Genomic DNA, 259,801 nt, shown 5'->3' with positions numbered 1-259,801 from the left:
CACCCCCTCCATGTCACCCCCTCCACCTCACCCCCTCCACATCACCCCCTCCACATCCCCACTCGTGTCACCCCCTCCCTGTCACCACCTCCACATCCCCTCTCATGTCACCCCCTCCACGTCCCCACTCCTGTCACCCTCTCCACATCCCCACTGGTGTCACCCCCTCCATGTCCCCACACTGTCACCCCCTCCATGTCACCCCCTCCACATTCCCACTCTTGACATCCCTTCCATGTCCCCACTCGTGTCACCCCCTCCATGTCACACCATGTCACCAGCATCCCCTTCGCACCCCAAAACACCTCCCCCAGCAGGTGGGGGCCACCCGGCGCCCCCTCCCCAGCCAGGCTGCTGGCCCTGTGGGGACACGGTGGCTCTGGGGAGGGTGCGGGGGGGGGGGGGGGGGGGGGGGGGGCTGGACTGAGGTGGCAGACCAAGGTGCTCCTGCCCTGCTAGGGAGTTTGAGCCCCCCAGGAGCGGCAGGTGGGCTTCCATGGGTGGCAGATGGTGGAAACATTGGAGCCAGGGGGGGCTTTGCCATGGGGGGGCTTTGTCACTGGGGGGCTTTGCCATGGGGGCCCCCCTGAGCCCCCTCGGGGTGGGGAGAGGGGAAGGGAGGCTGAGAGAAGGGGGGGAGGGGGGCTGGCAGCACACGGGGGAGCCTGGGGACACTGGGGACCCCTGTCACGGCCACCGGCTGGCCCAGGCGGGGCTGCCGGCTGATTGCCATCCACCTCCAGGGTGGCATTGTCACCTTGCGCGGCCAAGGAGCCGTGGGGTTGGGCCGGCGATTGGGTGGCTAAAAATGGCTCCCTAATCCCCGTGCTGATCTTTACCCCCCTCCTCCCCATCTGCCGTGACCTTCCTTCCAGCCGATGAGCAAAGCCAGCCCCGGCGAGAGGCAGCCAGGCCCCGGCGTCCCCCACATCCCAAAGGTACCGCCATGCCGCTGCCGGCACGTTCGGGGCCATGCCGGCTCCTGGCGAGGCGGGAGGTTGGCGTCGGTGGGTTGGCCGGGGTTTGCCGCGGCGAGGGTTGCCGGTGGCGTATGGCGGGTGACGGTGGCGGTGTCCCCAGGTGGCGGATGGGATGCTGGGACTCGGTGCACCCTGGCAGCACCGTCACCCCGAGCCCCCCTCCGGTGGTCCCCAGCTGGTGGTGGGCTAGAAATGGGTCCCTGCCCTGTGCCGGTGGCTTCTTGCTGGGAAATGAAACCTGCTCCGGCAGAGCGGCTCCGTGACCCATTTTAAGTGATTTCCAACATCTGCCAGATTGTGCCGAGTGGGGGCCACCATCCACCCCAGGTCCCCCCCCTCAAATTTCGGGTTGACCTGTTTTTCCTGGCCTCATGGCATCTCTGGCAGGGCAGGAAAGCAGCGTGGGTCCCACACATCCCTGCCTGGCTGCCTGCACCTCCTGGGGGGGGCTGGGGTCCGGTGTGAAACGGCAATGAGGGTCTGGCAGGGGTCTGGGCAGGGGTCTGGGCAGGGGTCTGGCAGGGGTCTGGCAGGGGGCAAAGCTTCTGGGGTCTCACGAGAGGTGGCACCGTGGGGCTGGTGGGACGCAGCACATGCCAGCCCTCGCATGGACCCGTTCTGTACAGTGCCCGTCACTCCCAGAGCCCACCCAGGGCTCCCAGGAGGCTTCTGGGGTGGGGGGACTTCTGGGGTGGAGGGCCTGCTGGCCCCACACACTGACTGTGGGGCCAGGGGTACCCCCAGGCTGCTGGGTCAGCTGCTCTCGGCTCAGGGCAGGGGGTCCCTCCAGCCCCCTATGGATGCATAAGGGAGGGCTGGGACCCCAGCCAGGACAGCCTGCGGGTGGGGGGGGCTGGCAGCAGCCGTGCTCGTCTTGCCCCCCGCCACCTCCCTGGGACACGTTTGGCATCATCTTACCCGGCAAGAAACGCAGGCTCCTGCTCCAAGCCCTCAGTCGAAGGGGTCCAGCCTGCGCCGGTAGCCCCCTGCCCAGCTCCCAGGTGCTCCAGGGCTGAGCTCACGGCAGAGCCCCCCTGAAGCTCCCTAATCCCACCAGCCGCAGGGGCGCGGCCGGGCACCCTGACACCCGAGCAGCTGGCAGGGAGCTGAAGCTCTGAAAGGTGGCTTAAGCTGAGCCTGGGTGCTGCCGGGGGGCTCTGCCTCCCCAGCTGCAGGCAGGCTCGGAGCTCAGCCCACCCCCCCACCCCCCAGCCCCTATTTGCCCCCAGGGTGTGAGCTCTGGAGGCACACGGGGCAACAAAGCTGTGGTTTTGGGGGTGCATTAGGGTGAGCAGGGTGGTCAGAGGGATTGATGCCTGTCCCAGGAAGCCGGAGGGAGCAGCGGGGTCCCTGTGGGGTGCATGGGGCTGGGGGTCCCGGACCCACCTGGGGGTTGTGCCTGCAAATTTCCAGCTGCTCAGGCAGAGCTGGAGGCTGTTGCAGCCCTGGGGCAGGAGGGGCTGAGGGATGCAACACATCCCGAGGTGCCTGGAGCTGCCTGGTGCCATCCTGGGGCTTTGCTACCGTTTTATCACCTCATTTCTTCCTCTCCCGGAGAACAGGGATGGAGCTGGGGGGACGACCCCGCACGCATGGCAGCCCCTGGGATGCTGCCACTATTGCAGCAACCCCTGGGAGAAATGCATCTCCTGGCTCATCCCACGGAGCAGGGGAGCTGCCCTTCTGCCTTTGCCCACCTTGTCCTGCCACGCTGCCCGCCTCTGCCCACATCTCCTCTTTGCTGCTCTTGCATCTGCCTTGGAAATGGCAAAGCAAGCGCTTCGCTAAACGGATTAGAGCTGCCCTGGCAGCCCCTCGAACTGCTCCCGCTTCCCTCGGCTCCCGTGCCGCCTTCCCCAGGCAAACCCCATCCCTAAGCCAAATATCTGGGGCAAGGCCATTGCTGCAGCACAGCTGGCACAGCTGGGCGACTGCACTGCTGGCCCCAGCCACAGCTCAGTGCCTCGCTGTGGCTCCTGACCCTGAAACCCTGGCTGAAGCCCTGAGGGTCCTTCCCCCCTCCTGGGATTTTGTGTTCCCTTTGCAGGAGCCCAGAGAAAACTGGAGATTTCATCAGTTACCGGTTCAGCTGATGGTGCTAACCCTGCCCTGGGGTCTGCACTGATCCATGATCCCCTCAGCCGGCGCTGAGCCCCTCCTCTCCAGCCTCTCCCCAGGGTGCGCAGCCGCTGAAGGGGCTGCAGCAGGATGGGAGCTGGATTTAACCGCGAAGGGATTGAGGAAGGCAAGCCCAAGGCTGCTGGCAGGCATCAGTGACGTGCACAGTGGCAGGCGAGGAAGGGAACATCAACGCCAGGGAAGTGCCTCTGCACCAGGGCCACATCCTGCAGCGAGCCAAAGCCTGGGTTTGGCTCTGTGTGGGACCCCCCTTGCTGGAAATCCTGTGTCCCCCACCCTGCTGGTCTCCCTGGCCATGCCAGGAGGCGATGCTGCTAGGCTGGGATGGAGCTGGGATGGAGCTGGGCTCCTCTGGCACAGCTCAGCAGAAGGAGGAGACCTTGGCGAGCGGCTCTGCCCAGGGACAGACTTTGTCCCCACAGGGTGGCCAGCCCGGCTGGTGTTTGTGCAACACCTCGAAGGCAAACACAGGACCCTGCCGCGCTTCCGCAGATGGGTCTTGGGGAAGGCGAGCCCGCATCCAGCTGGCAGCTTCCCCGAGGGGCCGAGCCAGCACCCAGCAGCCCTCGGCATGGCACAGCACAGGGAGAAGGAGGCGGTGAAGCTCCAGCACCACCATCGCTGCGGCCATGGGCAATACGTACGGGCTCCTCCCAGGCAGCTGCCTGCACCGTTTCCCAGGAAAAATGGAGCCTTTATGTCCCAACCCCATCCCCTTCCCCGGAAGGGCTTGGAGGATGCCCCAAGCCTGGTCACGAGCAGACAAGAAGGGGATTGTTTTGGTAGGAGTTGGGTTTCTGGCAGCACCTGCCCCATGCTGGGGCCCTCCACAATGGCTGCCTTTCTGCGTAATTGATGCAGAGCGGCCAATTATCCTCTGCTGCTAATTAAGGATGCAAAATAGCCCTGTGCTTGCTTCTCCCAGCAAGCCCAAGAGGACTCCTGGGATCTGCAGCACAACGTGGTGAGGGTGCAGCCTGGGCATGGGGCAAGCACGGGGGCACTGGCCCCATCCAGCCCCGCAAGCCCCAGCTCAGGCTCCTCTGCCCCTGACATCAGTGGGAAGGGGCAGCAGGAGGCCAGGGACAGGCTCAGGATGAGCAGGATGCTAGGATCCCACCCTACCCCCAAGCAGTATCCCCCAGAGTGCCCACAGGCAGGGGTCTCCCCCATTGCTCCCCACACCAGCCAGCTCAGCAGAAAGCACCATAACCAGGGGCTCTGCCATGATTTAGGAAACTCATTTTCCTTTCCTTGCTAGGGAGGCAGACGGGAGCAGGCCACGCGTGAAAATCCCCCCAGCATTCGTGCAAAGGCTGGCACTCGTGGTGGGGTGATGGGCAGAGCGGCTGATAGCTGGCGGCATTTCTCTCCTCTGCTGCCCGCACCGGCTCGCCGCGCAGGCAGGCTGCTGGCAGCTGCGCCAGCACGGTGTGGGCTCGTTTGCTCTGCTCCTCAGTTTGCTGCGGTGCTTGAAGAGCCATAATTTCAGAGCGGCAAGTGGCCCGATAAATCAGGGCTTATTTCGTGCCAATACTGGCTGCTGCTTCCCACAAGGAAACTCATTTTACAGAAGGTGAAATGACTTACCGCGGGAAATAGTAAGCGGTGGGATGGTGAGAGCCAGGGAAAAGTTCATCGTGGCCGAGTTTTTGGTGAAGGAACTGGCTGACGTTGTGGGAGCCTCGTGTTGTGGAGGCAGGGCTCCTGCTTCTACCAGCACCGAGCAGCTCGAGCTGCCAGGGAAGGAGATGTGAATTGATCTTACCTGTGTGGACCACACCTGCCACAAAGCTGGGTGGCAATGGGCTGTTAGCACTGGGACACCCCCCCCCGCCCCAAGTCATTGAGGTCCCTCTGTCACCCTACTCAGAGTGTTTGTCACCCAATGCTTGATGCAGAGCACATTTGCTTCTCTGCAGCGGGGATGTTGTCAGGGCAGAAGGCAGCTGGGACAGCCCAGCGGTACCTGCAGCCACCCTGCACTGAGAACTGCCAACTCATTGCATGGAAGGATCCTACCCAGTTAATCAGCACCCTTTGGTTTCTCGCCCTGAAATGCCAACGGGCAAAGATCTGCCTGCACCTGCAGGGACCGAAGTCCTTCCCCACTCCCGTGTCAGGGTTGGGGAGCATTCGATCGCCTGGGTCTTGAGCGCTGCTGCCAGCTACAGCTGGGCATGAAATATTTCGGGTGCCTTCCTGTCTGTCGGTGAGGGGGGAAGACAAGCTCGGATGGCACAAAGCTGGAAGGAGCCGGAAGGCAGGCAGGATGGTGAGCCCCACCGAGCTTCATTAAGCAGTCGAAGGTGCTCGTTAGGGGAAAGCTGAGCCGGCGCTGGAGGCCTGCGGAGCCCCCCGGGACTGGGTCACATTCTCTGGGCAACCCGATCCCGGCGGCAGCGGCCTGGCAGCCTCATTACGGCAGCTTCTGTGGGCAGCTTCGGTTACTTGGCTGGGAGCGCTCGTCTCCTGCCGGCTTTTAATTTCCCTGACATCACCCGTGAGCTGGGGAAATGCAGGCGCGGTGCGTTGGGACAGCTGGAGGGGGACAGCCTGTCTCCACCCTCACCCGCATCCTCCCAGCTCCCCACAAGCACCGGCTGGGGGGTGGGAGGGCTCCAGCCTCCTGCTCCCCCCTGGGACCCCCATCCAGTGCTAAGCCCTGGTGACCCTGGGCCGAACCCCCAGGGCTCGGGTGGGGGCAGATGGCAGTGGGGAGGGGGCTGCCGGGCTCCCTGGCCTCCAAGAAGCCTTAGGGGGGGTGCAGTCCCTGTCACCCCTCCTGCCCAGCCTCCCCGGGTGGGAAGGATTCTTCCTGCTTCTCCCGCCAGCCTGTTCCCAGCTGGCACATTTGGCAAGGAGGCGGCACCGGCTGCCTGTCTGAAGGCGTTTTGGGGTGTTTGTTTCTGCAAAAGCTGCAGCTCAGCCCTAACCCCCCCCCCACAGCACCTTCCTGGGACCGTGGAGGTGGCCGAGAGCCCGGGGAGGAGAGGAGGGAGTGCATTGCTCTGTCCTGTCCTGTGCAGGAGGGACAAGGACCCAAGGAGCAGCAGGATGAGGACCCCGGGGTATCCTCACTCAGCTCCCCAAAGAGCCCCCCAGCATGAAGGAGCCTGTTTGTGGCCCTGACAGAGTCCTGCAGTGACAGGCAGCGCTGCTGGGGCCAGACACCCACAGGCACCTGACCGCAGGGTCCTGGCACCCCACTGCCAGCCCCTTCCAGCCCCCCGCTGCTGGCCCCCCCGCGGTCATGCGGAGACCCTCACCCACAGCACAGTCCCCAGGCACCTGCCCCCGGTGCCAGGTGGGTGCTCAGCACCCACCAGACAGGGCTACCCCTCTGCATGGGGTGCTGCGCCCTGGGCAGGCTGGGTGCAGGTCAACTGGGGGGCTGTGTGCCCAATCCCCCGCCTCTATCCACCCCCCCACCCCCCCACCCCCGATGATTTTTGCAACCTTTGCAGGCAGCGGCTCCATCCCCGGTTGCCATGGCAACGGGAGGCTGCAGGCAGGGCGCGCTCCCGCGGCCGTGCGCGCCGCCGCTGCTGCCCGGCTGGTGCGGAGCGCAGCGCAGCGCAGCGCAGCCCGGCCCGCCGTGCCCCCCCCGGGCCCCCGCGGCCCCCGCCGCCCGGCCCAGGTAAGCGCCAGCCCCCGCGGGGCTTTGCCGGGGGCAGCCTGGGAAGGGGCGCCGGGGGGGTACGCTGTGGGGAGGGGGCTGCGTGGGGCCTCTGCGCAGGTGGGGATGGGGGTGCGGGGAGGGGGGCAGTGGGGGTGTGGGATGCTGGGTCGCTTGTGGGGGTGGAGAGAGAGAAGGGGGGGATGCTGGGCAAGGACTGGGCAGTATGGTGTAGGTTTGCACCCCCCTGGCAGGACACAGTGTCCCCTGGTCCCTTCTGCAAGCTGGGCAGGCTGGGGGGGGGACATGACCTTCACCCCCCCTGTGTGTCCGACAGGGTGCTGGGGCAAGGGACACCCGCTCTGCGACGCTGCTGCACTCGCGGCTTTGTGCCTCAGTTTCCCCAGCTGCAAATGATGGGGGGGAACTTGTGCCGTCCATGTCATCGCTAGCCCCCTGCCCCAATGAGTGCCTTCCCCCATCCCTGAAGCCCTTCCTTTTGCCATTGGCACCCCAGATTACCGCTTGCCCCCCCCAATCCCCCTGCTTTCCTACCCCCTCTTGGAGCCCCCTCTGGCTCCAAGTCTCCTTTGCCCGTCACAGACAGCCAAAATCCCGCTGTCCCCTCCGCACTGCCCTGCTCCTGGCAACCCCCGTTTGCTCCTGTCCCCAACCAGCCCCAGGTCTGTCCCGCCAAGGTACTGAGGATGGGACCCTCCCCCACCCCCTGGCAGCACGTGATGCTCTGGTCTCCCCCCTCCCCAATGCAGAAGTGAGGGGATGGCACCGCCGTATCCTCCGCCACTGTTGTTTGCTACTTCTTGGTTTAATTGCGAACCTCGAATTTGGGTTCTTGCCTAAACCCTGCTCCTGGGACCGCAAAAATCCCTGCTCGAGAGTCCGAGCATCCTTGTTTACAGTGGCAAGCTAAGGCGGCAGGCTGCGAAAAGCTGCAGAGCTGGAAGACACGTCAAAATCCCACAAGCTGTGGCTGAGCCCCGTCTCCCCCAGGCCTGAGCACACATGCATGGGGTCAACAACCCTGCTCCTGCACCTCACCGTGGTGCCCATCCACATTCCTGGCACATCCACTGTACCTGAGCTGGGCTGCGAGCTCCCCTGGAGAGAAACGCTTGCGTTATCTGCAAACGCCACGCATATTTCCAGAAATCTTTACACAAGGCTCAAAAAATCTTGAGAAGACTTTGATGGGTGCCCTGTGCTCGGAGTGGGGTAACTTTGGGGAGCACAGGAGGACGGGGAAGGTTTCTGCAGAGTGTGCACAAAATGCAAAACCGTTTGCTGCCAGGGCTTGGAGCAAATGCTCCTGCAACCTGGTGGCACCTATGGCACGTGGCCCCCACCCTGGCCAGCGAGGTGGGTGTCATCCCCCCCCGTCTGCAGGTGCGACATGTGGCTCCCGGTAATATTCCTGGATCATTGAACCTCCTTTGCAAATGCTCCAGCTTTGGGGAGCCTGCAAGCCCTGACCTGGCAGGGTCCTCCAGCAAGTCCCTGTTGCAGCCCCTGTTGCAGCTGAATGCCCCCCCGGCCAATCCTCAGATCCCCCCCCCGGTCAATGCAGATGACCCCGATTGAAATGAGGTGGCTGCCACAGGCGCATCCCAAACAGGATTCATTGGAAAAGTGGCTCCCAGAAGTTTCCCACTGTCACCTACTGTGCCACCTCCGGGGACCTGCCGCCCTCGGAGCCACCTCGTGCTGTGCACCGGGTCCAAGCCAGCAGCACGGAGCTGCCCTGGCCAGAATCCCATGGAGAAGCACGAGCCATACGGGGGACACACGCGTCCCCTCCCATCTGGCCACGGTTCTGGCCACGGTTTGGCTGGTTGCCCCAGGGCTCTGCCCCTGCTTGTGCTGCAGCCAGAGGGGTTTTGCAGTGGGATGCAGGATGGGGCCCTGGCGTGAACTGTTTGCAGGCTGCTGGCATGGAGCCGGCGGCTTGGGAAGGGTCCAGGCTCACCTCCTGCCTGGCCTTGAGCTGGGTTTGATATTGAGGGGGGAGGATGGGTGTTCAGGTCGCTCACACCTTCCAGGCTGCTCAGCCCTCAGCACTGGCTTCGGCTCTTCTCCTGCCTCCGGGAACCACAGCTGCCAGCGTGAATCAGCAGCACCCACTTAACCGTTTCCTCACAGGGTCCACATCGGCTCAGGCGCGGGAGAAGGTTCAGCCATCCCACAGCCAAACCCCTGTGCCCTCCTTGCTCCCTGGCTGTGCCCCTCGACAGCCCCACCTTTCCCTGCCCCAGCTCCGTGGGCTGCACAGATCAGCCCCGCTCCAGTGGGAAACCCGCAGCCACGCGGCTGGGTCAAAGCTGAGCAGCAAACCCGAACCAGACGGCAGCTCCTGCAGCTGCAAAGCCTCTTGCAAAGCACACCGGTGTCACCAGCTTCGCCCGAGGACCTGCCATCGTGCCGGGGGCATCTCGTCCCCCCTACTTGCCCATAACAGGAGCAGCACGTGGGCATTGGTACCCGCGGTGGATGCGGCGTTGAGGTTGGCGGCTGATGCAGCAGCACAGCAGCCCTGGGGGTGCCGCGGTGCAGTGGGAGATGCTGCTACCAGGCTCCCCTGGGTTTTCTTGGCCGTTTCTGGTCCATTTGTTTTTGCCACGAGTGGTTTTCATGTGGTGGTAGCAGTGGTGTGTCGTGGTGGCATCTATTTGATGCTGCACCCCTCCAACAGACCCTCGGCCAGCCCTGTGCCAAGATAAGGGAGAGCAAATGACCTTCCCTGTGGCCAAAAACCTGAACCCCGTGCTGACTTCCTCCCCCTAAACCCCTGCACTCATCCTCAGCCTCACGTGCTTACAAAAGAAGCCAAACCATAGCAAATATTTCATATTGCAACCCCATGGATGGTTTGGTTTGACAAGCCAGATCTGTCCCAGTGTTTAATTGCAATAAAACTGGCTCAGACCATTGGGTCCTTTCCAACTGCTGAGCCTCGGCTTTACTGCCGGGAGCCCCCGGGTAACTACAAGGCAACAGTGTGCAGCAAATTACCATCCCATCCCCAGCAAACACGCTCCGGCAAGCGAGGGTCCCCAGCACCCTCGGCTCGGGCAGCACTGGCCGGGCCAGGCTGCGGTTCCGTGTCAGGATGCTGCAGCTGTGGAAGGGTTTGCGCCAGGGAAATGTCGTGCGTTGCATCGGTTTGTGCTCGGGGTTGGTGTCGGGGAGCTCCCTGCTTGCTCTGATTCTTGCAGATGGAGCGCAGCTGCCAGCATGGCTTCTCCCTTCCCTGGATGCCTTCACCAATAATCAATCACCGACTCCCCCCGGTAGCACTTGCCCTCCCACAGCAGGGCTCATGCATGGTTACCATGAGTGTGACACTCCTGCCTCAGGGGATGGGGACGGGGATGGGACACAGGCTCGCTCTGTGCTCTGCTCCCCTCCTTGCAGCTTATCCGCCACCATCCTGCCTTGGAAAAGGGCTCTTGGCAGCAGGAGAACCCACAGCAGGAGGTCTGCAGCCCCTCCAAGCCCTGGTCCCCACCAGGCTCAGGCGATGTGCAAGCAGGCAGGAAGGGGACACATGCAGGCAGCTGCCTGTTCCCAGTATCACGTCCCCATCCCTGCTTTTTGGCTGTAGCAGGGGTGCTGGGGCCAGGGCAACCAAGAAACCTGGAGGGAGAGCAACGTGCCACCCCGCCGCAGCCTCCCCGGGGCCGGGGCTGGTGCCTGGCACCTCACCAGGGACCCCAAGGCCCAGGATGGGGCACCCCCATCCAACAGCGCACCCCAAGGCTGCCGCACTGGGGGTTTGCACATTTAATGGTGATGTTACAGCAAAGGCAAAGGGACCCAGGAGAGGCAGGGGCTCAGCTGACCCCCCTGGGGGACCTGGCTTGTCCCTCTCACCCTTGCCGGGTGCTGGGGAGCTGTGGGAGGATGGCACCGCAGATGCTGGAGCAGTGCTGGCCCAAAGCGATGGGCAGGGGACAACAAACCCGGGTTGTCCCTGCCTGCCTGGGGTCAGAACACCGCTGGCGAGGGCTGCCGGCTGTGGGATTACGGGCAGCTGCCCGTGCCAGCAGCGTCGGCAGCGCCAGCCCTCTGCATTGCAGCAGCCTCCTGCCTGCGCAGGGTCAGGGGTGAGCTGAGCTGTGGCAGTGCTCAGCGCCCAGCAGGCTGATGGGGAGCGAGATGCAGGGGGGCGGCTGCTGTGGGAGCAACCCAGGGGCACGCAGGGGCAGGAGCCGGGACCAAACTTCACCATCACTCGATGCCAAATGCTCTGCGGCTTCTCTTTGGCAACGTTGTGGAAATGTGGGGCTGGGGGGAGGGAAGCGAAGCCCCCCCCTCGGCTGTGAGTGCCAAAGCGGCAGCACATGGCTGGGGCTGGCAGCTCTCCATGCCGCGGCTTAGCCGCTGGCACTGCGGGCACCCGGCGTCACCGCCAGCCGCCTCGATGCGAAGCGATGGGCTGCGCTGGCGGGGCTGGGGCAGTGGGCATGGGGCTGGCACGTGCTGTGCCCGCAGCCGGCGTGGCCCAGCGGGGCGGGGGGCACACGCGCGTGTGGGGGGGTGCGAGGACAGCTGTGCATGGGGGTGCCCGGTAGGAGAGAGGCAACAAGGCGGCAGGGTTAGCTGGGAAGTGATGCAGAGCCAAAAATAACCCCTGGGCTGCAGCTCAGACCAGGTAATGGTGAGGAGCAGGAGCTGCGGCAGCCACGTCCCGCAGTGCCCCACTGCCTCGGCTGCTGGGGGCTGGGTGGGGGCTGGCCCACGCACCCATGGGTCCCAGGGTAGACCCGGCTGTGGGCGCGTTCCACCCTCCAGAGTCCCTTTCCCGGCTCCAGGCTGGGGCTGTCACCCCAAGGATGCCTTTGCTGTGCCAGCGCAGCCTCTGCAGTGAAGCAAAGAGCCCTGCGGGGTCCCCTGGGGGTTGTGCCACCGGGTGCTCAGCCCGTGGGTGTTTGGGTTGGGCACCTTCACGGGTGGGGAGGACAGTGGTTGTGCCGTGGGTGCCAGGCAGGCGTGGGTGCCATGTGCTGCCGGCTGCGGGGGGACGGTGCTGGCACTGCGCACCACCGCGGTCCCCCATCCATCTGCGTCTCGGCGGCTGAGCGAGGGACAGTCACGCGTTTATTTTTAACTGGCTGGGGAGGGCGGCGGGGATTGGTGCCTCCCTGGTTATATCACTAAATCCCTGCCAGGCCCTGTTAGTTCCAGCACAGCGAGCCCTGTGCCGCGCTCCAGTAACCGTTTCGGCCCCCTATCCTCCTGGGACCATGCCCTGCCCTGGCCCCTGGGCTCCTTGCAGCCAGCTGTGTGCACAGCTGGAGAGCGTGGGCACCCGACTATCCCCCACGGGTGGGCACCAGGGCACCAGGACCCCGTGCCCCCAGCCCTGCCCTCCCACCCCACTGCCCTCTCCCAGGTGCAGGGGGGGATGCAGGCGGCCGGGTCTCCCACTGCCTGCTCCACCTGCCCAGGTGAAGGACTGGTACGTAGGGATCATGGCCACATCCCGCTCCCGCAGCCCTTTTGGGGACAAAGCAGGAGAAAACTGGGGCAGTTCATGGCCACTTTGTCCCCATCCCGGTGGCAGATGCTATGCAGTACAGGCCCAGTGCTTTTCTGTGGGAGCACTGTCCAAATCCGGGGCAGGATGGGGATGACGAAGATGCTCATTGGCCACCATGGTCCCCTCTCCGTCTGCATGCGATGTCACCCACCATCCCCATTCCCAGTCCTGGCTCTCGGCAAAGCGGCAAAGGGTTAAGCCATGCAGCGGGGCCACGTGACGCTCCGGGGATGCCGTTTTTCTGAAGATCAGGATGGATTAGGGTGGAATATCAGGACGAGAATTTCTTCAGGCGTTGCATCCCTCCCACAGCCCTGCCATGGCCCCTCGTGCAGCAGCTCCCCAGGGAACGTGGTGCTGAGCCAGGCCCCCGGCCGGTGAGCTCCCCACGATCCTCCCTCCCAGCACCCAGCACAGCTGCCTTTGTGGGGGCTGGATGGCACCAAGGGGGTGGCGCGTGGCGGGCACTGGATGAGTCCAGAGCTGGAATGGGCACCATCCCCATCGCCATCCCCTGTAGCCAGATGCTTGTCCTGCAGCGCTGTGGGCAGGAGGGATGGGGGTCCCCTGCTCACCCCCCCCCCCCCCCCCATGACTCCCCCCTCTTCTCCCCTCAGTGCATGAGGCTGGTGTTTGCGCAAGAGCCACCCAGCACCCGCACTGACGCCCAAGGCAGCGCCGGGAGCCATGTCGGGTTCCTACGACGAGTCAGCAGCGACGGCGGAGGAAACAACTGACAGCTTCTGGGAGGTGAGTCCTGGCTGTCCTCTCCTCCCGCGGGGCCCCTGCCACTGTCACTGCATCCCAGGGTGTACCCCAGGCTGGGGGGGACAATGCTGCCCTCCCCTCCCGCAGTGAGCTGTGCCTGCAGGCATCCCTGCCATGGTGGTTTGGGTGTCTGAGCTGGCTGTGCTGGAGGTCTCAACCTCAGCTGTCCCCGAGGGGCACAGAGCAGTGGAGGGGACCAAAAGGAGTTGGGTTTGAGCACCCCCAAGACAAAAGCACCATCCCTGCACCCCCAAAGTGGCCAGTGCCCCCCTTGTCCCCACCCCAGGACAGCTGGGGCTGAGCTGGGCAATCCGGCCACAGCTCCCACACCTGCCTGTCCCCATCCCCATCGCCATCCCCATCCCAGGTGGGGAACTACAAACGCACGGTGAAGCGGATTGATGACGGGCACCGGCTCTGCAATGACCTCATGAACTGTGTGCACGAGCGGGCCAAGATCGAGAAGTCCTACGCCCAGCAGCTCACTGACTGGTCCAAGCGGTGGAGGCAGCTCATTGAGAAAGGTACCATGGCTTCCACAAGGTCCCCATGGGTCCCCGTGCACTGTCACAACTTCATCTGATAGAGGCGGAGAGGGTAAGGGCTGTGGAGTGACACTTGGCTGTCCCCTCTGCCCCCCAGGTCCCCAGTATGGCAGCCTGGAGAAGGCATGGGGTGCCATCATGACAGAGGCGGACAAGGTGAGTGAGCTGCACCAGGAGGTGAAGAACAGCCTGCTGAACGATGACTTCGAGAAGGTCAAGAACTGGCAGAAGGACGCCTACCACAAGCAGATCATGGGAGGCTTCAAGGAGGCCAAGGAGGCTGAGGATGGCTTCCGGAAAGCCCAGAAACCCTGGGCCAAGAAGCTCAAGGAGGTGAGAGGAGAAGCGCAGCATGTCCTGGAGCATCTCCCAGCTCCAGCTCTGGGTGCCCTGTCCAGGCTGGGAGAGCCAGGTGGCAGCTCCCTGCAGCAGAGGGATGGGCAGGGGGCTGTGACTGCTGCTGTGACTGCTACTCTGACATCCGTCTTCTCCTCTCCTCTCTCCTCTCCTCTCCACAGCTAGAGACAGCTAAGAAAGCCTACCACCTGGCGTGCAAGGAGGAGAAGCTGGCCATGACCCGGGAAGCCAACAGCAAGGCGGAGCAGTCCAACACCCCCGAGCAGCAGAAGAAGCTCCAGGACAAAGTGGAAAAGTGCAAGCAAGACGTGCAAAAGGTGCGAGCGGCTGCTCTGATTTCACCCACAGAGGCTCAATCTGGGCTCCCCAGTGTGGTGGTCCACAAACCGGACCCTCTCAGCACCCTCTGGGGTGCTTGAGGTGTAACCCTGATACCCTCCTGTGCCTTTGCAGACTCAGGAGAAGTACGAGAAGGTGCTGGACGAGCTGAACAAGTGCACCCCGCAGTACATCGAGAGCATGGAGCAGGTCTTTGAGCAGTGCCAGCAGTTTGAGGAGAAGAGGCTCAACTTCCTCAAGGAAGTGCTGCTGGACATCAAGAGGCACCTGAACCTGGCCGAGAGCAGCAGGTAGGTGCCTCCTGGTCTGGCTGGGCAGAAAGTGCCTGTGTGAGGTCTCCTTGCACTGCCTGGAAAGCAAACCAAGCTCTGGAGGGACCAAGTGCCTCCAGCACAGCCCAGCCCCCGCAATACAAGGAAGAGGGGTTTCTAGCCAACATGATGGTCACTAAGAGGTACCAAAGTGGCAGGAGGGCTGCACAGGAGCCAGGTGCTCCCCAGTGCCTCGTAGGAGGTGACACAACCTGGGCACGTCCCCACCCCATCCCCAGGTCACCCCTCTTCCACCTGCAGCACCCTGACCCACGTCTCTCCCTGCAGCTACGCCAACGTCTACCGGGAGCTGGAGCAGACCATCCGCCTCTCGGATGCGCAGGAGGATCTCCGGTGGTTCCGCAGCACCAGTGGCCCTGGGATGCCCATGAACTGGCCCCAGTTTGAGGTGAGGCTGGGCACCCTGGCCAGGGTGCTGGCAGCCCCACGGGGCAGCTGGGCGCTCAGGGGCTGGTTGCTCTGTGCTTGCAGGAGTGGAACCCGGACCTGACGCACACGATAACACGGAAGGAGAAGCAGAAGAAGGGCGAGGGGGTGACCCTGACCAACACCAGCAGCACGGGCGAGACGGGGGCACTGGCGGGCGAGCGTGGGAGGTGAGGGGCGGCGAGGAGGGGAGCGGCATGGCGTTTGTCTGTGCAAACATTGCCAGCGCTGTGGGGACAGGCAAGGGGATGTGGGCTTTCCTGGGTGACAGCCACCGTTACGCTCTGTCCCCTCTCTGTGCCTTGCTGGGCTGTCGTGAGTGGGGTGGTCGCTGCAGCTCCCACTCCCCTGTAACCTCGGGAAAGCTGCGGGGTCCTCCTGGCAGCACAGCACCCCGCCATCCCCCTGCCTGCACTGACAGCCCCTCTCCCTCCTTCGCCCCCACCCCAGCGTGAGCAGCCACGACCGTGGGCAGACCTACAGCGCCGAGTGGTCCGACGACGAAGGCAGCAACTCCTTCAACACCAGCGAGGCCAATGGCGGCACCAACCCCTTCGATGAGGAGTCAGTGGGGAAGGGCGTGCGGGTGCGGGCTCTGTACGACTACGACGGGCAGGAGCAGGATGAGCTCAGCTTCAAAGCAGGTACAGTCCATCAGCGGTGCTGGGTCAGCCAGCGCTCGCCTGCTGGAGCTGCGGGTCGCCCACATTTTGGTGTGAAATCCCTCAATTTCTGACTTATCCCAGCCCTTCAAAAAGCTGAACTGGCAGAGAGGGGAAGGCACAAGCTGAACCCAAACCCAGGTGGGACCGGAGAGGTGGTGGGACAGGGTACATGAGGTCTCATGGGTCACCCCTTCTCTTTCTACCCTGCAAACCGGGGTGCTCAGCATCAGTCCTAGAAACACTCAGCAGCTCCATCCAAGGGAGAAACGGGGTGGTAGAAGAAGCTCCACCACCTGCAATGAGCTCTCCCCTTTCCACCTTCCTCTCCAGGTGATGAACTAACCAAACTCGGTGAAGAAGACGAGCAAGGGTGGTGCAAAGGGCGCTTGGACAACGGGCAACTAGGTCTCTACCCTGCCAACTACGTGGAGGCAATCTAAGTCTTGTGGTGTGCTCCTCGTTGCCGTCAGCAGATAAAACCACCCTCCGTTGTCTCCATCTCTCCACCAGCCAACCAGCCATCTTGCCGTCTGGTCCTTCACTCCTCACACTTAGAGATTCAGACATATTTTCCGACCAAGCTTTTATTTTTTTAAGAGTTGTCTCCGAAGAGTATTTTGCATAGTCGCTTTCTTCTTCTTCTAAGATAACGTGAAGCGAAAGATGACGTTGTCCGTTCGTCTACGTTAGTTGATTTATTTTTTTTTTTTTTCCGAGCGAAAAAAGCCGATACCTCAAGATCTTGAAGCCCAACCAGTGAGAGCTCCTGATTGGTTGGTTTTTAAAGATACTGAAATCATGAGCCGCCTTCTGATTGGCTGGAACTGTTCCAAAATGCACGGCGCTGATGCTCCTGGGACCAATCAAATTCACCCCAAAAAAACCTGAGAGGGATTGGAGTCCGACACCAATTTTTTTGGTGTTTCCATGTTCTTCTCCCTGGTTCATCCTCCCCCCCCACTGGAAGGGGACAAATGTCCCCTCCTGCCCCACGGCCACCCGGCCCCATCCGCAGGCAGGTCCCTGGGCAAGGATGGTGGCAGATGGAGATGTCCGGGTGTGGTGGGACCAGCCCTGCCATGGAGCTTGGTGGCATCTCCTCAGCTTCCTCCTCCTCCTCCTCCTCATGGCTGGGCTGTCAACGTGTCTGGAGCAGGCGCAGGCTCCCGAGCTGATGCCCGGTGTGTGCTGCAGGGAGCAGCATTGCCCTTCGTGAGGGCAGTTATCCAGGCACACCAGATCCAGGGTGAGATGGCCCTAAAATCCAGCGCTCCCAGGAGCCATCGCAGCCCAACGCTGCTGGAAGCACCTTCACACCCAGCCTGGGGCAGCGGGGACCAGCCTGGATGCTGCTGGGGATGGTCCCCATCTTCCCCCATCCTGAAGAGAGGCAGGAGCAGAGCAGGGATGGAGGCAAGCACCGTCCAGCCTTGCACAGTGCCAGCAGGACCCACAGCCAGGTGGAGGATGAGGAGGGCTTGGTGCAGGCAGCAGACCCCACCTGGGCAGCAAAGCGGCTGCCTGGTGAGGACGGTGGAGAACAAGACACGCCAAAGCAGGGGAACGGCTGCAGCCTTTGCCCTTTGCTTTTCCCCAAGGGGCTCTACCCCTCCTGCGCTTGGGCTCTGCAACGGGCCACAGCATGGACGGGATCCCCTCAGCACCCATGGGTGCTGCCGCCCAGCACGGTCACCCCAACCCCGCTGCCCCAGGCATATTTTCCATCCTGAGCTCTTCCCTATGGCTCATCTCTCATTTTTTTCCACACCATCACCCTTACTTAGCAGCATTGATGCCATCACCTTCCTGCACGCTCCTCTCCTACCCCCTCCGTTGGTTCGTGAATTTTTTGGCCTCGGGGATCAAGTGTTCTCGCAGAGGCAGGAGATGCACCATGTGCTGGGCACGGTGGGTGACAGCCACCCAGCCCAACGTCCCCTGCTAGGTACGCAAATAGGAAAAAAAATAAACAACCAGAAAAAAAAAAGTCAGAAAAAAACCCAACCAACCACCTGTCTCAGCAATGCACCCCGGTTTTTTGTACATTGATTGTGTAATTTAAGAAGTATATATATAATATATATATATATATATCTCGTGATTGTATTACCGTGGATACAACAAAAAGCAGCAAGCGAAAATAACTGAGCTCTGTAAGCGTCCTTCGGGTCTGGGTCCTCGTTTGCCTCCATGCGTCACTCTTGCCCCCCGTGGAGGTGGCTGTTGGGGTTCAGGGACCCCCCCAGGGTGGGCACTCAAGCCCCCTGCACCCCGGGGAGCTGCAGCTGCTGTAACCCCAGGGAGGGACACCCTGACCCTGAGGCTTTGGGGTGCAGCAGGATGGGGGCTCGGATGCATTGCTGGGGTCCTGGGGGACAAGGGGGCTCTGGGGTGGGGGGAGCAGCCGCTGCCTTTGGGGATTCCCGTGCCAACACGCTGAGCAAAGCCCCGGGAAGCTCATGGGGGGATTGAAGAAAAAGAAGGTTTGGGGGTCATCCCCAGCACCAGCAAAAGCAGCAGCCCCTGACCCAGCACTGCCCCCCACCCTGGGAAGGGGGAGCCGGGGATGCCCAGCAGGGAGCTGACGCTGGCAGAGGGGCCGGAGCCTCCTGGGCTCCCTACGAGCCTTCAAACCATTTGGAAAAATGATTTGCATGTCACCCATCCCTCTCCCCCGCCCAGAGAGCTGGGGCAGCCCCACAGAGAGCAGTGGGACCCTCCGGGAGGTGTGTGTGGAGGCACTCCCTGGGCTCTTAATGGGGAGGGGGCAGAGAAAAGGGATTTATTTCCCCTTATTTAAGGGCTGGAGCTGGAAGGGGCTTGGGGAGAAGCGCTGGCTGCCAGCCCCACAGAAGTGGGCAACTTCTGCTGGATCAGATCCCCTTGTCTGTGGGGGCACCGTGTTCTTGGGTGCCCCCTCCCCAGCTTTCCTCACCATTTAACCCTTCCAGCTCACCTTCCCCACAGGGACGTGCAACCCCCTGCCTTCACATGAGCTCTGGGGCACCAGCACCCGTCCTCCTGCTGCTCCTCGCACCGGCACAGGAAATCACAAGACACATTTAAGCTTGTTTTTCTTCCCCATTTCTTTTTTTGGGGGGGGGTTCCCCCCCTTTTCCAGAGCCCAAGGCAGTTTTCCTCCTTCCCTTGCTCTTCTCCTTCCAGCTGCCCTCCATCCCTCCAGCTGGGATGCTTGCAGGGCTGGCCACAGCGCGTCCGTGCCTCTGCCGTGTAAACAGTATGAAACAGGCAGAAGGGAAAGAAAAAGGCAGGAGCTGTCACAGGCAGCTATTTTAAGTTAAAAACAAAAGAACAAGAACCAAGTGGGTTTTTTTTCTTTTAAACTCCCATAAAGCACCTCATGGGTACCCGGGCTGCCCATCTATTCTTGTCATTTGAACCTAAACCACGATTTGCTGCCAGCCAAAACCAAAAAGCAAATAAACAAATAAAAAAATTATAATATAAAAGATCAGCATCGCCAGGTAACTCAGACTCTTGTGAAATATGCAGTTTAAGCAATGCCCAGTTTGCTGTCCCCATCCGGGCTCTGTGGGTTGCGTTTCAGATTTACTGTCCAGAGGGAAATGGCATGCCATCTCCCTTTTCCCAAACTCTGGAATCAGGCAGTCCAAATAAAATCCAAATCAAGGGAAGAGGCCTGTGTCAAGGACGTGGAGGCTTCGGGGGCCTCTGAGTGGCCCTGTGCCCCCCGCTTGGGGGACCCCCCAGTCCTGCAGGGATGCTCCAGCATGCACAGCCCCTGTTCTACAGCTGCTCCCTTTGCAAAATGCCCATTTTCAACCCCAAATCCCTGCGGAAGAGGGAAGCTGAGCATGTCCCGGAGCAGGAAGCCAAGGGGGGATGCACCCATGCCAAGGGGGTGCTGGTGGCCCCCAGGGGCAGGGTTACCCTGCACCCAGCTCCCACGGCAGGCAGCAGCCCTGGGTGCTGCGGTGCTGCTGGTGCCAGGCTGCTCCAGCACCGTCAGGTCAGCGTGGCCCCAGCCAAGGGCAGCTGTGGGTGCCCTTGTCCCTGTGGGTGCTATTGTCCCAGCTCACGCCTGGGCTTTGTCCTCCCCGAACAATGGCTGGGGTGAAGCCACCCACAGCCAGCACCCAGGAGGGAGGGGGGGAGGGAGGGACGAGCCCGGCTGCCTACGCCCAGAGCTCAGGCAGCCCCTTTCTTTGCAGCTGAGGGTTGAGAGCCCCCCACCACGCTGCCCCCCACCCTGAACAGGGCTGAGGGCCAGGAGCTGCTTGTTGGGGTAAATCCAGAGCTGCCCCACTGCATCCAGGGGGTCACTGCTGATGGGCACCAGGGCAGCCGGTCCCACAGCCAGGCTCTGGCTGGAGGGGAGCGTGGCCCCCATGGTGTCATGTCCCCCCCAGAGCAGCCCTAGGGCATGATTCCAAGGGGATATCAAAGTCTCCTGCTGGGATGTGCCCTTGGCTCCTGTGCCCTGATGATGCCCTGGGGCTGCAGGTGAGAGGACAACATGCCAGGGGGCAAGAGACCTGGGGGCAGCACTCCTGCATCGCCCAGCCCCTCCCCTGGGTGACCCCAACGAATCTCCCACCTTCAATCCCTGCCAAAGGGCACCAGGGTTGTGGGGAGCCGCATGACAACCACAGATTCATCTGCCTTTATCTGCCCCTGATCAACCCCATATCTCCTCCACCAGCCCCAAATTCCGTGCCCATCCTCCCTGGGAGTGCTGACGGGAGTCGAGGGCTCTGCACGGTCCTTGCCCCACACCAGGGCACATTGGTGGGGGTGCCTTAGCTGGGGGCTCATCCCTCCCCTCCAGGGGGTGAGAGGGGTCCCACGGTCTGTTGCCAGCAGGTCCAGGGGGGGTTGAGCCTCTCAGCATCCCAGCTGTGGTCCTTAGCGCTGTAAGATGGTTTCTGTGGCTGGGAGGCAGAGGGCAGCGGCAAAGGTCCCCTGTCCCTCCTGGGGCTCAGCCTGTCCCGCCGCCGCTGCTCACACCGGGTGGACAAACTGGTAGACGAGGCGCTGGGAGATGTCGGGTTTCCGGATGATCCCTTTCTTGTAATACTGCCGGATGGAGCGGCTCAGCTTGTCGTAGTTCATGGCCGGGCGGTTCTTCCTGATGCCCCACAGACGGGCCACTTGTGCCGAGTCCTCGATCTTGAAGATTCCTGGGAGGAGAGTGGGGTACGGGGGGGGTTACAGCCTCACTTGCCACCACCCCACACACACCCCCCCCAGCACCCATCCCGGGGCTGCCAAAGCACCCGCCCAACCCACCTTTCTCCTTGTTGAGCCAGCGGATGAAGCGGCCGTAGTTGTGGGGTTTCAGCAGCAGCTCCTTGAGGAACTGCCAGAGGTGGATGGGTTGGCCGGCGCAGGACGAGTCCACCTCACTGTCCGCCCAGCCGGCATCACCTCCTGCCGCGGGAAGGGACGGGTGAGATGCGGGAGGAGAGAGACCTCGCTGCTTTGCACCATCCTGGGGACCCACAGGGGTCCTTATCGGACATCCCGGCTCGATGCCTGTGGGTCTCCGGGGACTCAGCCCAGGCACTGGCTCTGGAAGCATCGCTTTGCTTGGAGCTGGGAAAACAGCTCGGTTCTGCCCTTGCGCAGCCCCAAAGGTCTGCGCAGGGTGTGAGACGGGGCCAGTGGGGGTCTCTACACCTTGCAGACAGCCTGGGGGCTGCATGGGGGCAGAGGGGATGCAGCCACTCAGGGGCTGCTGCAACGTTCCAGGTCATGGCGATGGAGCAGGCAGCGACCTCTCAAATACCCCGGACCTGCGCCAGGCAGAAGCAAGGTCAGTGGAGCTGAGCCCACACAACACTCACCACAGTATCTCTCACCTCCTGGGGTGGCTTTTTCCTTCATCCAGGCGGCTGGAAGGGAGGAGTGGGTAGTCAGAGGGGCATCTCCAGCTGCACAGCATCGCCCATCTTCCCCCGCTCCCTCCCAGTCCCTGGCACCTACCAGACTTCCAGATGTCGAGGTGGGCGTGCAGGATGTCCCCGCAGGCAGGGGAGCGCTGGCAGAACTGCTCCTCAGACATGGCACACAGGTCTTTTCCCGACAGTTCCTGGAAGGACTTCCCGATCTGCGGCAGTCGGTACTGGTGCTCCGTCCACAGGATCCACTTCTGCACGTTGCCGGGGCTCCAGTCCACGGGGTCTGGGGGCAGAGGGTGAGCGTGGCCAGCGACAGGGAAAATTCAGCTCACCCCAGGCAACCAGTCCCAGCATCACCACCTGGATGGGAGCATCCCACCCTCACCCTGCCCTGGTACCCCAGGGACAGGCCCATCCCCTTGCCACCTCCTTCACTTTGGGGTGCTTCATCCAGCCCCACTTGCTCCCTGCACCATCCCAGGGGACAAAGGTGCTTCAGGGGAGTGGGTGGCAGAGCCTGCACAAACATTCCGAGACTGCCTGTGTCACAGCAGCGATGCCCAGGGACAATCCCCCAGGGATGCCCAGTGGCAGTGATGCCCAAAGATGCCTCAGCAATGCTCTACGGCAGCAATACCCCAGGGAACTCGGTCCTGGGTTGTCCTGCTCCCCTCACACCCAACCCCATGCCCAGCTCGGCTAGGGCCAGCTGGCTCCAGGCTGTCCAAAACACCACATGCTCTCCCGCCCGTTCCTAATGTCCCAGAGGAAACAGGATAGAGAGAAGGAAAATCAAAGTCTGACTGTCTGCTCCTTGCTGCTGCACACCCTCCCCAAGATGTGTGCAAGGTTAGAAGCACCTCGGTAAGGATGCCCTGGGAGGAGAAGGGACCCAGCACACGGGAGGGGACGGGCTCAGCGTTGGGTTGATGTGTCCCTGCACCTCCCTGGCTCTGCACAGCACCCTGCACCCAGCACAGTAAAGCTCTGCTAACCCCCTCCTCAGCTTACCCCGAGCCCCTGTGGCTGCAGGGGCATTTTGCTGGCATCCCTGGGCGTTAGCAAACACTCCAGCCCTGGAGTGATGCTGTGGGGAGCCAGGTAGCAGCCACGCTCCCCCACACCCCAGCACCTGGTTGCAACCCCCCAAGATGCAGTATGGCTTTAGCATCCCTCCCTGACCGCATCCCACGGCGGGACCGATCCTGCCTGCAGCCCCCGCGGGGAGGGCTGTGGGGGCACCCACCTGCGGCGATGTTGAGGAGCTTGCAGGCCGTCTCGATGTCCTTCAGCACTTCGCCCACCACCATGCTCTGCACCTGCTCCAGCGAGTGCTCCTCCAGGTGCAGGCTGGCCTGCAGGTCCCCCTCGGGCCCCAGCCCCAAGCCCTGGCTGTCAATGATGGGACATTGTTCCGGCTCCTTCTGCGCCTCCCCTCGCCCCCCCTGGGTGCCGCTTGGGGATGGTTCCCCCATGCCCTTGGTGGCCCAGGCGATGTCCTCCGAGTAAAGCATGTCGAAGTAGTGCAGGCAGAAAGCAGGCAGGGGCTGCTCGGGGGTGGCAGGGGGGCTGGGGCTGTCCGGGCAGCCCCAGCTCCGGGTGTCGGGGTCCCACGGGGTGGGCAGCAGGGCAGTGTCCGGCCGGGCGAAGCGGTGGAGGGGCAGAGTGGTCAGCCCAGGGCTGGCGCTGCTCATCCCTCTGCTCAGCGCCAGCTCCAAATCTGCCGGAGAGGAGGAGAGAAGGAGAGGAGAGGCTCACCCCAGCACCGATTCCTGCCTTCCCGCCCAGCGGTCAGGCACAAAGGGAGGAACTAAGCCTGTTAGAGAGGAAAAAAAACCTCCAAAGAGACCCCCAGCACCCTGCGAGCCCCTGGATGAGCGCAGGCTGGGGGTCACCCATGGGGCTGGGGGGCTGTCCTGGCTTTGGGAGGACAAGGAGCCTGGGGGACAAGCATGTCCCGACCACCGCAAGCTTTTAGGGTCTTCCCAGGAATTGCACACCAGGTTGGCAGCAGATCCGTCCCAGCCAGTGCTGAGCACCCTTGCAGGAGGCAGCGGGGTGTGCTGGAGGGGCTCCAAGGCACCTGCATGGGGTGGCCTGTGGGCATCCAAGGATGCCCAAACCACCCAGGCACATTTCTGCGCATGGAAAACGTCACCTGCTGCTTTCACCCCAGGATGCCCCAGCACAACAGCACCCAAACCCGGCTCTCTCGGGCTGGGAGCTGAGCCCAGCACTGTAGCACCCAGCTCCTGGCCACTCCTGCCAAGCCCTAGATGAGAACTTTCCTTTTACTCTCTTGCAAGAAAAACTACCCAAAAGCAGCCCATCCCCATCTGTCTCTGGTTCGCAGGGAGTCCTGGAGGCCATGGAGAAGAGGATGAGCCTGCTGAATTTCCATGGCAACACCAGGGAACGGCTCCATCCGTGGAGAAACCTCCCCAGGAACCATCCTGAGGCTTTGGGAAGAGCAAGCCCCTGCCAGAGGAGAGGTTGGCGATGGGCATAGCCAGGGCACTGCTGAGCTCCTTGCCTGCCTCCAGCATCGCTTTTTACAAGAACGAAATAAAAAAACCAACCCAACCCCTCCATCCCAAAGTGGTAATTTAAAAGCAGAAAAAGCAGCAGCTTTTGCACCGGAGCCTGCAATAAAAAAGGAGCGTGCAAAGCCTGAACCAGCCCTGCTAAGGACACCAGGCAGCCCTCAAAGGGGAATGGGGGACTGGCCAGGGAAAGGGGGTACCCCGTGTGCTCTAAATCCCAGCTGGGGAAAAAAAAAGGCTTAAAAGACTGAAGAGCACATCACTAGAGTGTGGGGAGGCGAGTAGCTCGGTGTAGGACCAGGATGGTGTGTTAACATCCCCGTGCCAAGCGGTGCTGGGCCCAGCTTTGCTCCTAGTGCGTGGTAGATCCGTCAAATGTCATTAAAAGCCACGTGGTCCCGCTCCTGGGGCTGAGTGAAGACAGTTGCTGAGGATTTTAATGCCCCCAGAAGTGTGGGTTTTGAAGCTGTGCCTCACCAGCACCACGAGGAAGCTCTGCCCAGCTTTTTACCCTTGGAAAAGCCCCAAAAGCTTGGAAAAACGCATGGAGGAACGGTGGCCACCTAAACAGCACCCACACCAGCCTGACCCCGTGGGGACCAGTGAGGGGTTGCGGGTTCAGGAGCTGGAGCCCATGTCCCCAAGGGGTTTCAGTGGCACCGCAGCAAGGAGGAGGAGGAGGAGGGAGAGGGGGGTACCCGCATCACCAAGCTGCCCCTACGGCCCAAACAGTTTCCCTGAGAGATGACGCTGGCTTCCAAACGTCTCCTTGATTTGCTCTGGATTAAAAGAAGAGCTTTAGGAGATCAGCCCTAAATCCAGCCTCACGCTGCTCCCGACACAAAAGGGAAGCGGTAACAGCTTGTGCAGCTCCAGCCCACTGCATAGTGCCGGCCACGGGGGTTTTCTGGCAGGGGGGGACAGGGGTCTCATCCCAAATGCCTCCAGGATGCTCCAGGGTCGTGGTGCATCCTCTGCCCACCCCACCTGTGCCAGGCTCTGCTCCCACAGCCATAAGCCGGACACACGGAGGAGCTGGGCACACAGCGGGATGGACAGCCCCATCCTCATCCCCAACCCGTCCCCCTCCTCCCAGGTGGGACCAGCAGGACCCGATCCCTTGGGCAAGTGGCCCCAAAAGCCTGAGCAATCACCTGCCCCAAGGGTGCTGTACTCTCAGGGCGGGGGCCTTTGTTTGCCTTTCTCCCGCTCTGGCACGCAGGCGGCCGGGCTGGGTGGGGACCTGTTTGCTCTAAGCTGCTGCTTTGGGTGGCTGGGTCTCCCTCCTCACCCTTTTTGCATTTCCCTGGAAAAGGAGAACTGGAGGGGCAGCCCCAGGTGACCCAAGGTGCTCAAGGGGAGCGCTGACCCACGCGGCACCCCAAAAACCATCACGTTCCCTGCCCAAGCCAAACAAGGCTGTGCTGGTAATTGCATCAGCCTTGGCAAAGGCTGCCTGGCTTGTGGACGCTGCCAGTGGTGAGCGCGGCCCCGGGGCCAGGGCTCTGCATCCCCTGCAGCAAAGCCACACCAGTGCAGCCGGTGCCCATCCCACCACTCCAGGCAAGAGGGGAAGCAATAAGAATTGGCTCTTGCAACATTTTGAACAGCTGCCACCAACCTCAAAAAGCCCCCCAAGCCCCCCAGGTTTTGCCTCTGTGGGCGCACAGGGGCCAAGATGTGGTACCGGGGATTGAGCAGCCTGTGGGGAGGGTCCGTGTGCCATCCCTGGGGTGCCGGGCAGAGTAGGGTGCTGCCTGTAGGACGCCCACCCCAGCACCGGCATCCTCACCCAGCCCTCCCCAGCACCAGTGCTGCCTGCAGCCCAGTCATGGGTGGGCAAGGCTCTGGCACCGAGCGGCAGAGGAGCAGACCCCGGACCAGGATGGAGCCATCGAGTCCCCCGAGGGTTATTCCATGCCCACAACAAAGCCCCACTGCTGGGGCATAGCCAGGAGGTACCTGCCATCCCCCAGCCCCAAAACGATGAGTGACCCTGCATCACTCCCCAGTGCTACCCCTGGGTACCGAGGGGACACCCCAACCAGCGGGGATGGGTGCGAGGTGCCCCTGCTCCCCACTTTCGCTGGCACCACGGGGATGCTGCGGCAAAGGGCAAAGCTGCCGGCACCAGGGCTTGTTCCCCACGGCAGCACGGAGCAGGGCGAGGAGGAAGAGGCAGTGGCTGCCACCGAAGGGCACCATGACAGCCCGGCCCCAAACGGCTCCCACAGCGGCTGAGAAAACGAACCCACACGTTCCCTTCGAGCCAAAAGCCCAGGGCAGCAGGGCTGGGACAGGGCTCCCTGCACACCCTGAGGCACGGGGCCAGCAGCAAGCCCAGGGTTTTGGGTGGTGCTGGGGCACGGCTCAGCTCCACAGAGTTGCAGGGACTCAGCCCCATCCAGAGCCTGGGGAAGCAGTGGATGCTGCAGCCAAGGGGGGTGAGGATGGGGACAAGGACCTCCTGTACCACCCCGAGCTCTCCCAACGCAACCCACCAGCGCTCAGGGTGGCAACATGTGCACCAGTGACAGCGTAGAGCTTGGATCAGCCCTTCGGAGCAAGAAGAATAAATAAATAAGAAATCCATCCAACCACCACCCTCTAACAATGGGTCTGTTAATTAAAATTAAATCTGCAGTTAAACAGGTTGTGCCGGAGCACAGCTCGGGAAGCCCCGTGGGGCCGGCAGAGGTTGGCCCGCCACAGGAGGAGGTGCTGCCTGCACCCAGGATGTCTCCCAAGTCCCTGGGTGCTTCCAAAAGCCCTTCCTGGGCAGCCGGGCTCGGGGGTGGCTGGGGTGGTGGGCCAGGGCCAGGTGCCGGGGTCACCTCCAGCCCAGGTTGAGGATGGGGACAGGGATGGGGACATGCTGTGGTGCCCAGGCAGGAACCGGAGACGTGCGGGACCCAGAGCTGTCCCGGGCTGTGCGGAGCGGGATTTGTCTCACCGATCCCTTCGGCTTCGCCCCGCGTGCCTCAGCGCAGCGAACTGGGACCCCAGGGGTGGGAGAGGATGGGGACGCCACAGACCCAGCAATGCTCTCCTTGTCCAAAGCCCATCTGGGGCTGCCACCTGGGTGGATTTTCCCTGTTTTCTGGTCTGGCTCAGCACCTTTTGCCACAGCCACTCGCCTGGGCTCAGCTCTCCCCCTCGGTCCCTAAGGAGGAGCCACCCCACGCCGCGGTGCCCACCCCGAAGCCAACTGCACCAGGGCACAGAGAGACGCCGGAGCCTGGTGGCTCTGCCAGATGGCTAGTGGCATGGAGGAGGCGTGAGCCATTTTCTGGGGCCCAGATTAAGCAGGCAAAGGGACCTGGTGTCCCTGCACGAGCCGGGGCTGCAGCAGGCACCTGCGTGCTCAGAGCCTGCTGACAACTTGGGGTCCTGCCAGCGCATCCCACCTGCCCTGCCAGCCTCACTGTGCCAGCCATGCCACGTCCCTCCCAGCTGCCAAACCCTGCCCACTGGTGCCATGCACCCCTTTTATCTCTGGGTGGAGAGGGAAGGGATCACCCAAAATCTCCCCAAAGCCTCACAGGGGCTTGGGACAGCACTCGGGGGGCTGCGTGGTGACAGGGCTAGGACCAGGGCAAGCCCAACGGCTCCCATACGCCCAGGAGCAATGCAGCCCATCCTGGGGGTCCTGGACCCCCAGTTTCCCCCCCAGCCTTCTCCAACACCACTGATTTCCCCTGGCTCCTCCTGCCGTTACCTGCATGGGTGCTGGTGCCAGGGACCAAGTGTCCCCAACGCCCCAGGTCAGGCTGCCCTCTCCATCAGCACGGGGAGGCAAACAGCAGCTGGGAATGGGGGGGGGACAGCCACAACCCCGTGGTGGCCCGGTGCTCGGTGTCCCCTGGGTGAGCAGCAGAGCTTGGTGTTCCCCATGCACGGCCAGGGAGCCCCTATTTATAGCAGCACCTTCCTCCCTGGCGAGCTCCCTGCCCATGAGAAAACCCGTATTGTGGGGGATTTGGCAGCCGAGCCGCGTTTGTGTTTCACTAACCGAGCAGAACCAGAGAAATCAACCCCAGAGCCAAGACGCCTTCAGCACTGACCGAAAAAAAATACCCGGCAGAGAAGCAGAGCAGCGCTGAGACGGTGCAGGTCTGCTGAAGGGATTCAAAGTGCTTTATAGTGACACCCCTGAGCTGGCAGCTGAACGGCTGCCCTGGACATGAGATGCTCCATAAAGGGCCCTGGCGGCTCATCGGTCACTCAGTGCCCCAAAGCGCATCGTCCCCTGCCTCCCGCTGGGCACAGGGCCTCGTGGGACCCCCAGGGACCCGCTGGCAGCCAGAAGCCACCTCCAGGAGCCCCAGCTCCCATCCCACCCTCCTTGCTTGAGCAAGAGCAGGTGGTGAAGGCACAAAATTGGCAAATCCCATTTTATTTTGGGTGACACCATCCCGAGAAGTGCCAGGGACCTCGTGCCAGGAGACAACCTGTCCCTCTTCAGCCCTAACGGCACCTAGAGGTGCGAGGAGCTGCGGGGTGGGATGCTCATGTGGGACGCCACTCCAACTTGGTGCCAAAAGGACTGTGGGAGCCCCGGGAGGGAGGGAAGGTGGGTGCTGGTAGGTGCTGGTAGAGCGTTGGGCAGCCGGGGAGGGTCGCGGCAGCGGCGTGGGGCTTACCTCGAGGGTGCGTGGGCGGCTCAGAGGCCGCATGGGTCCCAGCGTAGGGTGGGAAGAGCCGTCCCTGTGGTGCTCGGCACGGCAGCCGGCGTGGGCATGGCCCCAAGCGGGGTGCCCTGGCACCGGCAGGGAGGGCGGCCAGCAGCACCCTGCCCGGCTCAGCGCCAGCCCCACCACGGCGGCAGGGCGGCCGGGCTGAGACGCATCGGCTCTTTGCAGGCACCAGTGGGATGGGGACAGGGATGGGACAAGGATGAGGATGGGGCAGCACTAGTGGCTCGGAGGGCGGCAGAAGGATGAAGCCAGCCGGGGTGCAGAGCTATGCGAGGGGAAGCCGGCAGCTGAGTGCAAGGTGCTCAGCAAATGCCTCCTTTGCCCATTATATCTAATTCCTTCCTTATTTACCTGAACAAACAAGCTGGGTGCTTACCTCAGCTGGAGGTGTTTGAATAGTCCAAGCCGGGGTTAACCCTTGATGGGTGCGTTGAGGCTCCGGGCTCAGACCCAAATGGGTCCTGGGAGCAGAGTGCGGCAAATCCAGGCACCATCAACCCCTTCCCAGCCTCATCTGGGAAACCCACCCAAGAGGTGGGGATGTCACAGGGGGTGAGACCAAAGGCTCCTCCTGGAGCCAGAGCCTGCAGCAACAGAGACCCGTCAGATGCATGAGAGTCCCTGGCTGAACCCTGCAGCACAATGTTGCTCCCCCAGTGCGGGCTGGGCCCTTTTGGGTCCAGGAGCATCCCCGCCCGACACCCCAGGACCATCCCCGCCCGACACCCCAGGACCATCCCCGCCCGACACCCCAGGACCATCCCCGCCCGACACCCCAGGACCATCCCCGCCCGATACCCCAGGAGCATCCCCGCCCGATACCCCAGGAGCATCCCCGCCCGACACCCCAGGAGCATCCCCGCCCGACACCCCAGGAGCATCCCCGCCCGACACCCCAGGAGCATCCCCTGCACAAGTGCCACAGCCACAAGGGGCTTGTGACAGAGATTGCAAGTGAGGATGCTCAGAGCCAGCCGTTGGGGGCAAAAGGAGCCCCTCACACCAACGAAACCACCCCTCGCACCAGGGATACGGCTGTCAACTCCCCGAGGGCCCTCGCTGATGCCTGCAGGCAGCCCAGGGCACCGGGGGCACGGCAGGAACGTGCAGTGCTCCAGGCCTGGGTTGTCTCCACCAGCATGAGCAGGAAAAAGCTGTTTTGACTGAAACAGACACCGAGTTGGTATTTATTGTCTTTTTTTAACACATAAAAAGAACGCAGGACAGTTCAGGCGGTTCTCCCACACACGTAAACCAAATTCCCCCACGCTCTAAAAACCCACGTCAGACAAAACCCCGGCCACAACCACCCACGGTGCAAGCCAGGTCGGACCCACGTCACCGTGCCCTGGCAGCCGCGTGGCCGTCACGCCTGGGCTTTGCATCCCCAGCCCATGGAAAGGGCCGCGGTGCAGCCAGCATCCCTCGGCTGCCCCAGGGCCAGCGCGCGGCGGTGGCACGGCACAGCCGATAAGTCGTTCATTGGAATTATTTGCCAGGAGGAAAATAAAACCCTACAGGAAGGCAACCCCTGCGTTATGGCTTCCCCGGCCCGCCCGGCACGTTGGCAAAGGGCTTTGCCGTGCTATCGCCAGCGCCAGGAGTTTCTGCCTCCCTTTTGAAACACCTCAATGTTATCTTATCAGTGGGGAAAACGTACCCTCCTCCCCGATTAGAGCTCCTGCCGTCTGAGGGGAGCTTTTCTCCCCTGTTTTGGTAAACACAGCCGGGCTCAGAACACGCGGCGGTGGGTGGGGGGAGATGAGGGCTGGGGAGAACACAGAGGGTGAGTGGCTGCGGCGGGGAAGCCACCAGCCCTTGGCTGGGCTTTGCCATAGGGTGGGCGCATGGGATGGGAATGTGGCACAGCCAGGAGGGGGGTCCCGGCCACCCAGTACCCCCGGCAGCCACAGCACAGCCCCCGGCACAGCTCAGAGCATCACAACCCAGCTGCCCCACGGCAGACGGCCTCATCCTGCACCTCGCAGAGCCCATTGCAACGCTCCAGAGAGCTGCAGCAGGTTGGGCTGCCAGGACGCAGCCCCCCCACCTCACCATTGCCTGGTTTTGCCCCACGATGCCAGATCCTGGCCAGAGCCACCGTGGGAAGCCGGGAGTGGTGAGCACCACACCAGGGCTCTGTTCGGCTCAGGTGCTGGTGCACAGCACCCAGCCCTGCTCCTGTGTCCCACCCCAGCATCCCCACAGGGGCAGGAGCACCTGAACGCAGCTCCGGCGCCGAGGCCGTAGCCCTCCAAGCACGGCTACCTTCATCGCAGCACAGAAACGCAGACATCTCTGCTGGGGACACTTAAGATCCAGAGTAAAACCACGTGTAAGCTCTGCACCCCTGTACACACAAATCACTACGGGCATCCCGCACCATCCTGCGGAGCTCCGCGCCGCTGCCCTGCGGCTGGGCTGCTGGTTTGGGGGAGTTGGTCGAGCAGGTTATGGTTTGCACGGATTGCGCGAGCTGGATTTGCACCTCTTAGCTGTGCCATCACTTGCAGGTCTCCCTTGTTTATTAGGTTTAATTACTACCCACTCATTACCAGAGCAAATATCAAAACAGTGCACCTGAAAGAGCTAGGAACAACGCGGAGCAAAGCGTGAGTGGGGACATGGGGTGACAGCAGGGTGGCACCAGGCAGAGGGGATGCACTGGCAGTGCCCAGTGCTAGGACCCTGCTCCGGAGCATCCCAGTCCTGGATCGTCCCAGTCTGTCTGGGAACCTGTTGCCTGTCTCACAATCTGCACCTGAAAAACCTTTCCCTGCTCTTCTTATCGGTAGTGCTGGCGATTTTGATAAGCAAAAGAGATTAAAGAGAAAAACATTTGCTTTGCTGTGCTGGGGGAGAGCTGGCCAGCACAATACAGAGCCGTGAAAAGAGGTAAAAAGCCCCAAAATGAGATCTCGGCTTTCCTCCCCAAAGCAGCGGCCGTGCCATGGTCTCGGCACTGCCTTGCGCAACCGGCAGCTCAGCACGGCTCTGCTTGCCTATGCAAACCAGGAAAAGAAGAGGTTGCAACACCTGAGGAACAACAAAAGAGGGGAAATAAAGTCTGGCTTCTCTGCCCCGTGTGCGCAGTTTGCAATGCTTTTTCCTTGTCCTCCCTGTCAACCCCTGGGCTCTGATTCCAGTGCCTTTTGCCACAGCTAAAACTTCAACGCTTGGGAACACGGCCGCAGGGGAGGGATGGAGAAACGACTCATGAATCAGCCTGGAAGAATCTCTTTGCCCACCTGCCTGCAGCTAATCTCTGGCTGCATCACAAGAATAATAGATAAGCAGCCGTGTAATATATAATAAAACTATTGAAGGCACTTGATGTCACTGCAAAAACCACAGAGGCCATCAGGCCTGATTTGTTCCTGAGCCCAGTGGTGTTTCCTGGTCCCCTGCAGCACCAGGGTTCCCTGTGCCTCAGCTCCCGCACAGCGTCTGGGGACGGCGGTGGTCCCTGTGCCAAGCAAACCCACAAGCCTGGGTCCCTCCAAGAGGCTCATCCTGCATCCCGTGGCTGTGCCTCTGGGCAACGCTCAGAGAGGAGCCGTACCCCCGCTCCCGGGCTGAGGAGGGGCTCTCTCAAGCTTTTTTTGCAGCCCAAGGAGACTGGAAATGGTGGAAAAGCCGTTACCCGCATCCCCCCGCTGAGTCCTGCTCTTCAGGTGTGAACACACATCTGCAGCGCTCAGTGCCTCAGCCCACGCCAGCCCCACATCTGACAGGTATTTTTGTCCCAAGACAGAGGCCACAGCTCCAGGCCAGCAGCGGGATGAGGGGGGACGCTCCCAGGCTCCCACCAGACTGAGCATCCTTTAGGCTTCAACCTCCCCAGAACCGTTGCCTCCACCCTGGTACCTGCAGGGGCTCCAGGTGCAGGGGGATGCTCCAACGCTGGACTGAGACCAAGGCAGAAACCAGCCTTCAAATTAACCAGTAACCATCGGGAAAGCACCAGGACGCAGGGAATCCCTGCTGAGGGAGAGCCTGGGATGCTGGGGCTGGAGCCATGGTGCAGGAGAAAGGTCCCAGCGGGTAGCAGTGGTTGCTCACTCCCCTCCTGCTACCCGTAATCTTAATTGCTCTTCACTGCCTGTTTGCTAACAGCAATTCATTTCCTCCCTGCCTGCTCTAGGAGGGTTTATCACCCTCACTCCTGTGTTATTTCAAGCTAACACATGTGTGGAAGGTCAGAGCCTGGAGTGCTCCCTGCAATCCTAGAAAGAGTCTCCATGGCAGGAGCAGGGCAGGAGGAGCAGGGCAGGAGGAGCAGGGGGCTAGCGGGTCACACACACATCTCACCCACTGCCTGCAAACTCCTCTTTCCCTGAAAAATGTGCTTGGCAGAAAGTGGGAATACTGGCCACGTTTTCCATCCCAGCTCCTGTCTGCTTTGCAGTCCTGACACAACACCCACCCCGGCGAGGTCCCCTTGCTCCTGCACAGCTCCCTGGTCCCCCTGCATGGCTCCCCGGTCCCCCTGCACCTCCTGCTCCCCAGCCAGGTGCTCGGGGCGGGCTGGTTTGTGCCGATGAGTTTTGGAGATGCTCTGGTGAGATGTCAGTGCAGAGCAGCATCCTTGATGTCCTGCACGATGTCCCTGTGCCACCAAACTGGAGCAAACAGCAGGAAGCATAGTGCTGGCATCCAGCTGAGCTGCTGCTCGTGCTCCCCTGGGATCCCCCCCAGACCCCCCTACAAGGGATAGGAACAGTCCCCACGGTGGGGAAAGGGAGTGAGGCGCTGGCTGGGGCACCCCCCAGGACTGGGTGCTCCTAATGCCCCGCAAAGGGGCTGAGCACCCCCTCCCGAGGTGGGAGAAGGGCTTTCCAGGGCCAGGGAGTGCAAGAGGAACAACTCACGGGCGCACACGGAGAAGCCGGCACGCTTTTTATTTGTGCAGTGACCCCGTGCAGGTCTACCAGGGAGCACGTGCAGCGCTCCCGAACCACCACGATCCCTCCAGAGCAGAGACCAACCAAATTCCCTTGAACTCCTCCTTGCTCCAGACAAACATCCCCATTTCCCGAGCAGCCCCGTGGCCAAGCAGGGCCGCTCCTTTTTATTACCGCCCCCCCCCCCCCCCCCCCCCGCCTTTGCTGGGCTTCCCCATCTCCCAGATGCTGCCATAAACCCAATTTACGGGAGATGCATGTGTGCTCGAGGCAAACAGCCGCAGTTATTGCTGCTGGCACCCACCTGCAGGGCCCACCCTGATAAAAAAGCCGCTGCTCCAGTGCTCGGTCCCTGCATGAGGCGGCTCCGGCGTTCCCGGGCTGTGGTGGGGAGACCTGAGCAAAAAAGAAGGAGAAAAAAAAAATAAATAAAAAGAAGAGCAGCAAGAGAGTTAATGGCACCATGACCCAAATGGTGTCACCTGCGTGTCAGGGCAGCCCTTGAGGGTGCAAATGGGGGTGTTGGAGAGCCCAGCTCCATCCAGGGGTGCAGGGGTGGGGGTCTGCTCCGCACTGGTGATGTGGGAGGTCCTGGAGCCATCTCTTGGCTGGGCACGGAGGTGTCGGTGCTCACCTGGTGCTGTGTAAAGGCTCCTTCGCACCCCACAGTGGCAGGAGGTGCTGGGGTTTGGCTCTGGGGTGCCACAGCCCCACTTCTTCAGTCCGGTTGTGCCTGGGAGGGCGGCTGGGGAAGGATGAGCTGGTGGGGGACGAAGCGAGCAGGGTGATGCCAGCACAACCCTCGCCTCCCACCCTGAGCCCAGCCCCTGGCCCACCAACTCCCCACCCAAACGCACCATCCCACCTCCTCCCAGCAGGTTTCCCACATCTCCCCAGTTCCCTGCTCCCCCCCCGGCAGGCTGAGCACCACCAGCGCAAACTGGGGTGACGCAGGCAGGGAGGTCGCGAGGTGCCCGGCCAGGCTGGAAGCAGCGGGATCCACCGGTGTGTTTGCTGTTCCCTGCTCAAAGCCCTGCTCTTTTCTTCCTCAGGTTGCATTAAACTCCTGCTTTTGTCTTTCGGGATTAAAAGCCTAGAAACGGCTGCAGGTCACCCAGCAGTGCCAGGAAGAAATGGCTTAGGGTGGCATGGGTGCGCCGGGCTGGGTGGCAGCGTGAGCCCTGGCAGAGGAAGGATGAGGGAAGGGATGACGGAAGGTCGCTGGCAGTTTGGGGGTGCAAAGGGAGGGAAATCCACATGTGGGGACGGCTCCTGGTCCGGACTGTCCCTGCACCAGTGGCACTGACAAGCAACCCCCAAGTCACATCCAGGATGCGAGGATCCCCCAAAACAACCCAGACGAGCATCACCCCCCTGTTCTGTCACCGTCACCCACGCATCCCACCAGCAGGGCTGGCACCCCCTGGCTGTGCCAGTGGCTCGGGGACCTTAGGTGCTGGCGGTTCCCAGGCACACACGTGCAGCCAGGTGAGACGGGCAGGGCTCCGTGCCAGCAGACGGGATGTTGTCTTTTCACACAGCACCGGTGCGGGGCCTGAGCAGCAGCAAAACCCTCAGCGGCTTTGTTTCCCACACTGGTTGCCATTAAGAAATGCAAATTCATTCTGCTGCCGCTGTTTCTCCCCGCATGCAAAACGATCCTTGGGTATAATGGGCCCACTGAGCGGCAGCGTGGGAGCCGCTGGGGCAGGGAAACACCTCCTGGGTGGGAGCGGGCAGCACGAGCAGCTCCAATGGTCTCAAAGCCAAGGCGGGCCAGGGCAGCACGCAATGCCCCAGAGAGCAGGAGAGGCTCTTGGCTGTGGTTTCCCCTTTGGTTCAGCGCTATCCATCCCAGGAGAACCTGCAGAAGGTTTTGCCCCAGGAGCAAAATCTTTAAAAATACCCCTAAAACCCACGCTCAGCCTTGTCTCTGCTCAAAGTAAGAGCTGGCGGGGCTGGATGGAGAGGGGAAGGTCAGGGGGGCAGCAGGGACTAGAGCCACCCCTCTCCTCTCTTGGGATCAGGCAGGGCCAGCCCTGCTGAGCCAGGTTTGCAGCATCCAGGGGACCCCTCTGTGCCCCCCCAGGCAGAGGGGGGGACCCCACGAGGAACAAGGCTGCTCTGCATCCCACAGAGCCGTGGGCCTGGGGCGAAGGTGCTGTGCTCCAGGTCCTCTCGTGGGGACAGGGACAATCCTGCAGGGCTGGAGGAAGGCTGGGGACAGGGACAATCCTGCAGGGCTGGAGGAAGGCTGGGGACAGGGACTGCGCCGAGCTGCGGCAGAATAAGCCGTGACTCAGCCATGAGTCACCCGACTCCGAAGGAAACGTGTTGTTCCCAGTGCACAGCGCCCAGGTCAGGCACCCGTGGGCCAGGGGGCTCAGCAAGGCACCAGGACCTGGGGCTTGGGCGGGCACAAAGCAGGGCAGGACCCCAAACCAGGTCCCGTGCTTGGGGACAGGGAGCGGCAGCAGCGTGTCTTGTCTTCACTCCCTCCCCAGGCACCGAGCTGGCCTCGAAGCTTGGAGGAATCTGCTTTTCCCTGACAAACACAAGCTCCTGGGAGCAATTCACGGGCACCCTCAGCCTCCCTGACACCACGAGGAGCCGCGGTTCTTGGAGCCTGGATAGGGAGAAGGGAACAAGCCCCACAGAGCTCTCGGCACACCGGGGCCACCAGCACACGCCAAAGCCCTGGCGCAGGCGGGCAGCATTCCTCGGTGGCATCCCTGGTTTCACAGAAGGGCTATTAAAGCAGAAAGTGATTAATGCTCTGCAAGGGAGCAGAGAGCCAGAGCCAGGCTCCAGCCCTAGTGCAGGATGTGACCCAAAACGGCTCCGTTTTCCCCTTGGAGAGCTGCCCCGGCCCCCAGCCCGGCTCTCCCCATCCCGGTGCTGGCTCAGGGCACCAGCAGAGCGAGGCCGTCGCTCCTCTCCTCAGTGGTGGATTTTAAGGGCAGCAAAATGTTTGTTCTGTCAACACATGCCTAATCCCCAACCAAAAGCCGATGAAAAAAGCCACGGGGTGGGAAGGATGGGAAGGAGCTGCCCTTTGAAACAAAGCCCCGGTGGCGACAGCCGCAGCCCCGAAGCGGGACGGCATCTCCGGGGCGCGCGGTGCTGGTGCAGCTGGGGAGACGAGGGGACAGGGACAACGTGGCAGCCAGGCAGTGGGAACAGCTCTTCCCATGGGAGCAGGGATGGCCTCCAGCAGCAAGTCAAGGCTTCTTTCTGCCTTTAACCAAACTGGAGCCAGTGGGTGCAACACACCGCAGCATCTGTGTGGCAAACATCCCCCTTGGGCGGCCTGGGATGCCCCTGTCCCATGCCCCTGCTGACTCAGCACTGGGCTGGGACACCACGAGCCTGGCCAGAATGGGCTCACCTGGGCACTGGAGTTTTCAGACGACCCAGAAAACCTTTTTCCTGGTGGGAAGAAACAAAAGTTTGTCATGGCCAGGCTCATTTCCAGGTTGGCTGGGGCTGTGGGCTGAGCCAGAAGTGCTTCCCCCTTCCTGCCCACCCCGGGGCAGCCCCTCCAGCCCATCCCAGTTACCGACCTCAGCCAGCACTGGCCAGGAGATCCAGCCCCTGCAGGAACCCGCTCCCAGCACTTGACAGCATCAGCCCTGTACCCTTCACCCGCAGGGAAAAAAAAAAAAAGAAAAAAAAAAAGAAGGTACATTTAGCAGTTTCCATTTGTTTGCTCTTTAAATAATTGTTTCCTTATCGCTATTTATTTAGATCCCTTTAAAATTCTGACAAACCTGCTTCTCAGGCACCGTCACCCGCTTCCTCCCAGCCTGCGGGCAAGGCGGAGCAGCCAGGCTCGGCCGGGGGGGTCCCCTGCTCGGGGAGGTACGTGCAGAGCACCGAGCCCCCGCTTACCCTGCCCTTTCCATGACAGACAAACTGGGATGCTCCAAAGCCGTGGTTTGAAGAGCTAACCCTCCTCCCCACATCCCACCACGAACCATGGCAGCAGAGATGCTCTGGGGCTGCCATGAAGTCCTACCAGGCTGGGGGAGCGGCAGGGGGATGCTGGGGAGGGGGTGGGGGAGGAAGATGGCATTGCACACTCACCGCCCACCACGGAGAGGTCTCCGAGTGGCCTTTGCTGGGATCCAGAGGGAGCAAGGATGACCCTGGTGCTGCCCAAGCCCCCTTTCCCCCCCACCTCACTGCCTGCGGAGCCCTGGGGGGGGGGAGGTGCAGCAGTGGGTGCTCACCCAGGTAACCCCAAAGGAAGCGGCAGCAGCTGGCCACGGTTGCCCAACACTCTGCTGTACAAAGTCCAGCCAAGCACTGCTCTTGGTCATGAACAGCCCCAATTAGCGCAGCACCCAGAGCTGCCGGGAGCAAAGGCAGGACAGGCTCAAGTGTCCCACCAGCACGGACAGGGGACATCGCTGGGGACAGACCCTCTCTGCTGTGGGAGTGGGGAGGTCGGTCCCCGAGCATCTCTCGCTGTCACCTGCTGGAGAGGCTCAACATCCCACCGGGCTCGGCTGTGGTGGAAGGGGCTCATCCCTGTGTCCCGGCTGTCCCGTGATGGGCACAAGCCTGATGTGTGGCCAGAGCGGGGAAAAGCCCTCCCGTTGAGCCAGGAGGTTTGGGAAGGGTCCCCTTGCCTTCTGAAGTGCTTCCCGGAGAGGAGCCCAGGCGTGGCTGGATCAATCCTGGTCTCAGACTTGGTCAACAGCAGCTTTGGTCTAAGGGATACAGCCGCACATCGGAGCCAGCGTTTGCCTGCCACAGCCTGGTCTGATGGCTTCCACAGACACTCAGCATCTGCCTGCCACGGCCCGCTGGAGGACCTTCACTGAAACAGTTTTGCCATTTGAATAAAAAAAATAATTAAAGCAACAGATAAAACAAATTCAGAATTGCCACTGATAGACGCGCTTAGTGTGACAAGCCAGCTTGAGCTGAGAGTTCAGCGCTTTTGTTAACGTGTCCCCGGGTGCCATCGGATGCAGCCGGAGGTGCGAGTCCAAGGGATGCAGCATTGCGGCTTGGGGAGGAGAGGGGGGGGTCCAGGCCCACTGACCCAGCCGGTGGCTGGAGCTCTCATCCTCAAACTTGGGGTCTCAACGCCCGATTTACACTCACGGCGAGGTGGGACTAAGGCCGGACCATGCGCCAGCCAGCCCTGAGCAAGGGTTGTTAATTCTGGGAGTGTGGGGGGTACATCGGTACGGATGGGGGGAGGGGGGGTGTCTTCCTGGCTGGTACCGCAGCAGCAGCGGGCTGAGACGCCCCCACCGCACCCCGGGCATCACTGGGGTCGATCAGTAGACCTCCTCGTTATCCGTTTTGTGAGCTAAGCACACTGCTCTGGTCAACCCCCCCGCAGCCGCTTTGAGCCGGGTACAGCCATTACAACCAGACACATCCATTATCGTGACAGAACCAAATGTCAGGACAGGGGGAGCTGAGCACCACGCCGCCCGACACCAGCCGGGGTTCGGGCTTCGTTACCCCAGGTTGACGTCATGGCCCAGCCTGCAGCTGTCAGAATTAATTGAGGAAACCCAGCCACGGTAAACACGGAGGAAGGAAAACGGGGCAGATTAGATAACGAGGAATGTGAGGTTCTTACCGTGTTCTGCCCGGGATGGCAAGCCTTGCCCGCCCGCGGGGGCACAGACCCAGGCCAACAGCACAGGGAGCTCGGCCCCGGAGAGGCTGAAATCCCCCTGCTGCAGGACACCTTTCCTAAAAAAGCTCTGGCTTATCCCAGACCCGAGGGTTGGGGTCCCTGCCCTCCCTCCCGCAGAGCTGTGCATGCCCTGGGGTGGGCAGCGAGGGCAGAGCAGGGTCTGCACACCCCACCGCTGCCGGGGGGAACGTGGGGTGGGCGGAAGCAGTGACTACGAGGGGACATGGGGCAACAAGACCCGCTGCTTCATCCTAGTGAAGAGAGAGGCAGGGCCAGCTCCTGGCCAGCAGAATTGGTGTCCCCACCGTGGTGTAACAGGCGCAGGGTCCCAGCTAAGGGGGCACTCACCCCCGCCCAGCTGGCTGCATCCCAGCCTCCCCAGCAGAGCAATGTTTGGCTCCAGGTGGTGTTACCCAGACCCCCTTTGCCCCCCAGCAGCCCATCACACTCCAGACTTGGACACAACGTGGAGCTACTGGTGCTCAGCCACCCTCCTGCTCCCCACCGATGGGACACCTCTGCCTTCAGAGCATCTCGGAGGTCCTGCTCGTGCCACCCCTGGCCAGCACACGCTCCTGCCTGGCTCGGTGGCACCACCCCAGCCCCACAGTGGTGGTGAGGGGCCAGGTGACACGGTGCCACCCCGCTGCCAGTGGGCACCATATGCCCCCATGCCCCCAGAAAGGTGCAAACCTCTCCCCAGCCCAGCCCCACGCTCGGTGCCAAGCGGCAGCTCTGGGAGCACATGGGGACACAGCTCACACCCGGCTGGCCACTGTCACCAGCATGTCCCAAAGCCTGGAAAAGCCACATCCAGCAGCTCTGGAGGGTTTTGCAAACCAGGAACAACCTCAGCTCCCTCTGCTGGCACCTGCTTCAGGCCAGGCCCTTCCCCAGCGATCCCTGGTTATAAATAACATCTCCAGCCACCTTCCCGCAGCGTTCCCTGCCCAGAGAACACGGTGCCACCTGCCCAGCCCAAAGCCGGGAAGATGCTCCCCAGCTCCTGCCACACGCTACGGTCGAGCACAAGCAGCTTGTTCAGCAGAAGGACACACAGCCCATCCATCCATCCTGCTCCGGGTAGTTATTCCCGTCTTACGAGTGAGAAAAACACCTGGTGAGGGTCAGCAGGGATGAGCCACAGCCCTGGGGAGCAAAGACACAACACCCACAAACAATTTCTGCTGTTAAAAAGGAGTCCTGTGGGGCTCCCTCCCACAGCCAGAGGGCTGGCTGGGGACTCAGGACCTCCTGCCTCAGCATCTCTCACCTATAAACCACCCAGCACTGCCCTCGCTGGGAACAGACCTGGGAACGCTGCATCCCAACCTCCCGGCCAGGCACCTTCCACCGGCCGTGGGGTGAAGCATCCCCGGCCATCGCCACCCCACGTCACCCCCCACGCTGCAGCAGGACTGGAGGAAAAGTGTGTGGGCACGATACTGAGCCCCAGCCCACCCCATCACCCACGGCGGCAGCTGGGAAGCAGGAGCCTTGTTTTTATGTCAATAAAGGGAGATTGCCATGGAGACACCGCAGCCGGCAGCGCAAGTGGCTCTGTAAGACATCCTATATGGCCTTCCCCACCCACGCACCTGGCTCTCCTCTCCGGTGGCCGAATTCAGGGTTTACTTGGAGTTTATGGGCACTTTGAGGGTGTTTACAACAGCTGCCTGCAAGTGGAGAGCCTGGCAGCACCCTCGGAGGTGCCTCAGCATCGCTCGACTCACTCCTGCAGGCACGCGGCTCTCCCAGGACGGTACACACACCTTAAGCTTGAGTCAGCCAAGCAAGCTGGCAAAGGGCTGAGCCCTGCCAGCAAGTGGGAAAGCTCTTGAGAAGGATTTTTTATCCTCGTTTGCAGAGATCCTCAATGAATTCCCACAAACAGCCAACCTAGCAGAGCCCCAGAGGTGAAGAGTTGGCACTTGACTGCTGGAAAAAACACACAGCACTTGGTGAAGGGGAATAATGACATCCCATCTGCAGCCTCAGGCTTGTTCAAACACCCTTAGCTTGAAGGGTGATACACCTCAGAGCTGGGAGAAGAGCCCTAGCAGCCCATGGGAAGCTGGTTATACGGAGAAGGGGTTCAAACATACAGCCCCAACCAGCAGGAGCTGGGATCGCTGCCTCCGGGAAACTCGTAAAGCCGAGCAGCGAGCTTCTCCTCTGGCTGGAGGATACCCCAGCCAGGTCAATGCCTCCACCCCAGTCCCAGCATCACCCTTTTTCCCCAACACCGTGGATTGTATCCGTGGTTTTGACAGCATCACCAACTCACAGCGCAGCTGAGCCGCCTTGCAGGATGCTCCACCGGTTACTCCGTTTGTAAATAGGTGAAAAATATATTTTTTCCTTTTCCCCCCTGCTTTAGCCCCCAAAGTTCCTGCGCAGGCATCCCTTCTGCAGGGAAGACATAATCAAAATAAGGAAATGGTGCACGTGAGACTGCTCTTAAGCCAGCCCTGCTCCACGGAGCTGAGCCCGCAGCACTTGGTGGGGCAAACAAGGCTGGTCCTCACCTGCGTGTGCCATCTGCTTCCTCGCTCGCTCTGTGCTGTGTGCTTTTACTACTCGGCTGTTTTATGAATGGGGTAGGAAACATTTGAGATTCGATTTCCTCAAAGAATTTCTGTTTCACTGGGTATTTTCCAACGAACACACAGGCGGAGCACGTGAACAGCAGATAACAGGTTAGAGAGCGCTTCCCGTCAAAGCCTACGCTGCAAGTTACTCCTGACCCCGTGTACGTACGCACAGATCCCGTAGTGCTTCCCCACGGACTCCCTCACAGCATCCCCCTCGCCAGCACGGCCTGCGTCCCCACTTGGCCTGTTAATATTTCACTGCGCATCCCCACAGGATTTGCGGAGAAGCAGGAGCAGAGGGAAGAAGAGGTGAAGCGAGCCCAAATCCCTCCCTTAACGCCTTGCTGCGCACTGCAGGCTGCGCACCATGTGATTTAGCAGCCACAGCAGGTAGGAGGGAATTAAAAAAAAAAAAATAATATCACAAAACCTGCCTTTTTCTTCTCTGCTGTGGTTACAACTGCTGCTGCTGGAGGGCAGGGTGCTTGCTGGAGCCCCCCAGCCCACGCCTGTGGGTATGAGGAGATGCAGGGATGCTGCGGAGGCTCTGGAGCACATCCTGTGCTTGGTGGTTGGCTGGGCACCCTCCAGCCAGCGGCGCTGGCAGAGGAGCCCGGGCACGCAGCGAGGCTTGGGGGATGGTGCTGTTCGGTCCTGAGCACTACCCAGTGTGCTGAGCACCCCTTCCTCACCGTAACCCATCACCCATACAGCTCCTGCCTACCACAGCATCACTTCAGGGACCGAAAGAAGCTGCTTAAAAAACAGAATTCTTTTTATAATTTTTTATAAATTGGAATGGGCAACAATCTGGTTCCTTTGGGGGCAAAAAAATAAAAAAAAGGCAGAAAAAGCAAACCCAAGTAGTTCATAGGTAACTGCGCGTACCGTTTGCCTTGGCCGCCAGCCTTGCCACCCAGCACCACACCCAGCCTCAGCGCAGGATCAGGGATCCCTCGAGTTATTTGCTGTCTCAGGAGATAGTATTAGAAGGTGTGATGGCATTGTCCTGTACCGGCACACTTTGACAGGTTGCAACCCTAAAGACAAACAAGATTCTTTCAAGCAAATAACAGAGTCAATGAAAAGTTGGGCAGAGGGAAGGGGAGGCAATCCCCACCTACCCAAACAGATCGGTCTTAAAGACACCCGTGAGCACCAAGAGCTCAAGGGGTGCATTCTTTTCAAGGCACAAAATAAATACCTGTAGGCGCAGGTAGCAGGATGTCTGTTCCCAGTAAGGCTTTTCAGTCAAGCTTGAACAGCGCATGAAAGCTCCAGGCATTTATTCAAATGTTAAAAAGCAAACCCAGCGCATGCACATCGAGGCTTCTTGCAGGGATTAGCGACAGCGTCACATGTAAGCGAGAGAACCAAGAGCAGGGCTGCAGCTGAGCTGCTCCACAGTATAGTTTATATAAGCAAACGTTTGGGCTGGTGCCCTGAGCAGTAAAGCCTGGGGGAACAGGATCGGCCCGAGACGACCCCTGCAAGTGCCCACCAAAGCGGAGACCGTATGTCCCCCTCCTGATGCACAGGAACACGAGAGAATCCCTTAGTGACAGAAAGAAAAGGAAAAAAACCAAACTTCCTTCGTTCAAACTGCCTCTCCTGCCACGCCAGGAGACTCGGGACCCATCCTGTCTGAAGTATGGCCTCATACTGCACCGAGGCTCTGAGCGAGGTGCTGGCACGTAAATAAACCACACAAGGAGCCTTTCAAGCACCGCTTTGTGTTGGAAGGTAAGGAACACCGGATTTCCAGCCCTCCCACCGGCACCCAGCCCTCCCAGTGCCACCTCCCCTGCAGTCCCAGTTGCAGCTGGAAGGTACCTCCATCTCCCAGCTGCAGCACCAGCATGGTGCTGAGCCCCAGCCATCCCCTTGGACGCACAGGCTGGACCGGTGCAGGCAGGAGAGACAGAGCTACAGCGAAGTTACCTGCCCTTGTAGCGAGGGAGATCCACCGCCGACGGGAGCGGAGAGGTGTAACACGCGTGGCAGCGGTCTGTACCGTACGTGCAGCTGGTGGGAATCCTCCTCCGGACAGGGGTGCCGCGCTGAGCATCCCTCCTTCACCGAAACATCCACACGGGGCTCTCGACCACCCTTCATGCCCATCCGCCTGGGCTGGAGGGGTTGTCTGATAAACTCAACACGCACAGAATTTGTTTTGGAAGTGAACTGGGTAAAGACAGGGCTAGAACGGGGTGAAGGATACTGTGTCTTAGTGTCTGGAAACACCCCGGAGACAGAAGCCAGCTGGGTACATTTAACTAAGATGACAGACTCAGAAGGTTTTGCAGCTTCAATAAAACTCTCAACAGCTACAGGACATTTTTTTTCTGTGTTAATTTAATCATACAAATATTCATTTATACATTAAGGAAAAAGCTTCCTTTATTTTCACCCCCAATGTGCTATCATAGGGCTTCTCCCAGACTCAATGAGGCAACACACCATCCTGTTCTACACATGCGCTCCCCCCAGAGAGAACAGACAGGCTGCAGAACCACCCACGCACTCACACACGAAAAAAAATATTAAAACACACAACAGAAACCCAGACACGGGACAGCGTGCATTTCCTAACCCTGCAGACTCCAGCTGCTCTCCTGCCCGCACGGCTTCGCCCCTCACTGGGGGAGCCGCATCTCCCGAACCTCGGAGGGGTCGTACCCCCCGTACCAGCAGGTACCAGCCCCATCCCTCCACCCGTCAGGAACACCAGCCTCACTGGGGTAACACAGCCTCTTTACTGGTTCCCCAGTCTCAACCCCATCAGGATTCCCTCCCATTTCCAGCAGGCCTGGGTTCTACGTGTGTAACTCGCACGGATGGGGTTCTCCGAGCCACCACATATGCTGCAGGCTCACCAAAATATTTGGCATTCAGCACTTCCGAAAAACCAGGCTGTTTGTTTCGTGTAGCTGAGACCGATACAATCACAGTGCCCTGAAGTCACCTGGAAAGAGCTTTGCTGAATACATCTCAAATCTCCCTATTTAAAAGCTGGAAACCTGACAGCAAGAGCAATTTGAGGGCTCGCTGCACCACTAAGCTCCAAGGAACCATAGGAGATAAAACCACCTTTGGCCTTAGTGAAACAGTTTTCACTCGAGGAAAAACCCAGAGGTAGAGTAACCACTAATTTAAACGTTCCTCCCCGTCACAGCCAGGGTTACAACCCCAGCCCTCAAAGCATCCAGAGCTCCGTGCCATCACTTGCAGAGCTGGCTCCTGCAGACACGAGTGCTCACAGGCACTGCCTGGGGAAGAGCGGGGATGTAAGCAGCAAGAGGTTGCAGATTTCAGCAGCAACTCAGACCTGGCCCTGCCTTTCTTTACACCCTGGAGTAAGTGACCCTTGTCACAAGGACACCACGGACTGGAAACACTCAAGAGAATTCAAGTCTATACAGAACAAGTATGCCTTCTGAGTGGGAAAGCACACGACTACTTGGGGTGCATGCAAGGTGGTTGGTTTTGTTTTATTTTGTTTTTTTTTTCTTTCAAAGAAAAGGAAAATCCAGCCTTAGGAAAAGCACAGGAACACGAATGTGGCAGCCGTTATATACGAGAGGAGCATACGTGGCTGGCAGCAGAAGGAAGCCAGTGTGGGGGTATCTGAGTTCAAGGGTCTCCCAGATGCCTCAGCTGACACAAGGCAAGAGGTCGCAGCACCAGCTGTGACACACAGACTCAGATCTTAATTTTTTCCTCCCTTTCGCTACACAGCTGATAGAAGGAGCTAATGAAGATAAGGAGTCACCTTGTCACTAAGAGCAGCCTCCAGTGTTTTAGATGCCTTCAGAAGGGAAGCAACGGTATTACAAGAGCGTGATGGTCAGGTACGTGTTCGTGCCTTCAGAGCTTGTCGCACAAGCCACCTGCTCGGAAAGGAGGGAGCAAAGAAAGGATCCACTCACCCGTGCTACGCTACAGTAATGCAAATCATTCCCTAGACTGAATGCTAGGAGGAGATAATTAATCCAAGACAAAATGATGTGACAGGACAAGAACCAAACGCTACAGCTGCACTGAGCGGTGCAGCACCACCTTCCACAGGTCCGCCCTGGATCTCAACGCTCACCCAGCTCCAGCAAGCTGCCAAGACAGACCCAGGCACTCACCAAACCACAAGTGCAAATGGCTAGCAGTCCAAATCCTGCAGTGCCTCTTTTATACAGACAATTTCTTACATTATACTTGTTTCTCCAAGTAAACATTTTTTTGAAGGAAGATTTCAGGTAACAGTGACCTTTAACAACTGAACCTCTGAAATACAACCAAAATCCATCACCTAGTTCTCCTTCTGTTGGATACGCAGAACTCCCACCATCCTCCACAAGATCCGTCTGTACGCACTAAGGCAAGAGCATCCTCAGTAGCTGCAATGAAAGTGAATCCCCTGTTCTAAACCAACCAAGGCAGTACAACTAGTCAAGGGCAATCAGAATAAAGCCATGCAAGCCTGCGCTCTGCTCCAACAAGAACAAGAGTCTTCACTGACAAGATTTGGAAGAAGGTTGTGGGAGCTTTATGTATGACTTCTCTTTGGCAGACGGCTGTTCCAGCCTTGTTCAGCGCTTCTGAGTGAGGCGGTATCCCCTGACCTTGCTCCCCTTCAGCAGGAGCTGTGGTGTCACAGCACTTTAGAAACCCACCGCAGCACTCGAGGCCATTCTCCCTCCCCTCACACTGGGCTTCCCAATCCGTAACTGGAGGAAAATGCATTGGAGGAACAGCAGAGCAACCCAAATCTTTAGAGGAGTGATTCCCCCTCTGATACCAAGACCTGGAGATCCCATTTAGAAGAGAAGAGCTTCAACAAAGCTACAAGCCAGGACGATAAAGGCGAATGAATACAAGGCAACAGAGTGGAATCCAGCTGATGATGCTAACTCTTGCTCTGCATTCAAAAACACAAACAATTAGCTTCAAAGCTAATACTTCATCACAGGAGAAACGAATGCAAACTTAAAACAGTATAAGAGAGAGATGGGAGATTCAAAATTAAAAAGGATGTGACCTGTAAAGCTTTGCAACTACTACCAAGTGAATTACAGCTACAGAAAAAGTTTCCTCTTGGCACAAGACTGATACGCTTGCTTGGTTGCTCTAGGCACAGCTACTGTACATCAAGAGTTAACAAAAAGGTATTTTAAAATGCTAACCACGTAGGACAGCTCTGGAACTTTTAATAAATCTGTTTCTTATTAATATGGGCATGTATTTGTGTGTACTTCATGTACAAGGGGAAGGGAAACGAGCGCTCCATGCTATCCTAGAAATCCCAGAGCCTTCTTTCCAACTTCAATACCGAGACCTGGTCTTTAGCATGGTTTGCAATGACATGCAGGACAACTAACAGCAACACCCAAACCAAAAGAAAAAAAAAAAAAAGAACAAGAAATAAAAGATTAAAAAGTTGGTAACTAAAACCAGCAGATGATATTAAAAATGCAGAGCTGGGTGCAGACCCAACCTGTCACTAAAAAAATGTCCAACAAAAAGAAGTCACTGCACAAGCCCCAGAAGATGCTAAGCAAATTCCCATTCGGTAGCAAGCAAAACATGACAGTTCCATAAAAATGCACGCTGTCCCTTATTTAAAAAAAAAATAAATGAACAAGAAACAAACAAATTAAACATTTGCACAAACTACAACCGCTCTGTAGGCAAAATATTTTTTTTTTAAAGATGGCTTTTTCATTTTCATTTTTTAAACTACCTAATTATGTGTGAGAATGATTTCTAAAAAAAACCCCAAACCCATGGTGTTGGTATATTTTCTTTCTCATAGCATTTAACAACACTCCTGAAATCCAGCATTCACACATGCATACTTAGATTTTGTATTTTCCTCTGAAAACAGCTAGTCTTAAGTTACTGGGCTTTTGTTTTTTCTTCTTTATCCAGAACACGGAGGCAGAGAAGGGGGGATCCACGTTGTGTCTGTCTGCCACATGAATCCCCCTCCCTTCCCCCAAAAGTCAGTTCTTTCTTAAATTCTCCTCTTGTCGATACCCGTTTTGTGTTTTTGTGTTTTAAGACTGTCCGAAGGGATAAGGACCGTGGAAACCCTGAAAGAAAGTTGGAGACATAATCAATTTCAACAGGCAAAAAATAAAACTGGTCAGTGTAACACCTACATATACCGACCATCCCATCCCAGTACTTCGGAACCAAATGCAACCCCTTACCCAGCAGCGTGACCTGTGCTGTCCAGCCTTATGAAATACTCCTAAAAACAGGTTTTCAGCGCTTCTAGCCGGTTTGCCCAGAGGTGGCCGCTGCTATCCACTTACCTCTTTCAGGTGTTATTTAGGCCAGGTAATACCCAGGTGTTATTGGGCCACAAAGTAACTTGTATTTTCTACACCAGAGCAAAAAGCCCCTAATAGATGCTACAAAGGCCAAGCAACTGCAGTTTCACACGTCTGTTCTAAAGACTACAGCAAACAGTTAAGTAAGAGGCTGTGAACTGGTGGGAGAGTCCATTTAAGAAGAAAATAAATCAATCAAGACTTGGAAATCCACCTTCCCACAACCGCCACTTTTTCCTCTCTCAAGACAACAATATACATTTTCCTCGATTGAAAAACCAAACACAATATTTAACGAAAAAAATCCATTTTTCCTCCTTTACATCCTGAAGTGAGTCACCTAAATGACAGATCTAGTAACAGGTCTCAAGTGAACAGGAACTTCTTTCTGTAACTTCTATTGTTCACATCGGCTATCCAGGGTTTCATCAGGAAGCAAAAGCAAGCAAGCAACAGGCAGGCAAGAGATCTCTCGAGTCACAGGGATATAAAGTTTGTCACAATGATGAAGGTAAAAAGCACACACAAAATCCTCCTGTAAGATCCAGACACATACCCAGGTCAGAAGTGAGAAAAGCTCATTGTATTTCATTGTCAAAGTTGGAAGATCATTATGCAAATGCTTTTTGTAACACAGTCCAGCTTCTTTCCAGCACACTGATGAGTAAGACAGCCGAGACCCCAATTAGCACAAAGCCATTCTCGGTCTTTGAGTGAAGCTCTGACTTCAGTTTTCACCATTTTGCCTTCAACAGGGCAAACTTCAAAGCAAACACCGTTTCCTGCATGTTCTCCTACAGCTCTGTTACAACCTCACTGCACCAGCCACAAAGCCACGAAGTAATGAGTCTTTAACATGACTTGTAGAAACGGATAAAGAAAGTCTCAACTTCACCAGCTGAAGCCCAGTTGCAAAAACCCAAGCTCAAGAGCTCTGCTGTACATCTATGCGATAAAGGTAATGCGATAAGGAGCCTGTAATCTCGCTACAACTGGTGGAAAAGTTAATTCTTTAGGATATATCAGGTGGCAAGATCCAAGACAACGGCAAAATCAAACATCTATCAGCAGCTCTCAAAATTCAACCAAGAGTAGAGGACTAGCAAGTTATTAAACAGGACGTCTCATGAACTGTGTGGGAAGCATGGAAGACTGGAAACTTGGAAGACAGAAATACATGCAAGTGATGGAAAACCAAACATGCTTTTTACCCTAGGAATACGCTGCACTCCTCCTGGTTTGCAAAGGAATCTTTTAAAAAGATAACACCCTGCAGATTCCAGCACAACAGTTCACCTCAGAAAGGAGAAGCTCCCACCAAAATCAAGAGACTGAGATAGTCAATATTTCCAAAAAAACGGGGGAAGGGGAGCAGAAGAGGAACATTAAAATAATGTGACAAGGTGCACAAAAAAACCCCCAAGGACACAGGAGGAAAACCATGTTACAAGCAAAATCCTAAGCTATCGTACTTACTGCTCTACAGAAGAAAAACAGGATTTGTGGCCGATGACCTGTACAGACACATGTGCCAGAGTTTGCTTCATCTTTTAGTTACCTGCACATAAGGCTTTGTTTGCAGACACTGACTGGCAAGCACTCACAAGCCTCCCGAGAGGGTTTAAACACCAACTGCTCTCAGCTGCCTGCTCCCTCTGCCGGGACCGCGCTGCGGAGCCCGCGCTGTACCCGTCATGGATTTCACAGTTTATGTCACAGGCAAAACATTGCCGATTTCATTTGTGTGTGCTGTAAGCCAAGACATCTGCAGCACCCCATGACACAAAAGAATTAACACAGTTAATCAGGACACAGCCCAGAGTCTTCATCTGAACTCAGACACGAGAACAGTTCATTAGTCTTTCTGTATGCAGAGAGAGACCCTGTGAAGACGCTATTAACCTTGTTTTCAGGGAAACCCCTCTGGATCTTCAGATACCATGTTCCATAGCTTCTAATTTAAAGCTACACAATTACGCTAATCATGTGTTAATTAAAACCAGAATTTAGCTCACCTTCAGCGTTTCAGATTACTAAATATATACAGCTTTGTACCACTTGCTACACTGCGCTGAACAGGCTGGCATCCCTAGATGGGCTTCTCTCACGAGCAAGTCCAACAACGGTCCCAGAATCTGTGACCAACGGTACCTTCTCCTGGGGCAGGGACTGTCACCAAAAAGAGCGAGCCCAAAATCTTTGCTTTCGGGATTGCCACTCTTCACTGCATTTCACTTACCCGTGAGATTTATTAGTGTACATGAGAACGTACGAAATTAAAAAACACTTGTTTCTTTTCTTTAAGATCAAGTGTAGACTTGGTTTAACATCAGACCCTGAGCAAGAAACTCTCACTCCCCTTTGTGAAATGAGAATATTTCTTCTTCCTCAGTAAGAGGCAAGCTCTCTGCAGAGCAGTCGTTTCTCATTACATTTATTCAACACACAGTGTAATAGTGTCTTGATACCTGAAAACTTCAGTTACTGCTGCAGTGCAAATATACCAGACTCCATTATATGACATTTTCAAGAATAATTATCCCTTGTATGCAATATTTTACATCGTAAACACGCAAAAATAATTCTGCATACAATTGCAGTTTTTCTGAATTCTTTCAAATGAAGAATTATTTACACTATTTTTGGTGAATTTCCTTCTATTCTCAAAATGACATGACTGTCTTCATGAAAAGCTCAGCTGCAGCTTTGCAAATTTACTTTCAATTCTTCCAGTATCTTCCACAGAAGTAATTGCTAACTTGCTAGTGAAAGCATACTGGCTATTCATACAGATAAAAGTCTGTGAGAACAGAGGACCGTGTTTTTCCAAGGAAAGATTCTACATGCGCATTATTGGTATAAATTATCATTTGACTTCTGTATCTAGAAAGGAAATGAGACATTCTGGAAAGTCAAAGGCCTTGGTAAATACTGAGCTCTTTAAATGAAGGCACCTGCGCTAGAAATAAAACAAAGATTGAGTTAATCTTTCATAAACCATCACAACACAGGCTTTCAAATAGCTATCTTTATTTCACCTTTGTGACTGAGTCAAGATCAATAAAAGGTACACTTCAAGAGAGACAGGAGTTTCTGATGCACAGCTGCAAAGCAATACAGGAGTCTCCCAGTGTACACTGACAGTAGCATCAGACAACGCTACAAGTCCCCGTTTCCTCGTCACCTCCTGGGCCGCTCCTAGTCAGTGCTTCTCCAAACTACGCAGAGTTTTCTTGACTAACTTACGTAAACTGAACACAAACAGAAGAACAAAGTATTGAGCACTTTTTATTATTATTATTATTTTATTCCATGCATGCTGTGCAAACATGGCGTGGCAGTTAAGACCACCAGGCAGTTAAGAATCTTCTCACAGTGCAGCCACTCCTAGGGCTGGTTTAGATGCACACAGCTGATGAAGTACATGAGGGCTCAGGTACACGGTTAAGTTACCATGCAACAACTTAGCTCTTGTAACTTAATCAATGGCGTGCTTTTAGTCTGCAGAGATAAAAGAACAGGGTAACTCTGTTGGCCTGCAATGGAGCAAAGTTAAGCTAAAATCAGATTATCTCACATTTCCCACAGTCTGAAAGCACACGGACTGTCGGTTTTCATGGATGAGCTAACATGCAGCATCCAAACACATTAGTCTTTCACCAGATAAGCAAACCAGCTCATGCAACATCAGTTTAGCCTGCAGATGCTACGCAGCTGTGTGGCTGTCAAAGAGTAGCTATGGTAGTTGAGTCCAATGTTCTCCCATTTTGTTCTAAATTAATTTAACCACATAGTCAACTAGCCCAGTTTGAAGCCCAAACACCAGGATGGGAGGAACCTCTCTTCTACATGGATGCAAATGTTTCTGGGGCACCTTACCCACAAATAAGAGTTGGGACCCAAATACTTTCCAGTGGAAAAAAAAAAATTGTCTGAAGTGTACAGAGGTACTCCAAAAATATGCAAATTGGAGCACCCTGGTTTGGAAGAAGCACGCACCTAGAAACAGCAGCAACTTTGAAACTCAGAGAGGGGAAGCCAGTTAAAGGCTCTAAGAATACAGCACGCTTTGGTTTCCCCTTACATATAGAAAGCTGTCAAGTAGCACGGATCAGAGTTCAGCTCCACACAGAACGAAGAAAGACAGGGAGCATAGATACAGCAGGAAAAAAGGTGGTTTAATTTTGTGATTTTCATTTTGTGAACTGCAAATATGCTTATATTTCATTGGGCTTTTGAGAGTAGCATGAGTAATGAACAGAACAGATTAAAACCAGACAAGCTATAGAACACCCTCTGCTATGGCAGTGACTATGCAAATCGTTCTGTACGGGCAAATATTTGCCGAATCAGAACTTCCACATGTAGTTTTCTGCATTACACAGGAAGCAGCAATTCCTCAATTCATATGGGCAACGGATTTCGAGAGAGATATATATGTATTTTTTTACATAGAGGTGACAAGTACAATCTGAGTGTCAGTATATGGCTATCCACTTCAGATCTTTTTAGGCATTTAAACCTGTATGTTTCTTTCCTCAGTTAAGAAATTTAATTCCCCAGGCACTGTAAGACTGCATCTTGCGCTTTTAATGTAAAAGACTGTCACAAGAGAGCAGCAGTGACCTCGACAGTGTTGCTATGAGACAGGAGCGAGTAAATAGAAGGAAGCTATATTAGCCTCATCTCTCTCGAGGATACAGAGAGAAAGCGATTGCCAAAGAGGAGAATAAAATACCCATGCATGGGTATATCTGGCCTCTAATACAGCTCATCCCTGTCCTGAGATAAGCATCCTATCCTTAAGCACATCTTTAATTCTAAGAACATGCAAAAACTCCACTGGGAATAGATATAACAACATGCTTAAAGCAATGCCCTGAACACAGACCCTGAACTACGGCCTTCCAGCAGTTTATTTGATAAGGTGCGCAGGGTGGACCCAGGGAAGGCGTACACTACAGCAGGAATAAAGCTCACACTCCATTTGTTCCAACCGTATCACAGGTTTCATCTCGCCTGCTTATAGGGAACTCAGTCTCTTGTTTTGGTTTTTCCTAGGTAACTTTGTTTCACTGTGCGGAGCATCCAAACCACCTACTCTGTGCTACTGTATAAAAAAAGCATTCTGGAGTTTCCACTTGTGAAACATTGATATACTTGTATAATCCAGCAGCAGATGGCACATCAGTGTCATTACCATCCTGACTCCAATGGGGAAATTCAGAGGCCAAGTCACACCTGCTCAGTTGCACCAAAGGGAGAATTAATACAGACAAGGTCTGGCAACTTCCAGTATGTCTTCCAGCTGGAGATGCCGGAAACTGCCAGTTTTATCTCAAAGGTTTCATGGTCTCATGCAACTGCATGATGGGTCCTCCACGATCTCTTGGCAGAGAGGAAGCCTCCACAGTGATCTGAGAGATATTTCAGGGCTCACTTTACTTCTCAATACAGGACATAGGTCCTTCTGAACGCCTTCACTAGACCTTACCCATCCTTTTTGCTATATCTCACCAAATGGTGCATCAAACGTGACTAGGGATTCACTTCGTTCTCCTGATACATGGAAGCAGACAAAAAATACTAGAGGTCCCAAGATACAATCCAGGAATCTTAATGTACAACTATGTAACCAACCCGCAGTACTCCTTTGTCTGCTCCTACAACTTGAAATAAAGCCTTTCACATCAACAGTGGATCACAAGACAACAGCTCCAAATGTAGTCGTTTTCTTTCCCCCTCTCAAGCAGCAGAGTACAGGTCAAGTCCCCGGGGAAGTGGGGAAGAAGGGCCAGGTATGACTTTTCCTAACAGGTACTGGAATACCATCTGCTGAGCAGGTGGTTTAATAGTGCCAGTATGACCTCTCAAGAAGTCCTCTTCCGTTTTAAGTGGTATTCCCAGTTTACCCCTTTTTAGAAAAAAACCCACAACTATCATCTTTTCCAGATTGTAGGAAGAAGGCATGCAATAGTGCTGCTAGACCTAAACCTGGGAAGGTCAGCATGTTCACCTGGTGATTTTAAAAGAGACCAAGTATCCAGGATGTCAAACCTACTCAAACTTGTTCACTACAGAAACAGTATTGTACCAATACAAATAGCAAGTTTGTGGCAGAACACCTCCTGGCCTGGACAGGAAGAGCAAGGCTGGAACAGGACTCTGATCTTTAGACCTACCTTAATAATGGCCTCCAAAGGAAAAGCTGTTTTATTATGTCACAAATAGAAACACTGTAGTAGAGACAACCCTCAAAAAATCAATGACCTTTCACGTACCCCACCCATCTCCAAAAACGACCGTAAAGTTATCCCTTCTGAAGCAAGAAACTTGCTTTTATCTCAGATAATCCACTTCAAGTCTACCCAAGAATATTCTGTAAATACAGAAAGAAACAAAACCCCCAAAATAAAACAACAACAAAGGGAAGAAAGGCCACTCACCCTACATCTGAGGTTAGATTATAATGGCTCACATCTCATTAAGAGTACTCATCTTAAACTTTGGGTTACTAGCTAAACCAACTTACTTAAATTTAGTGAAATCCTCTCTGGTAGTGCTTCACTCTCCTTTTTGGCTTTTCTTTCCCATGGTACAGCTGACCTTTGCTATGCCCTCTGCACCGCCAACAGGTATCTCTTATACCTGTGTTCCTAGAAAAGAAAGCATCTACTCCTCAGCCAAGAGAGTCTGCCAGTACACGTTACCTCCTCGTGCCCACACCACTCTCCTCTCACTAGGAAGGGTAAGGATCTATACCACGGGGAGAGAGACCTAGCGAAAACTGAAGGCCACGTTACTGCCAAAACCTCACATCCAGAAATTCTACACAGGAACCTTCTCAGAAGTGCATGTATTAGCAGTTCCACATCTATCCACCTGCAAGTGCAAATCAACTACGAAGCAATGGCCAAGCTCTGCACTCAGACAATAGGCAAGGGGGGGAAAAAAAAGCCACCTCCAGCCTAAAGCTGACCACCAAAAGTGGAATTTAATTAAATCTAGTATTTTAGCTATGAAAGGCTTAGGTAAGTCCATTAACTCACCAAAGCTGTACTTGGTAAGTGATTTTTATTTTTCATCAACTTGATACATGGAGCTGTTACCAATCTTTGCTGGTGACAACAGACAGCCATAGAGCAGTACTCCCTGCCTGAAGCACCTGAGATAGTTTATGCAGAGCAGCTGTACCGGTATCTAGACAGCCTCTGCAGTCAGACAATGGCCTGTCCCTTCAGGGAACACTGCTATCCACCAAGCAACCACTAAAAGGCAGTGACTTTCAGTCACTGCTAATTTCAGGCTGTATTTGAACTGATCGGTGAAAGGCTTTATTTTTCAATCATTTCCTAAGCCATCCATTTCACTTTTAGTGTGCAAGAACCTCGAAGCAGGAGCCAATACAGCTTATAGCAATTTATGTTTGAGGTGCAAAACACAAGAAGGGTGATTGGTAGCCTGTCAAACAGTTAATCCCGCGCATGCCATCGGTAAAAAAATGCATAGCCCTGGTGCAAAGTAGGTCACTAAAATATGATCCACTGGTAGAGGACAGGCAGTTCATCCAGTTAGGAACTAAAGTGCTGTAGGTGAACTAACATTAGGGCTTTATTAAGTCATTCAGCAACCAAGTGTTATTGTCCTACACAGCCTGCTTAAAGTACAGTAAAGCATTTTTAAAGGATTTTAAAAATCAAACTAGTTTGACATACGACAGTACACACCTACACATACTGGCTGCATTAACAGGTGGATTCTGAATTGTAAATAATCCTGCAATTCATTTTTCACACACAAGCAAATAAAAACAGTCAAAATATCACTCAGACTCATATAGCATCCACCAAGCAAGCTTTTATGAGAGATTTAAAGTAAAGATAATTTCAGTTACCTACAATTATAAACAAGACAAGGACACAGACAGGAATAGTCCTTTGATTGACTGTTCCTGACAGGTAGCTTCTGGGATCAAAACGTTGAGCTCTGTAGTCTCCCCACACCAGCTAAAAAGAAGTTATCTGGTTAATCTTAGAATTTGGGGGTGTGGTTGTTTTTCCTCTTTTCAAAATTATTTAAAACTCAGGAGCACATCTAGAGAGATATTTTGACTTATTTGCACACGCAACTGGAGCGGGCTCCAGCCACTAATAGTTACAGCACCCAGACAAGATTATATAAATTTTAAGAAGGACTTGAAGCAAAAACAAAAAGGTAGATCTGGTAGAGTCTATCAGAGGCAAAAATATTTTAATATAACATGAGGAGTTGGCAGAGTCAGACAGTCAAATTCAAAACCTTCCTTAGCAGGTCTGGCAGAAGCAGAAGGGAAGGGCTTTGCAGTTTGTAACGAAGAACTATTACATACATCACAGTCTCATCACCTACCCATTCTCCTGTTCTCCCAGGGCACCTACCTTACTGTATGTCACTACCGACAAGTTGTTCGAGTGACTGCTGGGGGAGAGATTTACAGAGTTTTGTGACAGTCCATTCTGATCTTGTTCGATTTGGTCGGGAGCAGGCCCCCATGTGTTTTTGCTGATTGTGCCTAGCTCGGAACCCCCAGGGTCTTTTAGGTTGTTTTCATCTGGTTGCCTGTTCTTCTGTGGAGAGGCGAATGGGTTAAAGTTTCCTTCTACCTTGCGATGCGGTTGCGTGTTGAACTCTGTTTCAAAGGATGACAGCTGCTGTGTTACACCTAGAAGTCCTCCAACTTCCACGCTGAGGATCACCCAGATGACATCTGTGGGAAAACACAGACACTCAGGTTGTCACTAGATGGAGTTTATGAAGTGGGAAGGAGAAAAACAGAACGTGAATTCCATCCTTCACAATAGAATGAAAAAAAGACTGATCGTTTAAAGTACATTTTTATGAAGCATCAGAAGTACCGATTAAACACTAATTTAGTGTCCAATCTTTCAAGAAAACCAGGCAACGTTTACTCCCACTGAACTTACATGAAGCAGCTAAGAACATAAAAAACGCAAACTGAGATGGCAACTTGAAGTTCCATACCTTCAGGTTACCAATAGGATGCACTGAAAAAAGAAAACCTTAAGTGACTTTATCCAAGGCTATGCAGCAAGACTGAAATGAGAGCCAGGAAATATCACTGCCAATCTCCTGCTCTGACGGTACAGAAAAGGCAATGTTTTTTGTTTAGCTTTGAAAGGCTTGACTATTAAAATAAAACAACAAAAGGGTGACTTAGAAGGTAACTATGTTTATAACAACTCACTGCAAGATATCTCTATTCCAGTTCCAAAACACTCACAGTGGGTGGATAAGACACCCAGTCTTGGTAGACTATTACCCAAATTCACAAACTACTGGTTAGTATAAGGAACGTATTTACAGTTCTTACCTAATGCATGTCTGCCTCTTGTACATAGATAAGATTGTTATTTTACTTACCATTTCATTTACACTTCATGCAAACATTATGGCCTATTTACATAAATACATTTCTTGGTATGTATCCAAATTCAGCCTTCCTGCCTTTTTTTTCTTTTCTCTCCACTTCTCCATTAAACGTGCTCCACTTTTGTTTTGCTGCACGGAGAGGGAGAATTAAAGAAGAACAGCAGCAATACCTTATCTCATCTCAGCAGATCTAATAACAGCACCTCATGTCACATGTAATCGTTTCCAGGTTTTCTGCAGTCAAGCGTTAACCTACGAGAGGCTCTTTCGTGCTGCCACTGCTGGCCTGCGGGAGCAGACAGCAGGTACTTTTGCTGTGTGCCATTAACTCACCCAGCTCTCCCCCCAGCCCCTCCCCAGGTTTATCAGGGCCGGGCTCATTACTTTGCATTTTACAACCCAATTAAAGGCAGCGGGATTTTTTTCCCTTCCACAAATGCAACTCGCTGAAGGTCCCCAGCACCCTGCCGGGGCCGTAACGGCCCCGTAAATACCCACTAAGCGCCACAACAGCCCGTGCCCCCCGCGCCCGCCCGCCCCCATCCCCGGCCCCGCCGCGGAGCGGCACTGCGGCGCCCCCTGCTGCCCGCCCGCGGCACAACGCCCGGCCCGCTCGCCCCGGTGGCCCCCCAAGACCACCGGGCAACAGCCCCGGCCACTCGCCAGGCTCTCACGCTGCTGCGGGGCCTGACCTCTGGGGGCCGGCTAGCATTAACGCCCTTAATTATACAGCGGGGGAAGGGTAGCTTTGAGCCAGAACTCGATAGCCAAAGGGATTTTCATTTGTTGGTTGTTTCCTTTCAAAATGTGCAACTTCAGGAAGTTTAGGAAGATTTTTAACTGTCAGCAGCTGGGAAACACTCGGCTTTACACACACACGGGGCTGTGGCAGGGAATGTAAGCTGAGGAGGCCTTCCAACCTGCGCAGAGGAACTAATGCCCTTTCTCCAGGGACAAGTTACATCCCCTTTTGACACCGAGGAGTCGCACGTTTCCCAACAATCCCGCCCAGACCCCCCTACTTCTGAGCAAAGAGTTATTTTTGACTTCAAGTGCTAACATCTCTCACTCAAGCCCATGTAACTTGGGATAATCCCAACTGCCAAAACAGATACAAAGATGTTCTCAGTATAAACTAAAGCTGGCTAAAAATGACTGAAAGACTCAAAATGAATGAAGATGTTGGTGGCTCAGGCTGAGGCACCAGGCAAAATATCAAAAAGTGTTTTTTTTTAAATACAGAAATATGGTTCACAGCAGATGCATTAAATTACTGTATTAAAACCCAGGCCTGAACTTCTCAGATGAGGTTTTCAGAACTTCCATAGATTTTTACGTATGTAGATTTTATGGAGTTCACCGCGAAAGAATCCCAGCAAGGACCAACTGGAAAGAATCTCCTAAAGAAATGCAAGTCCCTTTGTTTCTCAGAGCTTTGTGTAATCCATAATTTGTTCCAGTGTTTAGAAAACATATCTGCGCTGACCAAGACAACATAGTAGTTCATTTAATGTTTTCTCTATTCTGTTTTCTATATTTAGTCTCGGAGCTGGCAGACCTGTACTGTCACCATTTGGTTATCAGGAGAACATCTGCAAGGGGCCAGGAGCGTCCTTTTCGTCTGCAGCAGGTGTATGAGGAAGAAAAGCCTGAAGAACCGCAAAAAGGGATCACTCACCTCCGTAATAGAGTCCTGTGGCAGTGCACATTCGCCACTGTCCCTGATACATTCCTGCTGTGCTGGGGCTGCACATCTGAACACTGACGTCTGCAATCTCCTGGGGCTCCAGGGACCTGACCATCACCATGTTTACGTGGCCAAACTGGTCTCCCCCGACATACTTCAGACAAACCCCTGGGGGCCACGCCTCTGTCCCTGGGATTAAACAGAAGAAAGAATTACTGACAGTGCACCAGGAAAAGCTCTGTGTCTGTTTGTGTAAGACTGGATGAAACATGCTTATTAAAACAGTTGTGCAATTGTTGAACAGTCAAAGGAATACCAAGATATACATAACACAGCCAGCGATGGATGCTGAAGAAGAATAGTTTTCACACAAAGCTTAACTGGTCCATTTAGAGACCAGCAGGACAATTCATATTTCTGTTTGAATAATCCCTAGGTCTTCTTTACACAGGAAAATTCTCAAAATCACAGTGTAACAGCCACAAAAAAAAAGAAAATCAACATAACCAACACACATATATATTTTATCAATGCTAGACACAAAGATGAGGTCAGCCCTCGGTGGGTTCCCCCCCTCCTCATTTCTTCCTGCCTCCCTACATGCAGCTCCTGAGTCTTGTGACATCAAAATACACATTATTAATACAAAGCGCCGAGAACATTTTCTTTCAGGGATTCATTCTTTTTTAAGCCTGTTAGCAGTCTCAGGAGGAACTCACAGTTTGAACTATAATTGAAGAGCTAGTACTATTTTGTAGATGGATTTATTTCCCTTCTTTCACCAACCCTTCCCTCAGCCTTGTGCACAGGTGGAAAGGTTTGAGAACATATGATTTATTTGAGGAGATCAATGTTTAGACTGCAGATACTGGGACTGACAGCATGACCTGGCAATCTGTAGAGGTAGAGAAAACAGTGCATGCAAGCACAGCCATCTCCACCAAAGATAACAAATACGGGGGCAGACAAAAAGAAAAGTGCTTCTGAGACTAGTGAAAAATCAGTTTAGCAGCATTTTTTTTTGCTTCTTCCCCAGTAATGTGACATGACTAAGCCAATGACTTTGAGAATACCTAATGCTTCGTTGAGGTTGATGGAAACAGCAAAGGAAAGCCTGAACGAAGAGGCTTGGAACCACTCCATGTCTAGTTTAAGACGAGAAAGTGGATGCTGATCTGACCTTAGGTTACCCCAAAAAGCATCCTTTGCAAAAGCTCGCCTCCTAATTTAATTCCTGTGGATACTTCAGTGAAGACATGGCAAAGACTGGTTTTCTAGTCAAGTCCTTATTTGTGAAATTCACAATCTGGCAGGGATAGCATGACGTGAACAAGTAAAGTGAGATATTCAGAGTGGGGGATATATCACTACAGTTGGAAACAGTGCTGAGATAAGGAGGTCTCTGAAAGAGGAGCTGAGTGACTAGGTGACCTCAGACCATGGCGTGTGGGAGTTGAGTATGAAGTCTCATCTGAAAAGGTTGGCAGCCCAGCAACACGGTTTAGTTTAAATAATTTATGTGATTTTTATCGGTTTTAATGGCTTTAGGCTTGCAAGGTGCCTAGAACGCTGCAACTGATAAGCCCCATAAAATGAAATTATGATTATGTCATTCTATTTTGGTACACTCATCTCTCAGGAGATGATAAATTGTAGTAACTGTCCTACAGAGCCAGCAGCAGCTGGGGGTAGAGTGGGAAGAGGAAGCAAGTCTGTTAAATCCTGCTGCTCTTTCAGCAATGGTTCTACTATACAAACTGGTCTTTTGGCAGACAAGCCAAGCACTGTCCTGGAAGGTATCAGAACAGGGTATTAGTTTTTAATAACGTATATGAAAACCTAACTGAACCTAGCTTACTGCCTGCTTGCTTAAAACTGACAATCTCTCAGAGCTCTGCTTGTCATACTCGTCAGACACTAAACGCTTCGGTGACACATGCCTCAGGTATTTCGTGTTCTAGAACTGAAGTCATTTAATCAAGGGTTCCTGTAGAGCTGTTAAAAACCTTGGCTTTGCTTCAGTTATCTACCTAACAAGCAGATATTATCTGGAAACACTACAGTCCTTTGATATTGTACCTTAATTAAACCATAAAATGGTTTTAAAATGCCATGGTCTTCCCTAAACTGCACAGTCATAACACAGTATGTGAAGCTGCATTTAACTAAAACATGCCTCAACAGCATGGTTTTAACAAGATCTAGCCTCCAGCACCACTGTTAAGAGTACAGATGTACGTTTTGAGAAATCAGGCTTTAACCCACACAGAAGCCAAAACAAATGTTGGCCTTGCCAGGAACTCGTAAGTCGAGACTAACTTCCTTTCCTCGTTTTAGAAGGCCCATGGATTTCAGAAGGTCAAACATTCCAAGAATAATGAATTAGTGCTTGAACTAGGATGTTGAATTAAGGCTGTATTTGCATGCAGGAAAGGGTACATCAGAGGAATAAGAGAGGAAGGAGTCTGAAAGGAGAAAGGAGGAGGTGTGGTCATAACACACGCAAATTAAGATACCAACAGTAGAGAAACAAGACCTGTCAGACTTACTACATTTGTAAGACCTGTATGTGAGACTGTTATAAAAAAACTGCCAATTTTTCATGTTATTGGAGTTTAAGCAAGCTATACATGTCACCTTGCCACTGTGCTAAATCAAAAAAATTGAGGCAGAAAAAGCAAATAATTAAGATCTTTCTCTAGAACACAGTCTTTATAAATTAGTGTTCTTACACCCCGCCCCTTCTCACCTCTCATGTCCTGGTGAAACACTCCTAGATTTTTTTAGTACAATTTTACTCTCTATTATAATTTGATATTCAGTACAAATCCGTACAGCACTCGAGTACTGCAGTTATTTACAAGCAGAAATACTAACACAACTGAACTTTACTCGTGATGATTCATGATATTATACCTTGTTGTTCTATCATTCTTCTTCACAAAAGTGCAAGCAGGTCAATTACATTCAGACACACAGCTTAAACATTCATGCAACATCCTGTCATTGCAACACCTGAAGACAAGGTATTCCACTCTGCATCCACAGATCTCATTTTTCTCTCTGACTACATCCCAACAAGATCAAGCACCGAGAATGTATTTTGCCTAGTCTCACTTCCTGGATCCCAGTCACTGTTTTGACTTATTTCATGCTGGAATGTGGTCTCTCCAGCCTTGCATCCTCTCGGAGCATGAAAAAGCAATTCTGTCAAAAGCATATTAAATAGGGTACCTGCCACATTACCCTTAAATCTCTACCTCTTCTCAGAGTTAGATCATCGCATCACCGCCTTCACAGAGACCACAATTCCATGGAAAGCCAAACGACCAAACAACAAGGATGGTCAGAGAAATGGCGTGATGAAGGGTAGTGGTAATATGCAGGCTGGTCACCAGCTAAAAAGCTTGGAGATTAAAAGCAATCTCTTCATTGACTTAAAAACATACTCCATTTGTTTGCATCAAGTGATCAGAACCATGACTAGCTAAGGAGTCTTCATCAATTTTCACATCTAGATACTTAAAAAAGCAAAAATAACCCCCCAAGTTGTACTTCAGTTTCTTTTATCTTTCCTAGAGTTTTTGTTGGTGTGGTGGCACGAGGAATAAGACCGGTGAATTGAGCCGCACATCTCGCCACAAAATGTTTGTGCCAACGTAAGAATGGGAATACGCACAGGTTGGCAGGCTAGCTCCTTCAGTTGACAGGGTGGCTCTATTCCAAGTTAAGTGCACTTGAACCTCCTGCCAGCATCTCTTCTACTAGATCTGCCATCCTCTCACGTAATACACGCTACATGGGTTTTGCTACAGTCTAAAAGCCTTACCTGTGTTTTGTATCCTCCATGTTTTTGTAAACTGGGTATCAGGAGGGATGGACTCTCCTTCACCTATGGTGACATCTTCAACAAAGGACATGGAGGGTACATTGATATTTGGACTCTCAAAATCATAGTAGGCTCCAATAGCGGCTTGTAGATTCCTAGAAAGCAAAAAAGCAGGTTATAGCCTAAAGTACAGGTGGGTCAGGTCTTTTTCACAGGTTTACATATGTCATCCTAAACAGTTAAGCGAAAATATTAGCCAGACTATATTAGCTCTGCTGCACATGTTTGTTTTTTTTAAAGCTTTTATCTCTACCACACACGGACTCGCCAAGATAACAGAGCTCAAAATATAGCATTTTACTTGCCAGGGACAATATTTTAGACTACTTTTCTACTCTGCATCATTTTCACTGGAAATCTTGGAGCTTACAAGTCTTTGAGAGCTCTACCCTATTAGCTCTTTATGAAATTTGCCAAAAAGTTCAAGAGACACCGAGGGAAGCGCCACACAGCAGCATGCAAACAACAGGGCAGTTTCTTTCTATCAGCCTAATTTCCTGAGCTAATTTCAGAAAGGGAACCTCTCCATTTTTTTTATTCTAGCACAAAAGGTCCAAAAGGAACATAAGATGAACAAAACACAAAGAACGTTCTTATGATAACTCTGAGGGCCAAAGGGCATCAGTAGCTATGGATAATAACTCAAGTCTGGCTGCTTTTGGAACATATGGTCATGTATGAGCCACGCATACTCTAAGACTATTTATTAATCACTAAAGTGCCTGCTCAGCTCCGGATAGTCACAGCTCAAAGGAACTTACAAACCATCTGAGTCAGAAGTTCTTACTGAATACAGACAAATGACAGTGGAAGTCTGTGATATATTAAGGACTTTCAGAAAGCCACAAATGCTATTGATTCCCGAGTTGTGGTGTAGTTGAAACTCATGTGATAATTAATTTGAAAAGAGGAACAGTCAAACAGGAAGAGGATTCATAAGTCTTAGCTGCCGTTCCACGATATACTATTAAGTTATTACGTAAGTGTTTGGCAAGTCATGTAATTCCTCTGTTTACACATCTGTGAGGTTGTGGCCCTAATTTACACATTGTGAGCAGGTGCCGTGAGAATGGAGATGAGTAAAATCTCACCAAATGCAATGGGCATAACAACTGCTTTTTATTCACGATTACAAAAATCTGTGTTGCTTTTTTGAGCAGGCTAGAAAAAAAACACCAACAAAAACCTTCAAGAACTGGGAATCACCACCTAAAACAAATGCAGAAGGCTAGTCAGAAGCAGCACTACCAAGTACAGCGATACACTGAGGGTTTGTATTGTGTGATGGAGTGTCATGTGTCTAAAGCAAAGCCAGAAAGCCAAGGTGAAAGCAAGAGAAACGTTTGCAGTATGACCCTGAGAAAAAGCAAACACAGGGCTTTTTTGGACTGCTTGCCAGCTGGAAAGAGGCTCAAAACAGTGAGCAGAGAAACTGCCTCCTGTTCAATTCCTACAGTGTTCATGGGGGGAAAAAAATTAAAAAAAAAATCAGACATTCTGGATAAAATCAGGACTGCATGGGAGAAGCATCACCGCTTTCTCCTCACAGAAAACACAGGGGACCCAAAGCATAGTAGCTAATAGCACTGAAGCTTGGGTCAAAGGGGGTAATAGCAGCATTAGGCAGATCTGCGAGCCACCCGTGATGGGGGTGGGTGGGAGAGGACCTAAACAACAGATGTATCAGTTTGGTAATCCATTGCGAATGACAGAAGATAATCACACTGTGTTAACGGCAGGAGCTACTGACATCCCGCTAAGTCTCCCAGAGCACAGCCAAAGCATTAGGAGGCACTGGAGGAATGTTCTGCACAACATGGCCATGACAATCGATCGGCAAATTCAGCACGCTGAGCCTCACAGTGAGCCCTTTCGCCATCAACATGGAACGGACTTTGATACGGAGACAAAAGAGCCACCGTCTAAGATTTAGAACAATTCATTTCAGACCAGAAACCATTTTTCAGCTTGAGGTATTTTCTACTTAGGAGTGTCAGGGCTATATTTAATACAGCCAGCTCAGTCAAATGCTACAGCAAGGGTGCATGTCACATCAGCCAATAAATAGAGACAAATGCTCAGTTTTACGTCACCAACCGCCTGTTGCTTATACACTGCACAAGATTTACATAACTCACAACAGGGCTGTGCCAAGAGACTCCTGTTCGCTCAACCAGCTAACACTATGATCTAGAGTTTAGTTTTCACTAGGATTCCTCCCTGTATTAACAGCAATCCAAGGCAAAAGGTATTCTAAGAGTATAAAAGACTGCAACACAGCTCTTTCTTGTCCTAATCCACTACCATGTAAATACGTTTTCAGACATACCACAACATCTTGCAAGTTAGGATTCTGGAATCAGCAATAATGAGTTTATATTGACATTGAGAGGGAAAAGGAAAAGTTCCAAGAAGAAGATTTCCACTGTAATTCTTTGTAAGGCAGTCTGCACTGTTTTTTTGTTTGCTTGGCTGCAAATCTGCTTCAAAAGGTAGTGGGCTATTTGTGCACATAGGCCCTCTGCCAACCCTCTTCCCCTCCCTGTGTCATATTTCATTGCTTGCTTTGCCATTGGGAAACAACTCCAGCCCTCTGCAGCATTTAGTTAAAAGCTAACTAAAGAACACATGCTGAAAAACAGATCTGCCACCCGTTTGTGATCAGATATTCACAAACCTACCTTCCCGCTCCCACTGTTTTGATTAACACGCAGCAAGTTTTGTTGGGAATGAGCCCTTCAGTCTGTTTGGATACATCTCTTGCTTCCCCACTAGAGAATTAAGAAGAAACTTCCAGAAACTAAAGAGAAATTGAAAGTGGCAAGAGCCAAAGTCAGGATGACAAAGCAAATCTGACTTAAGTTCACGTTCTTTGACACAGACAACCCTAAGAGATAGCCACTGAGAGGCCGTATGGCACTGCTCTGCTGCAAGAGATACCCACAGTGCTCACATTTTAGTCATGCTCCCTGCTTACACAACCAGAAAAGCCAGCAACGTATCACTGCTAGCTTTGTTCCCAGTCTTTCCACGACACAGTGCTCCCCCTCCTTCCCTACTACCAACACCCCACCGCCACTCCGAATGCAGTGCACTGCTTGGGAAAAACGCATGCCACTTGCAAACTGTCTGCAACCTGATTATCTGCAGGTTCTTGTTCTTGAGACTGAAGTAGTATACCTCGCTGCTCTGCCTTTCTGCTATAGGCACAACACTAGTGGAGTTTACAAGCACATGCAAGCATTAACAAGAAAGATGGCTTCAAGGTCAAACACACTCAAGGCCCTGAAATTTGTCTTTTTCTTTTCTTTTCTTTTTTTTTCGTTAAATAGATATACTTGGTTTTTGAGGTCTTCCCCTTTGTGCCCCAGCTGTAATTGCATAGCACCGACTGCAGATACTTCAGGGACAGGAACAAAAAGTTAGAGCTCTGAGAGGAAGGGGTTATCATCTAAAGGCTTCTGCTTACACATCCGAGCCTGCTTTCTTTTACTCCTGAGGTGTCACTTGCACCACACTACCCCTTTGCTCTCTGCCATATGAGATAAATTACTATTATAAACCAAACAACTTCGAAACAAAGATGAGCATGCCAGATCCAGCCAGTGTAATTTACATGACTGATCTCTCCTAATTACAGGAATGGCCATACATCTCTTTCTTAACATAGCCCTTCAGGTGTCAGGCCCTCCCTACCTTTCCTAAATTAAGCAATTTTTCCATTTTTAGAACAGTCCTGCTCTGCCATACTTACAGAGCAGGTCTGACAGGATTTAGGCTCTAACTCCTGAAAAAAAGCCTGCAATCAGAAGTCACCCCAGCGACCAGGTGAGCCTACTTAAAATCAACACAGTGCTCAATTTCAGTCCTAAGAGCAAGGCTCCGGAAAGAGGAGAGGGGGAAAGGCAGCAAATAAAGGTTATAGCTCCATATTATCAACCAAATCCATGCTAAATACTGGCATCCTACCCCTTCCTTTCCAAGGGCATCGCATGACTCCTACGTGTCAAGTGCTTTCCCAACAAAATGCTACCCACAGAACCAGAGAAAGCGTTCCTTTTCAGATCAATTCCTTTGCTCTGCTGCTTTGTTTCAAGCCTCAGGAGCTAAATTACAATAGCGAAGTTAAAGCCTTCTCTGCTAATAGCTCTGGAGATGTCCCTTAATAACTCTTAAGTGTTTGCAAAGAGGTGGTTTATCTTGAGCCATTCTTTCCCTTCCCAGTTTTTTTTCCAGACAGCCTTTTGTTATGTTAAACCAATATATTTAGACAGTAATTACTCTCAATTAACTAGGTCACCACACAGTATTCCAAAATAAAAGAAAATCTTCCAAATCAATTCACAAACTGGAGGCCTCCTTGTAAAACCTAACTGTTGTGCAAACAAAGAGCAATATACAGGTAATTGGAAATTTGTGTTTGATTAATTGAATCAGATTTTTTTTTTTTTTAGGAGAATGAAGAAACCGAAGTGCAGGGTCACTTCACTGTGGCCTTACGCAAAGCAGAGCATATGCACAATACCTAATCCTTCTGTTACCAATAAAGTGTATGATTCTTTCCATGTATAGAAGGTAAGCATCTTGGAAAGAAATCTGTATAAACAGGTCGCCCTAACATATGAGACGACGAACACTAGAGTCCTGGCAAACAGATATTCTCAAAACAGGCAGAAAGCGAATTAGAGGAATCTTCTACCATTCAGGAGCTGTAACCTTCCCACACACCTCTCCCACCAACTATCATGCATGGCTGACACAGGGAATCATATTCTGGCTTTTTTTCACAATCCAGCAGCTTAAAGATTTCTACTAAAAAAAAAAATCCCTTATGATGTGCACGCTGTCTAATGTATGTGGTGAAACATACACTGCAAGTAACATTTACAGCAGAAAACAACTATTTTAAAATTAAATTTTTAACTCTAGGAATAGTTACAGGAATCTAGGTTTTCATTTATTGTCAAATTATTTGATGAAAGATAAAGAAAAAAAATTTCATTTTTAAAAAAGATTTTTTGGGGTAAAAATTCAAATCAAATCACAGCTTAGGCTCAAATTGCAGCATCCAAGTGTTGCTCTTACCAGCTCCTGCCCATTCCTACGGCCACCCCACCTATCACCAGTTAACGGGAGAAAGTTCCCAGTGCTGATTCTCCTGATTTGCTGGAAAAAGCAAAGGCTAGACTTCTCAGTGCAATACCATTAGCCTTCGATTTAGGATTTCACACAGGATGTAGCCCTTGGATCATACACAGACAGTAGCAGAGGACATTTATTAGGTCAAGTAGAAAGCACTTTGACAAATGGACTCTGTCACTTCGTTGTGCAGAGCAGCTGTAATAAAGCAAATGCCCAGTTACATTTCTCTCCTGTGGAGGGATGGAAAAGCCAGGCAAGTGCCCAAGCTGTAACATATACACATTGTATATCCTCAGCACTCGCATATGGCGCAATGTTTTGTCGTGAGAAAAGCAACTTGGGTGTTATTCTCCTGGAAACATGCAATGCAAAAACTAAGCAGCAATATGAAAGTACAATAAAATCTCAAGAACATGATGTTACATCGAACACCATGTACTCTTTCTGTAACTGAACCCTCCACCTTTACAGAGCTTTCTCTCGTTCTCCGAATGCAGTATGTAACCAGGCACCATGATAGCCCATGAGGTATCTATTGTTAAAACCAGAAAGAAATGTGCAAAAGAAATAGTGTGGCAGATGGATAATTTCTCACTCCTAAATAATGGAACATCTCTACGTGATACAGGTGGGAGAGACTAAAAATGTATATGGAGGACATCCAAATGAGGCAATGCTAAATCCACTCTCTTTAGTCTCTTGGTCTCTAGCATCTTATTTGGATTTTATTTGCCCCAGCTTTTGGGGAACCGGACGATAGCACTACAGGCTGGGACAACATGAACAGTCATCCTGGTCGCTCCCGAACTAGGAGGCACCTCACTCAAAGCCTTGGAGAGAGCTGAAGGGGTGTGGGGGGGAGAGATGTACTCATTACACCACAGGGAAGCACTTTTACCTGGAGTTTTCAATTCAAACATTTTCAATAGAGGTGACACGTGGCAATTAAGTGGAAAGTCTCAAGATGTTTTGAAGGACTGGAATTTTAATCACTGAATAGCTTTCAATAGACAGTTTCAGAAAGCAAAATTTGTGTATGGGTTGTCTTCATTCCTGACCTCTCCTACACTAAACCATGAGGTTGGGAAACTACCTTAGAAGACGTTAGATGAGGGAAGTTGAAAGCTTTAAGATGAACCTACACAGCTGAAAAGGGAGGGGAAGAAGAGCTGGTTAATTTGAAGCTTATGTATTTTCTCACATGAAGCCACAGAAAAGCATTTCATTGTTTTAGCTGAAAATAGCCAGTTCCAAACACAGGTGGGATGTTCCAGGAAGACAGAAACCTGCGGTGACTAGAAGCCCCTGCAGAGAGCACAGTATTGCAGCACAAGAAAAGAAACCAAAAGGCTGCAGGAGAGGCACACCGCTTCCAGTGCACCCCAAACCACCAAAGGAAATCACTCTCCTTTAGCAGGCTGTTATATACACACACCCCCCAGTGTACACATTTTATATATAACATTAACCATTGCGGTGGTGCCTGCCCCTTGGCTGAGCACTGCACCTTGCCAAACAGCAGCAATCGGTCTCAATGACAGAATCAATACTACGATGCTGCTATAAGCGTGAGCCCACACAGCCATCCCCAGCAGCTGAGCCCTCCTAAAGCAGGTGGTCAGAAGCTTTAAGTGTGGGGTAAAATATTTTGAGAATGTCACAGCAGGAGCTGCTCTCTACTTGCTACCATTGAAAACAGGCAGCAGCTCTTCACAGTGGAAAGTAATCAAGAGCGGCCAGTAGGCAAAAGATTCTCTAACTACTAATTCCTCAGTATAAAGGATGTCACCAATCTATAATTGTCTGCATTAAAGTAAAGGGGGATTAAGCTACAGAAACTGTCTGAGAACAAGTTCAGGCATGTAAGGCAGTCCAGCTGGACTAAAATTATATGGTACCCAATTCCTTCTGCTGCAGTTGTCTTGCTTACATTTCCATTTCACATGCACCCAATTTGTAAATGTTTTGTAACTTGGAGCACAGCACAATTATAGTATGTTCCATAGTTAAAAATACAATATGTTTAAAGCCTAGATTTCATTCAAAATAATCAGGTCAAAGATCTGAGTTATTCTGGACAAGAGCTGTGTGTTTGGGTTTGTTTTTTTAACTCACTAGATAAAAGCTATCCAAGGAAATATTTTTAAATGATTTAATTCTATAATTTTGTTAGTTTTTAATAGCATCAGGGGACAGTTGCGGACACTAGAGATGCAACAGTCTACAGTAGTTCACACGTACCAAGATGACAACTGCTACGCTTTATGTTTGCCACAAGAGTTTAAAAACTATTTTCTGCTCCACAGCCATAGGGTACGGCCGACCCTACGTACGCCCTGCTCAGCAGCAGCCACAGCTCACGGGTTGCAACCCTGTTCTCTGACATTCTGACAACAGTACATCAAGAACTACTAGACCTGTTTTTATGGCATTTTTCCCTCTGTAAGGACACCAGTTTGATTGTTTCAGAGTAAGAATGCCATGAAGTTTAAATCCTCATCTTCACCCTCCCTACTAAACTTTATCAAAATGCAAACAATGTTTTAAACCAAGCGCTTCACTCTTCTCACCAGATTCCGTTCCATTGATCCGCACCTACAAATATTAATCTGACTAGAACCACGGGAAGACCTAGATTACTTAAAATCTTCCTATGTACTGAGACACATAAAGAACACAAGACTGTTTTGTTTTTATCACCTGATATAGAAAGAAGCAAAGTAATAGACTTCACACCCACTCCTGTCACTTCCCTAATAGATGCTCAGATGAGTGTTGAGCTAATCCAGAGAAGTTTCCAGGAAAGGAGGAGGACTGACTTGAAAGATCAGGTTTCAGGTTTCCTGCCTCCTCCATGACACGAGGGTTCCCCCCACTGCCCTCTCAAAAGGAAAGGAGCATCGAAACTAAGCTCGAGATTTATACAGAGCTGTGGGGGAGTCTTATACAGAGCTGTGGGGGAGTCTTCCTCAGATTTACCTGCACATGGATCAGCAAAAGCGATGTCGCGGGAGTCCCACGGACTGAGACAAAGATCAGGCCAAACACGGACAGCCCTGAACTCTTCTAAGGTAAAGCACACACCCCCCCCACAACTCTCCATTCGCAACAGCATAATCACCTCTGTGGCAAGTCCAACACCACCAATATGAACATGAAAGAAGGGTTTATATTCCTTAGTCCAGGGAAAGAGAAAATCCTGCCTTTTGTTGTTTTATCCTACCTTCCCTTTGACTTCTCACATGTGGAGAAAAAAAAAAAAAAAAAAAGAGGAAAACTCAGTAAATGTAGCAAGACAGAACATCTATTGAAAATCAGACAGAGTTCTCTGCCCGCAGTTGATTACTTTACTGGACATCAACAAAAATGTTGCCTTCAAACTGCTGAGGAAATTCAAATTTGTTCACGCTTCAGTCAGGATTTCCAAATAAAAACTAGATAAGAAATCTTGATATAAGACCACACAAGAACAGTCTCTTTCCCCCACAACAAACGTACAAATGCAAATCTAACACTGTATTAGGTCTATAATCAGAAGTATTTCATCAAGAATAGTAGAGATGCATATTTGCATCTGAACAATGATATAAAGCCAATGTTTTCATTTAAGAGATCAACTAAATTCTTGGGGGGTTGCTGGTGTTTAAGTAAAGGTTGGAACAAAAATGCAGGTATTCCACTGGCAGCAGTGAGTTCTAGCAAGCCCCTGTACCAGGCCAAGCATGTAGAGCCATACTATCATCAGTAAAATTGGCTTTTGATATAACCACACCATCAAAGGTTTCATGGTGCAGCTACAGCCCCACATTCCACCTCGACATTCATATCCTCACAGGTAAAGCCTAAAAACTTACCAATTGCACTGTTGGGTTTTGGTTTTTGGGTTTGGTTGTTTGGTTTTTTTTCTTGCACTGTTCTGACTTCGCATGTCCCTATATTTGCCTTCTATATATGCTTTTCCCACAGATCTTTGAAAAATAATGTACAACTATTTGAAGACTGGAAGAATACCATACCATAGGATGACTAGTACCAGCAACACTTTAAATACAGTAAGTGCAGGAAAGCCAAGGATGTTGAGATGATGAGCCTGCCCACACACCGGTACCATCTTTCAGCCAACATGTGGTAACCTCCCTGTGTCTGAGCCGAGGAGGAGTATTGGAAACCCAAATTCTTCCTGACACGCACTTGGAGAGCTGCTTTTGAAAAGCAGGTCAAAAATCTGTTAACAGAAGATATCTGCATGGGGTTTTTTGGTTGTTGTTTGTTTAATGGCAGTTCTGCAAACACCTGCAAGGTTAAAAATCAGGACCACGAGTACTAGCATCACCCACTGTGGGAAATGCATCATGTGTGAGTGAATCCGGTTGATTTGAATCTGTTATGTTAAATGCCCTATGTCCTGATGTCTCACCTAAGTACGCTTCAAGTATTTCTCTGAACAGTACCTATACTCCAGCACTAATACCAAGTGTAAATAGACATGCTTTCCTCCACAGATCCGAGTTTTACTTAAAGTAGCATCCTATCATCTTTGCTAGAAAGCAAAAATTAAACACTTGCACAGAGTAAAAGCAATTAAAAGCAACTATTAGCTAAAACATGTCTTTAGGCTCCCAATCAAGTACATCCACTTCTGGGCAATACAGGTGGTTCATTTGATATAAAGAATTTAAATAGCCCACCCACAGGGATAAACATGCATTTATAAGGCAATTTTCATTTTGTTAAAAGCCAATATCCTGTCTGTTCTCCAAGACCAATAAAACAATTGCACAAAAATGTTGGAAACGTTTTCCTTTCTATGCTCAAAAATTTCAGATTTCTGATGTTAAAATCTAACGCCACTGGCTAAGCACTACCTCACCTTGGCTTCCCTCACTCATACATCCAGAAGTGCCCTACATTTTACACAATACAGAAAGAGGTTTTACAGCAAATTCCTATAGTACTTTCAGAGATAAACATAAATATTTTAATGCAAAATGTCATCTTTAGACTACTAGTTAAACCATGATACAGCTAAAGATTCTTCTAAGCACATGAAAAAAAATGAGGACCTCCAGAAAAGATCTGCCTACCTCAAATTAGTGGTTTTTAAGACCTTTTTCCACCAGAAAGCTAGATCAAAAAAGGCTAGGGTTCACAACAATAAAAATTTCTTTCCTACACACAATGGAAACCATCATTATCTGACACATTTCAATTAAATATCACACCTACTAGACTTATAAAAATTCAGCTTTCTAAACAACAGCTAAAAGGATAATTTAGAGAAATATTACGTGTAAATTGCGGGAATATACATGAAGTCTTCCAAACTAAGAATCCCTTCACAGCCAACTCTGTTGAAATATGGATTTTTAAATCCAGCACCACTAGCTACTTCAAATCAAACAAATTCACTTTCTCACAGAACTAAAGGAGCTCCAAGCCTTACTCTGCAGCCTCTCACCTTCAAAAGCTGGTATACTCTCCAGTTAAAAAAAAAAAAAAGTCCTCTTCCTTGCCACAATACAATTTCCATGCCAGCAACAGAGGAATCCGATGACTTTTATGAAATAAGCCTTAACTGGGTGTCAACAAAAACTAAAATGCACATTCTGTACTGTTTCCTCTGCTCTTAACGTTCACACTACTCCGTACTGCTGCAAACCAATAAAGGCTAGGCTGACACAAACTTTTGTTTTGCAAGTGTTTTTGGGAAGTCCAATCTGTCCTGGTACCATCTATGCAGAGACCAACCGTTCTAACGTTCAGAAGAACATGAACAGGTATTTTGGTGCAAACTCATTCAGTATCAACTAAACAATCCCTATTTTTAAAACACTAGCACAAAGAGGTTTTCAAAAGGAGTTTCTCGTGTAGGTAGACTGAGTCTAGACAAGTTCAGACACGTTCCTGGCCGCATTATCACATCACACTGAGGAGCTGCAGACAACACATGGAACTTAACTTCACCACAAAAATCGCTCCCAACAGCCTCCAACCTGCAGTGCTGGATGTGCTTCAGTGTGCAGGCAGCTTCTGCCTGGCATAACATCTGGAGGGGGGAAGGGAGCAGGCAGAGTTAAGCATGCCATTTAATGGAGGGTGGATTTCTATCCTAGATGCAATGGCAGCAAAATGCCCTCCCAACTACACTGCCTGGGTTTTCCTTCCGAGGGAGGAACGTTTCGGTGCAAAAACATCTTTTGGAGAAGTTCAGTTTTGGTTTTAGGCCAAAAGCAAAAGCTCAGCCTCTCACTAATGCCTCACAACTACTAATGAAATATAAATAAATAAATAAAGAGGGACAATGTGTGAAGCCATTAAAGAATTTACCGCCAGGCCTCTCAGAAAGGGCTAAGCCAGATCTTTGTAGAAGAAAGCCAAGATGTTAGAACAGCCCACAAACAGAACTCAATGGTAATTTAAAAAAAGGGGCAGAACTCTAGGAAAGTGTTTAATAAGTAACAGGGAAGAAGACAACTCGAAGTGTGTAACCTGTATTTCTTGAAGATCAAGGAACAGCTTCAGAAACTTAGGGTGCATATGTTCTACCTGAAGCATTTTTGCAATATTGGTAATAAAACCAGCTGGCAGTTTCTTAGTACTGCCCCAAGTCTGACAGAACTTTGAAAGCACATTGAGCAATTCCAGGTGAACTGGAGAAGTGGACACACTTTTAAAGGCAGCTTACAAGCACCTATAGTGCTTCAAAATCGACCACCGATTATTTTCCCCAAACGGGCTGAATAAGCCACTATTAAAAATATCCTTTCAACACACACTACAACTTGGATTATTTACTACACAATATGTGAAAGGCATACAACTGAGAAGAAGTAACTTCAGACCTGAAGACTACATAATTGTTGCCAAAGAGCAGCTTGGCACACTTGTGAAAAAAGTTCTAGTGAAAATGATTTGTGCCTTTGTTAATTAACCCGTACGTGGACATCGCTATAAAGAACCCAGTCTACCAAGTAAATGCACTTCTCTCACTCCTGCTGTGAATCCCCTCACCGTTTCCCGCACGTGAACATTAATCCTCATGCAGAGAAAGAGCAAAGGGATCATCACTGCAGAAAAAGTGCCATGCTTTGAACAAAAGGGAAAGTGACTCGACAGTCTCAGAGACAAATTATTTGCAGGACAGACTGGTGATAGAAGATTCTGACCCTAACTCTAGGCAAGAAAAACCAAACCTAGGAGGCCACTACCTAACATCACCTGGGACAGTGTGGATTTCACCAGGTCCCTCGACATGACAGAGGAAAGGTCCTTCCAGGAAAGGAAATTGGGGCTCGATTGCACCTTTTTACAACAGCTGAGAGCAGGGTTAGTAATATTCAGGCCACTAACCCAAAGGTCATACTAAGAAGAGGTGTGAGCTGGAGAACGGGACAGAAACACAAAACAGCAGAACTGCAAACCCTACAAAACCAGGCACAACAAATGATACCACAGGTCAGGAAAGCAGCACCCTGGCAAGAACACACGAGAAAAACGAGCAGCACCTGTCAGCATAGCTAACCCAGCTCCCTGCTGCTGAAAGGTTAAACACGCACAGGCTTTAAGCCCACTCTAAGAGTAATTGCACCACAGCCTGCACTAATTTTCATATACTTTTGCATACATGACACCAACTTAACAGATTCCCTTTTTACATGCCCCCCCATCCATCAAGGCTTATCAACCGATACTTCCAAAAAATTCTGAAAACTTATGTTTTCAGAACCAAACTGGCTACTGAAGTTACATTAAAGCTATTTTAATCACTTAAGATTTTCTTCAACTGTAATTAAAAATTATTTTTTTTTAAAAAAGCCATCGTTTATAAGATTGTATTTGAGATACTGTTACTTAAAAAAGAAATTAAATACTCCCAAAAAAAAAGCGAGCTTCTTTGACACAAATCAGGAATACTATGGTTATACATAGCATCTTCATAAGTAACTTTCAGGTTCAGCTCTGCTAAGCTTTCTGTTGTCCCAAGGATCATCACAGAAAAATCCCCAACAGTATTACACTGCAGTGTTGGTAGCTTTATTCATATTATCAACACACGAATAAACTGGGAAAACATCTTCCGCTGTGAATGACTTCTTCAAAGCAAACTCCTGAACTCCTCGAGAGAGACCTTCTTTCACATTGTATCAGCTTTCAAAACACATGGTATTATTTACTATTCCCTTACTCCCTCTGCAGATGCAGATTTGCCAATATAATTCAATATAGAGCTGTAGGAGGAAGGAAAGATGAAAGGAAGAAGGTGACAAAGTTGTCTTGTTACTGTTTATTAGTTCAACAATTCCGTGAAAGTTTTTTTCCCAACTGTTGATATGAAGACCTACACTTGGATTTCAAGTTTCAATCTAGAGGTTTCTGGATTTGGTGTTACACCACTAAGAAAAAAATAGTACAACTTAGCTAAGTAGCGTCTGTTAACAGATCTGAAACAGAAAAAACCTTTCCTGCATCTGCCACCGTGAAGAGATGCAAACCTAACAAGAGGGTTGTGTTTTGGTTAGCACCTTACATTACGGCAAAGCTATTAAGAGAGGATTTAAAAGATGCAAAGTGGTAATAAGGAGTCAAAGCCCACAGTTCAGATGGCAGCAATTTCACAACATTTTTCCCACAGTAACTCAATTCACTACACCACTAACACTCCAGGGTTTTACTTTTCACCATTATATTTCCTATTTCCCACGTTTTTCTCGAGCTACAGCTTCCCTGACCACCTGTACCTGCCTTTTTTTTTTTTCTAGGGCAGCAACAGAGAGCTTTTAAAAAGACAAAACATACGCGGAAAGCCAGAGCATTTAGAGAGACCCCTAGCCTGCCAGCAGACGCTAAGTTTTTGCCAAACACGCAGGTAACTTTCACATGGAAACCAAGGCAGGTTGAAGCCTTCCCTACAGCCTTTCTACCACAATTTTCCCTCCTTCCGAAGGCTGCTCCAGGGGCCAGGGCACCGTCAGCCATCCCTGAATCCAGCTCTACCTCCCGCTCGGCAGAGAAAGAGCCCTTTAAGCGCTGCTGGGTCCGCCAGATCACATGCCCCTCTGCCTATCAATTAGTCACTCTTTAACAGCTTCGCAGCCCTTTGACCGACGAGCTCCTCGACCTGGCAAAATCGCTACCCCGAGCCAGGCCGGGAAACCACCCCGCGCCCCCCCCTCAGCCCCGTCCCGCCGCTCCCCTCCTCCGCGCTGCCACGATCGCTGCCGCCTCGCCGACCCCGGGGAAGGGGAGGGGAAAGGGGGACCCCGCCACAAACACAGCCCCCCCCCCCCCCGAGCGCGGCTCCCCCCCACCCTCCCCGGGCGGCGGGACGGGCCTGCAGCCCCCTGAGGCGGGTCGGGCAGGGGGGGGAAGGCGGCCGGGCCGGTGCGCGGCCCCTCAGCGGGGCGGGCGGCCGTGGCTCCCCTCAGGCGCCCAGCGGGGCGGGCGGCCTCCCGCTCTCTCCCCTCCGCCGCCCCAGGGAGGGCGGGCGGCCTCCCGCCGCTGCCCTCCGCCGCCTCCCCGCGGCCCCCCCCGGCCCCCCGCACCAGTTGGTCATGTCGAGGAAGAAGGCGCAGCCGGCGGGGCTGAGCTGGAAGCCGAGGAGCCGCTGGAACTCGCCGATCAGCACGTCCTTGTCGGTGGTGCCCAGGCAGCTGAACTTCTGCATCAGCTCCGCGTCCAGATCCACGTCCATGCCCTCCATGGCGCCCAGCGGCCCCCGCCGCCCCGGGGCCGCCCCGCTGCCGCCGCCGCCGCCTCAGCGCCGCATGGGGGCGAGGGGGGAGCGCGGGCACGGCGGGGGGGGGAGGGGAGGGGGCGCGGGCGACGCCAGCCGCTGCCGGCACTGCGCAAGCGCCGCCCCGCCTGGCGCGAGGGGCACGCCGCCTCTGACGCCACGGCGCCGGGCGCGGTGGCGTCACCCCACGCGCGGCACGTGGGGCGGAGCGCCGGCCGCTCGCCCCGCCCCCTGGCGGAAGGAGAGCCGCAAGGGCGAAAGGGCGGGGCCGCCCATGCAAACGAAATATTTACATAAAGGAGGCGGGGCGTTCTCGCGTGACGCGGGGACTCCGCGCGCGCGGCGGACGGAAATTTGCATAACCCGCAGCCGCGCGCTTCCTTATATGGGCGGCGAGCGCACCTGTTTACGTATGCAAATAAGCGGCACGGGGGCTGTGACGTCACGGCACTATGCAAAGGAGGCGGCGCGGGGGCAGCTGGGCTGGGGCAGCTGCCGCGGGCGGGTTTTTCCCCCCAAAATGACGTTTTTCCCCGCAGTTCTCAACCCCGCGGCTCCGTCACTGGCAGCGCCGGGGGCTGCCCTTGAGGGGAACGCAGAGCCGCCGACTCTCGCCCTGCAGCACCGGGGGCAGCGCCAGGATGCTTGCTGTACGTTAATTTTTTAACGTAAATAAACTCTCGCTGGTGTTAACCCCGTGGCGTGACGTGCAGGCTTCACCTTCCCCGAGCGGTCCCGGGCCAGGCGGCCGGCTGAGGTGCCTGGCGGACCAACGGGCAGGATAGGCCTCAGCCGGGGGGGGGGGGGGGGGGGGGGGGGGGCCGCGATAGAATCGTCCGGCTGTGACGTCGCTTTGTAGGCGGAGAAGCTGTGGCGTGACCGGGGACGTGCCCGAGGGGCGCGGCGGAGGCCCCGCCTGCCGGGCGGGAAAAGCGAAGCCCGCCCGCCACCTCGTTTGTCCCCCGCGGGCCGCCGTCCGGCGCTGCGCCCGCCCTACGGAAGCCGCAGGCGGTCAAGTGGCGGAAGGGGGACGCTACGCGAGGGCGTCACTTCCTGGCGGCGCCGGTGGCGGGGAGCATCATGCCCAAGTGAGAGCGGCTGCGGCGCTGAGGGGGTGGCGGCGGGGGCAGCGCCTGGGCCCAGGGGGCGGGCAGCCGAGGCGGGGGGCGGCCCGCTGACCCGGGTAGGGCTGGGTGACCCCTGTGGCGGCCCCTGTCTCTTCAGGCCTGGGGGCTGGGGGAAGGGGAGCGGGGCAGGCCGAGCCCGGAGTTGCCCGCTTCGTGCGGCGCCTCCTGCTCCCGCCGCCCCGGGCACAGCCGCTGTGAGGGGCTGCGTTCTGACACTGGGCAAGGCGATGCCTTAATAACAAAGAATTTTCCCTTTTCAGGTTTTATTGCGATTACTGTGACACATATCTCACCCATGACTCAGTAAGTACCGAATCTTCTGCGTCAAGTTCTCTGTTGTATCAAGAGCATTAAAATAAAAATAGGCTAAAGCCAGGTTACTTGGCGTGTACTTAACTTGTCTTCTCCTACTTCTTGGCAAAAGAGAATGAGGATATCGAGTGGCACTAGCAGTCAGGGCAGCTGACACGGCTGTGAGTGTTGTGGTGAGTTAGTAGGAGACAGCTGGCCCCATGTTAGGGCAACCGCTTCTATGTAAACTGGAGTTTCAACGCTTACAGTTTATATGTGAACTTTTTGCATATCACCCATCCTCTGGCTGGGCACAGAAACCAGCCTGTTTTGTACTGCTCAATTGCACGCGTTTAATATTATACAACAGTTCCCAGTAAACTTTGCTTTTATGTGATATTATCTAACCTTTGGGGTTATGTGATCTTTCTCAGCCCTCCGTGAGGAAAACCCATTGCAGCGGCCGAAAACACAAAGAGAATGTGAAAGACTACTATCAAAAATGGATGGAGGAACAAGCTCAGAGCCTGATTGATAAAACAAGTAAGGCTAATCCTTCTGTGACCCTGGGTTGCTTTCCTGTTACTTCCTCTGTCTTTTCTCTAGCTGCTTGTTTTCCATCCTTCCTCACTTTCCTGTTGAGTCTTTGCTCTGTAAATCGTGAGCAAAAACTTCACTTTGAATCTTGAACTCATCAGAGTGTGAGCTTCCACCTAAGAGACTGAGGGCTCTACCCAAGGGGAGCTTCTCGCGAGCAGGTGTTGCTTTACTGCAGTTGAGAGGCTTGTAGATACCACCACCGTTAGCACTGCTAATAATGTCGTACAAGGTCATGTACCCCATTCTTGCTTTGTGGTAGTAGCACATTTATGTAAAGGGTATGAATAAGAAATCCAAAAGATAGGAAAATGTACTTTAAAATGTACAGATTTTTTTTTTTTACACTGCTGTAGTTGCTTGCCCTCAATTCCTTAGGGATATTGAGGATTTTTTTTTTTACTCTCTTACTATAAAAGCTTGAATGAAGTGTGAAGTGTTTCCTCTGTTTATGGGATTTTTGTTTATGTTTATAATGTATATAATACATATATATGTGTGCATATATTATATATATACACATTTATGGGTTTTTTTTCCCTCTTGCTTGCCCTCTGAATAATGGTTCTTTTCTCTGTGAAAAGAAATACAAATGCCAGATTAACTTTATGGCAAGTTTCTGTAGATTATAGAGTATCTGAAGTTGGCAGGGACCTATAAGGATCATCAAGTCCAACTCCCTGCTCATTGCAGGGCTACTTAAAATTAAACCCTATGACTATAAACGTGTCATCCAGATGCTCCTTGAACTGTGGCCGGCTTGGTGCTGTGACCACTTCCTCAGGGAGCCTGTTCCAGGGAACGCCCGCCCTCCCTGTGAAGAGCTTTTTCCTGACACCCAATCTGGATTTCCCCTGACGCAGCTTCTTCCCATTTCCTTGTGTCTGTTTTTCTCATAATGCTTCCAGATTTCCCATCTTTTGCCTCTTCTCTTCCCTTTCACATAAGATGTGTTTCATGCTTTTTGTCACCTACCTAAGTCATTGCCTTGTTACCGTTTTCAGGACAGCATGTCTTTACATAACGATCACAGTTGAAAGTTGCAGCTGCAAATCACGTGATGTATTTTCTCTACCATCCGCCTTCCTGTTAGGTGTGTGAAATTCATCATGGACCTCTCTAGTCTCAGCTGGAGTAATTACTATAATAATTTTCTTCAAGAATATCAGGTGCTTCCGCCATGACAAGCAGCATAAACCAGGGATTTGTTCCAGAGTTAGAACAACTGAGCACGCAGCATGACGTGAAGTATGCTCTGACCGCGTGGCATGAGAAGGAAGATTGGCGCAGGAGCTTCCTCAGCCTAGTAACTGGTTTTTCTCCTGGGATTCTTTCTTTCCTTTTTTTTTTTTCTTTTCCCCCCCAATGTAGCGGCTGCATTTCAGCAAGGGAAAATCCCACCTACACCGTTCTCGGCACCACCTCCGGCAGGAGCCATGATACCACCCCCTCCCAGCATCCGTAAGTCTGAACTGGATGATTTTTGACTGGGATGGCAGCCTTCTTGAGCTGTGTTGCATGTTTCCTGGACTTGTAAAAAAAAAAAAAAAAAGTCCTTTTAGATTGAGATCAAGCTTGGACTTTTTGAGCTTGTGAATACCAAAATTTAAAGAAGATGCTTTGTAAGAGTGTTTTGGCAGAGATCTTAATTGTGTGTGTCTCCTCATTACTTGGTAGCTGCCACGTAGATAGCTTCATTAAAACTTCCAGCATGGTGTTTCAGTTGTTTTGGTTTTTTTTAATAGAATAGGATTGATAATTGTCTTTTGCACTCCAGCTGGCAAACAGCCGAGATCCCTTTCTGCTTAGCGTTCTGCTGTTGAAAATGGTAGTCACCTGCATTAGGTGTGCAAAGCTGGGATTAACAGCTAGCATATTCTTCATCCACTTTACTTTCTGGCATCTGAAGTCAGAGTTGAAACTGAAAATGATGGCAGGCAGTCGTACAACTATCTAAGACACTATAATTCCTAAAATGTCCTGTAAAGTTTAATAATTACTTCGCACTGCATGTTGTTGATGAATATGAAAGCAGCCAAATGCGTAACCGATCCGTGTTTGTGTTCAGCTGGCCCCCCACGGCCTGGCATGATGCCAGCCCCTCATATGGGTGGACCGCCAATGATGCCAATGATGGGCCCACCCCCACCGGGAATGATGCCGGTTGGACCTGGTAAGTCTGGAAATAGGTAAATCTCTGTAACTGTGGTAGTGGTACTGCATCGTCTGCTTGGTGGGATGTTTGGGCTTCTATTTTCTGTCTCACGGAGCAATAGAGAGTTGTCAGAAGAGCTCAGCAGAAAATGTGGAGTAGCTGCAGTGCTCGGCTGCTAGCTGTAGTGATGCACTCCAGTTTACAGGCGGCGTCACTTCAGATGTCGTATTAGATCCAGCGTGGATTGACAGCCCCCAGTGTCAAGCTGTGGAAGTATTTCAGTTTGCATATGCTATGTCTGCACGTTTGCTGATCCATTATCCTCTGCGTGGTGAGACATGAACCAGTCTTACCACTGCTCGTTAAAGTTTCTTTACTACTTGTTGCGAGTTATGAGTCCCCCTCTCCAACTGAAATTATCACTGTGCTAAATTGTAGCTTTTTGACCTCTAGTCTTAGCAGTACGATCTATAGAGGTTTATGTTGGTATTAGTAGCGCCTTTGTTTTTGCACAAGGGGTACATTTCAGTTCTAAATGAACGTTATTGTTTAAAATGTTTCAAGATAATGTGTTGCAGAGAAACGCTGTGCCTTAAGTTTTTTTCAGAACTGTAAAGGCAAACCAAAATGTCTTTGATACATTCCACTTCTGAGTTTACTGGCATCCAAAGAATACTCAGAGGATGTCTTATTGAAGCAGTTACTGGAACAAATCTAAAGGAACACAGACATGTGCACTAGAAGGAGTAAAGTGTCTTTGCAATTATTGTCTTGCTGGTAGAAATTGTTCTTTTAAGTGTTTTTCTTAAAGGCACAAACCGTGCATAATCTGCGATATTAAGCAGCATAGCGGCTGACTGAAAATAAACGGCAAAGTTGGATGGAAGCCATTATTTCAGTGCTTTTTAGTAGAGCATCTGCTTTTCTTTGGTAATGCTGTTACCCAGCTGTAGGAAGTACACCAGTCTTTTTTTTTTTTTTCTCTCTTTTTTTTTTTTTTTTCTTGAGCACACTGAGGGTTTTGCAGCACTTCTTTCCAAATGACCTTTCCAATTCAGTAATTAAGCTAGTGTCTCTTCTGAGTGGTTGAAAATAATTTGTCATTGAATATTGTGAAAAGTGGGCATATAACCCAGGCATTTGGTTGCTCCGCTACTCATTGCTAATATCCTGCAGGGAAATGCAATCCATCTCAGTCAGATTCCTGATCAAAGCCTACAAACTTGTAAAACAAAAGTTCCCTGGAGGGTGGGGGAGAGAACCTACACGCGATTTTGGTGTGACTTGCCGGTTGCTGCTCCAGAAAGCTCTTCTCCAATGTCCTCTTTCCCCTTGTAGCTCCAGGGATGAGGCCACCGATGGGAGGACACATGCCAATGATGCCAGGGCCCCCGATGATGAGACCACCCTCCAGACCCATGATGGTGCCAACCAGGCCGGGAATGACCCGTCCAGACAGATAAAGGTGGAAATGGAGCTACCTGTTCTTTTTCATATTACAATCTTCCGTATGATGAATACCCTAGCCCTATGTCCCTAGGATTTTTTATTAAAGCAGTGTGTCGAGGAAATCTGCTGTTAACTTCAGATTGCAAATGGTTTGACCTTAGATGCACACTGGACTGATGCTTTTGTACGTGGTCTGGGTTTTTTTGGTGTGTTTTTTGTTGGTGTCGTGTCCCCCCCCCCCCCTTGAATCATAAAACAGAACAATAAAACATTGATGCTGGTTTACATACGGAGAATCTGAGCTTTACTCTGTGTGTGGTTTTTCTACGCAGCAGGCAGAGATGTCAGGTTTTTTTGTTCCCTCTCTACCTGTCTTGCACAAAATTTTCCAGGTTTTTCTTCTCTTTAGTCCTTAGGTAGTCACTCTTTTTTTTCATATCATATGCCTTGAGAGATGCATTACTATCTGCATTTTGAATTCTTGTTTCAAAACAAGTATGTGTGGTTTTACTTTAAAAAAAAAAAAAAAAGAAAATCACAGAGTGACAACAGAAAATACTGCAGTGATACCAATTGCCTGGGGAGACTGCAACGTTAAGTGACTTTACCAGCACAAAATAGAATGAATTTATTAAAATGCTGATTCTCCACTGAGGGAAGCAAAGAGGTGCTGTTAAAAGGCTGCTTCTTACAGTAATTGTTTTGATGCTGCCAAACATGTTTCTGCTTTTCTATTGCTACTGGGGCATCTGTGTGGACACATTTAATTACATTATTGGAGTTGAGTCAGTAGTTATTAACGCTCTGTTCTCTTCTTAGTATAAAAGGATGTGTTGTTGAAGACATATCCCAGGCCCTTTAGTTTAATAAAAGGACTTTGCTTTTGATGAGCCATACATAATGCAGGTGCACAATTCTAATTGATATCAAGGATTTATTCTGTTTGCATACCCTGCTGCTCTGCGCAGGTCAGTCGTCATCCATTTCAGTCTGCAGAACTGTCCAACTCATTCTTGACATATCTGCCTCTAATATGAAAGTGGGAGTGATCTGCATCTTAAAAGAAAGCATTTGGTTAGCAGGGTTTGCAAGAGCTCCTTTCTTGAGTTGCTCCCTGCGATGAGACAGGACAGTGCAATCACTTAGAGGAGATATTTTTAGGAGTTTGTGTGCTTTCATCAATCTGCTGTAAAAAATGTGGTGTAGTTGAGACTGTAGATATTTGATTGCTCAGTGTTTAATAGCCGTATTCAACAAATGTTGAGATGAGGCAGAAGTTAGGGGATGTTTTTATAATAAACCATGCTAGAGGTAGACTTCTGCAGTAACAGCGCTGGGGCTGGACTGGTGCAGCTTCATCTCCCACGTTGGGTTCTGCAGGCATCGGACACTGCGCAGATGGCAAGGAGCCGACATGTTTGTACCCATGTGTGTCTTGGAAGGTGAATGTGTCTCCTTGATCCATAATCTTGAGTGTTTTTCAGCTTTAGGCTGAAGCTGGGTTGCTTTCACATCCAACGTGCAACAAGCAATGGCTTTCTCCTGGAGGAAAAAAATAGGCAGGAGTTAGTGATGATCAGGACTGGGCTTTGAGAAAAGTTCACGGGTTTGTGCTACTTGCGATTCCCCCCCCTGCCTACAGTCAGATGAAAACAGAATGTACTCAGGAAAGCACAAAGGACATTGATTTCTTGTGGAGCTGCTACAGGCATGAGGGATGGGTGTAAGGCTCTGGGGGGGTATGCCGTGACCGTTTCTGTGGGCTCCTGTTGCTGAGCGCAGCCTTGAAAGCAAAACACTCCCTCGTAATCCGCACTGAAATCGCGCCTGGCAAGTGAAATGGTCTAATTTTTCATTCTCATCTATCAAAGAGTTACAGTGGAAACAGAAACGAAGTAGCAACTAAGATGATTTTTTTTTTTTTCATTCAGCAGCCTTGCTGGCTGCAGTGTTTTATATTTAACATTTTATTTTTGGAGTGTGAGCACGTTATTTAAAATAAATTGGTTTGGGCTGACCTGGGATAGTCTTAGGAAGGGAGCTTTACAAAGAAGAAAGGTAAAACTGAGCTGCTTTGTGGATTATTGCCTGCAGCTCCCAAGTTTTAATAATCAGCATTTTAATAATCAATGTTTTAATAGAGGTAAAAACACGTAATTAAAACCTGCCTGAAGCTGCTGGTGGTTGCAGGTGCCCCCTTGGTGCTTGTGCCTTAGCAGCTGACATGTACCGAGCCGCAGCCCTGCCCGTGTCCCGTGGGGCTGTGGCCCTGCCTGTGTTCTGTGGAGCTGTGGCCCTGCAGGGCTCACTGGTGTCCCGTAGGCTCCCGTGGGGCTGTGGCCCAGTCCCTGTCCCGTGGGGGCCCGTGGGGCTGTTGCCTTGGCCCGTGGGGTCCCATGGGGCTGTGGCCTTGTCCCTGTCCTGTGGGGCCCTGTGGGGCTGTTGCCTTGGCCTGTGGGGTACCATGGGGCTGTGGCCTTGTCCCTGCCCCGTGGGGCCTGTGCGGCTGTGGCCCTGTCCTGTGGGGCCCTGTGGGGCTGCTGCCCTGTCCCGTGGGGCTGTGGCCCTGCAGGGCTTGCCTGGGGGCCCCGTGGGGCTGCGGCCCTGCCCGTGTCCCGTGGGGCCCGTGGGGCTGTGGCCCTGCCACCCTGCCTGTGTCCCACGGGGCTGTGGCCCTGCAGCCCTGCCTGTGTCCTCTGGGGGCCCGTGGGGCTGCGGCCCTGCCCGTGGGCCGCCCGCTCCGCGCACACGCGTGGGGTGAGTGCGGCGGGGGCCGCCAGGGGGCGCGTCGGGGCGGGGCGGTGGCGCGCGGGGGCCGGCGGGAGGCGGCGGCGGGGCGGGGCGGGAGGCGGCGGCGGCGCCGCGATGGGGTCCCGCCGCCCGCGGCCCTGAGCCCTGCCGCCCCGCGGCATGGCGGGCCTCATCAAGAAGCAGATCCTGAAGCACCTCTCCCGGTGAGGCACCCGCGCCCGGCCTTCTCTCTTCCTTCTTCTCATCCCGGGGGGGCGGCGGGTGCGGGAGGGCCCGGTGGGTGAGGGGGGTGCCCGGGCCTGCGGCGGGCCGGTGGGTGCGGGGGGCCCGGTGGCTGAGGCGGGGCCCGGGCCTTCGGTGGCCCGGTGGGTGCGAGAGGGCCCGGTGGCTGAGGGGGGTTTTGGGCCCTCGGTGGCCCGGTGGGTGCGGAGCGGCTGGGGCCTACGGCGGCCCGGTGGGTTGAGGGGGGGCGCGGTGGGTGCGTGCGGGGTCCGGTGGGTGCAGGAGAGCCCGGGCCTGCGGCGGGCCGGTGGGTGTGGGGGGGCCCGGTGGGTGCGGAGGGGGGCCGGGCCCGAGGCTGCTGTGGGGCCGGGGTACCGCAGGGCCCTGCTGGCCGCCCCCCAGCGGAGCTGTCGGGCCCGGGCGGGCGGTGGTCTTGGGCCCCGGGGGCGCCTGAGGGCCGGGGGCTGCGGGCCCAGGGAGCTGCTGGCTGCGGAGGAGCAGGCGCTGAGCCCCCCGGAGCTGCGTGCTGGGGGTCGGGCCCCTCAGAGGCCGGGGGCGGTGGTGGGGGTCTCCGGGCCGGCCGGGCTCCTGCCCTCGGTGGGCCTGGTGCAGGGGGGGCTGCCTTTGGTGACCCTTCGGGAGAGCTGTGGGCCTGGGCTGCTCCCTACGGCAGGTCCCGCTCGGCTGGGAGCGGGCGAGCGTGAATGAGAGACCAGAGGAGAATATAAACAGCACGAGGTACCCAGGGCGAGAAGGAATGCTGTAATACTTGGTACGTACAGGCACTTGCTTGTCGTTTTTGCTGATGTTTTATCATTTTCAGTGAACTTCATTAAAGGCGCTAAGAGGTGTGCTGAGGAAGACCATCATCTGGTGCTTCGTGTGTAATATTGAGTCAGGAAATGCAGCTTCAGCTGTGGCTCTGCCGCTGACTTGGGGGTTGACCTTGGGCAAATCTCCGTGCCTCGGTTTCCCTGGCGTTTGAAAGGAAAGAGCTGCACGAGAGCTAGCAGTTCTGCTGTTATCTCATGTGCACGTCCTCCCTCTGCGTTGCTGAGCGATCAGGATAATATGAAGTATAAAGGTGGCATATCTCTGAGGAGACTGGTGAAAGCGCAGCGTTGCACAGTGCTTTTCTTTGTGCTTCATGAGCTGCAAATGATCAAGTCCTTTCCGTTTTTATGGGTGGAGAATCTCAGCTACGAAGCAAGGGGCTTGTAGTAACTTGGGCTAGTAGTGTCAGTAGGCTGGAGCAAGGAGTTAAGACCTGCGAATCCAAACTCGCTGAGGCTGGTAGTAAATCCTCAGTGTTTCTGGAACCTCAGAACAATCCCCGCAAACTTAAAGCGAGCAGTCTCCTTTAATAAAGTGCCTGTCTGCGGAGGTTCTGAATCACTAGTTGCTCAGTACTCCAGCTTTCTAGGCGCTGTACCAGAAAGGAGCGTAATAGAGCCTGCTGCTTGATCTGTTCAGTGTGCTAATTTAAATGCATTTCTGCTAGACCTGACATCACAAATCTCCGAGCTTTCTGTCTCATTCCACCTCAAATCGGCCTGTCGTGCTCGTTAAGGATTCAGCCTTCTTGTCAGGAGGCACTGAAGTATTTATGACAAGGAGAGATGGATGAGAGCAGTTATTAATGGGGGCTGAAATAGACCTGGGCTTTATTCCTGGGTACCACCCCTCCTAGTGTGACAGAGCGTGTGTATTATTCTTATGGATAATTCTCTTTAGATGAATACGTTTTTCTGCTGGTGCTTTTACTTGGTTTTGCTTTTTGGTCTCCCTTAACTTTGCACTGTTGTGACACAGCCCTGCTCAAAGTGCCCCCTTTCTTCCCCTCCGTTTGAGCCTGTTGTTAGTGTTCTCCTCTGTGCAGTTCTAGGGAGGAGAGGGAGTCACAAAAAATTCTGCAGCTCTACCTGTTTTCCTACTAGGTAGACTTACTCTGTTGTTTGGGGTGGTTGGTCTGATCCTGCCCCTTTCTTGCCTAAGTACTGTGGATGTTTTGCAGAAATGCATTTTCAACACAGTTTAATGTTGTATAAAAAAGATGATGTTTTTGCATTCTGGTTTTGGTTCTTCTAAATACCTCAGCTTCATGCTCCCTTTGGGATTTTTCTTTCAGTTATGCTCATTTGCCCAGAAGAATTTTGCTACTGAATCATTAATCTGCCTTTATTTTCTGCTTTCAGTCTGCATATGAAATAATTCCTTGTTCCTCTTGTTATGTCTTCATTTGAAGTAATTTCTGCATGAGGTGGGTTTTTTTGTTCCTTTTCTGTCTGGAAATTTGCAAGGAATGGTCACGAGAGACAGCAAGATCAGGGAAATATGAAAGAGTTCACAGCAACTGTTCAGATTAAATGAATCACATGTCTAATAGGATGACAGTGGTCACTTGCGGTGATCTCTATAGCTGGGCTTTGCTGTCGGTGACAGAGCTGAGTTATGAATGTATTTTAGAAGGCTTAGCCTGTGTTGTGCTTTAGCAGCTTAAATTCCTAGAGCAGAGGAATCTAAAAACTTGCGGTGCTTTCACCATCTGTGCTTTTCACTCATTTATCCTATATTTAGCTTGGTAAAGAAAATAGATTAGGTTGTTTCACCGCTTCTTCTGCACTGGCACATGGCTGTGGTACTGGGGTTCTGTGGGAGGCTGTTTATAACCGAACATCAGATGATTATAGCTGGGACAAAGGGCTCTCCCTACGAGCTGTCTGAAGCATCAGCCGCTTGCTGTGTGTTTGAACTTGAAGCTGGTTTGAACTCTTCTGAGGCCGTACAACAAGAGCAGCACTTAGTGTTTACCAGCCTGGAATTATTCATGGCAGTACATCTATTGCTTTAAAATAAAAACAGTAATTTGCCTTTGCCTCTTTCTGGTTTTGTTTGAAATAGCATCTTTTTATTGTCCTTCTCTTAATTTTTTTCTTGTTAATAGTGCTCAGTGCAGCTATAGTACATACCACCTTTATAATACTCTGAGATCAAGTATTTATCCCCATTTGGTAAACAGGGAAACTGTGGCAAGCCAGACTGCCCAAACTTACTCAATAGAGCATTTTGGGGTTTGAGTTCTCAGTGCTGCAGTGGAAATCCTGATCAAAATTATTTTAACTTAATTTCATTAGGAAGCTTTTATTCACTGCTGCATCTGACAACTGCTTTGTGACATTTTCTTTTGTAACGCGTGTTAAAACGTGTGAGCTTATGGAGTAATAGGCTATTTAGTTGTGCACGTTACATGGTTTCCAGAGGAAATGTGGTATGTAATCCTTCTGTTGGGAAGAAAAGAATAAAAGTTAGGTGGAGAAAATAATCAGACAATAGCTTTACTTGCTCCAGTTCCAAAGGGCCGATGTGAAACAGCCACTGAGTCAGAAGCGTCTGAAAGAAAGAAAAGCTGGTGTCAGCAGAGGAGCTGGGGTGGGGTTTGGGAGCAGGTTTGAAAGCAGGGGAAGGAGACCACAGCTGGTAACCCTGACAGGAGCCCTGGAGAACTGCAGCTGAGGAGGAACTTCAGGAATCCCTGAAAGTAGGGTGAGAAGGAAGCGCAGGAGAAACGAGAGAGAGAGAGAGAAGTCGGCTGAGGTAACAGCACTATTGCTGAGAAAATACAGAGGAAAACCAGCATGGGAAGCGAGACCTGTGTGCAGAGGAGAGGGTACAGCGCTTCAGCCACCAGCGCAGGTGCCTGGTTCTGTTGATAACAGATGTGCGCAACGGAAATACAGGTGATACCAGGCTGGTAGTTTTGTCTTTGCTAGAGCTGTGCTTGTAAACAGGGTCTGGTGCACAGAGAGGCCCTTTCCTGAGTTGATCGTAGAAGTTTAGGTTGGAAAAGAGCTTTAAGACTATAAAGTTCAACTGTTAACCCAGCACTGCCAAATCCACCACTAAACCATGCCCCCAGGTGCCACGGCTTTTAAATATCCCCAGGGATGGTGACTCCACCACTTCCCCGAGCAGCCTGTTCCAAAGCTTGATGACCCTTTCAGTGAAGAAATTTTTCCTGATATCCAATCTAAACCTCCCCTGGCACAACCTGAGGCTGTTCCTCTTGCTTGTTACTTGGGAGGAGACACTGACACCCTGCTCCCCCTCACTACAGCCTCTTTTCAGGTAGTTGTAGAGAGTGATAAGGTCTCCCTGAAGCCTTCTTTTCTCCAGGCTAAACACCTCCAGCTCCCTCAGCCGCTCCTCAGATCCTCAGAGCGCATGCGCTCCAGCTCCGCTGCCCATCTCTGGACATGCTCCAGCCCCTCAATATCCTTCTTGAAGTGAGGGGCCCAAAACTGAACGCAGGATTCAAGGTGTGGTCTCACCAGTGGGGACGATTGCTGCCCTGGTCCTCCTGACCATGAAGTACTTGAGTGCCACTGGGGTTTTTGCTCTGTTTTATTCCCAGTCTATACACGGGATTACCAGATGCATAGAATCTTGGGTGCTGGTTCATGTGTCAGTCAAGAGAGTATCTGCAAGTTGCTGTGGAGTGAGACTGGGAACTGTGGGAGGGATTAAGACTGTTTTTAGGAAGGTTTTCTGTGTAGTCTTATACTGTGCTTTGCTCTTCTGTTGGTTGGTTTGTTTCCTCTCTTCCCTGGTTTTGGAGGTTGCTGAATGATGGGTAACAGTTTGGACAGTACAACCTTTCTAATGAAGGCTGAAGCCAAGTTATCCTTGGTAGGTGCAAGTCTGTGTGGCCAGGTTTATCAGTTGCGCTGTCAGATGTCACTTCTCTGTCCCAATGTCATACGAAGGAAGATGAGGCATGGCAGAAGTTGGCAGAACTGTCTTTCACAGCACAGTATTGGAGCCACCTTTTTGGATAAATCAGATGGGCTTTAGAAACAGAATTTTAAAAAATCCTAGAAAACAAAATGAGTAGCGAGTGTAGGATGTAATACTTTACTTGCAGATGTAGGTCAAGTACACAGCCAGAAACTGTCATGTAACTCCTCATAAATGTAGAACCTTTCCTCTCAGTTCCCCATGGTTTAGGTCATAAATCCCTTTTTCCAGAAGAGATTGCAAATGAAACTCCTCCCCAGTTTCATTTGCAATTGCTCCTAGTCCTTGCAGCAAATAAAACTGCTGCTAGCAGATAAGCGAAGATAACAGGAGAGCCTATAATTATCTTTAGTTTCTTCTACATCAATTTAGCAGACAGGAACATGTGGGTGTCACAGAGTGTGCTGAGCTAGGAATGCATGGGCTTCTGTGGGCTGTGGTTTCATAATTTGGATGTAAGTATTTCAGAATCCCTTCCTGGCCCTAGAAATGCATTTGGTATTACCCCTTCCATGCAGTTGAGCTGCTTCCATGCCACATGGAAAGAGTTCAGAACTTTCTGACCCAAAACTGCTTTCTGGCATGAGCCCTGCCTGTGCTGTAGTGTTACTGGATTAGCTCTTCAGTTAGCCTTGGAGCTGCTTGTGCCTCTGTGCTCAAAAATGTGATCTCCTTGCCTGCCCTTTATCCTTCCCCACCATTAAAGGCAGGCTCTCAGTCTAAGGACAAAGAAAGGCTATTGCAGCTGATGATCATCCTGCTGTTCCACGGTACTACGCTCTCTGAGGTCAGGGTGGCAGAAGTGAAGTGTGTTATCTGAGAGGACCCAGCCTTCTCCTCAGAAAAGATTGGGACAAGGGGCAGAAGCAGTTCTTCTTCAGCCAAGAAAATGGCTCAGTCTCTGCTGATCAGGAATCATTGAGATGGGCTCTGTGGCTTGCACAGGACAGAAGGTCAGATCATGTTATCAGATATGCATCATTTGCCCAACACAGAGGTGTGGGGAATTCCTGAAGTCTGAAGAGCACTTTTTTTTTTTTCCCCCTCAGCGGTCAGATTTCTTGGCTAAATGCTGAAATCTGGAAATCACTATAAGAAAATACAGCCTGAATTCTCTGGTCTGTTTGCTTCTCACTTGTCCTGAAAAGTTTTGCAGCATCACTGTGTGCTTGAATGCTGAGATGCAGCTGTGCCCTTGCAGTGACAGTCCAAGCAATGGCACGTTCTGTTAGTAAGATATGTTGGAAACCCTGTGATTTAGAAAGATCTACTGTCAGTGTAAGATGTGTGCTTACCACCTAACCCTTTCAGGTTTCTCCCCATTTCCCGTCCTTGATTATGAATTAACTGGAAGCAATTTAAAGAGCATGGTGCACAGGGAGGAAAGCAAGGAAATCTCATCTGGGAATGACCTAACAAAGCTATAGACTCATGGAGTGATTTAGGCAGAAGGGACCTCTGGAGAACCTTTGCCTGGGACAGAATCTCTCCTAGAATTGAGACCAACATTGCAATTTTGGCTTTAGCTGCTTTAGTACCCTCCTTCAGATCAGGGAAATTTCTACTGCAAAGGATAATTTGCCTAAAAGAGCTGTTGCAGCTATGGGGAATACATGAAACCACAACACTGCTACCAGTTAAAAATTGACATTAAAAGAGTTGTTACTTTTCCATTTGCAAAGCATTCTGTTCCTGCTTTTCAGTGCGTTCTGTTTAGCCAGGTAATAGTTTCTTTGGTGCCCAAGTGCCACAAAGCGCACAAGTTGGAATGCAAAACATGAAGGTTTGAAAAACAAATCTGATAGCCAAAGCCCGAAATAACCCTGTCCTGCAGCCAGCGCTGACAATGGCAGAGAACAGCAGAGAGGAGGGATGTGCTTGTGCGCTCACACCTGCAAGGGGCTTGCCACACATGTTGATGTGGCTGAAGAGGAGTAGAGCAACAGAAGTACGTTACAGAGTCTGAGTAACCCAGGTGTTGGTAACCTCCCTGAATTTGTAAGTTTTACACCTTGATCCTCCACGTGGCTGAGAGCGGCAGGACATGTGTCTCAAAAGGTGGGAGGATTTGGGGACACATGGGAGATGCCCACAGTTCCCCCACCGTAGGGTGTGCGGCTGGGTCTGGAGGGCAGTCGGCAGCGTCCTGCTTCGTGGGGCTGTGGGGAAGTTGCTTAATCATTTGGTGTCATAGTTTCCCCCAGTGGTTAAGAAGAGATGATAATAACGAGCCAGTTTGTACGTTGCTCTGAAAATAACCCTGGTGCATAGAAGCGGTTTTGGGAATGGGGTGGAAACAGTTCATGGCAAGAAACTCTGAGGCAATTTATAAGAAAGAAGCTTTGTCAAGTCTCCTTCCCAGCAGTGGCTGCTATTTTGCAGGCCGTCAGGCAAAGCTGCGGTACCGAGCGTTGGACCACTGGTAATAAGTTTACGTTCTTACATGCTGTGTCTAGCAAAGTATTTAAGGCTGGATGCAAACCCTGTAACATGGTAATTTGGAAATTTCTTATTTGCCTAGTACATTTTGATGGCTTTCTTTAATTTTTAAAGTTTTAATATGGAGGAATTCTTGATGGAAAGACAGAACCCCAGGCTATTATGGAGTAAAGTAATAAACAACTACTGCTTCTTTGTTCAAGATGGGTGGGAAAAGAGAATGCGCGTCTAACAGGACGTGGCATTTTCCTTTCACAGATAGTAATCTCTAAACCCAGGATTGTTATGCTGCAGTCTACCAGAAGAACCAAACGGTCGGTTCTAGGAAGCGTGTGTCAGCTGCTGGATGCAAGGTGCTTCCAACCACTTCCAGTCGGCTGGAGAGAGAAGCATGTGCCGTTTCAGGAATGCTAAATAGACTCTTGTTGGAGTAAAAATAAATGGCGCTTTGGTAGCTCAGGAGGCCAATGCAGCTGGAAATATCCTTGCATCAGTTGCTGGATTTTGCAGGGCCCTGCTGGCCACGTGGAATCTCTCCACACCCCTGCTACTCTTCAGCCCAAGCAGTGGGTCAGTAAAAGTGGTTATTAAACATGACTCTTCTCCCCTTGTCTTATTTCTCCCAGATTCCTTGAGCCCTTACCTTCTCTGCAGCGGCTCAGTTGAGCCTGAGTTATGTAATAACCTGTTATTATCTGCAGGTTGGAATAAAAAATGCAGATTTGATTGCAGGACAAATACTTCCTTAAAATCTGGGAAGCGGTGCTTCTGACCAGTGCATTTATTTAGGTGGCTTCCTCATTTTCTTTCACATGTTGTTATTTGCTTGAGGTTTTGTCTTGGGAAATTCCCTGGCAGCTGACGGAGGGTTTGCATTCCAGATTTCAGAGCATGGGGCAGCTGGCGTTTAAACTTCACTGAGCTTCCAGCTAATGAGCTAGAAATAGCAAAACAGTTCTTCAGTGAGGCAGAGTTCAACCCCTGCCAAAAAGCCGGCCTCTTTTCCTTTCAGATTAGCTTCTGGTTTCAGGTCTCCTAGTACCAAAGTAGTTGACAGTGGGTGTGGTGCAAGAAGTGCATGGAGGCTGGAGCCTTTGCAGTTTTCTAGTATTCAGAATGCTTAAGAGTCATTTGTTTGGGACAAGAAAGTGCTCGCAGGGACCTAAGTGAGGATGCAGACATCAGGGAGGAGTGAGCTGACAGTGCTTTGTGTGATAGTTCAGTCTCATTCCTGATCTGTTTGGAAATGTTGATTTTTATTTTTTTTTTTTTTCCACTGCGAGTTGAACTCTGAATTGATTTTACTTTAGCCATGTCGTAGGGCAGTAGATAACTTAGAGCCAAGACAAGTGGTTACTCATGTAATCAAGATGGTTTTTGGCCCATGTGAAACTGTGTTTGGCTTTGTGTGGTTGTGGTCCAGCCTTTTATTCAGTGTAGCTGACGCTTGGAAAAACAGAAAGCTGATAACGTAAAGCCACCAGCGGCATGTGCATACATACATTGGTGCACTTAAATTTGCTCTGGTGAGGAGGGAGCCTACCAGGATGGTGCTAAAGGCTGTTACCAGGTTACACTGTAATGTGTACAGAGTTTGTTGGGTAACTTAAGTAGGGCGAAGTCATCAGGCTTATTGCGCTGGGATCTCTTTGTCCACACGGGAAAATATTATTGCCTAGCCGTATATCTGGGGCACGCTAGTGCTGTACGCAGTGGGGAGCTGGAGTAGCGGAGACGATTTTTCATTAGTAAGACATGGTGCTTTCTGTCTTCTAAACAAGTAGTTAGTTTGGTATCGGTCAGATTCCCTTGAATTCTGAATGTTGTTTGATACCAACCAGATTAGTACTAGATACTGTCTAATACTGCGCATAAATTAGTCTCGCCTTCTGCTAATTCAGTGGGTTTCTCTTCCTCATCTGCAACCCTGAATCTCTCAACCCTGAGTAGTACTGTGCATGCTCACCAGACAGATTGTTCCACAGTTATACCAAAAGCTTGAGTAAGTAAAATGTCTTTTCTTCCTGAAAGGGCTTTTACTTCTTCTTCCTATATGTCTTCGAGGCAGCTATTTTCTCCTTGCTTAGAGAAGTTTTGATCACTTGCCCAGTTTTTATTTCCTCCAAAATGTTTTCTCAGTTCATTCGCAGACATTTATCTTGCAGTTCAAGCTTCTGCTGCTGTCTTCCTTGAAAATATATCTGCATTTGGAAGTCACTGACCTTTCCTTCTACCAGTCATGAACCTTTTTTCCAAGTAAACGTGCTCTTTGGCTCCTGAGATAAGACATTTCCACTTATTTTAAAACTTCTTATCACAGTTTTTTGGGTTGTAGAAGATCTTTCCATTGAATAGCCTGTCCAAACTAAACCGGGCAAGACTCTGGGAAGGATTTTGGGAAAGGAGCAAATCTGCATTGGCCAGAATATAGTGTTTTTCCGTGTCTAGTTTCTGTCCTTCTGTCGTAGTTGCTTACATTACAAATTAGAAAAAAAAATGTTCCAAATTAAAGCAGAAAATCTTCATCTCTTCCCTTGCTGTTACTCTTATGAATGCAAGAACCTTGTTTGCAGCCCTTTCCCTGGGGCCCTCGGCACTGCTTGTCTGTTTTCAGCTCGCAGCAGACAGGTTACCCCCTTCCTGGCTTACTTGGGTTTCGAGTATTTTTCCATCTGCTATCTGCAATTGTGGCTGGGATTGCAAGCCAAACAGTTCCTTGCTTCTGCCAATTGATGATGCTTGTCATTAAGGAAAATCAAGGTCACTGGTGTACTGCTAATTAGTTCTTGCATATAATAACCATAGTAACAAAGATATTAATAGAAATGAATGTGTTTAGCTGTAGGTAGTGGTTACATACAATAGGCAGTGATTACTGAATAACTGCAGGAGAAGAAGCTGAGGCAGAAAATCTAGTTTGAGCGTATGAAGGGCTCCTGGACCACGTGGCTGCAAGGTAATAAGATGGATGGATCTGAAGAGAAGTTTTATGATTTCAGACGTCTTCTCCTGGCATTATCTATGTATTTGTTCAGTTGGAGACAGCGTGGCCAGACAGCTACAAATTTGAACATAAATTTATTATTTATGATTCTAGCCTGGCTTCAGGCCAGCAATCAGATTTGGCCAAACTCTCTCTTGCAGTCAGTGAGTTTGTGGCCTCTCAATATGCAAGCTGATGAGTTGGACAGTCATACTTTTAGTATTGACATCATTTTTTTATATATATATATTCAAGCTGATGATTCAGCAAATAGATTGACCCTCCTGTGCCTTCCCCATCTAAAACCTGAAATGAGGCTTCAGAGTAAATAGAATCATGATCTCAGAAACTGACCAAGAAGGCTGAGGGTTTCTGTAAGTAATTAGTAATCATCATTCTTTTAGGCCGAATCCCAAGAAGATCTTGAGGTTTAAATCATCTGGGTGTTGTTAGCTTCTTAGGATGAGACCTTCAGTCTATGAAATTAGGGTGGCGCTGTTAATGACTCTGCTTCTTATGAATGTTGATTGAGAGCCCTAACACTCATGACATCTAAAATGGAAAGAAACAGTGGGAAACAGACCGCAGGGAGAACTCTTCTCCGCAAACCGCTGGGCTAAGACTTAGGCTTGACCTAGCAGTCTTCCCTGGCTACAGCTGCTCCAAGCCTCTAGCTCGTATTTCCCGTTGCCTTGATTGTGAATGCAGCAAGACCTTTTCAGTCACTTGAAGGCTTTCTGTGGATGCTGGTGGCTGTGATGGTCCATCTGGCTATTGTGCAGCAGATCAGCTTCTGGCTGGCAGATGCTTTCAGAGACAAAATGTTGCTCACGGTATTGTTAGTGTGGATGCATGCGTGCTCATGTAAGTGTAACACAGATGCAAAATGCCCTTGTGACTGCAGTGACAATTCCATAAAAGACAGAAAAAGGTTTTCTGGTTTGACTTTTGTCATGGTAATCCTGGCAAGCTCAAAAGGAGTGCTGTCCTTTGAGTTTACTGGCTTAGCTCTACGTGACTTCTGTTGGAGTTGCACAAAAAAAAAAGTGCAAATATCCCACAGTCAGTTTTTCTAATAGCTACCATTTTCATTCACTTTTCTCTAAGCCAGCTATCCATGCTGCCAAAAATGTTACTGTTGATGAGTATGAATGGAGTGAGCCTGCCAACAAACATCTAAAATTGTATGCTCTCACTGCTTTTTCCTTCCCCTGGCAGTGACCAAAGCAGTTCTTTTCAAGAAGTAATGAAGATTTGGCATCTATGAACTCCCGAGTTCACAGGAACACTTCATCTGTTTTCCTCCTGTAAGCCCCATCTAACATGTGTTATGTGTATCAAGATGTCTTAAATGTGAAGATTATTCCATTTTAAGAGCTCAGATTCCTTTACAAGGAGAGTAATTGAGTGGGTGATAGTAATAGGAATTCCTTCAGGAATTTAGACTAGGTGGCTTAGAAGAGAGAATTTGTTTCATTTTTAGGTTTTTGTGTACAAAACTTGTGGCTTTTGTTGTCCCATCATCGGTGGGGGCTGTAACCTCTCGTCTGGGGGTAGAACGGCACATTTTGGTGCATCTAGAATGCCTCGTGAAAAGGATTCTTCTGTAGAGCCTGGTAGTACTCATGGTGGTTCTCTTACCTGTTGGGCGGGATCTCTGCAGCCTTGCCCTGTATATGGTTACAAATAGTTATTTGGTTTTAGCTGGATCATGTTTCATACCACTCTCTCCACCAGTGTCCCGTTTCACAGCTGTAGCGTCCTTTCACCTTGTTACTGTTTTTTATTTTTTTGATACACATACACGCTACATAACAGTAATGCCCTGGTTTAGACATATCCTTATATTTTTCTTCTGCATTACCAGCTGAAAGCAGCTTCCCCATCTAAGCATGCTTAGCCTGGGATGAGGATTTAAGCAGCCAGGGTTTTGATCCTTGCTTTGCAAGTGTGAGAAAGCTGCTCTGTGCCTCAGCCTCTCCCCACCTGTAAGCTGATCACTACCCACAGCAGCCTGTGAACTTAACAGTGCCAAGTGCTTTTTATTGCCTACCTGTTCAGATTGTTTTGTTCTTAGTATCCAGTCCCAAATGGACATGATTACAACAGCTTTCTACACAGCTGGTTCTCTAATACGAGACAAGAATCCTCATGTATTGCCTCTGGAGGTATTTGGTCTAATTTTCAGCAGTGTCTGAGATAGTGGGTGCTCACAAGAGGACTCCAAGTGCAAATCTTACAGTCTGCATATCCCTGCATCTCCCTGCCAGCAGAGCAGCTGCTGTAGCACACTCTGGAATATGTTACTTCTTTGTACAGATGCTGAGAAGCAGTGTTGAACTTGGCGGCCTTCCTGGGTGTGTTCAAACAAGAGGGGCTCTGGTTAAAGGGATTACGAAGTTTAACGTGTATGTGTCAGCCTGAGATGCTGGCAGGTGCGTTATAAACTTTATTCAGCTGTCAGTGTGTACCTTCGGCTCCGGGGAGGGAGGTGACAGCTTGGCACAGCAAACGTCTGACTCAGGCTTCTGTGGCAGCTGGAGACTCTACAGTGGCACGGATCAAGGGAAAAAGCAGTAGTAGGCAGACTCACAGCTGCTGGTGCCACCCTCCTCTTCCAAGAGCTGCTACATCAGTAGCATAGGGTTGACGTCAGTGGCTCTTCGCCATCCGTCAGGCTTTCTCCTAACAAAACGTTCGCTTTGGAGCGGCGTGTTTGCCGCAGAGGCCCTGGGTTGACTGACCAGCAGCTGCTCGGGCAACCTGGGCCAGTTTTGTACCACACTTCGTGCTGCTGCGGTGGCCACATGAGCTGGCAGCCTTGCTCTGGTTCCTCCTCCCTTCCACTCTTTTAGCAATGACTTTTTTCAAGATGCCCTTTGTGCCTTTCACAGAGAAGTAGCCCACGCTGCGGCTGCAGGGAAAGGAGAGAGAATGGCAGCGTGTGACTGACTAAGAGCCTAATCCTGCTTACACTGACAATCGGGTCTTTCTCTTCCGCTTTCTGGAGCACTGTGCAGAATTAGAATTAGCATTAGCATGGAGGAATGTGTGGTATAAGCCTGGCTTCAGTAGTGGGCAAGTTGTTTGATGGGAAGTCTTCAACTTTGAATACTGTGACTGTGGAGGGCAAGCTGCCTTGCTCCCTTGGTGGCCACCCCTTCTTCACAGAAGGGTGGTTTGGTAGGGAGAGGTGTTGCTGACACGTACACAGCCTCTGTGATCTGTTGTCCTCTAAACTCACTCTTCTGGTTCCTTAGGGGCCACGGTGGTTTTAGTAAAGTCAGAGGTTTTCAGCTCTACGCCAGAATACACTTCCCTTAAGCAACCTTGCTGAATTTTTTTCACCTGTTGCATTTAAATCTTGGGCACGTAAGGGGTCTGAAGGTACTTGGCTGCACACAAGGGAGACAGAAACAACAGAAGCCCTTGGGAGGAGGAATTTAAACCAGAGAGAGCAGCAGCTGCTGGTTGCCGAAAGGAGAGGAGGACAGGAGCTTAGGTTGCATGCTTGGACCTGCTGACCAGAGAGCAGGCTGAATTGCGAGACTGGTGTTTAAAGAGGCAGACATAAAAGTAATTTATTGGTGTTCTTTTACTTTCCCGTGTCAAAAACTTACAAAAGAATCTAGATAGATAAACTTTTCACTGCTGATATGGCACTTCCAGGGGAAGAGTAAAATTGCTGACCTGTTGCAGTTTGGCTTTAGTTTTCTTTGGTTTTGTCCTAGGGTGATTTTTCTGGTTTCTGGGTTGCCAGTGCTTTAGAAGAACTTTTCAGTTTCTCAGGCTTGAATTTGATTTAAAACAAAAACCACACAAACAAAAAAAGTCCTTCAAATGTCAAAGTGTAAAGATGTCATTTTCTGGAGCAACTAACATGCCCTGGCTTTAAAAATGTCAGAAAGCATTTAACAAAACAACGAGCAGATTCTTATACTTAAAATAGCTCTCATAAAGGCTCCAATAGTCTCAGCAGCTTTGCTGGGAGTTGTTTTTAGAGTCTCCTCTTTCTTCTCTTGTAGGTTTACTAAGAATCTCTCTCCAGACAAAATCAACCTGAGCACGCTGAAAGGGCAGGGGCAGCTGACCAACCTGGAGCTGGATGAAGAGGTGCTGCAGAATGTGCTGGAGCTGCCCACCTGGCTTGCCATCACTCGCGTCTACTGTAACAAGGCATCTATCAGGGTGAGCAGAGGAGCCTGCGCTCGTGTCCCCAGACGCAGCTGAGGCCTTCCAGTGGCAGCTTCTCTTTGTCACTTGGGAATTTGTGATGAAGAATCATCATGTGGGGTGATCCCTGCATCTCAAACCCTGTGCTTTAGGCGTGGGGTTTGCTGTCTGAGTGCTAGGAGACAGACGCAGCAGGTTTCACCAAAGGCTGCCTTTGCCAAGCGTTTGGCCCCTGATGGTGGCCAGCAGCAAATGGTGGAGGATGCTAAGAGAAGCACAGGGAAGGTGTGCTGTGGTCCTTCCTCACCTTCAGGTGGCTTGTTAAGCCAGCAGTGAGGTCTTTGTATTTAATAGCCACTGTTGAATTTCCAGGAATTGGATCAGATGCTTTCTGGACCTGCTTAACATCCAGAGTGTGCTATGGCAAAGAGTTTCACAGCATCTGCTTTTGCTTGTATGAAGCCTGCGTATACTAGTTTTAGTTGATAACCTCTTGGTACTGTTATTGGAAGAAATAGTGAGCAGTCGTTCCCTGTTCATCACCTCCATATCACTCGGGGTTTTACAGAGCTCTCTGTGTCGTCATTCCCTCCCATTTCCCTGCTATTTTGTTAATGGAGGATGTTTCTGTGTCTTCCCTTACCCACACCGACTTTTTTTTTATAATGCTAAAGAAGCAACACAGACCTCCAACAGGCATGGGAAGCAGAGAGAAATGGAGTGCAGTTCTCTGAAAGCCTAATTATGCTGTTGAGGTATTGTAAAAATAAATTGAACTTAAGCCTTAATTGTTGAAAATGCAATTTGTAAGAGATGCGTGAAGAGTGCATGTGAAAAGCTGCACTCTCTGCAGTCAGCCAGGCTTTATGCCCACAGTTACCCATTTACATGCATAGTCACTGAAATTGTGCATGCACTTGCACTTTTGCACACTAAACTCTTTTAGAAATGCTTCCTCCTTGTGGTTTTTAGAGCAAAAAATTTATTTTTTTTCAGTAGATATGAAATGCCAGATTGCTTAATCTCACTTGGTACTAACCATAGTTGTGTTACATGAATACAAAAGTTTTTAGTATCTCGAAGAGACTTGCTGTAAAAGAAATACGGTTCTACTCTGCCAAGTGACAATAAAAATGAGCCTGTCTTACTCATCTGATCCGCTCTGTTTTTAGAGTCAGATCTGCTTAATTTAGTAACAAACACTTGTTCTCCCTCCTACGAGAACTGCTGAATAAGTGTTGCTGTAAGGAAATAAAACGGATCTTTTTGGTTTGTGCATAGTCTTCAAAAGAGTTACCTGACTTCCAGTAACAGCAGCAATTGATTGTAGACTCCCTAAGGCCAAGAACATTCTCCGTAGAGGAATATGAAAAATCGGAATTTGAGCTGCCGAATATCTGTTACTCAGAGTGATATGTGAGATCCAAAAGCTGAGCTAGATTTGTAGGTCTGGTGGCTGGAATGTCTTTTCACTTGTCTGTGTGAGCCCGTTTGACCTGGATACAGTGAGACATGATGGATTGTCACTGCGGTCATTTCTCAGAGGAATGGGGCTCAGACTTTGGGCTCAGATGGTTTCCTGCAATTTCTCAAACTTTTCCATGTGAAGATAACTCTTATAACCTCAACTTTATTGTTTCAGATCCAGTGGACGAAGCTGAAAACACACCCAATCTGCCTGGTAACGTTTCCTCTCTTATTCGTTCCTTTTCTTCCTCACTCTTCTTAATCTCTCCTACTTGAGAAGAATTCTGCAAAGGGAAACTGTGAAATGCTTGCTCAAATTGTCATTTGACCTAAATCCTCTAGGCCCTTAGCAGATAGGGGAAGGGGAGTTCTGAGAATAATCCTCTTTGGTGATGAGTGACCTCCCACGAGACCCGTATTTCGCTGCAGGATGGAGCCTCAGCTCCATGAGCTCTCAGTGAAGCCCAGGGCAACCTTGTGCCTGGTTTTTGTTGTTTGTTTCCCCACCTCCCTTCTGGGGATCCAGATTACCCAACAATCCTGGCACTGCTGATGTGAAAATTTTAACATGTGAGACTTCTGGAGTCAAGAGAGTCCAGAATGTGGTTATCCCTGCCCTAGAGTCTCAGACCTAAGGCTGGTAGGCTGAACTGGAGTTTTGGTCTTCTATGTATTGGTCCTGTGTTCTGCCTTTACAGTACTTGGATAAAGTGGAGGTAGAGATGCGAACATGTGAAGAGCCTCGGCCACCCAACGGACAGTCTCCCATTGCTCTTGCTGCAGGTCAAAGGTCAGACCCTGAGCTCTGTGCTTGCTTTCTGACATGCTACCGGGGTGTGGGTGGCCGTTTTTCTCAGTGGTTAACTATCGGCGTTTCTGCAGTCAGCTTTAAATGGCTCTAATACCTCTTATAAACTGTGGAGTCTCTCTGTATGTAGCTTGCCTCTGCTGGGACTTCTGTTGTAGCAGGTGATGACTTGGAGGGATCTTCTCTTTGCAGTGAATATGGCTTTGCTGAAAAAGTCGTGGAAGGGATGTTTATTGTCGTCAATTCCATCACCATCAAGATTCACTCCAAGGCCTTTCATGCTTCTTTTGAGCTATGGCAGCTCCAAGGCTACAGTGTCAACCCAAACTGGCAACAGAGCGACTTGAGGCTCACCCGCATTACTGATCCACAGAGGGGAGAGGTAAGGAGGTGTCTTACGTTGCCTGTCATAATGTGCACAGTGGCACTCGTGCTGACCCCATCCTGTGGGGTAATTGGGCTGATTTCTCATACAGGGAGGGTAGGGAGCTTTGGTGAGCTTGCCTTCTGTTTGCTGGAACAGGGTGACTGAGAGCTGACTTGTGTTCAGAGCTTTCTCTGGGATCCTTTGATCCGAGTGAACGAATCTGGAGAAGCTCTGAATGCCCTTGTGGTTTGTGGGGGGGGGTGGAGTGGGGGGGAGTTAGATGTTACCTGGGACATGATTTTGGTTTTGTACCGGGATCGCGGAAGAAAAGTGCGTTGAATGATCTTCTGTGGCCTTGTTTCATTCCACACCTTCTAAACATTTATTATTTCCTTGAAGTTGTTGCAAATCTCAGCATTTTTTCAATTTTTCTCCTTCTGGGTAGGTTTTGACGTTCAAAGAGCTCACGTGGCAGACACTTCGGATAGAAGCAGATGCCACTGACAATGGCGATCAGGATCCTGTTACTACTCCTCTGAGACTCATTACCAACCAGGGGAGGATCCAGATTTCTCTCAAGAGAAGGGTGAGAGTTCCCTCCATATTTTGCAGGATATGGTCTCCGTGCCTGGTGCAGTGATGATGCATATTCCTCCCACGTTCCACAGCAACCATTCTTTTTCCTCACAAATGTTGAGCCCAAGCTGCTGTATCACTCAGTGTTTTCTGTTGGAGACAGCTGTGTTCCTACCAAATGTCAAAGCAGTTTATTTCCCAGGGGAGGATAACATGTACGGAGTAAGTTTTTAAATCCGTTCGAACATCCCAAGGAGAGCTGTCATCTCTTTACTGGGAGATTAAAGCCTGCTAGTCTTATTTTTACCTGTCAATGGAAATGTGATGATAAAAAAAAATCTTTTTTTTTCTTTCTTTCCTTTTTTTTTTTTAAAAAAAAAAACAACAAACAAACAGTGAGCATTTGCCTCCTAAAGAGGAGATAGCTTTGACTGCTTTCTCAGAGGAGGTACTATGGACATCCATCAGAGAAGAACTTCTCTCTCAGATGAGTTTCAAAGCAGCATCTCTTGTTTCTGCTACAGCTTCTGTGTGTTATGAAGAATGTATGTATATGGTTGCAAACCTTCAAGTCCCTGACTCTTCCATGCTGTTTCAGACCAAAGATTGCAATGTGGTGGCATCTAAGCTGATGTTTCTCCTTGATGACCTGCTCTGGGTGCTGACAGACTCTCAGCTGAAAGCAATGATGAAATATGCAGAGTCCCTGAGTGAAGCCATGGAGAAGTCTGCCCAGCAGAGGAAAAGCTTAGTGCCAGAGTCTGTACAGGTGAGTGAGTTGTGATTTGGATGTCAGTCCTCCAGGAAAAAAACGATGTGAACGAGACAGTTTCTGTTTGTGTGGCATCTGGCCCTTGCTCACAGAGCATCTCCCTGATGGGAGCTGGTAGGCTTACCTGGTGTCAGGTCAGCACTGCGTGGGTTGTGGGCTGTTGGGTAATGAAGTGACCAAAGGAGTTGGATTCGTTGCCAATGAGCATTAAAGAATGTTCACGTACAGTCACAGGCTAGATTCTGTCTGATGGCAGGGAAGAAGTGCTGTTAAGTTGCATGGCTTTAAGGAGTTGGCTGGTGCATGGAAAGTTGCAGAGGGTCCCATGAGGATTTGGTTTGGTTATAACCAATAAATATAATCTTTTCTGCCTCTGAGTAAGAATCTGCATAGACCTGGGGAAGGGGAGTGGTATAATAAATTATGACACAAAGCCACTGTGAGCTGTGATGCTCAAGGGAGAACACTGGCATCCAATTTCGCTGTTGTTCGGGTTTCTTTTTTTCTTCCTAATATTCTGATGGGAGCTCTTGATTTTTACAACTGTTCTTTGGATCACACGTAGCTTAGCTGTGTATGAGAACCTTAGAACAGCTACTCCTGGCAGTAACCTTGAACTTCCCTTACCAATTTGTTTTCAAAATGCTTTGCTGAGTAATTGTTTGACAGATGTTGCAGAATAAATACATGAGGCAGAGGACAAAAGATGTTTTCTGAGACAAAGGCGAGGGAAGAGGAGTATTGTGGCTGGTGGTGGAAGCTCTGGGGAAGGAGGAGGGCTATGCACGTAGTGCAGTGAGCTTACATAGAAGGCGTGATCAGGAATACTTAGTTCGTTTTGTCTGGGAGTCTTAAAAGAGTGTTTCAAGGTATGCGAATGGTAGCTTGATTTGGAGGAGGCAGAATCACAAAGAGTTTTGCTCGTGAGAACACAGGAAAGGATCCAGATTTCGGGACTCCCAATTAAATTTCTATAAATTGATGCCTTGCAGTCTGGAAGATTGTATGAGTTATTTTTAATTGCATTATAACCTCTCTCTTTTCTTCTTTTCTTTCTATTAGTTCTTACCGAGCTTGTCTCTCTCTAATAGATAACACCACCTGCACCAAGTACCCAGCAGTCCTGGTCTCAGCCGTTTGGAGTCAGCCCCAATGCAAGTAGCATTGGTCAATACTTTGATAAGCATGACATGAAAGAGTCATCATACCACCTCCTCATTTCACACTTGGATCTGCATATCTGCGATGACAGCCACACTCGAGAGTCAGGTAACTGAGAGCAGCATCAGGAGGACACTGCAGGAGGAAAACATTAATACAGTCATCAGTTTTCTGTCTTGGAGGATATTCCTCTTGAAAACAAGAATCTTTCATATTACCGTTTCCCAATGAGACAATGGGCAGTTGTTCAGGCTGATGGAGAGATCAGTTATGTATAGATTCATAGAATGGTTTGGGTTGGAAGAGACCTTAAAGATGATCTAGTCCCACCTCCCTGCCGTGGGCTGTTGGCCTGTTGCATTCAGTTGCTCTTTTCCTTGCTTAGGACAAGATTTTGATACCGTTTTCTAGAAGGTCATACCCTAATACTGGCCGTGGTGACAGTCTATCAGTGGTGGCAATCAAAGCGGTGGTGTTCTGAATTCTCCTGGATCCAGAACCTGGATTGCAGAGCTGATTGTGGTTTTCTTTGTTTTCCACAGGTGCTTTGAAACATGGGATGCTGGGAGGTGCCATGCAGCTGACCTTCAAGAGGATGGCTTTTGACTATTATCCTTTCCACAGGGCAGGTAGGGGAGCATGTGGCCTCCCAGCTTGAGGAGTGGGATAAAAAAAGAATTTGAAGAACAGTGATGCTGTACGGCTTCAGGCAGGACTGGAAGAAAGGCTACACAAAGGGTTTGGGACTTAAAGGCTCACGGGCAGGGTTAATCTGACTTACCTGTTGGCAGATGACTGACAAGGTGCTGGCAGAGCAGAGTACAAAGACAGGAATAAGTTGCTGTCTGTTGTAAGGACATAAAGTCGAAACTCTGGATTTCTTTTCAGTTGCTTAAGCTCTAGATCTGGTTCTTATGTGTGCCTAATCAATTTGGAAGCGTTATAGGATGTAACCCAGGAGAAAATCTGCTTGTGGTTAACGGAAGAATTCTTCCCAACCCTTGAATTTGGAACGCTTGCTGGTAGGACCAGCTCTGTTGTGTGAAAGCCTGCACTTGTCTCACAAGCACTCAGTACGCTGCATATTGCACGCTCCAGATCTGATATCAATAAAGAGGAATGCTGTGCAGGTTTGCATACATATGAAGGGCACAGGAAGGTTGTGTGTATCCAGGAACTCATTTTTAAAACCAGGATTTTTGCTTTCGTGCAGGAGATCCCTGCAAGCATTGGGTGAGGTACAGTGAAGCAATGGAAACACGGGGACAGTGGGCAAAGAAGTTGGTCAGTGAATTTCAAAGCAAGATTGAGAAGCTTTATGAAGAAATGGACCCTGCATTTGCCAAGACTCCACTTTCCCCCTTCAAAAGGAAACCAGGTAATGGTATTTGAGAAAACTCGCTGCGTAAGGCAGGAGATGGTAACAATTTTGCTCCATTTAGCAATACCTCTAGTTACCTTTCCCTGGTTTAGCAGGCTGATTTGTTGTTGCAGAAATCCATAGCGCACTAAAAATCCTAACTGTAATGGTAAAGGAAAGTGGCTATCGTACTGTAATAACATTGCAGCAAGAATGGACAGATGGCAGTGGTCACTTTCCTAACTTATTTACTGAGTTTCTCCCTAAGTGGGGTAAATGAAATGCTGAAAGCCTCTTGCTACAGAGCAGACTTGCCTTTCACAGTGTTCTTCCTTCAAAAGACCTAAGTTTTTTTTCCTGCCTAGCTGTGTCCATCTGTTTCTAATATTTGGGCTGTTAATTCTGCTCTGCAACATATGTGTTGGTATTGATGGTGAAGTTTGCTGCAACGTAGATTAGTAAAACCCTGCTGGTTCTGCTTTTCCATCCCCACAGATACTACATTGAGTCCACATAAAAGTCCCTTAGAGAAAGGCCGTGTACCTCCCACAAGTCTGCCACGACTCCGGCACCCTCCCTGGAACAGACTTCGATCCAGCTGTGTGGTAGTTCGAGTAGATGACTTGGATGTTCACCAGGTAGGGATTTGAGCAGTGTCTGGAGATGTTAATGTCATTTTTAAAAAATGAACTTAATCTGATACAATTCAAATAAATCATGCAAATCCTATGTCATCCAAGACAATCAAAACTCTGCACAGAGAGCCCAAATGCCATTATTGTTTTGCATGTAAAACTTTTAAACCAAGTATGAACTGCTGATCATTTTCATGTTCAGAGGAAACTGCGTGCCTAACCACAGAGTTTCTGCACACTGTGTCTGTTCACATCTAAACTTTCATCAAGCATTGGGCAGGCCCAGGGTAAAACATTTCATGCATTTGAGAAGACAGTGAGCTTAGGGGTTTTTGACAGAGGAGGAGTAAGTCCTACCTCATACTTTCTGACCCAGGACAGATAGCATCGCTAGACTGGATCAGGCCCTATATCCATATGCCCTATAACCATTGCAAGAGCATAAGCAGCACCAGATACTGTCATGGACTTACCAACATGCTGTTGGTGTTGAAGAAAGCTACAATAGATTTCAGTTCTGTTTATTCACATCACCTAGTTCTGATTGTCATGGCTCTTACTAGCAGTGACAGGAGACATAAAAAGCTGAATTCCCTCAAAGGAGAGGAGTTGGCAATATCAGCAGGTAGAAAACAGTTTTATTTTTACTTGAAAGCAAAGTATGTTTGATGTGTAAATGAGATGGATTTAATACAGGAGACTGCAGGGTTACTGGGACACTTTGTTTTGCCAAATCTGAATTCTGCACGACTGTGTACTGTTGTGTTTCCAGGTTTCTACAGCTGGTCAGCAAAGTAAGAAACCCTCCACCTTGCTTTCATGTAGTAGAAAAGTCTTCAAACTTCCTGATCAGGTCTCTGCAATCCATATTGAATTCACAGAGTATTACTTCCCAGACAATCAGGACTTTCCAGGTAATACACCAAGGTTAGCACCTTCCTTCATAAGTTTCTTAAAGAATCGGTCAACTCTTAATTCTTTAGGTGTGTTAACCCTGTTACATATTTCCTGGATGTCCATTTTTGTCTAGTTTTCTGATGTTTCCCTTTCCAGTAGTTTCTTGGTTTGTTGTCTGTTGGTTTTTTTGTCTGTGGGGAAAGTGGGATAGAGTTTGCCTGGTGCAAAATATGGAGGCAAAGTTGTGCTGGCAAAATAACGTATCCAGGAACGTATTGAAGGAGTTACTGTCTGCCCAGCACTTACTGACTAGCAGTGGAGTAGGACTTTAGGCTGCTTTGGGTGCTCTGCAGCTGGCTTGATGCAAGCCTGGAACCCCTCCTTTCTCTGGTACGCCACAGTTTCTCCCTTTCATCCAGAGATCTGTCCTCCAGTGGGTGTTGAAGCCCTCTGCATTGGTGTTGTCAGCGCAGGTTATACACTGAGCTGCAGACCATCTGAAGTACCTTTTCTGTTATTATTCATCTGTCTTGATTCTGTTTCATTCTAGTTCCATGCCCAAACCTGTATGTACAGCTGAATGGCCTGATGCTTACCCTGGATACAGCAAGCGTGCTCTGGATAAACCTCTTCTGTCTGGATCTTTATCGCAGTTTGGAGCAGTTCAAAGCCATCTACAAGCTGGAGGACTCAGGCAAGCGTGATGAGCATGTTGATGTTCGACTGGATGGCTTTCGGCTGAAGGTACCTTTCATTTCTTTCCTTTCCCAGTCTTCAGTGTTCTCTCCCTCCCTTTTGTGGAAGGAACATGAGACCAGGAAATAGCTGGAGTCCAGAATGAGAAAATGAGAATGAGAAAAATACAAACTCTGCCTGCCCTTAACTTTCTTCTGTCTACCACTTGTGTTAGTTTTGATTGGATCTGTGGGCAGTAAAACAGGTGCTTGAGTTCTAGTCCAGAATAGGCAGGCAAGTCTGTATTTATGAAGATAGTTTCGAGGAGAAATTGATGGTTCAAGTAGTCAAAAGTTGTTTTCTGGTCTTTGGAAACAACTTTGAGTCTCATATCATTCCCAGTGGGCCTACGTCTGCTGTGTTGACGCCCTGTGGCGTGTGTCAGTGACTACCCTTGTTAGCACTTTTGTGAGGGGGCTTAAAGGCCTGAATGTGTAGTAAGTCCTTGCAGAGAAAGATCGAAGCGAAAGTTGTAAGTTGAGCTGCTACATAAGGCCATGGATGGTAAAAGAACCTAAAATAAAATTCAGTTTAAATTCCCTCGCATCTGATTCCTCTTCCCTGATTTGTAAATTTCATTTAATTTGTCAGTTAGGGACAAATGGAGAGTGTAGTCCAGCTCTTGGGATTTTAGTAGAGACCAAGGCATCTCAATTGCTTATATATCCCACACCTGACCTCCCGTATGAACGGCCAGGATAAGCCTCTTGTTAATTTCCCTTCTAACTGCTTTATTTGTAATGTTTTTCTCTTCTGTGTAGCTTAACATCCCTGTGGAGAAGAAAGTCACTGATCATCAAGATCGCCCACAGACACTCTGCATTTGCACGTCAGAGATGACAGCCACCAACACCCGCCACGCTCCCTTCTGCAGCTGTCAGGACCTCCAGAGCCTCTTCCGTAAATTTGCCAGTTCAGAATTCTTCCACTCCAGCTACACTAAGTTCCCAAGGTCTCAGGATAACTTCAGCCTCCTCCACACCCTTTTCTTGCGCCATGCGTATGAGGTGGATGATAGGCCTCGGAAGCAGCCGGGCTTTCCCCAGCTACTACATAAAACCTCTGCCTCTGAAGATCTGTGGTCTATGAATTTCACTGAGCTTTCCCTGGACTTTGAGGGGGCTGAAAGCTCAAAGGGCAGAGCCCTTAGCTTTATTGACCCTTTTCCCCTTTCCATTTGGGCCTGCCTTCCCAAGAGATGGGGGCAAGCGCAGATATCTAAACGACAGGAGTTGGCCACCTCTGAGTTGAAAATCAAGCCTTCTGCCAGCTTTAGCAATCACTCCAAGAATGAGAGCCTTTCCAGAGAACATGGGGTTTGCCAAAGATCAAAGACTGACCAGGATCTGAAGAACATTTACAAGGTCCCAGAGACAATGGATGTCTTGGGAGAATCTGACCATGAAACTGATGATGGAGTAGATACTAAAGAGCTGGAAGCTTCTGCTGATATCCATGTGCTTATGTCCTCATCTGTTCACGTCAAAGTTCGGCTCAACCACTACCAATACTTGGTGCTGCTCAGAATGAAAGAAGTTCTGCAAACGCTACAGGAGCAGTTGGCCCAAGATACCCAGGAAGTGACTGGGTCTCCTTTAGATCCCATGTCCGCGTGTGTAGGAGTTACGTTCCATAGTGCCGAAGTGGCCCTGCTCATGAACCCTGCACCAGGGTCTGTCTTGGAACCCAGATCCCTCAACTCGGACACAACAAGCCTGATTGATTCTGAGCTCTCACCTTCAGACAGCAAGGAGGGGCTGGCAGCTGAAGAGAAGGAGCTGCAATCAGAGACCGGTTTAGAGAAGGGAGCGTGCAGTGCCTCAGAGGTCCCAGAGGACAGTGGGATTGAAAATACAGGTACCAGAGTACCACTGGAGAGATTCCCAAGGTCTGCAAGTGGTGGAGCTCTGAGTACAGCTCCACCTGATAAGAGTGTAGAGGAGAAAGGTTTGATAGAAGAAGCACATGAAGCTGTGGAAGCCCTGGTTGCAGAAAGACCAGCAGAGGCCAGCAGCCACCCTCAGAGCCCTCCTGCTCTCCCTTCTAGCCCAACCTCAGACACGCAGCCCGTGGGGAGAGGAAACATCGCTCTCAATGGCCAGGCAGAACTCATCCCTTTGAAGAACATAGAGGTGGAGTTGTCTAGTGCACTGCACATCACAAAGGATGCCACAAAGGAAGCGCTGCATGTGACTATGGACCTCACCAAAGAAGCCATGTCTATAACAAAAGATGCTCTGAGCCTGAGCCGGGAGAAGATGACCTCCACCATGCAGAAGATGCTCTCTCTCCCCCCAGCCAAGTGAGTGGACCATCCTCCTGTGCTTCCCTGGGCTGCAGGGAGGAAGCGTAGGTCGACTGTTCCCTTTCTTTCCATATCATTCAGATTAGAGATAGATCTCCATCTCATGGGGCTGGTCTAAGTACACCAAGGTCTGACTTGCAAGTGTTCAGAGTCCAGCCCGATATCTGTACAATCTGGAGGCTAAGCTGTGTGCCTTTATCACTGGTTTTGTTTTTTGGTAGGGATTCTGTGCCCAAAGTAGAAGAGGGAGCAGTGACTCCAAGCGGGGGTAGCAGCAGCCGAATGCGTTTCTTCTCCATGAAGAGGACAGCATCCCAGCATTCCTTCGACACTACGTCTGTGGACGGGAGCGGCCCTGAGGATGGGCTCTCTGTGGACAGCGATGGCAGCGATGGCTTTGTGATGCTCACAGACTCTGGTAACGAGCGCTTGGCTTTCTCCTCTCTCCCACTCTTATTTGATGTAGCTTTTCTGCTATGGGCAACTGAGTCACACTGTGTTTGTACAGAATTCACTTGTGTCACTCCTTCTTTTTGAAGGTCATGAGTAGTTCACCCACTATGGCACGCTCTGCTTTTATAGATGTCTTTTTTTTTTTTTTTTTTTTTTTGAGATGGGGGATATAAATGAGGGGGGGAGAGTGACCCCTGCACATAACAGTGGTGTTTGAAGGCATTTGCCCGTACTAGAGCAAGGGCTGTAAATGTGTGCAGGTGGGTGGATGCTACACAGCATTTAGGAAGGGTTTAGTAAAGGATGTTTGGAAATGGGATACACTGAGCATTTCAGTGGATGTCTTTCACTTCAGCTCTGTGTTGCTTCAATTCATCTGAGGAGCTGGAGAGAGTTCCCTAGAGAACGGTACGAGCTGACAGGCCATGAGATTCAGGCAGATGCTGAGATCTTAACTTCTTAGAACCAGGAAAAGAAACAGACTTGAGTTGTTGTTGTTGGTTTTACTTCCATTTCAGAACCCAGCCTGGACCCTCTTCCCTCAGGGCACCTTCCTCAGGTCCACAATCACACAGGCAGTAGAACAAGTCTGATGGCACAGGACGAGGGTGGAGCATCTCCTGAAATAAACAGCTCGACTTCACAGAGTGAAGACCCCAGCCTTCAGCTGGTCAGTCCTCTTCCTTTTCACTGTAATATTGTCTCTGAGGGAATCTGGAAGCGAACCGCGCGGTGGTGTTTATTTTAATAACGTGAGCTTGTCGCTTGCTGTTTCAGGTGTCCGTCCTCGTGTTGAAGATGAATGAGGTGAACTGTGGAATAGAGGCACGAGGTGATGATTTATCTCTTGCTTTACAAGTAATGAACGTGGTTCCAGAGCAACTGAACAACGTTGGAATGTGGCAGTATCTGCGGGGCTATCTGGGTAAGACGCTGCCTCTTGGAGTCTGCTGCTTTTATAGCTGCACTTTTATAACTCATTTTTATACTGGCCACCCTCGGAGAATATTTTAACTGGTGCTTCAGTGTTAACGTTTATTTAGTGTACTTAGGACTAAAAATGACTTGCGTGTGAGGGAATGTGAATGCTCAAGAATCTGTCAGTGGTTCAGATTTGGTATTTGAAAGATGTTTCCAAAGTGCCTACACAGCCAAGCTGTGTGGTGCCTAGTAATCGTTGACTGGGATTTTCTTAATTGCTGCTAGGAAATTAATTAAAAGAGTGAATAAAGCTATCTAGGGAAACCCTGAAGTTTTTCTGACCCTGAGAATAATGCTTCTGGGCTAGGGTACTTCCCCAGAGCTAAATTCGAATTAAAAAAAACCCTACCAAAACTCCAACTAAAAAACCTCCCAACAATCCAACTCTCTAAAAAATGAAACCAAAAGCAACAACAACCCAAAACTTCCAAGTGAAAGCTTGAGCAGCGCTCGGACTGTTGGTCCTTCCCTTTCGCAGCAATGCCTATGGCCACGGGGGGGCAAAGTGGAACACAGGCTCGGGTGGTGCTGAGGGCACTGGAAAGACTGAGCAGCTCTGGAGAGAGTGGAGTGACGAGTGAGTTTGGTCAACCCGTCTATATGCAAAACGAAGGGTAGTTTTAAAGGGTGCTGAGACGGTGAGAGGGAGGGATGCGTCTGGGGGCTTAAATGGTCCAGTTCCTGGCGTTAGTTCCTGCGATGTGGACTCTTAGGCATTTGAAATTGGGATTCGTAGGATCATAGAATCGTTTAGGCTGGAGAAGACCTTTAAGATCATCAAGTCCAACTGTTAACCCAGCACTGCCAAGTCCACCTCTAAACCATGTCCCCAAGTGCCACATCTACACATCTTTTAAACACATTTCTGTCATTGTGAACTCCATTCTGCATCTGGAAAGTAAAAGGCTTTTCAAGATAGCCATTTTGAGTTTGTATCTTCTTACTGATGCCATCTTCTGCAATGAGATCTTTCTGCTGTAGCTCTAGGAGATCCAGGTATAGAGAAGCCTTCGGTCCCTGAAGCGAGTAAGACCCAGCCAGAGGTGTGCTTACGTGTTGAAGTAGGACCTAGTGCGGCTGTGCACTCACCGCTGGCTGTTCAGAATGGCTTCCTTCATATGCTGGTCCACAGTTACACAGCAGAGCTCTTCATGTCCTTCCTTACCAACCTTGGCCCCTTTCTTGAGGATGAAATAATTCCAGAGGTGATCCCCATGGAGCTAGAAGTTGTGGATGCCAAAATCACATTGAAGGTGAGTGTATGGGGAAGCAGAGATTCCTCCTGGTGTGGTAGCCTGGGCAGAGCTCATTCTGCTTGGGAAGGGATGCTGTAGGATTGTTATTGGCCCCTGTAGGGGTCCTGTTTTCCTGATACTGTTTTATTTTGCTTCTAAAAACTGCCTTAGGGATGAATGAGCAACACAATGAAATTGAGTGATCGAATTGTGGAGAAATGGGAGCCTGACATTCGGATTCTCTCTTCAGCTTTGTTGGTGACCTGTTTTGCAGACTCAAGGGAAAGAATTAAATACCTTTTCCTCCAAGCGCTTATGTGAAATGGGAAATATTTGACCTTTTCTGTAAACTTTTAGAGAATTACAGATGAAAAATATTACATAAGAGATGGTTGGTATTTAGGAGGGGGGCACTGACAGAAGGACTTGATTAAACCTTTTTGAAAGCAACGCTTTGGCTTCTCTGACAAGCAGGATCCAGTATCGCTGCATAGCGGCATGAAAAACTCCAGGCTCAGGGATATTGCCCCTTTTTTTTCCACTAAGGAATATTGTCTAGGGGTTTGAATCAGGAATTTGTAGGATAACAACTGTGAAAGCAGCCTTCAGGGAGATGGTCGTAGGCCTCTCCTCAGCCTTTATTATGGATATGACAGAACTTGGGTTTGATCTGCAGGAGGGCTTTCTACACAGATGAAGACTCACATGCAGCCTTGTATATAAAGCCAGGCTTTTCCATATGGTGGGTGACCTTGGTGAGCTCTGGCAGTGCTGCCAATCGGTAACGCTACTCTTGTGAAGGCTGGGGGCAAGGGGAATCCTTTGCAGAGTTGCCAGAGCTGTCACAGCAGTTAATCTTCTCCGCTTTTGTTTTTTTCCAGGATGACAGCCCCCGGGTATACCCAACATCCCCCGGCCCTGTTCCTATCACCTTGGCAGTAGATCACGTCATTGTGAAGCGCAAAGATGATGGGGTGTTCTATGTAACAGGTCAGCAACATCTGGAAAACTTGTTTTATTCTCCCCTGGCACCCCTCGGGCTGTGCTGGAGGTGGAGTGCTCTGCTGTGCCTGGTGCTGCAGGAGACTGAAACTGAAATGTGATGGTTGCTGCTGGGAAGGATGGGCTCTGGTGTGTGAGCGGTCACTGCTTCTGTTCTCTGCAGTCACTGCTGCCACAATGGGCAAATAATCGTCTGTCTTCAGTGCAAGCACCCAGGTTCTTTGGCTGCTCGGCTGGGTTAATCTCTAGATGCATGCATTCCTGCCTCTCTCATTCTTGCTGCTTTTGTTGTTTTGTTTGGATGGCAAATTTGATACCTCAGGCAGAGCAGGTTAATACCTAAAACGATGAACTGGCAGCCTGAATTCATGCCTGATGTTTCCTTGAGCTCACACAGTCAGGACAGATTACTGCTGCTTCCCTGGCTTTAGTTTCTCCATTTTAAAATGGCAATGAGATTCCCCCCTGCCTTGTTTAAAAAAAGAAAAAAAAAAGTAATAAAAAAGAAAAAAAGATTCTTTTTGTCCTGAGAACCCTGTTGTATAAACGTCCACACCTGAATGTTTTCTGTGCTACTTTCCAGCTCCACAAGGGGAAGGCTCACTGAAACAGGAAAAACCTGTGTCAGTTCTTCAGGAGCAGAAGGCCCCAGCCGAGTGTGTCTTGGCAGCCCCAGCAGCAGGAACACGTGGACTGCAGGTGAGTCACCACTGCCTGTTGCTGTCTGGACAACTTAGAGAGCTGGCAGTAGGCTGGAAAATTAAATCTTTTGTCTTTATGTGTTTGCAGTTACTGGTAGGTGTGGGGTGTTGCAGATAGGGAGTGCACACAAAAGCAGCCTGTACCTTCTTTTACAGTCACTCAGAGAGGTAAGGGTACCTTGCCCAACAAAAAGCCTCTTGTTCCCTTTCAGAAATCTGGAAAGTTTTCTTATTGGCTCTTATCTTCCCACTGTGTCCAGTTCCTTGTTGGAAAAACAAGAATTGGGAGGTTCCCACAAAGAGAGAGATATTTTGTCAGAGTAAGTCTTAGAGCCAGGGAGTCTCAGTTGCTTAAGTTTCTGCTGTTCAGTTTGAACTTTCTTTCCATTTTGATCCGTATACCTGGAATTCAGATGACTGGTTTATTTTTAAATATGAAGCGTTCTCTAATTATACTGCCTGTTTGATGCCAGGTCTGCTTGGTAAATTGATCACTTGCTATGGAAAGATACATATGAAGGGAGCAATGTGGCTGACTGGATACAGGACTGGACTGGGACTTTGGATTCTGTTCATTAGTTGGTGACACATCATTTCTCATCTTTCTCTTTTCCATTTAGTGCAGAGGCTTTCACTTCTTCCCGTTCAAACAGTACCCTGACCAGAACTGGAGCACATAAGCAGCACAGTAGCTTAGCTTCAGTTTATTTTCTGATGTTATTGAACTTAACAGGAGCAAGTGCAAAGGCTAAATTCTTGGGTAAAAGTATTTCTGAGAGTCCAAGAGAAAAACTGTCCTGTGCCATGAAGCTAGAGGGGGATCTCACTGGCAGTGTTAGAGGACAGAATGGACTTTGTTCCTAGAGACAAGAAATAGGAATGCCAAGCATCTTCTTGCTCCCGCTATCATCTTAATTTTAACAAAGAGGTGTATCAGGACCCCTTGTAAAAGAAGAACGCAGCTCAGGGCCCATTTTTTTTCTTTTTTTCCTGCTTTCTTTGTATAGTTGTCTTCAGCCAGAATCAGCTAGCTGCGCTGCAGGAAAAAGCCTTGCCCACTGTGAGTCTTGCTCCTATGCCTAGAAACACGAAAGGAAGTCTTGGGTGGAAGTAGTTGTTAGAGAGCCATCGCTGGCTCTAATGACGGGTACGGAAGTCAGCAGACACCCGTTGGCAAGTATTTCTGCAACTGAAACTGGGTCACGTTGTCAGTGAGCTTTGTGTGGTTGTGTCACATAGCGTAATTCACCTCCACAGCTCCTGCTTTGGTTTTCCTCTTTGAGCAGATTGGTGCAGTAGGGTCTGCCCTGCTGCTTACCTTTGGAAACTCCTGGTTTGTTTTTTTCTCCGTTTGTTTCTTGCAGTTAAAGGAAGTGCTGGAGTTGCAAAAGGAGCTTCAGACCATGAAAATAGCCCTTGCAGAAGCCAACATGGACAAGGCTCGCCTTCTGCAGGAAATTAGGAAATACAATCCCCTCTTCCAGCTTTGACAGCGAAGGCGCAGGCTGCAGCTGCTCAGGAGTGGAGACCACCACCAGCACTAAGGCGGCTAGTTTGATTATAGCGCTGCTAAACGGGTCAACCTCCTGGAGACTCCAAGAATGGAAACCAGCTGCGATGGTGAAATGACTTGAAAGAGGGAGAAAGGAAGGCAGGCCTGACTGGGCAACAGGGAGGAAGTTATCTGTTTGCAGCCACTTTCCTCTGTCCTGGCAGTGTGGTGCTGCCTCTGTCGCTGAACCAGGGCAGTGGTCAGCCTACAGACAAAAGCTCAGAAGTTGGGCAGGCACCCCACGTCACTTCGACCGTGGGTGGTAGCGACAGCGTGCTTTCAGCCTTCGCCTTTCACGGTAACATCTAGATATGGTCCCTGTTGGGGTTTCTACTTCTTTCAGCTTTCCTCATTGTGTTGCTGCTTAGTCGTGCATGCCAAAGAGCACAGGAGTGTAGTTACCTCACCGCATCAGGAGGGACAGAGGGTGGGTTTGGCAGAAAACATTGCTCAGAGCTCCGAGGTGAAAGCACGCGTGGTATCACGTGAACAACAAACAGGAGGTTGGTGGGTGTGGGAGGTGCAGAAGGGATTTCCCCCTGTGGAGTGAGGGGGCTACAGCTCACTATTCCCTCAAGAACAGGGTCAGGGTAGTAAGAAATTTCTTCAGACTTCTTTTTCCACCAGTCATTTGTTGTGTCAAGACAGAATCAGTAGTATATTAGACTTTTCTAATTCTTTCTTAATCTCGCAAAGTTTGGCTTTATTGATGCAGAAACACAAAGGAATTCACTTATTTCATTACAAAGCGCTGCTTAAATTTTCTTTTCATTTTACTGCCAGAGCACAGGGGTGAAGGAAGTCTGTTGTCACAGAGCGAGGTGACCTATGCATTTTCTTTGGGGATGTGTGCTGTCCTGAAACTATTGTATGCCAGACTTTCACCAGCAGAAAGAGGGAGAGCAGCACGGGCTGCACAAGGAAATAGCTGCCTGCGTTCCTCCACGGTTGTGTATTTTTATTAGCACTGAGCTCTTGGCTGGTCTTAAACGTCTTTTTTAACAGGGATGTTGGTACGTGGGTCAGAAGGGTGCTGACCAGGCCTGCCTGGGTGGAGGCTGAGGGCACCAACTGCTCACTGTGGGGTGGAGATGAAACAGTAGCTGCTTGGGTTGAGCACGGCTTGTATCTTTGCCTTTTCTGGAGCTGCTTCCCTGAAGGGGAAGAAGTCTCTGTGGTCAGTGACTGACTTAATTTATAAAGAAATAGCTTCTACAGGTGTGGAGGGAAAAAAAGGACAACCCCAGTAGAAGTAGTAGTAAACACTAATTGTAAACAGTAAAAAAGGAAATGTCATTTATGAACTGCAAGAATCAAATCCACTCTCAAGACCAAGTTGTACGTGGTTTCTTTGCTCTGCTAGTCCAGGCGATACACGGTCGGTGCGCTGAGGAAGGAGGCGGCCGTGAGGGGCAGGTGTGAAGGGAGCAGCAGTGCCAGAGGAGAACTGCTCTGTGTTCTGGTACGGCAGGGTGTGACTTTCAGCCCGCTCTGTGTTACGGATGAGCACCTGTTCCCTCCCCCGTTACACACACCACCCTTACTGTCTGCAGAATTGGATTTTCTCGGATTTCAAACTTTGATTTGGGTTTTTCCAGCTGCGTTTTGTGTTTGCGGAAGTGCACAGTTTCCGATGCACAGGCTTTTACTGCATGTAAACCAGGGAGCAACTACCCCATACCGAGTGCTAGGAAAAGTGACAGACCGTATGCAATTCTCCTTTATTGATCAGATGAAAACTTATCTATAGAGGTTAAGGAGCCCTCGCTGTGATTTTTAGCTGAACACCCCCTCCCCCCCAAAAAACCCCACCACTCCAACTTTATTGTATTTTTCTATTTTTTTTCTGTGTAAACATTAGTCCACTGAAATTAGTTTAGCTAAAGTAATACAAGATTTTAATTCTGCTCACTATGCAAGGGAGCAGCCTCCAATTTACAAGCCATGATGAGCTGAGGCCTGGAAACTACGCAAAAGCAAGCAAATAACTTGGGAATTAAGTGTGGTTTTCCTACTGTGCTCTTATATACTTACCCCTTTGCCCAGCTCTGGAGCTGCTGAACGCTTTGCCCTTAATGGGCGCTCCTGAGATGATTTGAATCCTTTAGGGGACACAGGGACATACTTAGAGCACTAGGCTAGATGTAGAGGCACCGCTGGCTGTGGTTTGGAGAGAGCCAAGAGTGAATTCCTTGTGGTCGTTAGCTTTCACTTTGAAAAAAGAGGATATGTAAGAGAGGTACAGTGATTAAACCAACTGTCACTCTTAAGCTCATCATCTTAATTCTGAGTTTGACTCCATTAGACTGAAGGTGGCTTTGAGTAACGTTTGCTGGAATTAGTAAAGTGTACACTAGGTTTGAAGAGACACCCCTGAGGCTATACTGCCAGAGTCCGGTATTTCTGCCAAGATCTGACTGACCAGTGCCTACAGCCAGATACGACAGCGGCAGCGAGCGCCTGACCTTCCTTCTAGAGCCTCTGGAAGCAGGCAGCCGCAAATTAATTAAAAGGAGGGGTACTTGCCTTTGGCAGAAGCGCAGGAGCTGAGCTGCGGGAGGCTTTGTTGTGACTTAGCCTGGGCTAGCTCGGCTGTTTGGACGCTGTGACTTCTGCCAGTGGCTTTCCTTCCTCCCCATCATTCCTCCTCATTCCTGTAAGGCAACCTGACTGTTTTCTCTGGAGCGCGTTCTCTGACCCATCCCCTGCTCAACACAGCCTTTGACAGCCTAGATTTGTGGTGCTGCCTGTGATGGAAAACTTACTAGAGTAGCCTGTTGGGCCTGTTCTCAAAAGGAAAATGCACTTTTAACTTTTTAAGCGTCAGTGGGCATTTTCTTCATCAATACTGCCTCGTGCATAGAGGAATTCAGACGTAAAAGCAGGGGTTCTGAAAGGCAAGGGATCTTCCGCAGTGAGTAACTCTTGCTACGAGCAGCTCAGAGTGAGGGGGAGAGGTAACAAAGCGTCAGTGTATCTAGACCTTCCCTGAACAAAGCTATACACCAACAGCTCCCTGTAAGTACCACTGCGAGCTCCACAAAGCCCCCACGAGCAGAAGCTGTGATTTCTTTAGTGAAATCTTTGTGCTGCTGTGCTTGCTTCCTCTTCCTGTGTGAAGCAAGAAATATAAGAATGCTTGCCTTAAGTGGAATGCAATGGTATTCTTACTTTTTATTCACTAGTTGCTTGAAAATGGGAGGTTTATTTCCTTATCTTTCAAATTTTCATAATTCTTTAAGTAAGTGTCCAGTTTCAGCTCAAGCCGGCTTGGGAAATGAGTAGGGTGCAAAGGGTTTTCCCAGATGTGGTGCCTGCTTGCACTGTCACACTTCCCACCACTCCCTCCCACGTGTGCAGACCTGGGGCGGAGTTGCTTACAGCAAACCTCTTGTTCCAGCAACTTAAAACCAGATGACTTAAGAACTGAAGCACTTCCACAGTTTTAAGTACCCGTGCAAAGTACTGTAAAACAATAAAAAAAAAAGTCCTTTCTACAAGGTGTATGTGTGGGAGGACACAATCTCCCATAGCTCTGCTGATGACTATTAGTAAAGTTTACTTTCTAAGAGCCTTTTGTTTAAGGACTCTTTCTACTTTATTATGAGAGCCGACTCAGTCCTGTGTGTAACTACAATCTGGTTACCTGAGGAAGAGCACGTGGCCTCAGCATCGTTGACATTTCATTAGCAGCAGTGTGCTCCCAGGGGACTACTGTATGTACAGGTGGGTAACGTGCAAGTCTGACCTTGAATTTGAGTTTTAGGCAGTATTGGAACTTTGTTGCAGTATATTTCCACTCATGCATTTATTGGTTCTATGAACCATGGAAAGAAAATAAACTTGTTAACCTCCTTACAGGCTCAAGCTTTCTTTTTTTCCTCTCCCTTCACTTTCCCAATTGTACTGTTTTCGAGACAGCTCCATAAAACTGGCTTTGGGAAGAAGAGCCAAGCGATGACGCCAGGAGCAGCAGCTTTCAGCAAGTGTTCCCTTGCTTATGCTAATGGCACAATATGTGCCCAAGGCAAAGCGAAGTTTCAGGAACAAGTCAGGCTCGGTTGAGACAGATCATCCTGTTGTGCTCCCCCTACTTGGAATCACACAAACACCATTACACAATCAGGAGTTCCCAGCAGGACCAAGAATGCAATAACAAGTGTAATAAAAAAAAAAACAAAACCACACTTCTGTACATAGACACCACTACATGTCTGCCAGTGGAAAGTATGATCCTGGGGGGAGGAAATACATTGAAGACAAATGTTCCTGTTCATACTCTGTTGAAGCAGAAGAGACCACAGCTCCAGGCCAGCCTGCTGCCACACAACACGTGGATCATAAGCCAGAATTCAGCAGTGACAGCAGGAAACCTCCTGGCAGTCGCTCCAGTCTATACGCAGTGCTCCTGAAGGAGCTGCAGCCTGGCAGCTCTGCTGTAACTCCTGTGAGGTTCCCAAGAGGAAGCTTGTTGTAACTTCTGCCTTCTCTTGGGACGTGCTTCAGTGGAAGATGATCTTTTTGTATTTGGAATTGGGGATCTGTCCTCGTGACTTGAGCCTCCTGACCGCCTCTCGCATGTGTTTGGGCTGCAGAGGTGGCAGCTCCCCCCACTTCTCGCACACATCCAGCGCTAGAACAACACAACCCAAAGTTCACATGAGCAGGACAGCGGAGCTGGGCCTGTCTCCTACTGTTTAAGCTTTAAAATTAAAGGGAAGAGGTAACTTAGTATTTACAGTTCACACTTTAATACACAACGAAACTGCTTTTCTTTCCCATCAGTGCAGCAAGTGGGAACCGGATGATCTTTAAGGTTCCTTGCAACCCAAACCATGCTGCGATCATTCTCTTTGAAAGAAAAGTCAGTCCTAGGGCCATCGATATCAGACCAGAACAAAACTTTGTAAACTGCTCTACTGCTATGGAATATGCTGGTTTGAGTCACACAAGAACTTGTGATCTTCAACCTTCTGCTCTAAATGCCCCTCTAGGTTGCGTGGCGTGTTTTGGGGCGGTTGCTACAGCAGTGACAGGAACGTACAACCTATAGGAGACTTACAGGCCAGTTTCTTTTCTGTCATTTACAGTAAGGATCATTCATGCCTCCTGCCAAGGACATGAAGCAATTAACATGAAGCAATTTAATGACAGCAGTGAAGCTGCTCATACAGACTGCCTCAGGCAACACAGCACTGCAGAGCCGGCAGGAGCAAAACTGCCTCACCCCGGTAATGGTGATCTTGGCACATAGGCCATGGTTTGTGTGACAAATCTGTACAAACTGGTCAGCATCAAAGCCTGTAGCACCTCCTCCTCCAGCCCAAGCAGGGACACAGCTGGGTCAGCCTCCCACCCAGTGTCCCCAAAAGATCTCAGCTCATCCCATAAGGGAAGAATCTTACAGGTTAAGAGGCTTAAATAACTCATTTCCCTTGGCTGCATTTTCCACAGCAGTACTAACAAGATCCTTACCAGCCTCCCGCAGCCTGCTTGCAGGCCAACTCACAGAGCATGAACTTCAAAGTGATCCTTCTTAGAGAGGATAAAACGGGAGGTCAGTGGGCACCAACCTCTGCTGGCTAACAGGCAGTGATAGCAACAGGATTAGAGGGGACCACGGGCAACGCCACGCTTCACCCATCTCAGAGCTCTTAACTGTAGCATTCTGCTGCTGCTGGACAGCAAGACCAGGAGCTGCAACATGTCCAGTCTTGTTCCACATCCTTCTGCTCCGCTGCAATGGATTTACCCTGTATTCTTAACTTTTTTCAAAACGTTTGCCACTTACCTTCCTCCACCACCTCCCCAACAAAGACCTTGGAAATGCCGGACATGGCGATAACGACGTTCTGAGAGACAGAGGTGCCAGTGATGGACTGGATCAGCTAGACAAGTGGAGAAGGACAGCCAGCTGAGCGAGGTACACACAGCACCAGCAAAACATTTTAACTCTTGTTTAGCAGTGTGTGCCTATCAAATATCAACCAACAGCTAACACATAGAACAGCAGAAACTATCTTTAGAATTTGGTCCTATAGCTCTGGGCACATGCTGCCTGTCAAGGTTTTAGCTTACCCTCGTTCAGCTGCAGAACCTGCACCAGCTGTTACTTGTCCCCGCTGCCTCACGGCCCCCCAGACCACCATTATTTACGATAACTGGAGGAGGGCAGGCCACAGGGCCAGCTGGTGTCGCGCAAGGCCCAGCCAAGAGTACAGCCAGGCTCAGCAAGGCTCCTGCTGGCTCTACTCGGCCTCTGCCTGTGGCAAAGCATTATCGAAGTCGTACCCGTTTAATAGCAGCTTTGGGGAAAGCAGACCGGCGGTACATCTCATAACGGTTCAGCTGTTCTTCAGAAAAGGAAGAGACCAGTATTCTGCAGGGGAGAGAATTAATAATTTACACCAAAAATACAGAAGTCTGAAGCTCCCTTTGGGCTGCTGTGACACTCCAGCAAAGCCCTTCTGCCATCCCAAGCCTCCTGCAGGACAAGAGCCGGGAAGAGAAAGGCGGCATGGAGGTTTGCAACACAAAACAGCCGAGCCCATTTGGGATGGGAGGGATCTGGGATGGGGCTACGGACACCATTAACCACGGGCTTATAGACCCATGAAGTGATTATTGTGCAGTTCCCAGCTGCAGCCCGCCGCAGTGCGCAAGGCCCTCCCGGCACTCACTGCATCTTCTGGATCTCGTCCTCGTCCACTTTGTGCTTCTTCTCCTTCCTCTCCTTCAGCTCCAGCTTCACCTTCTTGGCCGCAGACGGCTGCAGGCTGGGGTCCTCCCCGTCCACCACCTCTCCCTCCACGGTCCTCACCTGGGCGAGAGCGCAGCGCTCAGCTCCGAGGCCCCACAGCGCGGCTGGGCCCTGCTACCCCCTCACAGCAGGCCTAGCCGCTACCTCCCCTTTCCTTCGCCTTCCCCCGGCCTCCCTCTTCCCCTCCCCTGCCCGCAGCCCGGCCTCACCTCCCCGTCCGGCGCCTCCACCTTGACCTCAAGCCTGGGGGTCGCCGCCTCGCCCTCGCCTGCTCCCTCCGCCGCCGCCGGCTCCTCGGCGGCCGCCGGCTCATCCCCCTCCGGGGAGGAGACGGCGGGCGGCGGCTCCTGCTCGGCGTCGACCCCCAGCTCCTCCCGCGCCGCCTCGCCGGGGTCCGCCATTGCCGCGCGCAGCCACGGCGCCGCCTGATGACGTAAGGGACGGGCGCCGCCTGATGACGCAAGGGGGCGGGGCGTGTCGCCGGGGCAACGGGCCTGCGGCGGCGGGTGAGGTGGGGGCGGTGCGGGGGACTGGGGGAACTGGGGGGACTGGGGTGGGGGAAGCGGGAGAATGGTGGGCACTGGGGTGGGAAGGGCTGGGTGAACTGGGGCAACTGGGGTGGGGGAAGTGGGAGAGTGGGGGGAACTGGCGTGGGAAGGGCTGGGGGAATTGATGAGGGAACTGGGGAACTGAGGTGGGGGAACTGGGGTGGGAAGGGCTGGGGGAACTGAGATGAGGGAACTGGGGGAAGCAGGGGAACTGGGGTAAGGGGCACTGGGAGGACTGGGTGCACTGGGGTGGGAAGGTCTAGGGAAACTGATGGGGGAACTGGGAAACAGATGAGAGAACTGGGGAAACTGGGGTGGGGAATTGGGGGAACTGGGATGGGAAGGGCTGGGGGAACTGAGATGAGGGAACTGGGGTGGGGGGCACTGGAGGAACGGGGGGTACTGGGGTGGGAAGGGCTGGGGGAATGGGAGAAACTGGGGTGGGGGAATTGAGGGAACTGGGGGAACTGAGATGAGGGAACTGGGGTGGGAGGCACTGGAGGAACTAGGCACACTGCGGTGGGAAGGGCTAGGGGAACTGGGAGCATTGGGGGAACCAGATGCCCCAGAGCTGGGGGCCACTGGGAGAGCTGGAGTGAGCGGCACTGGGGGCACTGGCGTGGGAAGGGCTGGTGCCAGTGCCGGGGTACAGGAGGGGAGATGTGGGGTGAGCATGGGGTGAGGGGGCCCTGTGGGGAGCCAGGCTGGCGGCTGCAGCAGGGAGGCAGGGGGCTGGGGGCCCCCCAGCTGTGGGAATCTTTTGTGCGGAACTAGAAGAAAAGCTGATGTTAAACATTACCAGTCACGGCAGGGCGGCAGCAGGCGCGCACGGCTCGGTCTCTGGGCCCAGGTGGAAGCCACCAGCAGGCCAGCGCTCTGGAGCTCTCGTGGTGGGTTTCCCACCGGTTTGGTGCCTCGGAAGCGCCTGCCTCTCCCTGTCCTTCAACAGGACCCGCTCTGGCAGCAGGGAGCGAGGCTCAGGCTGGGGCACGGCATGGGGAACCCCGGTACCCACCTCCCTATTCACCCCAGCCCCTCCTCGGCCTCTGCATCCTCACCCTGCTGCTTTGGGGTTTATTTTTTTCTGCTGTAAATGGGGATAACGTTAGCATAGGCTGCGGCATTCATACTGGCATGTAGAGTCGGTGCTAAATATGTGAAATTTCCAGCAGCGCCTTTACGCGCCCTCCCCCTCTGTGCAGTTTGGTGGTCCCGAGCCCCGTGGCACAAAGGTAACGCTGCCTGTGGAGACCCAAACGAATGCTCAGCGGCATGAGGCCGGTGGTGCTTTAGCTGGGTGCTGAGGCTGTGGTCCCCTGTGGGCTCTGGTACAACATGGGATCAGGATGAGCTCCCTCCATGCTCCTCAAGCGCACAGCGCACTGTAACAGGCTTCCCTGAACAGGGGCATCAAAACCCACCAGAGTCAGCCTGTGTAAATGCCCTTCGAGGGAGAGAGCAGCTGCCTGTTAGGGCTGATACCGTTAATATTACGTTCAAATGAACCATCTGGCTGCCTCTCAATTATTTTTAATGCTGGCTTATAATGTTATACACTGCGTAACTGCTTCGAACCGCTTCACTTCCCGGTGTAGACTGATCTTTAGCGTGCAATGCAAAACACCGCACCTCCCGAAGACTTCCCTGTGGGAAAATAGCTGCAAAATTACCTGTGAATATTCATCCTCCCAACTAACACGCGGAGGAAAAACCCTGGCAGAGATACTCCTCCTTTATATGCGTCCCTCCTTCATATACATTCTCCTTTATATGCATCCCTCCTTTATATACTCTTCTCCTTTATACACATCTCTCTCTTATATACATTCTTCTTGTACAGATCCCTCCTTTATATACATCCCTCTAGCCTTCCTTTATATACGTTTCTCCTTTGTATATGTCTCTCTATCCCTCTTGTATATCCATCTCTCTTTATTATGCATCTCTCCTTTATGTATCTTTTTTTTACATACATCCCTCTATCCCTCCTTTATATGCATCCCTTCCTTATATAAATCCCTCTAGCTGTTATTTATATACATTCCTCTAGCTGTCCTTTATATACATTCCTCTCCTATATACATCTCTCTATCCCTCCTTTATATAGATTCCTCTTTTATGTACGTTCCTCCTTTATATACATTCCTCTATCTGTCCTTTATATATATATATATATCTTTTATATACATTCTTGTTTTATGTACATTCTTCCTTTATAAACATCTCTACTTACCTTCCTCTTTTTGATATACATCTCTCCTTTATAGACATTCCTTTTTAATATACATTCCTCCTTTATATACATTCCCCTATCCCTCCTTTATATACATTCCTCTTTTATGTACATTTCTCCTTTATATGCGTCTCTCCTTTACATACATTCCTCTTCTTTTCATATACATCTCTCCTTTCTATACATTCCTCTTTCGCATACATTCTCCCCTATAGGCACCCCGTGCTGGTGCCGGTCCGTTCCAGGGCACCGGAGACCCGGGAGCCGGGCCCAGACCCGCCCCTCCCCCTGCAGCGCGCCCTGGGGTCCCGCTTGCGCGTTATTCACGCGCTCAGCGAATGAAATTAATTAAACCGAGCCCAGAAATGAGGCGAAGCGCCCACGGCCAGGCTTAAACGGGGGGGCGGGCGTGGCCTCAGCAGACCCCGCCCCTCTGCACCGCCCCTGGCCCCGCCCCGGAAGGGCCGCTCGGGGGGCGGGGCCTGGCGGGAGGTGGCGGCGGGCGGCGGCGGCCGGGCCGGGCCATGGGGAAGGAGCAGGAGCTGCTGGAGGCCGCCCGCACCGGGAACCTGCCCGCCGTGGAGAAGCTGCTGTCGGGGAAGCGCCTCAGCTCCGGCTTCGGCGGCTCCGGGGGGGGCGGCGGAGGCGGCGGCGGCGGCTCCGGGGGGGGCGGCGGTGGCGGAGGCGGCGGGAGCGGCGGTGTGGGGCACCCGCTGTCCAGTCTCCTCAGGTGAGCGCGGCCTGGGGGGCTGAGGGGCTGGGCCGGGGCGGCGGGGCTGAGGGGTAAGGGGGGGGGCTGGGGGGTGTGTGTGGGGCAGGGGGACAGAGAGGCCGAGGGGTGGGGGGTGGGCAGGGGCTGTTGGAGCCCGGGGGGGTGCTCTGTGGGGGTTCAGGGGTGCGGGGATGGGGTCTGGGGGTACACAGCGCTGGGAGGGCCGGTTTGGGCTGGGGAGGTCAGGGTCGCGGCTTGGGGGGGGCTGGGGGACCTGTAGGGTCATGCAGCAGGAGATGGGGGCTGGGGGTCTGTCCACAGGAGATATGGGCCGTTGGGTTTTTGGGGGGCTGGGGGTGTGTAAGAGATATGGGCCTTTGGGGGTGCATAGGGGGTACAGGTCTTTGGGATGCTGGGGGGGCTGGGGATACATAGGAGGTATGGGCCTTTGGGGTATTGTGGGGGGCTGGGGGTGTATAGGGGTTGAGGCCTTTGGGGTGTTGGGGGGCTGGGGGTACGTAGTGGTATGGGCCTTCGGGGCGTTGTGGGGCAGGGGCGCAGCAGGGAGCTGTGGGGTCACGTTTCTGGGGGTGGAGGAGGCAGGAGGTGTGGGGCAGGGGGGCTGTGGGGGTTTGGGGCTCAGAGGCATGAGCTAGGGGGTTGTGGGACCAGGGACAGCGGTGTGTGCGGCGGGGGGGGATGCAGGGTGGTGGGAGAGGGAGGCGGCCGCAGGGGTTTGGATGTGCCCTTGGGGTGGAGGGCAGGGGGATGCTGGGGGTCCCTGGGGCTCGGTGTGGAGGGGGACACGGGTGGGGGCTGCCACGCTGCGAGCTGGGGGGCTGAGGAGGCCGGTCCCCTGGGGGTCCGGGCCGGCGGGGGTGTCGTGGTTTAACCACTAAGCTCCGCACAGCCACTCACCCTGTTCCAGCGACAGTGGGATGGTGGGGCAATGGGCTGGATGTGGGGCCCACGGGGGGTGTGAGGGTGGGCTGGGGGAGCCCGGTGGGTTTGATCCTGCCTGAGGGACTGGGAGTCATGCTGGAGGGGGCTGGTGGGCTGGGAGAGCAGGGGAGGTTGCCTGGAGCTGGTGCATCCCTCTGGGATGGGACTGCTGCGGGGTTGTGGATGCTGCTGGTTACCATCGGTAGCTGCAGACTGGTGTAACTGGGAGGATGTATTTGGAGGAGGGCTTTGGGACAGGTTGCTGCTCGAAGCCAGGACGCGTGTAGGTTCCCACCCCAAGGAGAGCTACTGGGTGGCTTTACTGGGCCAGATGTGCAGCCAGGTGTTCGGCGAGGCGTCCTCTCGCTGCTCCTGCTCCGTGCCTGCCCTTCCTCGGTCACTGGCTTGGCTTGCAGTAACGCTCTGCTGTGGCTCTCGGGTCGCCGGTGCCTGGTGGGCTTGGGGGGCTGGCTGTGCTGTGCTGGGGGCTGCACAAGCTGATGGAGGGCACAGCCCCCGCCTTGCTTTAGCATTTAAAGTGTGGTGCTGTGTAACTTGCTCTGTTTTAAAGCTCTTAGACCTTGGTTAGTTCTTCCTCTTCCCCCCTTTTTTCGGTATCTCCCAAGAAAACCACTTGCTGCCGCATTTCTTGAGTTGCAGCTTTTTGCCATTTCAGCTTCTCTGCTGGAAATGCTGCTGTTCCTGTTCCCTGAGAAATTAAGCTGGTTTATAGTGGGACAGAGGGAGGAGATCTTGAGTCCGGTGCTGAGTGACACTGTAACTGTGTCACCTGACTATTTAGAGGGATAAGATTTGCCCATTTGGGGCCAAATTTGATCCATTTTTTCCTTTTGCATAACCTTATCAGAAACATGCTGTTGCACATTGAGCCGAGTGGCAGAGACCTGCTGACGCGGAGAGCTTGTGCTTTCCCGGTTGCATACATTTGCTGCTCTGAAGTGTAAATCTGCTCTCGGGTCAAACTTTATTCTTCTCTTTTAATGTATTAAACACTCTGAGCCCTTGTTTTGAGTGGGAAGTTGCTGTGAACACTTCAGACTTGTCTGCGTTAGAAGATGCATGTACTTGCCGGGTGTTTAGATAAAGTGGAGAGGGTCAGTTGAGTTAAATACACACCACGAGTGTTATCAGCCTCTTGTTGTAACAGCTCTGCCGCACTTTCAGACAATGCATGGTGATGAAGGCGACCTTTTATTTTATTTTTTTTTTTTTTTCCCCCTGGTAAGACAACTGCTTGTGATACCAGCTGATTTGTGGAGTGGGCATACTGTTTGACGTCTGATCAGTTAGCGTGATTTTTCACGTATAAATGTGGTTTTGCGCGTAGACGCGTATCTGAAGGATGGTGAATGTCACAGCTGTCATTCATAGCTTCTGTGTTCATTAACTTGACTGTCTTCAATGTCTGTCAGTTGACACTATAACGATCCCCTTCTCCCACCCTACTTCCCAATCCCTGAACCTTTTACTCCCCACTGCTGAGTTACAGCCAGGCTTTTTGCATGTTTATGATGGCGGTTCTCGTTCTGGAAGCATGTTGGTGTTCCCAGCACGTTGGGAGTCATTGCAGCTCATCGTTAACCGGCTGTGTGAAATCTGCTGCAGCATCCTTGGATTTACAAGAGTTTGCATGTTACACCCCACGTGGCTGCTTGCCCTGCACATGATTGCAAACCTGTGCAGGTTGTGACCGCTGTACCGGGTTTGTCCAAGCAGTGGCTGCAGGATTCTGTGGTCTCGGTGTTCTGAGCCACGCAGGGACCGTTAGGACTGGCTGCAGTGAGGTGGCAGTTCAGGGGGCCACAGTGTGTGGAGTTGCAGCACCGGGAAGCAGGAGGTAGCTGGTGATACAGGTAGTGAAAACGGATTTTTAACGATTTAGAGGCTTTCTGATTGTTTCCGGTGTTCTCTCAACTTGTTGGGCTTTTACTTTGGGTTAAATGACTCCACATGAGAAGACTTCTGCTTATTCTAGACTGATGAGGGTTTTATGAGAAACAGCTGCTAAATTTACCTGCAAGGAGAAGCCTGACAGTTGTTTGGGGAGCAGCTGGGACAAGCTGGGCCGTGTTCAAAACTTGCTTTCTGCAGCGTGGGCTCAATCTAAGGGACTGCTTAGCACCCTGCTGGGGCTGTGAGATGGCTCGGAGACATACAAGCACTGCTGAAGGGTTTGTTGTAGTAGCAAACATACTCCTTCGTGTTGTCTTAGTACGGCATTGCATTTGGGGGATCTGAGTTTCCAAAACAAGTAGCCAGACTAAGTTTCATAGTGGCATTAGTGTATTGGAGAAGAAATCTGGGCAGTTGTCTAATGCCTGTGTGTCGCCTTGTCTCTGTTGTGGTCTGTTTTCGCTCTGGAAAGTGTGAATTTAACTCTTGCCCCCGATGCCAAGCCTGATTACTGACTTCTTTGCTCATCTCTTGAGGTGTGCAGTTCCTCCGAAGCACCTTTGCCTGTGGTTTCCCCGCTTCCCGGGGGCAGGGACGATGTTGCAGTAAGTTCTCCACAGCAGGCATGGTATTTAATTATAGCTAACTTTGCCTTTCTGTATGCCTTTAAAAATAACTTCAAGGATTTGGAAATGGGGAATATGAAATTTTGTCTGTCTGACACTTCGTGGAAAGTTGAAGGTTGGCAAATTAAAGGGACCTGATGCTGTGGGAGGAGGGTGGAAGGGTGGAGGTGACAGAAAAGAGTCTGTGCAGTGTTCTCCCCACCAACCCTTCTCCAAAGGTGTGTGACAGGTCAAGAACGACTTTAAAGTTGAAGGGTTTTCTCTTAGATCTTTCTCCTGTATCTTATTTTCCTGATGATGATTAGATGCATTTTCTAAATCAAAACCAGTAAATAATGACTGGACATGTGCCCAGAGAAAGTCACAGTGCTAATTAAGTGGAAGTGTTAATGGAAGAAGTTGATGGAGAAGGCTAAGGTGCTTCAGCTGGTGGCTGGTTGTCAAGGCTCCACAGGGCAGGAGAGCTGCTTAAACAATAGATGCCTTCAGTGCTGGTGGGCAAAGAAATCTCAAAATAGGTATCGGAAGCAGGGATTTAATTTTCTGTGTGTATGCTAAAGCTCTGTCTGAGAGAATTTAGATTACAAAGCTTCATCACTGAGATTTGGAAGTATTTAGGAAAAGAGGGTAAGGCTCCTTTTATCCTTGCTCAGAAGTGAGTCCTGCTGCCAGCTTCTGGCAAGAATGACCTTGTGCCTGGTAACAGCCACAGTTGCTTAGTTGGGTGCCTGTGGAAAGCATCGCTGACACCCATGGAACTGCTTCACAAAAGCCCGAGCAGCCTGCAAGAGGAGAGGATGGCCACAGCTGATGGGCTAGGGGTCTGCATCTGCTGTAAAGAAAAGGCAGGCTGCTTTTATTTTAGGGATGTCTGGTGCGGGAAATTTCTCCTTTGCCAACGCTGGAACATGGGAACTTTCCTAATAAAGGATTTCTTACCCCTCGGTGGTGATGGAGGTGCCTGTCCTCAGCCCGTTCTGTCCGTTTTGTGGTTTTCCCTTCCCCAGACAACTTCTGGCAGCCTTCCTCTTTTTGTGGGGTCACTTAGATTCCTGCTCCCCCTGAAGCTGCTCACGTATTTAAAGATATCCCCGGATAAGGGAGCTGCTGAGCTGCCCTCCACCCCCTGAAGCTCATTCCAAGAACAGGGTGGTAAATGCTCAGCCGGGCCGGCAGACCTGTCTTGTTCCTTCCTCTGATTGCGACTCTCTGATGTCAGCAGGGTATTTAGTTCCTATTTTTGGTTGAAGTCTCGCTGTTTGGACTACCTGTTCTCAAAAAACCACCTCTGCTGAGGTGCGGGTCCCCGCTTTTCCTGCGCGGTTCTGCAGCATTTCAGACGTCTCAAAAAGACAGTTTTGGGTTAGGTACAAACCAGGCATTCCCTGGCAGAAACGTGTGTCAGCGGGCACGGTGTGGGAAGCTGCGTTCCCTCCGTTACACCCAGTAAGGTTTTTGTTGAGCTGGGGACTGGTCTGAGCTGGCACGCTAATCATTTTGTGTTTTTTTTTTTTTTTTTTTTTTAAAAAGGAGCAAACAGCAGTCCATAAAGTCAGAGAAGATGCCCCCAGCAGTATGTTCTGTAGAACATGTTGTTTCATCACATAAACTTAACTGCCCACTATGTTTATTATAATTTAAATGTGAACTTTGTCAAGGTCTGAGGCTCTCATACTTCCTGCTTAGATCACTGAGCTGAGCCCTCTGGGTGAGAGACGTGCACAAACTCCAAACGAAATCACCGATTTCGGCAGGTAAGCAGGAAGCAAGACGTGATAGACTGTGATAAGCCAGATGAGAAGGAAATGCAACGACAGAATTAAAGGTACATTCTCTCCGTAGGGGGTGAATGTGCCGCTGCGTAACGCTAAAAATATTAGGCAGGAAAATAAAGCCCATGTGAATAAGCGAACGCGACCAGCACGTTGAGGGGATGAGAAGCAGGAAAGGAGATCGGTTTCTAGCTTTTGCCAAAGCAGATGGTGGGGCTTACAAAGAGGCGGTGGCTTGCCAGGGTTTGCGGGAGGCTTGGCTTTGTGCTGCGGTCCATGCAGCCTCTGGGATCTGCCCACATAATGTGATCACTGGGATCCATTCAGGGCCTGGAAATCTGCTGGAAGTCAGGTCCAGGAGTCTGATGCCGATCTCTGCTCCTCCATCGTAGCCTGGCTGCTCCGCTTTCGGACTGTATCTCATATAGCACAGCAAAAGCATTTCTTGTAGATCAGTGAGCACCGAGAGATAAAATCAATTTAATGTAAATGCAACTTAATGCTTATAAGCAAAAGCAAGTCCAGAAATTAGAAATGCTTTGTGAATCCTTGAGGTTTCTTGGGGTTTCGAGGGTATTTCTCACAGAGGCTGCAGAATTTGGATCTTTTTTTTTATATTGCTTCACTGTGAAGTTAAAGGCAGGAAGCAACAAAACAATCTGTGCCCTGAAATATCAAGCTGCATTCAGTAGGTTTTGCCAGTAGCAGTAAGGGATGAATTGTGTTAAAGCCAAATCTGCAAAAAAAGCTTTTTATTTTCATCTATTGACGTGAAAAGACTGGACCTTTGTTGGCGAGAGGGGAAACTGAGGCTGCTGTTGAGCCCCAGATTGTATATGTAATCTCCTCTAAGTGTATCAAGGAGAAACTTCTGCTGTGAAATAGGACTTTTTTGTATACATCTGTTGTGGGAAGGGGTTCTGTTGTTGCTTCACAGAAGCCACAGCAAGTATTGTAGTCAATTTGCAGCAGTTATTGCTGATGAGTATTTTGTTTGGTTTAGGAAATGGCATGGTGTAATGGCTGAACACTTAAAGTCCTTTCAAAGAATCCAAATGTGGTTAGGAGTCAGAAAAATTATTAAAAAAAAAAAGTGGGGTTTCATATCTGTTCTTGTGCGGCTAGATGATTTAAAGAAGTGATTTGTTAGTGCTACACGTTCTCTCGGTGGGCTGAGTCCGGCTGCAGCCTCTGTGCCCGCTGTGTTTCCGTGAGGAAGGGGGGGAAAGAGGAATTGCCCCATCCACAGTCAGGAAGAGCTGTCGGTGTGCGTGTCCGTTCACAGGTGAACTGTTTCCACGTTGTGTGTGGCCACTGTTGTGATTAAGTGGCAAGTCCCTCAGTGTCTGATGGGGATAGAGGCAGAGAACACCAGTGAGGCTCCAAGGTCCAAGCTTCCAGGGTTGTGTAAAGGTGCAAACAAAATATTTCCTTACCTTCCCCTTCACCCGTGAAAAGAAAGTTGCTCCTGGTGCATTCCCATAAAAGAGGGCTGTTAGAAATCGCAGCTGGGTCTTACCCTCTTCTTGGTGCTGTGATTATTAATCTCACCTGCTTTTAAACTGTCTTTTATTCCACACCCTGCCGTGCAAACAGCAAAGCAGGACAGATCTCTCTTTAATTAGATACCTGAATGTTGGTATTGCTAAGAGTATTAGTGCCACAGGCGCTAGGTGTGCACCAGCTCTTTTTTATGAATTGTTTTCTAAGCACTTTTTAAATAATTCAGGAAGGCTGCAATTATTGGCAGTGACTTAAGCATTTTGTATCTGCGTGATCTTCTAATTCAGCTTTGGAACATTTTATTTGCTTGCTTTGGTCAGCATGATGCTGTGATTAGGGTTGTGTCTGGGGAGGACTGGGTTTTGCTTGCGATAAATTTGCTGTGGGACCTCGGACAAGCCACGGTAGCTGTGACCTGCTTTGCTCACCTAAGCCACAGATGCTGCCTCTTTTCCTCTGTAGAGAAGGATTTTACGTCGCACCCAGGGCTTGCTTGGAGTGCACATGAAAATCATTGTGTAGGTGGCTTCCCTTTCGGTGAAACTCCCTTGGGAGAGCTTTGTCCTGCTTCCTTCCAGACACGCTGTGCGCAGTCGGAGGGATCCATGCCGTGCACGAGGAGGGCAGCGACCTGGTGCTGCCTGGTTTGATTGGCAGAAAAGACGGTTGGAAGCTGAAAGGAGGCGCAGCGGTGCTGCGGAGGGTGCGTGAGAGCTGACTTAAATAGGTAAAGGGGTTGGGAGCAGATGCGAATGAAGTGGCGCAGCCTTCGAGCGAAGTGCTCCGAGTGCAGCGCGTCGGATCGGAATCTCTCTGTTAACGCTGACTAACAGTGTCTTACTGTGTAGGCAGCGACTCGAAACCTCTGTGACTGATTAATCTAACGTTGGGTCTATAATATAGGTGGGTGTCTGGGCTGGGGTGGATTCTTCTGGCTATTGACTTCCCATCACTCTTCACCCATGTGCTGAGTCCTCCAGTGTCCTGGGATTTGCTCCCTTGGGAGTGCCAACGTGTTTATGTCAGGCAGAGGGTGAGAACACATGAGCTTTAATTTTCCCCTTGCTCGGAGAGTTTCTCAGCAATGTGTTTTGAAGTGCTAAACAGGTTTTGGAAATAGCTGTGTGCTCATGCAGGTTCCCCTCAAATACTCCACGAGGGAGGTACTGGGGGCAAAGACGTGGTGCGAGGAGCGTTAGACGGGTCCGGTTGGGTTGAGGGTGTCAAACCCGAGGCAGTTTCTGCCTGCTGACAGATGCCAGGGTTTCAGTAGTTGCAGCATCCCCATGCGTGGCAGGGGGCTGGGGGCAGGAGCAGAGCCGAGGAGGCAGGGCTCCCAGCGTGTTTTTCCAATTGCTAGGTTACACTTCTTCCCAGGAGCATCACTTTACAGCCCTTCACAGGGCTCACATAAGGTGTGTGCTCTGCCCCGGCATGGGAGGAGCAGCGTGATGCATCCGTGACGTGCACTTTCCTTATTTTCCATGCCTGGAACGAGGCTCCAGAGCTGGCTGCAGTATCCTGACCAGCTGTAAGAAGCCCGAGGACTGGGAAGGTGGTGTGTGTTCAGGGGTCTGCAGGAGCGGTTTCAGCTAGGCACTGATGGTTTGGTTCAGATGCCAGGTGCAGTCTTGAAATTTGTGTCTTGAAGACGTTAGGGCTCGCTTTATTGATGCTGGAATTAGCAGCTGCATTCAGCATGTTCACACGGGGGGATTTCTCTGCATTTACCTTGACGGCAGAGTGGATGCTTGTGAGACTTGAGTGGACCGAGTGGATGTTTATGAGATTCCCTGATGGCTTTTTGATTTATATACCCCAGCTTACTCTCCTATGTATGTAGGAATTTCAGGACTGAAACCACAGCTGTGTGTGTAAACAAATAAGGGGTGTTTGAGCAATGAGATACATTTCCACAGCCTTGTTCCCCTCTCCTTTTGTGTGCCACCCCAAAACTGAAGAAACATCCCTGTGGGTTTGAGTACATCCAGAGTGCTCTGTGTTTCGAAGGCCAGAGCTATGCAGAATTCAGCTGGAGGCTGAATGTTGAACAGACGGATTTTGGTACTTAACGGTGGAATTTGAAGGTTATGGCTAAGCTTGTCCAGCAGTTATTGCCGAGAGCGGTGGTCCTGTCCTCCCCCATCATCTTCCCCTGATGGTCACTCGCGTTGCTGCGTGGCTGTGCTGGGGTGAATCACTCCATCCAGCTGATCTAACAAAAAACTTTTGTTTTGTGAGGCTGCACGGTTCCTCGGTCCCATAGGAGGGAAACAGCAGAAACCTGCAGGTGACACACAGAGGAGCAGGATCTCCCCTTCCCTTCTCTTTCGCTCGGAGTGCAGCTGTCCTGCGGCCGCCTGCGTGCGGTAACGCGTGTCTGCGTATGGGCTGCCTAAATAGCGTGTATGTATGGAAGGGGATCTGCTCAGCTTGATGACGTGGGTCCTATGCTGCTCCATCTGATTAAGGCTGTTTGGCAGAGAGCTGAACTTTCTAAAGATGAATGTGTGGAACAGTTTTTGATAAATTGGGAGCAGCTGAGCCAAGAACCAGTGTTGGTCCAGTGGCATTTGTTTAATGCAATGCATTGTTTTAGCGAGATTGAAGGAGAAGCAAGCAGGATGTGAAAGGCGTTAAGTGAAAGACGTGGTACAAAATAGAGGGGTGATCCATACAGATTACACCTGCGCTCATCCCAGACCAAAAGGGAGAGCCCCCTCCCAGCTGCACTTGGACAGGGATAAGAGAAGTTCCTGGAGGCTGAGCTCCTTCCATCGCGGCGCCCGCGGGGGCTGCCTCGCTGGCTAGCAGCAGATAACATGTGTGAATGCCTCGGCTCCCAGATGAGCCCTTCGCCTTTCTGGAGAGCTTACAGGAGCTGAATTCAGCCTGTGGGCGCAGCTCTTTGTGGGGATTCAAGGAAGGCGATGCTTCTGCCTGCGTGGTGAGTGCTTGACCTCTGGTCGGTGCCCTGCCTGGAGGGTGGGTGAGCGTTCTGGTGGGTGCTCTGCTGAGCTTTCCCAGCGTGTCCGTGGTCTTCCAGCCTGTGCCATGCACTCCTCCGCTCTTCTCCACTCTGCGGACACAGCTGCAATCATTTCAATGTGATGTGTCCTCTAGAAATGAAGAAGGTGCCTTTCAACAAGGGTGATCCCGTTTCCTCTTGTCATTGACACCACCTACGAGGTCCTGTCCGATGCTGAGATGTTGCTGTCCCAAAGAGCTCGCTCTGGAGTACAGCTTAGTCATGGAAATGAGATAAATCCTGTTTCACAGAAACTGGTAAAAATAAAACTGTTGAGGATTGATTTGTTTCTATAGCAACAGACTGGCGAAGCTAATACAGCTGCTCTCTGCAGAAGGGAGAAAAACATGAATTGAAATGTTGGTCCACCTGGGACTCTAGCTGTCAGCAGGAGAAAGATCTTCGATAGACTGATGAAAGGGTAGAAAGCTTAATTAAAGACGGAGGGCAGGAAGGTGTGAGCTGCCTTTGGAAAGAAACTGGTGCCAGAGTGTGTGAATGTAGCCTCTTCCCAGTGCAAAACCTGGAGAGCCTGTATTGTGTCCTCGGAGCTATTTATATCCCGCTTCCCAAAGGACTGCTTTCTGAACTTGCCACCTTCTCATGGGTGGGGAAATACCCCGCTTCAAGTCAGGCAGTGCTTTAATGCTGTTCAGTACCTGGGTGTTCACCATCTCAAGTGCCTGTTTTTTAAACCTGAATTTAAAATTACTTTCTGTCCTGCAGTGAATCGCCGTGGCTCACTTGAGAAATTTTCAAGGTTTATCAGGGAATCTCTGTTGCATAAGCTGGGAAACGACCTCTGAGAAGTTTGGACTAATATCTGAGCTAAATTTTCTTGATTACCCTTTAACTCAAACTGAATATGGAGCTGGATGCTCGGTAACGGTGTGTGCTACGGTAGAGTTTGCTGTAGATGTTTGTGTCATGGAAAAACGATTCCAGCAGAGCATCCACACTGTTGGATAAGGTGCTTGAGTTTAAAATTATTTTTTATCTGTACGGTGTGTAATTTGTGTAGTCTTCTACTTTTTCCAAAACCCACAATTTTGGCAGACTCTAGTACATACAGTGGTGTTAAGATTGCCATTTCCCCCGTGGTTAGTAAAGGTGAACTTAAATATTTGGGCATCCCTACGATGCCAGCTGCAGAGACCATGTGTATACGTACATTCCTGGTTTGATGTATCCCACCTTCTGTGGCTATAAAATGTTTTGGATTAAAACCAGTATATACATCTGAAAGTAGTAGGATGTTAACGAAATTACAGAAGAAGTTGCTTTTAAAACAGGAGTGGGGGTGCAAGGCTTTTACCGGGCTGTGTGAGAGCCTGTGTTATTTAGCTTAAGGAAAGTTGGAGCTTGACTTTGTGTTGTTTAGGTTTGGTAAACCCCAATTACATTAGCACTCTTTCCTTGTTATTTAAACACATGGTTTCTTTTAAAGGGAAATTAAATTTAAAAGTAAACCTCAAGCTTTTTTCCAGTGAAAAGGAAGTGTCTGTAGTGCTGCATACTAAGGATGCAAGAACACAACCCTGTCTAAAAGTGAGTGCTATGAATATTATGTAAATACATTATCTCATTAGATTTATATCTAATCCTATTGCCTGCTGTTTTTCAGACTCTTAGAGCAAACAGAGCTGAAGAAGTTATAGGTGGTCTTTCAAATCTAATATTGAAGTAGGTTGGAAATCAGGTGAAATGACTTTTGCCTCACCCTAATTAAGACACTATGAGAAAGCCTTTCAAGTTTGGCGTCATAAAGTAAATTGCCTGGTTTTAAAAATGTGATCCGATTAAAACCTAGTGCCTGGTAAGGTTTGAAGCCTGCTTGTTCAGTGCTACAGGTGGGGTCCCCAGACGCTTCCTTGCTGCTCTTCATTTCAGAAATCAGCACAGGTTTTTTTGGAAGCAGGAACAGGATTATGATAAAACCCTGAACTCTGGAGACTTTAAAGCTTCGTGTTCTTGTCTTGGTTCTGTTGCAAGGATTGCGAAGCCCATCAGACAGCTTAAATAAGGGGTTGTATGTCCTGTGGAATTGGATGGGGTTTTTTGCTGGTACTTCTTTCCAGTGTTTTTTCAAGCCACGGTTTCTCACTGCACAGTGTTAAATCTGATAGTGTTGTCTGTCATGTAAGAGACATTTAAATTACCTTGACTCCTCCTGTGATCCCCCCTGGATGACTTCTGGTTGTCTTGGAGCGTTGTTAGTAACCACCTTTGCGTGATTTAAAATTACTTGCATTCCCCTTGTGCACTGGGCTCCCTTTACCGCCTCCGTTCTGCCCAGTGGAGTCTGCAACCGTATGTCTGAACTCCTATGGCTCATCTCCATGGCGTTAGGAACAGCTGAAAACACAGAGAACTTGGAGGACACGCGTAATTAGCGCTGGATTTGGCATTTTGGAAATATTTCCTTTAACCTCAATGGGAAATATTTCACAGAAAGAGCGAAACAGGATGTGTCCTTGACATTCCTTTTCGCTGAAAATAAAGACCTAAAAAAAATTGGTTAAAAAAAAAAACACACAAAAAACAACCTAACTGCAGTCTTTCTGATCGTCCAGTGTGGAGGTGGTTGTTCAAGCGCGGTGTGCGATGCCTGTGCTGTGGTTAGTGCTGGGCACAGCTCTGCTGCCAGTGAGTGCAGCCCCGCTCTCCTGTCGAGCCCAAAACAAGACCCCAAAGATGCTACAGACTGTAAGTACCGCTTCAAAATGATTCAGGGAAGCGGCAAAACTCTGTTTGCCTTGGTCTTCTCATTCTTACACTGTTGGAGCGCTTGGAGCTTCATCCTTGTGAACATGGTGTTTCTAACCCGAGCCACCCTCGGCAGGCTTTACTGATGTGCTGTGCGGTGCAGCGTGCTTGGCATCACCCAGAACCAGTTTTTCAGATGCAAAGATAAATGGGGTGGACGTCTATTGACGTACGAACATAAGGAATTTGGATCTTGAAGTAAAATTTTGAATGTTAAATGTTGCATTTAAATTGTGTGGGCATAAACATATGGTAAGCTCTTTTCTTCTTGCGCGTTGACCTTAACTGCTTCACAAGACTTGAGTTTTTGGTCTCAGTCTGAGGTCATTAAAGATTCCAGTTTTCTCCATGACTCACTTATGCTTGACTTAAGCTTTTTCTTCTGAATTCCTCCGGAAAGTTGGGTACCATTTAATGGTCTTCAATGCTGCTCCAAGACAGCTATGCAGAGCTACTGTGAGAAAAGGAGTTTGTGCTTTCCATCTCAAAAGCCGTCGCTGGCAGTGGTGGGTGAGCTTTTGAAGCCATCTGCAATGCCTTAAGGTCCTGGTAGTTATATGGGGTATAAGTTGTTACAGCTGAGATATAATTATTTGCTGGGATAGAGTTGCAGTGACCCTGAAATTGTTGGGAGAAATGGAGTTTTATCCCTGCATAAGTTTATGATTTAGTAGTCTGACTTGCATATATACATTCCTCCTGTATGTTAAAAATGTTAGGCTGGGAAAGGCTCTGCCACTAAACCAACTGCTGGCTGGGGGAGCTGTATTTAACAGAGAAAAAACACAAATTGTTTTTGTATGCTTTCAGATAAGTGGGTAAAAATATTTTAAGGGTTTTGGAACGTATGATGTTGTGTATGGTCCCCACAGAAAACAGTTTTGTGTTTTTTTTGTGTGGTGTTTTTTTTGGTTTTTTTTTTCCTGGTGAGGCTAAAAAGCTGTTTGAGGCCAGCTTGTCATCTTGGGCAAAATCAAATCTGGCAGGTGGATAAAAACAGAGCTAGAAGCTTAAGCTATGCGGTGAAATGTGTGGGGAAAGAGCTCTCTTTGCTGCCTGTTCCATTATTTATTCCTTTTACCGGTGTTAGGGATTTCTACAGATGTCTCTGCCGGCTCTCCCAGGAGCGGTACCTGCACTTCTGGCCCTCCCCACAGCTCTTTAGAAGCAGTTAGCAGGGAAAGGACCTTAGCATTTAATACATGTCATTTGGATGGCTGACTTACAAGCTCATATTTTTCAGCTCTAACCTTATCTCTGTTCTACAGATAGCATAGACAAGTAATGACAACTTTATAGGAGCTATCTCAAGATTTGGAAATAATTTACTGCTTGGGCCATTCACTGTCGTGCCTGCTTTTTAACAGATGGGATTTCACAGATGCTCCTCAAGTAAAAGGATGTCCTTTTTCATTTCCATCCTACTTAAGAACTATTGTCTTGATGCTTTCTCTGCGTGCTTGATGCATCCCAAGGACGAGCAGGAGCTTATCGCAGCGCTTTCTGAACGTGGCCGCTCAGGTGTCTCCTTCACATTCCCCTCCAGGCCACCCCAGAGTCACTGTTCTGTTCGCTGCCTTACCCTCACTGTCATTGCTCTCTCGTTTCCCTGTTAACTCGCTCTTTGGGCATCCAATTAAAAAGCTAATCGAGAAAGAATTTCATCTGGAGTCAGTGCAGTGGTATGTAGTTGCCTTGTTTGCATCCCGCATTGTTGCCGGTTAATTTCTTGCTCGGCTGTGCTGTTCTTTAGCCTTTGGGGAGTTCTGATTAAGCCGGAGCACTGGGATTTGATACACGCTTAGGTTGACCTGAGTGGGTGAAATGGCTTGACTGTGGACGTGGGTTGTGTTGAAGAGCAAAGTCTGCTCTAGTTACTTAAGTGGAAGCTTTGTCGTGGCTTTTAATTCTCCCGGCCCGTTTTCTCTTCCTTGAGGGCCTCTTCTCCCATCCCGTTGCGTTTGGTCTTCGATATCAGAGCGACTAATTTCATTTTTACTTAAGCGTAATGTTTCTTGCTGCTTGTCTCGACGTACTGGGATTGGTGCCCTGCGAGTCGCTCCCGAAGACGTGCAGGGTCTCTCCCAGCGTGTGCTCTGCCTTCTCCCCGTCTGTCTGAACAATTAAGCGCTTCAATGCCAGCATCAATTCAAAGCCCTCATGTCACTGATCTTGGCGATGTCACAAGGGAAATGGGATGTTATGTGAGCCTCAGACTCATTTCTTTAGTTTTCCTAAGGCAAAAGTGCACTCTAGATGCAGTTACTGGTACACAGTAATTGCATTTGCTGTTTAATTGATGTAGGGAAGAGGGGTAATTTACTCTCTGAATCTTTGTTTCTCTGGCTCTGCTTTACTTGGCCACCAAGCACTGCTGTTGGGTGTTTTGGGCATCATCTCTAGGAGCAGCCAGCCTGGGAAGGAGGAGCTGGTTTGCTGTGGAGGCGAGCGGGCTGGTGTGGTGTCGTGATGGCAAGGCGTGACGGGGGGGTGGCTCTGCTGAGACTGGGGGGCACGGTGGCCACATGGAGCATGGGGGCTTGGCTGTTGTGGGCCGGAGTGGGGAGAGGGCACGTCTCAGGGCAACACAGAGGCATATTTGTTTTCTCTGTATAGAACACATCTAAGACTTAAGCAGGGGGAGCGTGTCCATGTTTAAATAGAGTATCACCTTTCCTGTACTCTTCTAGGTGCAAGGGTCCCTGCTAGAAATCCCAAATTCCCACCGAGATGCATATTGGATCAGATCACTGTGGGTGCTGGACAAAAATAGTAACTCTGACTAGTTCTAATCCTGTTGATCTCATCTGACAATGAACATGTAGCTGTTTTGCAGAGTAGACAGCTAGCAGAGGGTGACACATCTTCTGCCATCCTGAAATACTTAATTGGTCCATCAAATCCCCCCATACAGTGTCAGTGACAGGCGGTGGGAATGAAACGCGCTCTGCCAGAAGTTTTTTTTGGGGTGTTGGTTTTTTTTTTTCCGCACAAGTTCCTTTTGGCAACATTTTTACTCCAAACTCGGACCTTTTGTGTGCCTGTCAAAAGGGAGCGGTGCAGATGGACGCGCACAGTTCAAGGCGCGATGCTTTATTTCTGTTGGTTGATCGTCATGTCTCTTGGGATCCTGTAGCTTGTTAAATCATCTCACAAAAGAAAAAGGGGGAGGGAAAATACAGGGTGAGGTTGCCAGCTGTAGCCAGCTCAGTGTTGCAGCATGAGTTTGATGAGGAATTTGTGGCTACCCAGGCAGCTTGCTTCCATTTCTCTGGAAGTGCTGGGCGGAGGGAAGGCAGAGGAAAAGTCTTGCACCTTTCTAAGGAATTGTGCTTGAGAGCTTGCACCATCTAGGTGTGTCCTGCTAATTTGCTCTGCATCTAATTTCCCCCCCACCCCCAAAATACTCCCATTTTCTTCCACTTAGTTGCATCTTCTCCGGTACTGTGGAAACAGCAGAGCTTAGCCTCAAATGAAGAGTGAGGAATGCTTACCTTAGCAGTGCTGCTAGTTCCAGTTTGGATTTCTGTGATATTGTCAGCTCCAGGCTGTTTTATATGACATTCATAATGCTGCTCAGTTTATTGAATTTGTGCAGGAATGTTTTCTTTCCTTTTGCTCGTATTTCTCAAAACACCATCTAGTCAGAAGTGCGGAAGAGGAGAGTGCACTGCAAAATTGGTATTTGGTAAAGCTCATTAAGAAGTTTGTAAGCTTTTTGCAAACATCCAGTTTCTGTCCCCTTTTAAAAGGGCAGTTTCCCCACCTAGAAGAAGCAAGGCAGCTTTTTTGACTTCAGTGCCTCATGTAAAATCCTGCATCGGCATGTCGGGTGGCCGGGGTTTGCTCCCTGACGAGCGTAGGCACTCCAGTTTGGGAATACTGTTGTTAAGGTACTAGCAGAGACTGCACCTCACATTACGTGCGTTAGAAGCTAAATGCAAGCCCTCTTTTTAAAATCGCTCCAGTGAGCATTTTCCCTTCTCTTTCTTTCTGAAATCTCCTCATCCCTTCTGAGTCTTGTCTTCAGTTGAGCTAAGTGCTGAAGTAGTCGGGCATGGTAGTGTTTGTGAGCTGAAAATACAAAGGACCTGTGGTGATGCCATTTTGATGCTACCATCCCGTTTTCCCTTCCCTTCCTCTACTAACATGCTGCCCTTGGACGGTGTGTGGAGAGGGAGATGCTCCTGATACCGTACACATCGGAAACCAAAGCTCCTGACTGCTCTCCCCTTGGCTTTTCCCCTCTTGATTGAAATTTTTTGCACTTCTTTCAGAAAAGCTTTGGTTAGATCTGGCCCCAGTAGTCAGTGCCAGTGTGTAGAGCCCACGTTGTATGTGAATTCTGCTTCATTGCATGTAATCAGCTGGAAACGCTCCCGTAATGGGAGCAGATTGCCGAGCGAGTGGCTGTAATGCTTTTAAGAATAAAGAGCAGCATATGCACTCAAACCAGACCTGGTTTTTTCCTCTCCTGCAGCTATTTATGTTGCCTCCTGCTCAGAAAGATTCTTTGATGTAGCGTAACATGCATGCGTGACCCATCCTTTCCGTCTTCACTTGCATAATGCAGGTGGCAGAGTCCACTGTCACCCCCCACCATACATTAAGTTAAAGAAATGCACTTCCACTGCCGGGAGCCATCCGTAAGGCTCAGGCTGCCCTCTTCCTCGTGGGGAATTTTAGCTTGGATGGATGCTTTTCTATTAGCGATGCCAACCCTATCTTGTTCCTTTGTAGCGTGAGCCTGCAAGCCCAGAGGTTAAACGTGTGGTTATCGTAGTTGTCGTGCTTGCCCAAAAGAACCTCCTCCTGGAAATAAGGAGTGGGAGTTGGTAGGCTGGTTTTGAGAGAAATAGATGAGCTTACCTTTTGCCTCTTACAGTTCCTGAACTGATCCTTCACAGGGCTGCTGGCGTGTTGAAAACTCGTGCAGATTTCCTGCTGCCTGCTCTTCGCCACATCAGAGGAGCGAGCGGTTCAGTTCTGTTCACAGAAAGAAGGAACAATTTGGCCATAAGAGGATCAATTGCTGCCCGGTATTGCTCCACCGGTTGAAATGCTGGCTTTTTCACAGCACGCTGGTAACCTTGTGCTGGCTGAACTGCCGGTGGGTGTTGGGCAATGGGGCTGGAGCCGTTAGCAGCCTTTGTTCCTCGCTGTTGCTTCACACAGAAAATGAGCTGGCGAAGTGAAAGCATTTGAGGGGTGGGAGCTACGGGTCTGGCACTATGCAAAAGGCCAGGCACAGTCTCCGACTGCCACCATGTCAGCCAGAAAGAGGGACTGAGCTGGAGTGTTTTCACCTGAACCCCCTGTCAGTAGCTCTGCCTTTGCTGCTGGGTACCATGAGAGCAGGCGCCTATGGAGCCTGAGCTCCAGCAGCTCTCAGGCTGGCTTATGGTGTTGTGCAATGTCAGCTGGGCCATTTTCACGTGTCCTGCCCTAATTAAGGTCCCTGCTTTTCCCCATCCATTCTGACATCATGTCCTTGAGCTTGTGATCCTATGACTTGAAGGAAAATGTACCCTGTTAAACTGTGTTTGGCTCTAATTTATCTGATGGGATATAGGGAAGTGGTTGGGCTTCGTCCTTGTAATGTTTAGCTTCAAATTCTGTGCTGTGCACACACGAAGCTGCCATTGCCAAGTCATTGGTAAGTGCCAAGGAAGAAGCCCTGAGGCTTTCAAGAGAGAATGACCTGAAGCTTCTCTTTCTGGTCCTGGTGCTGTAGAGGAAAGGGAAGCTGTACTGGGATGGGAAATGGCCACAGGTTTGTCTTGCTGCTCAGACTTTGCGTGGCCTCGATGTCCCCCAGTAGCTGCTTTTTCAGTTGTGCTTACCTTCGGCTCTGCCTTGCATGCAGGTATCAACACATCCCTTCCACGCATGTTTCATTTAGTGCAATAGGATTAAGTCTTTTAATCTGTCCGTCCTGTATATTTGATCTCACAGTTTAGCATGCTTAGTAATATGGAAAGTACTCTACTGCAGGGAATGTGAGCCTTAAATGTAACCTTGGCCGCGCCTGCGAATTGGTAGTCCTGTAATTCCCACAGGTTTTCACCTGTTTTCATGTGCCTTTGTCCTTCTGGTGCGTTGAAAAGAGTGTCTTTGGATTTTTTTGCAGTGGCTGAGATATGACCTGGGGCTGGAAATACCCAGGATTTCAGTGTGGTGCTGGGCACTGAAGAGCCGCTTGTTTGCTGGAGTCACTTGTTTTACTTGGAGTGGAAAAAAAGCCCAGGAGGATTTCAGACAAAATGCTTTTAACCCTCTCCTCCAAGTGGTTGGATGTCATTAGCGAGTTGATGCGTAGGATGTGTGTAGTGGTTTGGGGGAGGTGCAGATACCAATTAAACAGCAGCAGAACTGCCTTCTGGCTTGTGTGATGAGTGAAGCCGTCTCTGGAGAGCTCGGGGAAGGGAACAGAGTGAGTCTGTGGCCAAAACCCTGTAGCAGCCTTGGTGCGGGTGGGTGCTGCCATACGCGTTTGGAGCCGAATATCCATTCGGGCTCTTTGAGGACTCTCGGTGATCACCCTGATGCTGTTGTCTTGGTACATGCACCTGGAGGTGGTTTGTTTCCTCTGCTGTGTTTGTCAGAGACACATTTCCACCATCACCTTTCCAAATGGATTCTCCTCTCTTGGGAAGCTCCAGCTCTGCTTCCCACTGTTGGAAACTGGGCGGTGTGACAGCTTCGCTCTAGAGGAAGTCATGACTTTCTCATGTGCCAAACTTACTTCTTTTGGCCAAAATTCTGAAAGGAAAGAAATCCGGATGCATGTAGGAGATCAAAAAGTCACGGCAGTAAAAGCTCACCCCCAAATTTGCTTTGTTATTGTAACATTACGGAGCTGTGCTGTGGTTTCTCCTTCCAGCCTTGCTCTCTTTCCTACCGGAGAACTAGCTGAGAAGGGAGATGTGCTCTCCTGCTCTCTTTGGTTTATGTAAATATCGGTGAATTTTCACATTTGAAGTGATGATGAAATTTTAGTCTCGTACTCTCACTTAACTGTCCCTCTTCAAAACTGCCAGGAAAGTTCCGGTGGTGGTTTCCATTAAAAGTTGCAGATGTGTAGTTAAGATTTGCTGAAACTGGGTGAGTATTTCTCCACTTAGATTCTGTTGTAAACTGCATCTAAAATCTGTTGAAACAAAGCCCACTGGGAAGCGTGCGTGTTGGTACTGCAGCTCCTAGATGGAGATGACAGCGTACCCTGCCGCGTAGAAGCTGTTTGTTGTACGCAGACAGGCCAAGATGTGAGATTTAAAGGGAGTTTTGTGGGTACAGCTGTTACAAAACACTTATTACTCCCATAAAAGTTGCTCGATACACAAATGCAGCTGCAAAATAAACAAGTTCCCTCTATGAACGTGTCCATCAATCTGGAAGGTGCTTGTAGGTGAGCATGCTACCTGTTCAAGGAGATCTTTTTATGCTGCAACGTAATGCTTTCAACAGGCTTCCACCGAGTTTAGTTTTCAAGATTTGTTGGGTATTTGTGCAAGGAAACGCACTGGGAAACTGTATTCTTTTTCGTGTACTTGAAAGGAATTTTCTGGAAAGAGCTGCCTGCAGTTAGAGTGGGGAAAAGCACCTCCAGCAGGCACCAAATTCTTCTTTGCAATGTCTATACTGCATGTCTTCACCTGTTTGCTCTAATTGGACACACAATTGTTGTTCCTTGATAGATTGACTGCCTGACTCAGCTCTGTCTGGTGTAAGCCTACGTTTCTGTAAGGAGAGGAGGTATGTCCTGACAGGGTGGGAAAACAGTAGGATCACGGATTGCTGCCGTGTGTATCTCTGAAAATAGCTTCGTTACCTCTACCGTTTAGTCCCGCTCTGCATGGGCTGACGCAAGATTAATGCTGGAGCTGCGAGATCCAGCCTCGCGCCGATGGCGAGAAGTCAGTCATCCCTGTGTTAACAGCATCTTGTCTGCAGGGATGTTGGTACTTCTGTCATGGAAGGAGCCTGGAGCTGGCATGCCTCGTCGGCGTAGGAATGGTGCTTACTGGTCTTCTGTGTCCAGGCTCAGCAGTCCAAGCGGCTGCGCGTTTAATGCATGTGCCCCTTAACTTCAACTTTAACCTGTGCACCGCGTCTCAAGTATCCAGATTTCCTGGAATGGTGCCTTCAAATCCCAGTAGGATCAATTTGTCTGCTCTGGCGGTTTTGTTCTTTTCGTGTTTGAAAACTGGATGCTTTGCACAGATGTTTATGATCCCAATGTTCTTTCCTTGTAGGTGTTGCTTTCCTGCTCCTGGGTGTTAATTGCCAGGAAAATTTCTGCTTTGCAGCCCAGAACTAATGGCGTTTCAGCGGTGATTTTTCACATATCGTAGATGCTTTCTGGAAGGGAGAGGTATCAAAAGCAGTGTGTGGATCTCTGCTGATGCTGTAGCAGCTGGGCAGTGCTGTGTTCTTTAGCGTGTTAATTTTTGTGCATGCGGACAGTGGTCTTCCGTTTCCCCTAATCTGAGATATTTCAGCACAGCAGTGAGCACCCCCTGAGTCCCAGCAGGAGGAAATGTGGGCAGTAATATCATAGCCAGTTTAAGGTGACATAGTTAACATCACACCTTTTGCGTTGCCTGGACACAGTGTCTGTGGTTGGCGTGCTGACAGCCCTGTAAACCCACATCTGCTCTTTAATTTACCCGTAATCATTCGAGCTCTGTAATCCTTTTCAGACTCATTTTGCCATCAAGATTTATCACTGTAACTTACTGCTTGCAGTGTGAAGGATTTTTCCACGCTTCTCCTGACAGCTTTAGGAATGCACTGTGCCCTAACTTCCCTGCTTCTTTCGGTGGGAAAAGCTGGTTGAGAACTTCAGCTCTCCTGAGGTCTTGCAGGCTGTGGGATCAATGGATAGCATCCTTGCTGATTGTTCTTCTTGCATGTGTTTTTCCCCAGTCTAGAGGCCCTTGAGAAGCTTGTGTAGCATTAGCTCAGATCATTTTAAGTTCTTCCCTTTCATTTAAGCATATGAAGTTGCATTTTAGCCTTGTCAGTCAGGAAGAAAATTTTGTTCTGTTCTGAATTGTTGTTGGGTAGGCTTTTTTTTATTACAACCAAACTCAAAACAACAAATCCAACAAAACCAATCCGTACCTCTCCCCTTGCAGCCCCTTAACAGAACTCTTCTGCATCAGGTGGAAGGTAATTTGGTTGTGAAGATGCTTGGCAACGTCATGTTTGAAGTGCTAAATGTGAAATACTGTATTTTATTTTTTCCAACAGAAAAATGGAGGCAGTAATGTTAGTGGGATAGTTTTATATACAGCAAATGCTTCCTGCATAGGACTGGAATGTGAAGTGATACTTCTGCATGTGTTTAAAATGTCTGGATTCTCTGCAAAGCATTATGTAATTATCCTATATATTAAACGGCCACCCACATTTTCTATAGTATGTCTGAATTTTTTTTGTAACTGATGCTACAGATGTAAAATGACAATGCCAGACTCTTAAATATTGTGCTTTTAGAGCTAACTGCTGCAGTTAGTGGAAAATATTAACCAAGACAGAAAGTACTTTTTTTTTTTTTTTTTTGGTCAGGTGTTCTACGATAAGCTGGAAGCGGCAGTGCAAACTGAGCTCCTGTTGAGCTCGGTGCTTTACAACCTCTTCAAGCCTGAGCAGAACAGATGAGGCAGATGTATAGATTGTATGTTCCTCCGTTTTTTGGGTGGGGGACCATTGACTTTGGAATTAATCTGCTGACAGAAGGAAAAGGGGGATGTGAAAAGGCGTAAGAGGATGATAGTGTGGGCAGGAATATAAGAATAAAGCAGCCAAGGAGTTTTGGGTGGGAGCGATCATCCCAACGGACTGGTGGTTGTTGTGTGTTTTTTTTTTTATATATATAGCAAAGAAAAATCTGGACGAAGAAGTTGAGGAGTGTAGAAGCCAAAGCGGTGATTTTGCAGCCTCTCCGATAGCTGGAATCTAACTGGGTTGCTCTCCACGGTCTTTCCTGAAGCCTGCCAAGAGGGGCTGAGAAAAGTATTGCTTGGGATCTAGCCATGTTCCCCCCTGCCCCAGGAATACTCTGCTTTAATCTCCAGCCTTCCATCAGCAGTTTATTTTTGGAAGGGCTGTTGCATTATCTAGTGGGTGAGGCACGCAAGGAAAGGGGTCACAGCTCCGTGGTGAGCCCCCCACTGCACCGTACCCCTTCCCATCGACGAGACGGGCGTAGCGCTGCCTTTTTGATTCTTCAGGAAAAATTAAACGTGCTTTCTAGAACTCGAGTCTTGCACAAAGCATTTGAGCTGTTTGTGTTACCAGTCTATAAGCAGGAAATACCAAAAGAGGGTCGTGGTCGTGTTGCAAGAATCTGGCAGTTGTCTAGATATTAATAGCGGAGATGTGTGTATTGACTTGCTTGTGATGTCCTCTGGGCAATGGACTAGGAGTTCATCTACCTCCAGCCTTAACTGCCCTCCTGACACTGTCTCCAAGGCATTGAACGAAGTCTGTAAACATCTGGGACCAGTTCTCAGCTGCTTTGCACTTCCCTTGATCAAATTTGACCCAAGCCGCTCGTGTACCCTGGTTTCTAGCAGCTAAAGCAGCGACAGCACTAGTATCGTGCCTTTTGGGTTTAGTGTTGAGTGTATAAATACACAGGGGTAGCAATGGCCTCTGCTCTGCAGGAGTAAGAGACCGATCCCTGAAGTCTCCGGGTGCTTCTGTAATCTACACATGTCAGGCTATAAATCTGCTCTGAAGACCCATCGTTTGACTTGAAAACGCAGAGTTGTTTCTTAGTTGGCTTGGCCTTTGCTGTAGCCCGCTGCCCCTGATGCTTTTGTGAGTAAAGTTACTACAGTCAGGAGGAAAGAAATGGCAAAGGAGGAAAGAAATGGCAAAGCAAGAGGACAAATACGGTCTTGTTTAAAGGAACTATTGGGTTTTATCGTGACCTAAAGCAATGTGCTTTATTCAGCAATTTTTACAACAGGAAGCTTGATTTAAAAGGCTACAGCACTTGCTGAATCATGGAGCAAGAGAAATCTGAGCACAAGGATTAAACAGAGCAGATTTTGCAATTTTCAGAGCTTTTCTTAGGCCTTAATGTTCACTCTTAATTGCCTTAAGCAGATACATCAGTAACGTCGTTAGAATACTACCCTGGTGCAGCAAAAGGGAGGTGAAATCTAGGTAATCAGTTGAGATGTTCGCTTTCATAACGGAGACTGCTAATACAAAAGCAGACCTCCTCTTTGATGTGGAGGGGTTTTGGGGGGGATTGGGGGAGAAAAGAAAGCAAACAGCAGTGGTAATCGAATTGGCTCCAGACCTCCTCTGAGCTTTATTGGAGGCTTGTATTTACAGCATTCTCCTTCCTGTGCCGGGATCTGTTTTTCTGTTTAATCAGAAACAGCCCCAAATCACACTGTACGTGGGATAGTACTTGGCTTTGTACTCTGCTTCTCTCAGGACCGTATTTCCATTTTACAGATGGGGAAATTTGAGGTCTGGAAGTGTAGCGTTTCCCAAGGCTACGTAGCAGAGTGAGGAGTAAAGCCCTCGTGGCTTCCAGGGGTGTCATCTCTGTCCTGGCTTGCAAGTCTCGAAGAGTATCGCAGTGGTCTGGCGTTAGGATTCCCTGTGTTTTGTTCTGTCTTGTCTATTTTTGCCCGAGGCAACGTTTATACCACCCTGTTTTGAATTATTTCCCCTCTGCCTTGTAAAATCGAGGCCACCGGTCTGTGAGCAGGTATTGTTGAGAGGAAATGATTTTTTTTTTTAACCAACGCATGATCTCACAGCGCCGTAAAAAAAGCGCTCATCTCATTTCGTTTCTTGTTTGCAAGCCATTGGAAGTAATATATTCTAGGGGGAGATGCAGACCCCAAGTCTTGCTGTGAGCATCTGTGCCTTGGCACAGCGGGGGGGGGGGTTAGTGGCTTGGGGGGGAACCCCCTTCTGAATCCTCTGAAAAAGGGATTGAGCCTGGCCGGCTGCTGCGGGCTCCTGATTTCCCTGCGGTGATTTTTTTTTTTTTTTTTTTGTCTCCATAAAAGCAGATTACTCGATTCTTCTCATTTTGTTTATTGTTAACTTCATATGAAGTTACTAATATTAAGAACTCTTTATTGTTCTCCGTGCTGTGAAGTGGGCTCGCGCTGGGCTGAACCGAGAGGAGTTAGATGCTATTTCGTATTTATTTGCCCGATAAAGAGTTCCCACAGCAGGGCTGGCCAAACGGGGCTCTGCATACCCATGAGCCTGACACGTCCACGTCTTGCTGAGTTGTCCCATCGACTTCAACCTCCTGAAATTTCCCTGTCTGGTCTGAAAAGACCTGACTAACTCCTCACTTCAAAAGACCTAATTGGAATCCCACGGTACCCACCTGCTTCCCAAAGTGGTCTGAAGGGGTTTTCCTAATGTTTTAGATTAGAGCCTGGGCTTTGCTTCCAGGAGTTCTGCCACGGTTCCTACGGATAACGCCCGAGATGTCATTCAAATCAGATGCACCAGGCGCTGCAAATAGTGCTCGGAGGGAATTGCAGCGCCTTTCAGAAGTGATGTTCCCATGCTCGTGTTTTGCTAACTCCTGAGTTTCTGCGGGCCATGGTGGAGTTCTTTTCCTGTGTTTAGATCCAACATGAGAAGCTCAGGATCTTATCTTAGGCTGTCACTTTAATGCTGTGCATTGCATAAATAAAAACGGGATGAAAGACTTGGTTTCTGTTAACTCAGGAGAACTGTATGGCCTTCCTAGCAGAGCTGGGGAGGAGGAGAAGGGAAGGGATGGATATACTTCACTGCAGTCCGCAGAACTAAATATAAATAGTTCTCTTCTTGGATCCTTTTGGTCTGAACTTTTGGACAATTTGACCTTTCTTTGATAAAAGCTTTCTTTATTTGCCGGAATAAAAGGGCAAGGGGGAAGAAAGGACACAGCAGATTTTTATTTTTATTTTTTTTTATGTAGCTTAAAATCCCGGCAGTTGGTTTCCACGATACCCAGTGCTCGCTGTTGAACCAGCTCTGTCCTAGACTCCAATACTCTTCCTCCTCCGACTCCCTCAAGGAGGAGTTTACAGTGTTAACCAGAAGATTTCTGAAGCTTCTAGAAGTGTGTTTTCTCACAGGGAGACCGTGCTCCGATGGGGACGGATACCCTGGGCTCCGCTCCCAGGCTTGCTGCCGGCTAGGCAGGTTGCTCTGAGCAAGCACCTTGCTTTACGCCCATTATACCAGTAACCTTGGTTTTCCTTACTTCCTAACTTCAGCTGAAAGAAACGTTTGTGCTAAATGCTGCTGGGTTTTCATATATACACCCTGAAGCTTTTTGAGCTCAGCATCAAAACCCAGCTCTGTTTAATATGTAAAACCACTGAACTCTCTGGCTTCGGTCAGGTTAGCAGCCCGTGCGAGGCGATGCGCAGGTGCGGTGTTTAGAACTGCTCCAGACTACTCACAAGTCTTTCTGGCACTAGTTTTAACCATTAATTGCCACTTTAAATCCAGCAATAAATTATTTGGGCAACCACAGTGCACGAACCCACTGCCAAAAATAAACCAGAGCCGGAGAATTGCTCAGGTCCCCTCCGTGCTTCAGGACTGTTGCAGCTGGATGAGGTAGGGCATCTCCTGGACGCAATCCACCTGTGGTTTTTTTGGTGTCTCGTGTACCTTCTGGATGTAGTTCAAGCCATCATCTTGTGAATGATGTTAGTAGCCCTTGAAATGCTTTGCATGCCCGTATTGGTTTGCCGTTCGCTTCTGAAGTGCGGGATGGTGTGTGGGAATGCCTCTGGATAAGCCTTCTGATCCTTTGCAAATTGGATTTTGTGGCTCACTTGCCTGTCCTCTTGGATAAAGTTTCCCCTTAGCTGCCTCTCCTCTCGCGGAGCTCGTGCCTGTCTCAGGACTGCAAAGCCTTTTATAACGCTCTGCTGGATCAGCAGTCACTGGGAAGGGGGAGACTTTCCATTTCGGAGCGTGCTCCCAAATCCCTTCTGGAACGTGCTTGAGGGTGAGCGCGCTGCTCACTTCACTTCGGAATTTCCACTGGGTCTCCATGAGATGCCGGTTGGTTTGGTGCCTTTCCTGCCGCTTTTATGCGCTGTGGTGTGGAGTTTTTTCTGGCCAGGAGCCCTGTAGTAATGACTGTTATTTTAGAAAACCTAGTGACTGCTCGGGCTGCCTCTGTATTGTACAATGAGTCGTAGCGGTTACATGCTGGGGAGGAAATGAAATGATCAGGAAAAGCCTACTTTATAAAGAGTAACAGTCGACTTTATTTTAAACCAATTAAATCAGGGATTAGAGAGTGCTGTTAAGTTCTACCCCTGGTTAAAGAAAACAATGCAGGAAAATGCACTGTGTTAGCAAAAGCATGGTTGTCTTAGGCTTACAATAAATCCTGTATAATTCTTGAAAATATTAAGTTTAAAAGAGGCTGGTGTACAAGGAACGATGATGGATTGCAACGGAGCGGGCTGTCTTTCAATTTCCTTATTTTTTATAATAATATATATGGCTTTTATTAAGATTGATTTGAGTTCGCGTGCCCTTTCTAGGGGAAGGTGGTAGCACTGGTGAGGGGTGTTGGTAGGAACCAAACGCCTTGAAGAGCAAGCCCGAGAGCAGTGCCAGCTCCTTACACGTGCATTTCTCTGCTCTTTTAAATAGGACACCTTGCAGGGGTTAGAGGGAAGATTAATCCTCTACAGGGTTAATCCTTAAATCCTTGGTGTTTGACTTTTGAGAAAGGGAGGGAAGTTAGCAATATTCTCAGAAGCGCTGGGAGACCACCTACTCTTTCCTATCGACTGCCAGCAGCCGGCAGATGGAAACGATTTTTGGACAGTCAGAAGCCAGCGTGGAATCGCGCTGGTGACCCAGAGCAGGCTCTGTATCCCACGGTCTTTGACTTACACTCGTAGTAGTAACTCTTGCCGTGGAGGGAAGAGGCTTTCCCAGACCCATCGGAATTCTTCGGAGGGGTGTGAATTAGCGGTGGGTTGATGGTTTGCTGTCTCTTGCGGTTAACTTTTAATAGACACGTGTTCCTCTGAAGATGCTTTTTGGCAAGCGCATGTATGGCTGAAAGCTGTCTAGCAGCAGGAAGATGTGGGAGCTGGGATTTAAAACCGGGATGGTCTGATGAAGCGTAGAGTCGTGAATCCCTGTACCGGCTGTGTGCTTTGTGACACTAACCCCTCTGCTCGACACAGTGCTGTGCCGTCTCTTCTCTGTATTACTGCTTTTAACCACAGCTGTCCAGCCACTGGTTGGCTTCCAGATAACCAGCTTGGTGTGAGAACTCTGCTGCAAGTTGTCCTTGCCAGCTGTCTGTCTGTTTGGTGTATGCCTAAGTGTTCCCTGTACGTTTTCTGTCTTGCAGCATCTGGAGAGGGCCAAATGTGAACTGCGTTGACAGTACTGGATACACTCCACTGCACCATGCTGCTTTGAATGGTCATAAGTGAGTCATCTTATAATGCCTTTGATCATAGGGGATACTGTGTGCTTTCTGTGTAATTAATTCAGCGGTCTGATGCTGTTTCCACTGAAAACGTGGTGATGGTGCAGCACTACACCATCTTCAGGACAAGAAGTGAAGAACATCAGTGCAGCAAAGCTATAGAGGTATTGGCTGCTGCACGGTAGGATCACGCATCTCCCTAAAAATTTGGCAAAACATCGAGGTTTTCAACCACCTTTTTATTTATAAGCAATTTGGATACGATATAAAACATATTAAAGGTGGCTTCTCCAGTAACGGTCCTCTGCAGTCTGTCTGGTGTCCAATGTGTTTCTGTGCCTGCACCACTTAAAATTTGCTTTTGTGCATGTTACGATTTTAAGTAACTCCAGTCTTCGGTGTGGTAAATCTTGTATTGTTCATTGCTACTTAAGATACTGAGAAACTGAATAGACTTAATCTTTATTAATCTTCATTGTGCTGGTGCAATTCACTTTTCACCAGAGTGGCTTGTGGATGACTTCAGTCCCTGTTCAGCTCCATTAGTATGAAGGTAACCTAGATCTTTCCTGAGCTCATCTCAGCAGTCTGTAATATTTTAAATTTTTTTTTCCTTGGGCAGCATTTAATAGGAATGCTTTAAAATCACATTTCAAGAGGATCTCTGAAATACTCCTGTTCAGGTTAACTTTTTGTGAAATACTTACTGCGGAATGTGAGCTGTGAAACAAGAACTGAATCTTACGGACTCAAGTTTCCTTCTGTTGCAGGGATGTTGTGGAAGTTCTGCTGAGGAACGACGCGCTAACCAACGTAGCAGACTGTAAAGGCTGTTACCCTCTTCACCTGGCAGCTTGGAAAGGAGATGCAGACATAGTGAAGCTCCTCATCCATCAAGGACCTTCGCATACTAAAGTGAATGAGCAGGTCTGCGTATTTTTCTCTAATATATCGTTGAATCGCTTCCCTCGGATGGAGAGAGACTACTTCAGCTGATTCCTGACCCTTCCCAAACTAGTAGCAATGGTTACGAAGTCCTGCTTGCTAATGGGATAAGAAGGGTGCTGCCTACAGCAATACCTCCAGTTAGTGGTTGCACGAGTAAGGTGTATATATATATATATATATATATGTTTATTTAGAGGTATATAAATACGAGAACCACTCAACACCTAGGAATTGGTCTCATGCTTTCGTACTGGGCTTCTAAAACTAACCCCTAGTTTTTCCTTTCAGTTGCTGGATAGCTGATGAGGTTTCTAGTTCTGTCAGAGGATACGTTGGCTCCCTTCTTTGGGAACTAATCAAAGCAGCTTTGTTTAGCCCTTGGCCACGCTCTCTTAGCTACTCTCCTGGCTTGTCTCTAGCACTTGCTCCAGTTAACCAATTTGTAAGTTGTAAGATAACTTTAACTCTGCTTGCCCCCAGATAAATCCCTAGCTTAATCTTAAAGAATTTTCTCAAGGAGGCAGGAAAAAAACATCTGGTGGATCTCTTCCCGTTGCCAGGCTGATAGGTTTGGGTCCAGGCTGCAGAGGGATTGATGTGAACGAGCTATTCTGTACAGCAGCCTCTGTGTCTGCTTTGGAGGGCTGGCTCCCGTGTAACTTCCCATGGAAGTCAGCAGCCTTACAATTCTGGGGAACTTCTGAAACACTACTGCTGGAAGACCCAAATATTTATTTTGTTTAAGAGTTCTGGATAAGGGAACTGGTTTCCTGCGTGAGGCCGGCTGAGCAGCGTTACTGAACCACGTATGAGCTGAGTGAGCTTGGGCAGACATGCAGTAATAACCAAATCAGATGGTTGAAGCTGTAGTAGCCCTTGGTTGTCCTGTCCCTAAGGCAGGAATATCTAATGTCCCTGTGAATCAACTACTAAACCACTCCAGCTTTCATCTAGGAGGAGAGGATAAACCAAAATAAGTTTGCCTTGGTACCACGAGGCTAAAAATGTATGCTCGTTCAGAAGTTAACACGAGTAGGTCAGATACTCATGGCTCAAGTTTAGCAAAATCCGTCAAAGTCAAGATGAGCAGCGGGGAGCCGAGTTTCTGCTGTTTAATTTTGACTTGCCGTGTAGACTTTGTCAGAAGCTGAGGAGCAAACTCCCTTCAGAGTCAGGTTTAGGAGGCCTAATCCTGCTTCCAGCCATACTTTGAGGGGACCAGAGTGCCATGCTTAAGTGTTTTTTTTTGTTCCTCGGTATAAGATGGCTAGCTTGATGCGTCAGGCTGCTCCCAGGCTAAATGGTTGCTTCTAAAGCATCACGAAATGAAAAATATGGTGGTAATGCTGTTCACTACCACTCCTCAATGGAGCAGAAATAACTGAGAGTGGGTTTTAATGTCTTTGATAGTTTTCCAGCTTGGGGCTGTGGTTAATAATGTCTTCAGGCACAGCTGCAGGCATTCAGTCTGCTCAAATAAATTTGAGAAGTGTAGTTAGCTGTTTATAATCTATCTGATAAGAATTGACTGAGGGCTCTGAGTGTAAACTGCTCTGCCCCGAGCAGGACAGGTATAGGGGAAACCTCTGCAAAAGATTAAAAGCTTAGTGTAATCCTTCCAGGTAATGTTTCATTAATGTCTGTTTAGTAGGAACCTTTTTAAATGAGAGAAGTCAGCTGAATAGCCTGTGCTGCTTGTGTTTGGAGTCTTGTAAACGAAATGTTCAAGTTACAGGAATCGGCAGCTGGAATGGCTTCGGCTGTTAATAGCTTTGACTGGAACAAGATGCTGTGTTCTGTCATTTCCACCCCTTGGGAGTCACCCATTGCTTTGTTGCTATATCTCACCCATTTCATTATCACATTTTTTTTTTCTTTTTCCTCTTCCTTTTTGTAGAATGCTCTTGAGATCAAAGAACTCAAAAAGTACGGCCCCTTTGACCCATATATCAATGCCAAGGTGTGTACTTTGCTGTCAGCATTTCACTGCATCATTACTCCAAGCTGCACTCGCGTGCTTCCAGGTGCAATGTCATCCAGTTGCAGTAATACCCGTTCAGTTTGCAGCGGCTTGGGGAAAAGTAAAATGCGACCGTTTATTTACTGTGGGTTTCTTTCTTCAAAGCAGTTGTAGGAACATAATTTAAGGGAAGCTTTTCCTTATTTTCCTGGGGGCTCCTTCATTGCTTAGCCTTGTAGGACTCACGGTGATGGTCAGTTTGCTTGATTTGGCTGGATGACTTCCAAAAGGTAACGTTATTTCAATTAAAATGTTTCAGGTTTTGTTTCATGTGCTAATGTTGCTGATAAATGCAAAGAGAAGAAATTTTTTTTTTCCTGCTTAAACATGGATGCGTTTTCTCTGTGGGCTGTTTGGAGTGAATTTTCTTGCCTTTTCTCCAACAAAATGTGTAATGCTGTATTTGTCGTTTGAATGGACAGTTAATTCTTGTGGTGGTGGGGAGAAGGGAAGGCAGTAACGTTCATGCCTCCCTTTCCAAGTCCTTCATGTCCTGCTTATTGCATCAGTCTCTTTTTTTGATGTCAAGTCTGTTGTGTCGTCTGACCCTTCAGCCCTGGTCTTCTGTTCCTGTTTTCTTGCTTATTTTGCTCCTCTTGCTTTTAGCTGTTCTTGAGCTACAAAAAGGCATGACATCGGCACTTCCAATGCACTGAGGCTAGCAACTGAGGAAGCAGATAAGAAAGCTCCTGGTGGTGACCATTTTTCATTTTTATTTATAGCGAAGCTGCAGGCTGGTGATGGCATAATAGTCTGATGATTTATCATGAGATACTTCTGCTGTAAGCCACCGCGCCACAGTTGCTTCCAGCCAATTATTTTGGATCCAGCCATCCATGGCAGATTTTTGTCTCTCAAAGTTTACTTAAAACTTTCACTCTGCTTAATCTGCAGTACCTTAAAACCACACAAAGTTCCTGAGCTTGCGAACCACTGGGAATTATGTTTGTTTTTGCAGACTTCTATTTCAGGAAATACTCTAGTGCATACCTCTTTAAGCACAAATACATTTACATGAAGCTCATCTGTATTGGTGATTTTTACAAAAATCCAGATGGGAATTTTACAACAACAAATGTCTTTTGTGGGAACATCAGAGTCGAGCAGTTCGGTTGCCTGAAAGGAGCTTTCTAAAACATTGTCAATAACAGAGTAAAATCTTACACCCTCCAGCATTAAAATGTTGGATGAAGGAGGAATATAAAGATGAAATGTGCAGTGAGCTCACTTTCTTGAGGGTTTTTTTGTTTATGAAGTATTCTAATTTAGATTTTATATTTTTGATGAGTGTGTTATTTTAAACTCTCAGTTCAGTTTTCCAGATGGCTGTAGTGCTTTCAAGAACAAGGCTAGTGTTTTTGAAATCTTTGATTTGAAGGAGAGAGATACAACTTACACACAGTCTGCTAGGTTCATCACAAATTCTGACCAGCTTTCCACCAGTTTCTGAACAGGTTCGATGAAGAGCCTGTGGAATCATACCCGCCATGCAACCCTCGATGTTTTCTCAGTAGCCTGGCTGCAGGTGGGAGAACCACAAAAAGTCCAGGTGCAAAAAGTGTAAGAGTTTTTGCTTAGTTGGTGCTTCCAGCTTCTCAGCTCCCAGGCAGCATGGGGTGTCGTACAGAAGCAGTGGAAGTGAGATGTTACATTTTGGGCTATTTAGAAGAGGGGGAAAGCACTTGGATATGGCTGGACTGCAATTTAATATCCTGTTGAGGAAGAGATAAGAAAGCCAGAAGCTTCGTACTTTCCTAAAACTTAAAGAAATAGTTAACAGCTGCTTTTTATGCCCTTTCCCTTTCAACATAGGAGGTCCCTGCAATATGTTTGTTACAGGCCCGAAGGACTCCTGAAAAATAAACGATAGAAGCAAACTTAAGAGACGGAACAGCAACTCTGCTTCAGTAACTCCTGCTATCTCCAATTTGGTTGTTTAATTTACACGAAGGAACCAACCAGTTGAGCAGAGCCAAGGCAAGAAAAAGCTGTCACATAGCTCAGGTTTATGCACTGCGCAAACTACCTTTGTCTTTTTTAATTGGAAGCAAATGAATCATGCAGATTGGGTTTAAAGTGCTATAAATCTAAATGGGCTGCTGAGAAAAGTAGAAGCCTACCATCTGGAGTCTGCAAATGAAGCTGGGCAGCAAACCCACCCGCAGAGCTCCCGAAAGCTTGTCAGACATATGGGGATCACTTTATTTTTTTTTGCAACATGTTTGGCATTGTTGGGCACCTGTAGGAAGGAAGGAAGGGGGCTTGTTCATCCTTTGCTCCTGGCGGTGCCGTGTGGGTTACCGATGGGAATCCTGTGCTGCAAAAGGAGGGAAGGAGGTGGTACAATTACCACCAGCTCCAGCCAGCTCTTCTGGCCTGCTTTCTGCCCGAGGTTGTGATGTGCCTTGGGTGTCACCTCCTGGTGAAGTCTGGACTTTGCTTAATTCTTTTTTTCCTCTTTTATTTTGCCCTAGCTTTAACTGCAATTTCGTGGAGTGCGTGCCAGCAGGACATCCCTGTTCTGTGCTTTAGTATCAAATGTGTCACTGGAGCAGCAAAATAGCAGGTTTTTACTAGGGCAAGTCTCGGTTAGACGTGCATACACTGACAAAAATCGCACAAAGGTATCCTAGAAATAGGTTGGATGGGATCCAAGGGTCATGTAGCCTCTTTTCCCCAGCCCTGAGCAGGATCAGGTCCACCTAAACCATCCCTGGCCGGTGTTTGGCTAGCAGTTTCTCACAAACCTCGGGGAGGGAGAGCTCTGTAGTCTCTCTTGGCAATTTATTCGAGCATTCAAATCTTTGCAGGTTAGAAAGTTAGAAAACTTGCCCTTATTTAAACTAAGACTCCCTGTCTTCAATTGAATCCCTCTTATGGTGTGTTAGGAACAGGGGTGCAGACAGACGTCCTTTAAGGGCTGTAGAGTCTTCGTTGTAGCATCTGATGAGGAGCGTAAGGGCTGTGGTATGTGGTATCTAGTTACCAGGGCTTGAAAAAATTTGATGGAGCCCATATGAAAGCAGAGGCAGTTCTGCTTAGGTTCCTGTTCTGCAGGCTTGTAGGCAGGCATCCCACGAGCCCAGCTTCTCATTCCCAACTGTGAACCAGGGGGATGCTAGGGTTCCTGCCGGAATGCAGCCCCTGGGCGCTGTGGAGTGCTCTACTTTTCTAAGAAGTTCTGAAATTTGAACCCATACGCCTTCTGGCTGCTGGAAAGGAATTTTCTTTTTCCATTTCTGATAAATACGTATGTCTGAGGGCTCATGCTCATCGTTCAGGCTCCACTCTGGTTTGTGCTTGGAGAGGCGATGCGGGGAAGGGAGGCAAACTGCCTTGCCTGGGACGGATTTAGTATTCTTGGCTGCTCAAAACTCACCCAAAATGCAGGTAATAAAGACTTATGCAAAAGTGGGAGTTTCCAGCCTGCAGTCTGTGATGGGGAAAGACTTTCTGTAACGATTCATTCAGGGGAGTTTACCACCTGGTGATCTCTGTTGCAGGAAGAATGGGGATTTCACCCTAAGCATCAGAGCCCTGACCTGCTTAAGGAAAATTACGTTAAATTGCAACGAAGATGGGGGAAATCTGCAACAGTTATGTTGTTAAAAGATGTTGCAGTCCCGTTTCTGAGCCATCAGGCAGGTGTTTGGAGTCTCTGATGCTTTAAAGCACCCTTGACGGATATGGTCTCTGTGCCAGGGAGGGATGAGAGGGGACACAGTCCTAGCAGTGGAAATTCCCCGTAGCCAGGGCTAGTGTGGCATGAGCAGTGCTGTCCCCCATGGCTCTTCAGCAGATACCTGCGGCTCTGGCGGGGCTGGAGTTACCTACTCCTGCAAAAATTGGCAGTGAGCCTCCCTCGCGCTATGGAGCAGGCTGAGGGACTCGGTCTGGCTGTTAGGGGCTCACTGATCCCCGGGCTCCCTTCCCTGTCAAACGAGAAGAATGCGATTTCCCAACCTTTTAAACACCTGGAGACCAGCAGCTTAAGCTGATTGATAGTGTGATCTCTGTAGTTCTGTATTCTCTCCCCTTCTCACTCCGTATGTATATTTTATGTGCAGACTTCTTTATTCTACAGTAACTTCTGTCCACTTGTATGTGCCTTCCTTCATCCTGGCTGCGTCTGCCACTCCAAGTATAGAGCCTGTTGTTCGACTTTGAACTTCTGTGCTAACGGCGATGCTCTGCTTTCCTTACTTTCTTAAATACCTCGCTTTGCATGTGGCTGTTGCTGCTCCCTGCCGCAGTCTTCGCTTTTATACAACTTGCAGCTGCAAAGAGCCGCTCCGGAACTCCTGGCTTGCCTTGTGCTTTCCACGCGGCTGAAAAATGATGCAAATACCAGTGAAAAACAAACGGGAGCGTGCATGCCTGACTCCTGTAATCCTTAGAATACTTAACACCTTAATAGGATTAAAGTACTTGTAGGACAGAGCAAGTTTTGCTGCGTGGTTGTGAATTGGTGCAAAATACTGACTGGTCCTTCAAGCCGGTATCCAAAAAAAATGCATGTGCTTTCAAAGCAAAAAGGTATTTTGATCAAATTCAGTTTCTGAAGTAGTACCTCTAACTCCATCAGGACAATTCTGTGTTCCCTGTTTTGTTGTTTGGTTTTGTTTTTAATGGGAGCTGTTCTTAAAATGACACATTCAACCATGGTTCTTTCAGCTAAAGTTGAAGTGTGTAACAGTTTGTACTAAATTGGGGTTTTTTAGGTCAAATTTTTGGATAGCTATTTGGTCCTAAAATCCTTAAACCAAAATCCCTCTGTGTATAACACACAGTAGTAAAGCTAGAAACTTGAGGTGAATTTAAGTTGAAAAAAGGCTCTTTTAATTCTCACAATGTTCCTATTTTGCACCTGCAAGTGAAACATGTTAGGTTGCTTGTTTTTCAGTGCTTTTGCATTGCTGCTTTTTAACCTGACAGATGCTGCATGCATTAATTGGATCTGCCTTTCGCTGTGGAGGTGTTCTTGTGTTGCTTGAACATCTCTGCCTTCAGTTGACCTGAGACCTTGGCTCGTTAGTGGGGTGATCTAATTGCACTGCTTTCTAATACACAAACTGCATGTAACTTAATGCACCCTTTCTCTAAACGGCCAGCTTGTGGAGCCTCAGAATTGCGAAGGTGGAATGACTGTTATAATCAGGATAAGTAGGATTGGAAACAATTGAAGTTTAAATCTAAAATGACGACGATGAAGCTACAGCAGATAGAATTCATGCTGCGGTTTGCCTGTGGTATCTCGCATATAAATAAAAAAATATATGTATTTTATTTTTGTGGCAGCCCGAAATGTGGGATGCTGTCAACAAATAACAGACTTGCCTTCCCCAAGTGCTAGCAGGATTAATGGGAATCCAGATACAGCTCAACAGTCCCTTAAACTTTAGCGTGGTCCCTTGATTTTTGACCTCAGTGCTTTGAAAGCAGGCTATTCCGTATATAGCACCTGTTTCCCACAGAGCAGATTTCCCATATCTGAGTAAAGCTTATTGTTCTGAATGTTTTTGAAGCTCTTCCTGGGTGGGTGGGCTGATGAGTTCACGAGGGGATGTCTGTGCCTGGTAAATGGCTAGCGAGATGGTGAAAACATTGCTCCAGGCTCAGTTTCGAACTAGGCTCTCTGCTTCCCAACTGCTTTTTTGTCTTGTTTTCGCATTTAAACTTCAATGGTTTGAGCGAGGCAATGGAGCAGCTTTGTTCTCCCCGGTTCTGACGTGCTCACATTTGTGACTCCCCCCCTCCCCAGAACAACGACAACGAGACGGCGCTGCACTGCGCCGCGCAGTACGGCCACACCGAGGTGGTGAAGGTCCTTCTGGAGGAGCTGACCGACCCCACCATGCGCAACAACAAGTTTGAGACTCCTCTGGACCTGGCTGCGCTCTATGGGAGGCTGGAAGTCGTGAAGATGCTCTTGAACGCTCACCCCAATCTTTTAAGCTGCAACACTAAGAAACATACTCCTCTGCACTTGGCAGCTAGAAACGGTCACAAAACTGTAGTCCACGTCCTCCTGGATGCTGGCATGGATAGCAACTATCAGGTATCGAGCGGGTCTGTGTGGGAGGGACTGGTTTGAGCGCTGGAGGATGGAGAAGCCCATGTGGTCACGCTCTGCCCAACCTTGCTCCCAGCAGGATCGTTTATGAAAGATGAGCGTTAGCTTTGGTCTCCTCTGGGCTGTTTGTTCAGCTCTCGGTTGCTCTGGGAAGCTGCTCGGAGGGATACTGGTGCTGTGCATGCTTCACGCCTGCTTGGTGGTTGAGAGAGCCCCAGACACACAGCGAGGGAGGAGGACAAGCCCGTTCGCCGAAGCTGTTCTGCCCTGCAGTACCATGAGCTCTTGATAGCGGCGGAGGCAAATTGTCTCTCTTCCTATCAAGCCACTTGTGAAGATGCTGTTTTCACAGCAATAGCTTCTATGTGGTGGTCTTGTCTTTCTTTTTCAGGACACGACCTCTTGCTAAGCTGTAGAAAGTCCTTTCTTGGTCTCTAACCTGGGCCTGCATGTCTCTCTGGAGACCATCCCCATTTTCCATTCCAAATTCTCAGCTTTGTAATAATTTTTATTGTCTGTCCTCGGTTGTAGATACTGTTGCCCACACTTTGTATATGATGCCGTTTGCTTACTGCTTCTGTAACCTTCTAAACATGCCTCCATCACCATTCCCCACTGTCTGGCTTCATGCTATTTTTCCATTTAATTTGCAGACTGAAAAAGGCAGTGCTTTGCACGAAGCTGCTTTGTTTGGCAAGACTGATGTGGTACAAATATTGCTGGCTGCAGGTGAGAGTGATCCCCTTTTGAAGCAATAGCGTGGCGATCCCTTCATCCAGAACTCGAGGAAACCCCTTTAGAGAGCAGTGTGTTTCCCCAACCAGTGATCAAAGTTCCTCGGGGAGGGTCATAGCAGAGGATATCTCCAGGTGTTTGGCTTTAGGTGTGCCTCTCTAAAGCATTTTTTAGCTCCCCCCACAGTGATGATCACAAATGTAAGATCTGAGCTTGTTGAAAGACATGGACTTGCACACCGTTTAAAAAAAAAAAAAAAAATCTTGCTTTTGCCTTCTCTGCACCTATTGCCGCAGGTATTGACGTGAACATAAAGGATAACAGAGGCCTGACAGCCCTGGATATTGTGAGGGAGCTTCCCTCTCAGAAAAGCCAACACATAGCAGCTCTTATCGAAGGTCAGTGATGTAGCTCTGTGTGCGGGGCAGGAGGGAAAAGTTTCGGGTGCTGATGATGCCAGTGCAGGATTTTGTTCTCCAGCCCTGGAAGGTGCTGAAAGCGAAGCAGCTTCAGGTCAGGTCCCTCTGTGAGGATCTTACAGGTGTTGCTGATGAAGGAATGATGCTTAAATGCTCTGGTGAGCTGTCTCTAGACCAAATGTTTGCAGGGAGACTTCTTGGGGGGGGGGGGGGGATTTAGGGGGATTAGCTCCTTTGCTGGAGGAGTGTGGCATGACTTTTACAGTTTAAATGGGCTTAATTGAGCTTTGTTTAACTCACTGGAGAAGTTAATTAAAATTAAAGATAGCCTAAATCTGCTTGCAGAATTCAAAGTAATAGCTTTAGAAATGGTTTTGGATTAACTATCCTTTATGTATGTGTCTGTGTAGGCAAATAGTCGTCTGTGGATCTTACATCCTCCTCCTCACTTCATTGTGAAGCTTGGGCATGGATTTTGCCCATGAGATGTACAGAAAGGCCTTGATTACTTGTGGTTTATGAAGGAGCTTGGCCCATTGCGTCTGTCCAAGTTAGGGAATGAAATGTGGCATCGTAGCTAAATTCCTACCTTGTAATTATGCTGTCTCAATTTCCTCTCAGCTGTGGGGAAAAGATCAGAAGCGTATGCAACTGGTGTGCATTATTCATGCTTCGCGTTTGGGAGCTTTACAGGTTCAAAGCACTTTGCAGACTTTTAATTAAAACTTTGCCTGTGAGGCTGGTAGGTAGTATCTCTATTCTGAAATTGGAGATAAAGATGGGCTTTAAAACTGAGGTTCTTGCAGGTAAATGCTCTTAGTTTGCTCCTGTAGGTGAGCTAGCTGTGTGAGATGTTGATGTCTGGCTTAATTAGTCTAAACTTAATGTTTCTGGCTTTGCCTGTGGTTTGGGGACCAGAGCTAGACTTGTTTATTCTGCCTTATGACTCCAGAAGACCAGACTGCATCTCTGCTTAGTGATGTAGCTTGTGTCTATAGCATGAAGTAATCTGCTCCATGATGTTGTGTACATACAGGAGCTTTGCAGCGTTCTGATTAAAGACTCTGTAAAAGTTCAAAGCGCCATCCTTAACCTTGTGCATGTGATTAAAGAGGCCGCCGGCTTCTATTTTGAGATCTGAGCTGCAAGTTTTAATAATGTACTTCAGTTATATATATTTTTTTTTAAGGCTTAATAAGCTGACAGTTGGCCTTCCATCCACGAGGGAGGAAGCGCCATATGCTGAAAAGGACATAAAACTAGATTGACATCAACTGACCCTGTCGCCCCACCTCCCTGCAGATTACACGGTTGGGAAGAAGAGTGTCAAAGCTGCGGAGAAGACTGTTCAAGCACCGCTTGTTCCAGCCGCTGATCCCGTGTGCCGGATATCTCAGGGTAGGCTTCCATGGCACCAGCGATGCTCTTCCAGCAAACGCTGGCTTCCCAAGGGGAGAAGCCCCAAGCGATGTACCTGTGTGTCTCCCGCTCTCGCAGGTGATGTGGAGAAAGCAGTTACGGAACTGATCATCGACTTTGAAGTCAACCCAGAAGAGGAGAGTCCATATGAAGCTTTATACAATGCCACGTCCTGCCACTCCCTGGACAGCCTTGCCAGCGGGAGATCTTCAGATCGAGAATCGGTGAATAAGGAAGCGGAATCAACCGGTCTCAAAGCAGCAGGAGTCAGGCCTGTATGTAGCTGTGTGGGCTCCTCTCTGCTTGCCTTAGGATAGGTAACTTAGCTCAGTTCTCATGATTTTGCAGCAGGCTGCCCATCCCCCAGCTTGAGGAAATTTTTAACCCCGTCCCTGACATTGATTAAGGCAGGCAGGTACCTCTCCTTTTTCACGGGCCTGATCACAGAACCTCTCTTGTGTTGCCCACAAGTAGCTACTTCTCCCTGCTGAACTTTTGCCAAGTGTTGCATCCTTCTGTTTTCTGGCAGTTAAATACCGGTGCCTGTGAATTTTAGTTTGTCAGGACATTGCGCTTAGCTGAAGGTCACCTTCTTGTCTAGAAGAAAGCTTTGGAAACTTGTGTGTGGAGCATTTTTCTCATCTGTCTTGCCTTTTGCTTTGCCCAAGAGAAGGCTCTCGAGGAATTACCTTTTAAGAATATCCTGTTGGAAACCAGGCAGTGGAAACATTTTTTTTCTGTATTACTTGCAGAGGTCTGTAGAGGGTACTCAAGGCTTTACAAGGCAACGCAAAGCTCCTGGAACTGACTTCAAAGTCTTCCTCACCTTCTGTTAGTTGCACCTGCTGCCCCGTTAGCAACCAATGGCAACACTGCTGTGGGGCAGATGGGATGCTGGCCTTGCAGCATGCTGTGTCAGCTTCAGGGTTTGTTTTCTGCTTGGTTTTACAAAGCCTGGTCCGTGGATGTGTTTTTGGACAAAAGGCAGCAACAAACAATTAAACTGCTGGTGGTACTGTAACCGTGCTTCCTCCCTGTCTGCAAAGAGGTGCATTGTTTTCCCTGTATTATTAGCAAATACAGTAGAAATGAGACAAAAGCTTTACAAGACGGGCGTTTCGTCCAGATCGCTCATTCAGATGTGCTGTCCTGTTATGGACTAAATCTTGGTGGCTTATATCCGTCTGTGTGCTGTCCTGTGCTGATGGTGTTTGGTGTGAAATAAGCTCAGCTCTGTCACAGATAAGAAAAGACGAGAGGCTGAACTGCAGTGGGAAGGGAGAGGAAAGAGGGACATGCTCCAGGAGCTCGCTGGGGCTTCTCCCAAGGCTTGCTTGGGACTTTTGGAATGAGTTGTTCCTCGGCCGTCTTTTCCTGTGCCGTTAGATGGAGCTGTTGGAGGGCAGGAGATGACCTAGAGAGATGGTTTTTTAGCTCTGTATGGTGACAAGGCAGCAGTTCTAAGAGCCCACAGGCAATCTTGGGATAGTTCAATCTTGGGATAGTTGAGGAATGCAGTGCAGCACTGTCCCTTGATCCGTAGGGTTTTCTGCTGTAAAAGGTGCCTCTGGGATCACTACTGTTACAGTTTCATTAAGACACAAGCAGTGGGTCTTCCCTTTCTCCCCATTCGCACGAGTTCATTGCTGACCTTCGCTGTGTGATGCTGTGCCATTGAGGTTACCGCTCTGGGTCGGACTGAACTGGCCCAAGGAAGGAAGCAGCAAACCTGTGTGAACAGCACCTTCCACCTGAGCGGTTTTATGCTCCCAAAATCTAGTCAGTGCTCACGTGGGTCTGAGGTGCCCTTCTCCAGCATAACGCAGCCCACCCACTTCTGCTCCGCAGCAGTAATCGCCAGCATCCCATCCACAGGGCATCTGCAGAAGGGGCTCTCTGCCTGCGTAGGTGTCCTGCTGGGGAGGAGGAAGAGGAGGAGGAGGAAAGGCAGCAACCACTGCCAGGCTCTGTGCTGTTGGGACTGAACTTCTCCTCCACCCCGAGTAATTAGAGGAGGTCCCTGCCATGCGGCACGCACAGCGGTGTGGGCGTAGTGTTGGTGGAAGCAGGAGGGGACGTGCTTTAACACAGCGCAGCTGACAGTGGTCTTTAAACTGCAGAGAGAACGTCCACCCCCGCCTGCCAAGCCACCGCCCGATGAAGAGGAGGAGCAGCATGTGGAGAAGAAGATAGGCCATGGTGCTTCCTGTGAGGTACGTGGGACTTGATCTGGGGTGCTCTCTATAGGAGTGTGGCTTAAAGATCAGTTTTAATAATTTGGGAGGAGCCAGCTATGATATTACATCCCTTGCAAGTCAGGCTGTGAATGCAAAGTCTTCTTTCACTCCAGCATTGCTGCTGTCACTTGCCATGGGAACTTCCTTTGTGCGGTTCTTCCAGGGCACCTCCGTGCTGACCTCCAGCCTTACACTTCCTAAGGGAATTCTCAGCCAAGAATAGGAAGGATTTTTCTGAATCACGTTGTGATGTGGACTGTTGCCCACTTGTAATGATCCCACCAAATGCATCTTCGCTGGAGACTGAAACCCAGAGGGCCCTTAGTTCCTGCTTCCTCTGAGCTTCCAGCTGCCGAGGAGATGCGTGGGCTTGTGGGTCCCACTGATGTAAACAGGGATCAGGGGCTTGAATTCAGCCAAGGATCTGGCCCAGCATCTGTTAAAGTTGTCTTCTGCAGAGGTTGAGGCAAGTGGGCTGCTTTTTGGTGAAACCAAAGCTCTCCTGTTCTGCGTTGTTCCTCCTGCGCTTCCTCTTGCTCTTTTGTGTTCACTTGCTTATGGACCTCTGTGAGAGCTGTCTGGGGGGTGTGTGTGAAACCACAAATGCGTCTTGGCAACTTCTGCTGGCACCCAGGAAAATGTTTAAAGCAAAACCAAATCTTGTGGATATCCTTGCCTTTCCAAATGCAGTAGGTTGTGTGTAAAACCAGTGGCGTGCATCGGAACAGGCTCCCGTTCACCAGCAGCTTGGCTTTGAATGTGTTGACTCTGAAGTTCCTACACGGCATAAATGTGATCTGTTTTCTGAAGTATGTCAGCTCTACCGCAGACATGAGTAAAACAGTATTTGCTTTAATAGAGCCGCCTTTTGAGAGAGAGAGTAAAGCTCCAAATGGTGCATAAACAGGAAAACTGAAACGTGAAATTGCAGACTGATCTCTCCGCTGCTGTTAAAATGGCTTTGCAGTGTGTGATGGCTGGTCCTGTGGCTGGTGCTCAGCAGAGGAGAGCTGGGTAGCAGGTCACAGCATAATTGGAAAGCAGAGCTTGTTTATGATAACAAACACGAGGGAGGGAAACGTGCATGGGCTGCTCCTGCTGAGTTATCTTGCCATATTTAATTATAAAACACCTGCTGTGGTGTCCTGCCGTTAATGGCTTTGGAAACATGATCCAAGGTTCCAATCAGGATCCATGATTAAAAGAAATCTTGCTGGCAAATAGACTCGTATGCAAAGTGACTTGCTGGGGAGATCTTGATTTGCAACCAATTTCATCGGTGTCGCTGACAGATTGTGTCGCTGCCTGGAAATGACCTTCTAGATGTACTGATAAGGCAGGTTTGGGTCTGGTTCTTGTTCTTTGCTGCTTCTGGGGTGCTCTGCTTTGCTGAGCATTGCTCATTTCATTTCTCTTGCCCAGTATTTATCATTTGGGTACATGTTCTCTCTGGGTTGGGCAGGCGTGGACAGGAATATGCTTAGGGCATGCTGTAAACATCTCGGAGCAGCATCCTGATCCGCCATCCTCCAGACCTGCTCTCGCGTTAGAGCCAGGACAGTTAGTCATTGAATATTCTGGGGTTGGGCCAAACTCTAGTTTCAAAAGTAGTCTTTTTATTCCATTGCCAAGCTGGGGCTATCTGTCAAAACAGATGTGCATAAACAAGAAACTTTTAATTCTCATGATGGAAAAACGTTAGTACAAACAGGCGAAAAAGAGCTGATTGTTTGGAGGTGCTTGAGTGCCTTCTTTCACTATCTGCAGAAACCTTCTGGGTTTGCAGCTGAATAAGTGTCTGCATTGTCAAATTAAACTTCAATTTAATTTGTTTACTACTCCTCTCCGAAAGGGAAGTGCAGATGAAAGACGAGGCGCCATGATTGTGCCAGCAGTTCGGTTTGCAGCTCTGGGGAGGGAGGAGAGACAAAAGAGACGAGTTACCCTTTAAAAAGTCTTTCAAAGGCCACGACTGTGGATTAAGTACACGCCAAAGAGCACGCTTGTTATTAACATCATCTTATTTTGGGGCTTTGCTAATAGCGAACATTTATACATGCTGACCAACATGTGTAAATAAATGATAGATGACTTGGAAGAAAAATTGATTTGATTTTGTTGCTCCTGGTTGCAGAGCCTACAGAGCAAGCCCAGTTTCCCAGCAAACAGTGGTTTTCATTTGGAGTGAATTCGAACCTGAAACTCTGTTTAAAGCTTGGGGGGATGAGAGCTGGAGAAAATAAAGTGTACCCAGGCCTGTAAACGGACGCATAAAAGTTTACAAAGCGCAAGCTGGGAATTGTGTGCCGCTAGGGAGCTGCTGCCTGAATGCATTCAGTGCATTTGGAAGAGGTCAGCACCATCGTTAGCGTCTGCAGGAGTCTTAGGAGTACACTGCTGCCTGGCTTGAGGTCCAGGCTTCAACTGTTACGACAGGCTGCTGCTGTGCAGTATTTTTCCAAGTTCTCTGGCGAGAGCCTGTCACCTACTGTTATGGTCTGATGTTTTTGTGCCACCATCTGGTCGGAAGTTTATTTCCTTAATTTGCTCGTTATGAGCTCCTTCACCTGAAAAGGAGCAGGTCTGCCTGACGGCGCGTGTTGGAAGCAGGTAGAATAAATACTTTCTTTGCCGGACATGGCCCATTTCCTCCCATTGAGAAAGCTGATTTAAAAGCCACTTGAGGTTGCACGGACGTAGGAATCCAGTCTGTGCTGCTGACTTCTGGGGGTGTCTCTGAGCCTCCAGAAGCTTCCAGAGGGCCTGACTAGATCGCAGTCAGGTAGGTACCTCTTTGCCCTTGCAGCAACCCTGATGCTCTCACCTTGGGGAAGAGGTGGGAGGCGGTGCTTAGGCTGCTGTCTAGACGGTGGCAGTTAGAGGAGCCTGCGAGCAGTAAGAGAGCCCTCCTTGGGGGGACGTTTTGTTCAGACCTGTTCTTCCCCGTCTTGGCAGCAGGTAGGGATCACCTGCTTTCTGCCGTGGTTTGACCCAGCCATGGTTGGATCAACCTGCCGGGGTCTAGCCAGGAGATGGTGCTGAAAGGCAGCTGACCATGTAGGCAGGGTGCCTTGAAGCCCGGTTTAGCCCTATTAGCACTGGGGTTTAGCCCCATTAGCACTGGGGTGGCACGCCTGGTGCTCTAAGGATTGTGCCTTGAAGACCAGTTTAGCCCAGTCAGCACTGGGATGCATTTGGTGCTCTAAGGACAGTGCCTTGAAGCCCAGTTTAGCCCCGTCAGCACTGGGATGCATCTGGTGCTCTAAGGACGGTGCCTTGAAGCCCAGTTTAGCCCCGTCAGCACTGGGATGCATCTGGTGCTCTAAGGACGGTGCCTTGAAGCCCAGTTTAGCCCCGTCAGCACTGGGATGGCACGCCTGGTGCTCTAAGGACGGTGCCTTGAAGCCCAGTTTAGCCCCGTCAGCACTGGGATGGCACGCCTGGTGCTCGAAAGATGTCAAATGCCCGTCGTCCTTGGCGCTGAGGTGGACCAACACGTGTGAGTCTGCAGCCAGACTCATGTGGATCCTGCAGCAAGCCCGCATCCCAGCACATGGATGGTGGCGTTCCAGAGCAGCTTGCTGGAGCATCTGCCAATATTCCTGACTCTAATCAGAGGCTTTTTGGGATTTAAATGAGCACAATCGCTGTTGCACATCCTGAGGTTAAACTGTGTTTATACAGTATTGCCTGAGGGCTCTTTAGTCCTAAATCTGCTTGTGCATCCTGAGGTTAGGAATGCTGGATCCGAGACTGCAGAGAAGGTAGAGAGATTTGGGCTTTTTTTTTTTTTTTTTTTCCAGCCACATCCTAATAGGGCCAGCAACTAAATACTGAATGACGATGCAAATTCCAATAGCAACAGTAAGTCTGAGTTGGGATGAACAGGAATAACGGTCTCAGCTCTTTTCCCCCCTCCAGGCTGTCTGCAGACCTTGCACAGTGAATCAGTTGGTCGGTGCTAGAAAGCTGTCAGCAACCTGAAATACTAGAAAATAAAGGGGGTTTGGGTGGTTTTTGGAGGGGCAGGGGGGGAGGACTATTGCATTTTGGATCGCACTCGGCGGTGAAGGTGTTGCCTCTGCCAATTCCTTGCTTAAACCATGGCATAAAGAGGCCTTGTGCTTTATTGCTGGGATAAATAGCATTGCTTTGTGGAGAGCTACATTATGCTGTTTTTCATTAGGCCCCTGTTGCACGAGGAAAGAGCAGGGGAAGTGGAGCTGAGGAAGAGGAACACCCTTACGAGCTGTTGCTTACAGCAGAAACGAAAAAGCCGGTGGCACTGGATAGGAAAACAAAAGGTAAGTGACCATCCAAAACATGGAGCTGTTTGCTTAGATGCATTTAAGGAAAATATAGAGGGCAGAGAGAAACTGGAACAATTAAACTCTTTGGGTGGGGCAGCTGGGGTCTGGATTGCAATTGTTTTTGTTTCCCGGTAATCTTCACTTTTTATAAAAAGGAGAGAGCTAAATGTTCCTGTACAAAGTGTACACGGAGGAAGGGAAACTCTGCTATTTTGACAACTAAGAGATTATGAGGACCTACTCTGTTAACTTAGGAAATAAGCCGATCTTGGGCACGGTCAAGTGAGTGCAGAGGGGTGGAAGGCTGTGGTGTTGTTACAAGGGAGAGGAACCCATGGGAGCCTTTACGTGAGCCGTATTCTCCACCCAGCTGAACTTGAGGACCTGCTGGTGTTGCATGTTGATATCAGCAGAAGATTGGCCCTGATCTTAAAACCAACATCCCAGTGTGTATTAAAGCTAATTTGAGATGTAAACTAACAAAGGAGGAAAACAAACACGTAGAGCAAGCCCCTTTTCTAGAACATGCTGAAAATCTGCTCTGTACCAGGTTAAGTATCGAACTAGGCTCTCTTCTCCCAGAGGAACTGTTGTGCTTTACCAGGGGTCTGGGAACACCTTGTCTCTTGTGTTTGGCTCTTGCTGGGCTTTTTGGCTTTCCTTCAACAACAACAACCACCACAAAAGATTTGTTTAGAGGGAAAAACATTTCTTGCTTTATTCAAAAGTCCTGAGCAGGATTTTGGAAGGTTTTAGTTGGGATTCGAAACCTGGAAACCGTCTGGCTTTAAGGATGGACAGAGGATAATGAGGACTCGGTGTGATGTCTCACTGACTGCCCTGTAAGACCTGCAGCTTTTTTTTTTTCTTTTTTTTTTCCCCTTCTTGCAGCATGATAGCTTTTGTTCCTTGAGCCCTGCCGTGCTCCTAGCTTGTGCAGGGTGGCACAAGAGGTCATTATTTTCCCACCAGCGTTTGCCAAAGCCACTTGCTGCCGGAGGCCAAGTTAGGATGCTTTTCAGGTTGGTGCTTTGGGGTCTCAGCCAGGAGTAGTCCTTGGGTGACAGCTATGGAGCCAGCAGCTTTCAGGCACAGCTTTTCAGCGTGCAGCTATTGCTGATTATTCAGGTGTGAGCTATTCCTGACTGCTTGGCTCCTTTCTCTGCCTACCGTGTCTAGGTTTGATTAATGTGTGTAAAGGTGGGTCCTAACTATGTGTCAGACGAAAATAAAATCTCACAGGAATGCATTTGCTTGTTCTTGATGTAGATCTCTTCCCCTGAACGCGTCGGTACTGCAAACGGTCTAAACCCCGTTTCACAGAGGTTGCAGGGAGCATCTTTAGCCTACTAAGGATCCGGAGCAGAGTCCTGTCTTAACATCCAGCTGGAAAGATAAGAGCTGTGACTTCAGGGTGTGCAGTCTGTGGCAAGTGTTACTGGGTTTGTAACAAGCGCGGAGCCCTTTCCGCTGTTGCAGCAGGAGAAATCCAAGGATGCAGTTGAGTTTTCTCATCTTCCAGGTCTTGCCCACGCTTCTAAACGCAGTTACCACTGCATCTAATGCAGCGGAGCCTTCAATCCGGTGGAGGTGGAGAGCTGCTCCACCCGGGAAGGGGTCCAGCCGATGTATTTCTCATTTCTTGCGTTTCTTCCGCTTGCCGGGGCCATATCCCATCGCTCTTCGTGGTGCACCTGGAGAAAAAGACACACAATTGTTTGTCCCCCTTCTCCAGAGGGTCCCAGCTGTTTTCCAAAAGGTCTTGGCGTGATCCCTGTGGCACAACCGCATGTGTGGCAGTGTCCCCAGCTGGCAGCTCTCCCCACACTGCAGGAGCAGCTGAGCTTTGACAGGGCCCCCTGTCATCCTTCACCTGCTGTTTGTCCTCTCGGGGACTTCAGGCTTCATGATGCCAGTAGGAAATGAGACACTGACTACATTTCTTTTTTGTTTAGCACGATTTTTCTGGTCTGTGGTGTTCATCCTTGCTTTCTGTCACAGCGTTACAGGTTGTTCCTTTCTGCACGTGAGGTTGATAACTGCTCTGGAAGGGTGGATCAGCTTTGAAATCTGCTTTATTGCACTGGGAACAAAAGAAAATGGTTCCAGCTTTCCCAGCAGTTGGGGTCAGATACCAGAAGGGCACGTGGAAGCAGACGTAGCTAAGTATGAAATGTGAGGTATATGTGGGCGTGGGGGGAAAAGATGCGTTTAGGGAGCAGCAGAGTCGTTTTGGCAAAAAGTTAAACAAGGGCTGAGTGAGGGACTGAAGCCTTAATTGAGGTGTTGGAGAATTTTCCCAGCTCTGGATCAGACGGGTCCTGGAGCATCAAAGGCAGCAGCTCAATCCCAAGACAAGGAGCAGGCTGCAGGGTGGCTTTGAATTACTTCTTGGCCCTTGTTCTGAGAGGCTGGGCTTCTAGATGTTACTTGATGAGTTCTGGAGGAGCCTTTGGTCAGCAGAGAAGGACTCGGATTCTCGCGGGCTATTGAGAAGGACTTTCCAGGGCAGCTGGAAAGCTGAATTTCAGGCATGCTGTGTTTAATGGTGCCTTTCATATGTGATAGCTGCCTTTGTTCCTCTTGCTGCAAGTTGTCTTGTATCCAGTGACTAGATGAATGTGGTATTATCCGCCTGGCTTTGGTTGCCTTTTGTGTATGTTACAGCAGTTTGCTGTCACATGCTGGAGCACTGGGAAAAGTTGGCCTGATGTTGCGGGCAGAGTATCAGAAGTGGTTTAAGCCAAATGCTTTCCCATCCCCTTTGGTAAGGAAACTACGTGCAATCGCCTGCATGAGGTCGGGTCATTCAGACCTTGTAACAGGACTTGTAAATAGGCCAAGAGTGGTGAACTCTGTGTGGACTGACCGGAGGAGACCGTTCCACTCCTGCTGCGTTCGGAGAGACCTGATGGAGGATGAAGGCAGAAAATGCTTCTGAGCTTTGTCTGTCTTGCCTCTCAGGAGAATCCTCCACAAGTGCTGTCAGCAGTAACCGGCTGCAGGTAGGACTGACTCGGTTCCTTCTGAGAGTTATTAAAACTGGTACTTGTTGAGGTTCTGCTGTGCTGCTTCCATGGGAAGCCCAGCCTGAAGTCCCTGCTTCGCCCTTCCTCCTGCTCGCGTTTTTCTTACGGTTATTCTGGTTCAACCAGATGTATGACTGTGCTCTAAACCAGGGCGCTGAAATGAGGCAACGATGAAAGACAACACATGCTGCAGAGAGATTTAAAGAAAATAGCTTTTTAGAGAGCCGCAGAAACAGCGGGATGGATATCGTTACAGGGAATCCGTGGGGACGCATGGGTATGGCAGACAAAGGCTGGAAGAGGCAGAGACTTCTTGGTTTGCCGTGAGATGGATGATAGTGTAAACCACAGCCTACGTGCCCTCCCTTGGTTTTGTGGCTGGGGGACAGACCCCTTCCCGTGTCTCGGGTCCAAGCCTGCATTTCTGCTGTCACGATGTATTTAGAAGCTTCTGTGCAGAGTGAAATGAACAATCTCTCTAAGCAACCAGAGCAGTGTTTTATTGCCCTTTCCTAAAAGGGGAATAGGGGAGGGAGTAGAAAAAGAGCACAAGCTCAGGTGGCTTTTGGAGGACAAACTGCCCAAAGTGACCGAGTTTGAGGCTAATACAGGAGTGTACTGTACACGTCTGGATTTCGCATGCAGCACCTCGCTGTGTAGATGAGCCTTTCATCCCATCAACATCAAGAAGTTTCAGTTTTACTGCAGTTGAAGGTTATTTTCGCACCTCTATAGCAGCACCCTAAGGGACCCTTTCCTCCTCTGGCCGCCTGTGCCACAGGAGATAGTTGCACGCTCCTCACTTGACAAATTCTGGTGTGATGTAGCACAGGGAGCCTTTTCTATATGAAAGGTAGAGGCTGGTGTGTGCCCTTGCTACTTCTGAGGCTGGGGAGCTTGAGCAAAAAGCAGCTGCAGTAACAGCTTCATTCTCCTAATCCAGGGGCATGAAAGAAATCCTGTTGATGATATATACGGAAAGAAATTCAGTCGAGACAGGGCAGTTGCAGCTTCGTGTTATGAATTTAGGGAAGCGCTTCGTATCTGGAATCATCAGGCAGCTGGCAGGGAAGCTCTTAATTGAATCCTCCCTGGGAAGCAGACGGTCTGTGCCTGGGCAGGCGCTCCTGTTCCCATTAGGTGTTGGAAAAAATCTCTCCCGTTGCTGAAACCTGCAGTGGGCATTGGCTGAAAAAGTCAAGACCAGATATCTGTGCTTGGGTGTAAAATCAGCTCGGGGAGCTGGGCAGAAGCCCCTCTGTTAAGGATGACTCCCTTTCTGAGTTAAAAGGTGTAGCTGGAGGAGGATGCTTTGAATGCAGCAGATGGATGGAACTGGGGTGTCTCTGCTTCTCTGGCAGCTAAGTATTATTTTCTCCTTCTCCAAATTCACGATACCCTTGAAAAATGAGTGGTGTTCCTCTTTGTGCCATGAGAAAAGTGATCGGCACATCAGCTGAATCGCGTCAGTGACCTATCCCAGAAAGGTATGTCTTCCCGGGATGGCCGGGGGTTGTTCTGGTCTCTCCACGACCATCCTGAGGCACCTGTAGTTGAAACCCCAGGAGGTAAAACCTGGGGAGCCCTCAGCGTTCCTGCAGTGTGCACCTCAATGACAAAAAGGAGCGAGATGACCCTTTCCTTCCTACATCAGTTCTCCCTGCAGCTTTCAGGGCCCGCTCTGAAACGTCTCCTTCAAGATGTTCCTCGCATCTTCTGAGCAAGGGCTCCTTTCCTTGCTTCAGCCCTTCCTCCTCTGGCAGCTCCCTTGCATTTCGAAGTCCTTGGTCGGCTGGAGAATGAATGGGTGGCTGTGATTTCTGTGCAACAGGAGCCCTTTTGTGAGGCTCTGGAACTGGATTTGGAGCACTTTGTTCTGGCTGGACTCAAGTGTTCCAGCACGTGGCATAAACTTTCACCAGCCGCCTCTCTGCCTTCAGCAGAAATGTCAGGAAAGGTTAAGCCGAGGCACGGAAGAATTGATATCCAAAGAAGGAAAGGTTTGAGAAGAAAGGCTGTTGATTTTGCAAAAGCTTTGTCCTCCCCATCAGGTTAACGTGACTGTCCTGTCAGTGCTGTGTCCCCCTTAGCGGCTCAGTAGCTTTTTCTTACTAATACGGGTCTGTCCTAGGAATGCAGCATGTCTGATCGCTTCTGAGGTTTCTCTCCAGCATTACAGCATCATAACTTTAGGCAAAGTAACTGACCGTAGTCTGGTCTCGGGATGTTCTGCCAGGGTGCTGCTGTTGGCTCTCTGCAAGCAGCGTTAGGAATGATGCTGGTGACACCACCTGCCCCCGGGAGATATGCCTCCCCCTTGGCAAATTCAGAACTTGTGGTGAATGTGCCCATGCAAGATAATCAACAACTACTTCATTGTCCCGGAATCTTTTAACTCGCAGGATCCAGGATGAACTAAGCCCTTGCATCACTTGAGCCCAGCGAGCAGCGAGCTCTGCGGGCGCGCTGCCCTGGCAGTCAACCTCCGTTCAGGCTTTGGCTGTTCCTGACTCAGCTGCCAAGGGAGCAAGCTGCTTTTAGCATTTCTGTGCAGTAAACACATGCCTGCGAGAGGGACTAGCTGGGCTCGTCCAACACGGGGCATATGAGACCCCGGGCTCTGAAGCGGCGTGCAAAGACAAATGACTTAATTCCGTCCTTTCCTGCCTCATTTCTGGTGCGAGGACAGACCACAAAACCAGATGGGTGTTAGTGTTTGAGAACGACCTGGTCGAGGTTAGCGCTGGAAAGGATGCTCGGGGGGAAGGAGTTGATCACACTGTTGTTGCTAATAGGCTGCTTTTAGTTCAAGATAAGTAAATTCATTAGTGTGTTGTGCCTCACTGAGATGAGGATTCCTTTGCCTTGGCTTCCGAGAGCTGCTGTCTTGCAAAGCAGGCGATTTCCTCTTCACATCTAAACATCCTCCTTGCGTTTCAGAGCCAGGTTATCGGGGTGCTTTGCTCTGGTGTTCCTTTGCAGTGGCGTTTTGCAGTCCTCGGACTGAAGAGTGTTTCCTCGGCAGTAAATGGAAGCGGTTAAAATTGGTCAAACAGTTATGTGCGGGCGTAGGAATCCTTTGTAAACAGAAATTTTATTTCTTAGCTTTCCAATATTCTGCTTTGACAGTTCCAGCGCCCATTCACATGTGACCCGGGTGAGTACGCGTGTGTCTGTGTACACACTTGGCAATTGGGATCAGTCAATTATTCATGATTTATGCAGGACCCTGGTACCTGATATTAAAGACGTTGGTGCAGGAGTGGCTGAGGAGCCGTGTCATGTTTCTGGGACAGCCAGTACTCCTCGCAGCTCACTGCGTTAGTAGATCAGACCATTCCGTGTTGAGCTGTTGCTTGCAAGAGAAGAGACTTTTTGATGAAGTTTGGTTTTTTGTTTTTTTTTGTTGTTGTTTTTTTTTTTTTTTTAATTGCATCAACTGTTTATTTCTCTCCCCTGAGTAAAGAGGAGAGGTTAGACTGGGAAACCGCTAGGGAGGAAAGCAGTGGGGTTTTTTTGGGGAATGGATTTTGGAACTTGCAGGTTGATTACGGTCCAGCAGCTTTCCCACCCTGCGGCTCGTGCCAAGAGCAGGGAGCGCTGCTCTAAATAACACTTTGGCCTTTATGGAAATGTATCAGATGTTCCAGGAGCCTCTGTCTCTGCTTCTCCTACCTCACTTGCTCTCTCTGCAGGATATAGTTAGCACTTCTCTTAGCCTTATATAGCAAGGCCTGATAGTTAGTGTTAACAGGAATAAAACAACAAGGAGCGCTGCCAGATTGCATAAATCAGCCAGTGTTTGGAATTTCATAAATGCCATGACTTTGGGTACAAGTTGAGCATGCAGAACAATACTGAACTGTTCTCTCTTTATCTCTCCCTCCCTTGCTGAGGGAGGGCAGGGGGAGAGCTGGAATTATGCTGCTTCTTCCATGTTTTTAATTCCCCCCCCCCCTTCATTTTCGTCCCCTTGAAGACCACAGGAGGAGCAGCGGCAGCCGCAGCCAGGACTCTGCCGACGGCCAGGACATCCAGGTTCCAGAGCAGTTTTCAGGATTGCTTCACGGTTCTTCCCCGATCTGTGAGATAAGCGAGGACCCTTTCAGGCTCGTTTCTTCCACGGAGAAAGGAGGCACGGAAGCTACAAGCCACCCACCTGCTATGCAGCTGGAGGATGCTGACTTCTCTGCCTCTGGATCAGTACGGACCAGCTCTCCGGACCAAAACCAGAAAGTAGTCTACGCAACTGTCCAGCACACGCACATCAACCGGGCGGATCCTGAGACTGTAGTCACGCCCCACGTGCTACAGCACCCCGGTGGTGCTGAGGAAGAGGGGGACAGAGCTGTGGGCAGAGCCCACCCAGGGAGCAAGCCCAAAGCCGAGCTCAAACTCAGCCGCAGCTTGTCTAAATCGGACTCCGATCTTCTGACCTGCTCTCCAACAGAGGACGATGCCATGGGGAGCCGGAGCGAATCGCTCTCCAACTGCAGCACTGGGAAGAAGAGGCTGGAGAAGTCCCCGTCCTTTGCTTCGGAGTGGGATGAGGTAAGGCTGGCTTTGCTTAAGAGCTGCTGTGCCGGGAGTGAATCCGCACGGCGTGAGCTCCTCTCTATCACACTGGCCTTTAGAGGGGGTCCTGGGTGGTTTTCATTAGTTTTACAAACTCTTACATTGCATTAAATGCTCAGTTGTAGCTCTTTCAGGTGTGAAAGGCCAAGAGATAGGGTTAATTGGAGTGGGGGAGAAGCAGAATTGCAAGGAGTGAGGGGCTTTCCCAAGTTTTTGAGGTTGCTCAAATACAGGGCTTGATTTTTTTAGACAAGCCAGATACTTTGGGGATGCAAAACCTTATGAGGGAGAGCTGGTAACGGTGCTCCCTGACAAATCTTTGTGTTGATCTCCTCTTCCAAATTCTTCCCCTGTGGACTCTCCCAGCATCCAGAGGAGACGTTTTGGTTCTGGGTCCCCGCTGCTGGGGGGTAAGCAGTGTCCTGAGTTCACGGGGATGGAAGGAAAAAGTAGTTAGGCTGTGTCTGGTGCATTTAATAGCTCCCACTTTCCTCTTCACATATTTATTTCAGAGGCTTGTTAGAAGTCACTTTATTGTAGTACAGGAGGCCCATGGATAGTTAAATATTTCATGCTCAGAAAGTTGGCCCTAGTGAACCACTCGGGCGAGATTAAGTGTCCCTCTGAAATTCAGCACCGCAGCATTACTGAAACATTCTTTGGAGATGATTCTCTGCTGGTAGAGCAGCAGCGCTGCGGAAGAGATAAGCTCGGATGAACCACTCTTTGTACACTGAAAGGAAATAAAACCCCTGGCGTGGTGCTGGGGGTGTGGAGCGGTGTGTGCCGGGCGTGTAAACCCCTGGGACGGTCGTGCCCCTGCTCGCCTGTCCTGCGTGCGCTGACTGGTGCTCAGCTGCCTGACTTGGAGAGAAAATCATCTTTGGTGGAAGGGGGAAGTATTCAGAGATGCTAAAAGCACCTCCTAGGTACGAGCCCATCCTTCAGTTCATGTTCTGCTCCTCTCGCTCCCTGCAGTGGTCCAGGGTTGCCAAATACATCTATTTTCTTCTGTAGCTGTTCTGGTTGTAGAGGCATTGCTGTTAATTACCTGGGTGAGTTGTACCCTGCCTGTTAATGAAAGATTCTACAGCAGCAGGCTTGTTAGAAAGGGCTGGGTAATTTTTGCTGTCCTTTTCAAGCCTAACCAAACTGTTTACAGCAAACATGGAAAGGGAAGAAGCCTCTGGTTTTACAGTGCAGCAGGACTTTACCGGTAGCAGAGGTCAAGTGTTGGTGTGCCTGTGCTTCCTCTGCTCAGAGAAATGAACCCGCAGATCTGCTTCCCCGCGCGTAAACAAAAAACATCATTTCCACCCACTGTCAGCCTAAACAAGCCACAAGAGGAAAATCTGCTTTTCCTTCCCGTTACGTTAGGTGAGGAAATCAGAGGAAGAATGTGAAAAATTCACATCTGGCTGCAATGGGGCAGGTCTAACTTTTTTTTTTTAAAATTGTACTATCAAAACCTGACTGTTTTATTTGTCTGCCTGGCTTCTGGCATAATTTAACCGTTTTGTGGAATTGCTTTAATCTGGTAGTACCCTCCTGTGCCTAGAGCAGTGATTTGCCTTGGGGTCCCTTGGCTTTCACAGACCAGCTTCAACGATGCTGGACAGAGGTTTCTCCTCCCTGCCTCAGTTTCCCCATCTGCGAGATGGCAATGGCCTCTTTTTGCAGAATATGCTTGTTCCCACTGAAAAAACACTGTGAAGTGAAATTTTTCTTGTAAGAAAGGAGACAAGGCAGCAGCTGGTGATTCACTGCCTTTAACCTGATTTGCCCTTTCATATCTTAAAGGCTGTATGGAGGCATTTGGGGTCTCGCTCTGACTCCTGGTGCAACAGTTGCAGTCTGATGCTGTCGTCAGGAGGGGCACAGTTCACGGGGCAGAGCTATTTTCTGTAGAAGCAGCATAAAATGGAGCTGCTGATAGTAGTTTATACGGCCAGGGCAGTTCTTGCTATAAAATATTCTAAATTAGACTCCTATGGCTGTTAAGAAATGGGAAAGATGCATCTGTGGGGAACACTTGGGGTTTTTTGCAGTGATTTGTATGCGCAGAAAGGGGCTGATCTAGCTGGTCATGATGGCAACAATGAGATTTCAACGTAAATGTAGTGCTGTTGTTGGAAGTTTAATTAGTTCCCTGAATGGGATAATGCAGCTGCTCTGAATTAGATGCAACTTGCAGCCTCTGAATTTACCAGGCTAATATAAAACCCTGTTGAGCCACCCCTGTTAGCAATGATTTGGCTCTTCCTCTCTGTTGAGGGGAAACAATGGCAGATTTATATGCATTATTCTCTTAATTTCGATAGTCTTTATGCAGGCAACTGAGGAGGAAAGTGATCCGTGCGCTGCTCTAAGCCACACACAGCTGTAGCAAACAAGCTGAGGCTTTTGCCCACTGGCCTTGCCAGCAGGAGGTGTGTCTGTTCGGGGTGCTGGGGACTTGGGGAGGGACCCGTTTGTGTCGTGGACAGATGGGATCCGTGGCAGAGGCTGAGCTAGCATCACTCTGGGCCAGGAATGACTCTGCTCGGCTAGTCGCGCCGTGGCAGGGAAGTGCAGGCTGCTTGGAAGCGAAGGATCACGTCCCTTCCCCAGCCAAGCGCTGCCGATGCCCTTTGTTGGAAGTGGAAGGTGGTGCCGGCTTTGCCAGAAGGGTGGGATGGGGAAGAAATGATTCACTTGGCAAAACTCATCCCTGTTCCCAGTCGCAGTTCCCCTGCTCCAAGGATCTGCCCAAATAACAGATGCCGGCAGCGCTGCGTTGTGCTCCGGGCTGCCAGGGGGTCTGTTGGGCTTGTCCCAGCTGCCCCCTGACCCACTGGCTCCTTCCCAGGAGCGTGAACCTGCACGTGGTGTCCTCCCCGGCTGCTGTCCCACAGAAACTCCTTGTGAACAAGCTGGAGAAATTAAATCCAACAGCGCTGTGTTGCCCAGGGAGAGGGGCGAGGACCAGAAGTGCTCAATCCAGCGCTTGAGTGGGAAGCGAGGTGGGGAAGAAGCGTGCGAGGGGGGGGGTAGAGCTCCTAGTCAGCATAAATATTTGAATCCTTCCAAACAGGGCTGAGGGCTAAAGTGATAAATTTGGTTTTCATCATCGGCTCATAAATATTTAGCGGACGGGAGATGAGCACAAAGCAGTGGCAGCTCACTATGAATTTTGTATAGGAGAATAAACTCTGTTTGCACTCCTGCAGGAGGAAGGGGCCTCTTGGCGCCCGGCTTGGCTGCCAGCACCCTTTCCAGGGCAGATTAATTCGCATCTGCTCGGCCTTCCTCCTCCGTGGAGTAGCTCCAGCCCTGCGCGTCTGCCTGGGTTGGTGCACACACGCTGCCGTAGCAAACCTTGCGTCACGCAGAACGGCACTGGAGTCCCCTGGAAACCTCCCACCCCCAGGGTGGGATCCAGGAGGGGCTGAACAGATTTCTCTCCTGATAAGCTATTTCAGGTCTCTTTGGAAGCAACATATGCACGTCTAATACGAATAGTGAGCTGTTTAACAAAAACTAATCTGCAATAACTTCGCTTTATTCTGAGCCTGTGCTATCTAATCACTCTCAGCCAGGTTTAGGTGTCGAACATTTCTGTCTCCCCCTGCCCCAGCTTCTCTTGTGTTTTGTTCTGTGTCCTTTTATCCATTTGCTGAAGAAGAGAACCTGACCAAGACGAAGTAAAACTTTATCACGGTCACTCGCTGAGCTACCCCAGCTCTGCTGAGGAAGCAGCTTCCTGACAGTGAGAATAATTTGTGGGCTGTAGTCTTCCCCAGGAGGAATGATGGTTGGGCTTGGGGATGTTGTAAAAGAGTCCTCTAAAAACTGAGGGGGGGGGGTGGGGCTTGCGAGGAAGTCGGGCTGTGACAAATGCTTTCTGTCCCTTAGGTGCTGGCAGGTTGATAAAAGCGATGTCCTGTGCAGCCGTGCTTCACGCAGCACCGGGCGAGGTGATGAAGTGAAAACCCCTAAATGCAAATAGCAGATAAACGGGCTGTGTTTGTAGAGGAGGAAGAAGAGGGAAGATGTTTGGCTTTGGCAAAACGCAGAGATGCGTCTCAGCTGTAGGATTTTCTGTTTAGTGCCTTTATAAAAGGCTTCCGATGCGCTGCTGCTCCTGCCGTTATCTCCGCTGTTCATTTCTGCTCCGTACCCCGTCCTCCTGCCTGCGCAGCCAGGACACCCCACTCCAGGGTAGGGGGTGGGGGGTGGATTTTTGAGGATTTCGGTGTGGTTGGTTTTGATGCAGGAGACTCGTCCGTGCAATCCAGCGTCACCAGACTGAGCAGGGATGTCTGGAGTGGAAGCAGGGTGCTGTTGGAGTTGGCTGTTCTTCTCGGGGGGTTGCTGATGGTAAGAGAAATGATGTGTTAAGCGTTGAGGGGCAGAGGAGGAGGCAGGCTACTGAGAATTGGCCTCAGACCTGGCTCCTGACATTCCTTAATCCTCTGCTTCCAGCTGTCTGCTATCAAGTAAGTGGCTCCAATGCTGAATTTGTAATGAACGTTGGGCTGAGAGGTTCCAGCATCAATTTCACAAAATGAGGTGGCTGCTTTGTGTTCTGGCTTCAGCTCTTCTAGGAAGAGATTAAACCTCCTGCAAAAGAAACTTGGGGAACTGAATAAAACATGCACTTTAGCTTTATTTAGAAAAAAGGAGATACACAGTCTACCATTTTGCATTTCTCCCCAACCCCCCCCAAGTGAATTAGTTGAAGAATTAATGAATATTCTGTAGCTAATTATGGTGCTGGACAACCATCATCCGCTGTGAATAATCGTGGGGCTGCTCCGTGTTTCACTGTCGCTGCGGAAGGATTTCTCTCCCCTTGGCAGTAACTCTGGATGTGGTGTTTCACCTGTCGCTGGGCCATTTTGGGGGTCTTAATGTCACAGAAGGGTGGGTGCCAGGAGCAAGTGGCACATCTCTCCTTGCCTTCCATCAGAGGTTTTGAAGAGATGGGGAGCAAGTCCTTCGGGGTTGTGGCAGCTGTTGGGGTGCCTTTAAATACTTGAGCTCCATTAACCTTGTCAGGACTGCTTGGGTGCTTAAGTACCTAGCGGAATTAGTGCCTTAATTACAGGCTTACAGTTGAGGATTAAGAACATTTGCATTGCAATGTGAAACTTTAAAAGAAAGCTCTTGATGCAAAACCTGCCATTGGCTTAAAAGAAGCCCAGAAGTTGAAATTCAGAGCTGTGAGCTGGCTTTGAAAGAAAATGCAAATATTTCCCTTGTTATTCAGGGGGAGAGCTGCTATTTTTGTGCCTGCTGAAACTGCATCTTGTAAAAGCCCAGTGGGTTTTGTTCTGACAAGCTCCTGCAGCTTACCTGCCGTCAGGCTCCCCAATGGCCCGAGCTGTAGATCGAAATAGTGGTGTTTGGAGTGAAAAACACAGTTGAGAAGACCGCATGTTCAGCCTCTCCGTGTCCATGCCACCTACGGCACATGGGCTGGCCACGGGTGGCATCACTGGCTTCATCCTGTGCCTTTGCATGGTCCTGCATGGTCCGAGGACATCCCAGCCACGTGGGTCACAAGGCTCCTTCCTTGCTTGCCAGCAGCCTTTAGGAAATGGTTATTTTGGTTCAGGTGTTTAAATCTTCACAGTTCCCTTGCCCTGGGTTTGGCTCCTGCCCCTTCTCAGGGAGGTGTGCTCGGCGTGCTTTTCCAAGAGCTGACCCTCGTTTCTAAGCTCTCATTCCAGTTTTCCCTTGGTCTGTTCGAAATGTTTAATGATTTTATTTGTTTAAGGGAAAAGCAGCAATGTGGTCGGTGTTCTTGTTCTGAGTTCTGCTATACTAAACAAGCGTGTCCATCAGGATTTTAATCAAATCAGGGCTGATTATTCTATTATCTCCAGATCCCAATGTTTCCTCTTGTTTTTCCTGTGCTAAGGTCAGGAATTCTTACATCATCCCTTGTGTCAAAACTCTTTTCCCTTTGCCCCCAGCGGTGAGATTTCCTCCATCCTGATTAACTTTTTGAAGTGAAAGCTTTTGTCTTTCCGTGATACAGGTTTGCTTTGTCCCTATTGCAAATGGCCAGCCTGTTAAAATTATAAACCGATGCCGAACTAAGCAGATCCAAGCCAATTTACGTCCATTTACCAGTTTTATAGGTAAAATTGGTTGGTGTTCTGGTCTGAAAGGCGAATGTAAGGACAAGTGTAGCTTATTTCTTTGTTTAGCTTGAAGAATTATATTTGCCAGCTCTTTGAATCATATCAATTCATCTGAAACTGGACAGGTGTCAGGGGTGGCTTTTCCCAAAAGCAGGTTTGCAAAATACGATGCGACGTTGCGTCTTACCATGCCTGTGCGGGGAAGGAGGCTTCCATCCACGCTTCAGAAGGATTTGTGAAAGTGCCCTCGATACAGATCTAAATGCACAATGATTTCTTTCTCCCCTTATTTATAGGGTCACCAATTACAGGCTGAAGACAGATCTAAATTAGTCTGTGTGCATCCAGTGTGCTAGAATAATATCACGATTTCAGTCCGCTGCTGCTACGTGTTAACTTTTCAAGTGCATTAACTCAGTATTTCTGAATTGGAAGCTTTTGATTCTTCTATGCAAATTATTCCTGCTCTGATGGATATTTTAGTTATGTAACCATCTTGTGATCATTAGTGGTTTTGGGACACTTTTGGTTTTTTTTTTTCAGGAACAGAAATGTCTGGCTTCAGTGTCCTTACTAAATTCAGTCTTTCATTATGTTCTCTTCCACTTTACATCATGTCTTGCAGTACTTCAGAAGCTTTTATTTTTTAAAAGAATGTTTCTGGAGCTCTATCTCAAGTCTCCACCATGCTGTGTTGTACCCTACAAGCTGGAGAAAACCTTTGCACCGAGAGCCTGACGTCATTTTTGGCTTTGTGTGAGGATGCGAGTATGAACGGAGTCCAGCAGTCTCGCTCTTACGAGCAGATGCATTGTCACGTTTGACAGGCTGTTTTGTCGTGTTCATGTGGAATTTTACTGGGCGTGTGTCAACAAGGAATGTTTGGAGGGCTCTGAAACTGCAGATCCACCACACACCGGTTGTGAAATACAAATTTATACCCGAAGTACCTTTCCTGTCGGTATGTGTTCAGATTTGTAATTCGGGGATTTGTACAGAAACACAGAGTGGAGAGTGGCGTGAAGCACCAGTCCCTGAGCCTGATCGAAATGAGTTTCTCGGAGACCATTTGAAGCCAGAAAAATGTGTGCCTTTATCACTACTGACCAGTTGCAGAACGTCTTGAAATAAATAACACATTTCATGAGTCCTTGCGTTGTGCGTGGAAAGCACGCGCTGCTGGAGGAGGCTAGAGAATGGGAACTCTGAACTTCAAGTGTTGAAATGTGCCTCGAACAACTGGCTGGCTTTTGTAGTTTAGCTTTGATTTAATAAATTGAGCATTATCTTTCCCAGGCCTTTGGTATTTGTTATGCTGAGCTCATAACACAGGCTGGTAGCTTTTGTATACGCAGAATATATTGAGCGATGAAATACGAGGCTTCTGCTCTATGGGATAGCGATGTCGAGACAGTCAGCTGAAGCACCATAAACCAAACCAGAAATGGTTTATGTGCTGTCACCAATCTAGAAATGAGATTCATGGCCCACGTCCAAATTTCTCAGGACTACAGTGGCGCTAAGGAGCCAGCAGGTATTGTCCCAGATCCTCTTCCTCCTGCTCTTACCATTTGCAACTCCGTCCCTTTCAGGTGGATGCTGCGATCCAGCCATCCCTCTGCTCCGAGGGTCTGAGCAGCCTTGCTTCCACCCTCAGGGATGCAGTATCAGTTAGTAATGTCAGGTATCTATTAACCAAAGCCTTTTCTGGGGAAAATGCCTTAGCTGGCTTGTCTCTTCCATCAGCAGGATAAACTGGGAAGCAGGCTGGACCTAACTGCTTGTTGAAACAGCACCTGCTATATTGTCTCCCGGCTGAACGTCTGCACGCAGCATCTTCTTGGCTTGCCCACTGCCTGCGAGTGCCCTAATCACAGTGGTCTTTCGAGCCTGCATCGTGTTGGCTTTTAGAAAAGCTGCCGCCTTTTCTGTTGGCTTTGGCCCCTCTGTTGTTATCCGTGCTATTGTCATGTCAAACCTTAATTATTGCAGATCTGCAAAACCCTTGGAAGCCGCAGGGAGTTCAGCGGGCGCCCCGGGGTGCTCGCCGTGCCTCGCTTTGCTGGGCTGTGGGCTGGAAGAGCAGCAAGTGCTTACAGATGCAGCTAATAAATGCGAAGCAGCATGTCGGATGTAGTGGACTTCATTTCGGTATGGCTCTCTGGGGAAGGCTGCCTGAGGTGTCTTTTCGCCGTGTGTTTCCTAGACTTGAAATGAGAAGCAGGAGGAGTTGGGCCAGTGCAATTATCGCTGCACCGAGAAGCTTCGAAAATGTAGAAGTATTATTGCCAGTTATGGGAGGTTGTGGTGTAAATTGGATATTAGTTTTGAGATGCTCAAAAAGGCTAGTTAAAGCTGTTTCTTCATTCAGTCCGTTGCTCTTGCACATGGTGCTGGTCTTTGGTCCCGTTTTGCAATCGCTGCCTGAGTCATTTGCTTGTGCTGACCTCTTCCGTCCCCTCCGGACCGTAGCCCGCATCTCCTGAGAGATGATTTCACACATTAGCAATTAGAAAAGAAAATTCTAAATGGTGATTAAATAGCTCTGCTTGCTTTTTCCTCCCAGCAACCCCAAAATAACTTGCTGCTGTTTACTAGGAAATCCGTAAAACAGTTGGAAACAGCTAGCAGCATCTCGCGTTCGGCTGGAGTCTCCTCCGAACTGACACAAACTTTCAACTACGATCCCGAAGGTTGAGAGTCAGGCTTTGTGTGCAGGAGCCATCCTCTTTCTCCAGCAGCCATACAGCTCCTGGTTGCTTTTACCTTTGTTGGTTTTGGGGTGTGTTACAGTGGTATCGGTACAAAATGGAAGGATCTGACAGAGGTGTTCTGTGTGTCCTCAGCATCACCCGTTGACCCAAGGTGCCCTTATTGTTCTCCCCTGCTTTTTAGAGCTAACCCCTTAAGCTGTAATGAGCCTGGTCACTTTGTCGTTGGGGGTGTTGTGCTCAAAGGGGTTTTGAAACTGTAGAAGCAGCTTGTCTGGTAGGTTTTTTTGGTGTTTTTTTAGAATTTTAAATCAAATCTGCCCCATCCCTCTGTTGTAGAAGCTTAGAAATAATGAAGTCCTAACCCTTGACACTTTGCAGAATTGCAGAAATTTAAAATACTGATAACCTTTAAACCAAACTTTGTAAGTAGCTTTCAAGAATAAATTATGCTGCTGGAACTGCTATCTTGTCTGCCGAGCTCTAGCCCCAGGCGAGTTTGTACAATAGGTTATGAACTCCTTAATAATAAGGATTTATAATGGGAATCCTGATATATTCGTAATTATGCTTATGCTGCAGGGTGTCATTATAATGCACTAATATCGTACATATGGTAGATAGCGTGCCATTTGTTTCTGTATGTTTTTATTTAATTATAAACTTTACTGCTTAGCGTTTCTGTTTCTTTGACGCATGTGCAGGCATGCTATAGCGTGTCTTCCTTGTGATCTGGCTTCTGGACTGATTTTCTGGACTGGCGATTTCTAAGCTGCCAGTTTGGGAAGGAGCCACAGAGGGAGCAGAAGGCATTGACCCCGCTCAGGTTTTCCCTTGCTCTTGCAGAAGAAGATGGGCAATGGTGCCTAGTACCAGAAATTGTATCAGAAGGGAAGGTAACCCCAGGAAGCACCAAGCAGGAGAGTTTTTGAGGAGAAAAACCCCGTTACATCGTCCCCAGGCGCTCTTGGTGATGACGCAAGCTGACAGTCCCCCCGTGTCGCAGAGCTGGGGATGCTGCTGTCACCTTTGAGGTGCTTTCCGTGGTTCAACAGTTCACCCAAGGGGGACCAAAAAAAAAACCAACCAAAGTTACTTTCTGCTGGTTTGGTTCCCAGAAGCAACATGCTGCAGTTGGATGTGTGTGCATATACATATGTGCACGTGCACAGGGACACCTAAACTCTAAATCGTGCTTAGATGGTACCATGGGGTTCCCCGTTCAGGCTGCCCAGCTATCAGGGGCTGATGCAGCAGTGAGGAGCCTCCGAAGAGCAATAGAATAAAACGATCTGTTACATCTCATTCTGTTCCTACCCGATTTAACAAGTCTGGAGTTGTTACAGTGATTTAAGGAGAAAACACTTCATTGGAGCTGTTTCTTCGGTGCACCTGAGTTAACTCCACGAGCTACTTTCCCAGGATAAAAGCCCAAAAGGGGCTCTCCTTTTATATCTCCTTTTTATATCAAGGCGTATCTGGATTTTAATGGTAATATTTGGTTTTTCAAAAATAAGCTTCCTGCAAAAGCGCTTGTGTTTGTGCGTGCTGGAAAGAGCGCGCGCTGCATGGGAAGGCTGGTGGACGTAGCCTGGTGTCTGAGGCACACTTCCAACCTCCTCCACACATGCAAACCTCCCCTCCTGGCTGGCTGCCTTAATTTGGAAGTGAGGAAGCAGGCATTTTGTCTAAACAGAGCTGTTTTGTGGGGCCTGGAGCCCAGAGCTTGGTTGGGGATGTGGGGTGTCGTGCTTGTGGAGCTGCAGAAGAGCAATGCAGATCATTGTCCGAAGCAGCTGGATGCTCTGCCCACCTTTTGTTCTTGAAGGGGATGGAGAGAGGGGGAAACTCTGCTTATAAACCTTCTGGGGTAGGGACAGCTGTAGCTCTCGACAATATCTGGTCATCTGAACGCTGGCATGCGAGTGTATATATTTATTTTTTTTTCTTCTCTCAGGACGACCTTGCTCTGTCCTTGGGAATCACTGATGCTGCATGCAGAGGCTGAGAACAAAACTTGTGCGTTTATATTGATGGTAAATGTAAGGGCTTTTCATCCCTAGGTGAGGTTTTACCAAGCCCCAGCAAGCTGCAGTATGGTAAAGATGCCCCTGAAACCTGGGTGAGTGAAACCTGGGTGAGTGTCCCTCTAATGGAGTGTTGCTCAGTTTTTTGTGCTTTCTGAATGAAGCTTCCTTTCCCTGCATGCAAATGAGTTGCTGCAGACAGCTCCTCTTGCATGAAGCTGTCTTTTATTTTGGAGATAAAAGACCCCAGGACTTGTTTAATCGTCCTCTGTATCTCTCAATGGACTTGCTGGCTCCGAACTTTCAGCGTTGGCTCTGGGGAAGGAAAAATTGGAGAGATTTATATGGAGACCACGGCTACACGGCTGTCAGGGCAGGGGAGTGGAAGCAAGCACGGCAGGGCTGTCTGCAGATCGGTGTCACTGCAGGGTCTCCAGGAGGAGGGTTCTTGGTGGCTTGGGTGCCTGGCACCACAGGCTTCACGGAGGATGCAGGACCTGCCCATCTCTGGGTCCCCTGCTGATGGTGCAGGGGGGTATTGCAGGAGAGGAGCTGGTTTGCATCCTGCTCGTGTAGAAAGCCGTGAGGCTTCTGCCGGGAGCGCTGTGAGGTGGGGAGTTACTCTGCAGGACTCCGGTGTCGAAAGGTCCTGTCTTGCCAGCAGGGCAAACCTCAGCATCCAGCGTGTCCTCCGAGCTGGCTTGGCTTTTGCTGTCCTTCTCCAAACAAATACCTTTTTTGCCATTAATCAGAACTCAGGCGCTCAGGGTAGTTTGTTTTAAGATAAAGTTCTGTTTTGGAGTAAATTGCCAGTTGCTATGTTTTTGTGGCTGCCTGCCTGCATGGAAGAGCTCACCACTTCCCCAGCCCAGGGATGACTCCCGGCCGCACCCAGCTCCTTGTTTTGGGGTATTTTTATTTTTCAGCAAAATGTAGGCAGATGTGAAAATAAATTGGTGTGCTTCAATCCTGGTGAGAGCTTTATAACTCCTTCCCGTCGCATCCCTGGTTTTGGTGTTTGATGGAGAACAGTCTCCCATCCTTGCAGCCTTTCCTTCTCCCAGGGTATTTCAGCTCTGCCGTAATTTGTTTCCTTTCCTGGTAGGAATTCAGGGATCGTTGGCCAAAATATAGCGTGGAGTTGCTACCCATCTGGATCAGGAGTAACGGATACAATTGCGTTAATTTGGGAGGCAAAACTATTTTGCAATTTTACTTCTGTGGGTGTGAAAATAAATTAAAAAAAAAAATAATTAAAAACCTACCCCAAACCCACCCCTCAACCTGTTCAGAGATGGACGCTTGGTGCTTCAGTGGAAAAAACCAGGTTAAGCCAAAACAAATCGGAACTGAGTGTTCAGGCTATAACCAAGTCTGAACAGCAGCGCTATATTTAAACATGGTATTTCTGTATTTTAATAATTAACCACTGGGAAAGAACAGCCTAAAAAACTGTAGGGTAGGCTATTTTCAAGGTATCTTCTCTTCCAACCCCATCTTAGTGCTCTAGAGTGCAGCTGAGGACCGCTTGTGGAGGACAGGGATGCTTAAAAGCATTCACCCCCTCTTTAGGTTTGTGTCCTTTCCCTGCGTTCTTACCTTTGCGACCTCTGAACGGTTAAATCAGCAACAACCCGGTGTTTGAGTTAGTGTGTGACTTGGGAGAATGCTTTCTTTTCGTAGAGAGCCGAGGGCATGAAGCAGGATTTCCCTTTGCATTAATTGTCATCCAGTTTTGACTGTGCATAACCGTGACCGCCTCTGGCTCACCCCGACGGTTAGCAAAGCACGGGTTGGGAAAGGTAATCCTTCGCCACGTGATTATTTCATTCCGGGTTTATATAGCACAAGGCAATTCCCTGCTTTCGAGGAAAAGTGCGCGGGTGTGTTAGCGCTGAAGAAGCACCTGCGGGTCCTCACCGCGGCGTTTTGCCTGCAGAGTTGTCGGGGCCGGGCTCGGAACCCAAAACGCATCATGTCCCTCTTGTATCGAGGGAGGGCAGTGCGAAGGGAATGAGTGAACTCAGCCTGGCACTCAGAGTTCATTTGCAGTTTGAATCCAGCCATGGAAAAGGGATGCGGGGAAGGAAGCGAATTTTTCACAGTGTCAGACCGTGGCGCCCTGCCCTGGGCAGCGGAACTCATCCAGCCCATCAGGAGCGGAGCGAGTCGCCATCTGCATTCACGTTCTCTTGTCTGCAGCTTTTGAGCACCTGTCACCTCGGTGCAGGGGGGAGAAGTTGGGTTTTGAAAACCTTTTTCTACATCTAGAGGAAGCGGAAAGGTGGGGGAGAGTCCTTTTATCCTGCGCCATCCTCTCTAGGGCCATAGTTCTGCAGCTGGCGTTGCTGCTTCCCAGCCAGAACCGCAGCAGAGGAGCTGACCTTTCTTAAAACGAAGTTAAAACTTTCTCTTCTTTCATAATGCAGGATGAAAGAGCGAAAGTCCAAGTGGGTAAGGGTGGAAGAGGGCATCCAAGCGTGGAGTGCAGTGGGGGCGGGCGGAACGCTGGCTCTTCGGATGCAAAAAGTGCTGGGAAATAAATAGGATTTTTTTGTAACGAGCATCTGATGGGAGGGAGCTTACCTGGCTCTTGCCAAATAGCGGTCAGAGTTGTAGCTCTGACCAAAGAGGGGCTGCAGATGTGGGCTTTGAACCTGCCACCGAAACATGCTCTTGTGCTCTCTGCCTTTCCCAGCAGCGCCGGCAGCAGCCCCCGCGCGTCTCCAGAGCCGGGTCCCAGCACAGCGTAAGAGATCTGCAAAGCGCTTGGCCTCCTCTGCTGCTGGGAGGGACTGGAGGGAGCTGGGGCTGCTTGAACAAACAGCTTTTCTCCTCGCCTCCTTTCTTCCCTCCCTCCCCACCTATTTTATTCCCCACCACCACCCCTCGGTGACTGGTTATAATGAAAGCTTGGCTGGGACCAAGTGATTCTTGCTCCAAATGATCCCATGAGACTGAAGAACCTCCCAGGCTTCAAGATCCACTGAAGTAAACATCTCTCAGATAAAGATCCCAGACAGTCGTAGGTACAAGAGCGGCTCCAGCTTAGAAATAAGTCTTGTAATGAAGCTAATTGACATAAATCTTCAAAGCTTCGTGCCATTAAACTTCTGGAGCTTGAACTGAATTGACCTCCAGACCCAAATTCTGCAGCGAGCCCTCAGGGTTGTGGCAGTGTCCCAGAAATCCTGCCGCAGCTCGGGTTCGGTGCCTGCTTATGGAAGGGAATAAAACAGTCAGCACCCGAAGCCCTTGGGCTTATTTGGAAATGAGGCTTTTTATTTTGCACCATCCAAGTATTTCCCTCCAGTCTTGCGTGGCCTTTCCGTACCGATGATGCATAAGGGCACGGTGAAATTTTAAGGCTTTGCTGGGGAGCGTTTGCTGCTTCGGAGGGGCAAAAGCAGGTAAAGCGGGTGCTTCTTGCCGAAATGATACCTGGCAAAGATGTGCCTGAAGCTCTTGTGTAAATCGGCAACCTCTGCTGAGAAATACGAGGCAATTGCTAGTCCTCAGTTAATTCGCATTGTCTACAGGCTTGAGCAAAGCTGCTGCATCGCTCACGCGTCCTTCAGGCTCCGTCGTGGCTAATGAGAACGGGGAAAGCTCTAAACCCAGCCTGCGGGGGGCAGCGGGGCTGATGGAGTGAAGGTGACTGCCACAGCCGCCTCCAACGGAGGGAGACACTTGAAAAGCATAATTGGGGTAGAAGAAATACTCAGCATCGCAAGGCAGACTTTAAATTCAGGTTTTTTCCTCTTAACTGGTTCGAGTTTAGCTGACCTTACACTTCTGTTGCTGATACTGCAGAGCTGCTCCTTTACACAAGAGCTTGAGGTTAGCTGACAAAAAACCCCAACTTTTTCTTGCAGTTCTCCAAGCTGTATTTCTGGGGCTTCCTTATTCAGCCACAGGGATTCTAAATAGCACGATCAGATGACACGATGACTAGCCGTGCAATTTTTATCTGAAGCAACGGCGAGTGATGTCAGCAGTTGCCAAATGAACCACCCTGGCTGCCTTGGATTTTTGTCATATAAGGGCTGCCTCTGTCCGCTTGAGCTCGGGATGTTTTTGCCTTTTACTTGGCCTCATCTTTTTTCAGTGCAGCTTTTTAAACTTGAGCTTACACCACAAAATCCTATTTCTTATACGGCTAGCTTGGGGGGTTTGATTAAAGTTCTCAGTGATTTCCGTAAGGAAAAGCTTTCATGTCCTAGGCTGTCGCATCCATCCTCCTTTGTCATTTTTTACCCTCCTACGAAACAAGGGATCTGATCACTCATCCTCCACCCTGTTAGTGACTCTATTAACCCTTGTCCCAGCATTTGGTGGCGTCTGGCCTTTGTCAGAGACCTGCATGGCTCCGGCAGCCAGATGGAGATCCCGGCGTTGCTCAGGCGTTAGGGTCAGGTATCTCCCAGCTCTTTCAGCAAAGGTCACGTTCAAATTCTGGTTGTGTTCGGCACAACAATTGCTTTTCACGTTCAAATTCGGGTTGTGCCCGGCACAACAATTGCTTTTGCCTTTTTGTGCTGCAGGGCAGCGTGCTGGTGGCAGGAACCTGGTGTCCAGGGACTTCAAACTCCTTCCTTTAACCCAAATTTCTTTTCAGAACATACATCCCTTTTCTTCCATACACGTTTGAAATCTGATAAATTTTTTCAGTAATCTATTTTGTATTTATTTAGTAATTTATTTGGATTTATTCAGTAATCTAAAATCTGATGAAATTTTTTTGGTCTTCAAAGCAAGCTAGATTTATATTTCAAGCCCAGTACAAGTGCTCATCCTCCTGGTTTTCTAGGGGCAGAGGATCGATATCCTTTAACGACGCCTCTGTACATCGCATGAATGCCTTCTCCTTGGTGAGATTTACTGCTCCCAGTGCACCGCCAGCCTGCTCCCCGCGAGCAGGAAGGACTTCATTGGAGATCTGCCTTGGCAGGAGCCTTTTAAGACTTTTTGTTTCACTAAAAAAAGAAAAAAAACCCAAAAACAAAACCCAACACCCTCCCCTGTGGAACTCAGCTTCAAGCTGCCATGGCTTTGGAATGGATGTCAAACCCCCAGCCCCTCGTGGCATTTCCAGGACCCCTCTTGCTGGCTGGGCACTTTTGGGAGCTCCCGCAGCTGGGATGCAGGCAGTGCAAAGGCAGCAGCGGGATGTGGTCCAGGAAAACTTGGACTCCTTCCACAAATCTATCCTTAAAAGACCAGGGGGCAGAAGGAAGGAGGGAAAAAAAAAAAAAAAAAAAAAAAGTTGTGTAAGGGTTGATTTCCTCTCCCCAGTCTCTGTTGCCAGTTGATGTATCGACTTTGTATTCAGCAGCAGCCGCTCGGAAGTGCCTCGTAGGAATTTTTTCGTGGGAGATTTCTGTTCGGGAATCTCTCACTGGGGGCTCTTTATTTATTTATTTTATTTATTTTTAAATTTTCTCCTTGGTTATAGATTCAAGGCTGGGGTAAGCAACCAGAGCCTCTTAAGTGCTCTTTGGAAAATCGTGAGCTTTAGTGCTTTAGATTACTGAAAACTCTCGATTAACTAACCAAGGTGCAATTTCTCAGGTCTTTTATCTTAACAGAATTAACCTAGTAATTATCACTGTCAGTTTTCCCTCTGCAGCATTGCATTAGAAAGCCTTGATTTACAAATTCTGCTCAAGAATTGTTTTTGAAAAGTTTCTATTCTCATTTAAGAAAATACCTTGTAAGTCGTACCAAAATTACAACTTGTATTATTTTTTTTTTTTTTTTTTTTTTTGGTGGCAAATGCAGTCACTTATATGCAGCTCTTCAGTGGACTTGAAAAGACACCATCTCAGGCAGTAGATGAAAAATAATAATTTTTTTTTTTTTTAATTGCATGAGGTTTGCCTTGAGTGTGAATTGCTTAAATCAGGGGATGGAACTGTCTTTAGCTCCCTCTCCTGGGTTGGGAAGGCGTTTGCCCCCGTCATGTTGCTGCTTTTGCAAACTTGATCTACTTCCAAACTCTTTCTAAGCATCTCCGCGCTCGGTGGAAGCGGTGAGGAGCACAGGATTGGGAAATGTGATGGTTTAAAAACAAATAAACCAGCCAAACCAAGCCCAGCTTGCTCTCTGCGTGCTGTGAAAGAGCCCGTGAGCCGCGTTCCTCAGGCATCGCTGCTGGTGGAGGTGGGGCTGCATGTGGGGACACGGGGAGCTGAGGAGTTTGGGGGTGCTTTTCTTCTCCCTATTTTTGGGCTCCAGAGGGATGGTTTATGTGGGAGCTGTGTATTTTCAGGCGCTGGCAGGTTATGGAAGGGAAGGTTCTGGGCAGTCCCAGCCTCTGCGCATCCCTCCTGAAGGGATCCTCCATCCATCCATCCTTAGGAAGATTTTTCCAGGGAAGATGTTAAGGGTACCTTGCTTGGGTCAGAGGTTTCTTAACATCCTTTCCTGGATTTCTTTGGCAGTCGTATGGCAGGTGAAATCCCGGGGCCGCCTTTAACTTTCCCTGAGGCTTTCAGAATAACGTAGCGTGTGCTTTTTGTGTTTTGTTTGTTTTGTTTTGTTTTTTTATTTTCAGATTGAGAAAATCATGAGTTCCATCGGCGAAGGCATTGACTTTTCTCAGGAGCAGCAGAGGATCTCAGGTAGCGTACCCAGCTCGTGTCTGTCTGTCTCGGTGGTGTGCTGTACAAAAACAAGGTGCTGGCTCCTGCCTACGCATCTTTTGAACCCTAGAGGGGAGAGGCAGGCTCTGGCGCTGGAGGAGCAGCCCTCAACTTCCCAGAGTAACACTCAATACTGCTACTAGCAGTTTTAATTCAATACTCCCCTAGGTAGATTCATTTAATTTTATATAATGCAGCTGTCCTTCCCTCCTAGCAGGCTTGTGGGGAAGGGGGCTGGGTGGAGAGTGTTGCAGCTGGTACCCCCAGCCTGATGGGGAAGGGGGGGGACCCTGATTACCTCAGTGTTGATTAATACTCAGCCAGTGACAACAGCGTGTGTTTAGGGTTTTTTTTTGCCTGTTGAAACTGCCTGTGTATAAATTTTGGGGCTTAGCATTACCGTTCAGCATATGGTAAATTTTGAGGTGATGTGTTGCACCTTTCGATAACAAAACAAAAGATTAATGCTGAAAAGGGGGGAGTTTTTATGGGTGGCTTCTGATACCTGAAGTGACTCCTTACAGTCCTTCCCTTTGGGTGGAGGGGGGGTTGTTGCTGGCTTGTGTGAGTGGCCTGGGACGCTTCTCGTGCTCTTCTGCAAGCTCACGGCAGTACCACGGACCCCGGAGCGGATGGCTCGCGGCCCCTGCTCACACAGCCCGACCACTGCTGTGCCCTGACGCTTAAACCTTCACAGCTGGGCTTTGCTCCGTGCGGAGGAGGAAGAGCAGGTTTTCTGCATGTGCAAAAAAAAAAATCTAATTTGCAGCTGAAAGATGGTGTAAGGACTCTCACTGGTAACCCAGGGATAGAAAGTTCTAATGATCCTGGCTCCTGCAATTACTCTTGTTCTCAACATAGCCTCTGAGAAAGTCAAACTGATTGCTTACGGTTCTCTCTTGCCTTTCAGAATGTGTTTGTTTCAAGTTTCTGTTCTTCTCTGGTGGGGAGCAACAAAATTTTCTTTAAGCAGTCAGTCCGCAACGGAGCTGCTGCATATTTGTCTTCTGGCTGGTCTCACAATCCCCACAACAATCTTGCTTTTGTTTCAGATACATAATGCAGTAGCAAAATGCTCTTTTTTCTGGCTTTTTTATTCCTCATCTAAGTGTGGGTTTGTCCCTTTGGAAATGTGCAGAACCTCGCTAGAGCCCTCCACGTTCTCCTAGTTTGTTCTTTAAGGCTCCCAAAATCCTTCTAGCCCTGGGAGGATAGGATGGGAATTTTGTATTTAGAGTTGTACATCAGAGTGATTATAGCCAAGATATCGGATATCCCTGTTATGTCCTCGGGAATTCACCCATCCCGGCTGCGTGTTCACTGCTGAGTGTGTTTGGAGATAAAGCTGCTCCGGGGGTGTAGCTGGGATGGTTTTCCTCTGGATAAGACAGCAGTTGATGGGGGTGCGTGGGCTTGGAGGGGCTGGCTGGCCACCGGCGGGGTGCCGTGTGCGTTGGCTCGGGTGAGAAGGTCTTTAGAAGCTGCTTGTGTTTCACAGATTGAGAAACAGTTCCTGGGGACCAGGGATGCTTGAGCAAAGCCTGTGCAGGGCAAAGGGTCCTGCTCAGGCAGTTGGTCTTAACTGGAGCTTACCAAGGGCCGTGTTTCAGTTTGGTTGCAATAGAATAAAGCATAAAGACCTGCTTCCACCACCCAGCCTCTAAAACAAACGGTCTGGAGTAGCTGGAGTGTTGTGGCAATTTTTCTCAGCAAAACTACTTTTGTTCTTCAGTCCATAAAATGTTTTTGCCAGGTGGTTTTAACGTCTCTTCTCCAGCTTTCCACCTGCAAAACTCTAGTTGCCCTATCATTGCTTCAAAATGGATAAAACTCATCACAGTTTCTTTTTTCTTTTGTGACCTTGAAGTATGTAGTTTTACTGATTTTTTTCTAATCAAACTTTATAAATAGTATGTGAGAGGACTTCATTGTGCATTTTGTCTTTGCTTTTTCTAATTTCCATAAAACAAGGTGAGGAAAGAACCGTAGTGTCATTTAGTGCATTGATTTTTCTCAAAGAGAGCGACGTCCTCCTCCAGCCATGTTTGCAACTATTATAACTCTTATCTCCGCAATGCAGCATCAGTACGACGGGAGACGATCCTGGGTTAAAACACCCTCATTTCCATAAATGTTGTAAGTAGAGGCGGCTGGGGTGGAGGGAATAGCAAACCCTGTGCCCAGTTTGTGTTCAGGATCTGGACTGGAGCAGCAAAGAGAACCAAGTCTCGGTTAAAAATCTTCCTCCATGCAGTGACCTCATTGCATGCCTTGGCTCTGCACGTCAAACAGGATCGTTTTGCCATTTTACCAGCTTTTTTTCCTATCCTTTTTCTGCCTTTTTTTTGAGGAAAGTAGATGCTAAGGGGAGGTGGAGCTAACAGAGGAAGGATGCTTTGATACCAGTGCCAATGTCCCTAGACGTGTCTCCATACCATTTGCAGAGCAGGGAAAGAAGCTGCCCCTTTCCCAGATGACTGTCTCAAGGCTTCTACATTTCCAGGCTGCTTGGGAGATATATTTAAATTCTTCTCTTCCCGGGATGCAGCTTCACTCTGGAAACCAGCAGTTTAAGGAACCTCTCCTCTCCGCTGCTGTAGGCAGAACCCTGGGTCGTCGGGAGTGTTGTCTCCCGTATGGAGCGGAGTCCGTGGCCTTCAGAGGAGGAGATAATTGCTTGGATTTAATGGATGTTTATCCCTTAAACACAAAAAAATGTGGCTTTTGAAACAGCTGTTTGAGATACAGCATGCAGAGCTTGATCAAATGGATGTCGATGAACTCTGTTCCCCGGGGGGACCGAAGGTGCCTAAATATCATGTACTGCTCAAGGGGTTTAGAAAATCTACATCTTGAAAACGTTACCGTAGGCAATGCTTTTTTCTGATGGTGAGACCAGTTCAGCTGTGGCGGTGCTGCCTGAGTGCCACCATCCCAATAGCTGGGACCAGTCCTGCCTTGTCTGGGCACACAGCCTTCTCCCAGTGCCTCTTGGATTTCTGCAGGGGGAGGATCACCCTCCCCAGCTGCTGGGGTTGGTGCAGCGGCTGTGCTGAGAGCAGGGCTGGGGTGATAACTTGTGGGTCAGTACAGGTGCCGTGGTGCCCTTTGCGTGTGGTTCGTCTGCCACGTGCATCAATTCAGGCGATGCTGGGCTTTTGCTGAGCACACCTGTAGGCAGGGATATCTGCTAAACAAGGCTGCTTGCGGGATATGTGCTTCCCCTCTACTCTGAGCATGAATTCTCTGCTCTGCCTTTAAATCAGGAGCAAAAACAGAACTGGAGAGCTCGTTTGCCTTTACTGCAGCACGATAGAGGATGCTGGAGAGCTGCCACTGCGAGGGATTCTGTCCTTTTAAATCCTTCACCTCCAAACTGCTGCATCTGAGCTGCTCTGGGTAGGCAGCTTCTCCTCCTGATGAGATGCTAATACGTATCCGATCTCATCTCCATTTGTCCCTTGGGATTTTGCTTTGGCGAGGAGGAATCCACCGTGCCTTCCCAGTGGGAGTTTAACCTCTGCCTGCTCTGGGCACTACCTACTGGTTAGGGCTGCTGTTTTCCTGGGGTCAAACGCCTTTGCAGAGGGATGCGAAACGGTGCGTGGGTTTTGGTTTAAAGCAGTGGGAACTGTTTAGCATCCTGCTGTACGGCAAGCCCTCCACGAGCCGGTCCGTAGCTGTAGCAGCGCCTGTGATGGATCGATAGAAGAGGTCTAACATGGAGGGGAGAGGAGGAGCCAGCCCTTCAGCGAAAGCTGCTGTTGTGCAGGGAGTTTTCAGCAAAATGGACACCCGTCTCTAGAAGCAGGCAGCCCCAGGAGCTGCCTTGGCCTTCAGCCGGCTGTTTTCCTGCAGGCTGCGCCGGGTTACGCTCGGTTTGGGATCCCTCGTCCGCAGATCAGCTGCTGAACACATTCCCTGGTTCTGCTTCCTTTACCTAGGAGCATCGCTAGCCGGAGCGCGGGCAGGGCTTGCCAGTCCCTTGCTGCGCTGCTGAGGGGTGTCCTGGGGGTGCGTGTACCCTTTACGATTTTGTTTGCTGGCAGCATTTAGCTTTTGCTCCTCGGGGCTTTGTTAGGGCCGTTTTAATGCTTCAGATCATATCACAGATGTGCAGGGAGCTGCAGGGAACTTCCCAAATATTTTCTCATCCTCAAAAATGGGTGAGCTTTGAAGATACTGGGGCTCCTGACTAGTTTGATGTCTGGAATCGCTAATTTGCCTGGAAAAGTAAAAGGGTTTCCTTGGCAGCTACTGCGGCTGTAAGGATGTTTGGAGTCTGTGCAAGCCCTTATTAGATATGACTGCCCCGTGCCTAGGGAAGGCAGGCACCCTTAGAGCCACACTGGGACAAGCCCTGGCCCCGTGACACTCGGTTTCGGGTCCCAGCCGTGCCCCAGACCTCCCATACAAATCTGGGTGAATAGCTGGTTTCTGTACCTTAAAGGTTTCCTCCATAAATCAGGGTAACAAAACTTCCCTGCCTTGCCGCGGTGTTACGGATGAGCCTGGATAAGATAATCAAGTGCATCCTGGAATCTTGATAGAATTTGGAGCTAGAATTTATTTCTTGGCCAATGGGTTTGACCTTTCCATTTCCTCTTAGAGCTTTGTAAGAAAATCTTTTTAAATGTATTTCCTGATCTTTTGCATGGATTTCCCAAGTGGGGAATGGTACAGGTGGAGGAAAGAAGTCTGTCACTGAGCCGTGTGGGTAAACGCTTGTCCAAGGTCGGGGAATTAAGCAACGCCATCTCTTAAAGGGTGCTGGATTCCACCTAACCCTTACCTTAAAGGAGTTTTTTTTTTTGGTCTGAGAACAGACGCTTGCGTTCAGCCTGTGTCTCTGCACACGTTTTTGCAGTCACACGTTTATTTAGCTCCAGCAACCCGCTTCTGATCATCCCTTCCTTCCAGACGTGATGAGGAGGAGTAGGGGAGCGCAGGTCTCAGGGCAGAGGCTCAGCACCGCTGTGCCGCAGCATCGCGTCTCGCCGCCGGCTGGGAACGAGGAACCCGCCTGTTCCCGGCTGGGTTACGGGGATGTGTCAGGCGGCGTTTCTCTCCCCAGAAACAGAGGAGGTAGAATCTCGGAATTGTTTAGGTTGGAAAAGACCTTGAAGATGGAGTCCAGCTGTTAACCCAGCGCTGCCAAGCCCACCGCTCACCCGTGTCCCCGAGTGCCACATCTACGTATCTTTTAAATACCCGCAGGGACAGTGACTCCATCGCCTCCCTGGGCAGCCTGTTCCGAAGATGGAGAACCCTTTGGGGGAAGAATTTTTTCCTAATATCCCATCTAACCTCCCCTGGCACAACCTGAGACCGTTCCCTTTTGTCCTGTTGCTTCTTACCTGGGAGAAGAGACCGACCCCCCCCCGCCCCTGCCTCCAGGCTCCTTCCAGGGGGCTGCAGAGAGGGATGAGGGCCCCCCCGAGCCCCCTCCTCTTTAGGCTGACACCCCCCCCCCCCCCCCCCCCCAGCTCCCCCAGCCGCTCCTCAGAGCACTTGTGCCCCAGCCCCTTCCCCAGCCCCCTGCCCGGCTCTGGACACGCTCCAGCCCCTCTGGGAGTGAGGGGCCCAATCCTGACCCCAGGGTTCAAGGTGCAGCCTCACCAGTGCCGAGCGCAGGGGGGTGATCACTGCCCTGGTCCCGCTGGCCGCACCATTTCAGTTACAAGCCAGGATGCTGTTGGCCACCTGGGCATGCTGCTGGCTCGTGTTCAGCCGGCTGCCAACCAGCACCCCCAGGTCCTTTCCCACCAGGCAGCTTCCCCTTCCCAGCCGCTCTGCCCCCAGCCTGTGGCGCTGTGTGGGGTGGTTGTGCCCCACGTCCAGGACCAGGCACTGAGCCGTGTTGAACCTCATCCAGCTGGTGATCGGGCCAGCCCAGATCCCTCTGCAGCACCTCCTGCCCTCCAGCAGATCAGCTCCCCCCAGCTTGGTGTCATCTGCATCGTGCTGAGGGAGCACTCCGATAAAGACATTGAACAGAGCTGGCCCCAGCACCGAGCCCTGGGGACATCCCGTGTGCCCAGCACCAGCAGGATGTGACTCCCTTCTGGCTATGCAGCTTCCACCCTGCAAGCGGTGTGCCCCTCCAAGCCCTGAGCTGGGTTTTCCCAGGAGGATGCTGTGGGGAACAGTGTCAACGGCTCTACTGAAGTTCAGGTCGGCACCGTCCACAGCCTTTCCCTCATATGCTGTAGGATCACCTGTCACAGAAGGAGATCAGGTTGGCCAAGCAGGACCCACCTTTCATAACCCCATGGTGTCTGGACCCGATCCCCTGGCTGTCCTGTACGTGGCGTGCGATGGCACTCGGGGTGATCTGCTCCCTGACCTTCCGCAGCACCAAGGTCGGGCTGGTAGGGCTTTGCTCTCCACGTCTTCCTTCTTGACCCTTCTTGTAGGTGGGTGTCACATCTGCTAACCCCCAGCTGACCGGGACCACCCGGGTGAGCCAGGGCTGCTGATAAATGGGGGAAAGTGGCTCCGTGAGCACTTGGCCAGCTCCCTCCGTCCCCTGGGGTGGATCCCATCTGGCTCCATAGGTGGGATCTGATAGATGCGTGTCTGAGTGGCTGACAGGTCACTGACCGTTTCCCCTTGGACTGTGGGGGCTTCGTCCTGCTCCACATCCCTGTCACTGCCTTGTTTCCTTTTGGATTGTGGGGGCTTCATCCTGCTCCCCATCCCTGTTGCTGACCGTTTCCCCTTGGACTGTGGGGGCTTCATCCTGCTCCACATCCCTGTAACTGCCTTGTTTCCTTTTGGATTGTGGGGGCTTCATCCTGCTCCACATCCCTGTAACTGCCTTGTTTCCTTTTGGATTGTGGGGGCTTCATCCTGCTCCCCATCCCTGTTGCTGACCGTTTCCCCTTGGATTGTGGGGGCTTCATCCTGCTCCACATCCCTGTAACTGCCTTGTTTCCTTTTGGATTGTGGGGGCTTCATCCTGCTCCCCATCCCTGTTGCTGACCGTTTCCCCTTGGATTGTGGGGGCTTCATCCTGCTCCACATCCCTGTAACTGCCTTGTTTCCTTTTGGATTGTGGGGGCTTCATCCTGCTCCACATCCCTGTCACTGCCTTCTTTCCTTTTGGATTGTGGGGGCTTCATCCTGCTCCCCATCCCTGTTGCTGACCGTTTCCCCTTGGATTGTGGGGGCTTCATCCTGCTCCACATCCCTGTCTTCCAGCTCCGGGGGCTGGGTACCCGCAGAACAGCCGCTCTTTACTCCGTTAGACTGAGGCGAAGGGGGCGTTAAGTACCTCAGCCTTTTCCTCATCCTTTGTCGCTGTGTTTCTCCCCCTGCATCCGATAAAGGGTGGAGATTCTCCTTGGCTCTTCTTTTTGTTGCTAATGTATTTATAGAAACGCTTTTTATTGTCTTTTACGGCAGTAGCCAAATTAAGTTCTAGATGAGTGGGCTCTGCTCGATAAATCAGCTCGATGCAAGGAGGAGGCGTGCTGCACTGGGCAGGGAGTGCGTTTGGGGCTCGGTGAGTTAATTCTGCGGTTGGCTGGAGAGGTGAGGAACATGCTGGGTGTTTGACTTGACAAAAGAGAAGAGGAATTCGTTAGCAGACTGCATTTGGCTAATTGATCTCGGTAAAGCTGGATGCTGGCTGTGTTTGGTGCACCTGATGGCATTCAGGACTGCGTTCTGCTGGCCTGGCCGTCCTGCCCGATGCGCTGCCCGGGTTTATCGCCTCCTCGCTGGGTTTAAGGACTTTAGATCATCCCCAGCTGGGGCAATAACCGCCAGACTTGGTTCTCCTGGATGCTGGTGGTGTGCCTGGGCAGTGGTTTCATCCCCGCTTGCTTGGACTTGCCGTTTTTTCTTCCGAGTGAAACTGGGTCGTATGACTTCAGCCACGCCAGGTCGTGTTAAACCGTTAACTGTTTCCGTGAGTGAACAGGGTGATGCTTTTTGTCCATATTTTATTATATGGAGGATAATTATTTCATCCTCCAGACGCGACTCAAACTTTGCACTATTAAGGGCATTATTGAAGTGATACCTTTATAAAAGGGCCTTTCTGAGCCCTGGTCGCCCTCTCCCTTTCCTGTTTTCCTTGAAGTTCCATTGCTTGGAAAATGAATTGCTTGACTTGCTTTCTTTGCAACTTTAAATACTCGAATTATTTGTAACCGCATTCTGTTGACTGTTTCTCCCTCTGCCATCTGCAGACCTTTTAAAGGTAGGATTCCTAAAATGTGGAGCGTAAGGAGGAGGATGGAGCTGAGAACTGGGAGTTTTTTCAATCAGAAGTTGTGATCGGGCTCCTGCTAGGGGCACAGTGACTGGGATTCACTTGTTCTTCTGTCATCCTTGTAGCAAGTGCATTTTAGGCTTCTTTATTTTCAGCCTGGGATGTTTTGGGCATCTGTTGTCGTCATTTTCTTTTTAAAGTAAATCCCTCTATTCCACTCCCTGCGAATACCTACCCCCCCTTCATTTTGTCTTGCCTTGAAGTGGTTTCAGAAAACCAGCGCCTCTAACAGCAGAAATGTATTTACAAGTGCACAAAAGGCTGAGTAGAGTAAATAATTTTTTAAAACAAAATTCAGGAGCTCAGAGGAAGGAGCTGCTGTGGTTTCATCCCCCCACTGCTTCCAGAAATGCTGTAGTAGGCATCAAGCAGTTTCTTTGCCTCTCGATAAATTAATTCTGAGCCAGGCACAAATCACTTGGAACTGTCAAAGCAGACCTGTAACATCATTTTTTTGAGAACCCGAGCCGTGTAGCCCATCACTGAGTAAATATTGAGTAGTCAGTAATTTCCACTGGAGAGTTACAAAGCCGCTGCCTCCCTCCCCTCTCCTGCAGCTTCTGCTGCGAAGGCTGCTCACTGCTCGTACAGCGGAGGGAAAAGCTGGGAGGGGTAAGAGGATGGAGAGAAGGGAGGGACAGGCAATGCGAGAGCAGGAGACAGGACTGAGAGTGGAACGGCAAGCGTGGAGCTGGCTGCCTTCAGACAAAGCCCGTCACTGCAGCGCTCCGCAAGGACGCACAATCGCGGGGTGAGGGGACACGGCTGCCTGCGGACCTGCAGGGAGCGACCGCCGGCGAGGATGGAGACCCCGGGCGAGCGGCAGCTCGTTGCATAAATTCCAGGTTTAGATGCTGCCCTTCTGCACGGGCTGTGTGAGGGGAGGGAGACGGAAAGCTTTTGTGATCTCTGCGTTTCTGGTGCTGCAGCGTGCACTAGGAGGACCGGCCGGCTCTCTGGGACCCCCCGAGCACGGCTCGCCCGGCAGAGGAGCTCTCCCGTGGACCGGAGCAGCAGGATCCCTCACCCCAAGAATTTCCAGATAACACCGTGAGCTCTGCGTTGTGCAGCCATTGCAGCGGGCGGGGGTGGGAAGGATGGCTTGGAAGGTACCAAACAGCTTCAGCTGACCTGAAGGTTCAAAGAAAGCCAACTTGGTTTTCCTGATCGTCTTTTTATTTGCATATACCCTCGAAACAGAGGTGCCGAGAAGCCTGAAAAATTCCACCTGTCTTGAGCAGCAAATTCCCTGATGAAAAGGAGATCTCTGAACTTTTGTTGGTCATATTGAAGGTCTCAAGCTTTTCTAGAGGAAAGTAACAAGTCACTGGACTCTCTTCCCAGGGGTGAGGGAAGGGAGAGCTTGTCTGCACGGCTTCCGTAGGGTGTTGGGAAGGATCTCATTTATCAGAGCCTGAAAGGAGGTGCCAGGGCATGTCTTGGACTTGAGCTGCTGCAGGAAGAGGAGAGAGTGTGCTTGCCTTTGGTTTTCTTTTTGCTTTGGCATGGTTTGGAGGCAAGGAACTAAAATGCCTCCTCCTCCGGAGCTGCTCCCTCGTCCGAGCGAGGGGCTCGGATGCAGCAGCTGCGCTTAGCTGAAGAAAATGAAGGAAGGGCAGAAACAAGCATGCACCGAACACCTGGCAGGACTGAATGCGTTGGGTGAAAACCGTACCGATTCCTCCGTCTCCCTGGCTGTCACCCGGGGCGGTGCTGTAGTTAGGCTGTCCGGTGCAGCCAGCCCGGTCCGAGCAGCGTGCTGGAACGCCATGCATCCAGCTAGGTGGTAAAATGACGGTGCCAGGACTCTCGTGCTCGGGGTCACTCGCGCCTCTGCTCCTCTTAACACCATAACAGCAAGAAAAGGCCCTTACCATGGTTTGCCTCTTTCAGGACTGCTTGGGGAAAAAAAGTATAAGCCCTTCTTTTCTTCTGCTGCAGTCTGTGTGCTTTCTTTGTCTTGCATGCCTTCCTGTGGACAGCTGCTCTAGTCTGGCTTCTGCTGCTTTTCTGCAAGTCCATCGTGTCTGTTTTGTGTCTCAGCTGCATGAAGATGTATTTTCTCCCTAGCTGCTTTGTGCCTCCGCTGAGCAGGGTAGCGCATCCGAAGTTGCATGGACGAGAGGACCCGCGCAGCTCGGTGCGCTGGTGAGCGGCTCCGCTCCATTCCCTCGCGCCTGGGACCGGCTGGGGATGCCTGGGGCCAAAGTTTGCTGCCCTCCTCCCGCCCCCTTCGGATGAGCCAAGGAGTGGATCCGCATCCCGGTGGGGTTGGGCTTCGTGTGTTTGCCTGGCAAGGAACTCGCCCGAGCGCTGCAAGCAGTGCATGCCATGTCACGGTCCCAGGAGCACTTCTAAACACTTTGCCTGGGCAAGGTGTTTCTTTTTCTGAGTGTTAACCGGGAGACAAAGCAAACCCGGAGCCCGCGGAGGCGCTGGAAGCTTGTTGTCCATGGTCTGTGCACACAAGAGGAATTGTCTGCCAGCTGATTTGTTGTACTCTGAGCCTAATTTTTTGAGTTTCTTTATGGTAATGACTATGATGTGGCAATGCCATCTGTCTTCCTCAGAGTGCCGCTGCTACCGCCTTAATGGTTTTTCCCTTTTCAAGCGTCTGCCGATTCCTCTCTCGTCAGGTTCGCGGATGCTGGAGCAGAGCGTCGGGGAGTGGCTGGAGTCCATTGGCCTGCAGCAATACGAGAGTAAGCTGCTTTTGAACGGCTTTGACGATGTCCGCTTCCTGGTAAGTTGCTGAGTGGGACCCCGGGGGCTTTAACAACCGTGTGGGTAACAAGGAAAGATTTGGCCGATAGCCCGTGGCCACCGCAGAGCGGCTCTAGGTTCTGCAGCCCAGCCGGACGGGCTTGGAGGCATGTGTAGAAGGTTAGAAGGAAGAAATGAGGGTTGTGTTGGGTTGAGGTCGTTCATCTTCACGTTTAATTAAGGTCTTATAGTTCTTTAACTGTAATTTTGATAGAAAATGGTATTTACTGGGCCCCCTGAATCTTTACTGTCCAATTTACTGCTGAATTGGGAACTGAATTGTAGAAGAAATCACCGAGCAGTCTGTGTTCTGGAGTAAGGGGGAGGTGGTAGACCTCCAACATGTTGGAAATATACTTACCCTAAGCTCGCAGGCGGGATGTTCATGAGCTGTATCTCATTTTTGTACATGGCATTGACACTGTTGGCTCTGAAACCTAATGATGACAACACAGTAATGCTTAACGTGAGGTTTTTTTTTTTAATAACTGGTGCCTAGAAACTGAAAGCTGCATGGTGTAAAAATCTGAGCATTCATGTGGAACGATGAACTGCAAAGACAGAAAATCTCAGTGCTGCAGGAGGGTTCATCCTGCATGGCTTAAAGAAAGAAATGCCTTTTGGGTGCGGACTCCACGTTTTGCAAATAAAAGAATTTCTAAAAATGGATGTAGATTTTCGGAAAAGTCATTTGGGCTAACGTAATCTCCTGCCTTGGAGAGGGAGTCGGGGCATCTCTTAGGGACTGTGGGCAGTGCGGAGAGGTGATGTCCAGGAGGATGCGTGCTTGACAGCTGTAGTGTGAGCTGGGTGAAAGGGGGTTTGGAAAACGCAGCAGCCGTCCGGCAGTGGTGAGGGGGTGATGGGGGCAGCTGGAGAAAGAAGGGAACGCTGGATAGGGCATGGCAGGGAGGCGCACAGCTGAGCAGTAGCGGTGCTTAAAGGCAGGATGGAATTATGCTTTGGAAAAAAATGACCTGACCAACAGGATAAGTGGCTTTGTGAATGTCATGGGATCTCCAAGCACCCCAAAAAGCTGAATGCTGTGGCAGTATCCAGCCGTACCTCCTGGCCTCCGTGGCAAGCAGCTTATCCCTTTCTTTTCCCGTAGCCCGGCAGGGCCAACGCTCCCCCAGAGAGGCTGGATTTTACTGTGGTTTATGCACCTTCAGTAGAGGAGCTGCCAGCGGCAGATGATGGTCTTGCCGTGCCCCCTTCTGCCTCTGCCATACGCTGCTCCTGCAGCTGTGTGGCACCTTCCTTGGGGGGTTCGGGGTGAGCTGCACCGGCAGAAGCCCCGGCACCCTCCCCGGGCTCCAGCACTGCCCGCAGCCGTGCAGACCAGGGCCAGCTCTTGCTGCTGCTCCCCAGGCCCAGCCCAGCCCTTCCTGGGGGGCTCCAGCCCCCCAGTGTCGTGGCCAGCAGGTCCCAACCCCCCAGCAGCCCCTTGGCCACGGGGACCGCTGTGCTTCGGGCAGATATGTTCAGCTCCATGCGAGGTTTCAGCATCCCGGCGTGCTGGGGCCGTCTGATGCAACTTCTGGGATGCTCTGGAGGTGGTACAGTGAATAATACCCCATAGATCCCTGCTGGGATCCTCTGCTGGTGGATCTTGGACCCTTGTGGTACCAGTGAGCTGCTCCCACTCCAGCAGTTAGCAGATAAAAATGCCTTTAAGCAGATAAAAATGCCTTTGCTCTGCCTGGCCCTGCCTGACGAGTGTGCTGATAGACCTCTCTCAGCACAGAAGTTTAATAACGAAGGAAATTAACTTTCCGCTTGTCCCCGGAGAGGCAGGAGCTGAAGGCTCGGAGGCAGGGATTTTTATTGACTGAGCTTATTTACAGTAAGTAGCAACACTTAGTTGCAAACTGTCTGACGCAGAGTTTGGTCGTTTGTAAGATGAAAGAAAAGGTTCCTTGTACGTGTCTCAGGGTGTGATTTTATGGTATAGGGGGTGGGAGTTGCTTTTTAATACAGTTTGTGGCTGGATGTTTTCCTTCCCCATCCAATGCTGGGTAACCGTTCCCAGGGTAGGAAATCAGCTTCTGCTGGTGTCAAGGAGTGGGATGCTCTCCTTGCTCATTCCTCTCCAATTTAAAAGGTCAAATACTTGAACGAAGATCTCCTGCAAGCCCTGGCTGGTTTCCATTATGCTGCTTACTGGGAGGCTGGCTGGCGCCCATGCCAAGACTGGCTTTAAATCCTTTCCTCCCAGTCCTGGGAACTTCATGCTGACAGAGTCGGCCCAGTATGAAAGTTTAATTACCGAGAATCTTTTCCTCTGTGGTGTTACTTGCTTTCAGCTGCTGATGTTGTGGGAGTAAAACCTTCAGGTACAGTCGGGATGAGGAACAAGCGGTTCATTTGGTTTTCGTGCTGCTTTTCGTTCTCAGATGAATTATTAAAAGTGGTGTAAACACGGAGGCTGGCTGGCGCAGCGAGTACCAAAAGGACCTGGGTGCTCAGCTCCTGGCGTGGCAGGCTGTCCGTTCCCTTGCTTTTTTACATCACCATTTCTTTATTAACTGCCACTTTCAATTGCTAATGAATTATTTCAAAGTGGCATTATTCTCCTGGAGTTAAAATGGTTTCTGTGAAAGGATTAGTCCCTATTAGGGCCTCATTATGTTAAATATTTCAAAGTCCAAAGAATGCCGGGTAATGGTTTGCAAATTGCCAGATGGGCTATGAGACTAATTAAGTTTTAGTCGCAAAGATTAAAAAGTTGGTGTCTTTTGATATGGAAACGTTCTTGTTTTCTGTGTAAGCTTTCGTGTTGCCTTACACCATCGGGGTTTGTCCAGAGTGCCGAGGATGCTCCCTTTGCTGCCGGAGTCCCCGGGCACCCACTGGTGAGCAAACCAGAAGCTTCTACGTTGAGTAGACCAGGAGTAAAGCACCGCAAGAGCAAACTGTTAGATGGGTGCTGGTAGTACAGCTGGCAATGGGGGCAGAGTCCTAGAAGACAAACTCCTTAATACTCCTAGGAGGGATCTCCTAAGATACTCTTAGGACCTACCTGCGGCAGGTAGTTACTAAAGGATCGAGCAAGCCGTCTAACAAGGAGCGTGTCCTCTAAGTGCAGCGGGGATGGGGTGAAATCCAGTGTTCACTGGCACAGTGGCGTGTGGTGCTGGTCTTAAGGGAAATAATGTTTCATGTGTACTGTCTACTCAGTTGGTAGTCTGGTGTTGGGAAGAGAGAAAATCTTCAGGAGTGCAGAAGCTTGGCAGGGGCTTTTTAGTGCTCTTCCTTCACAGGAATTCCTCGTTCCCTCTGTGTTTTCAGTTGGCTCTCGTGTTAATTTGTGCCTTGTATCACAAAAGCCCTTTACACCCCAGATAAGGGAAACGATTCACGAACGCACAGGACGGTGAAGTGATTTTGAAAAGTGTTCTGCAAATATATCGGGCTTCTTAATTAGACGTGAATCTAGGAAAGCAGAAAGATGCGTTGTTTCCAAGATTAATAATTCCGTTCCTTTCCGAAATGCAGGGATTCGTGATGAGGTGATGAGCTCCGCTCTCCGGCCGCGCGACAGAGGGTGGCTCTGTGCAAGCTGCACCTCCAGCAGCACCCAGGAGGACGGGGGAGGGGGAGGGGGCAGGAACCCCGCTCCCCCCGTGGGGGGCTGCTCCTTCGCTTCGGCAGGCAGCAGTAACAGCCCAGCGAGCCTTCGGGGACCTGCTGTTTTCACAGGTTTACGTGCAAGAGGCAGGGTTGGAGATGTAAACCCTAATGCGAGCCGTGAACGTTTTGCAGGTTTTCCTATAAAAAGGGGAAGGTCAAAGTGTGTGGTAGCAGCTACCTGGGGGGTGGGTGCTGTGGGTGTTGAGCTGAGGCTTCTCTGCTCTTGGGAATTCCAGCTGGGGGACAACGTTGTAGTAACTCACAGCTGGAAGCCTCGTGTTCCCACAGGACCCCTCGCCCACCAGCTTGCAAGATCAGCACTTTGGTTGTCAGCAAACTAAAGATTTCTGTTGTGGTTCGTGTTAAGTGATGGCTGCCGCCGGGACTGCCCCTCCTCCTGTGTGCGTCTCGCCCAGCGCTGCTTCTCCTTCAGGGGAATTCAGGAGGCGTAGTAAGAGTACTCTGTGTAGTACCAGTTGGTTCTGAGCGGTGACAGACGGGGCTTGTTGGGAATATTCTCGCTTTTGGAACTGGCAGAGATTTGTGAGGGCTTGTGAATTGTTTGTTAGGGAAGAACAAGGCGACACAACCATGGCCAGGAGAAGGCAATCGCAAGTGTTAATGCATAAACGCGATGTCGTCCTGCCTGGACACCGCTGCTTGGTGGTTTAGGAGCTGGAGCTGGGGCGGGACGCTGCGGACGGGCTGAGTTTGCAGCACTGGCCCCACTGGCGTGTTGCTTTCTTCCAGTACTGAAAGGAGAGTTTCTTCATCAGTGTTTCCATGATAGAAAATTCTTGTTAATTCTGCAGAACAAACCGGAGCGCTGCGGCGTTGTGCACGGCGCACAAGAGCGTCTCGGTGCCGCTGACCGTTTTTATCGTCAAATGCAAAACCGAGATTGTTTCCCACTAGTTCAGAGTAAATGGTCTTGATGGAGCGTTGCCTTCAGCCGAGGGCGGGCATTGCTGGCACCAGTCAGCAGGATCATTTAAACATCGATTTGACGTAACGTTAAAGCATTCTTGCCGATGTATCCAACGTATGTGTTTTGGGGAAGTGACCAAAGTCGACATTTATTGCAGGTTGTATGATCTTTTGGCCTGGTTGAGGGAAGAAAGGGGCTATAAAAGGTGGCTTTAGGTAGCTTAGTTTTCTAAAAGATTTGAGTTCTCCTTCCAAACACTAACGCCCGCACACCGGGCCATGCTTCTGCGCCTGGAGAAATTCTTACGTTTCCTTTCAGTTTCCTACGAGAGCTTTGCTGTGGTTATGGGCAGTGCTGGGGAAGAGGCTCTCCCTGGTTCTCCTGCTGTTACCCTCCAGCACGAGCCCCGCCGTCCAAGGGAGCAGCTCCCTTCGCTCGCCCTCTCCGCTGCCACGGAGTGACCTTCACCGCCCGCACTGCTGGCTCGGGGCGATCGGACTGTGACACTCAGCTTCTGCTTTTAATATGAGGCTTTAATTCAAAAAGCAGCCTGCTCAGCCAGCCGGGGATTTAAAAAAAAAAAGCTAAAATGGAGACGGCGCTTCAAATTCACCTCCTCTGCTTCACAGCCTACTGGAATTCTTGCGTTAGAGGGGAAAGGTTTATTTGTGCAATGGGTAAACACAACTGAGTTGAAGCTGCTTGCTGAGTGTTACTGGCATGGGCTGTGCTGTCCTTGACTTTGCAAAAATACAGCTTTGCAAGTAGAATAAAACCCTCAGCAGAATCGCATGCCAAATGTTACCAGTGCTAATGAACCAAGAATACCCCACCACCCAAGAGAAGCCGGCGCTGCTACCTCCCACGTGGAGGAATGCAGCCCTTGTGTGCGTGGAGTTCCAGGAGACCCATTGCCTCATCCTTCACCAGAGGAGAAAAATAAAAGGTCAGATCACAAAACTGCAGCAGCGAGTGAGCAGTGTCGTTCAGAAAAATGCACCATAAATCGACTTAATTGTCCTTGACCGATTATGAGCTGGGGGAACTGTAACAGGAGGCAAAATGTCACAAAAGACGGACCAGGAGGGATTCTGGTGCTCTTAGAGCTTGTTCCCATCGCGTCGCCTGTGATCGCCAGTGCCTCTGCAGCAGATGCTCCCTTCGGGAAGTCCATGGCGAAGTGGTTTTGCGCTGTGAGATGCACCGTGCATCCCAGTGTCCTGCAGCAAACATGGGAACAACCTGGGGGAAAGGCCAGGCTGGATCCCGCTGTGCCAGGGAAAGAAGGGACATTGCCACTGGAACAAGAAGGACTTGCAGTAAGTCGTGGTGGAATTCCCCCGCAGCAATGAGGAAGGGGATGCCGTTACCTGCGCCCTGCCCACGGCATTTTATGATCCCACAGATCCCATAAATGTGTCTGAGATGCTTGCAAAAGCTTTTCCCTTCCCTCCGAGGGCTGAATGTTTGCTGCTGCCCCGGACAACTTCTCAGGCTGACATCTGAGAAGGGCAAACCTCGCATGCTCTGGCAAATTGTACCATTATTCTGTAGTTGAACTTTTTATTCAGTCCAAAGATATTTTGATTCACAAATGAGCAGGTAGAAGAGAACATAAGCCATTTTTTATGGGTTTTTTTTTTTTATTATTGTTCAAGCCTGGATTCCCATGGAGTGTGTGGAAAGCAGCTAATGCTGATTCAATGAGACAGCGTCAGAAACGGAAATCTGTTCTCCTCATGTAGTGCCGTGGGCTCCTTTGGGTTGGTTTTTTTATTATTATTTTTTTAATAATTGGGGAGAAGTGGTAGAAAAAGGATGGCATTGGAAGAACAGGATGTCCGCAAATAATTTAGAGCACTGACATTAATTTGATTAAATGTAATTCAGTGCCACGCTAGATTAGCCTGCAGTGGTCTTCGTTACGAAAGAGCCTTTCTGTCCTCCGCGTGTGTGTGTGCAAGCAAACGGTTGATAAAAATGCAGAGCTGAGGCATTGGCTTGGTGTGTGAGTGGAGCCGTGGGTGCCTGCCAGGCTGAGCCCGAGGACATGGGTCGCCTTCACCCTGCAGGTCCCCGCGGTTTGGGTGCTGGCTGATGTCCGCACGATCTGCGTTGTTTTGGCCCGATACCCGTCCTGCTGGAGCGTGGGGCATCACTTGGTGTCCTCGGGGGAATTGCAGCTCTGCTTTACGTGAGCCACGTCGTAACTGCCCAGCCTGGCTCGCAGGTTGTGGTCCCTGGGGAAGCAGCCAGGCTTTTAGCATGCTCGGAGACCGCGTGTGCCCCAGAGCTTTTTTTTTTTTCTTTTCTATTTTTGTATAAGACTTGTCATTTTATAGCAGCTGTCTGGGGAAAACTTAACATATTCCAATGCAGCTTTGCACCCAGCAATGATCTATGAAGTAGAGTGACCTAACGGAGACCCCACAGGCAAGGTTTCACTGCTTCTGCACTCAGTGAAATGAAGAGAAACCCTGGCCTGATGGCTGCTGGCAGGGAATATTTTAGGACAGACCCAGGTAAGCCCCTCTGTAGCTTGTGCCTGGGCAGGCAGGCTCGGTTTCTGCTCTGTCCATCCAGGCAGAAGCTCTTGAGCGGTTGGTTCTGGGCTTGGGTCTTCCCAAAGTCTGCGCTGCAGAGCTCTGCGGGCAGCGGCGTTCGGTGGCCGAGCTTCAGGATGGGCAGGTGGAAGTAAACGCTGCTTGTACCGGGACAGTAACCTCCCCGTCAACCGCTGCTGATCAGATCTGGGAATCTCGTTGGCCTGGCTCGCGTTGGCCGGCGGATTTATTACGGAAATGACTTTCCTTGATTTTTTACGGCACAGGGAGGGAGGGCATCGGCCACGTTACACGGCATTCCCCACTCTTTTATCATCGCTGCCGTCTGGAAATGCGCTTCTCCCTCGGTCCCCAGACTGATTTTGATGCCCTGGGTGAACACCCCGTAAGAGGGAACGGGGCCCTGGCGTGAGGGTTTCTGCCAAGCATCCGAGTGGGAATCGATTCATACAATGAAATGAATTTTTTTGGACAGCTCTCCAGTGGGTTTCAGATGCTACTTGGGTGGTTCACAAGGACTGTGCTTTGTCCGTGGTGGTATGGGGTTTGGATTTGCTCTGGAAGGGAAGGGTGAGAGCGGAGCCATGGAATGATCCAGGGTTTGGGAGGACGTTTTGGCTGCTCACCTGCAGCTCTGAGTGGGAAAACGCGGCGGAGCTGCACCAGAGCTCCCCAGGTGATGGACATGGACTTCAGGGAGAGCAGCAAGTTTGGAGTGGATTTTGAGGAGCAAAGTGGGTGGACCAGAACTGGTAATTTAGAAGATACTTACATTTGATTCATTAGTAGCTCCAGGCCCAATAAACATTAAAAAAGCCATTAAAGTAGCAGTTAATTTTTTTTTCTCTCAATAAAATTTCCTGAACTTGACAACCATGACCGATTCCCTCCGTTGCCATTGTCACGCTGCCAGTCTGCATGGGGAAGAAAATTAAACAAAAATGAAGTGGCTGTGTGCTAATCTCAGATTTATTGTAGGGTTTTGTATATGAGCCCTTTCCACAATTAATGCTCTGTGAAGAGCTGGGGCTTCGTTGTCGTGCCCTTAAAACAAATATACTTTTCCCCCCGGTTTCCACTGAACAGTCTCAAACGGCAGATATCATTAAGGGAAAACAGAAAACGAGGCAAATTACATATTTGTGTGAGTGGGTGCTTGTCCCCTGGCTCCAAAATTAGGGTCGTCGGGCTGCTCTGAGATAAATAACCCCCGGTGCAGGTTGGCTGGAGGTGGCTGACTGAGCAGCAGGTGTTCGGCACTGCCCCTAATCACGGCTGGATCTGGGGAGTTTGTAGGGGTTGATGCTCTGTACTGTCACTGGGGGTCTTGGGTGAAAAGCCCCCCCCCGAGAGCGGATCGTGCATTAGACAGAGTGCAAGCTTGTTTCTGGAATGAGCTTATCAATGAGACTGTTAATGAGCTGCTCTCGTCCTCTTGAACAAGATAGATTAGCTTTTTTGCTAATTTTTTTAAAAAGCTTTGCACTTTTTACTCCGAGTGCAGACTCCCCTGAGGCACTTGGGGGGGTCGAGGTTGGCCAGGCTCTGCGGTGGGTGCGGGGCTGAGCTGGTGGCTCCCTGTACCCTGCTCGGGTGGGTTTGGACGCGCAGCTCGGAGGGGCTGGATGAGGCCAGCGTGAAACCCCCAAACCATGTGGGGAAATAAGGCGCTTCGTCGTCAACTGCTGATAGATTTGGGGATGGGGAGCTCATCGCTGGCTGCGGTGGCTTGGTCAGCCCCCAGGAATACCTTCGCTCGTTTTTCTGAATTTTGGGTGCCAAAAGTAGAGCAATAGCAGTGGCAGCAAAATGCTTGACGAGATGCAAATTGTCTTGAATGTACTGAGGGGGAAAAGAGAACGAGCTTTGTTTGCATTAATCTCAGAAAAAAATGGATGCTTTGGCTCCTGCAGCTGAAGACGCTGTGCTATAGATGTTCGCAGAAGCCTTTGTAGTCTAGAAAAGCTGTGTTTGGGTTTTGCATCTGTTGCTTTTAATAGCAAACACGTTCTGGTCCCTGTCTTCCCTGCAGTCCGTTGCCTGTCTTTAATACAGGGTTTGGTAACGGGGGCAGCGCTGGGGTTCGTGTGAGCCGAGTGACACAGTCGGGATTCATTAAGCGGCGTTGCTGGCTGGATCTGACTGCGCATCCTATACGAAACTTTCTTTGCCTCGGGCCCTTCCTTAGCTGGGAAGAGAGGGTGGACTGCAGCCAGGCTCTGTGCAAGACGCAGCGTCTGAAAATTGGGTAGTTAAGTGCCTGCAGAGTGTCCTGCTGGAAGGGGAATGCTGGCAGATTTCAGCAGCGCTGGTTTTGGCACGCTCGCCTTCAGGGTCACCTAACTAGCAGGAGGGGATGCTACCTTCGTACGATGTAACCTCTGACTGGGCTTTTTTATTTTTCCCCCTTTAATGAGAAACCTGGAGCCTTGCAGGCTGTTTAATTACAGTGCAAGATGTGAAGCATGACTAAAGCAGCCCCTTTCTCTAAAAGCTTGTGTTTCTGCAGGCGGGTCGGCGGCAGCAGCAGCCTTTGGGGCTCCCTGGGGCAGCCCAGAGGAGACTGGGGGTCACCGGCAGATCTCTGCCCTCCTTCGGAGCAGTGTGGAGGGCAGGGCTGGGTTCAGAGGTGCCCCTGGCGGCTCCGTGTGTTGTGCCTTTCCACGGAGGGAGCTCTGTTAGCTGTGAGGAAGCTGAGGGCCAGGTTGAGGGGTGGAAGCTCCTCTGAGCTGTCTGGCAAGCAAGTCCCTGCCAGTTTGCACCCAGGGAGTGGGATCCACCTTGCCCAATTTCACGTCAGCGACTGGGCTGATGGGTCAGGCTCTTTGGGTTTTTGGGTTGCCGGTGGGCGCAGGGGAGGGCTCCTCGGGGTGATGCATTTCACCCCCGGGGGGACACTGAGAGCTCGTTCCTGATGGAGCGAGGAAAAAAAGGGTGAGGTGTTGGGATGGAGGGGGCAGCGTTGGGATGTTCCCCACTCCCCGGGCATGGGTGGAGGCGAGAGCTGTGGCCCTGGTGCAGCCCTGAGCTGGCTCCGCTCAGCCCCGCAGCCAGGAGAAACCCGCAAGGTAGAAAGCCTTTGTCACAACGAATAAAGCCTGAAATCTGTCTTTGGGAAGTCTTTTTGCTTCTAGTTGGCATTTCTGAGGCTGCTGCTGCAGGATGGTAGAGGAGTGGGTTAACGGCAGAGCGGACCCGGGGCAGCTTTTCTCTCCCCCAACTCCGGCACTTGCTGAATCCATCCTGGGAGGACCAGAGAGGGGCTGCCCCGGAGCCAGGGGTCCGGCTTCGGCGGGACCCCTGGGAGGTGGCAGCTTTTGACCTGGTTGCCGAACTGTGTCAGCACCAAAGGGGACATTTGTTTGAGGAGGAAAAAAAACCAAAACCAAAAACAAAACAAACCAAACAAACAACAACAAAAAAAAAACCAACCAAAAAAGCAAACCCAAGCCAAACAAAAAAAAGAAAAAAGGAAAAACAAAAAAAAAACCCAACCAAAAAAGCAAACCCAAGCCAAACAAAAAAAAGAAAAAAGGAAAAACAAAAAAAAAACCCAACCAAAAAAGCAAACCCAAGCCAAACAAAAAAAAGAAAAAAGGAAAAACAAAAAAAAAACCCAACCAAAAAAGCAAACCCAAGCCAAACAAAAAAAAGAAAAAAGGAAAAACAAAAAAAAAACCCAACCAAAAAAGCAAACCCAAGCCAAACAAAAAAAAGAAAAAAGGAAAAACAAAAAAAAAACCCAACCAAAAAAGCAAACCCAAGCCAAACAAAAAAAAGAAAAAAGGAAAAACAAAAAAAAAACCCAACCAAAAAAGCAAACCCAAGCCAAACAAAAAAAAGAAAAAAGGAAAAACAAAAAAAAAACCCAACCAAAAAAGCAAACCCAAGCCAAACAAAAAAAAGAAAAAAGGAAAAACAAAAAAAAAACCCAACCAAAAAAGCAAACCCAAGCCAAACAAAAAAAAGAAAAAAGGAAAAACAAAAAAAAAACCCTGATAACAATTAAACAAAAACCTGTATTGGGATATTGTTTAAAAATCAAAATGAACTGCCCTTAGAGCAATTTTTCTGAAATTTTGCGTCCCGGTGTCAAGGCCACCTCCCTGTGCGCAGCCCTTTGTAACGAAGGGGCTTTGTTGCATCTCAGCGATGAACGCCCTGTTCCCTTTCCCCCTGCGAGCTGCTGGGTGAGGACATGGCTGCCATCGTCCCTCCTTGGTCCAGCAACGCAGCGGCTCTTGACTGGTCTGGGGACAGCTGGGAAGGCTGGGGCTGGTGATGAGGAGCCGGCAAGATGTGCCGGGAGAGGCAGGGAAGGGTGAGAGCCACAGCAGACTCCAGCTGGGTCTTGGTGGCTGGGGGCTCTCCTTGCTGAGGGGGCTTTTTGTGCGATATTGTTAGCTGCTGGTTAAGCAGAGAGGGGGGTTTGCAGGCGCTGGAGCCCGAGGAGGGGGGTTTGCAGGTGCCGGAGCCTGAGCAGAGAGGTGGGTTTGCAGGCGCCGGAGCCCGAGCAGAGAGGTGGGTTTGCAGGAGCCGGAGCCCGAGCAGAGAGGTGGGTTTGCAGGCGCCGGAGCCCGAGCAGAGAGGTGGGTTTGCAGGCGCCAGAGCCCGAGGAGGGGGGGTTTGCAGGTGCCAGAGCCCGAGCAGAGAGGTGGGTTTGCAGGCGCCGGAGCCTGAGCAGAGAGGTGGGTTTGCAGGTGCCAGAGCCTGAGCAGAGAGGTGGGTTTGCAGGAGCCGGAGCCCAAGCAGAGAGGTGGGTTTGCAGGTGCCAGAGCCTGAGCAGAGAGGTGGGTTTGCAGGAGCCGGAGCCCGAGCAGAGAGGTGGGTTTGCAGGAGCCGGAGCCTGAGCAGAGAGGGGGGTTTGCAGGCGCCGGAGCCCGAGCAGAGAGGTGGGTTTGCAGGCGCCGGAGCCCGAGCAGAGAGGTGGGTTTGCAGGAGCCGGAGCCTGAGCAGAGAGGTGGGTTTGCAGGCGCCGGAGCCCGAGCAGAGAGGTGGGTTTGCAGGCGCCGGAGCCTGAGCAGAGAGGTGGGTTTGCAGGCGCCGGAGCCCGAGCAGAGAGGTGGGTTTGCAGGCACAGGAGCCCGAGGAGGGGGGTTTGCAGGCGCCGGAGCCTGAGCAGAGAGGGGGGTTTGCAGGCGCCAGAGCCTGAGCAGAGAGGGGGGTTTGCAGGCACAGGAGCCCGAGGAGGGGGGTTTGCAGGAGCCGGAACCTGAGCAGAGAGGTGGGTTTGCAGGCGCCGGAGCCCAGGGAGGTGGGTTTGCAGGCGCAGGAGCCTGAGCAGAGAACAGGAGCAAAACCACAGCAGTGGCTGTGCTGGAGGAGCGTGGCTCGGAGGCAGGTGGCAGCAAGCATCTCTGCCCCTTGGCTTTTGTCTGAACGGCGTGTTAAACGCGAAGAGGTTTAAAGTCGAGTTTAAACAGCTCATCTGTTCAGTTGGCAGAGGTTAAAAGATCCTCCAGTATTGCCTTTAATTATCTATTTTAGTGGCAGATTATTTTCTTTCATAGGAGATGAAATCTGGATGGGTTTAAAGGGCGTTCCTCTGAGCGGAGGCTCCTGCACCGTAGGCTGTGATGATTTCTTCGGAGCTGCTACGCTTTGTCTATCCTCGTTAAGTATCCTGAGAACGCAGACTGGCACTGAGGGAATTGAATGTGACACATCAAAATAAGGAGTGTTGGAGAAAGCTGTAGGCTTTACAGTCTTTAACTAGCTGGTATCCTTGCTACAGAGCAAGCAATTTTCCTGGACTTTGAGATGCTAAAAGTGGGAGAACACCTATTGCCTTGCCTTGGGCCGTGTTAGCATAAACCGGGCGTCCTGGGGGAGCGTGAGCTGCCAGCCCTGTGCTGCTGCTTCGGGAGCGTGGCTGCGTTAGCCCGGCGTGGCTGTGCTCAAGTGGCTTAGCCCCACAAAGGCTCAATATTGGAAAATAAGCGTGAGGAAAAAACGTAAACAGGATCAGCAGGCTTGTTTGGTTTTTCTATGTGAAAATTACCCATCACCATTATCGCAGCTCGTTTGGCTGCCAAGCGTCCTTGCCGGCCCGGCTGGCGCGTGCAGGGTTTGCGGTGAGCCGTGCCCTCGGTGGCATCCTGCAGCTCTGGCACCCAGCTCTGCGCAGAGGACCTGGGCAGGTCGGGGGAGCAGAGAGGGTTGGGGTGTCAGCAACTGCAGGTTTCAGGTACCCAAGGGGTGAGGTTAACCTGCTGCAGGGACTTCGGTGAGTCAGTCCCTTCCTGCGCTTCCCTTCGCCCAGGCAGGGCGGTAATGCTTTGCTCTCCAGGCTTACAGGAGAAATCCCATTACTTGCTCTAGCCCTCTTCTGTCCGTTGAAAATAGCCCTTTAAAAGCCATCTCCCTGTGGGAGATGAATTCCTTGCACATTTGATGCCCCCTAAGGACCTTCTGGCAAGCCCTGCAGCAGAGCTGTGGCATGCAGAACCGCTGGTGCCAGGTAAGGTGCGTGTCGGGGGACTTAAGCTGCCTCTAATCCTTTCGCTCTTCCCGAGCTGAGCCCACAATCTCCCGCTGCTACAGGAATGCGCATTAAATGTGGCTCTTTGGCTTAAAACTTGTGAACAAGAAAGGGGAGGGATGTTTTCATTTTTTTTCCCTGGGATCATGCTGCTAACAACCCAGAGTGATCACTGCCTCTGACAGCGTGGCCTCTCTCCACTTTGCTCACGTAGGGGGTTTGCTCTCGATGCAATGGAGCCTTCTGCTGCTCCTGCACCGAACGGGCACCCTCAGAGCCTTCAACCCACAAAAAGCCTTTTTTTTTTTTGGTGCAAATTCAGGGGTGTACAGACCGGCTTCTATGACATGGTGACACCCTTGTGCAGAGCTTTGTGTGTAGCATTGCCACTTGGGTGAGACCCAGGGGTTTCACACAGCTTTGCCTGCGGGACGTGGGGTGCAACCCAAGGAAGGCAAGGCAGGTATCGGTGTGGCCCTGTCCCCTGCAGAGCTGCCACCCACCCACGGTGCCATCTCCAGCAGTGGCAGCAGCTCTTTCCAGCTGGCAGCGGGCTGTGGCACTGCAGACAATGCTGCAGCCTGTTGTTATAAACTGACCTTTTGGGAAAACAGGGAGCAAACCATCCTAACCGGCTGCGGGCTCTTTAGTCCCTGCTCTTTCTGCTGTTTAAATAACTCGTAGACAAACGCTTTTGTACTGCAGCTGTCTGCTCCAGATCTGCAGTCTCAGTCCTGGCGCAGCCTGCCAGGAATCGAGGGCGTCAGGCATCCCTGCCAGGGGAGGATGGAGGCGAGGAGCCTCCGCCTCGGTGCTGTGGGTGCCGACGGCCGCGGAGCATCGGCAGCGCCCTGCTTGGCTGCCACTCGCTGCTTTAATTTGCCACTGTCATTTGCTAAATAATTGTTTCCCTGCAGTCTGCTCTCTGAGGGCAGCTCTCCCAGCGACTTGGGCATCTCTTACCTATAGCGTTAATTCCGTGTTTCTCTGAACACTTATCCCTGCAGTCAAGGGGAAGAGCAGCATTCAGGGCGGAGAGCCGTGCGGCATCCTACCCGGCAGTTATCCCACCAGGCCATGGAAGCGCTGGGAGCGATGCTGCCAGGCTCGGTGCTGTCATAGAGCAGGCACAAACTGAGCAAGTCAGGAGCAAAGCGGACGCTGGCACCGCTGGGAGCGAGCCGGCCGGCTGCAGGACTGGCGTCTGGCTCCATGCAATGCACCGGTGACTCGCACAACGCCGTTGCCGGAGGTGACCTCACCCCACAGGCTGCCCGGCAAGTCCCTGGGCTGGTCCAGGAGCATCTGAGAGCAGAAGGGGCAGCAGGAAGGGCTGTTCCCCTTCCTCTGCCCCGGCAGGAGCCAGCGCCGCCCCATGGGCCGTGCTTGGGTGAGCTGGCCGCTTTGTTAGCGCACTCACATTAGGCTGTTGTGTTTAAAGCAGGTAGCACTTAGCAAAACGTATGTGCTGAAATACTGCAGAGGGTGCGGGGTAGGGAGGAACAGAAAACATTTGCTGTCTTTTTGAAGAGGAGACTTGGCCGTCTTCCCCTCGCCTTTCCCTCCTGGAGCCCTGGCCGGTCAGCCTACTGTTCCTGCAGCCTGTGTGCCCCTGCAGCAGCAGCGTGTTGCCTGACAGGCAGTTTTAATTAGGTTTCTTTTCTAAAACCAAAATGTGGAACAGCGAAGCGCTGTCAGCTCAGACCTTCAAGCTGTGACTCTCCTGAGAGCAGCGGGAGGCAGGTCTGGGGAGGGGGGTCCGGGCTGGAGCAGAAGCCCTGGCTCCAACAGCAGCGGGGCTCTTCCAGCCATGGGGAGACGTGCCCGGCCTTCCCACTGAGCAATGCCCAGGTACAGGGGGCAGGGATGCAGGCTGGGGGGGGTGTGCTTCTGGGGGGGTTGAAGCCCCTGTGCTCTGCGTGCGTCCGCTCTTGCTCCGCAGGGAAAAGCAGGGGAGAAAAAGGGCTTTAACAGAGCAGTGTGCGGCGGCCAGAGCATCTGTGCCGGAGCAGGGTGGGCTGCCTCCCTGCGCGGGGGACAAGTCTGACCTTTGCTGGGTCGCCTGCTGTCATGGAAAGAAATTCAGGTTTGGCTGTGGCTGTGGAGAAAGGCTGAGCAGAGCTGAGCGCCCCGTGTCAGGCACCACGCGTGGAGCGGGGCTGGGGTTTGCTTGGGCGTTGGCACGCAGCGGTTGCGTCTGTGCTTCCAGCGGGAAGGGTGCGGTGAGCGATGACCTGAAATCCATCGGACCTCAGGAAGAGGACGTGGCAGAGCAGGAGGGAGGGGGTGGCAGTGCTCTGCCCCACCGATGCCACGTGTGCTGCGGCCCCTCTCACGTCAGCCCTCTCGGTGCCTGAGGTTGATACATGGGGCAGAGCTGCCTCCCTTGGGAGCCTTCCTCGTCCTCCTCCTCCTGCGGGGACGTGCTGGGAGGTGAGGTCAGGAGTGGCGCATCATCCCCACTCCTGCTGTGGCTCCTGTTACCCTCTGCTCCCATGTCGCTCCTTCCTGTCCCCGCAGGGCTGTAATGTCATGGAAGACCAGGACCTTCGGGACATCGGGATCGGTGACCCGCAGCACCGTCGGAAGCTCCTGCAGGCTGCTCGCTCCCTCCCGAAGGTCAGCACCGACACCTCTCACTTGAAGCGGGGACGAGGCATTGCCCAGCACGGCTGTGGAAGCACAGGAGGCAAAAGCCATTCCCTGCGGCTCCAGCCACAGAGGGGTCACAGGGACTGTGGGGAGGGTTTGGGGAGTAGCAGGGAGGAGGAGGAGGAGGAGATCTGTCCACCAAACTGTGTGGATGGGATGACTGTGCTGGGGAGAGGGTGGCTATCCCTCCTGCCAGTCTTGATCCCAAGTGATTCCCTGTTTATACAGGGAATATTTTACTCTCAAGCTGCCAGCATGATGATGGCCTTTAAACCGATTTTAATTGACGCTGTGTGCCTTGAGATCCCAGCCCCCTGGGGCTTTTAACCCCTTTCTTGGGCTTTTACAGTTGAAACCCCTGGGCTGTGATGGGAACAGCCAGCCTTCGGTTCCCGCATGGCTCGACTCTTTGGGGCTGCAGGATTACATTCAGTCCTTCCTCTCGAGTGGCTACAGCTCTATTGACACTGTGAAAAACCTCTGGGAGCTCGAAATAGTAAACGTGAGTATTGCCCTTCCCTTGCCGTGGCAGCGAGGTCCTGCAGTTCCCTCCGGGACTGTGACTTGCAGCGAGTGGTGTTAAACGGGAGCAGCGCTCTCGGAGAGGGGAGGCTTTGCTCCGTGCCGAGGGCTTACGGTGACCGCGGTCTCTTCCTGCAGGTGTTGAAAGTGAATCTGCTGGGCCATCGGAAGAGGATCATCGCCTCCCTGGCAGACAGGCCGTATGAGGAGCCACCGGCAAAGCCCCCGCGGTTCTCGCAGCTAAGAGTGAGTCCCTGGTTGTTCCCTCCCTGGCTGAGCCGTCGGTGCGGAGCGCGCTCGGCAGCGGCCAGGGTGCACTCTTCTACCCTGGCTCTCCTTCACTGCCCTCCTTCTCTTTCAAAGAACTAAGCTGGAGTCTGTCAGGAATAATTGTCCCCTTCCTGATTAGCAGCTATCACCTCTGGGGGACTCGGAGAGCTGTAGAGGATGTTTAGTGACAGCTGGGGTGGGTGTCCAGACTCAGAGAGGGAAGCACAGTCAGCCTTACTCTGCTGCTTTCTGCCTAGCAAAATCAATAAAAAGGGGGAAAAACCACCCTAAAATGTCAATACTTAAGTTAAACCTCCTTTGAAAGTAAGTATTGAGAGTAACAAGCATAGAGTCATCTTTGAAAATTGTATTGCTTTTTACAAAAAGGAAAGGGTAAAACCGAAATGGCTTGTTTCTTATTAAAACAAATCGATCTGACTTGGAAGCTGGGGTTACTCCTTGTTCTCAGATCCTTGGTGGTTTGGGAAGAAAGTTCTTGAAGCGTTGAGGCAACTGCACATCTGGCTGTGCGGAGGAGGGAGTGTTTTGTGTTAAACAGTTCCCACAGATGCACCTTGGCTGCTGCTGGGGATGATGCAGAGCCCAGTACTCCCACTCCAAGCGTGGTCAAGCAGAACTTGGGAAATGTAACAGCCAGGCTGGCTCTGACTTGGCCAGAGCACCTGGAGCGCTTGGGCAGAGTGAAAACAAATTACAAATTTGCCATTCTACTGCAGAGATTCTGCTGCGGCCGGGCCCTGCAACAGCAAATGTCACTGTTGGGACAGACACACTCTAGCTGAAAGGGTGGATGAGTTTACCAACCCTTAGCTTTCTTCTTTGTGGGTCCGTCTTCTTGTGCAAAAGAAAGCTGAAGTGTGCAAACACATCAGTGCTGGGAGAAATCTTAATGTGGCCGGTTGTATCCATGCAGCTTTTCACCTTATCAGCTCCGGTGGTGTGTGAGTATCCAGCAGATACTCACACAGGCATGATCCTGCTACTGAACGGAGTGGGGGAGGGTCATATTCAGCTCTCGCAGGTCAGATTCTGGATGCCTGCCCCGTGGGAGACATCAGGCAGCTCCTTGGGCTCAGGTGCCTCCATGTGAGGTTGGTGCCTGCACTGAGTGGGTAGCAGGGTGCTACTCCCAGCTCTGTGCCCTGCACCGACGGGGAGCACTGCACTGACGTGCTCCCCCTGCTTTGCTGGCCAGATGTAGGGCGGCCTTCCCACAGGCGGGAGGGTGACACGGCTCAGCTGGTGAGATGGGATGCAGCTGGGACCTGCTGCCGTGATTGCACCGGGTGAGAGTCGGGAATGTGCCTCCCTGGGCTGGCTGGGCTTCACGAGAGCTGCTCTCGCTGCCAAATAGCGCTGGGCACGATCCATGGATGCTGGTGTTTCGCCGTAGGATTAGCAGCCTCTGGACGTCAGGCCTTTCCTCATCGGGGCAGCTGTAGCGTTCGTCATCCTTCCCGAAAAATGATGTTTGAGCTGAGTTTGGCAAACCCTGTTGAGCTTGCAGTGAAGCTGTGAGCTCGGGAGCAGGGTAGCATGTTCAGGAGGACACACACGCACGTCATGCAGCTTCCTCCTGGTGTTTGCACATCAGGTTCCTGCAGCAGGAATTGGGAGTGACTGGAGTTTCCCCGTCCCAAACATCTGGTCCTTGCCCTGCTGCAGAGCTCTTCCCCCCTTGCCTCGGATCCCCAAGGCTTTTCAACCAAAACAGCCTTAGCTGAAGCGAGTTGGGCTGCTGTGCCCTGCTTGCTCACACTGGACTTTTTAGGAACTGGGGTTCAGGTGTAAAAAAAGAGAGGATTCATGCTGGTGCTGCACTGGGAGTGCTCAGGAGCCAGGAGGGTGTCACATACAAACCCTGCACCTTCGTCCTGCTGCTCAGCCGCTCCCTTTTCAGACAACAAAAGCCCAGACGAGCAGCAGCCAGCTGAAGATCTGCACTTCTCTGAAATGTCCTCTTGAGACCGATGAGACTGAAGGCAGGGTTGTTGGGAAGGCGGGGGCGGGGGGGTGGGGAGCAGAGAGGAGTCCTTTGGTGTAGCATCAACTGATTGATATGCTGGACGGGGAGGCTGTGTAAGAGAATGGGCCATTTGCAGCATTTCCTGGTGCTACAGCTGGTGCCATCCAGCGCCTGGCTCCGGCGTGGGGAGCGGAAGGACGTCAATGGCAAATTAAGCAAGTCCGTTGAATGGGACTAATGCGTGGTGCAGCTGTGAGCATCCCGCATTGTCTGCCGGGCTGCCTGGCACGTACAGGCAGGGGATCTTGCCTGCAGTGAGAGCCAGGCTGTCAGGCATCTGGGCTGGGCTCTCGCTGGGCTCCCAGGCTTTTCTCCTGGGGTGCTTGGTCGTCAGCGGCTTTTCAGTGCTTTGCTTAGTGCTTGAGTGGAGCCTGTTCCTCTGTGAACAGCCTGCCCGCTGCTCCGTGTGTCTCCTGCCCTTCTGGGATGAGCTCAGGGGAGGCGTGCTCAGCAGAAGGGGCTGCGTACCTGCCTGAAACCATCCTGGAGCAAAGCGGGGGTATCAGGCCGAAAATAAATGGTGTAATCGGTGACACTGAGCTCGCAGGAGCCTGCAGAGCAGGAACTGACCCCATTAACGCTGCTCATCGCACCCTGTGAATTTGTCACATTGCACTGCGAAGGGGAGCGAGGGGTGGGCATGGCTGCAGCATGGCCTGACCGGGATGGTCTCTGCTGTCTGCTTGTTTCAGTGCCAGGACTTGATGTCCCAGACATCGTCGCCCCTGAGCCAGAACGACTCCTGCACGGGCAGATCTGCCGATCTCCTGCTGCCCTCCGGGGACACCGGGAAGAGGCAACATGACCGTGGCACCGAGGTTGCTCCTTACTCCAGAGCTGAGCGCTACAAAGCACAGGTCAGTGGGTGCTTTTGTGTGTCCTGGAGGTCCCTCTCTGCAGCTCAGAGCAGGCTCCTGCCTCCCTGCAGCCAGCGAGGGGCTGGGATGATGCATGGAGAGCCCAGGAGCTGGCCAGGCACAGCATCCCTCAGGCTTTAGAGCCAGCAGCTCCTGGGTCCCTCCATCGCACTGTGGAAATGGGTGACTCACTTCCATCAGCTCCAGCACCTTCACCCACCACGTGCAGCCCCCTCCCAGCTCCTGGGGGATTTGGCCATTGCGAAACCTCAGTTGTATCAACCCAAAGAACCCTCCTGAGACCTGTGTTTCAACCCAGGCTGGACCTGTTCTGGCTTCACATCCACCTTTCTTCCCTGCCAGGAGGACCGTCGGGAGTCAAAGCTGACCCTGCGCCCCCCCAGCCTGGCTGCCCCCTACGCCCCAGTCCAAAACTGGCAGCACCAGCCGGAGAAGCTCATCTTCGAGTCCTGCGGGTACGAGGCCAACGTAAGTAGCTTTTGGCTTGTGGGGGTGGTGAGGAGGAGGAGGCTCTGGGGTCAGGTCCTTGCATGGAGTTGATGCTCACGGGGCCGTGGCATCATCTTGGCTCGGCAGAGTTTCCTGCCCGCGGCCTTTGACGTCTCTCCCTCTTCCAAACAGTACTTGGGCTCCATGCTGATCAAAGATCTCCGAGGGACCGAGTCTACGCAGGACGCCTGTGCCAAGATGAGGGTACGGAGGCCGCAGGGACAGGGGGGATTCGCTCGCAGCCTGTGGTGGATGGTGCGGAGAGGGGAAAGGGGGGGTCTCGGTGAAGCTGTGGTTCCCCAAACCCTGCAGGCTGCCTGTGTGCAGAGCAGGGGCCCAGACCCGCTGCAGGCTGTGCCGCTCGCTGGGGCATTGCCCCTCCCCAGCGCTTCTCCCCATAGCCGGAGGGTCTGTGCCGTGGAGAGGGGGTGTTTTCACTGCAGAAAGAGGTGCTGCCTGGCCCCTGTCCCTTCCCCTCTGCTCCCACCAGGAGCAAGCTCTCCTTGGTCCAAGACCCCAAAGCCTGCCTTTGTGGGGGTCTCTGGGGTGGGCTGGGGCAGTGGTGAAGAAAGAAGCATTTATTCACAACTGGTCACTTGACTATTCTTGTTTCTGAAGAAATCCACGGAGCATATGAAGAAGATCCCGACCATAATACTGTCCATCACGTACAAAGGGGTGAAGTTCATCGACGCTTCTAACAAGGTAAGCTTCAGATGCTTCAGAGCCGGTGTCTAGAGGGACAGGACCTGCAATGCCACCTGCCTGCGGGGCTGCAGGTGACGTGTAGTGGCTCCAGAAGCCACAGCTAATCCTGAGGAGCTGTGGGAGCGCCCTGAGGTGGCGATGGTTACCTGAGTCCCAAAGCCTTAGCAGACTGGCTGCGTGTGGACCATGTTACCATTTATTCCTGCCCCGGGGGGGAGCTAGGACTGGTGGGGCTGGGAGACTCCCCCTCCCTCCCAGTACCTGCTTTGCTCCCTGCTCCCAGTATGCGCTTGCCACAACCACCGTGTGCCAGGTGTATCTGCCATCCCCAGAAGGGTGACAGGTGCTTGTGGTTGACCCCGGCAGAATGTCATTGCTGAGCACGAGATCCGCAACATCTCCTGCGCTGCTCAGGACCCCGAGGATCTCTGCACATTTGCCTACATCACCAAGGACCTGCAGACCAGCCACCACTACTGCCACGTCTTCAGCACCGTGGATGTGGTGAGTGGGTTACAGCATCCCATCTCCCAGCATGCTGCGATCCTTTGCAGTCCACTTATTTCATCGCTCGGCTTCGCTGGCGAGTTGTAGACCAGGATCTGGTCCGTTCTAGGGCTCTTCTACCCATTTCCACACTAAAATAATCCTTTCAGAGTCCTGGCTCAAAACACTTTTACTGTGGACCTCTGTCGACAAAAAGACTTCATTACTGCAGTCTCCAGTGCCGAATAAAGCAGGGCAGGAGTTTTTCCCTCCTGGGGAATATGCCGTGAACAAAAACCTAATACGCTCTCAGTTATGTTGAGCGTAATAGGCTGATTTAACAGCCTTTTAATTCACTGAGAGAGTGGAGGCATAATTTGCTTTTATTCTTGGGCAGAATCAGCTGTATAAGATGCATCGCCTTTTTCTCTTTACAAAGCAAAACGCTGCTAAACTGCGATGCTTGCGGGGCTGTACCAGCTCGCAGGTGGTGCTGGCGACCAGGGCTGTGCGAGTGTGGAGGCAGCTCGGTGCCGCTCCCCTGCAGGGCAGGAGCTCAGCAGCTCTGCCAGGGGTATAGCAGGATGAGACCTGCTAATGGGAAGGTGATGGGCTGTGCAGAGGTCTGCGTCTCTGGAGCAAGCTGCTGCGCAGAGCGAGGTAGCTTGTATGCACCTAACGATTTTGTTTTCTGTGTTCTCTCTGAAGAACCTGACGTACGAGATCATCCTCACGTTGGGGCAGGCGTTCGAGGTCGCCTACCAGCTGGCCCTCCAAGCCCAGAGAGCAAAGCCTCTCGGTGCTGGAGCAGGAGAAATGATTGAAACAAAATCTTCCAAACCGGTGCCTAAACCGCGAGCCGGCATGAGGAAATCTGCAGTACGTATGTGTGGGCCGGGGGCGATTTGCGTGGGCTAAGCTGGGATTTCTCCTTGGGCACCACACGCTTAAACCTCCGTCTTGGTGGTGGGGGGAGCCCAGAGGTGGACAAGGTGCCGGTAGCTTCGGGCGCCGCTGATGCTGCGGTGTCCGTACAAGGTGCCGGTAGCTTTGGGCACCGCTGATGCTGCGGTGTCCGTACAAGGTGCCGGTAGCTTCGGGCACCGCTGATGCTGCGGTGTCCGTACAAGGTGCCGGTAGCTTCGGGCGCCGCTGATGCTGCGGTGTCCGTACAAGGTGCCGGTAGCTTCGGGCGCCGCTGATGCTGCGGTGTCCGTACAAGGTGCCGGTAGCTTCGGGCGCCGCTGATGCTGCGGTGTCCGTACAAGGTGCCGGTAGCTTTGGGCACCGCTGATGCTGCGGTGTCCGTGGTGCTGTGAGCAGTCCCACTGTGGTGCTGGGGCTTTCCTGGGCAGGATGAGGGCAAGCAGAGGTGGAAATAGCCTGGGTGGGATGGGGCTTGAGCGCCCTGCTGGGTCCAGCACCGCTTCCAGGTGCAAACCCTGCAGAGCCACGGTGAGATCAGTAGGTAACCTGCAGCACGGGGGTGCCCCTGTAGCCCAAACCAGCCAGGACTGGAGCTGCTGAGGAGCAGGGACTGCTGCGTAAGCCATTGCCTTCCTTTAATGTCTCCTTTTGTCTGTGTTCTGCTTGCTCCCCCCGCTCAGGTGCCGCTCCCTCCCGACACTCGCTGTTGTTACTGTCACACCTGTACAACACACCGCCCCTCCTACCTGCCGCTGCAGTCTGTTAGTCCCGGAGCTAAGGTCTTTACCCTTCTTCCTGCCATCTTCCATCACGAACCGCCCCGGGCTGCCCCAGCTGCCCCCGGCCCGCCTGCCTCCCTGCTTCCCATGTCTCCTGCTGTGGTCCCGTGTCCTGCCTCGCTGCTGTCTTCCCTCCGTGCTTGTTCCAGGGCCATGCCGTGGCCTCAGATGAACCCCAGGGATAAACCATTCCCATCTGCCCCGGCTGATGTAGAGTGGCAGCTCTCAACTAACTGCATCGCTCTTTCTGGTGTTGTTAACCTTCCTGTAGGATCCTGATTTTAGGAGGACAAGATGAAAGAGCCATGCTTGGTCGGGAGAGTAAATCACGTGGGAGCTCTCTGGCCAGGAGCTGTCTCCCTCTCTCTCCCTCTGCCTCTTTTTTTTTTATTATTATTTTTTTATAGTGCCATCTTTATAGTGCTCAATTTTTCACGCTTCTTTGTGAGATGAAGTGAAGCTGTCACTAACGTTAGTAGGGGCTTGCAGGCCTGACGCAGGGAGTCACCTCAGGGTGCTGGGTTGAGCCTGATGTGGTTAGACACGCTGTAGCCGTGGAGGACTCAAACGCCTCCCCAGCGAGAGCCGCTTCCCCGCACACGTTTTGGGGCTGGGCATTAGGCAGAGCAGCAGCCTCTCCGTGTTTCGAATCCCCGCTCGTTCTGTCCCAGAAGCACCGGTGACCTAACACGACCTTTTCTCTCCTTATTTCCTAGCTGGAGCCCCCTGAAGTGGACCAAGATTCCCAGTCTCATGCCAGTGTCTCCTGGGTCGTGGACCCCAAACAGGACTCCAAGCGGACCCTCAGCACTAAGTATGAGACCACTATCTTCTAAAGCAAACACACCCCGTGTCCACCTAGTCTAACCGTGCCTTTGCGATCTGATCTGTCTGCTGTTCTAAACTCCCTCTTCCTCCGGCTGCTCGCACTGAGCCCCGTGTAGGCACTACGTCAGAGGCAGCAGCACTTAGGAGACTGTAGACTTACACGGCTTTTGTACCTGATCACTACTGAACACTGTGAATTCTCCTTACTCGGAAACAAGGGTAACAGGCTGTTAGATACCTGTGAGGCGGGAGGTGCAGAGGGATGCAGGCTGGGGGAATCGGAGATGTGGATCCAGGAAGCCGCCTGCTGTTTTCACGTCTTTCCCCTCGCTCTGGCACTGTGAATCCCTGGGGCGACGTGACACTCCCCAGGCCTTTTTTTTTTTTTCTATTTCACCTTCTTATCCTTGGACTGATGGAGACCTCTTGTCTCTGCGGTGCACGCACTCCCTCCTCCTAGATCCTCTTCTTCCCGACTGAGCCACGGCTGCGTACTGTTCCAGTGAACTCACCCCTCTTCCTACCTGCCGTTCGAATCGACACTAACCACTGTGATGCTGTCTGCAAATAACACGCGGTCACTAGATTTCCTCACGGGGACCCTGGCCCACCGTCTCTCCCCTCGAAGCCTGGAGCGGAAAACCTGCTCCGATGGGAGCGCTGCTTTGGGCTGGATGTGATCCTGCCCGCTGGGAGCTCTGTCCCCTCTCAGAGGGGAGGTGTGGGTTTGGTTGCATGCATTTCAGCCTCTTGTAGGATGTTTCTCTCCCCGGAGTCCTTCTGTTTACACTCGCCAAACTTCCCATGAGCTACAGGCGTAGTTCTCGCTTGGCAGATTGCTAAGAGGTTAAGCTTGCAAAGGCACACGTTGGTAGCCCCGTGTTGGGAAGCTGTTTGCGAGGGGCTGGGTGCTGCGCTGGTAGAGGTCTGATGAAGCAGACGGAGCTCTGTGGTGTTCGGCAGCCTTGCTGCAGTTGTACTTTTTTTGCCGAAGGGAGAAACGTGATTGAAATCAGTCTGCTGCCAAGCTCAGAGCTTGTTTTCAACCGACAGACCATTGCACGATGAGGGCTATAGGGATCTTGAAACATCTGTAGCCTCCTGTCCTTGAGAGCGAGGATTTCACTTAGAGATGGCCCCGCGTCAGTGGGCACCTCAGTCTTTTCTGACTGCTTCTCAAGTGCACGTGCTTTTCCTCTGGGAAAACGTCCCCATTTCTGTGTATCTCAGTCAGAGCAGCTTTGAATCCCAGAATATGGCTGGGAATCATTTGCATGAGATGGCAGAGCACTTGTCACAGGTCAGAGCAGAGCTGGAACAGGTCTGGGAAGCATGGACAGCCACTCTGAGCCGTCAGTGGCCCGACCCCTGGTTCCTTTGCTGAGATGAAACTGAGGAGGAGGATCTGATGATCAAACAGCGCCGGGAGGCAGCACTGCTGCCCTGCTGCTGCTTCTCCCGGACTTGCTGTGTGTCCAGGCAGTGTCATCGCTCTTCACCTCAGTTTCCCCCTGTATGGGATGGGGACCTACTTACCTACCTCTTGGGGGTGTGAGGCTCGCTCCGTTTGCAGAGCGCTTTTAAGACCCTTTAGCGAAAGGCGCCACGACCTCCTCACCATGGCAGCAGACCTCCGGCGCTCAGCCTCGCTCCCCGGGCAGGTGAAGGTCCTGACTCTCAGCAGAGCTGCGTTTTGGACCCCGACCAGCTCCTCGCGGCAGCGGCTGTCGCACCTTTCCCCGGAGAGGGCTGAGCAGATGGGGCAGCGGGAGGGGGGCTGCACCGAACTCACTCGTGTGCACCTTGATGTGCATTTAGCGAAACCCCCTGGGCAGCCTGGTTTTGGAGAGCTGGGGGTGACTGTGGCTCTGTGCTGGATGGCTGTGAAGAAAGGCAGGCGGCAGCTGCCTGCTCAGCTCTGCGTGACGTGTCTGGGTGGGCATCTTAGAGTAAATGGAGAAGAGGGTGCACAGGGATCTCCAGTAAAGCTCTGTTTCCAAATTAGCTTTTAGAATTTACCCCAAATCCCCCTTCACAATCACCAGTTGGCATCGGTGGGGAGAGGTCAGAAGAGCGGCCCTGTGTTATTTATTTGCATGTGGTATTAGGGGCTGAAAGCAGCTTGTCCAAGTTTTGATGGGGCTTTAGAGCTGTTGCCTCAAAGTTTCCATTCCCCCTGCCTTGCGGTGAAATCCGATGTTTCAAAATCTTTATTTAGCTCTTTCTCAGGAATGAGTTTGATCTCCCAGGTCATTCGTGGCTTCATGGCACTGTGCGGCATACTGACTTCAAAATAAGGGCTAGGCTGGTCAGAACCTGGGTGAGGGGACTGAAAGGGTTGTCTTGTCTTAAAGCAAAAAAAAAAAAAAAAATCAAACAACAAAGGAAAGCTCAGCCCAGTAGGAATTTATATATTTCATATGCTGTTGGAGCCCCTTATCGCAGAGCCGGTGCTCCTGTCCCTGAAGACGCCCAGAGCAGAGGTCGCGCTGCAGTTGCGGTGCTGTGCCATGCTGCCAGCCGAAGTGTGGCCGCGGAACGGTGCCGTGTCGGAGGTGCTCCCAGGGTTGGGGTGGGGTTGGGGTTGGAGTCAATCAGCATTTCCTGTAAGAGTGTCCAGGCCGTTCGGTATCCCTCAAAGAGAAACGGAGTCAATGGTAGCGGTGGTAGTGAGCGCAGTTTCTACGTGTGTTTACCACGCGGTTGCCCACGCATACACCTGACTTTAGAGGGGCTGAGCTGTTGCATCTCCCCCTGCTTTCGGCCGGGGAGGGCGAGTTCCTCAGCACCTCCTAAAAGCGGGTCACTGGAGCATGTGCCTTTCAAAGGGTGACCATCCAAACCCGGCTGGGATCACAGGCAGCCCTGCCTAAACCACAACGCTTCCGCTGTGTGTCCGTAACCCTCACAGTTGTGTCTCATCTGGCCTTATGCCTCCTCTTTCCCGGCTCTTGTTTTTGTATGACTTGGAAATCATTCATTCCATTATCTTCCTTTCTGTTTGCCTCTGCAAAGCTGATCTCCGGGCAGCTGTCTCCTACCACGGAAATGTAGTAACGGGGCAGAGACCTAAGAAGCAGTGGCCTGCTGACACGAAGATCATCTCCATCCGGCACTGGTGTCTGCCTCGGAGTGGGTGCTTGGCTGCTCAGTGAGGGCTCCCAAAGCAGAGGGGGGAAAGGGATCCTGCCCCCCCGCTGAGAAAAGCAGCTCTTCCCATTTCTAGCAAAGGAAAGTTGAGACTTCCGAGGCCGAGAGCGATGGCACCTTTTCTGGTTTGAGACAAATGTCTTTTGACCCCTTTCTTTTTTTAACGTGCGAAATGATACCAAGCAAATCCAGTTCACAGTTTAAATGTAGCACTGCAGTTATTTTGGTGAGGAAAAAAAAATATATATATATATCTCCGTATTTACTGAGAATCCTCGCAGTCTGGCAAGGAGTACAGTAGAAAGTCTTAGCAGTGGGAGTGGTGTGTGCATCTCTTAACGGTACTTAAATTTGCTTCAACTCTGGGTGAACAGTAGAGAACGCCAAATTCTTGGAAATAACTTCCTCCAGTGTGAGAAGCCTTGCAGGGTAAGTCCGCATCCTTCGTTTTCCAAGCTACTCCACACTTTTCTAGCAAATGGAAATAACTTAAGGAAAAGAGTCTGCAAAGGATCTTTCACCCCAGAGTGGTTGTGGCCAAGTATGACCGATGGTACAAAGCTTGCTTCCCCTACAGAGAACTGTTGCGTTGCAATACTTGACATTTCTATGGCAAGGACACAATTTCTTCCCATTTACGCACTGAATATCTGGAGACAACTCCCTTCTCCAGCCTCTCGTGCACCTGTCTTGTTTTTAAATGCAGTTATGCCCTGAAGGGTTGGGTGGTTGTTCGTTTTGGTTTTTTTTTTTTTTTTAAAAAAAATTATATTCAGTTGTCATTTAGCACTTTTTTGATACTAGCTCATTATTTAATTAGTGCAGAATTAGTTGCAGAAGATTAACAAATACGGAGTTAAATTTGGGGCATTACACTGAAACAGTCTGTACGCGAGGATAAATCATATCAACCTGAGGATGGCTTGGCCCCCATCTAGGTCCGGTATCCCCAGATACCACCTCAAAGGTGCTGTGGGCTGATTTTTCTTTTGAATTGCCAGAGTATTTAACAGTAGTTTTGGCTGTGACTGATGTGTTTTCACAGTCCTGTTCCCCTCAAGGGAGAGGTGTTAAAATGGTTGTGATTTTAATTCTTCAGATGCAGAAATGTAGCGCAGCACGTTACAATCTCGACAGGCGTTGTAATGGTTGGGGCTGTGGTACCCTGCTGCTTTACTAGAGTGATACGCCCGAAAAATTCCTGTTTAACTCCGGTTGCTGCTGTATGTCCGGATTTCATTTAGTCTCTCCAGCCAGTGAGGCTGGGGGAGAAATGAACCATAATCCCAAGGGCATAGACCTGTAAATGATTAGGAGGGGGAAGCGGAGATTATTTTTTTTTTTTTAAGTTGATGAATTTAGGAAACCTAACATTCCTTGTTATGCATATGTTGCAATTCATACTGGTGTAAGTGTAAATATTTGGTGTGTCGGCAACAAGTCTTTTTGGAGAGATTGCAAATTGAACCTCTGCTTGGGAGGAGGGACACCTTTCTGTTCTTGATGCATGAGCTTTTTGAAGGTTGGCTTGGAGGTGACATGGTGATGAAGACTCCAATCTTCAGGGGACTGGGCTTGGTGACCCTGGTGGTCCTTTCCAGTCCTGCGTGTAGTCCGATGGTTGTCTTTAGTGATCCAACAGTTCTTTAGCCAGATACTCTTCTCTCTGCCTTCATAGACAAAGCAGTTGTTTTGGCAGTGCATCTCCCCTTTCATTTCAGTGGGTTTTCCCAAGGTACTCCCGTGCTGGAGGCTGATCCTGGACCGTGCCAGTCACCGACTCCCGGCCGTCTGTTAACCCAGCCATTGCACAGTATTCTGGCTCTTCCTCCCTACAGGGTTTCGTGGTATCTGGAGGAAAGTGCTCAAAATTTCTGGTGCTGATTATGACTTTGAATCAAAATGCATCTGCTGTATTACCTGCCCGGGAAAAGGTGGTGCTGCCCTGGGCCTTGTTGCCCTTTTTAAGGACAGATTGTATTTTACAGACTTTGGTTAGTGCATGGCATGAGTCCAGGCTGAGAACTCAAGATAGGTAAACCAAGACGCAGAGTTGTTGTCTTTTTTATATATATAGGAGGGGATGATTTGTTTTTTCTCAAATTGAAGCTGCTTTATCCTTTTTAATTTTGTATTTACAACAAAACAAAACAAAACGCAACTCATCTTTGCTGTCAGCTGTCTTTGAACTTGCTTTGGGATTGTTCTTTTTAGAAGAAATTATGCAACTTTTGCGGGGTACATGCCTGTCCCCCTCCCAGGGAGAAGACAGGGCACCTTCTAGGATGTACCTCTAGTGAAAATTTGTACCTTCACGAGGCTGCTGAGACACAGGCCAGATGCCAAATAGTCCCTCCGCACACACCCAGCCCTGTGTGCAGCTGAAGTGGAGGCAAGGACTTTAACGCTCCTTCCACCCCACTTCAGAAATTTATAGCAGCAGAATTTCCCCTGGCTTTCCTCTGCTCACATCATCTCCATGCAAAAAATATCTTTATTTTAGAGCAAGCACGGTGTTTGCAACGCTGTCTTGTTGCAAAAGGTCTCCCTTTTAGGTCTCATATTGGCATTAATTACTGCAGTTTTATTTCTTTCTTTTCTTTCTTTTTTTTTTTTTTTTTCCCCAAAAGAAAGTAACTGTGCTGCTTTTGCAAAGTCAATCTAGCTCAAACACTTTTCTTACCCATGGAAGAATAACCTGAGATTCCCTAACAGGGCAGAGAACAGTCAAGTTCAGTTTGCAATGTAGACATTTTTGCTAATTGTGATGTATGGCAGTGGGACTGATTTGTAATACAAATGTTATTTAATCTGTCTGTATTTTGATACTTGAATTTCCTTTTATTTCCTGTATATACAATTGTTAATCTGTTCAAAATTTGTCTGAATTTTAAACATCTTGTGGTACCAAACATAACCAATCTGTGCAACAACATAGACTGACCTCACGACAACAAGGCGAGATTGTAAATATTCCTGGGCTTCCAGCAGTCGTTTTGTTGTTTTCATAATTGTACAACTTAGAACAGACTGAATTAATAAACAAACTTAGACACACATTTGCTCCGTGATGTCGGTGTTAGACTGAAGTCTCCTGGTCACGTGTGTTAAAGGAAAGCTGTTCTCATCCTCGTCGAACAGCCCTGACCTGTGAAGGTAAGAGAAAAGGGGTGAGGCAGGGCAGGTTTGTGGTGTTGAGGTAGCTCAGTCTAGCGCTGTACCTGCCCTGCTCCGCTTCGTAAATCCAAGGAACAAGAAAACACGGGAGCGTTGCACAGAGACGATGTGCTGCGGCTGTGGAGGGGAGCACAGGAGGCGGATGAGCTGGGAGCTGTCGCAGGGTGGTTCTTTGGCTGCAGAATGGGGGGTTGTGCAGGTGCTGAGTAGTCACTTTGGTTGAACTGTGCTTTTTGCAGTTAGTCATAATGACTCCAAATACTGATGATTATTTTGAGAAAAACTAATTGATGCATAAAAACGCATCCACATAGGACAGTTTGTGGAAGGGACCATAAAAACCATCTAATTCCCACCCCCTGCCATGGGCAGGGACACCTGGCACCAGCCCAAGTTGCTCTGAGCCCCGTCCAGCCTGGCCTTGAGCTCTGCCAGGGATGGGGCACCCACAGCTGCTCTGGGCACCCTGTGCCAGCGCCTCGCTGCCCTCGCAGTAAAGAATTTCTTCCTAATATCTAATCTACCCTCTATACATCCTCTGTAACATTCTGTTAAAGATGGCTCTACCTATAGTACAGCAGTCTCCAACCGCTTTGTGTATGCTTTCTGTGCGACAGTGAGAAAAGCTCATTTTTACCCCCACCAACATCCACTGGGGACTGTCGGGACCCCAGTTTACTAACGATAAACGCTAAAATCACTTCTCTGTAGCACAGCAGCAAGCGGTTTCATGTTACAACTGTAACAGTTTGGGCAGCCACTGTACATGGTATTCACCCAGCAAAGACTTTTGACTTGCCAAGAAGTAGGACATTTTCATTATGTAAAATTAGAGCAAGAAATCCAGACATTTAAATACAGGTTAAAGTTCAGATTTTCATGTCAAGTATAATCTGGCTGATGTAAAATACTAAATACACCAGGGGTTGCTAAATTTATACCATATGTTCCATTTCTAATAATTCAATAAGTCAGGTTTTCAAGCTAACATTGAAATATATTGAGCCGTTTTAATGATTTGAAATACCATGTGGCTTTATCAAATGCAAACAGCGTCCCTGGGCTGTGACTAACATTTCAGCAAAGTAGGTTACAGGCCCATGGCAGAATTAACACCTTGAATTAAGAAAAGCTTAAGCTGCACTGCAGTTTTATGAGCTCCGCATCCCATTGCCTTCCCCACCAAATAGTGGCAGGGGGGGGTTTGGGGAGGAAAAAAAAAAAGCTACCTCGTGTAGTTGAGAGGTTTATTCAGATAGTGACATGCCAAATCACTTCCCAGTAGCAACGCTGGTCCCTGTGGATTTATCTGATTGATTTTTACAAGCTGAGGCATGATTTGAGAAACTTGGAGCATGCGTTCCATCCCTGCCCGGTACGCAGTGAAGATGATCAGTAAGAATCTGCCATCCCTCCATCTGAGTCTGCTGCTGCATCTGGGAAAAGCGCCCTGAGAAATGCCGAGTAGAAAGGTCGGAACACCTGCCTGTTGTGCATGACGCTTCCAAACCTGTGCCCAACTTCCAGCAGCTCTTCCTGAATGGGATCAAGGCCCTTTGGGAAATCTTTCTGAGAATTCTGTCCATCAGGGGAAATGAAGAGGTCAAGGAAGGAATGAATCCGCTGCTCTGTAGGGAGCAAAAGTATGAAAACAAGTAAGTCGGCAATCAACCTTTGCACAGAAAGGTTTCCTCACACAGTCAAGAGCGGATCTGAGGACAGCGTGTTGCGGCATGCCCTGGATGGATTTGGGGACACAGTGGAATAACATATTCCTTTTCCAAATACTGAGCAGATGAAACAGCACCCAGCACAGGAACTGAGGTGAAACTGTGGGACACAAGGAGTACTCGAGCATCAGGTGTACTCGCCTTGTTTCCCCTTTGTCCTGGGTAGCTGCTTCTAACGATGGCTGTGGCTGGGGTACTGGGCTGGAGGACGGATGTCAAACCTCATGTCAAAGTGGAGCAGGTCAACAGTAAAGATCTCTCACTCCGTGAAAGTTTTTGTACTGCATTGAAGCATCAAGCCTCTTGGAAGCGTAATGGAATACAGAACTTCAGAGCCTGGGATTTATCTTGCCTGCCACAGCAGTGTTTTGAAATTGAAAGCAATGAAGAAGCCTCTCTGAGGAACACAACACAGAGCTGAGATTCAACTACCTGGCTGCTTCACGCGTTCTTGCACTTGAAGTGAGTATGTGGGAAATGTTGATAGTGGCCAAGAGTGCAGGCAAGACACAGGCTTGATTTTTAGACACGGAGTGGGGGGAAGGCTGTCTAGTTCTGCAGCTTCTAATGCTACACCGTCGGTGAGTCACTGCCATCACACACTGCCCAGCTTGTAGTTTATCGAGGTTTGGTTTAGGCTATTAATTCAGCCTTCTGAACTACAGCAAAACAAAACAGCCTGCTCTGACATGGAAAGAATAAAACCAAATAAACAGTGTGGTGGTGTCCACACGGGCTGGGAAGGATACTTAACTAGATGAAGCAGTGGGCAGGAAGAACCTCACCTTATTTTCATAGCTGATAAAAGCTAGTCTTCCATGTGGAAATAATCTTTCCTGTAGCATACTTGCTGCCTGTGGCACTGCAATCTGATGCGGAGTTAGCATTCAGAGTACTAACAAAAGGTCAAAATAACCAGCTCTTATCCAAACCATTTGAATAAATATTTTGATGGAGCAGCATTATAGGGCAGCTGGTTAGCCGAATACCAAGCAGTGCACTCTCTAGGGATAAATATTATTTAAAGATCTTAGCATGGTGCTTTACTACAGCCAGTGATTAAGCTCTCACCCTGCATCCTAACCTGAAGATTGCAACACTACCTAGGAACAGAGCTTGCACTTGGGCCTGTTTAGTTTTTAGCAAGGATGGGAGGATTCAAGAGCTGCTTCAAAGCAATTACTGTTTGGGAGCTTTTCAGGGTGGAACAGGAAAATCAAGGCAGTTTCTAAACCTAGCTTCCCTGACCCTCCTCTCCGGTGCAGACGACGCGGAGGGGCCAGGCACAGCACTCGGCTCACACCCTGAAGCAGAAGTTCTGCTCAGCGCAGGGAGTTTGCTTTGCTAGTGCCCATCCTAGACCTGTCTGGCACGCTCCAGGGTCATTAGCCTAAACCTAAGTTGTGGCCTACGAGCACAAAGTGGCTTTCAAGGTCAAGTTGGGCAAACAGAGACTCACCAATGACGTGCCGGACTGCGTTGCCCTTCCCTGCAATGTTTTTTATCTGGGCTTTCAGGAAAGCACATTTCTCAGTGGTAAAAGCAGAGGAACCCAGCTGTGAGAGTATGCCGACTTCCTGGAGCACTTGGTTGCTGGTATCTTCTAAAGCTTCTTCATACCTAAATCATACACAGGTACATGCGCTCTGGCCACAGCTCGCATTGGGTGGGGAAGGGGTCTCGCAAGCACAGAGGGAAGTTGCTCCCCATGCCTGTGGAGTGTCGTCACAGGCAGCTAGTGCAGGACAACCAACATTCAGCCAGAGCTCTGCTGAACTAAGCTTCCCTTCCCGACACTTTGGCAAGCAGTAGGCTACCCTGCAGCTGACCCATGAAACAGTGATCAGCACTATTACTTTTCCCCTCTAATTAAGAAGGGACTATTGCTTAACTCCCAACTAGAAATGCTGGCTGGCATCCTCCACTCCTTGCATTGGACCTGGCTGCTATTTGGTCCTCAGATCCTCTTCCACTCCTGGGGGAGATTCCTGCTGCTCATCCCACAACCAGCCTCTGCCTGCAGACTCACTCTTCCCCTTCTGGAAAAGAAAGTAACCCGCCTGGTACAAGACAGCCCTTCCACGAGGACCTTTGTTACCTGTTTCAGCCTAGCTACAAACCCAGGTGAGCCACATAAGGTGCTTCCACAGATGCCAGTGGTCACTAGCTGGACTGCAGCTATGACGGTAAGCAGATTCACCTGTACGTGTACTTCCTGCAGTCGAGCCTGATCCATAAGCAATGTCTGCAAACAGAAATCAAATCAGCCTGTGGATGTAGAAGCAGCAGCTGTGATAACTCAGCAGATCTCAAGCCATGGAGCAGGGCTGTAACATCCCCACGAAGCAGAAGGCAGCTGCCTGGCAGCAGGGAGGTTTAGTTTTGTGAAAAATCCAATTTGTTTCACATAGGGAACAACCACACACAGTGACTCATGGCGCAGAGGGGACAGAGTCTGGCCAGTTCTTTCTATAGAAGACGCAGAACCAGCACACTTGTTCATTTCGTATATCTTTATGGAAAAGCTATAAAGCTATCCAAGCACTTCTCCTGCCTCAGGGTATTGCTCTCGCCCAGGCTCCTGGCAAAGCACATTCATGTATCCTCGATTTAGCACGGACATGAGACTTGGCCCAGTTGTGCTGCTGCTGGCTGCCCCTGCTGAGTGTGCGGCAGGTGAGCCACTGACTGCGGAGTGGGGTGGCAGCTGCGAAGAGGACGCAAACGCTTCTGCTGCTGCTTTGCACAGTCATGCTCTTGTGCGATCCAGGGTATCTGCAGTAGGGTAACAAGAACAGATGTTTGTAAGGACAGACTCAGGTTAAGTCAGTAAGAAGCAGGTATGCTATACTGCAGGCTGAAGGCGATGTGCATTTGGAAGGCGTAACACCATCGCTAACACACAGTATTAATGTCCTGTTGCCAGGGCACAAGGTTACGCTACCGAGACTGGTATCCAGAGAACGTTATATTGGATATATTGGATTTCAGTCTCCAAGAAGCACATTTAATGGAGTCTGCTGAAGGAGAGAGGCAGTCAGAGAGAAATCCGCTACAGCCTCGCAAAAAAAAAAAGAGATCTCTACATCAAATGCAAGTTTTCCTTTTTAAATATGCCTCCTAACAGCATTTTGCTCATTCCTCTGAGGATCTCAAAACACTTTGAACTCATGAGAACTTACAGTTCCTCCTGAGAAAGCTGTTAGCTCTGTCTTACGCATGCAGAAGCTGAAGCACAGTAACTCACTCCTTTTCTGCAAGGTATGTTAGTGAAAAGCCTTGAGGAAGGGACCCAGGAGCCCTCCAGCTTTTAGAGGCATTTCTCTCATCTGTTACTGAGCATGTGATGAAAGCATTGGCTTTGGAATATTCCGGTTCCCTTTTACTGCTTTAACAGCTCTTGCAGAAGTAGCAGTTCTCCTGTTCCCTACCAACTTACTAGGCAGCTTATCCAAGAGTTCCCGGAATTTCTTCTGTTCATACTGGATGGTGTGGTCTTGCAAGTGGGTGCGGAGGATCTGGATGGTGAAATTCAGCATATCCATTCTCATCAGGCCAAACACGCGGAAGATCTCCCTGGAATAAGACACAGTGAATTGAAGGTTTAATACTGCAGTAAATGCTGTAACTGGGGCCATTTTAGAATGCTGAGAAAGGGGAATTCAGACCCTCTGACTTGAATCCATTTTCTCACAGAAGGTTGTTCAGTCTGATTGGAGTGGCCCCTAAAAAAATTGTAGATAAAATAGATTTACTTCACGAAAGACTCATACTGTCTAAATTGCAGCTAGGCAACAGGAGCATGTCTACACTGGAAAAAATAAGGAAGTTGTAGGCCAGAATGCACGAAAGGGTCCCTGGGCCATAATTCCAAGGCAGTTTTCTCTTAACCCAGTGTTTTATTGTTGAAAGTTTTCCCAGTCTATGCAGACCAAGGCAGAGTCAGCATCACCCACCTTAGAAGCTAAGCTGGGTCTATGAGGCTTTGCAACCTTCGTACTTCTTCATCTCGAATGGGCGCACACAGCCTTGCCATGGTGCCAAGGACATACGTGGTGAGGCCATGGATATCCAGAGCTCCGTGCTCAGCCTCCTGTCTAATCAGCTCCATGTCCAAGGCCTCTTCAATCTGGCTTCGCAGTCAGTTGTGCCATGGCAGCAGAAAAGATAGCAGGGCCTGCCCAGAGAAGCAGCAGCAGCCTATTTGTTCCAGGAATTTGACAGCTCTCCAGAGCTGCTCAACAGGAATTGAGGTTGGCCTTGTATTGAGACTAAGCTAACTACTCAGTACACAAATTCTGGGGCACACAATCGCTGTAAGGGAATGCTTGACTCTAATGATGTACTTCAGGATGTCTGGCTACTGTTTCAAATCTTGCAAAACCTCCTTTACCATCACGCTTGAAAGGAGGGAGATCTGTGACTTGAGTCTAATCTGAAAGCATAGACTGAAAAAGCAAACTACAAACTATACACAGCTTCATGCCCTGCTGAGAACATGTGTCTTTTAGTGCTAAACCATGTTGTTATTTGCTACATTGTACACTTAAACAGTAGATACAGCTCCTCATATACCTGAAGAGGTGTCTTTGTATAGAGAATTGCAGTAGTTTGTTTGGCAGACACTATACCAGGAACAGCCGATGGCTGTTCCTGTAACCAACAGTTCAAACAAAAGCCTTCCATCCTTTTGGTGTAGATTATGTGTTTTAAAGACCTGGGACCTGAGAACGAGTTTCCTTCTCAGACAGGTTTTAGAAGGTGCAGTTGTGCAATTTGTGTCTCCCTATAAACTAAAGGGAGCCTGCTTTCTCCTCCCTCTTACGCATGTTCACATAGGAATGCTGGGTATAAAGGGTGAGATGGTGACTCAGAGAAGACTACTTCTAAGATAACCAGCTTCTCTGGCTCAGGAACAACTCACCTCTTTTATCTCCTGCAGCAGCTGGATTGCCTGACTGTAGTCTGGGGGACTAGCAGAAAGCTGTTCCTCCAGACTCCCAGAAGGCTTCGTGCAAGGTCCCCTTCACTCTGTTTTCCAGGCTAAGAAAGAAGAGAGGAGGAGAAGGGTTTTCTGTTAAAATCAGGCAAACACAACTTCTCAGGGACCATTTGATGGGACCATTCCTCAGGGCTTTCATTGCAGTTCACATCTTCAGACATGTTCTTCTCTTCATCTTTACTCCTAACTGGCAGCAGTACACCTCACCTTTCTCTGGCTCATGGAAATCTCTCTCAACCTACATTTTCTAAAGTGGAACTCCTTCCTTTCAACCCTGTTCCTAAATGCAGCAGTTAACCTGTCTTAACTGTGGGGTAAAAGGAGCACAGCGTTTTTTCAAGGAAACTCTCCAAGCCCTCAGAGATCAACAGAATGTTTTTCTAGCTAGTGCTTGTTTTCACAATAAGAGAATGTCAGTCATTTAAACAGATCTTCAGCTAAAATGTAGGCACCTCAGGAAATCTCCACTGAAAAGTCTGCTTTGTTCATGTCAAAGTCGCAGCTTAGCTGAAGCCTCTAAATCTTTCAGTATTAACACTCATCATATTTAAGAAGTTCTTAGTGAATCATGAATAAATAAATAAATGAATAAATAAAACAAGCTCCAATTTTTTTTATTTATTTCAGAAGCTATCTTATTTTCTTGTTTCTTCTGCAGTCAGATCCAAACCCACCTTCTTTCCACATTCTCACGTTTTCTGTAATGTGACAGAGAGAAGCCAAGCCTGAAAAAAAAATGTGTGTGTATATATATATACACATATATATATATAAATAATCAATGCACACACCTGTCTGGGGAAAAGCTGGCCTCTTGCAGCTTGAGGTCCCTGTTGAGTGTAATTTCATGGACAATGGCCAGTTTGGAAATGTCATCGGTTATTTCCCGCAGCTTGTTCTGGAGAAAAGCAGAATCCAAGCCAGTAAGAGCAGAAACGCTAACCCCGGCCTGGCGAGGGAAGAGGACTTTAAAAACATTACTGAACTGGTAAGTGACAAGGTGAAAACGTGCAGATTTGTTTATAGGCGAGATGCCTCGCTTTCTGCAAGCGCAAGGGGTCCCAGGGCCGGCCCCAGGCCCCTGGGCCGGTCCCACGCGGGCCCGGGGCTCCCGCGGAGCGCGGCTGACACCTAGTGACGGCCGGGAGCGGCGGCCAGGCCGCTGCACGGCTGGAAAGCGCCGCTGCTTCATTCCCTGTGGATTTCATAGTCACACGTTCATATGGAAGCACACCTGAATAGCGGCGGCAGGGCTGAGGGAACGCCCCGAGGCCTACAGGTACCACGGCCCCGTCGCTTCCCCCGCCCCGAGCCCCCGCTTCCCCGTACCGGAGGACGGCCCGGGGGCCGGCAGCTCCTCGCCGCGGGGCCCGCCGTCCTCCCACGGAGGCTGCCCGGCGCCGGGCTGGGGATCGGCCATGGCGGGGCCCGGGGCGGCAGCTCTCCCCTCGGCAGCCATCGTTACCCCCCGCAGCGCGGGCCGGCCCCAGCCCGCCGCACCTTCAAACGGGACCGAACCACGGCGCGGCGGGCGGGGGGCGCCGGGACCGCTGCCGTTCCCTCCGGGGGTGTCCCGCGCCCACCCGCAGGGTGGCCGCACCGCGGCAGCGCCGGAGACCGGGAGCCGCTCCGCGGGGTGCCGCGCAGAGCCACCGCCTGCCGGGTGCGGCGTCGCTGACGAGCCCGGCGGGTCGAGCACCCCTCCGCGCTGGCGCCGGTGGGCCGCCCCGCAGCGGGAACGGGCCGCAGCCGCGGGGTCCTGTGCCCCCCTTCTTCGCGAATGGAATGCGCCAGGCGCCGTGCCGAGGTGGCGCGGCGGGGCTCTCCCATTGGAGGCGAGGGGGGACGGCCGGGAGAGGCCTCGCTGTGAGGCGTCGAGGCGTCTGAGGGAAGGGGCTTGCCGCCCCCCTGGGATCCGCGGCCTGGGGGTCGCAGGACGCCCGGCCTTCTCCGCCTGGCCACACCACCACGATGCGTTTCACAGGTGGGAGCAGCGAACGGTTTGGGAGGCCTGGGTTCACCAAGCGAGCCCCGAGCCAAGCAGGCGGCCATGGTGCCCGGCTGCCCTCGCTCCCCGGGGAAGGGCAGGAGCTCCCCTGCGCCCTGCTGTCCAGGGATCGGTGGGGGCAGAGCCGTTGCCTCCCTGAAGCCTGCGAGGGGACGTGGTTTAGGACCTGTGAACTGCCGGGGTGTTAAACTCAGACATTTCAGAGGGAATGATGTGAAAAAGATGATTCTGCCGAGCCGGAGAGGCTCCAGAGAGCACTGCTGGGTTTGCAGCAGCTGCAGCGCACTTCTCACGCACTTTATTCACCTGATTTTACCCATTTTTCTTTCTGGTGGGCCCAAAAAAGCAGTGGCTGACTCCACTGTTACAACCTCCCCCTGACTTCACTGGGATCGGGGTTAAATCTTCTGTGGGGCAAAACATCCAGTCTGGGATGACTTATTATTTCCTAAGCATCCAACAGCACCCACCAGCAGACACCTGTGTGGTTGGGGGCAGGAGCTGGGAGCACCATGGGGCAGGGGATGGGGGTTCTTGGTGTCTCACCATGCCCTGGAGCCACAGGCACGGTGACCTGTGCTCAGCCTTGTGTGTGCAAGGGACGGGCACAAGAGCCAGCCCCTTGGGGAGCCGAGGCCTTGATCCGCCCCTCGTAAAACAGTCCTGGCACAGCTCCGTCTTCCAAAGTCTGCGAAACGCTTAAGATGTCTGGGTGTTGTGGCTGGCGAAATGCAGAGGATGAAAGGCACAGGGCTGGCATGCTGTGTGGGGACGGACAACCCCATTACCGCTCCTAATTAGTTACAGCTTCACAGCTGGGCTGCATGAACAGCACTGTGGCTCCCTCCCTCAGCCTGCTGCCTTTGCAGAGGAAAGTATCCCAGGTGGGTTTAAAGGTGGTTGGAGCTACCATCATTGCCGTGGCTTTGCAGCAAGCCACGAGTGCAATTAACGCAGCTCAGCTGATGAGTTGTAACCAGTTTAGCTGTCATAAATGATTGAATGCTGGGGGTTAGCCATAGCCTGAAACCACGTCTATCCTGCTGTACATCTGCAGCACAAGGCTGCGATGGAGTGGTCTCCTTAAACCGTCAGTGATTTCCTCAAGCCCCTGGGGAGCTGTAAAAATCATCCCATCAAAAAGCAATAATGGGAAAACTGCTTGGCTGGGGCAGCGCTGCAGCTACATCAGATGGCGACTGGCCCTTGTCTTGGGGGTAGACACCGCTGAGGAACGAGCTGGGAAAGCCGTCTGTCCCGAAGCGCAGATGGCTCTTTCCTCTGCCTTGAAGCACTGCAGGGCCCATTCGGCGTGTGGGGTTTGCCAGGTCACCCAGCCCTGGGGGGAATTCACCTCCTCCTGCACAGAGGGGCTGCGCAGTCAAGTGGTAAGGGTCTTAGCACTGATTTCTCTGTACTCTGCAGGTGGACACAATTTTTGATTGGTTTGGGGTTTTAGTTTAACTTTTTCCAACAGAGAACATGTGTCTCCGTGCAGCAGGCTGACCCTGAGCAGAAGCAGGGCTGTCTGCTCAGTGTGCAAGTTGACAATTATTATCTGAAATTTTCCAAAAAAACCATGTGTGATGCCTCAGAGAGGTAACCAGAGCAGCTCTTGGCAGCTTCTGCAAGGAGAAGGCGACAGGGCTCTGTGCATGTGATGCAGAGGTCATGTTTGCACATGCAGGAGCATCCACGTAACAGGTTCATCCCAACAAGCTCCTGCACCCATGAGCAGGGGCACAAAGAGGCTTTGGAGTGTGGTTGCTCTGCTCAAAGCCACGGGAAGGGGCAGGCAGGTGGCTTGTGCACAGGAAAGGAATGATCATGAGAAATAACACCACTAAAGCTCATTATGGGACCAGCCTGGCCCAAATCCTGTCCAGGAATTCCCCCCCCCAGTGCCCCCCATTCAGCTTTGTGCAATGCCAGACCTGGCTTCTGCCCCTTTCTGATCCTCAGCTTCATGCGAGGAAGCTGAGGGTGGGGAAATAGCATTTATAGAGAATAAAACAGCACAGTTCTTGAGGTGACTTCAATTTGCTCTTGTCTGTCTCTGTTTCAGAGCAGGGCCCACCACTCCCAGCCTATAAATCCTGATCCCAGAGGAGGCAATTGTATGTATTTAAATATACATGCATTTGCCCTGCATTCATTTCCTTTCCCAAGTGGCTAGTGACATGAAGAATTGTAATAGCAGAATGTATTTTTAATGCATTTCCTGCAGATTTCTGCAAGGGAATCCAATTCCTGGGTGGCTTTAACTTGCCAGAAAGGCAGAAGACCTCAGGAACACTGGTAATAGGCAGGGTGGGTTTTTTAAATCTACTGTTTTAATGAGCTCTATCCATCTCTCTGATTAGATTAATCTCATTTATTTTAACCAAGCCATCTATCTGAAATCCCAACAGAGGAAATTGGGATTTTGAGTCTTTCAGGGTGAGTGCTTGAGTGTCAGGCAGCAAACTCCATAGGGACATTTCCAGTTTGCCCTTTTATTGCCTCAGAAATTTGTAACCCTGATGATCACATTGGAAAGGGACCAGCCGAGCTGTGAACCTGTCTGCATCACTGACAGCATCAACAATGTGCCGCGGAGAGCCCGTGTGTCTCTGCCCCGGTTCAAGCAACTCCCCTAAGAAAGCAAAACCAGCCCAGTGGGGAGGACTCAGCTTTCCAAAAAAGCTCCCATTTTCCTGGCAGGAGCAGAGAGAGCTCCGCAGCTGGAGCATCCTCAGCAGTGGAATGGCTGCGCTTTTGCAAACCCACCAGCACAGCCCCACCAGGCACAGTGAGGCAGCCATGGATGGGGAGGGCCCACTTGTTCAAACAGTAATGCCTTCGGCAGTGGCCACAGCTGATGGAAGGGGAAATGGATTTTTTGTTTAAAAGATGGCGTTGTTTTTTCAAGCCCGATGAATGTGAACGTCCCCATTTAAAAAAGAGTCGAACCGGCAGTGAAATTGGTCACTGTTTGCACACCCACGCGCCGACAGAGGCAGCTGAAAGCAAACTTCCTGGTGTATCCTGATCCAAATCACCTGGGAGCGGAGCTTAGAGAGCACAGTGCTTGCAAGCAGCCGCCCAGCCATGGCAGGCTCTCTTTGCAAAAAATAAACCCTGTCCCAACAGAAAAGGCAAAGCCCAGTTGGTGTTACAGCCCCCTTCTTCCAAAAAATGAGGAAATCCGGAGCCTACAGGCTACAGGCTTTGGCTGTGTTAGAAATTCACCTTCTGGGAGGGAAGCAATTAGGGCGGAGGGCAGAAAGTGCTAGCAGGTGTTTTGGGAGGGTATGGAGAGGAGAGCTGGAGACAGGAGTTTTCCTCTGCCCTATCAGCCAGGAAAGCTTTTTTTACAGGAGCTCCTGGGGCACCAGACAAGGTTAGGATTGTTTCTGTGCTGGATGCTGGTGTAACTATGTGGGCAAGCGGCTGGATCCGGTGGAGCTTGCAGCTTCCCTGCAGGCAAACGAAGTGGTGTTGTCCGCCTTGTCCAGGTGAGGGGATGGCTGGGTGTTGGGGCTGCCGTAGCCCCTAATTTTGGTTCGTGGGTCCTTTGGTGAAGCAAGTGTCTGCTGCAGCAATGGCTGTGGCATGGATGTGCAAGGTGCTGCGTGCCTGTAACACACCACATGCCTCACCGACGACTACAGCATCTGTTAATTCCCTCCTCTTAAGCCAGAGCATGATCTTTTCCATGAGACATCCCATATGCATGAGCTGGCTGTCGCTGCCGCAGTCACGGTGTGTGTGTCTGAGCTGTGGGGAACTGGCCACTTTGAGCGAACCGTCACCTGTCCTGCCCAGCCGCCCGTGGCCAGCACCCCATTTCGGGGCATTTCAGACTCATCTCGTCATCCGTGTACTTAGGGGATGGGTTGGTGCTGGATAAACTGAGGCTTGGAGGGGTTTGGCTCATGGTCACGTAGGCAGCCTGGCCAGAGCCCAGGTGTTGTGGCTGGGAGACGTGCACAGAACTGGGGAGATGCTCCTTGTACCGTCTCACCCTGCTGGACACCCCCAGACCCAAAATCGGGTTCAGGTTCTGCATGCAAAGTGCTGGTTCACTGTCGGTGCCACTGGCTCTGGGTAATCCTTATATTTGCTGACTTTACTTAATTATTGCTCGGTGAAGAGCTCGGCTCTGGCGAAGCTGCGGTACGGGGAGGCCCAAACCACACACAGCGCTCAGGGAGGGATTTTGATCCAAAAAAAAAAAAAAAAAAGTTCAAAGGTGTTTTTGGCTTAATGCGGTTTATCTAAATTGCTTTATGTTCATTAATCTGGATTAACACAAATGCTCTTGGAATGGCTGGCTGGGGAAGCGTTTGCTCAGCTATTCTGATGAGGACAGACTTTTCCAAAAGTGAAAAGTTTGAGCTGGAAAAAAGAAAAGCCAGGTCCTGCCTGGTGTTGAGTACGTGTGAGCCCTGTGAACAGAGGAAGGGTGTTTTTATCCCTGCTGCCCAAGTCCAGGGGGTCCCTTCCAGGGTCACCCTCAGCACCCACATACCCTAATGACTGATGGCTTCCTCTGGCAGAGGATTAATCCCCCTGTTCTCACTGGGGTGATGTGAACCCCATTTTTGGCTGGCGTGCCAAAGTGGTTGGCACGATTAGTTAGTGAACTTCAAGGTAAATTGGAGGTCAAGCCCAGATTTGAAGGTGGTGGTGGGTGCGAGCGTGACCCAGGGAGCCATGTGATGTGGGCGACATCCTGGAGAAGCAGGTGATCTCCCCGTCCTCTCCTTTCCCCAGGGCTGGGATTAGGAGAGATTTTACAGCTGAGTGGCCGGCCTTGTGTTAAGATTCGGTTTGCAATGGCTCAGTCCCCCCCGGGCCCCTTGTCAAGATGGACTTTTTAGGTCTTTTATGGCGTTTTGCTTGTCAGCAGGACAGTTCATTCCTGCCGGGGATCTGTCCCTGGGAGGGATCACCCCTTTGCGTCTGTAGGGACTTCCCACCTTGAGAACAGGCAGAGAAACACCCAGTGTAGAAAATGGGACTCATGGAACAGGATCCCAAAGCCCAGCGCTTTGGAGAGGGCTGTCTTATCTTTGTGCATTCACCTGGCATCTGGGTGCACTTTCTTGCCCTGCAAAGGGCTTCTTGCGCTGCCTCAGGCAGGTCCTTGCACCCTGAAGCTCGGTTCCTCCCATGCGATGGGGAGAGCAGCCCTTCCCACCAGCTGCCTGGGTCAGGGATGCTTGGGTGCCACAGGGAGGGGACCGGAGACCCATCGGGGACCGACAGATCAGCTCCACGCAGGACCCGGCTCCGGCTCTCAGCAGCCACAAGCGGCAGCAGGAAAGCAAAGCGCTCCTGCCGAGCTGGGATGGAAGTTGTAAGCGGGACCTGGGCGCTGCCCAAAAACCAGGGGACTCCCTCCTCCCCCTACCCCAGCGCAAACAGCAGATTAACAATTTATTTGACGTGTTGCGGCTGGTTAGTTTCTTCGCCTGCTCCCCTGATCAGAGGGAATAAATGTTGCAGTGTGCAATAATGTTCATTTCAGGTGAGGGTAAATATAGAAAGGAAAACCTGCTGAGAGCAAGCCATTTATTTCTGCGTTTGGAAGCCTCTGCTCATAAACAGTCAGTCATACCCATTTGGAAAATCCCAGCGTGGTTTTCTTGGCCATCCTAGAAGAACATTTACTTTCCTGTAGGTTAAGAAGTTCGTTTTACATTAAAAAAAATAATAATGGCAACTCACTTCCAGCTGCCCTCGGGTGTTTCGGGCTTGTTGACACACTAAGGCCGCTCTGTTCTTGTGCGAAACTGGTCTGGTGCAGGATCACAGAGGAGATCCTGCAGGGCTTTCCCAGGTGGCAATGCTGGGGGAACCTTGTTCTTTGGGTTCCCCTTGTTCCTCTGCTTGTGCTGGGCTTGGGGTTTTGTCAGACCTTTTAGATATGTGCAGGGTTAAGACACCCAGCTTTTGGAGGTGCTGGTGGGCAAGGGCGCAGGGAGGTGCTTGGGGGAACTCAAGAGCCCTGTGGCTCGGCAGCCACGCTCAGGAGGCTGGGATGGAGGGACGAACCTGTCGTGCTGAGCTCACACTGGACCAGAAAACCTCCAGAGGTTTTCAAGGGAGTGTGCCAAAGCCAACAGGACAGTGCGCACTGCCGGAGCATCCATCAGACAAGCCAACAGCCAGGGTAAGCCTGTGCCCTGCCGCTGCTGCAGCATAGGGGGGACACCCCAAAACAGCATCGCAGGATGGGGCTGAGGAAGGTGGGGATCGCCTATCTCAGCCAGGCTCTGTGTCCCTCCTCTATCCTGAAAGCAGCACCGAGGAACCATGCAGGAGGGAGCGAAGCGGCCAGTTTGATTTGGATGGCTGCCCTGCGCTGGCGCTCCATGGCTGGCCCGGCCGAGCAGGAGCCAGCTCCCGGCTCTGAAGTTTTCTGCAGTCAATAAGGGTCTCTCCGTGTTTTCCGACAGGATTTGGATTTGGCTCGGGTTTGCATTGGTTTCCGAAGGCAAGAGGCAGTTAAGTCTCTTGGAAGAATGAATTAATTAGCAAATGCCTTTGGTCAGGTCAGTGCCCTCGAGTAGTGTGCTTCATTCTTTAAAGCAATGCCTCTGCACCCAGGTAAGCCGCTCTGAAAGGCTTGTATTACCCTTAGTATTTTAAGAGCTATACATACATCATCCCAGAGGAACCCTTTTTAAAAAAAAAAAGAGAGAAAAAAGCCTCCCCCAAAACGCGGTGTTGACTCTAACGGTGGCATTTGTGTAAGCAACAAAATATTGACGCAGTTGGCTGGGGTCTGGCTGGGGCTTCTGGAAATAAACTGCTGCCTTGTTAAATTGTAGATGGAAATGCAAGTGGGAAAATGACTGACATCTTACACAAGGCGGGCAAATAAAATCGCTGCTTTACTACAGCGTGAAAAAACTCAGGAATTAATAGGTCTCCTTCTGCTCGGGGGTGTTGAATTTATCCCAGAGTAAGATTCATAAACTATTTTAAGGAGAGAAGTGCTACTTTTAAACACGCGCGTCTGGGTCCTGGAGTTAAAGTGGTGTCACTGGTGCCGAGTTAACCCTTGCCTGCTCGTGGCATGCCAGCCCCAGGATCAACGGCAGGCAGAGCAGGCAGCCCTGTTCTTGGCAGATAGCGCTCTGGCTGAATATATAGACATATCAACACCTGATAAATGCTAGGAGTTTATTTTCATTAAGCATGATGTGTTCCAACAACTTATGTCAGAAATGCGTTTCAGGCCTCAGCCTGAACTCTGAGCTTGATTTTACCTGTGTGGGACATAAAATGCATTTAAAATAAAACACCTGCTCCAAAGCTATGCCTGGGGTGAACTGGAAGCAGACGCACAGAGCATTGCTGAGTCCCTCTGGGGTGTGACTCAGCGCACCCCGAAAGACTCCTTTTGACTTCAGTAGCTGTGAGACCTATTATCAGGGTATCTTCGATGGGAAACAAAAATTAACAGAGTTTTAAAGAGTGATTTATCGCTTTCCTTTCTACCCAAAGTCCCTTCCTTCTCCATCCACATCCCGACTATCTGCCACTTGACATACACATGCACATGGAAAAGCAGGACGAGATAAAAGCCATACGGAGCGTGCAGCCAGCCCGCCAGTGGCGCGGGGTCCGACTCACCAGCAGCAACGACACCGGTGTAATTATACGTGCTCTAGTACGATTTCCCAGTAATTATTCTGGAATAAAAGCCTGCCTATTTCTGTAAGAGCTTATGTCACTTGGAAAGCTCTTATAAATTCAGCTGGAAAAAGGGACCCTTATTCTGGGATAAGTGTGGTTAGTGGTTAGCTGGGAACGGGGCTATTCCTGGCGCTGCCATCGACTTTCCCGGTGACGCTGGGTAAGTCACCTCACCTCAGCGTGTGTCACCTTCTCCTGCTGCAAACTGGGAATTACAAACAAGGGCTTTCTCCGCACGCAGCGTTTTGGGAGGCTTTGTGACACTGGAAAAAAGGTGTCACAGGGTGACAGGCAGTCATTTAGTGGGACTCAGTGCTTTTTTACCCACCTTGGAGGCATCTTGATAAAATTGTAGGTTGGGGAAATGAGGGATGTAGCCAGGAGCTGGTGATGGGGACTGGCTGAGTCGCTGGAGCCTGGGATGTTGGCGTATGACTGGGAATACAGTGTTTTCCTCTCCATTTTTAAAAATAGTCTATTCTGTTCCAAGTTGTAGACCACACCCCTCGTTAGGGCATCGAAACGTCTCAACTGCTGTTTTCTTGAGCCAGCTCCTTCCAGCGTGCAGCGGTGGGGTACAGTACCAGCATCAATCACCCCAATGCAGGCTGCTCTGGATGCAGCGAAGAGGTCGGATCCTGCCCTGGACTGGCAGCATTGTGCCTCTGGTCCTCGTGGACCAGAGGGGAAGGGAAATCTCTTGATTTGCAGCATTGTGGCCTCTTCTTCCTCCAGTATCCCTGCCTGATGCAATAGCTGCTTCTGCAATCCCTAAGGTCCTTTATGGTCCATTACTTCTCAGCGGCTTCTGGTGCAGCCTCAGAAAACCCTTTTATCCCAAGCATCATGCGAAAATACATGCGGTCAGAGCTGAAGATGCGGCTCATTCATAGCATATGGCATTAAATTCATGCTGGAAACAGGGAAGTCTAGTTTCAAAGCTTTTTTCATTTGCATGGATAGCACAAGGTGGCTCACAAGCCAGAATTTGTCCACTTTGCCGAAGCGGGCACTGCCCATGGAGCGGATGGACCAATGTGCTGATGCCAAGAGGTGAAAGGAGAGTCTGCCCTGGTGCATTCCCACGACCTCCGTCCCTGCGTGAGCACTGGAGCGGGGCTCACTGCTGCTCTGAATTGGGCTCGAGCCAAGGAGGCAGAGGGGAAAAAGCTTTTTACAGCCCATTAGTGCTCCCCAGAGCTATTCAGCCCCTCTTGTAATAAAAGTGGTGGAAGCCACAGAAACATTACGGCTGGTCTGCAGAAGATGCCAGTCTGCAGAAAATGCCAGCTCGCCTCCTGGCTCCATGTCCCTTCCCAGTGGCTTCACTGGAGCTGCTGACCCTCCCGGCAGCCCCGGCTGCTGGAATTCCCTCCGGGAATGCAATAACAAGCTGGCAAGGGCTGGTCCCCCGGCCGCCCCGAGCTCCCTCGGCAAAATGTACATGGGAGGGTTCCAAGTGCAAATGTGTGTGTGCTAATGGGAAATGAATTGCCTCTTGCCCCGAAGCCTTGCAGCTTGAGGAAAACAACGCAGGGTCTAGGAATGACCTCATATCGCCTCCCAGGGAATGTTTTGCCAGATGAAGGGGGGAGAGGCAGCATCAAGACAGCACAATGTATGTATCTCTCTCCCTGTGTAAACATCTCTGTAGCTGCAGAAACCTCTTAAAACCCCGAATGAGAGGAGAACAGCTGCTTTGATCTGTGGATGTGGTTGTTATTTTCTAAGTGCGGATACGTTCTTTTTTTAATTTTGCTTCAAATTAAAAAAATGCCTGTTGTGATCTTTTGCTTTTATTTCTTGGCTAGGGACCGGAGCAGGGTGCAGTAAATTTTCATTACTCCCCATGTAACCGTTTCAGCATGGTTGACAATTCCTTGCCGGCTCTTCAGCGTCGCAGCACAATGGACCGAATCTTCTGGCCCTACATGAAGCCAAAGCAAATGGATTTTGCCCAGAAGTGCACGACGGGGAGTGGAGGCAGCGGGGAGGAGAGTCCTGCCACCTCCTTCCCTGCCTGAAATGCACGCGTGCACACACACACAC

The 259,801-nt window shown here is 50.5% G+C and overlaps 8 protein-coding genes across 24 annotated transcripts; 4 read left to right on the top strand and 4 right to left on the bottom strand.

Moving 5' to 3' along the window:
* The first annotated feature begins 748 nt into the window (after nt 1–748).
* On the top strand, nt 749–17,763 carry PACSIN1 (protein kinase C and casein kinase substrate in neurons 1). Of its 3 annotated transcripts, none has more exons than XM_056361935.1 (10): nt 749–938; nt 12,913–13,045; nt 13,431–13,587; nt 13,706–13,941; nt 14,127–14,282; nt 14,419–14,594; nt 14,904–15,024; nt 15,108–15,232; nt 15,513–15,706; nt 16,058–17,763. In XM_056361935.1, the coding sequence occupies exons 2-10, from the start codon at nt 12,983–12,985 to the stop codon at nt 16,165–16,167; spliced, it is 1,338 nt and encodes a 445-aa protein (XP_056217910.1). In that variant the 5' UTR covers nt 749–938; nt 12,913–12,982; the 3' UTR covers nt 16,168–17,763. The 3 variants fall into 3 exon arrangements, with proteins under 3 accessions (XP_056217910.1, XP_056217911.1, XP_056217912.1); XM_056361936.1 differs by lacking the exon at nt 749–938 and adding an exon at nt 6,619–6,759; XM_056361937.1 differs by lacking the exon at nt 749–938 and adding an exon at nt 12,554–12,672.
* Nucleotides 17,764–18,145: 382 nt separating this feature from the next.
* SPDEF (SAM pointed domain containing ETS transcription factor) lies at nt 18,146–23,327 on the bottom strand. Its single transcript, XM_056361938.1, has 5 exons — nt 22,856–23,327; nt 21,695–21,892; nt 21,556–21,603; nt 20,999–21,139; nt 18,146–20,889 (listed from the first exon to the last, which is right to left on the bottom strand). The coding sequence occupies exons 1-5, from the start codon at nt 23,301–23,303 to the stop codon at nt 20,711–20,713; spliced, it is 1,014 nt and encodes a 337-aa protein (XP_056217913.1). The 5' UTR covers nt 23,304–23,327; the 3' UTR covers nt 18,146–20,710.
* A 22,169-nt stretch (nt 23,328–45,496) lies between these two features.
* On the bottom strand, nt 45,497–78,346 carry ILRUN (inflammation and lipid regulator with UBA-like and NBR1-like domains). Of its 7 annotated transcripts, none has more exons than XM_056361286.1 (6): nt 78,031–78,345; nt 63,287–63,441; nt 59,449–59,646; nt 56,759–57,087; nt 56,240–56,347; nt 45,497–48,098 (listed from the first exon to the last, which is right to left on the bottom strand). In XM_056361286.1, the coding sequence occupies exons 1-6, from the start codon at nt 78,186–78,188 to the stop codon at nt 48,063–48,065; spliced, it is 984 nt and encodes a 327-aa protein (XP_056217261.1). In that variant the 5' UTR covers nt 78,189–78,345; the 3' UTR covers nt 45,497–48,062. The 7 variants fall into 7 exon arrangements, with proteins under 7 accessions (XP_056217261.1, XP_056217264.1, XP_056217262.1 ...); XM_056361287.1 differs by lacking the exon at nt 45,497–48,098 and adding an exon at nt 51,355–51,592; XM_056361285.1 differs by lacking the exon at nt 45,497–48,098 and adding an exon at nt 51,627–51,842 and having other exon boundaries at nt 78,031–78,346.
* Nucleotides 78,347–79,154: 808 nt separating this feature from the next.
* Nucleotides 79,155–84,125, top strand: SNRPC (small nuclear ribonucleoprotein polypeptide C). The gene is made up of 6 exons (XM_056361292.1): nt 79,155–79,309; nt 79,609–79,651; nt 80,074–80,182; nt 81,608–81,697; nt 82,305–82,409; nt 83,730–84,125. The coding sequence occupies exons 1-6, from the start codon at nt 79,302–79,304 to the stop codon at nt 83,852–83,854; spliced, it is 480 nt and encodes a 159-aa protein (XP_056217267.1). The 5' UTR covers nt 79,155–79,301; the 3' UTR covers nt 83,855–84,125.
* A 2,547-nt stretch (nt 84,126–86,672) lies between these two features.
* On the top strand, nt 86,673–122,064 carry BLTP3A (bridge-like lipid transfer protein family member 3A). 2 transcript variants are annotated; one of them, XM_056361348.1, is made up of 21 exons: nt 86,673–86,794; nt 101,055–101,217; nt 102,845–102,883; nt 103,368–103,459; nt 103,670–103,859; nt 104,290–104,430; nt 105,019–105,189; nt 106,284–106,461; nt 106,896–106,982; nt 107,567–107,731; nt 108,209–108,351; nt 109,121–109,262; nt 109,796–109,989; nt 110,742–112,282; nt 112,507–112,703; nt 113,257–113,408; nt 113,516–113,663; nt 114,701–114,972; nt 115,836–115,944; nt 116,540–116,655; nt 118,022–122,064. In XM_056361348.1, exons 1-21 carry the CDS (start codon nt 86,751–86,753, stop codon nt 118,145–118,147), a joined length of 4,410 nt encoding a protein of 1,469 aa, XP_056217323.1. In that variant the 5' UTR covers nt 86,673–86,750; the 3' UTR covers nt 118,148–122,064. The 2 variants fall into 2 exon arrangements, with proteins under 2 accessions (XP_056217323.1, XP_056217324.1); XM_056361349.1 differs by lacking the exon at nt 86,673–86,794 and adding an exon at nt 101,877–101,957 and having other exon boundaries at nt 101,081–101,217.
* Nucleotides 121,354–125,408, bottom strand: TAF11 (TATA-box binding protein associated factor 11). Its single transcript, XM_056361350.1, has 5 exons — nt 125,179–125,408; nt 124,890–125,029; nt 124,501–124,588; nt 124,001–124,097; nt 121,354–122,842 (listed from the first exon to the last, which is right to left on the bottom strand). The coding sequence occupies exons 1-5, from the start codon at nt 125,368–125,370 to the stop codon at nt 122,712–122,714; spliced, it is 648 nt and encodes a 215-aa protein (XP_056217325.1). The 5' UTR covers nt 125,371–125,408; the 3' UTR covers nt 121,354–122,711.
* Nucleotides 125,409–128,224: 2,816 nt separating this feature from the next.
* ANKS1A (ankyrin repeat and sterile alpha motif domain containing 1A) lies at nt 128,225–238,896 on the top strand. Of its 8 annotated transcripts, XM_056361316.1 has the most exons (26): nt 128,225–128,480; nt 156,399–156,479; nt 157,250–157,406; nt 159,325–159,387; nt 165,209–165,505; nt 166,174–166,249; nt 166,552–166,653; nt 167,977–168,072; nt 168,172–168,368; nt 170,214–170,306; nt 174,517–174,634; nt 181,649–182,220; nt 195,815–195,862; nt 199,670–199,736; nt 210,675–210,781; nt 226,928–227,026; nt 227,409–227,561; nt 227,720–227,827; nt 230,591–230,755; nt 231,119–231,244; nt 231,398–231,469; nt 231,884–231,970; nt 232,340–232,477; nt 233,168–233,338; nt 234,882–234,979; nt 238,009–238,896. In XM_056361316.1, exons 1-26 carry the CDS (start codon nt 128,275–128,277, stop codon nt 238,010–238,012), a joined length of 3,501 nt encoding a protein of 1,166 aa, XP_056217291.1. In that variant the 5' UTR covers nt 128,225–128,274; the 3' UTR covers nt 238,013–238,896. The 8 variants fall into 8 exon arrangements, with proteins under 8 accessions (XP_056217291.1, XP_056217297.1, XP_056217290.1 ...); XM_056361322.1 differs by lacking the exon at nt 195,815–195,862 and adding an exon at nt 234,067–234,165 and having other exon boundaries at nt 234,882–238,896; XM_056361315.1 differs by having other exon boundaries at nt 234,882–238,896.
* Nucleotides 238,897–240,961: 2,065 nt separating this feature from the next.
* TCP11 (t-complex 11) lies at nt 240,962–249,726 on the bottom strand. Its single transcript, XM_056361324.1, is given in 7 exon segments — nt 240,962–245,825; nt 246,490–246,626; nt 247,007–247,227; nt 247,975–248,047; nt 248,049–248,093; nt 248,844–248,950; nt 249,039–249,726. Coding segments are annotated over 7 exon segments (831 nt in total). The 5' UTR covers nt 249,261–249,726; the 3' UTR covers nt 240,962–245,799.
* Between the last annotated feature and the right edge of the window lie 10,075 nt (nt 249,727–259,801).

This window comes from Falco biarmicus, chromosome 16 (genome assembly GCF_023638135.1).
Source record: "Falco biarmicus isolate bFalBia1 chromosome 16, bFalBia1.pri, whole genome shotgun sequence".
In the NCBI taxonomy this organism is placed as follows: domain Eukaryota; kingdom Metazoa; phylum Chordata; class Aves; order Falconiformes; family Falconidae; genus Falco; species Falco biarmicus.
Note: the sequence above shows the minus strand (reverse complement) of the source record. Positions and strands in the feature narration are given on the sequence as shown.

Bases quoted from the DNA above. Each gene is read 5' to 3' on its own strand.
- SPDEF (XM_056361938.1), bottom strand. From the start codon at position 23,303: ATGAGCAGCGCCAGCCCTGGGCTGACCACTCTGCCCCTCCACCGCTTC. The intron at 21,604-21,694 runs GTAGGTGCCAGG...CCTCCCTTCCAG, and splicing joins CCTCGACATCTGGAAGTCTG to CCGCCTGGATGAAGGAAAAA. The intron at 20,890-20,998 runs GTGGGTTGGGCG...CTCTCCTCCCAG, and splicing joins CTGGCTCAACAAGGAGAAAG to GAATCTTCAAGATCGAGGAC.
- ILRUN (XM_056361285.1), bottom strand. From the start codon at position 78,188: ATGGAGGGCATGGACGTGGATCTGGACGCGGAGCTGATGCAGAAGTTC. The intron at 63,442-78,030 runs GTGCGGGGGGCC...TTTGCTTTCTAG, and splicing joins TTCCTCGACATGACCAACTG to GAATCTACAAGCCGCTATTG. The intron at 57,088-59,448 runs GTGAGTGATCCC...GTTTTCCCACAG, and splicing joins CACAGGACTCTATTACGGAG to ATGTCATCTGGGTGATCCTC.
- BLTP3A (XM_056361348.1), top strand. From the start codon at position 86,751: ATGGCGGGCCTCATCAAGAAGCAGATCCTGAAGCACCTCTCCCG. The intron at 102,884-103,367 runs GTAACGTTTCCT...CTGCCTTTACAG, and splicing joins AAACACACCCAATCTGCCTG to TACTTGGATAAAGTGGAGGT. The intron at 103,460-103,669 runs GTCAGACCCTGA...TTCTCTTTGCAG, and splicing joins GCTCTTGCTGCAGGTCAAAG to TGAATATGGCTTTGCTGAAA.
- SNRPC (XM_056361292.1), top strand. The intron at 79,652-80,073 runs GTAAGTACCGAA...GATCTTTCTCAG, and splicing joins CATATCTCACCCATGACTCA to CCCTCCGTGAGGAAAACCCA. The intron at 82,410-83,729 runs GTAAGTCTGGAA...TTCCCCTTGTAG, and splicing joins AATGATGCCGGTTGGACCTG to CTCCAGGGATGAGGCCACCG.
- TAF11 (XM_056361350.1), bottom strand. From the start codon at position 125,370: ATGGCGGACCCCGGCGAGGCGGCGCGGGAGGAGCTGGGGGTCGACGCC. The intron at 125,030-125,178 runs GTGAGGCCGGGC...GCTCTCGCCCAG, and splicing joins TGGAGGCGCCGGACGGGGAG to GTGAGGACCGTGGAGGGAGA. The intron at 122,843-124,000 runs GTAAGTGGCAAA...GTGTTGTTCTAG, and splicing joins TGGGGAGGTGGTGGAGGAAG to CGCTGGATGTGTGCGAGAAG.
- ANKS1A (XM_056361322.1), top strand. From the start codon at position 128,275: ATGGGGAAGGAGCAGGAGCTGCTGGAGGCCGCCCGCACCGGGAACCTG. The intron at 166,250-166,551 runs GTGAGAGTGATC...CTATTGCCGCAG, and splicing joins ACAAATATTGCTGGCTGCAG to GTATTGACGTGAACATAAAG. The intron at 166,654-167,976 runs GTCAGTGATGTA...ACCTCCCTGCAG, and splicing joins CATAGCAGCTCTTATCGAAG to ATTACACGGTTGGGAAGAAG.
- PACSIN1 (XM_056361935.1), top strand. From the start codon at position 12,983: ATGTCGGGTTCCTACGACGAGTCAGCAGCGACGGCGGAGGAAACAACT. The intron at 13,046-13,430 runs GTGAGTCCTGGC...TCCCCATCCCAG, and splicing joins CAACTGACAGCTTCTGGGAG to GTGGGGAACTACAAACGCAC. The intron at 15,707-16,057 runs GTACAGTCCATC...CTTCCTCTCCAG, and splicing joins TGAGCTCAGCTTCAAAGCAG to GTGATGAACTAACCAAACTC.